Genomic DNA, 288,358 nt, shown 5'->3' with positions numbered 1-288,358 from the left:
AATAATTAATATTTAATTATTTATTCTATTGCTTAAGTTTACTTAGGTCATGCATTTATTTAATATTTCATATTTAATGCATGTTGTGACAACACGGGAGTTTGTTCCCTTCTAGTTGTCACACTTATCTTCTAGCTTGTTCTACAAGCTTCCATGAGCTCTTTATATTCGAGCTCTCCTCATTGTATTTTCATATCGATCATCAAGCCATTTCTTATTGTAAATACATTTCTTATTGTGTTTGCATTTTTGGCTCTCATGTCCGTTTAGGGTTTTGCCCATGCTCCATGCTCCTCCCCTTCTATGGCTTCTCTTTGACAGGTTCGCATGCAGGTGACCTTGGCATCTTCGGAGTTGGCTTTCCTCAACTCCAACAGAGCTTGCTGTGGCTACTGAGCATAGTAGGAATTACATGGAAGCTAAGTGATTCAAAATTGCTATTAGAGCTGAGCTTACAACTGTGTAAGCACTGAGCATTAATTTTAAAGTTTTAAGGGATATATGGTTGATTTTTGACTCATTTGCTATTATTCAAGATTGAAGAGAGCATGAAGAGCTTAAGGAAAATTGGAGAAAAGGATTCAAGCATTTGCAACTTGAATTCAACTGCTACTCAACACCAGTCATTAGATTTTTCAAGGTATTTATCGTGTGTTGAGCTACATTGTTTGAATTTTTGCAATCTCTAGTTAATTGTTATGGTGTCTAGCTCTTTTGTTGCTGCAGTTAACAAAGGAAAGGAAGTTTTGAATGTTTAATTGATAAGCAATGAGATCAAATAACCACATTTCTAGGTAATTCTTGACATTACATATAAAGGAGACTTATCTGGTGCATTGTCTATGATATCACCACAAGTTTTTATGATACAAGATGTAAGGTGTTGATACACTTGTAAGGTTGGAAGCATTGGAGACATGGAATTAAGAGAGTTATATGGAAAATTGTGTGAGAACAAAGTATTGAAAGAATAATTCAAGGTTGTAGAGAGGGAAGAGTTAACTCATGCCCTAAATTTTCCAAACGTGTTCAAGACAAAATGGATAGAGATTGTTCTTAGTAGAATTCATGACAATTATGTATGGTTTGAGGATGGTCCTATCAAAATCACAAAGAGTATTGTTCACAAAGTGACTGGGTATGCAACCCTAGACATACCTAAAACAATGAGGAGTGATGTAAAAGAGGCAATTTAGAAAAATATAGGGGTACTATGGAACAAAAGCGAGATGACCATAGATACAATTACTGATCCCCTAATTGTATTTGCAGTAAGAATCATTGCACATAAGATATTTCAATCTAGCAAGTTAAATAGTATACCATATATGGTTGTGGATTTGGGTTACAAGATAGTGGAGAAAGACCATTCTTATGACTTTGCCAATTTACAACTTCAACGGTTATTTGAAAACTTGAGAGCCATAAGGAAAACAAAAAGTGCACAATGCAAATTTGGTTCAATACTTGTTTGCATATTTTTCTATGTGCAGAACACTTTTCCCACATTTGGGAAAACATCTTGGAAGACCAACAGGTTAGTTGTAGTGTAGATTAGTGAATTTATAGAGCAATTGGGAGATAATTTTGAGTCTGCGATGACTAGCTACTTTGAAAACTTTAAGAAATCAATAAAACAAAGATAGAGGATTCCAGTATCGCTAATAGAGAAGCATTTCAAAGATGTTTTTTTTCTAGTTGATGTTGATTTCACATATGTTAAAGCTATTGTTCCAAGGGTGAGATGGATTAGACCATTACCTTATGAGATTAATGTTAATGAGGCATCTACAACCATCACTACTTTACTGGCAGAGGAAGTAGATAAGGATGCTAGTGCTTTTGGAAACTATGATGTAGTAAAGTCAAATATAAAAATGGATTTGAAGACAACTTTTGTGATGAGGAATAAGAATAAGCTTGTCAAGAAACTCAAGGAACAATTTGGTGAAGGGGCAAAAGGAGATAAAGAGGAAGAAGATAATAAAGATGATGAAGATGCACTTTCCCAAGCACCAATTGCTCTCACACAGGGTCAAGGTGAGGACCAAGGAGAAGGAGAAGAAAAAATTGATGAAGGTGCTGAGGGAGAAGAAGCCAATGAATCATCTGTTGCCACAAAAGAGAAGAAGAGGAAAGCAAAGAAGCTAGTAGCAAGCAAACCAAAGAAGGTTGTGAAGCCTTCACAACAAAAGTCTATAGTTCCTATTACCAGGGCTAGCTAGCACAAGAGCTACTACCAAGAAGACTCAATAGATTTAGAAGCCTAAACGCAAGAGAGCTAGCACAACTACCAAAGAAGATGAACTTGAGCAGAAGCAAAGAAGAAATTATATTGCCCCAGCTGAATCAAATGAGGAGAGGACTGAGTTAGATGATAACAACCAATTCAAAGTGGTAAGTTATAGTCCTCTTCTGACTTGGACAACTTGTGTGAAAATATCAAGAATAATGTTGATTTAAGTGGATTTACACATGTTGAGTTTGATAAACTTGGGAAGTTAGATATGGATAAAGTAGAAGAGTCTATATATGCCATGATGGCAACTTTCAAGAAGACTCCAATTGAGGTTGTCAACTCTTTACCCAAGAGCCTATATGATAAAGTTGAGCAAAGGTGGAAATATAGTCTCACAATAGAGAGAAACATTAGAGAAACTACACTTGCAAGAGTGATGCTAGACTTGGACAAATCTGAGATGATAAGGGCTATTAACAAGTATAAGGGAAGATTTGCTCCAAATAACTGAGCTTTTGACATTTTATAGAACAAGATTAAATTTGTTGTTCAACAAAGCACACAAATATGGAAGGTGATATATGGCCTAACAACACAAAAGGCTATTGAGCAAGCACCTAAGGAAGGAGGTGAAGACAAAGCACGAAAAGAGGCAATTGATGTAACTAATGAAGAATCTGTAAAGGAAGTACATGTAAAAGGCACTATAGAGGCAACAATTAAGGAAGAGCAATAGTCAGACCAAAGCATACCAGATGTACACATGCCAAGTGCCACTCCTCAAGGAAATATAGTAAAGATTAAGGATGTCTTTGACAGCAATGTTCAGAACATCGATCTCCTAATAGAGCAAGATATGTAGAAGATACTGATTGATTCCACCACCAAGGCACAATTATGCATTCATCCCATGTTAGTGAGTGTGGATGAGATTAAGAAGGCAGAATCAACATCTGTAGGGGAGAAAACATGAGCATTATCCATTGCCCCCTCTCAATCTACAGAGGTGCAACCTACAATGTATATTGTAGTATATCAAAGGAAGGACATAATGTCCTCACATGTTAGCACTAAGATACAAAATGTTTTAGTACCAACAATTACAATAATTGAAAAACAAGGGACACTAGTTCAAACAGGTCAAGAAGCTAGTCCTGCACCTACACCACAAACATAAGGTGGAGCAAAAATCAAAGAGAAGGAGAAGGATAGGACTAATGATTCAATCTTGACTATGAAGCTAAAGGAAGTAATAACAAAATAGACACTGGTTACCTTACCAGACCCTGCTACTCATGCTCCTAGTTAAGCACTTCATAGGCTGAGTACTAAAGCTACACCATTGCAAGAATCAAGGCCAAGTCCTCACACATCTAAGGTTGATGAGGTGACATCCTATAGTGACATCAACTTAGATAAGGTGATTGAGTTTCAAAATTATGATCTTACAACAATCACAATAGAGCAAATGAACATATTGTAGGATGATCTAGCAAGGAAGAAATACCAAGCACTTCTTAGAAGGGAGCATAGGCAAAAATAAGCACTTCATGACATCAAGGACATATTTCTTGGTCATTCAACCTCCCTACACCGAATGAAGCCAAGCCAATCATTGAGCAATTGGAAAATATTGTGGAGAAAATTAATGATGAATATCTAAATTCCAATGTCAAATTACTGGAATGGTCTAAGAAGAAATTTTAAACAAAGGTGGACGAAAAAATATCTAGTGCCATTGCACTACACCAAGTTGAGTTAACAACCAAGATTAAGGTTGTAAAGAAGGTGATGGAGAACATGTTCTCTCCTTACACCAAGTTCTGTGATGTTCCCCTGTTCACACAAGAAGTGCAGAGACATATTGACCATCTGGAGGGAGATTTGAAGAAAATAGAAAACATTCTCCAACAATCTCCTGGTCAAGGTCAATCTCATTTTAGGAATTTATTATCAACACAAGGTCAATTAGCAACATTGCAAGCTCAAGATGAAAATATTAGGGCTACGTTGATTAGCATCTTGTCCATGTTAACCCCTCATATAGAGGTGTTACACAAGGAACTAGCCTATGCAAAGATATTGTTCAAGAAAGATCCCCATCTTTCTACACATGAAGGCTTAGTCACCCTTGTTGCTAAGTTAGACATACAAATAAAATCTCTGGAGGTAGCATGTGACAACTAGGATGCTTCACTGGAGATAATAATGGATGTCCATATATCTTTCTTAGACAATCACACAATTTGTGTACAACCCATGACATAAGTGTCAAAAGGGGGAGAATGAATGAAGGGGGGAAGAAGGAAGAAAGGGGGAGAATGCATGAAAGGAGAGATAAAATTTGGGGGAGACCAAATAGAAACAACATAGTCTATAGTACAAAACTAGAAATAGAGTGATCTAATCAGCAGGATTATTTAGTTTCCAAATCAGAACTGAACAATCAACTTAGGGGGAGCTGTAGAATTTTTGAGGTATGACTATTAAGTCATATGTGTTTTGCATAATTTTGAAAATTTGAAATTTTGTATGAAAGCCAAGTACTATATGGATATTACCTAATTATGCTCAAGAGACAAAGTTATTCATGCATGACCAAGTTTTTTTGCCACTCATGTCAAAGGGGGAGATTGTTAATCTCATATTGCTTTTGGTATATGAGTCATAATATGCTTAAGTCATTTGCTTAGTTCATGTGGAACAAGTGGTGTATGCCAAGCATAAGTTGTCAAATATACAATATGTGTCGAGTTACTCAAGTGTCAAGCAAACAGTAAGTGCCGAGTCATTCAGATTTCAAGTGATCAATGGATGCCAAGTCATTCAAAGGCCAAGTTACACCATTGAAGATACAATGGATGCTAAGCATCGAACACTTCAAGTGTTGAGTAAATAGTTTTGGACATAGTTGTTTGTAATGACACAAAATTCTATTTAAACCATTTTTGAGTTGACTTAAGGTTTTTTTTGTGATTCTAAGATGATAAGGAAAATTCTATATTGCAGATCCCTATGCAGTACAAGCAATCGATCAATTAAAGGGATGTTTTAAGAGGATAAATTGGTGAATCACAATCGTTGATTCATACCCAACTCTAAGTAACCCAAGTCTTCTTAAGGAGGAAAAACCCTAAAAGATGTGAGAGTGGAATGTGAGAAGAGAGAAGTTTACATGCACAAATAGAGTATTCATGGTGACTACAGAGTTGTGAATTGAGATAAATTGTAGAATTAGTTAGAGGATAACAGAGGAAAGGAGTTAGAGGATGTAAGTGATACATTTGATCATAGAGGATCAAGTACACATCACGGAAGAGGTAATATGTTATCTAGTAGTAGAGTGCTAATCGAAGGATCATTGTTGAGACATTCTAGTAGGTGAATCAATTAAAGCTCTTAACAGAGTAGTCCTAACACACTATTGTAAATCCTTTAAGAGGGTGCTTACTTCATTGTAAGTTAAAGTCTTTTAATCAGACACACTTCTAACAGGGTATTGAAATCCTTTAACAAGGTAAGATCTAATAATCTTGTAAGCCTTTAATAGGACATACATTTCATAGGGTAGATCATAGTTTATGATCAACCATTGTAACCTTCATTAGATACACTTTATTACTGTAGTAGTGGAGATTTGTGGGTGTCATCCCCACCCTAGTTTTACCTTCTCATTGGAGGGTTTCTGGGTAAATATCTTGTGTCATACATGTGTTGAATGTTATTTGCTTTCATGCCATGGATGAATATGTTTAGCTAGCTATTTCATTTTACATGAAAATTATGAGATGGATGTGTGGTGAATGAATTTGTGGTTAAAGTTTTGAAGGACTGGTTCACCCCCCTCTCAGATTTTAGTTTCCCTATTGTATTTCGAACACAATGAGCCTGGTGTCTAGAAATATTAGGTTTATTTATCAAATACTTGATAACAAAGTGATCTCTGTGCACAAATATTTAATAACCAATGATGTAGTGTTTGAATTTGTTGAGTACATGGATAACTTCAAGAAGCTACTTTTTAGTGACAATATAGTTGAATTTTCCCCTTGCAAGTTCTTACTGATATAGTAGGTTACATTTTTCACCCAAGACAACTTCTACAATGTAACCAAATACATTTGTATGCATGTGGAATGGGAGGCTCTAATTAGGTTCACGTAAAAAAAGGTTTTAAAGTCAACACTTCCTTTAACTATTGGAATGACTTCACATTCTTAAGTCCAATGGAAAATCAACATCCTTATTAAAGAGATTATATAATGGAGCTACAAGTTGACTGGAGTCTCTTTATGAACCTCTTATAGTAACGAGCATGTCCAAGGAAGCTTCTAACATCTTTCTACTTTTTCAGGAGTTAGCAACGTGCTAATTACTTCAATCTTAGCTGGATTAACTTGAATCCCCAAAGAGAAAATATAATGCCCCAAAATGACTCGTTCCATTATCATTTAACACTTTTCAATATTAAAAGAGAGATTATAATCTTCACATAATTAGAGAACTTTTTCCAAGTTAGCTTGTGCTTCCTCAGAAGTGGAACCATCTACAGTAAATTCATCCATATAGATTTCCATGCAATCAACATATATATTAGAAAATATTCTGATCACATCTCTTTGAAAGGTATCATGTGAATTGCATAGGCCAAAAGGTAGAACTGAATAAGCAAAGGTTCCTCAAGGGAAGGTGAAGGTAGTTTATCTTGATCCTTGAGTGTTATTTATCTTGTTATAACCACTAAAACCATCTAAAAAGGAGAAGTATTTCTTACTAGCTAAGGTATCAAGGAATTGATCAATGAAAGGTAAGGAAAAATGATCCTTCTTAGTTGATAAGTTTAGCTTCCTATAGCCTGCACAAACCCTCCATTTACCTCCTTTTTAGGCACTATGACCAAAGGAGAGACCCACTGACTACCATAAATTGGATAGTTGAACCCCAATTTTTAATAACTTTTGTAGTTAAATTTTCACTATATCTCTTAATATTGGGTTAATCCTTCTCTAAGGTTGCCTAATAGGTTTGTACTCAGTGCTATTATAAATTCTATGAGTACAAATCTTAGGATCAAGACCTTTCATGTCAGTGTAGTCCCATGCAAATGCTTGTTGGTTTTCCTGTAGCAACTTGAGAAGGCATTGTTTATGAAATAGAGAAAGGATTTTGCTAGTATTTAATTATTTTCTTTGACTAACTTCAAGTTTGAAGATTTTATCTAACATGGCCACTTTAGAAAAAGTAGGCGAGTGAATCTCACGAGGTAGCAGTGTGTGAAGATACTAAGATGTCTCAAAATAACGAGGTACATTTGGAGGAAAAAGAATTATTTGCAAGTAGAAATGTGTATCTTGACATGGGGGAAGAGTCAACCCCATGCTTGTTGGCCAAAATAGTTGTAATGATATCATCCTCTTCCCATGATACCATAAATGGATTCCTATCAATTACCATGATTTGACTAACTAAGTTAGCTTTTATTTCATTGTCTACTAAGCTAGGCCATACAATTTTGTCATCTTACAAAGTGGTTGAGTAGGGGAATACAAATTCAATTTCTTTGTGTTCATTCCATTGGAAATTGTCATCTTTCCAGACTGACATGCTATAAAACCATCAATAGTGGCAAGCCAAGGTTTTCTTACGATAATAGGACAACCACCTAAGGTAGCCTTAGGGGATAAAATGAAAAATTCCACTAGGTATCCCCAAGAATCAAATGTAACCACTACATTTTCAATCATTCCATCTGGTTTTATAGTAGAGCTAGCAACAAGCTGAAGGATTGTGGGTGCTTCTCTAAGGCTAGTGATACAAAGGTGAGACAAAATTTCCCTTGACATAAGATTAATGGATGCTCCTAAGTCAACTAATGAATTATGCACTTGACCTCCATTAATAAAGATAGTAACTACTGAACTTCTAGGATCTGAGTACTTAGGGATTGACAACTTCTCCAACACTAAATCTAACAATTGTTTCATAACATGCACTATTTTTGGATCATTTTTCTTCCTGCTAGGTCATTTAATGCAAGATTCTTTTATTACCTTTGTATATGTAGGAACCCCTTTAATAACATCCATTAATGGAATTGTAGCAATCATTTGTCTCAATTGATTAAGCAGGTCTACTTCATCTAAATTCTTAATAGAAATAGAAGAATCAACACGCCCTTGAGGAAAAGGTGAAGTCTTTCTTGTAGGGGTAGTTTCCGCAAGAGTAGATGATGGAACAGACACATCCTCATTTTCAACAAGATGATTATCAATAGGTGCTTCAGTAATGATAGGTGTGTTGGTCCAGGAAGAGAAGTTCTTGACTATAAGTGAATGTCATTAAGAGTGATAGAATATGTTGGTTGTTGATTATGTTACTTACTATAAGGATTGGGATCAGGTTGAATAGGAATATGGGTTTGCTTTGGTTGGCTTGTATTAGCTATAGGAGGAGGAGGCAATATAGCCTATTGCTGAGGTGGTGGCAGTATTGCTTGCTGGTTAGGTTGTTTGGTTCCCCACTAAGGTGGTTGATTAGTTTTCTACCAAGATTGTTGAGGTTGCTTCCATTGGTTATTTTTCCAATTTTGATAAGGTTTTTGTGATTGACTATATTATTTCCATTGATTAGATGGGGGTTTCTGCCACTGGTTATTCTACCAAGGTTGACTAGACCAATTATTATTCCAATTAGGACCTTGAGGTCCAAGATTGGGAAAATATTGGTTTTACCATTGACTATTATTATAACCAAAATCATGAAAATAGTCTTCAGGCATACCTTGTCTTTGATCCAAGGCATTCGTTGAGAAAAATAGAGAACATCCCCATTCTCATTTATGGCTTCCAAATGGCCACTATTTTGCACTTGTAGTTTCTTTTCTTTTTTTGCAGTATGGACAAAATTTAGTGAGCATTGCTTCAACTTCATCATGCTTCCTTTTTTCTTGCATTGTATCTAATTATGTAGCAACATTATTTATAATGTCCTGCTTGAAATCTGATCATAGATTAGAAAGCTCCACCTTAGATACACCAGAATCGTTGATTCTACCAGGTACATAATTTCCCTTGAGTAGTTAAGGCATGTTGTATTGATATGTGTCCAACTTCTTTGAGTGATATCACCTCATTCCACGAGGTCCAATGCTTCAATACTTTCATCATTAACAACTTTAAGAAAAAGGTGCTTATATGATTCTTCATTCAACTAATGTTGAGTGTTCCTTTGTAAATTGAACATGAACCTAGAGACATAATCATCTAATGCCTCATCCTCTTTTTGTGACATCTTAAAAATGCCATGCCCTTTCATATCAGAACCTTTTTTAATGTTTCTTATATTTTTCAAGAAACAAGTCCTTCATTACATTCTAGTCAACTAAAACATTTGCTCCCAACCCCATAAACTATCTCAAAACAACCTCTTTTAGAGTAGATGGAAACAACTTTAGTTTGTGGGAAATAGTTGTGTAATCATAACTTTGTTAGAGAATATCAAACTCAAACAAGAAGGTCTAAGGATCCTCAATAATAAGGTCATAGAATTTTGGCAATCCTAAAGAAGCAATGTTCTTCAAGTTATTGTTATCATGTAGATTAGGTATAGGAAAGGGAAAAGTTGTCTGAGCCATCCTTGGTGGTGGAGGTGGTACTGCTTGTCTTGGTTGGTAGATTACAAGAGCTAGATGATTGTCCTAATACTTAGGTCCAAAAAATAGGTAATTCAAATGAAATGATCCCTTGGAGGATTGGTGAAATTAATTATTCTAGGGCATCAACAAATAGGTTTTCCAATGGTGGCTCTTCAATAGGTTGATCTTCTTTTGGTTCTCAACTTGGGGTTTTTCTTATTCAGGGTATACAATTTCTTCTATTTCAAAAGGATCATTCCGAGGAAGGAATCTCCCAAGATGGTTTCTTCTTCTATGCATACAAAGTAAATGAAATTAGAACTGCTATCCTATGGAATTAGAAAAGTGATCCTTAAGAAAGGTTTAGATTCACACCATCTCTGCCAATGACACCAAAAATGCTTAGTCTGGAAGCTAGAGTTTTATACTCAAGGATCAGACATCCTATGTAGCATCCAAATACTTCATTGAACTCATTTAATTTATCAACTAGGGATGTAGAATTGAAATGTTATCTATAATACCCCTCATTTACTCTCATTTAAGACTCCGTTGATAAACTTCTATTATACTCTTATGTGGACATGTTAGCCCTTAACTGCTATTTGAAAATATGATACTTTGATATACAAGGTAATTAATTATATGAGATAGTATTGTTTGTTTACTTACAACAATGATACTTTCACATGTCTATTTGATAATTATGATCACTTTTGTAAATTACTCTTAGTAAATATAATTGTTTTCTTGATGATATCATATGATATGTCTTTAAATGATGATTATTGTATCTTCATGATGATGATTTAATATAGTGAAATATGATGTTATTTGTATTCATGATTTATTTATGGTACTTATCCCATACTTGCATCTGTACGGTGTGCATGTTTGTTTTATATTTCTATTTGACATGTTTGATGTGGTTAGGGGATAGAGTCATAGTCACCTATTAATTTGGGATCTACACGATGTACCACTCCCAATCATTGCTTGTTTAGCTTAGATATATATATGCACATGTGCACACATTCATCTTTTATGTAGGTTGTAGGTACCAAACATTGAGTTCCTTGAATTTTTAGGATGAACATATCCTATCACAATAACTCAATGATAAGATTAGGGAGATAATGTTTAGGTCCAATCCTAGTGAAAGCCTAAATAGTTGTCCTACAAGGATGACTCGTATCTAACTGCCTACCCTTTTTAAACTTGTGAGTCTTTTAGTGTGTATGTTGTTTGATTTTTGATTTGGTTGATTTCTCCTTATGAATCTCATGCAATTTGACTTTGTGATTTGCTTGGTAGAATACTCAATTATGATTTTTGGTTTAATTATTGATATTTGAATTATTGAATATTATTTATTAAAAAGGAAAAACATTAAATAAGATGATATTTAATTCTTTTTTTGATTGGTATATGGCTGAAGCCTTACATTATACTAAAAATTAATAACAAAAGTCTCCATTCTGACGGGCACTGGTAGGAAAGAATAGAGAAAGAAAACCTCCAGTCTAGCTTGGGACCGTAGTCCTTTATTAAACATGAATCAGAAAACCTCCAGTCTAGCCTTGGACCGTAGTCCTTTATTATACATGAATCAAAGGGGCATACCTCTGTAGAATGTGATCAAATAAGTATCATAAATTTTGCTTGCATTTATACTTGAGAGATTTTAGTCTTAACATTTCTCCTACACTCCAAGAAATGTCACCAAAATTTGATTAGGATCCCTATGTACATAGGAAACACCATAAACTAACCACCATACAATGTTAATCATTAATCCTGAATTAAAATATAATCAAAGACCATATTTTTACAACCAAAGTAGGGTTAAATTACAAAGGAACTAGATTGATCTAATATGTAGTTGTTATAGAAAAAATGAGTGCCCAAAACTAGGCAAATCCATGCTTTCCTAGGTTTCCTTTTATTTGGGAGTTTAAATAATTTAAACTAGATTGATTAAACTTGCAGTTAAGATTGAATGTAAGTACTTTTTTGTATAGATAGAGGAGTGTTAATAAAGATGTACTACTAATAACTTAATTAATGTTATCTATTCTCTTATTTTAATTCTTGAAATCTTTATGTGTCATAAAATCTTGTTTGCTCGTTTCAAATCATTACCTTTAAACTCAGATAAAAGTTAAAACATATTAAAATTCAAAAAATGATAAAATTTGGCCCTAGTAAAGATTTTTTGGCCAAAAGCCAGGCTAGATCTAAACACGTTTGAGACAACATATGCTAAATATGGTTTTCATATTAATATATTCGTAAGTATTGTAGAACAAACTTACAGTCCAGAAAACCCAAAAGCTATCCTAGCTGCTTAAGTATGACACAACATGACATCTTCTTTTAAACTTTATACAATATATGAGCTGCCGAGATAAGATGCAACCATGTCGTATCTAAAATTACTACATTATACTTTTACACAGAACAAACATCAAACCAATTCTCAAAAACTTAGATTAACTATAGTATTATCATCTTCAAAGCTATATTTTTAGAAGAGGGGAGAGTGAACCATAGCAGAGACGTCGATTACACCTACTGGCTTAGTTAGTCTAACTCGCTCCATTTCTCGAAGACCATAATTATCTCAGTGGATTCCTGAAGATTTTTGCCCTTGAACTTCGAGGAAATTTGTAAGTGTTTCTCACACTACTTAACTTGTCATAGTTAGGAAGGTAGAATTCAATTACGTCCAAGTCAGTGAAATTCACCTTTGGGTGGATGTAGGCATCAAAAGCTCAAAGGTAGTTCAGGAGCCAATCCCTTGTCGGGTCCTCAATGATTGCTCTCCACCACAATAAAAATTGTACACTTGCCTCCATTTTTGGCCATTCTTGGTAAAAGAGAATGTTGTCTTGAATCACCAAACTGGGGCATTTTAGGCTTCTAATGAGTTCAGGGCTACCTGATTGATATTCCATATAGGCCTCTAGCAAGGGGATTTTAAGCTTGTCATCAACATTGGAAACTGTTGGAAATATAAGAGGAGTAACTGAGAGGGGAGAGGTGAATCAGTTACTACAAAAATATTTCTTAGATCCCTTAGATGTTAGTATAAAATGCAAATAGATAACTGATTACTGTTGACGCTCGATAGACACACATAATTCTATAATCGGTAAACACTGGATTAGCTTGGTAAATGATTATCATATAAACCTTTAGATGTTATCTGTGATTACCATTACTTTAACTTAGTTGCAAACATATAAAAAGAATTAGTGTGAACACATTTGACACCAAGATTTAGCGTGGAAACCCAATTTGGGAAAAAACACCAATAGCAACTAGTTACTAATTTTCACTCTTATGAAGTGAGCCCTATTAGGAACCAACCCTGTTAAAGGTTACAAAACAGACTGTTAGGAGTGACCTTGTTAGAGGATTTAATCACCCAGTTAGGAGTGGCCTTGTTAGAGGTCTTAAGAACAATTCAATGGAATTGCCACCTTGTTAGAGGATTTGCAAATAACTGTTAAGCCAACTCTGTAAGGAGAATTAGATCACTACTACAATGGTTAGAAAGTAGCAATGAGATGACCTAATTTGAATGCAACTGAATTGTTGATTTCATATCTTTGTTTTGGCTTGTATTTGATCCTTTTTTATTGAATAAGGCTTTGCTGCTTCACAAGGATATTCTACTTATCGTTCAAATTTGCTTCCTTTGCCTATCATTAGATCCTCAATAACATCTTCATTTCATACACACTCACACTTTGAAATCACAACTTGACCTTATACTTATATCTTCTACTTTGTCAAGTCAACTCAAATACAACTTACAATAATCAATATTCATCACCTTAGTTGGTTGGAATCAATAGATAAATTAATTAAGCTTAATACAACAAGATAAGAAAATCTTTCGTTAGCCGACCTAGCTCGGTAGAAACTAACTCAGAAATGATTTCCTTTGTTAATAAATAGAAGCTCAGTTAACACTACAAGCTTATGAAAATCCTTTGGCAACTGAGTGAGCTCGATTAGCACTAGTTCCATCCAACTTTCCTTCATTACCCAAGTGAGGTTGGTTAACACTCACTTTCTGCAACTTTTCCTTTGATGCCCGAGTGAACTCGATAAACATTGCCTTCTAAACTAGGCAAACACAAGAATGTTTGGTAGATACTAAGAACTATCTTCACTACCTAAGTGAGCTCAACATATACTGACTGATAATGATATGACATTTGTGTAACATCAAAGACAACACATAATTAACCAATTGAATCCAACAGAAAACAACTTCCTCCAATCCTATTAGCCAACTTGGGTCAAATATATTGAGGCTTAATCTGATAATGTCCCATTTAGCTACTCCTGCCCTAGCTAAACATCCTATCTAAAGCCCTAATATATCACTATTTGTTTTCCATGAGTATTCATAGTTGAATACCCCTTCTCCCAGGACCCTGCTAACAATCACTTTGGTCATGTCATCAATTGGTCGAAACAACTGGTTCCATCTTTTTGGCTTGATCGGGCCATAAAATGCCATCGTTCTACTTTCAAAGGCATGATATAGGCAGATGTTAGTTTCCATAATGCAGAGGCCATATTGTGCTAAATGCTAGAAGGGGAGGGTAGAAATGAGAAGGCCAGATATAAGAATGGCATAATATACCCCTAGAGTGAAGGATCTAGAACTTTCATAATGATGCCATACGTATGATCATCAGCTGATGATTTCCCCTCTAAGTCTCATTGAAGTATCATTTTGATGATTTAATTTCCATAAAGCCAAATTTATGTAATCATAGAGGCAATTGCTAAAATATGTGTTGATTTGGGAAATCATAAAACCTGTATCAAAGATTGATTAGAAGGATACTTCGCGATCTACATGAGCTAACTATATTAAAAGTTAAGATGTGTTCTCCATCTGTGCCTGCGTTTACTATTTGATCTACTTTATTATTACCTTCTCTAAAATTATGGGAGAATTTTACTTCTTTGAATCCTTCCAATAATTTTAAAGTAGCTTCCAATTGAGAATTTATAATCCAATTTGGAGTTTTTCCTTTTCTAAGTGTGTTTAGGACTATCTGTGAATCTCCTTCGATAATAATTTTTTTAATTCTTAGCTTTATGCATATTTTTAGACCTTCTTCTATTGCTTCCAGTTCCACCATGTTATTTTATGTAACTCCCAAGGGCTTTGCTCTTTTCATAATCCATTTGTCTATTTCTTCCCTAACTATACATCTTATTCCTACTTTGCCAGGATTGCCTCCGAAGGCCTCGTCAGAGTTCAATTTCTTCCAACCTTTCGGGTGTGGTTCCCATTTACAATCTTTCCTAGCCAATTTATTATTCTTCTTGTATATTAGGGGTGGATTTATTAGAAGATTCCATTATTTTTTGACTTCAACATCCCAATTAGTGAATGAACCTCCTTCTATCATCTCTTTTCTTAAGTCACCATTAATAACTTCTACTATATTTGCCTCAATTTTGTTGTAGAGTGTTAGTGTATTAAGTTCTTTATCTTGAAAGATTCATCTTTTTCTTTCTTTCCATATTTCCCATGCTAAGATGTTGGGGTGATGTTCCATAGTTTTCCATATACTTTCTTGTTAATGAATTTTGGCCATCTAGTTATATGGTCTTGCCATTTTTCTGGTAGGGGGATATCCAGTTAAGCTTTGATTTGAGCCAAGTCCAACATTCCTTTGCAAAATTACATTGATAAAGGAGGTTCTCAATAGTTTCCGATTCTTCTTTGCATATAATGCATCTTGATGGTCCTTCTAGCCCTATTTTTCTAATTCTGTCTGCTGTGAGGATTCTTTCTTGGATGGTTCCCCATAGAAAGATACCAGCTTTGGGAAGCCCTGCTGGGTCCCAACATAGGTTCATTGGAATGTTTAATGCTTCCCATTTATGTGAGTTAGTTATTTGTTTATATCCTTCTTTGACTTTATAAATTCAATCTTTGGATGTTGCCCAAATTAGCCTATCCTCCCTATTTTCAACTTTGATCATCCTATCTTTCAAAATATTTTCTAGGAACTCTTGATCTATCTAGTTTAGGCCACATTCAGCTAAGGATTTCCATTCCCAGGAGATTTCCATAGGGGTTTGGATTACTATGATGTAATCTTTGACTTTGGATCCCCATATGTTCTTTAAATAACTAATGATGTTATTATTCAGACCTAACTTTTCGTGGGGAGGGTATCCGTTACAGGAGTCTTCCCAAAATAATGCTTTGTCTCCTTTCTTGACATCCCAAGTTACATATTTGGTTACGAGGGGGCAACACTTCACGAGGAAGTTCCAAGCTGTCGATCCTTTGAGAGGGTTATTGGTTCTAAATATTGAGGTGCTTTCCTCAGTTTCTAAATATTTGTTGTAAAAAAATATTTCCCATTTACTATCTCTTTCTTGATACACTCTCCAAACTTATTTGGCTCCTAGGCCTTCATTTTGCCATTCTAGGTTTTTGATTCCTAGACCTCCTACTTCTTTAGGTCTACATATTTTTTCCCATCTAATTAATGCTACTTTCTTTTTGTCTTCTAAACGATTCCAAAAGAAGTCTCTAAATTTCTTTTCAATTTTTTGATTCATATTCTTTGGTAGTTGCGAACAGGAAAGTTGAGAAGTAGGTAAGGCTGATAACACTGCTTTGATTTTTGTCATTTTTCCTACCTTGGTTAGCCATTTTCATTTCCAAGCTTCAGTTTGTTTATCTATTCTTTCTAGCATTTGTTTCCAGCCTTGGTTTCTTAGGTTTCCTTTTTTCAGATGTATTCCTAGATACTTGAAGGGGAATGTACCCTTTTTGAATCCATCTCTATTGCATATTAATCTTCTCTTTCCCCTTTCGTATTTAAGATAAAGATTTCTAATTTTTCTGCATTGATTTTTGACCCGAAGCTTCAGTATAATTGTTGAGGATATTTTTGAAATACTCCATTTCTTTTTTAGTGCTTACTCTGACAAGAATTGTATCATTAGAAAATTGTTGGTGGATGGTATTTTTCACATTTTTGGTTACTTTTACTCCTAGGATTTTGTTTTGGAGCTGTGCTAATTTGATTATTTTGCCAAAGGATTCATCCATACTGATAAAAATAAAAGGGGAGATAGGGTCACCTTGTCTGGTCCCCCTTGAAGTACTGAATAATCCTTCTAGGGTTCCGTTGACGAGGATTGAAATTTTTAGGGTAGAAATACATTGAAAGATGATATTTATCCATTGTTTTGAAAAATCGAAAGCTTCAAGAGATTTACATAAGAATCTCCAATCCACTTTATCATAAGCTTTTTGAATATCTAATTTTAGTAGCATGCATGCTTTGTTATTTTTGATTGCTGAATGGATTTTTTTTGGATAATTGAGATGCCATCTAGGATAGATCTCCTAGGTACAAAGCCTGCTTGCTCTTCTAATATTAGCTTAGTGAGAATTTTTTTAAGGCAATTAGCTAGGGTTTTGGAGAATACCTTGAAAATAGTGTTATAGAGAGCTATTAATATGAAGTCTCTTGGTTCATCGCTTTTGTTTTTCTTGAGTATGAGAGTCAAAAAGGTGTGATTGATTTTTGCTAGAAGTTTTCCTCCATTCCTAGTTGCTTCCAGTGCTTTCCATAAATCTTTTCCTATTATCTCCCAACATTGTTGAAAGAAGAATGATTGGAATCCGTCAAGTCCAGGAGATTTATCTGGATTTATACCAAAGAGAGCCATTTTAATTTCTTGTAGTGTAAATTATTTATTAAGGATTTTGTTCTCATCAAGTGTGATGAGCTTGGGAATAGTTTTCAACATTTGTTCTTGCTTAGTTCTATTAGATGCTTGATAATTATTAAGAATATCTTTAAAGTGTTCTACAAAGATTTTTGCTATGCTATCTAGATTATCAACAGGTTCTCCTTGCTTATATTTTATTTTTGATATTTTATTACAGTTCTTATGGTGTAAGGTGTTGTTATGAAAGTATTTAATGTTATGGTCCCCTTCTACCAGCCATTTTTCTCTAGATTTTTGCTTCCAACATACTTCTTCTTTGGCCAATATTTCTTCTTATTTTATTAGATTTTTTTTTTCAAGTTGGTAAGTTTCATTATTCATTCCATTTTTAATAACTTCTTTATTTAATTTTTCTAGTTTCTCTTCTATATCTATATTTTTTCTTTGAAAATATTTTTGAATTGTGTATTATTCCATTTTAGGATCTTTTCCTTTATGTTCTTAAGTTTGGAAACAAAGTGAAACATTTTAGTTCCTTGAAATTGTTCTTCTTGCCACTAGTTTTTTATATTGTTCATAAATTTTTTGTCCATGAACCACATCTTTTCACATTTCAATGGGTTTCTACTCGGTTTAATTTGTTCCTTGATTTTGATTTTTACCAGAAAATGATTTGATCTTGCCATAGGTAATATTTCTATCCAATCTTTCTGCAATGTAGCTAAAGTCTTTTCTCTTATTATTCTAAGTATACACTCCATTAGATGTTGGAATGTCAATGAGAGAATTCTTTTTTGTCCATTCTTTGAAATCTTTTGTAGCTCTAGACACTATTCTAATTCCACCATATTTTCCGTCTCTCTTTAAAATTGCATTAAAGTTGCCTCCAATAATGATGTTCTCTTTTTGTAATGTACTGAGGTAGGTTTTTATCTCACTCCAGACTGTTAATTTTTCTACTATTTTTATAGGTCCATAGACATTAATTACTATTAATTGTAGGTTTATCTTATTGCTAGAAACTTTGCTTACTATCCAATTTGAGTAAGAAATGGTGTCTTCCACATTAACTTTTTAGTTGTTCCAAATAATGCCCAGTCCCCCTGAGGCTCCCTGTGATGGTTTAAATTCTTATTTCTGTATTCCTAGTTTCTGCCCTAATCTGATGCTTTCTTCTTTACTTACTTTTGTTTCTTGGATTAATAGAATATTTGTATTAAAAATTGTTAGATTATGCTTTAGTAAGCATTTCTTGCTAGGGGCATTTAGGCCCTAAGCATTCCATGTAGTGATTTTCATTGTTCCTTGGGAAGGTTCTTCCCCTTCCCTCCTTGTAGAATTCCCATTATTTTAGTTTGTTCCTTTACCTGACTTGCAACTTACCTTAGTTCTTTTAATGATTTTCGTTCTCTTTTCTATTTTTTCTTTCCATAGATAGGTGTCTTTATGGCTTCCTAATTCATTGCTAAGCCCAAGTTTTCCAACTTTGTTTGGTTGATTACTCTTACTGCTATCTCAGATACTTCTAATGGTTGTTGGTCCTTTGCTAAGATTTCTTTGATAAGTAGATTATTCATTAGGTCCTCTTCTATTTTTGGAATTTTCCTGATTTCCTCCTAACTTTTTTCTTTTATTTCATTCTTCCTAGTAGAGCTTTCCACCAAGGGTCCAAATTCTTCCCATACTTCCTCTACTTGATTTTCCTATTCTTCTTCTTGCATACTTGTTTGCTTTCTTATTTGTTCAGTTCCTAATGCCTCTTTTCCTATATCTGACTCCTTCCTAGATTCCTCTTCACCCCGATTGAACATGTCCTTTTTGTTACTTGGTGTCTGCCAAAATTTGTAGCTCTTTTTTTTTTTTTTTGTGCTTTTTTCCTGATAGTTATGTTACTCCATTGTATTGAGTCTACTAGTGGGATGCATATACTTTTCTCTTTCTTCTTCATTGTTTGATCTTGTTCTTGAGTATTTTCTTTTTTTCGTTCTACTTCTCAGTGGTTCTCTTTTCCTGACTAGTTATTGCTGATCTCTTCCTCTACTTGTTTAAAATGTATATTGCTATTGTTTGGTGTCTCCTCATCCTCGATCTCTAAAATTCCTTTTCCTTTATGTTTTGTATGATTTGCTTCTGCTATGATACACTGATATTCCACATCATTTTGTAATAACAGGATGTCATGAGTAAGCTTCTTTATTTTTTTGATATTGCTCTCAATCTCACCTATTGAATCCAGCTCTATTTTACAATCTCGACATTTCCTATATTTCTCAAGTGAATGTTGGTGGTCTATATTTCTCATCAATCCATCTTCTACCTCTTTTATCCTTTCTAAATCCTTTGTTTGGGTTTCTTACTCTCTTTTTTCTTTTCCTGCATCTTTAACTCTAACCTTCTCCAGTGATCTTATTACCCTATTTTCCTCAAGTCTCCCATCCTCTTTCCTACCTGCCCTTGGTAATTTCTTAATGTTGTTTTTAATTGTTATTTTTCTGAAGTCAGATCCTATTATCTTATTGATTTCTCCTGTGTATTTAGTGAATGTTAAGTTTATTGATCTATTTGTTATGATTTTCTTATTTATGGAGTCATTTTGATTGGTTTTAATTAAAAATCTAATTATATGTGATTTATGTTTGTTTGATTCAAACCCTATTAATGTTCCCAGAGATTGACCTATTCTTTTTAATATGTGGTTTTCATTTAGTTCTAGTGGTATGTTTACACATTACATCCATTTGGTTTCCTATTTATGTTTACTATCATTTTCATTGAAATTTGGTTTCCATTCTATCAAATCTATGTGATATCCTTTGTAATAACAATTTGATAATTCTAAAATTTCATTTCTAGATTCTATATCTAGACATTGCAAAAACCAATAATGCCTAGCATGGGATGTTATGTTACATACCTTTGCTTGGGAGATTTGTGCTAAATACCTTTCCAGATTGGCTCTATATTTATTTGGGTCATTCCAATAAACATAAATGCCTTTTTCTATGCATCCCTTCCATTTAGCTTTGATGTGTATATTACTAATGATTATGGTATATGTATACTCCTTCTCTACAAGGTTGCTTAGTTTAGGGTTTATTCCCTCATGCAGCTTGTTTGATATGTTATTCATCTTTCGGTGGGGTGGAATATAGACTGATCTTGACCTTGCTTTGGTTCCCTTGTATATTGATTCCATATTTTTTTGTATATATTCATCAGCTTCTTGCTTATTTATTAGAGCCTATGTCTATGCTAGGGGGTGACCAAGAGGTATATTATTTGGCTTAGATATCTAGGGGAGGGGGGAGATTTGTATACCTATTGTGTTGGTTTTGTTTCAACAAAGTCGTTTGTTTTGCTCTGCTAGGGCATTTTGTTTTGTAGACAAATACCTCTTGGTCTTTGAGTCGCTCGTTTATGCCTTCGCTCCTTTTATCTGGTGTTGAATTCTATTTTTTAATGTATTTGCCTCCTCTTTTTTTGCTAATAATAGTCTTCCATTCCTGTTAATTCATGTTGATCAGTGACTTACAAATGATCGCATTGCATTTAGAATGAAGTCAAATTTGGGTTTTTAAACCTTTTGATTTTTTGGGTGTTCTGCACTTTTGTTGAATCCCCTGGATCTTTGCTAATTCTTCAAATTGATGCCTAACTAGGTTTGAATTTCTTTCCCTTGGTGAAAAGGACGTTCGGTTCTGATTTTTTCATCTGTTATCTGAGCTTCCTACCTATTAGCTATATCTTAGGAGGAATTTTTCTTTCAATCGCCATCTGATAATGCTTGGAATTTGTTACTCATTGGAATGTAGGGGTGTACCTACCTTCCTATCAGTTCTTTAACTGGTATTATTGTATTGTTCACACTTCCATATCTAGCTATTTTGACTTTACCATGGGAGGGTTTGTGATTTTCTTGAAAGTGATCTTCGCAAAAGTTTGCTTTTTTCACTTTTCTTGCTTTTCTTGCCATTTTTTTCTTCTCTTAAATAAGATGATATTTAATTCTTGGGAATTATTTGAGTATATGTTTAATTTGAAAGATTTAATTTCAAGTTTTAAATTAGAAGATTAAATAAAAGAATTTAAATATAAAATATAAAATATTGTTTTAGTATAATTATTTAATTAATATCTAGAGAATCAAATTTAAATAATGAACTCTAATTATCTTTATTGGTTAAAACAATAGATAATTATTTTTAACATACTTGCATTAAATAATAAAGTGAAAAAAAGAGAGTAAATTTTAATTAAAAAGTGAGTTAAATATGCTTGAAAAGATTAATTAAATAAAATATTATTTTAAAATTAAAAGGGCATTGAGTGTGCATGAAAAGATTTAATAAATTAAGTTATTTAATATTTAATGAAAAGTAAATGACCTTTTTATTAAATAAAAAATTAGAAACCCTAGTTAGGGTTATAGGTATTTATTAGAGACTTTTTGGTCATTTTAGAGTTACACAAGTTTTTGGGAGAGCAATTTTGAAATAGAAGTTAAAAAAATGTCGAAAGCTTTAGGGTAGCTGTGAAATTGAGGTAGGGTATGAGAACTCATTTGTTGAAATTATTTTGGAAGATCTGTCTATGTTGCGTCTACCATATTGTTGAAATTTATGGAATAAAATATGGAAGAAAATTATGAATTTAAATTAAGAAGTAGAATTGATTCATGCATTATTTGGAACCCACAGTCAACTGTAAATTGTAGAATCATGCTGCTGAAAATTGATTTAGGAAACCTAGATCTCAGCAACCAAAGAAAATTCAACATTAAATTTTAGAGAACAATGGTTATTATCAGTTGGGGTTTGAAAGAAAGTTATATGGTATACTTCATCATAAATCCTCATAAAGATTCATCAAACAAAACATATATTTGCCTCATATTTAAACGTGATTATTGGTTGAGAATCTTTTTGGAAAACAAATACATTCAAGATACAAAATTAATAAATTCATGATTGCATGTTTCAGAAGATCTTAGCCATGTGAAAATATAATTTTCTTATTTATATTCTTTTATAAAATATAAAGCAATTTTTAGATTTATAAATAATAAAGATAAATAAATAAATTTAGAAAAAAATTAATGCTGATTATTAATTTTAAAAAAACTTTTATGTTATGATTATTTTATTAATTTTGAAAATTAGAAGAAAAAAATATTTTAAAAAAGAAATTAAAATTTATTATTATTTATTAGTTTCAATAATTAAATAAATATTAATCATTTAGTTATAATGTGGATGTTAGTATTAATGATTCTTTAAGCATAGTTAAACTCTTAGTTGCATATAAGTGATTTTATATTTATTAATGCAAGTGAACACTTAATAAATATATATTTGTGATTATGTTATATTTTAAGAGAAGTTATGGTGGAGTTCACTTTGTAATCACCTAGTTAATAACTATTTGACTCTATGAGAAAAATTTATAAATAATTTAATTAATTATATGAATTTATCTCTAGTTGCATGATGAATTAAAAGAAAAGTAATATTAATTTTTGACTTAATAGTAGCCAAATTTATATTCTAGAAATGGAATTGATATTAATATTTAATCTTATTATATACATTTATGTTATTAATTACTAATTCATTTATGATTTAAGATTATTTAAATTAATAATAAGATAATATTGCATGACGTTTTATATGCTCAAAGAGATTGGACATTTAAATAGTTATCTATTGAAATATGTATATTAGCATAACAATTTACATTAACATGTATATTCCTAACTTATTGTTCAACACATCTTTATGACTCAATCTAAACAAAGAAAATGATGGAATCAAACCATATAGCTTAAAAACTATGTGTTTTCTTATATTCTCTTTATAGTCTTGTGATGTTTATTGTCGTGGTGGTTTCTTTATGGATTGTTTAGTTGGCCAAACTAGGATGTGCACTAGAGGCTTTTGAGATTTCTTTATAATGTTTATTTGACTGGATATCATGATGTATTTTATGATTCTAATTGATATTTATTATATGAGCTTTATTTTTGATGAGATTTATTTTAATGAGATTTATGAGAACTTGGGTTTTAAGAACGAGTGCTACTTTTGGGTTGTCTATTAGGGAATCAAATCCTATCATTATGGCTTTTGTGGTATGGGACACAATTATGGTTTGTGAGCTTTGGGAAGGTTGTCTAGGTGCATTTTTGTGGGAGTGGCTTGCAATGGGGGTCAAGGCACAAAGTGGTTGTCAGGGTAATTCATTGTAAGTTGTGTAATAAGTGATAACATAGTAATTAAAATATTTAAACACACATTAAAAATATAAGTTAGTGATTTTGCCTTGCTCATGCCTTTAGTGCTTGTATAGGCTATGGATGGGAATGGCATGATACCTAGTGAGAGGTATAATTAGTTTTCCTTATCTTCCTGAGAGGGTGTTCTAGTTCTACATGTGTCACATTAAGGGTCTGGGGTCTAGAGTGACCAGTCTAGGGAACTCAACGCTTGGCGGTTCGAAGTCTAGTGAGAGACCAGTCCATGATAACTCAAGTAGTTTGACCATGTGATGACACTCTCTAGTATGTAGCCTGAGTCTCTGTCATAGTTTTTATATTTGCCTCTGATGGTGTACTTGTTAGATTCTTTTATCATGGGTTATTACATATTGGTTAGATGTCTTATATTATTGATGGTTGACTTTTATTGACGAGTTTCAGTTATTTATTAGCAGTGTATTTGTTTTTGAAGTTATTTATTTGGGATATACTCTCTTTGATGACAGTTGTTATTTTTCAACTATTGTGCTTTTGACATTTGGCACTTTGTTTGGAAATGGTTATTCTTTTAGTTTTGTATTTCTTTATTTTTGATACTTGATCTATACTTGGTATTTGTATGTTGACTTTGGAATGTGGTGTTGGTATTGGATTGAGTTGCCTTTCGATTTTGATTATCTTTTCTTCTTGAGTAGTTTGTGTTACCCTTGAGGTAGAATTGACTATTAGGATTCCTTGCCTAGGATTATTTTATGGTTTGATTATTCATTTGTGGATCGTTCATTATCTTCCTTGCACTGTGAGAAAGGAAGCATGACTAGGTGACCATGAGATCGGGAGGCAGTGACTTCTTACCATTTGGGTCCCCTTAGTTTGATAGATGTTGGATGTTCATTGATGTAGTTATATCATTATCATTATTCTTTCTATCTTGGAGACTTCTATTCAGTTGATGTATATATGTTAACATGTATCTTGTATTTTGATGTACTTGTGTTTATTCTCTCATATCTTGCAACATGTGCAATGGATGTTATTCATAAGATGTATTTCATAGTATCAGTTATATTTATGCATTAGTTTATGAGATGGTGTATTTTTTATTTTTCTATGATCACGAGACAATGTACTCGAGACTTAAATTAATTAATACAAACTTCTTAATGTGACTCAATGTGAAGGAACCCTTGAGGAATGAAAACTATATTTGTAGTTACTTATGTGTACTTGATGTGTATGTGTATATTGCTTCATTGATATCTTGTGTTGTTTAAACTTTTTAAAAAAATTAGTCTAGTAAAAATTGAATCATGTTAGGTTATTTCTCTTGGGTTCTCGAGTGGGGTGTTGTAGTATTTGCAAAGTATATGCTCTAAACTTTTCTAATTCTCATCACTAACCTTTGAGAATGAAAGTACCAAACTTAACAGAACTAGAAATACCAAATCTAAGTGTAAAATTTAAGAAACTAATCAGCTAAAGTACATGAATTGAATTACAAACAAGAATCTAAACTGTTTGCCTTTACTACAGGAACAACCAATAGTTATATTACCAATGGCTATAGCAGCAATAGAGTTCTATCTATTATAATAGCAATGAAAAGACTACTCCTACTAACTATATTCACTCACCAAGAGGCCCCCTTGGATGAGAAAATGATTACGAAATCAACATAAAGTGCTAAGAAAAAACAATGTCATCTTTATTTATATAAATCCATTGGTAATACAAACTAAAAGTAACAGACTATATAATGAATGCTTTTATGAATTACAATCGCTCCTGAACTATCTCACATGCTCAAACTAAAAGCTTATTTATAACATATAAGGAAAATTAACTTCCCAAAATCTAAGATTATTCAATAAGCGAGGATTCAAAGACATCATTAATGAATGTAGAGAACATTCTTCTCAATTGAACAAGCTAGTCTTCATCAAATGTAGTGCACCATAAATTCTGGATTTACATAGAGCAGTTGATAGTTACATTGACCCGTTCCAACTAAATTGCTAATATCATCTACATGAACTTGTCATTACTTCCTCTGGTCATGATCCTTCTAGTCCTCCTTGACTTATTCTTGCAAGAGATTAATACATGTGTCATATATTGAAACGTATATCCATCTCAATAACTCATAGAAAGTATTAAATGCACAGATATAGTAATCCTTGATCATGATTTATGGCTGCAGGAACTTGCTACATAAAATTTTTAAAGGAAGAAAGTATTGAATTTATCAAAATATATACACATGATTCCATTATCACATTTAAGTTTTAACTTTAACATTATATTTATGAAACCACACGATCTCTTCAAAACCATAACAGAGTATAGTAATTATAGGTTTATACAAAGTATATAATAAAAAGACTTTGAACTTAAAAAGGAATAGACCTTTCAAATAACCATAAAACCCTATAAACCTCTACTATTTTACATCCCCATCACATAGGCTTCCATAAATACTACAAATCTAGAAGTTAATAATATAATGACTATAAAGTCATAATGTGTGATTAAGATGATATCTATAATTCCAAACCACAAAGGAGGATAATCAATATCAATAGATAATAAATCAACCTTTATAAATATAAATAACATTCTAAAATAACTTAAGTATTTGCAAAATTATGTTTCAATATATGTCATGTTCAAATTCATAATTCTTATGGTACTCGCTGAAGCAACTAACTATGTAGGCAAATTTGAAAGTGTTGCTATTAAGCTCTTATATGCTCATTTTGTTGTAGTTTCCCATGCTTAAGGTATTGTAGGGGTATGGAGAGGTATTTCTAGATCATGGAGATCTTCTAACATGTGTTATGACAATATTGAATTAGTTGTATTCCTAGATGTCCTCTCCCGTGTAGCTTAATGCATCATGGGTTCACATGTGAGAACGATGAAGTTTTCCACCATATCCAAGAGCTATTTGAGGGCAAAGCATAAAGAAAAAGGCCAAAGAGATTGTCTTTAAAACTCTCCATGCACAAAAGATCATCATACTAGTTGTTATTTCCAGTGCCATGCTCGAGGTTCAAACCTCCTCGCCTAAAGTCCTTATGGATTTACTTACAAATTATATTTATAGAAAGACCACAAGACTCTTAAAATCCATTTTATAAAATATAAATTATCAAGAGATAAAGTTAGAGAAAGGGGGTTCCTCATCCTTGCTCACATGTGTTGTTTTGTCCTCTCATCAATTGACGACTTGAATAGTCAGGGCCCATTTTGTACCAAATTCTTTCAAATATAATTTTTCCCCTACATATTCTATATCTAATCACTAATAATATCAAATCTCAAACCAAAAATTTCCCTCTTTCAATTAGCATCCTGAAAATTTAATTTTTAAACTAGCACAACTATTGGAAAGGTTCATGTAGGGTACTAAGCAGGGGGGGGGAGGGGTTAATCAATACCACACAACTATTGCACTTATTAAAATTTCTAACCATGAGCTAATAATTTGTACTTTCCTTTTTAATGATATCCACTGTATTACCTATCAATTCATTGATAAGTTGTAACTAAATACTTATAAAAATAATATAAAACATTCATAAAAGACATAAACATTAACATGTATGACTCATAAATGTATATGCTACTTTAGTATGTTAGAAACACTAAATTAAAACAATCAAAAGCATTTGCATACTAATTTAACATAACTTCATGAGAGACAAAGTGAAGTCCTCAAATGAGAATATGAGCCATGGATAGGCTCTCTCAATGAGGATGATCACTTGATGTAGAGGTGTGTCTAATAGCTAAGATGGCTTGATTATGTATGTATGCTCAAATGCTCAAATGGGCTTCAATGGAGGATTTTTGATAGATTTTGGTGAATGGATTTGATGTAAAAATGACTTCTCAAAATGGCATTATGGCTTTACTTTCTAGATTGTGTTAAAATGGCTTGGGAGAGGATTCCTTAAATAGGCAAAGGGCTTGAGGGATCAAGGTCTAGGATGCAAGGATGGGAGAAAGCTTATGGAAGGTTTAGATTGAATGAGAGGAGAGCACATGGATTGTGCTTCCTTACAGCCAATCAGGGAGTGACACATGTCACAGGGTCATTGGTTAGAGCAAGAGGGGTTGAGGGGTCAACAAAGGAGGCTCAAAGCTCATAAAGACCCTCATAATGGCTTGTAAGAGCAATGAATGGGCTTGTAAGAGTCATTTATGGCTTTGTGGGCTTCATAAAGTTTTATGGTTGGGATATTTGTGAGAGAGTTGAGATATTTGACTTGGGTTGAATTAAGAAAGTTTTAAGCTTGACTTAGGAATGTGCAAATGACTAAAGCTTGGATTAGGCTTGGGTTAAGATTAGATTAGGCTTGTTAGAGATGGGAAAGTGGATGGTATTTAATGAGGGTGGGTGAAGGAGGAGATATTTTTTGGCTTTGGCTTGGGTTAGCAAGTCTTAACCCATGTTTAGGGAATGTGACAAGGTTAGGGGGGGGATTAGGACTAGGGTCAAAGATAAGGATTGACATCTTCTAGAAGAGTCTAGGCTTTGGATGAGGATGAAGACTTTCTAGAAGAGTCTAGAACTTCCTAGGATGAGGATAAATAAGGTTTTTAGGAAATAAATAAAGTTTTATACATTTCAAGGGTTTGGGTTGAGGAGATATTTATTAAAATATTTTTAATAAACATAAGGATTAATATTTAATCTTAATTAAATATTTTGAGTTGGGATTAGGGGTAGCAAATGATGGGATTAGCCTTTAATCGAAATTAAAGAAGGATTAGAAGATTTTGGAAGAGGTTAGTGGTCTTAAGGAAATTGGCCAAGTTTTGGGCAAAAAATAAATAAATTATTTATTTTGGAATTTTTGGTCAATTTATTAATTAAATAATTAATAAATAAGGAAATAATGTTTAAATAAGATTTAAACATTTTTGGGAGAGATTCCTTAATTAAATATTTTAATTAAGATAAAGGGATTTAATGGGATAAAAATAAATAAATAAATAAAATAATTAATTAATTAATAAATGATGATGTCATCAGGGACTTTTTCAAAAAATAAAATACTTTATTTTCTAAAGGATTTAGGTGTCTACAATAACACAATGTTTCAGTCTCACAAAAAACCCTTGCTTAGAGGGAAAAAATGCAGTGGGGACGATACCCATAACTCATCACTACAGTAATAAGTTTCTTGGTTAAGAGCTTACATCAATGTCATCTTTTGAATGACTTCACCTTATTAAGGGTGTTTTATACCCTATTAAATAATACTTTGTTAAGAGATTTTATCCCACTCATACATTGTTCATCTGATTAAGGGATGTACAATAAGTTACAAACTAAAACTCCTAAGTCTAGTTAAAGATTACTTGGTAAAAAGATTTTTACAATATTGTTTCTGAATTATCAGGAATAAATCATCAGGAAATTTGACCTATGATCAATTTCTCCTAAACTTTTCAGATCCTTTCTACTCCTCTATTATCCAATTTCATTGATCTCACTCTATACTTTTTGATAACATGCAAGTACTTCTTTAAGCACACTTCTCCACTGTTCATTCCACACTAACTCCTCTTTTCCTCGCTTTTGTTAATCACTTTATATATCTTTGATCCTGATCATTTCCTTAATAAGGGTTCCTCAAATCTTATACTAGAATATTCCTTAGACCATTATCTCTTTGGAATAATCCTTAAGTATTTTCCATGTCTTCTTTGATAACCTTTGCTTTCATTTGTTAGTTCTTCATCGAATTCAACATTCAAATATTTTAACTTTATTTATAAGTCATTTTGAATAATTCTTTGAAACAATCCCTTCTTGCATTCACCTAGATCTAATGTGTTCTTTGTTGTAAAATAAATACAAGAGGAGATGAGAAGGGAGCAATAATAAAGACAAGTGTTGCATGATATCAAATATATATTTGTTGATGCTTTTGATATACAAAAAATTGATGAACAAGCCCCTATTATCACCCAGGTAGTAATTTTTTTTTGAGGAAGTCAACACTGAGGATATAAAAGCAAATGAAAAATTAATGACCCAGTGAGAGAAAAAGTTTGAGAAGAAGGTATTGGAAAAAGTTTCCACTGTGATTTCTTTGAGGAAGGTTGAACTGTCAGCACTTGTATATTCTTTGTGATGTGCCCAGATTCACAAATGAATTTCAAGTTAGCATTCATAAGATTTAGACTGATTTAAAATCATCTGGAAGCTCTATCTCAGTTAGTTGGATCAAGTTTCATGCACTATAATAGATTATTATTTGCACAAGGGAGGTTAGTTGAGCTATACACAACAGATAGTCAAATGAGGACCAAGTTTATCTCCATACAATCAATGGTGATACCTCACTTGGAGGTCATGCAACAAGAGTTGGCTTCAAAAAAGGATCTAGTTCAAAAAGATCCTAACCTTTCTATTGCTAATAGCTTAATTGATTAGTTGCAAATTTGGAGATCAAAATACAAGTTTTGGAATCAGTAAGAACCACATGGGGTCATGCTCTTGCCATGATTATCCAAGCTCAGAAACCATTCATTGACAGATATGGTTTGATTCCATCCTTCCAACCCTGACAATATACATAAGTGACAAAATCAAGGATAATAAGAAAGAAATGAAGAAATCAAGGGGGATAAGATGAATAGATTGGATAAAAATGATACAATCAGAGATGTAGAGCTGAAATGAATAATAGAAGAACAAAAGTCAGAACAAAGGTATGACAAGCAACATCAGACTACTTGAGTCATGTAACATATGTATTGTATATATACGAGTATGATGTAAAAGAAATTTTTTGTAAGTCCTATAAGGACTGACTCATAGGCATAGGGGGGAGTACTATCATTTTAAAATTGTATTGTAATGATGTAATCATGACAAAGTGTTTTTGACACTATTTTCAAAGGGGGAGTTGTTGATCTCTCTAAGTTTTGTTGTCTGATGGTGTCAAACACTTACTCATATACAAGGAAAAATTGGTCGGTCATCACTATGACCAAGTTACTCTAAATAGGCCAAGTCATGTATTTGTAAAGACTTGTAAATAATCATGTATATGACAAGTTCTATAGGAGCCAAGCAAGTCTTTGGTCATCGAGTATTCCTATATAAGCCAAGTTTAGTAAATGTTGAGTAACAAAAGTACATGGATGTTGGGTCATATAGAAGGAGTCAAGCTAGTTGAGGTCGAGTACTAGTAGGAAGAACACTTATGACTGAGCATCAAAGATAGTATGTGCCGAGTAATACAATGTATACAAGAATGTCTGAAATGGTACAAAATTTGAGGTAAACCGCTTTGAGTTAACATATAAAAAACATATAATGGTCATAGAGTTTGTTATAGTGGTTGTTATTCATTTTGACATGGATCATCAATCCCTGTGAAGATGGGACAACCAACCACATGAAGAGGCAAAAAGGGAAACATCTAGATCGTTGATCTTATTCTAGCAGGTCTACAAATGTCTTTGTAAGGGTAGATCCAAACCCTATATTATGATATAAGTAAGTGTGCACAAGAAGAGAAAGTGAGAAAACTATTATGCAAAAGAGTTAGGTTTTGGAGGGTACAAGCAAAATTTGTGAAGTAACAGAGTTTAGCAACCTAATGAAGCAGTAAAGAGTACAACAAACATATATCATATGGGATATCAGATTAGAGATTGGAAAGGGGAGATCTGTAATCAACATTGTAAGTGCAGATGGAAGGATTAGGTACTAAATCATTTTGGAAAAGTGAATCATGGTAAATCTCTTAACAGAGTGGTCCTAATAGGCCTATGTAAATATCTTAACAAAGTCCTTACTTCATTGTAAGTGTTAAATCCTTTAATCAAGGTAGACCTAATAGTCTTTATAAAGCTCCTAAAATGGAAAAGCCTTCATAGGGTAGATCATCATAAGTGATCAAATTTGTAGTCCTAATTGTAATACCCTAAAATTGGCACATTTCCATATTAACCAATTCTGGTCTATTCAATCATTCCTAAGTCCTATTTTACTAGGCAATTCTAATTCTAAATAATCATCACTTGACCTAGGTGTCAAATGCAGAAAACCTTAATTTGCATTAATCACATTATTTATTCAATTACTAAGTATTGACTCAAATTAGCTATAATAAACCTATTGATTTAATTTAATTTAATTATAAGTGGTCATACTTTAATTAAATTAAAATTACCTCTTTATCTAATGTACAAAGGAATTAAATATATTTGATTTAATAATATATCTATTCTTTTTAATTATTGAATTTAATTATTGAATTTAATTATTCAATTAATTAAAGTTTATCCATTTATGAGGTCATATTCTATTTTATTAAATCAAATATTCTCTCCAAATCTTCTCTTTAGTTTAGAAATGGAAACTCTAGGTGAACTAAAAATCAGAAAAGGAATTACATTAGTTAACTCCTTTTTCAACTCAAAATTAAATCAATTAACTCCCTTTTCACTCAAAAGTAATCAGTTAACTTCCTCTTCATAAGGAATTTTCCATTATGACTAAGTCTCATCTTCAATCTTGATCATCCATTCTAATTAATCTTGATTGTCGATCGATTATGGGGTTCTATTTAAGAAGCCTTTGATTCCTCATTAAATAGGTTGGATTTGAATTTGCATCAAACTTATGCTGGAATATCTACTCATTTGCTTGTGCATTCTTAGCTTAATATTCTTCCATATCAATCTCATATAGTTTAATAATGCATCCATTTAGATTAATTGTTCTTTCTTATTATTAGAATAATCTTGCATACATTTAGATCAATCTTGCATATCTCATATAGCTTAAAATCCTTCATTCTATAGATTTGGTTGTCGGCTTCTCATTTTGAGAGCAAAGGCAAAATCCTTCTAGTTAGAAGGCAATAGGTCAAACTGTTGGATTACTTGTAAGAATAATCTCATATTCATTCTAGGATGATCTTTCAGATAATGACTGTGTTGAAGTTTATGTGAGGATCTGAGGCTCGCATTTCACATATACATTTTTGGCACCCACCATAGGGTTGATAAATCAAATTTTCTAGCCTCATTTACTCTATTTTCTGCATTTTTAATAATTCTGTCATGGTCATCTGTACCATTTTCTAGATTTTCACGTGAGAAATCTCATTTTTGCACAAAGATCTGAGGATTTCACCCCTTTCATTGCACTTCCTCATGCAAAAAAGTACATAAATGCACAATTTCTCGTGCGGTGCACGACATTTTCTCACGTAGGCCTATGTGTGATTTTGCACAAAATCTTGTAACAACATATGCAAATATAGTTTCTGGAATTCAAATTTATCATTATGCATTTGACTAACAGTGTTTTCTGATTTTTGGATTTCAAACAACTTGATAGTGGTTTGCAGGACACATGTCAAAGACACCTTATCAAAACACTTGAAACAAGTACTAATTGTGTGATTGCAGGACGCTTTGTTAAAGATACGTGTGTCGAAGACTCATTTCAAACCCACTTGAATGTCATGTTTTCTTTCATTCCTTTTTGCACATTATATAAATAGTGCTTGTGAACTTCATTGGGTACAAGACAGGGGAATAGGGGAGTATGCTCTTTACTACTTGGAAGTGATGCCCAAGAGTAAATAAGAAACCTAGAAGCCTCTGAAAGATGATACCTGAGGGAGGTAAGCAAGTTAGTGGTTCTCCCAAATGAGGCCTTTAATGAAGAGATGATGATTTCCTTTTAGGGGATCAAAGTCTTGGAATAGGACAAGGTGGGATCGATAAGATAACTCGGTGATGAACATGTCTTGTGTGTTTTGGTAAGGTGATAAGGTAGGGAAGTATGCTCTTTCCCTTTGAGGGAAATCATAAACTTGGACCCTTCCCTTAGATCCAAGCTATCAGTCTGAGTCAACCTTTAGAGGGCTTGTTGAAGCAATCCAACCTCTAGGAAAGACCCAAGTAAGCACACTCCTTTCGCTAGAGATTCCAACTCACTATAATAAATAAGCTTTGTAGATTGAAAGAGTCCAAAGCCATATTAATTTCCTCTTCTTCATTCTGATATCACATATTAAGAAGAGGCTCTGTCTGTTGCATTGGCTAGTGTCGACCCCAGTCTTGCTAGTCAAGTGTGTGCTCTTTCAGATACCAGTGTGAACTACTAGCCTCAAGTTTGTTTGTGAAACTATTGGGGGTTAATATGAATGAAAGCCAAGTAAAAACCTCTTAGTTAGTTGCTACCCGATTCACCTCCGAAAGGGGGCATAATCTTTGTGCAAGGAGGGGGAAGAATCTCTCCTGTAGAACTCACCATAGGCATGTACCTGGGCATTGGAAGGTGGTATGTGTGCTTGACCCCTGCCACAAGGGTGTTCATTCAACATATATGTTATTGAGCCCTTGGAATACACCAAAAACATGGACACCCTCTAGTGGGGTGACACGGTTGTGTGAGGTGAATGCATGCACATAAGTTGTTGGACAAAGGTTTTTCTTCCTCTACCATTTTTGGTTTTGAGGATAAAGTGTGTTTGTTATTGAGTCTTTTAATTTTTTCTATCAAACAAACAAAAGGTCAAGACTCCCTTATCCCTCTAAGTTGCTTTTCCCTCGGTTGGCTTGTTTTCTACTACTACTTGCTTCTTGTGTTATTTGAAAAAAACTATTTTTTTGAAACCAAAATGCTATCTAAAAATTGAAAGCTATTTTTGTATCTGTCTAAAATCTGTCAAAACAACCAACAATCTGTCTAGAACTGTCTAAAGCTTGCAAAATCACTTTAAAATTTTGTCTCAGTTGTTAGTCTGGTCCTTGTTTTCATGCTCATTTTTGCAAAATTTTGTGCAAGAACCTTTTGAGCTTGCACTTCTTCGCACAGTCCTATCCAAGTCCTCAAGAGGTCCTGTGTGAATCTCTGCATGAGATTTTGCAAATCTATCCTTTTATGTCAGAATCTTGTCTTTTTGTCAGTATAGCACATCCTTGCCATAAAACTATCTTAAATTTTTTGTTCTGAATATTCGCTCAGTTATCTATGCCTTTTCACATGGTTCCCTAAGAATCTTTGTGTAGAATCTTGTCCTAAAATTGTCAAACTATCCTGTTAGAGCTATCTGTGCTTTAAGTCTGGTCTATACCTACAACGTCATACCAGTTTTCTCTCTGCAAACAGTGTTAAATAGGGGCTTCTTGCTTAGCTAGAAACTTGTGACCCACACGCAAACTAGTCTCATCTCTTAGTTATCTTATCTTTATCCCCTCATGTTTGTTATACTTTGTGTCATGATAGTCATAATCCTTGGCTATTCTAGCCATTACTTAGACAACTCATACCCTAGTAGACAACACTCATATCTTGCTTTTTGAGACTATGTTCTAGTGTGGTCCTTGTATAGGCTTTCACTTTTTGTCCTTGTCTATGACTATGGCAATAAGAAGCTAAAATGTGTTTTATCCTTCCAGATCTTGACGAGGTAGAGCTAGAGGTCATAATCATGGTAGAGGTCACTTTTTAGTTTATGCATGGTCTATGTCAAATTCATCTAGTGAGGAGTTTTCATGATCTCCTTCACCTATCATATCTCCTCATGTTTAGAGATCATTTTCTATAAACTTACAACAAACCAAGAACCCTTGTACCAAGAGAATCCCAAAACTAAAAAAGGTCATACATCTCCAAACAACATAGCTGAATTCTTATTTAGACAACCTTTTCAACCAACATACACTAAAACTTATCACATCCCTAGAATGGTTGATCAAGAACCAGAACATGGAGAACATAGTAGAGACCAAGATCAAAATAGGACTGGAAGACGTAGGGAACCTTTTACTGATGAGAATGAAGAAGAGGTAGAAGTACTCCCCGAATGTGTCAAAAAATGTCGTAAGGAAAAAAAATTCCAAAAAGTCATGGAGATCTTGCTTAACGAAGAGAAAGAGAAATACTTTCTCAAACTTGCTCAAGAGTGAGCCAAGCTACCTCATCACTTTAATGTTGAAACTATCATTACACCTGAAGAGGAAACTGAAATGTCTAAATTGAAAAAACAACTAAAGATCATGCAAAACAATGAGCCCAAATGATGTGTGATAAAGACAAACCTACAAAAACATACACTCTAGATGCTCTTTGTCCATTTCCTTTTGACAAGAGTGTAGACATGCCTCCTTTTCCAAGAGGATTTGAGCTACCTAAGTATGATAAATACTTTGGAACTACGAATCCCCAAGATCATTTGCTGGAATTTGGTGCCCTGTCTATGGAATTTATGCTTAATCAGACATATCTAATGTATCTATTTCTAAGAAATCTAGGTGGTCAGGCTATGGAGTCATTTTCACACTTACTTACGGGTATCAAAACATTCGATGAGATTGGAAACCTATTTATCCAATAATACTTTCACAACATACAACACCTGGTTAACATTCGAGACTTGTGTAACCTTAAACAAAGAGTTGGGGAACCTTTCCTCACATTCCTTCAAAGATGGAGATAATTTTACACCAAATACCCATGTAAAATCCCCAAAATATAAAAATTGGATAGCTTTATGGATAATCTTTTATCGAATTTCGGGTATAAAGTTCAACTTCAAGGTCCACGTGTCTTCAAAGATATGGTCACACAAGCTATCCGGATAGAGGAATTTATGGTCAAAAAGGGTGAGTTAACCTTTCAAAAGGACACTAAATAAGGATCCACCTCTAATAAGGAAAAATCCAAGTATGTGAACAAAAACTAAGAGGTCATGCATGAAAAAGTTCCTGATAATGTTACTCCTAGACCTGCTAAGGTAGCTTTCAATCTTACTGACAATCTCAAAGCATCCAAGAATGATGAGAAACCTCCTTTTGACAAAAAAATGCTTAGAAACAAATCAAAGAGCTCATCTTGGGTTACACACCCAAAATGAGAAATTACATCTAAACCTCTGGATGTGGTCTACAAGACCTTGCTACAAAACAAGCTCATTTCCCCATTGGATATCTCTCATCCTTACGATCCACAACCATGACCACCATGGTGGAATGAAGCCACATTTTGTGAATATCACCAAAACAAAAACCAACAATTGCATCAACTTGTGTCACAAAATCCAAGACTTAATTGATGATGGTGACATTTTTGTGGATGGACATAACAAGAATGCAAATCAGAAGGCTTTCAAGGAGCCATTCCCATCTTATGAAAAAGGAGAAAACTCAAGGGCAAACAACACAACTAAACCTATGGATGTTGAGTATTGTGACATTATCACCATCAAGGGCAAACAAGACAGAACTAAACCTAAGACACCATTTGTCTTAAGGGGCCCTTCTTTCACTACATCTGATAATTAACTATCACAATCTTGTGCCAACATTGTTATGTGTTCTAACACTAAGTTTGTACTCAAAGGCCCTGTACCTTCTACTCCTAAGCTAGAACAACACAAGGACAAATCTCTTGCTAGTCCATCTAGCAAAGGAACAAAACTTGCAACAACTTTTGTGGCTACTAGCTACAGTATCCTTGATTAGTTACAATGAACAAATGCTCAAATCACGATCTTTTAACTACTCAAAATCTCGCCTTCTCATAGGAAAATTCTTGACAAAGCCCTAATTGAGGCAAATGTCCCTCAAGATCTTGATCTTGAGAGGTTCCAATCTATGGTAGGTCATCTAATCTCACATTACTATATGTCCTTATCTGAGGAAGATGATGACTCATTGAGTCATTTGCATAATCAACCTCTACATATTGAGGTCATGATACACCAAAAACGTGTCCTAATGTGCTCATTGGTAATGGAGCCAGTTTAAAAATTGTCTCTACTACTCTACTTGGACAATTAAACTATTATGAAGAGTCCATTGATCCTCGTCGTAAGATAACTATCAAAGCATATGATAAAGTTGAGCGAAAATCTTTAGGTCTTGTGGTGTTACCTCTCCACGTTGGTCCTGTAGAAAGGGATGTCACCTGTCAGGTCCTCAAAATTCCCTTACCTTATAATATTCTGCTAGGAAGACCATGGATACATGAGATGTGAGACGTGCCTTCCACTTACCATCAACGTGTAAAATTCCCATTTCACGGATCTGAAGTCACCATACCTACAAGTACTAGCTATACCTGTAACATGTTGAAATCTACTAAAAACTTTGTACCTGCTAATAGGGAATCTATAAACCATCATAATAACAAGCTAAACCAAATTGAATAGTCACTCAAGCTAAAGGAAATTGGAATGGGTGAATATCACATAGAACCTTTGCCATCTCTTCCTGAGTCTCCTCGTCATTATGGGAGACCATCTGAAGTGAAGAGACCTTTTGTGTTGACACCTCAAACTAAGTATGATGGTACTTTTATCAAAGCTACTATTCCTCTTGAGGAGGAAGCTAAAAATAGAGCTATTGTTGCATGGATATACAAAGAGGAGACTCCAGTTGACCTCACAAAATAGTCTCATGAAATTACTCCTGAAAAGTATAGTCCTGATCTTAAACTCATGAAATTCTTTGGCTACAAGGGAACTAGTCCTATTGGATGCAACAAAAATGATCTGATTGATCTTGTTAAAGAAATATCTAGAAGGAATTGAAACACATCCGGTCTAGGCTTCAAAAAGATTCCCTTCCATCTAGGGATCAACAAATTCATACTAGAAACTGAGAGTTCATCTGAACATGAGTTACAATTGAGTATGATGACCATGAAGACAATGCTAATGATGAGGATTCTTATCCTTATCTAATTCATGGTGATCTAGCTAAATTCATTGTACAAGCAGATGACTTTGTACCATGTGTTAGCACCATGGATGGTGATAGCGATTCTTCTGATGATACTACTGATTCACATCATACCCAACAAGAACAAGGAGAGTCTAGTCATGCTTTATGCATTAAGTACCTTTTGTAAAAATCTAGATGACAAAGGAGAGTTTTTTCTTATCATTGTTGGGGAATTCTATAGTCTATCTCCATGTAGTATGAATTCTCGAGAGTATGAATTTGACTCTCTCTCAGAAGAAACTATAGACAAAGACATAGATCAAGTTCATGTTTGAAAACCCCTCAAAGTAGGTGAATTGTCTAGAGTTAGGTTAGATGAGTCCTATCCAACTAGTGTCCTCGAGTCTTAAATTAATAATGTTAGTGCTCAAAGGGATTCAAAAGTACTTGTGGAAAAAGTTGCTCTAGGCCTCGATTCGCTTGTCCAACCATTTAATGATTATACTGTGAATGCAATCGAACCTGCCACATCTCTTTCACTCACCTATCCCTAGCTCATAGATTGGAATTCCAATGCATCTAGTGAAGTCCCTACATTCCAGAATGACTATGCTCTTGCTTCTTACTTAAACACTATCGAACAAGTAACGTCTTCCACCAGTGAACAAAGTGTCAATATGATTGCAATTGACATCAAATATCTTAGTCATAAAATCAAAAAGAAAAGAAATAGAAGGTCTAATAGTGAAAACCACATTGTGGCAATGTCAAAACCTAGAAAAGTAAAAATAAAAGACATATCCAAGGGTGAAAACCTCTATGAGACACCTGCAAATAAGATATTTGATGCACTTCCTAGTCATTTTTGGGAAAGATCATCAGTATTGATAGAACCAACTCAACCAATCAACTTGGGAATAGAAGAACATCCTCACATAATACATCTTACATAGTCACTGTCTCTAGAAGAGAAAGAGGAATTCATTGCCTTCTTCTAAGAGAAAAAGATAAACTTTGCATGGACATATTTAGATATGCTAGGACTAGATCCTGATCTCATAATGCATCACTTATCTATTGCACTAGGAGTTAAACTAGTCAAACAAAAACTTAGAACTCATGTTGTATTGCTTGTCAAAGCTAAATTGGAAAAGCTTATGAAAGCTGGTTTTATCTGAGCTATTGATTACGCTAAATGGATATCAAACATTGTTCCAATCTTCAAGCATGACAAATCTATCAGAGTCTGTACAGATTTCTAAGATCTAAAATTAGCATGTCTAAAGGATGATTTTCTACTCCCTAAAATTGATATGATAGTGGACATGATGGTAGGATATGAAATGCACTCACTCATGGACATATTTTTCTAGTTATAATCAAATCAAAATTGGACTAGAAGATCAGAAATAGACTTCTTTCACTTGTGCATGGGGAACTTTTTGTTGGAAGGTGATGTCATTTGGTTTGAAAAATGATGTTGCTACATATCAAAGAGTAGTTACTACAATTTTTCATGACATGATGCACAAAAAAATGGAAGGATATGTGGATGATACTCTGGTTAAGAGTCCAAAATGCAACAGTCACCTTCAAGATTTGGGACCTATCCTGGATTGCATGGAGAAATTTAGTCTAAGATTTAGTCCCAAGAAATGTGCATTCCTTGTAACATCTGGAAAATTACTCGGCTACATCATGTGTACAAAAGGAATTGAGGTTGATGCTGAGAAAGTTCAAGCAATCATGGATATGCCTCCACCTCGTAATATCAGTCAGATGAGAGGCTTATAAGGAAGGCTTCAATCTATTGGCAGATTCATCTCATAGCTAGCAAATAGGTTGCAACCTTTTACCAAAACTCTGAATAAAGGGGTGAAATATAACTGGAGCCAAGATTGTAAACAAAGTCTAACATAGATAAAGAAGTACCTTGCTCATCCACCAATTTTGATGCCTCCAATTCACGGGAAGCCTCTTATTCTATACATCTCAATAATAGAAACATCTTTGGGTATCTTGCTAGCTCAAGAAGACAATGATAATAAGGAAGAGCTATTACTATATGAGTTGCACATTGATCTCCCATGAAATGAATTATAGTATTATTGAGAAAGCTTATCTAGCAGTCATCTTTGCTTCCCAAAAGCTGAGACAATACATGCTTACTCATATTACATGACTAATTGTTAAAATTGATCCATTGCAATACTTACTCAACAAAGCTTCTCTAATAAAGAGGTTGGATATGTGGGTCATAATCTTAAGTGAGTTTGATATTCAGTATGTTGAATAGAAGGCTATCAAAGGACAATAAATTGTTGATTAGTTAGCAGAAGCACCAATGTAGAGTATTCTTCTGCTACACATTGACTTTCCTGATGAATCAATTCTAATGCTTACACGCCAAACTTGGGTGATGTTCTTTGATGGTTCCTTCACACAATAGGGATCAGGTGCTGGGCTACAATTCATAACACATTATAAGTATTCACTACCTAAGCCATACAAGATTTTGTTTCCTTGTACAAAAAACATCACAAAATATGAAGCTCTCATTAATGGCATGAAGATAGCAATTGAATGGAGAGTAGATCAATTAAACATCTTTGGTGATTCACAACTCATAATCAACCAGGTCAATGACATATATCATACAAAGGATAAGAAGTTGATTATGTATAAATGCATGATGGATGATATGAAGAAATACTTTTCTCATTTCATTTTTCAACAAATTCCATAGGTAGAAACAAAGCAGTTGATGCCATGGCTACTCTTGCTTCCATGTTATAGATGCCAGAGAATGATCTTTGACATGAGTTCCTAGTGGTAACGTTACTCTATCTTGTCTATAACTCCCTTGAATCTCAAATGATCTGTTCTATTGTAGGACATGATTCATCCTGCTACCACCATATATACTCCTATCTGCATGACCAAACAATTTTAGACGGTCTAACCTAGAATGAAAAATGTCACCTTATCTGCAATGCTTCAGAATATGTTATTATTATTGATGAATTTTTTAGGAGAGGTCTCAATGGAACACTCCTTAGGTGTCTAAAACTTGATGAGTCCAAACATGTGTTAATTGATGTCTATGAGGGCATTAGTGGATCTCACTCTAACAACTTGACACTAGCTAATAAACTTATTAGAGCTGGTTACTATTGGTGGAATATGGAGTAAGAGGCAATCAAATATGCCAAGTCCTATAAAAAATGTTAGCTCCATGGGAATTTGATTCATGCGCTAGCCAGCAATCTAATTCCATCTATCATACTACGGTCATTCCAGTAATGGGTCTTTGATATTGTGGGTTAGATTCACTCGTCTTCTTCCAATGGACACAAGTTCATTATTATCGCTACAGACTACTTCACAAAGTGGGTAAAGATAGTTCCTCTCTCTATAGCAAATGGAAAAATTGTAGCTCTATTCATCACAAATTACATCATATGCAAGTATGGTGTACATTCCTCCATTATTACTGACAATGGAGGACAACTTAAAAACAAGGATCTTAAGGAGTTATGCAAAGATTTCATAATTATGCAACATTGGTCTTCTATCTATTATCCTCAGAGTAATGGTCAAGCGAAGGCATCCAACAAGGCCATCCTTGAGATCTTACATTGCACAATTAGCAAATCTGGAAGGGATAGGCACCTTCAGATTAACCCAACTTTATGGGCTTATAGAACAAGTATTAGAACTCCAACGGGTACAACACCCTTTGCTTTAGTATATGGAGCAAATGTTGTGCTTCCCATTGAGGTTGAGATTCCTACTTTGAGAATTTCTATGAAGGGCCCCATTATTGATGATGACTACAGAGTATCTCAGCTTCAACAACTAGTATTTTTAGATGAACATCGACAAGTGGCATGTGATCATCTTTGAGCTTATCAACATTGTATGTCTAGAAGTTACAATAATAAAGTTAAGCCATGTGACTTCCAACTAGGTGATCTAATTCTGAGTGAAAACCTTAAGAATTAGGAATAACAGGTACAAAAAGGGAAGTTTGAACCCAATTGGCTTGGTCCCTACATAGTCATTGTAGTGTTAGGATCTAGTGCTTACAAACTTTCTACAGCTGAATGAGAGGTGCTCAAAGAGCCTATCAACACTCTCCATCTGAAGCAGTTCTACAGATGATCTGATTTGATTTCCTAAAAAAAGCTAAAAATTGAAAAAAGTCTTGAAAAAAATATTATCTTGGTGAAAACCTAGCAATAGGCACCTTGGTAATACTAAATTTTTTGTAAAATTTAAAAATACAAAAAAAATAAAAAAAAATAAAAAAGTGCCACTGGTGAAAACTTGGAAACAGGCATCATGATAGCTAAAAAAGAATCTTTGCCAAGAAGGTGAAAACCTGGTAAATAGGCACCTCTTGTTTCAAATGCTATATCTTGCAGTGCATCTTCTAGCTCCTATATAGTTGCTTTCTCACTTTATTTTGCTTTAGATCTCTCACGACAGTCACCAGGTGTTCTAACTATGTCTGCTTACTATCACTTAGAGGTTCCTCTCATAGGAGATCTCTCTCTCATCAGTCACTAGTTGTCTTAGTTGTGTCTGCCTACTATCGCTAGTGTCACTTAGAGATTCCTCTCATAGGAGATCTCTCTTGCATCATTCACTAGTTGTCCTAGTTGTGTCTGTCTACTATCACTAGTGTCATTTAGAGATTCCTCTCATGGAAGATCTCTCTTGCGTTAGTCACCAGTTATTCTAACTATGTCTATCTACTATTGTGGCCCTATTGAAAAGATTTCTTTCATACAAAGCTCTAAACATTGACACTTGACATCAATTCTACAACATAAAAATAAACTCAAGATGGTGAATTGGTTTGGGACATGCTGAGCTTTTCTTTGTTTTTTTTGCTTTCACTTTATCATATCTCTTCAAGCAACTTGATGATGTCTCTTTCAACTAGAGAAGTGAGAACTGGGGGGCATGATCTTTTCTTTGTTTTTTGTTTGTGGTTTAGTTCCAACGATCTGAAACATCCACATAAAAGGGGTGTCCACTATAAGAATCTCCATTTCATATTGGATGGTCATGTGTACCTTGACTCCTTTTATATGAATACATCAACGAAGTCAATTCTTCTCCTTGCTTGTTGGAGTAAACTCTTTATGCTATAATAAATACTAAAACTTGTCCTGCTAAGTGAATGTACAGGTCACTATGAGTATACCTAGCAAACTTCTGTCTCAGGTTATGAACGCAAGGGTCATTGCAGATAAAATACCTACTAATTACTTAGCATAAAAAGGATCTCTCATGTGTCTAGTGTCTTTGCATGCAAGAAACATTTTGGTCATCCTAGTATTTATGCTCTGATGCTTATGTTAACTTGCTACATTAAAAGGGACAAATGTTCTGGTCATTATGGCTTCTTGTGCCTTGAATGCTTACATTTAATCTCAAAAAAACTAGAACATATGTACTATTCATATTTCCATGATTGCAACGTTATTGAAAATCGTATGACATATGGGGTTTCACTATATGCTCAGTGATGATAATTGTTGAAGCTTGGTAACCAGACCTAAGGTTGCATCTAGCATAGGGTTGCATTGTATAAGCACATGATTTGATTGCATATTTACTTCCATCCTTTGTGATGAGGAATTGTTGGTTTCTTCAAAGTATCATGTTTCTTCACTGCTACACAAGCATTTAGTTTTTTAGTTCATCCTATTGATCTTCATGGGATACCTGTCACTATCAACAACAAACATAACACTACATGAGATGTTAGTTCATTCATATTTTGCATTTCATACATAATGTCATGATTCATCTCATCTACACTATACACATACATCACATCAAATTTGTATTCATACATCACATCATATTTGCATTCATAATCATAAGCATAAACATCTCATGTACAACAAGTTATAAAAGAAGAGAACATGACATGCAAATGGTACTCGACTCTAAAAATCTCTTATATATATTTATAGATACACACACACACACACACACACACACATACATACACACACATATATTAAAAGTGTACATCTCTGCAAAACTGGATACTACTTGAGCACTGTCAATCTCAAAATAGTACAAAATGGTGGTGGAACACCAATGGATACATACCTAGAGCCAGATCAAAATCGGGGCAAGATGAATCTATCTCTTTGTATGCCTAAAATATCGTGTAGTGCCTCTCCCATTTGACTTTTGTAAGTCTTTCTGATGGATGCAACCTTGTTGATCTTTTGTTGTGATGGATCATGATTGTGACCATGAGTGGTCTACACCATTGAGGTGTTTGGATTTATGTTTCTGTATCAGTTGCTTTGATTATGCTTTGATTGATTTAGGAGATTATGATATGATTTATGGTTCACTGAGGTTTGTGCTAGTGTTCACCAGGATTGATGTGGTATCATGAGGTTGTTCTGTGGTTACCCTAAGATGTGTGCAAAGATTTCACTGTGTACTATTACCATGCTACACTGGACTAGGTTCCTATAGCAGTGGATAGTCATGTTTATGACTATGTTCACTTATGTGTTTTAAGTGCCTTTTTAATGTTGTCTAAACAATCATTATTAAATGCTTAAGTAATTAGAAATGGATTGTTCATGTTGGATTATTTGGTTATGTGTTGTGGACATTTACCTTGTTATATTTTGATCTGAGAGATATCTATTACTTATGTGATGTTTTATATTCGAGAGGACCTGAGGGTCAGATTTTATACCTTGATTTTAGTATCATAGATTTTAGACTACTATGTTGTTCAGTTGATCATAATGCATGACGATGCCATTTTGAGATGACAGTGTGTTTTATGATGATATCTGGTTATTTGGTATTTGGACATACCTCTGATTATGTTAGGTGATGGATTTAATGCTATGTTTATTTACTTCATTCCTACATTGTTATGCTTTATTTGAGCGTGAGTAATGTAAATAGATTATTTTAATATAATTAAATAAATGGTTAAATTAGGTGATTTAATGCATTTATTGCTTCAGCTATGTTATTATATGCAATTGCACTTAATCGTGTTGTTTAGTGTGCAGGATTTATATCCTTGGCAGTGGCACATGGAGTTAGTGATTCAACGATTCATATTTTACCAATGTCATCCTTGTATGGTCAGCGTATCTTTATTTTAATTATTTTATTAAACCTTTCGGTGATTATTAAATTCGAACTCATTTGCATTATGTGATTAGACCAGTAAGCATGTCTGTGCATTTAGAGGTTCGCATTTTCGTGAAAGTTATTAAGGAGATTTATGTGTTTTTGGGTTTTCGAGCTTTTTAAATTGATTTATTTTAATTTCTGGCACCTTTGCCATAGATGATTCCTATTTATAGGAATAGCCTATTTTCATTTGGGTCGATTCGAATTTTAACTAGGTTGGCTGGTTATTTGCCCTAATCGATTATTCACTTGAAAAGTGAATAAATATCCAAAAAGGAATTTAATTCCTCACTTCTCACTTTTGAATTAGAAAGTTGGAGAGTAAAACCCAAAATCCTCTTCATGAGGATTTATTATTTTGTTCATTATGGGAGCTACAAATGTGGGATCATCGTGAGGTTGGGCTCATTGGATCCAGCTCAGGGAAACCTTGGAATGTCATGATTTTCAGCTACTTTTGTGAGCTATTTATTTTATGGTTCAGATTCTCGTTTTGCGCTTTTGACTGTGAGGTAGGGCTTTCCTGTTTTATTATTTTTGCTTCATTTTTGCTTCTGTTTTTGGTAGCTATTTGTTTGGAGGCTGAGAACTAGTGTTCCCCTTCATTTTTGTATGCTAGTTTTACCTGGTTGGGTGTGTATGAACATTTCCCTATTTTTCAAGATCAGGATTTGGAGTTTTATGCCATTATGTTGGCCGTCTTTGCATACGATGTTCGAACTTGATTATTTTTAGATTTTTGAGGTTTTTGTGTCCAAAGGCTAAATGGGTTTTAATTTTGAAGTTTTTCAAAATTTTGAGATTTTTACCTCATTTTGCGTGCCACCCTATTTTCTCGAGTTTTCTTGGCACAATGTGGGTCGTGGACCTTGATGATTTGTTTGGATATCAGTCAGACCACTATTGCACTTTTATGTTGCATTAGGGTGCATGTCGCATCCATACTCCTGACACTATGGTTGGTGGAGTGAGTTCATGATGTTTGGTCTTGTTGCATCATTGGGATTTGTGTAGAATCCATACTCTTGGATTGAGGCCGGTTGAGTGATTTCATGATGTATGATTTTATTGGCTTTGGGATTTGTGTAGAATCCATCCTTCCTGTGTTGCTTTCAGTTGGGTGTTATCTTTTGCATTATGTTCTCATCCTGTCATTGTGTTATGATCTTCGTGATGGTGGTGCGCCACACATGAGTATGTGTGCGTACATTTGTCAGAGACTTGTAGGTCTTGATCTTCTGTGGTACTTCTAGAAGTTATGATTATTGGGGTTGGGATGGGAGTATGCATGCCTACAGGAACTTGTCATAGGATAAGCATGGGTAGGGTAGGGTAGCATATGGAGGGGGCTTCTATCCCACAGCCTGGTGATCATTGTGCCCAGAGGGTTGGCAGAGGAATTTTTTAACTAAGTGATAACTAAATAAAATGTGTGATTGCTAATAAAAACTTAACATAATAAAAATGTGGGGTGCTAGAGCCTTTCTATTGAGGGATGTTGAATCTGCACAAGTCTGAGCTTGGGCTTTTTGATGCCAAGTGACTCTCCATGATGTCAGCCCCTACTTAGTAGCCTATTGAGTGTTTGACCAAGACCTACACTCCTTGCATTGTCTTAGGTTCTTGGTTATAGCCATCATATTGTCTGGTGTGAGTGTTAGCCATGGATATTGTTTTGTGTGTTTGCGGTTGGTTCATTATCTCCATCAGCACCGTGGGTGTGGACCTAAGGGTTCCACGTGGTTGGAAGGCGTAGCTACCTTCACCACTGCTAGGAATTGGTGTACAGAGATGGTCTCTTATCCTAGTGTGACTATTGCTGGATGTTTTCACTTGATGCTTCGGGTTCTGGACTATGCTTTCATTAGAATGCTTGAATATCATATTTAGCCGATGTTAGTTGATTTTATGAATTCCCATATTATGATGTTTAGCATATGACTAGATGATGTGAATTGTTGTATTGGATTATCTATTGCTTATTGGTTAGCATGTTAGATTTCCTTATTATGATGATTATCATGCGATAGGTGTGTTATCTACTTGCAGGTTTATCTTCTATTGTACTACTAGCATGTTAGATTTTCTTATGCTTTTGGTTATTAGCATGTTTAGTAGTGACGTCTCTATTATGATAGTACCGACGATCTAATCGATGGCTTGGGATGTTACGTGCGGGGGATGGCTAGGGCCCATGATGGCCTTATGATGCCATTGACGGTTGGGAGGCACCACATACTTAGTTTGGTTATTCAGTTATTATGATGTTAATTTTGTACATTGTGATGTTGTTTATGTTCACTGCGATGTTGTTTTCAGTAAATTCTATTATTTCTATGATTTAGATGGATAGATGTTCCTCTTTCTTGTTCCTTGGCATATTGTTGATTTTGCACTCAAGTGTTCGCTCATCGATCTATGTGGATCTAGTACTCCCCGGTGTGGAGGTTCTGAACTCAATTTTTCTCTGTTTTTCCCCTTTTGTGTTTTTGTGTTTCTATGGGTGATATTTTATCAGCATGGTGCAACACAAAAATGTATCACATGCCCATTGAAACTTTGTCGTGCATCCCTTGATTCTATCACACACCTTTTGGAGAAATATCAAGCAATACTGGAAAGTATCGCACCTCCTTGTGAGAAATATCGTACGACACCCTTAAAGTGTCTCATGCCTTTGGGAGAAGTATCATCTAGTCCCTAAAAGTGTCGCCCTCCTTCTTTAAAAATGTCGTGCAATGCTTTTCTATGATGTATTAAAGTATCACCTGGTTTTTGTAAAAACTTGTGCAAGCAGGCAGTAGGCACTTTTCGGTCCGGTTCAAACTTTTTGAGAGTTGATTTGGATACCCTCTTCGGTGTTCTTCAACCCTATGGTGTTGCTTTTTGATTTCTATTGTGTGTGTTTCTGTAGTCTATCTCTTGGGGTTTAAAATATATCATTTAAGTATAAGTATTCCTTATACTTAAGATATATTTTAATATATGTGACGAATCTTTTGAGATAGGTTTCAGACCTCTCGGAGATAAGATAAAGATTCTATAGCCAATTTTCAGGGCTTCAGGATTTTAGACTTAGCCAAATTTTAGGATTTTGCATTCTACCCTAGCTTGGTGTTTTGTTGATGTGTGGTTGTTTCTTTGAGCCCTTGTCTTGTGCGTGGTTGTTGTTGACTTTTGTTTGCGTGTATCAGTTTGGTAGTGGCATTCGAAGATCCGTTGGTTGCCGGGATTGTGGTGAAGTCTTTTGTTGTGATCTTTGTGATCCCTGTATGATGTTGTCATATGCAATCATACTTGTAAAAAAATAATCTTGGCTTATATTGAATCCTTGTTCCAAGGATCTCCGAGCGGGTTATTACATGTTGGCACACTTGTATCAGTCATTATATCCAAGATTGCTCAAGAATGAGGTCTTGAATGGTTGCTCATAGCTCCCTACTTATGGAGTGCAAGAGTTTGTAATTAAGGCCCTCTGTTTGACCTAGTTTGTGCCCATGCAAGTACACCATAAAATGAGAGATTCAAAGATCCAATATGCATGAAAAATGGAGATGGAAACTAATCTATATAATAATAATGCAAAATAATGCAAGATCTAATCTATCAATACAAGATCTAAGCTAATATGAAAATGAAAAGATGAAACCTCATGATGATGGAAGCCATGGATGCAAGAGAGAATAAGAAATAAAATAGAAGTTCTCCAAAAAAAGCTTTAATGCTCAAACTCCTTCTCCAAGATTGCTTTCTAAACCTATAGCATAACAATAGCATAATCGTGGATCTTTAAACCTGGAGCATAACAATAGAATAATTGTGGATGTCCAAAATGAGGAGAGGGCTCTCCCTTATAAAGGAAAATATGGAGCTGCCAAGCTTCTCACAACTAATATGGATAATAGAGTTTAATCCATGTGAGACAAAATTCCACTAATGAGAAAAGAGGATTGTTTGAGAAGAAAGTGGAAAGAGGAAAAAGATGACTCCCAATTAGAGATATGTGCATTTAAGTGTAGAGAAAATAAAAAAAAATTATTTAATTTTTTTTTTCATCACAAAAAGATATTTAAGTAGGAATTTTATTTGATTAAAAGGGAGAAGGTTCTTTTAATTAAATAGAAAATATTTAATTAAATTAAAAGAGAGGTTTTTCTCTTAATTAATTAAATGTGGATGAATTATTTAATTAAAAGAGAGGATTTATTTTAATTAAATGAGACTTATTTTATTTAATTGAAAGAGAGATTTTCTTTTAATTAAACAAAACTTAGGATAAAATGATCAACCTTAGAAATGAAATAATTGAATTTGATTAAGGAAATTGATTTGAATTGATTTAATAAAATATTGCAAACCATTGATTCAGGAAATTTATAAATTGATCAATTTAATAATGGGGGCTCATAGTCTAGGCAACCATTTTAGGGTGCATACATTTGCCCCTCTTTGACTAATGTGTGATCAATTTGGGAACACATCTAGTCAAAGAAAGAAATTGGTGTGAGGTCGATTTGGGATCACAAAACAACCTAGATGTGTGGTCGATTTGGGAACACATCAGGATAAAGAATATAAATAATTTTTGACTTAAAAAGTTTGAGGATAAAATTGATAAAACTGAATTAAGGATTGAAGTTGATAGGTACTGCCCCCTCATGATTGAAATCAAAATGAGATAGAGGAGAAACAACAAATTGATAAAGTTGATCAAATCGAACAAAAGATAAAGTTCTTGATGTAAGATGAAAGATATAAGGATCATAGAACCAAGGTAGATCATTAAGCATGAAATATGATGCCCCAAAGGTGAATTAAAAGAAAAGAAGCCGGGTAAAAGCAAATGGAAAATAGAAGTTTAGAAGATATGGAAAGAAATGGAAAAAAAAGAAAAGAAAATGCCCCAAAATCAATTAATTGTTTAAGATAGAAATTTTGATTGAGATCATGAAAGAAGATAAGTAAATGAAAATCAAAACATAACCACAGTTAATTAAAAGTCCATGAGAAAGATGAAGGGAAAGCCCTCTCAAACTCATAATGCAGCCTAAAAATGCATACTAACATGAAGTCTAATAATGATAGCTACATGAAAATCCAAAGGTGTACTTGCAATAGAGGAACTATAACATAGGATTTTTTGTTCATCATTCATTAGAGAATGTTAAAAGAACTTATTTTCATCATTGGGGGATTATTGATGGACATCGAAAAATTACACAATCATCACTAGTCACAAGTGCAACTATGAAGATATGAATGTGATTTATATTGGATCAGAATGTGGAAACATTCTAACATAAACATCAAAGACATAAAGGTTAAGATGACTTCGATGTTAGCTTACCTAATTTAATGTAGCAAAACCATGCTTGCATCAAGGCATAGATTTCAGGATAACCATAAGGATGGTTGTGTAAAAGCAGTCAAGGATGATGCCTCAAATCTCCTAAGTGTTTCAAGGGGACAAAAAGAGACAATCTAGAGTTTCAAGACTACACCCACAAGCAAAAAACAAATAAAAACATGCCCTATGCCCCAAGTCCTCTAGCTATGCATCCCGGAGAGACTTATCAGACAAGGAAACTCAACAAAATCAATAACAAGCAACACACAAAGAAAAGATCATGACATAAGTCAAGAATTAAGTGTTGTGTTTAAAATTTAAGTGTGTTAATTGATACTGAGTTTCGAGGATAAGGATCAAACGCTTGCAAGTAAGTAAGATGGCATGACAAAAAAGGGTAAGACCAAACCAACAATTGTTGAAAAACACTCGACGTCAGGGGTTGTATTGAAAAATACAATTGAGGTGGTGTTGGAAAACATCGTTTGTGAGGTGTCCTAAAGACTAATGCATCCAAGAGACTAAAGCTAACATGGTTATGCCCCCTAGACAAAGACCAATTCCAAACCAAGGCAACAAGGACAAGACATGATGGAGAAAGGCTAAGTGTTGAGGACGTGCGCTAAGAAATAGGGGTGCAAAGGCCTCAAGTAGCGCTTGTTTCCAGGTTTTCACCACTTGGATTCTTTTTATTTTTTTAATTTTTTAATTTTTTTTGGAATATATAATTTTTTTTGAAGATATATCAAAGCACTTATTACTTAGATGATCATTTTTTAGGACATTTTTCAATTTTTTGAATTTTCACAATATATCATTTTTTTTGTATTTTTTTAGGATCAATAAATATATATAAATAATATATAATGCCCCCAGACAAAATGGACATCAAAATCTCAAGAAAGATCACATCGTGCAATCCCGATGTCTAGCAAAGTGGAGGACAAGGGTGATTAGCAAGCTGGTGGAAGAAATGAAAGACAAGAGAATGAAGGAGAAAAAAGGGAAGAAATCCTCAAGGGAAAACTCCTCGATAGTACCCAAGCTAGGGAAAAATTGTCATGTAAAGCACATTTGGACAAGAAATGAAAGGCCATCATAGGATAATTCATGAAAGCATAATGTAAAAGTGGGAAAGATGCAATCCAAAGGTGTAGACATGTCAAGAGGCTTCATAGCATCATATTTTACTCTTTTTTATTAGATCAAGACCAAAGGGGTAAATGGGAAAAGGAAAGCGAAAGACTATAATGAATGGAGGAAAACAGATATGAAGGCTAAACAAGATCATCATAAGATAGCTCACAAGATAGCCAAATGTTTGTGTATAGGTCAACATTGTCAAGATCAAAGAGAGAAAATGAAATGGATGAAAGATGTAGAAGAACAACACACGATGCCTGATTGTCAGGTTTTCATCATGGTACTTATCCAAGATGCTACAAGGGAGTGGTTTTCACCGTAGGACAAATTTATTTCTCTTTACTTTTGCTACCAAGGTTCCTGATTACCAGATTTTTACTAAGGTACATTTTCAAAATTTTCATTTTTTATTTTCAAAATTTTGAATTTTTTTTGAATTTTTAGAAAGAGCTCAAGTTATTTCAATTTAAATAGTTCTCCTATAGGAAAGATGAGTCACGATAAGCCAAGACCATACATAAGTATACTCAAAGATGCTAATAGGGTGATGGAAAGGAGATGGTAGATAATGTATATGGAGGACAAGGTTTTATTCTTTGGAAAGATAGAAGGAATATGGATAGCAGGTAAGTATAGGCTTGAAAACATTGCATAAGGGTAGGTGAGAAAGTAGGCAAGATCAACATCGACACACAACTTGAAGGGTTGTGAAATGATGGGGTAATCATGGAGGAAATAGTTTGAGGTTTAGATGTATGACGAAGTAAGAGAATTTTGGAAGGAGATGGAATGGAAATATTTGGAAGCTTCTTAGGAAGATTTTTGGAAGAAGATGGAGTGGAAGCCTTTGGAAGCTTGAATGTCAACTTTGAAGTATTTTCAATATTCAAGTTTTTCAAAAGAGACTTGGGAATCCATATAGCTTTAGATTTTTCTTTTCCTTTGGATGCTTTAGAATGCATTTATTCAATGATAGATTTAGGAACCCATGTTTTCCTTGATTTAGCTCTTTGGGTAGTAGACCTTTGTTGTCTCTTGAATAATTTTTCTTTCTTTTCATTCACATGTTGATTAGATGGGACATAGTGACATTAATTTTAAAATGGATTCTTGTGTTTGTTCTTAAATTGATCATCCAAATTGCTTCCAAAAGACTTGGGATTTGTGGATGAATAAGGATTATATGACTGGTTCATATGGATAGATGAATGAGAATTCATCAAGGATGAGTGTCTTTTTTGATCTCGAGGTATGATAGGAGAACTAAGAGATGAGATAGGAGTGAAAGTAGGATATGGAGGAACATAAGGTCCCAATATAGATGGAAGGTTTGAAGGCTTTATCTTTGACAGATAAGGACCAAGGATAGATTTAGGATATGCAAAGGGATAGTGAATAGGGATGTTAGCATCTTTAGAGTGAGCAATGCGACCAAGGCCATCAATAGACTCATGATTATATTTAATAAGAGAAATAATTTTAATAGGATTATTTGAAGCTTGAGCATAGTTTTGAAGTGAATATGGAGAAGTAGAACAAGAAGGGATTGATCTTGACAAGTTTCTTTGGATAAAATAGGCATAAAACTTTGTTCACAATTCTCAGTAAGCTCAAGGGAAATAGTGGAAGTAGTGTCTTCATCATACTTAGGAGGTGGATAAGGCATAGGATATGAAGGGGTGACATCTTGAAGGAGATGAAGGGGTGCTTGATCTTGATCTTTCTTGACATTTTTATTTTTATCTTTTTGAGAGTCCTCTTGACATGGATCCACTTATAAGGACAAGGGAGTATTTGAGGTTTGCATGATAGGATCTTGAAGGGGTAATGAAGGACTAGTTAAAGTGGGCATAGTAGACATAGCATCACATAAAGGTTGAGGATGTTTAGTCTTAGAAGCATGAAAAGGGTTTCCATCCAAGTGTAGATTAGCTTGGATTTCTTTAAGAGGTAGCCCTTGAGGATAACTATAGGGAACTGCATGATAAGAATTAGGACCTTTGTTTGATGGAAGAATGTTGGATAACTTTGAAGCTTTGGGAGATGTATAAGTATTGGAAGAAATTGTAATAACCCCAATAGGTTATAACTTCTTCAAACACCAAAAATCTTTATACTTCAGTTGTTTGACATTTTGTCAAACACTTTGCAAGCAAGCTCTGATACCACTATAATAACCCTCCTCAAATCTGCTCTCAAAAATGCTGATTGAAGGCTCAAAGAATTTTGTCAAACAATTCACATGCAAGGGACATATGACTGATATAGTATTTCAGCTTGCTTTAAATGACTCTTTCTTCAATTTGCATCAATGAGAATCTTGTGCTAGAAGACTCAAAATGGACTACACAATGACCTAACATGAATGTGCAACTTATTCTAACAATATTCAATGCATATATGTGACTGAAACTACTTGCAATATGTAGCTACAGCAACTAGTATTTTTGACAAACATTTGAGATGTAAAATTATAACATTATTTATGCCAAAAAGAGAACCTACAACCAATTGACATTTTGTCAAACAATTGGCATGCAAACTAATAAGCTGATGATGAATGAAATGAACACCTACAACCAACTGACATTTCTACAAATAGTTGGTATGCAAACTAACTAGCTGATAAATAATAATAGTGAATTGCTCAAATGACACCAACAACTATTATCTTCTTAATTTGTAAAGAAATTTCTAATACAATGCTCATGAAATATGGCCAAGACTTTTGGCATTTACATGGATTACAAAATGATAATGTTGGTATAATGCACACTTATAGCTAAAACTTATAACACCCTAAAAAATAATACTAATAAGGGAACCTGGTTGTAGATGGCTGTAATAATTTTCTTCAATGCTGCCCCTTCTGCTTTGTTTTTCTGATTTGCTTTTTTGACATGCTTTTTCGAACTGCTTTTTTGGCTTGCTTTTTCGGTTTTTCTTTTTTCACCTGCTTTTTCGGCCTACTTTTTCAGTTTCGCTTTTTCGGACTGCTTTTTCGGCCTGCTTTTTCGGTTCCACTTTTTCAAATTGCTTTTTCGGCCTGCTTTTTCGGCTTGCTTTTTCGGTTTCGCTTTTTTGGACTGCTTTTTCGTATCTGTTTTTTCAGACTGCTACCCTATTGAATCTCAAGACCATATCTTTCAATGGCGTCAAGATTTCCAGCTTGAAGGGATTTCGTCTTTTAAACTATTGAGACATTATCTCCAATTTTTTTTCCAATTTCTTTGATATTTCTAACCATGTATAAATGAGAGCTATCCTCTTTCTTTTAATCCCTTCTTCACTTGCTCCATGCTTCCATCTTTCCAATGTGGGATAATACATGATTTATAATGTTACTTTTTTTATTTCCCTTTTACAAAGTCCATGTATGTACTCAAAAGGGGAACTCTTGATTTTTTTTCATAAAGTGACTTTATAAAATATTTTATAATTCAAGTCACTTTATTAAATTAATTAAATATAAAGTTACCTTTTAATATTTATTTATTTGATAATTTTATAAATAATTAACTTAATACCACTTATTTATTTAATTAAAATAATTAATTAGTCATCCTCATAAAATATTCATTATTTTGGACAACCTAATTAATTAAATTAATTAAATGAAATTGCCTCCAAAATGGGGACATGACAGTCCGCCCTTCCTAAAATTGCTGGTCCCAAAGCAATGGCTAAACAATAAACCAATCAATCCGCCTGAATCCCAAATGTAGTCATGAACTATACCACTATTAATTAACATAGGCTCCTGCAATATCCTCTGCAATATAACCAAGAGGAATCCATAATCAAACTGACAATTACAGCTCAACCAAACTCCAAAATCACAACTGCCACAGTTAGAAACCCACGAGACACAAACTCTTAGAACATCAGAACCCAAGTAAAGTGGGCAAATCAATCTGCCAACATAGTAAATACTATCAACGCATCCCACTGGCCTATACAGAATGTATAATTCCACTCTGCAACAATGGTGAATGCTCCTGAATGAACTATACCAAGTATGGAGAATCCACACATTGTACAACTCTTGCAGTCGACACAACTTTGCAAATCACCGGCTACTATCTCATAACCATAACTCCCATGCACCGCTGATGGTGAAAAGACATCACAAGATAAACAGCAAGAAATGGAACCCAAACCAAATTTTCCTGCCATCAACTCCTCAACACAAGGATCAAATGCTAACTGATGTACATACCCTACAGTATAATGCTGATAAAAAGAACCAACCTCAGTCAACAACTCACCATGAACAAGTGATACAACCCACTGTGACTGATCACCAGTTAAGTCAGGAGATTTCATAGCCAAAAGAGTAGAATCAATAACAACAACCGCTGAAGCATCACTCCCAAAATCCTGCTCTAAGTCATGTATTATCAAGCTGTCAACCGCAGAACTTATCGCCATGTCATGCCCATCACAACTCTCATCCCGAGGCGTCAAACCGTCCCATAACTAATGACAAGCACTAGGAATCAAAGTATATCTCTGTATGATCATCTCATCAACGTGGTCATCAAAGGTAAATTGATGAGCATACCTCACAGTGTAATGCTGATAGAATGCGCCAATCTTAGTCAGTGGCTCAGAATGCAACCCAGATGAAACTAACTACAATTGATCACTAACCAAGCTGGAACTGACTACTACCTCCGAAGACATCGCCAAGGGAGTAGTATCACTAGCAAGAACCATGCCAACTGTTGGCTCACCAACATCACGCATGATCTTTGATACAACATCTCTAGTCTCCGTGCCATCATTACTAGAGGCCACCACCATGTCAGGCATACCACAACAATCTACTGCAACACCCAACTCAATTGAACCTGACTCTAGTGAGAACGAACCTGATATGCCAATGTTAGTATCAAGGATGGATGCATTCCCATCTCCACTGTTTCTAACAATCTTGAAATAACCCCAACAGAATTATTGACTCTTTAAGCACCAAAAATCTTAAAACTTCAAGGGTCCGATATTTTGTCAAACAGTTAGCCAACAAGCTCTGATACCACTGAAAAGACCCTTACTATGAAGGTCACTAAAAACCCCTTCGAGTTCTACTTCTGCCAAGCCACTAATACTCAATATGTCTTCAAGAAATTTTGTCAAACGGTTGGTCTAAGATTCTAAATTTTTCTAACAGATTTCAATTGAATGTTGGCATTGCAAATAGCTTAGAGAGCATGAAATCATAGAAATAGTAATGCAAAGCTAAGAGCATCCATAGTATGAACTAAAATCTGTAATTTTACTGCTTAATCAGTCAAGTGAAAGTGATAACAATTCTGATAAATGTTTTCAGTCACCAAAATTTCAGAGATATTTTATCAAATGATTATATGTCTAGCTTGACATCGTTATTCATAAACATGGAAAAGTTTACTAACAGTTTGGTGCAATAACCATGGTTATTCTGACCTGGATGTGGCCTTTTGAACTGCTGAAGTTAAAAACTGCAACTGTAGATGGTAACCACCTTCAAATCTTCAAATGCTGTCCTTGTTTTCATGAAGATTCCAAACCCCATGCCTATAGAAGATTAATCAATTCTCTTCAGCCCTTATTTCTATACACTGCTGTAGCTTCCAATGATCAACCTTTTTCCTTGGTTTCCCAAATGCCGGATCTGCAGCTATTTCTGAGTTTGTGCACCTACAGCCAAGTAACAACCCTTACTTCATAACTATATACTTCTCACTGTAAAGGACTTCACAACTGTTTAATTTATCCTGTTACTTGCTTCAGATTTGCCCCACGATTTGGGTTTGCATACGTCCAGCATGTTCACTCCAAAGTACTCTTCTTTGACAGCCACAAAAATAAGAGAAAACCAGTCCGAGCATTAGATGACGTGGGATGACCAGATTTATTCCTGATTGCAATGACTGGTTTGGGTGACGAAACTAGCCACTTGATGGGTATGTGGTTATCTCTTACCCACGTTGATGTATAATTCGGCAGTCCACGATGAATGTGGATTCATTTGCTGGCTTGCCGCCTGTCCGGTCTGTGCAATTTTATATGAAACGACGCCCCAATAAATTCATTCTCGCCTTCGGGTTGACCTTGAGGCACACTGCAATGACCCTTAATGGAAATTGTTGAATCTGCTGGAGGATGCTCGGGTATTAAGTTCGCTGGATGAAAGGTCAAATATGCCTCCGCCTGCTGTAGTATTGGCTCCAAATCGGTAGCCAAGCTTGCGTATTCTTTTCTGACCCTTGCCGTTCAGCTAGCTCCTACGATCTTATTCCTTGGATGTCCCAATAATGCAGATTGAATTATATACATTTCCAACCGTCGCTAATACGGAGGTATTCTCTTCCTCAATTCCGGCTAACAAAGAACAAAGGTGATTCTATATTGCAGCTATCTCCATGTAATTATTTCGCCTTAGACCCAAATTTATGCCCTAATGAAATGACTGAATGTCACCTCCAATTTGCAATAATTCAGATGATATTTCACACCCTCAAAATTGCGTACCAATTGAGAGTTGTCGTTCTCAATGGCCAGTTGTGACAATTGCAGAAACCCTAGGTTCTACAATGCACCTGTGACTGAATCACAATCTGAAAACAAAGAGAGATAAACAACTGCCTCATTCGAATGGAGCCCCGGGGTGCCTATTTATTCTTTTCTCACCATCCTCTCCAGAGACTTCTAGAACATTTTTTATCTTATCCCTCAAGTGACTTTATTAAATATTTTTATAATCCAAGTCACTTTATTAAATATAAAGTTATCTTTTAATATTTATTTATTTAATTAAAATAATTAATTAGTCGTCCTTGGACAACCAGATTAATTAAATTAATTAAATCAAACTGTCACCGAAAATTGGGGACATGACAAATCTCGACCATGGACATCCTCGAATCACCAGACACCACAACTTGTGACTGTAAAGAATCTGGTAAAGACTGCAGTCGCTCTAACTCCATGGTCACCTTAGCCAAATGAAACTGTGACTCCTCAAAAGCCAACTGTGTACTCTCAAGAATCTCAGAAGTCACCTCGAGCTATTGAGTAAGCTCACTCACCTCATCTTCCTTGGCCAATAATGCTTTGTATGCTGTACTCCCCCATTCCATAAGATAATCTCTGTCAGCTACCAACTACATATAATTTTGTCTCAGAATCCAAATAGCCTCCCATAAAGAGTGGATCTTTGTCAAGGAAAGATAACTACCTCCCTGCTCATTACTAGTAGGAGAACCCCATCCATAAACTGCTAACAACTGACGAGTAGCATCCAAATGCTCGCAAACGATAGCAATGTCTCGCTCACTAACTCTCAGCTGACTAGACACATGATTGTGTTGGCTGGTCAAACTCCTATACTCTACCCCTGGTACACTATCCAAAGGAGTAACCTCATAATAGCTATCGTCTGTAATACTGCCATCCAAATTCTGCAGTCCAACTGCTGAACTTGTATCATCAAACAGAGTGACTGAAGCATCAAAATAGACCTCCATATCAAAGGAAACTATTGAGGAGACTAAGTCCTCAAAACTATTCACAAGATCCCCCTGGGTGCCATCTGTAATAATCAGATCCTGGGACTCTTCTGTAAACTTTGTCATATCTGAGACATCATCACCCATTCCAACAAGAATGGTCGACTGGATACATGAACAATGCCCAACAAAGGTGTGTAAAAACTAATTCCAGCATCAAACGAGCTACTGGCATGGATGAGAACTACACCTGGAAAACTACTAATCAAGTCCATGATGGTGCAACAGATACTACTACCAAAGAATGATAAATATCTCCGGTCAAAATGATCCTAAGTACTAAGATAAGGATCCCAACATCTAATCCATGAACGGAAACCAACTGGCAATTCAAGTAAAATTTTCACCTGAGTAATGTGAACAACACCAATTGACTTCACGATCTTGTTTACAGTCTCTGAATCCGGAGTGTGAATGCTAAACGTACTCACATCATCACCAACATGTGACCCGACTGTAAAAGGAAACTAAGTCCTTGCTATATGTGCTAACTCCCGAATTGAACTCACCTCAAGACAACGCTCGTCCACATGTCTCTCAGAATCCTAGAGAGCCAACTTCATTGCCTCTATGCCTTCCTTGATCTACTATAAGTTGTCACAAGAAGAACCTGTTGTGACTCCTTTCTGTCTCTCTTGCAGTTGAATCATCCAAATGTGATTCTCAATCAATCCATGTATCCTATCATGATGGGATAAAGCCGTGACAATATTCTTTTCCCTTATCTTTAGCTGGCTTGCCAAACCAAGTAAAGAGCTACTAGCCTCTATGTCATGTGAAGAAGCATCCAACTGTGCCTGATACTCACTTTTTGCAAAGTCCTGAATGCTCACTTTTTGATCAACTGTACTATCCTCAAACATGACAGTATCCTCAACTACTGTAACTTCATCCAGCCCAACTGTACTGGAATCATTATCTGTGTCAATCACACAATCCGGTGTGCCTGTGATATCACCTTCTGATGCAACTGGCTCAACCTGCACAACATTTGTAACCCCTTTTGCCTGTGAAGATGATGCAGATAAACCATTACCTGAAGATGTGCTAATGTCTCCCTGTATCGAATCAATATGTCCATTAAACTCCTCATACAAGTTTTTTCCTGTCATAGGAAAGGTACGATCCTTAGGCCTATCAAAACATTCAATTAGTCTCTCTATAAACTCCACGTATGAGGTAATGTGTGCATGACCCATAGTGACCATACCATGATGCCACCACTCATGTGCTAACCCATCCAAGTGAATTGCTTCATACTTAATAGCTTCTTCCTCAAGCATAGGGTTCATTTGAAAGTATGTTTCAAGCTATTGAACCCAAGCTTTTGCTGTAAACTTCCCTGAGCCATCATAATATGGTAACTGAAGTTTCCCTACTTTCTTCTGTAGCTCATAGCTCTGGTTCCTGTCATGTCCACGTGGCATATGCTTCATCTGCACATCTATATACTCCCTAAAGGTGATTGCAGCAATAAAATCTGGACCTCCGTCTTCCCAATCTCTCCTCAACTAGTCCTATATATCAGTGATTTGGGGCTCTAGTACGGGCTGCTCTGGAGCTCTAGGAGGAAATATGGGAATCATGGGCCGTGAACTCACCGTCCTAGTTTGCTGGGGTGCATGATCGAAATTGTTCCCAACTTGTTCGCCTCCATTATGTGCCCCATCCTGATTATTACCATTCTGATTATTTCCTCTACCCACATTAGCATTCAACCCGATTTGACAAGCCAGCATCTGCATCATAAGCTCAAATCTCTGACTCTATTCCTGTGCTCTTTGCTCTGCTGATTGTTGTCCCTGTGCTAAGGTGTCTAATAATTGTAAGAATCTTTCCTTTCCTTGATCTGGACCAGCATTCATTTTGTCAAACAGTTTTCTCTCTATCTGGCTATTCCAAATTCCCTATAAGAATTCCATAGGATGGCAGGACTTATAGCTTTGATACTACTGTAATAACCCCAATAGTTTATAACTTCTTCAAACACCAAAAATATTTATACTTTAGTTATTTGACATTTTGTCAAACACTTTGCAAGCAAGCTCTGATACCACTATAATAACCCTCCTCAAATCTGCTCTCAAAAATGCTGATTGAAGGCTCAAAGAATTTTCTCAAACAATTCACATGCAAGGGACATATGACTGATATGGTATTTCAGCTTGCTTTAAATGACTCTTTCTTCAATTTGCATCAATGATAATCTTGTGCTAGAAGACTCAAAATGGACTACACAATGACCTAACATGAATGTGCAACTTATTCTGACAATATTCAATGCATATATGTGACTGAAACTACTTGCAATATGTAGCTACAACAACTAGTATTTTTTACAAACACTTGGGATGTAAAATTATAACATTATTAATGCCAAAAAGAGAACCTACAACCAATTGACATTTTGTCAAACTATTGGCATGCAAACTAATAAGTTGATAATGAATGAAATGAACACCTACAGCCAACTGGCATTTCTACAAACGGTTGGTATGAAAACTAACTAGCTGATAAATAATAATAGTGAATTGCTCAAATGACACCAACAACTATTATCTTCTTAATTTGCAAAGAAATTTCTAATACAATGCTCATGAAATATGGCCATGACTTTTGGCATTTACATGGATTAAAAAATGATAATGCTGGTATAATGCACACTTACAGCTGAAACTTATAACGCCCTAAAAAACAATACTAATAAAGGAACCTGGTTGTAGATGGCTGTAATAATTTTCTTCAATGTTGCCCCTTCGGCTTTGTTTTTTCGATTTGCTTTTTCAAACTGCTTTTTCGGACTGCTTTTTCGGCTTGCTTTTTCAGCCTGCTTTTTCAGTTCTGCTTTTTCAGACTGCTTTTTCGGCCTGCTTTTTCGGTTCCATTTTTTCGGACTGCTTTTTCGGGCTGCTTTTTTGGTTTCGCTTTTTCAGACTGCTTTTTCGTATCTGCTTTTTCAAACTGCTACCCTGTTGAATCTCAAGACCATATCTTTCAATGGCATCAAGATTTCCAGCTTGAAGAGATTTCATCCTTCAAACTATTGAGACATAATCTCCAAAAAATTTACCAATTTCTTTGATATTTCCAACCATGTATAAATGAGAGCTATCCTCTTTCTTTTAATCCCTTCCTCACTTGGTCCACGCTTCCATCTTGCCAATGTGGGATAATACATGAGTTTTAATGTTACTTTTTTTTTTCCTTTTACAAAGTCCATGTATGTACTCAAAAGGGGAACTCTTGATTTTTTTTTATAAAGTGACTTTATAAAATATTTTATAATTCAAGTCACTTTATTAAATTAATTAAATATAAAGTTACCTTTTAATATTTATTTATTTGATAACTTTATAAATAATTAACTTAATACCACTTATTTATTTAATTAAAATAATTAAGTAGTCATCCTCATAAAATATTCATTAGTTTGGACAACCTAATTAATTAAATTAATTAAATCAAATTGCCTCCAAAATGGGGACATGACAGAAATGGAGGCATCGAGGAAACCATCACTAGACATAGGTTCATCAACATGATCTTGCTCAAGAGAAGCATCTTCATTACATAGGTCTTTAGGAATTTCAACATCAATGATTCTGTCATCAATAAGATCTTGAATTATATGTTTAAATGCAATACAATCTTCAATTTTATGACCTTTGCATGTATGGTAGCCATAATAATGATCATCTCTCCACCAATAAGGTTTTACCTCAAGTTCATAAGGTGTAGAAAATTCATATGGTAAAGTAATGATCTTTTTTGCAACTAAGGTGTCAAGCACCATGTGATATGAATATCCCAAAGGAGTAAAAGTTCTCTCAAAAGTATAGCTAGGACCATTTTTTTCATTCTCATCTTAGTCAAAGATAGGGCCATCATGAAATATTGGAATATTCTCAAAGGAGTTATTACTCACTTTCTCTCTTAAGAGGTCTTTGGATCTATAAGATGTAGACCTTGAAAAAGAGAAACTAGCAGGTAAGTCTAGATATTTTTTAATGGCAAAAGAGAACTCATAATCATCTAAAATTTATTGAGGTTTGGTAGGTAAGTTTAGATACTTTTTAATGGCACAAGAGAACTTTTAACTAGCTAGACTTAACTGAGGTTTGGTAGAACAGGGTTTGAAGCCCATAGTGGTTTTAAAAGCATATAAAAGGAAAGAATCGTTGAGTTCCAATTTGATGGATGTGTTCCCTTTTGTTCAAAGTGGGGAAGGTTCTAAACATTCAAGCACATCAAACAAACCAACAAACTATTCAGGTTTCTATAAGGATGCACAAGTTCAACAAGGGGATGTCCTCAATATACGCAAGGTACGTGAGGCCCAAATTCGTAAATGAAAAAGAATACTGGCAAACAATTGGGAGGAAACAGTAACCCAATCTTCACCTTCACTTCCCAAAGGTATAAATTTCTTTGGGGCTTAGCCAAGATGGACTGTATTGCTACTTTCAAGAGACCTGTCTTTAGATTCAAGTCACACTATTTATACTCTGCTAGAACATGGGAGTTGAGGTTATCCCCTAGAGTGATCACTTCTCTAGGAAGGCCCCCTAAAAAATATAAAAATCAAGATCCCTTATTTAGGTTCCCCTCAAACTCCTTAACAAGGATGCAAGAAGAAAACATCAATAAGAAAATCTTGGGGATTAAAAGACAAAAGGGGTTTTTTTATTTTAAGCTCAAATCCAAATGTGAATGATTCATTTTAAGCCCTTTTTTCAATGTTGGGAAGACACATCAAACAATTTGAAAAAAATAAAGAAAATTATTGCATAATAAAAAAGAAAACAATGATCACTTTTTATAATTCAAATGAGAAAGTTTGGAATGTGTGCACCTTGATCTCACACTTTCTAATTTTTTCCATTTTTTGCTCTTTAGACCTCCAAGTTACCTTCACAAACTTCAATCAAGTGCATGAAATCATGAATAAATAGGAAAATTCATATGAAAATATATTGAACTATTTGATTCCATGAAAAATGACAACTAATATCATGCATTGAAGTTTGTGCAAATAAAGTGCAATTTAATCATAATTTTTAACCTAGTCAACAAGATTGGATCTATATGATATGAATTTAGATCCAAAACCCTAAATGCAAAAAAGTAACCCCTATAAAAAATTAGAGATCTTTCCAAAAATGTTAGAAGTTTGAAAAGATATTTTAATTTGTGCCCCAGGGAGCCATTTTGTCAAAACAAACTAGTTTTTGAAAATTGAATTATTGAGCCCTAATATGATCTCTAAAATCAAAATACAAAGAACCAACTCTATTTAGAATTTAGAGAGCTTTCCAAAAATGTAGACTCTTTTTAGAATTCAAAGATCTTTCCAAAAATACCTCAGAAAAAATTGAAAATTGGACTAAAGCTTGTCTGGTATATCGTCACCTTGCAAAAAAAAACTTAGATCAAAATACCTAGCTGTTTGGGAGATATGATCAAATCTTTCAGATCTAGAATTTTTTTGTCTCCAAACAAATCTGCATAAGGGGGTTCGATCTAAAAATATCCAAAACTGGCAAATAAAGGTGGGTTGCCCCACGGTGGGCACAAAAAATGTGTGCCTAAAATGTGGGCACACTTTTATGAGTCATTATATCCAAGATTTCTCAAGAATGAGGTCTCGAATGGTGGCTCATAGCTCTCTATTCATGGAGTGCAAGGGTTTGTAATGGAGGTCCTCAGTTTGACCTAGTTTGTGCCCATACAAGTACACCTTAAAATGAGAGATTCAAAGATCCAATATGCATAAAAATGGAGATGGAAATTAATCTATTTGATAATAATGCAAAACAATGCAAGATCTAATCTATTAATGCAAGATCTAAGCTAATATGAAAATGCAAAGATGAAACCTCATGATGATGGAAGCCATGAATGCAAGAGAGAATAAGACAAGAAAATAGAAGTTCTCCACAAAAAGCTTTAATACTCAAACTACTTCTCCAAAATCACTTTCTAAACCTGTAGCATAACAATAACATAATTGTGGATCTTTAAACCTGGAGCATAACAATAGAATAATTGTGGATGTCCAAAATGAGGAGAGGACTCTTTGTTATAAAGGAAAATATGGAGGTGAGAGGCTTCTCACAACCAATATGGGATGATAGAGTTTGATCCATGTGAGACAAAATTTCAACAATGAGAAAAGAGGAGTGTTTGAGAAGAAAGTGGAAAGAGGTAAAAGATGACTCCCACTTAGAGATATGTGCATTTAAATGTAGAGAAAATAAAAAAAGATTTATTTAATTTATTTCCTTTTTCAAGTGGGTTTAATTTTTATTTATTTAATTTCCTTTTTCATCACAAAGAGATATTTAAGTGAGAATTTTATTTAATTAAAAGGGAGCAAGTTCTTTTAATTAAATAGGAAATATTTAATTAAATTAAAAGAGGGATTTTTTCTCTTAATTAATTAAATGTGAATGAATTATTTAATTAAAAGAGAGGTTTTCTTTTAATTAAATGGGAACTTATTTTATTGAATTAAAAGGGAGATTTTCTTTTAATTAAACAAAATTTAGGATAAAATGATCAACCTTAGAAATGAAATAATCAAATTTGATCAAGGAAATTGATTTGAATTGATTTAATAAAATATTGCAAACCGTTGATTCAGAAAATTTATAAATTGATCAATTGATAATGGGGGTCCATAGTCTAGGCGACTATTTTAGGGTGCATACACTCCTTACCCCTCACCTCCCGCTAGTGGTAGAGGAGGAGGAGGAAGAGGAGGCATCTTAGGTCTCGTAGGTAACCATGCACTCCCAAACTCTCGATAAAATTGAGGCACCTGCTTGGTCTCATCTAGTAGAACCACCACATAAGCTACAAAGTAGTAAGCCACTTTGGCTAATTACAGTCGAATCTCATCCTACTACTACTATAATATCTGCACCACTTTCTCTATCTACTCTCATAGCTCTCAGATCTCACGCTCCCTATCCACAATCTGGGAGTCTCTTACAACTACCTATATGTGCAGCTCTACTAACTGCCGCTGGGTGGTGCGTATTTTCTCTCTAGCCCTCCTCAGAGCCTACTGGGGCTGCACTAAGGTATCTCCACCCTGGGTCCCTACAATAGGTTGGTCCTATATATCCTCATCCCCCTACTTAGCCTCTTGCTCGACTGGCCACTGCTCCTCTATGCGAGGTCTCTACATGTCACCTCCTATGGGTCCTAGAGATCTCATCTCCCTTTGTGGCCTCCCCTTCCTTGTCCCACTACCTCCCACACCTGGGTCCATTCTCATCTGCCAAGCCAAGATCTGTAGCTGGCGTGTCCTATGTCTCACCTACTATGGCTACTATGGTGGTCCTTGCAGTGCCTATACTAGCTGGATCGGTATGACCATCCCCACTGGATCTGTAAACCTCAGGAAAGGATGACTTGCAAAGTAAGCCTGATATGCAGGAGTCATCCCTCCATCTGCTACCACTAGCAGGTAGTCCCACTATATCACAACCAAATTACACACATCTATCATTGATCTCTTGGGATCTAATCTCAGGGACCACCCCCAATCCAAATCTATAGTAGCCGTGTGGAGCAATACTCCTGTGATATATCCTGTGGCTTCCCATACTCTCACCACACACGAATCAGTAGGAATCTCTCCACTATCTTCACGGATCAACCTATCAGTGGTCAGGAAGCGAATATGTACCCTAGCTCCCAGGGCACATCATCCCAATCATCAATCTCTCTCCAGGGCCGCCATACTACTGCCACCAAGTCATCGAGATGACCTCTCCACTACTCAATCTTCCCTGGAGTTTTTTGGGTAAGTTGGCCTCTATATCTACAAATGTATGGTTCCATCAGCTATGGATCATTGGCAAAAATGGGTCTAGTAACTGGAAGGTACTCCCAGGCCCATATTTGGAGAACATAAACCCTAGTGGCCATGCCCTTCCGCTCATGATATACGATCTAATGTATTTCATGGAACATGTGTGAGAGCATGTACTAACCCCACTCATATCTCTCTGGGGTCTCTAACATCATCTGGAGCATTCGGCCCCATCCACACTTCGACCCATACTAGCCTTTTTTAGGCATCAAGAGACAACTGATGAACATCCCCAACACCACTACCAATTTGTGTGTGTGTCCATATGTGTGGACGAGCTCCTCCCATGTGATGGCTCTGCCCATGATCAACTCCTCCTCAAAGATGACTCTCAATGCCTTTGTGCTTGTTCATAACACTATGTCATCGATCACTTTCAACTCGTGGAATGGGATCCTCAGTATCTGGTAGATGTCCTCTGGCATGATCATCATCTCCCCCCGAGACAGATGGAAGGTGTTCATCTCTAAATGTAAATGCTCCACTAGTGCAATCAGTAGGCATGATTTACCAACACAGGTGGAATTTGACAAAGATATGATAAACCCAATCTGTCAATGTGAACCATATTGACGTTATCAAGTCTCCACAATAAAGCTCCATATGATGGGTAATGGGATTGAAATCTAACATCTTGAAAGGTAACCTGCACACACAGGAAGACAACAGGCAAACGATCAGTCTTTGCTAAATAAACATGATGAAATGCAGTGCAAAATTGTAATAAAAAATCAAATTTCACACATTAAGACTTGCATTTAATACCAAAATTTTGTGCGAGATATCATATTCTCGCATGATATTGCACATCTTCGTGCAAGGATACACTTTCTCACGTGGGAAGCACTCAAGTACTATGCAAAAAATGAACCAAAATTAGGGTTTTTTGCATGATAGATGGGTATCCACCATGTGAGAAAACCCACAGAACCACACGATGAAGTAATAGATTGGTACTTCTTTGTGTGATCTCTGATTGGCATCGCATGAGGAGAGACATCCTCGTGTGAGAAATGATACGAAAACAAATTAAGAACACCTAAAAATGTCCTAAACTACCTCAAAAAGCATGAAAAATTAAAGACGAAGTAAGGTTATCAACTACTCACAGGATGTCCATAGTCCACCGGTTGGCTATGTCATCGGGAGTGCTCGAATCGATGTGTAGACAAGGGGAGTACCATTTTCACCTCAAAGCTCTTGTATCCACAAAAGAAAAAAGTGAAAATGATTTGAAAATGACCCTTTGGGCCCTTATATAGGTTTTGACCTAATTTTTCAAAGTGCTTTGATTGGCGTGAAAATCACCCCTAGCTAATTTGATCATTCTGCATCTATTTTTGGGATCGAATTCGAAATCTGACACACTTAAACATCTCAAAATCACATTTTAAAATTTTGGGACCGATGCAATTGAATGCTTGTGTAGACCAAATTTTTTTAATACTTTGTAAATCTTGAAATCTTTTCAAATCAACTTTTCTTCAAATTTTTTGAAACTTCTGGAAAAAGTCAACTTTGGTCAAATTGTGGTCAAGCTTGGTCTTCTAGTCCTCGAAATCACTTCAAATCGCCTCCAAAATTTCTTCCAATCATTTTGATCTCTTCTATATTTCACTGAATATCATATTTCTTCAGTATTCTTTAATATATTGCTCTACATTGTATTTCTGATGTGTCATCTTTCAATTTCACTCCCGAGGGGGCAGGATGATTACATCATTGAATCTGAATTTCAACTCAGATGAATAATCTCATATTCATTCTAAATCTTATGTCCTCACCCCTCAAGGCATCTTGTTCCCCTCTATCTGGCATCTATGTCATCTCTCTTATCTTCTGATGAACTGATGAATCTTATAGTAGTCCTATCCAAGTTTGATGAATAGGTATTGGGAAGGTCTAAATCTCGACTCCTAAGGATCAAGCCTCATTTTGGGGATGATTCTATGACTCATGATTGGATCTTGTTATCTTTTTGGATGAGTATTTAGGTGTACTATCTAGATTTTGAAGGATTAAGCTTTGTTATGGAGATAATTCTGAACTCTTACTAAGGATTAAGCTTTGTTTTGGAGATAATCCTAACATTTGCTGGAGAGTTAAGCCTCATTCTGGGGATAATTCTAGGCTCTTTCTTTTGATCATTATTCAATGGACATGTATTAGGATAGTCTAAACCATTACTCTTGAGGATTGAGTCTCATTCTGGGAATAATTCTATGAAATTTGACAATCTTTGGTCTATCCTTTCGGTTTCTAGGTGTTCTATCCAGATTCCCTAAGGTTAAGCTTCATTCTGGAGATAACCTTTAAAAGCTTATCAATCTAGGTATCAAGGTGTTCTATCTGGATTCCCTAAGGTTAAGCTCAGTTGTGGAGATGATCTTTAAAAGCTTATCATCTCAGTATCTAGGTGTTTTATCTAGATTCCGTAAGGTTAAGCTTTGTTCTGGAGATAACCTTTAAAAGCTTATCAATCTAGGTATCTAGGTGTTCTATCTAGATCCCTTAAGGTTAAGATTCATTCTAGAGATAACCTTTAAAAGCTTATCAATTGGTTTCCATGTCATCAATTTTGAAACCAATCTCATTTCTTGATCTATGCTTCATACTTTTGATTTCTTTGAATCGAACGTACTGCTCGCACATTCATTCAAAGAGGGACAAAATGTAATACCCCAAAGTTGTCACATTGTCATATTAACCAATTTTGGTCTATTCGATCATTCCTAAGTCCTATTTTACTAGGTAATTCTAATTCTAAATAATTGTTACTTGACCTAGGTGTCAAATGTAGAAAACCCTAATATGCATTAATCACATTATTTATTCAATTCCTAAGTATTGACTCAAATTAGCTATAATAAACCTATTGATTTAATTTAATTTAATTATAAGTGGTTATACTTTAATTAAATTAAAATTACCTCTTTAGCTAATGTACAAAGGAATTAAATATATTTGATTAATAAGATATCTCTTCTTTTGAATTATTGAATTTAATTATTCGATTAATTAAAGTTTATCCATTTATGAGGTCATATTCTATTTTAGTAAATTAAATATTCTCTCCAAATCTTCTCTTCAGTTTAGAAATGGAAACTCTGGGTGAACTAAAAATTAGAAAAGGAATTAAATTAGTTAACTCCTTTTTCAACTCAAAATTAAATTAATTAACTCCTTTTTTCACTCAAAAGCAATCAATTAACTTTCTTTTCATAAGGAATTTTCCATTATGACTGAGTCTCGTCTTCAATCCTTATCATCCATTCTTATTAATCTTGACCATCAATCAATTCTAGAGTTCTATTTAAGAAGCCTTTGATTCTTCATTAAAGAGGTTGGATTTAAATTTGCATCAAACTTATGCTGGAATATCTACTCATTTTCTCTTGCATTCTTAGCTTATTATTCCTGCATATCAATCTCATATAGGTTTATAATGCATCAATTTAGATTAATTTTTCTTACTTATTCTTAGAATAATCTTGCATACATTTAGGTTAATCTTGCATATCTCATATAGCTTAAAATCCTCCATTCTAGAGGTCTGGTTACCTGCTTCTCCTTCTGAGAGCAAAGGAAAAATCCTTCTAGTTAGAAGGCAATAGGTCTAACTGTTGGATTCCTTGAATGAATAATCTCATATTCGTTCCAAAATGATCTTTCAAATAATGATTGTGTTGAAGTGTGTGTGAGGATCTGAGGCCCACATTTCACATATACACTAATAGGCTGACTTTGTTACTACAGTAGTAAATATTTGTGTGTGTCATCCCCACCCCAGTTTTACCTTCACCTTGGAGGGTTTCTAGGCAACCAAAATCTTTGTGTTATCTGTTTACATTTTCATGTTGATGGATGTGATACATAGTTAGATCTATTTTGGTATTTGAAATTATAAGTTAAGTTATGCATTGTCTAGATATGAGATGGATAATGTATGAATGCAGTTAGGTTGCTTTGAAGGTTAAAGTTTTAGTGATCCTGATTCACCCCCCTCTCAGTATCCCAATTTCCCAATAAACATCCTACAAAAATCTTCCTCATTCTTCTATTGATGAACATGAAGCCTTAGTGTTCCTCCTTCTGAAGTCTAAAAGAATACTCATTACATTGAGAAATTTCAAAATTTGTTAGTTCAAGAACATCATAATCCTAATACTTTTTCCACTATAGATGGCTTAAGGAAGCTCATTTGTAAAGATGAGCAAGATATTAGCAACTTGCATAGTATTTATCATCTTATTGATTCTAATGCTAAAGCTATAATAAAATGTGATCAAGTGGTAGGTTATATTCTACCTTCAATAAGTGTTGAAACTTATTTACCTACTTCCACTTCTATTCTAGTGTTTCCACTTATGCTCTGCCTCTTATCACAACTCCAATTCAATCTTCTAGTCCTATATGTGTGACTCTTCATAGTCATATTGTTCCATCTCCTCCTATAAGTATTTTGTGTGTGTCATTTCCTTTATCTATGCCTTCTTATATTAGTGTTCCTTTTTCACATTCAAATCTTAATCTAATCGTCCTAAAAAAAGTCATACTTCTTCCAACATTCCTTCCACTTCACATAATGAATGAAGGCAGGAGGGGAAGGAATTCACCTCTTAACCACCCTCGCTAAGAGTTACACATGGAAGCCAGAAATAGGAGAAACCATAATAAATTATATAGAAATCAATACAATAATGATGAGACAATCTTCATTCAACATGCTAGGCATAATGATTTCTAGTTGCACCCATATGTATTCAAATTATAATCAATGAGCTTAGGATTTTGATCTTATAGAGCCAAATCATTGTAATTTCCTTCTATCTAACTTCATTCTACTTTTTCTATTCCTAGACCTCCAATCATATAGCCAGTAAGACCACAAGTCAACCTGATAGGTAGATTATTTTAAACTATAGGTCCTTCTCCAAAGGATAATTTAACAACCTCTCAAATAAGAAAATAATTTTTTTGTGGGGACACAGTTAGGTCCACACATGACCCAAGAAGAGGTTCCCAAGTGCACAAAATGTCATGGTGTCAAATAAAACCTCATTGAAGCCAAACTTGCATGTTACTTAGGCTACTAGGAAACCAATAACACACCTTGAACAAAGAGAAGAAGAACTCCCACAAATGATGGAATTAGTTTTTGCAAGCTTAGATATAGGATCCATGATAGGTAGACATAAGGAGCTAACTATTGGAAATGTAATGCAACCTAAGTACCTAAGGGAGGAGGGGTCAATCAGGAACCATTTAAACTTCTTCAACTAAACCACTTTATTAAGTTGTCCAATCTACTTGCATGTATGAAACAAAAATTAGTAAAGTAACAAAACCATAACACAATATTGTTAACCCAGAAACCCTCCAAGTAGAAGGTAAAACTAGGGTGGGGATGACACCCACAATGCTTCACTACTATAGCAATAAAGTTGACCTATTAAGGCTTACAAATGATCACTTCTGATGATCTTACTTGGTTAAGAGAAATAAGAACTTTTAGGTCCACTTTGTGAAAGGATTTATACAATACAGTTAAGTATGTACTCTATTAGGAGTTTCTGCAAAGGACTATTAGGTCCACCTAGTTAAAGGATTTTGGACCAATGCACCTATTGTTAGTGCAAAGAGTAAATATCTAAACAATTTGTAATGGATTAATAAGTTTGAGTCCAGGCAATTTCAACACAATCCAAGATTTCTTCACCAAATTGAAATCACTAAGGCTGCAGTTAAAACAATGTAGAATTGAAAAGAAAGATGAACAACTGATTCTTAGTATTCTCTCTAAGCTAAGTTCAGAATATTCTGTGTTTGTCTCTACCTTCTATGCTACTAAGGGTGCACTTGGTACTCAATTCACCATGCCATCTTTAGATGATTTTGCTATCAATCTCACTCGAGAACAGGACAAGCTAATCCAGATGGGCATTCTTAAGTCCTCTAAGTCACATGCCTTGGCTGCCAACCAAGGCACAAAAGAACAACAAGGACAAAGTAGTAACAACAATAGTAATGACAAGAAACAAAAGAATAGCGAGGAGAAGAAGGATCAGATGCCAGTTTCTTCAAAAGCAACTATTGATACACCATCTTCCAAGGGCAATAAACCTAAGAAAGAAAAGGTCAAATGTGCTTATTGTAAAAGACCTGGTCATGATGAACATAAATGTTTGCAAAAACAACTTGATCACTTGACATACATTCTTGAGAAGAATAATATCAGTGTTCCTGAGTCTATCAAACAAAGTTCTAATGAAGAGTCTAACAAAGAAAAAGAAAACAACAAGGGGAAAGGAAAGGGCAAGGCCCTTTTTGCAGTTGCTTCCTCACCATCCACTTGGGTTCTTGATTCGGGTGCTTCACACCACATGGCTTCATCTAAGGAAGAAATTGCATCCTTGGAGCAATGTACTATGCCTTCTATGTTGATGGGTGACAACACTCCTATTGAGGTGTGCGGGAGAGGGTCTGTTGATGTGGGGGATGGCACATTCCATGATGTTCCTTATGTACCCTCATTGTCAACTAATCTCCTATCAGTACACCAGATCACTCACACAGGTTTAGGCAAGCGGGTTGAGTTCACTCCTGATTCAGTGGAGATACGTGAGTTGCACAATGATTCTACAATTGCAGTTGGGAGAGCAGATCATCAGTCAAGACTCTATATGTTTTCTCACCTTGTTCCTGATCCTCCTTTGACTATTTTTCTCACTCACTCTAATGATGTGAGCAGATTATGGCATGAGCAGTTTGGCCATCTTAACTTCCACTACTTGCATCAGCTTAACCAGCAGAGCATGGTCACAGGGTTGCCTTCTACTTTGACATTGGAGTCACTTGGAATACATGATAGATCTCCTGACGGGTCAGATTCACTTGAGCAGTCTTCTACCTCCACTTTTGATGCAGAGAGTGACTCAGAGGACTCACCTCCTTCCTCTCCTAGTCATCATTCACAAGTTGATGATTCTCCTCTAGATTCTCCATCTTCTGGTCCACTTTGGGCTAGACAGACCTTGCAGTTTGCAGGTGATTGGGTTGGGGATCCATCAGACACCAAGCAGACTCATTCACAATTCCAGGATGCTCTACATATCTTCATTGCTACTGCCCCAAATCCACAGTCCTGTCATGAGGCTTCTGATATTTTTGAGTGGGATACAGCTATGCAGGAAGAGTATAGTTCCTTGATGAGGAACCACACTTGGGATCTTGTCCCTTTTTCTAAGGGAAGAAAACTTGTTCGATGTAAGTGGATCAACCGGACAAAATTTGCAAGCTTTGCTGGAGGTGCGGGATGCTTCATCTTTTGGGGGGGCCTCTTCCTCTCACTTGGAGTCCTAATGATTCTAACACCTATTAGGATGAATCAGTAGGTCGATCTCTAATGTGCAACTATGATTGTTGATGAAGATCCTTAAAAGTAAACTAATCACCTAACTGTGATAGATTAGTCTCTTCCTTTCCTTGGAATGCTTGTAGCCTCAAATAATCAGATCTTCCATATTCGCTTAATGCTTGAATGATAATACAATGAATGATATATTTTTGAATAAACAAAATATCTTATACTTATATCCATCCAAATAACTCCATCAAAGGCTAGCTAAAACATAACTAATTCCCAAAGTAATTACAAAGTCAGCTTAGTGCTAAAACTTGGGTCCAATGATTTACTCGGGTGATGCCAAAGATACTTGGGTAACATTGTCACCTTGGCTAACTCTGGCACTCGATTGATATTAGATGCTTAGTTCATGTTGATCATTTAGTAGACATTGTTGACTCGATTGACACTATTCTGCCAACTTGATTATCACCTTGGAACAAAAATGCTTTGTTGCTTCGGTTCACACTGGAGCTCGATAGACACTGTCAACTTGGTTAACACTATAGCTCAGTGTGAACTGTTAACTTGGTTAACATAGTAACTCAGTTGATATTTCTTACTTCCTACTTAGTTAACATTGTTTGTATGGTTCCTTAGTGAACTCGGTTAACACTGTAGACTAGTCACTCAGTTACTAATGTCTCTCTATTATGACTAAGTATTTCGACACTAACTGACAATATATCTTGCAATGAGATTAACAATCTCCCCCTTTGGCATTAGTGACAAAAATACTTATCATACACAAGATCTAAAAAAATTCTTCAGTCAAATTCCCCCTTTTAGTATGTTCTATTCTATAGCTCAGTTTGCATTGAAAACTCTACAACTTGGTTTCAACTGAAAACTTTATTTTTGGTTTTTCAAATTTGTTTTTATTTTTCTGCTTTTAACATATCTTTCCAGCTGTACATATTTTATCCTTTGTATACATATCTCTCTTTACATGTATAAATATGTACATTCTACTTTCTCTGTATACTTTCCCCCTTTGTGCACCTTCTTTCCCCTTTGTACATCTTCTTTCCCCCTTATTTTGTTATAAATACCAAAAATTTACAAGGTTATACCAAAATGAGAAAGAAAATCATTGTGTACCTTCACAATTACAAACAATGTCTTCTCCTAGTTATCTTGTAGCACCTTCAAGATGTGTAGATCAATATGAAACTCTACTAATAACTCATACATGTGATCTACAACTGAAAAATTTGTGTCTTTGACCAAAGTCCTTGAATGATCCATTATCTTTTGCATAATGTCCATGTGGGGAAGTATCACACCTTGAATATCAAACAATGTCGCCCTTATTTTGGCCTCTTCCCTTAACAGTTCTGCTTGAAGATCTGTCAAGAATATGTTTTTTTGCAAAATGAATGGAACTAAAGCTAGCATTGAGTGCCAACTAATTTGCACTATCTTTTAAGTCCATGTCAACTTTGACGAGTTTCTCTTTTATTTCATTGGTAAAGTTAATGGAATCACTTAACTTTACAAATAAAGATACAACATTATTTACAAAAAATTGTAATGCAAAAATTAAAGTAGATAGTTATACTTGATCTATTGCTATCTTTTGTGCTAAATCTTCTAGCACTTTATTCTCAAACTTCCTTTCAACTTTCATATGAAGTTTGTCCTACCTATCAGTGTCCATATTGAATTTATGCACAATATCAATTAATTGATCAATGATAGGCATTTTATCATTTACCTCTATAGATAGAGAATCTACAAATATTTCTTTGATGTCTTCCAGGACTTATCTCCTATCTCTTTCAACTCTTAGCATTCATTGCTTTGTTCTTTTCTTCCATAGATTTCCCAAAGTATCCATTTCCTTAGCTGATAGATTTGATTGGTCCCAATTCAGGATTACAATCTTCTCATCAAGATCAATGTCATCAACTATGTCCCCTTTGCCCTTGCTCTTGGCTATTGAAAAAGGAATAATAGCTTTTCCTTTGTCAACATAGTCCTTCTATTTTTGCTCGGTTGAGACTATGGGAGCCTATTGTAGTTCGGTCAAGACTATGGGAGCATGTTGCTAAGTTTCCTTTGTGACAAAGCTTGGTGAAGATAAAACATAATTAACTTCAAGACTCAAATGAACTATGTTCAACTCAACTAACTGTTGCTTAAATGCTACCTTAGGTGCAGTGGAGGGGAGTGATGCCATGAATTTTGCTACAATCTTCTCAACATCAGAATCCTTAATTGTTTGAATCTCTAGAAGAGTTGGACTTCTTCCTTGATGTCAAAAATGTTTGTCCATGTCTTTATTATGGACTACACAACATCTTCTATATTATTTGACCAAACTTGAAAGGTTTTGAATCTAGAAGTTTTTTTTGTTTCATTATTGGACATTTCCTTCTTTATTTCTTTATCAGATAGATTAGGCATGAGACTTCTTAGGGTGTGCTCTCTAATGTCCCTCGATATTTTTGCTGCATTGTCCCAATGGTGTGAAACTACCTTCAGTAGATTTTTAGGAGCATTCCCTTTAAGCTCAGAAGGGTCATATTTCCACTTTTCCATTTTCAAAACTAATGTTTCCTCAATCTTTTTCTAATCCTCTTTGCTTCTAGAGTCATACTTGAAGTATTTAAATCCTTCCATATCCCATCCTTCCCTTATACTTTCTAGATTTTTTTGAAAGGTAGGAGGTTCCTTTCTCAAAGATATAATTGGGCTATTATCCTCATCTTCGTCATCTTCATCCTCATCTTGAATGTTTAGTTTGTTCCTTGGTTTTCTTGGCTTGGAGGCAATAATCACAAGAGTAGATCTTGTAGATCTCCTAGGTGGAGGTTTGTATGGAGTCTTCAACTTCTTCTTGGGAGGTTCCTCTGCCTCTATTTCTTCTTCTTCTTCACTTTCCTCTTGCTCTTCCTCATTTTCTTCCTCTTCTACATCATTGCCCTTTGTAATGCCTACCCCTAATTTACTTTTCATATTATGTTGCCAAACTCTTTTAGGCCAGTTTTATGATTAGTGGTAGTTGGTTACCCAATTTGTTTGGATGTTATTTCATACTTAGTTATTTAATGTGTTCATGATTATCTCAATGATGATATATGCATATTCATATGGTGATTTTAGCTATTTCATTATAATAGTTAGATAGATGATTTATATGCAGTTTCTATGTATACTTACCCCATACTTGCATGTGTACGGTGTACTTGTATGTTTCAATTTATGTTTGATGTTTCTTATGTGGTTGAGGGAGAGAGTCATAGTCACCTACTAGTCAAAATCTACACGATGCACCACTTCTCACCATTGTCTATTTAGTTTAGATTATATGTGTATTTACAGGCTCAACTTTTATGGTAAAAGAGGAGAGATAGTTCTTGAGTCCAAACCCTAAACCTAAGACAATTATCCTAGAAAGTAGGAAAATTATCTATGTTGTTTACCTTTTTGAATTTGTTAAGTGATGTGAATTCATGATTTTGACCCTAGAGTTTGAATCTGTGCTTTTCCTTTCAGTTGAGTTTTCATATCTAATTTTGTGGGTCTGTCGTGATTTTCAGTTATAATTAAATCAAATTAAAAGATAGTTTAATGATTTTTTTATAAAGAAAAAACAATATTTAATTATATTTATTTAATTTAATAATAATTTATTTAAGAGTTTCATTTTTAAAATAAACTCTAAATATTATTGTTAGTTAAATTAATAAATATTTTTATTAAAGACGTCTTGTAATTTAATAAAAGAGAGAAAATTAATTTAATAAAGTTAATTTTTATTAAAATGAAAAAAATGCACATGAAATTAAAATAAAATAAAATAATAAAGAATAAGGGTTTCACGTGATTGCAAAATAAAAACTGTAAGAGGGAGAAAGCTCTTTATTAACAAATTAGAGCTAATTTCTCCACGCATAGTTTTGAGGGACCAATTTCTGGGAAGAGGATTTTCGAAAGAAAGGGAATTTGTATTGCGAGCTCTGTGCACCTAGTTGTTTAGCATCAAATCTAGGTAGGATCTTCTGAAGGTAAGAAGTTGTATGGACAATGTGCAATGTCATAAAATCATCTATCATAATTTGATAATATGATTAAAAGCCAACTGAGTGAGCTTCAAACACTCACAATAATATTACATTAACCAAAGGCAAGTATTGAATATATTGGAACAAAGATGGAGAAAATTCATAATGTTATTAGAGGCAATGGATCTAGAAAGGAGAAGGTAATCGAGAGATTATCTATCCACAGAGAATATTTATCTCCCAAAATTATCATTTTTTAAAGGCAATTAGAGGAGTGTCTAGCAGCAAAGGCATCCTATGACAAATTTTCCTATATTGAATTGAGCATAGTGGAAGTGGCATCCTATGCACTTTGCGCACTCATCAATATATCTGATACAGTTAAGGAAAACTAAAAGAGGGATTTTGACAAGCTGAAACATGATTTTATAGATTGCATATCCAGAATGTCAAGTTGATTAGAGGAAGGAAACACAATTTTTGTGTGTACATATTTTTGACACCTTTGCCATTGATGTCAAAGGGGGAGAAGTATGTAGGTAAAATTGTATAAGTATGTGTTTGTATATTTAAAGGAGAAGTATGTAAAATCGTATATGTATATGTAAGGGGGATCTTAGCTATGTATTTAAGATATCATTGTAAAGGAGTGATAAGGAATGTAATGATCCATCAAAACATGAATACAATTTTCAAGTTTTGAAAGCAATTTTTGTGTAGATATTTTTTATGTATGACATCGTTTTGAAACTTATCCAATTTTCCCAAATGTTTCCATCAATGCCAAAGGGGGAGATTGTTGGCAATATGACTAGGTAGACATATGAGTGTTGTCATTTATGGAAACATATCCATTTTGGTATTTCATGATGTAATTAGAACTAGAAAATTGTCTAAGTGTTAGATAGTTTGCAACAATATAGAGACATATATAGTATTTGTGGATGAAAGACTTCAAGTTAGCTCATGCATAGTTGAGGAGTGATAGATGACAGTGTCATGATGATGTATGTTAGTGCATAGGTCTATATAGATAATATGGTGTAAGTTACAGAAGGATTACCAACATAGGTAATAAAAGAGCAAAACAAAGCACATCAGTAAATTAAAGTGTATGGCTTAAGAAATTATTTTGGAAAAAAAATAATTACTTAATCACGATGGTCTAAAATCCTAGATGTTTACTAAAAGTTATTTTATAATCAGTCAAGCGTTTGAAAGCATCAAGGTCGACTGATCAAGAGTTTTTATTATTTGCAAGATATAAGTAAGGATCATATCTTGCACATCTAAGAAGTGATGTGAAGTGAAGCAATCAAGATAATGTGATATGTATGCGAACTATTGTGAAGGATATACATGTGAGCTTTGTATGATGTGAGCAAGTACGAAGCACAATAGTAAAACAATATTGCATGTATATCTATTCTTGTGAAGAAACTTAATTGTATATTGCATGTTACGGCAGTGGGATCTTCTTGCATTCATTGTAATTTCTCTATCAACTCCTAACATGGTTAGGGCTTTTAACAGGGACACTATATGTATTTTATAGACTCCTAACAAGTTCAATATCCTTAATATTATTCTTTTGTTTAGTGGATCATCTTGTGGGTATCATCCCCACCAAGGTTTTCCCTTGGTCAAGGTTTTCCTAGTTAACAAATAATGATATTATGAGTTCTCTATGTGTATGGTTATATTTATTGTTCAGTATTGTTGGTTTACTTTCATATGCAAGTTATAAAGTAATAAACGATATCCCATTATGAGCAAACATTTGTAGAATACCGATTCATCCCCCTCTTAGTATTATTTATTTCTATCAAAATCACATTGAGTGATACTATTGTTGTCTCTGGTATTGATGCACAAACAAGATCAAGTGGTGAAACACCTTCACCCTCTTTGGCCCTAGTTGTTCTAAGCAACAAAACTCCTAAGAAAGACAAAGGAAAGAAGAAGAAGAAGAACAATTCTCTAGGTAAAGATTTTACCTTGGATGAAACTATTGAATTACCTAATTGATTTAAAGAATCTCACATTTGAGAAAATAGTAATATTGCAAGACACATTGGCAAGGAAGAAGACACAAGAGGACATGAGAAGGGAGTAACAACAAAGGCAAGTGTTGCATGGTATCAAAGATATATTTTTTGATGCTTTTGATATACAAAATATCGATGAACATGCCCCTATTATCTCCTAGGGAGTGAAAATTGTTGAGAAAGTCAACACTAAGGATATAGAAGCAAATGAAAAATTAATGGCCTAGGCAGAGATAAAGTTTGAGAAGAAGGTATTGGGAAAAGTTTATATTGTGATTGCTTTGAGGAAGGTTGAACTATCAACACTTGTACATAATTTGGATGAACTTGTGAAGAAAATACAAGATCTATACAATATTCTTTGTGAAGTGCCCAGATTCACAAATAAATTTCAAGCTAACATTCACAAGATTTAGGTTGATTTGGAATCGTCGGGAAGTTCTATCTCAATCAGCTGGACCAAGTTTCATGCACTATAATAGATTATTATTTGCACAAGGGAGGTTGGTTGAGCTACACACAATAGATAGCTGAATGAGGACCAAGTATATCTCCATACAATCAATGTTGATACCTCACTTGGAGGTTATGCAATGAGAGTTGACTTTAGCAAAGGATCTAGTTCAAAAATATCTTAACCTTTCTATTGCTAATAGCTTAATTGACTTAGTTGCAAATTTGGAGATCAAAATACAAGTTTTGGAATCAATAAGAACCACATGGGATCATGCTCTTGCCATGATTATCCAAATTCATAAACCATTCATTGAAAAATATGGTTTGATTCCATCCTCTAAACCCCAAGAACATACATAAGTGACAAAATCAAGGTGGATAAGAAAGAAATGAAGAAATCAAGTGGGATAAGATGAATGGATTGGATAAGAATGATACAATCAGAGATGTAGAGCTCAGATGAATAACAAAAGAATAAAATTTAGAACAAAGGTATGACAAGCAACATCAAACTACTTGAGTCATGTAACATATGTATTGTATATATATGAGTATGATGTAAAATAAAGTTTTTGTAAGTCCTATTAAGGATCGACTCATAGGCATAGGGGGAGTACTATCATTTTTAAATTGTATTGTAATGATGTAATCATGACAAAATGTTTTTGGCACTGATTTCAAAGGGGGAGATTGATGATCTCTCAAATTTTTATTGTCTAATAGTGTCAAACACTTAGTCATATACAAGGTAGAGTTGGTTGTAAAGACTTATAAATAATCATGTATATGTTGAGCTCTATAGGAGCCAAGCATCTCTTTGGTCATTGAGTATTCCTATATAAGAAAAGTTTAGTAAATGTTGAGTAAACAAAGTACATGGATGTCAAGTCATACAGAAGGAGTTGAGCTAGTTGAGGCCAAGTATCAGTAGGAAGAATAGTTATGACCTAACATCAAAGACAGTATGTTTTCTGTAACACATTGTGTTCAAGAATGTTTGAAATGGTAGAAACTTGAGGTAAACCATTTTGAGCTGACATATAAACAAAATTTAATGGTCATAGAGTTTGTTACAGTGGTTGTTATGATTTTGACGTGGATCATCAATCCTTGAAAAGATGGGACAACCAATCAAATGAAGAGGCAAAAAGGGAAACGTCTCGATCGTCAATCTTATTCTAGAATATTCTAAAAATGTCTTTATAAGGACAGATCCAAACCCTATTTTATGGTATAAGTAAGTGTACATAAGAAGAGAAAGTGAGGGAAGGATTATGAAAAATTCCTATGAGCTCATGCTTTATGCAAGAATCAGTGATAGCTCATCATTAATGGTTCAACACTTCATTCGGGGTCTGAATAATCGTCTTATTGGGGGTGTAAAAGTTTCCAACCTAAAACCCTCAAGGATGTGGTACATTAGGCTATCCTTGTAGAGAAAAATGTTAGCTTGGGACATGGTGGTTTTGTTGGAGCACCTACAACATTAGGGTCCAAAGGTAATCAGGGAGTGGGTAGTAGTAGGAAGCCTTCTTCTTCTAGAGGCAATCAATAGCAACATTAGGGAGGACCTTATCCTCTAGCATGGAGTGATGGTAGTGGTTCACACTCTAGGAATTTTTAGTACTCTCAACCTAATAGGCACAATTAATTTGACTAGCCATCACAAAGCACTTATTCTTTTGCTAGTGGGGGTAGTTTTTAGTAGTCTAGTGCACCTAGAGTGTAGAGGAGTTTTGATGGAGAATATTTTTGATGTGGACAATGTGGAAACAAGTCATCCCATTGTCCTCAATGGAAATCAAAATTCTCAGACCAGAAACCTACAGTTTTAGAACCCACGGTTGGAGATATGCATGGATCTCAGAGGGTGTTTATAGTAGAGTCTTATCCTCCTATAGGGGGAAAGAGTCTAATGGGACCTGCACAGTGAGTGCAAGAGTTTTTATATATCTTGTATGATTCTAGGAGTAAGCCTAAGTCTAGGGGGGTGGATGTAATGCCTACTGCTAGTTTAATTTTCATGTTATGTTGCCAAACTCTTTTAGGCTAGTTTTATGATTAGCAGTACTTGGTTACCCAATTTGTTTGGATGTTATTTAATACTCATTTATTTAATGTGTTCATGATTATTTTGATGATGATATATGTATGTTCATATGGTAATTTCAGTTATTTCATGATGATAGTTAGATAGATGATTTATATGCAATTTCTATGGATACTTACCCCATACTTGCATGTGTATGGTGTACATGTATGTTTTACTTTATGTTTGAAATTTTTGATATGGTTGAGGGAGGGAGTTGTAGCCACCTAATAGTTGGGATCTACACAATGCACCACTTCTTACCATTGCCTATTTAGTTTAGATTGTATGTGTATGTATATGCTCAAATTTTATGCAAATTGCAGGTATCAGGCATCGACTTCCCTGATTTGCCAGGATGAGTGTGCCCTATCGCAGTATCTCAATGGTTAAAGAGGGGAGATAGTTCTTAAGTCCAAATCCTAAACCTAAGCCAATTTCCCTAGAAAGTAGGGCAAGTATCCAAGTTTTTAACCTTTTCAAATTCGTCAAGTGATGTGAATCCATGATTTTGACCATGGAGTTTGAATCTGTGCTTTGCCTTTCAGTTGAGTTATCGTATCTAGTTTTGTATATTTAATTAAAGTTATAATTTTGGCATAATTATATTTATGTAGTTTAATAATAATTTATTTAGGAGTTTCATTTTTAAAATAAACTCTAAATATTATTATTAGTTAAATTAATAAATATTTTTATTAAAGACGTCTTGTGATTTAATAAAAGAGAGCAAATTAATTTAATAAAGTTTATTTTTATTAAAATGCAAAAAGTTTGAGGCAAGAGCCTACAACGCATTGGTAAATTGTGAGCCTCTCACCAGGGAGGTCTTGGGTTCGAATCTACTAGTGATTAACACACAATAATAATTAATCTTAATAATAATATAAAATAACCTAGGCTTCGGTTGTTTACCTATCAAAAAAAATTGCAAAAAGTTTGCACATGAAATTAAAATAAAATAAAATAATAAAGAAAAAAGGGTTTCGCATGATTGCAAAATTGAAACCCTAAGAGGGAGAAAGCTCTTTATTAAGAAATTAGAGTGCATATCTCCACACAAAGTTTTGAGGAGCCAATTTCTAGCAAGAGGGTTTTCAAAAGAAAGGGAGTTTGCATTGCGAGCTTTGTGCATCAGATCATTTAGCATCCAATCTATGTAGGATCTTGTGAGTTTTGTGTAGTAGTTTCTTACTCTGAAATCTCTATCTTCTTTGTGTCTAAATTGATTGGTTTTCATAATTTAATTCGGGTTGAAACCCTTGTTTGAAAAAAGTTGATTTTTGTTATGAAATCATTTGTGAATTAAATCAATTTGAAACCCTTGTTTGTGGATTTTTGTTTTGGATAAATATGATGGATTTAGAAAATTACAATTTGGTTAGGGTTTGGAAAATAGATCCAAATTTGGTATACAAGTTTCGATTGGTTATTCATATTTTTCCTATTAGGTCTACTATAGAAATTTATAAAATAATAATAATATAATTACCACGGTAATTTACAATTATTCTGACAATTATATTTAATATATAAAAAATGGAAATATTATTATTTGGGAAGGCATGAATTTTGATTAGTTTTACTTTTAAAACAAAATTTAAAAAAAATATTATAGTAAATAGGAGGTGGCCACCACCCCCACCTCCCCTTCCATTTTTTCCTCATGTCCAATGACCCTTTGTGGGGATTGCGTGCAATAGTCTTGCTGTAGCAACAATAGGTACTGCTGAAGTAGTGCCCTGTTGTTGTGACAACAAAGCCTACAGGCTTTTAAATATATGTGTTGGGGTAAGTTTTAATTTAATTTAATTTATTATTTTTAATATAGATTTTATTATTATTCAATACTTTATTAAATATTAAATACTATTAATAGTTTTTTAATAAATTTTTAATTATAGTTTGTCTTTAATAATTAATATTATTATTAATATTAATTTTTAATTATTAATAAATAAATAAATATTATTTATTAATAATCAAATAGAGATTATTATTATTTGGGTTTAAATAATAATATTATTTAATAATAAGAAGTGGTTAAATAAAATATCAGTTTAAATTTGATTAAATGGTTTTTTTGAGATTGTTATTTAAAGGAACTTTTCATTTAAAATTTTGAGAATATTATTTTTGGAATAATCCTGGACTCGAAAACCTTAGCAAATATGAACTTGGATAAATGAAAACTAGAACTCCATTTTAAATCAAATTCTTATGTTTTCAAAACAAAACAAATTACAAAACTACACTTGTTATGATGTATGTTTTACTTTGTGTTGGGTTGGGGTTGATTTAGTGTGTTGACCTCTTTTGGATGTTTACCAAAGGCTTGGGGGGTTTTTGTTCTATGATGATGTTTTGGTTATTATTTGGTCATAATGTTTTATACTCGACCATGGTGATGTATTCACATATTTTCTATGATAAGTTTTTGATCAGTTGCTTGTTTGTGCTTTCTAGTTGCTTGTTTAGGATTGAGGTGAATGGTATGACTTTCTTGTTGTAACTTTTGAGTTTTCAATTGATCATCTTTTGGTGTTTTCCTATTGTGTGTATAGGACTGAGGTGATTATTGTGATTGGTTTTTAGACACTTTCCAGTTGCTTGTATAGGACTGAGGTGAATATTGTGTTTTATCTATAGGTGCTTTCTAGTTGCTTGTAAAGGACTAAGGTGAAAATTGTGATTCTATGAGTTATACTTTTTATGACCCTAGGGTAGGTAATCTATGTGTATGTTGGGAAGTGGCTTGCAATGGAGGTCAGATCCCTAAAGAGGCTGCTTGGGTAACCCATTGTAATTTGTTTTAATGAATGATAACATTTCATTAAATGATAGTAAAATGAATTAATAAGAGTTAGTGTTTTTCCTCGCCCATGCCTCAAGTGGTAGTATAGGCTAGGATGGGAGTAGAGAGGATGCTTGGTTGTGACCTTGCTTCATTAGTATGCCTTGTCTATATGAAAGTTGTAAGGAAACTCAGGTGCGAAAACAACTTCTTACACTAATCCCTTAAGGAAAGTATTGTGTAAATTCCTATTAAATCCTTACAATTTTAGATTCAATATTATGTAAACAATAATATTGTAGTCAAGCATGAATAAAAAAAAATAGATAGAGAAAGAAAAGACATAAACACAAAGATATGCCAGTGGAGAAAAACCTTTCGGTAAAACAACCCCACCCCTCCAAAACCTGCATAATGTATTATCTTCAACATAAAAGGTTACAACACAGTTGCAATGCAAGCTCTTTCAGGATGCATAAGACCAATCTAGTAGCAACATACCATACCAACAATACACTTTCTCTCTCTCCTATCTGCAACCCTAAAAATTTTTATACTTGAGTGTAAAATACTCTATGATCAATTGACACATGTCTTCATGTCTTCACCCATCATCAAATCTTCCAGAGATAACTCTTACATGTCTTAGGAATCTATCATAACCGTTTCAACCATGATCTCCTTACACACAATTAAAGATGCTAGCATATACATGTGGAGTGACACATCAACATGCTAACTAGACATGTACAGTCACACTTAATTACATTATTTACAAAAAAACACATTTACAAAACAAATTATAAGAATAGGAATTATCCAAGGTCAAGACATCTTATTCCTAACAAAAGGATATTGTTACTACATAGAGACACTAGGGGGCTGAAGTCTAGAGAGGCTGCCAAGGTAACCTCAGAGTTGGCTCATGCGATGAGACTTGCCCACTTACACAGTATATTTCCTACATGTCTTTGTTGCCTCTGGGATTAGATGTTATTTATGTCTTGGTACCTTTGAGATAGATTGCTATGAGGATTTCCTTGACCTAGATGTCGGTTATGACTTGTGGATTGATATCCATTTGGGACTTGAGATTATCTCCTCAACAGGGTGGGAGTGAGCCATTTAGGTTCCATGAGATCGAGTGGTAGTGTTTCTTATACCATTGAGATCTGACAACTGGATGCCATTGCTGGATGTACTTGCATAATTGTTCCTTTCTTTCTGATCTTGTATTTATGTTGAACGGTTATATTTTGTCGATCTATAGATGATTTATTAGAGATCTTATGAGATGATGTATATTTTTTGAGATTTTTATACCCTATGACTTGTACATCTGATGATTATTCATTTTGGTCATGCCAAGTGGGATCTTATGCCATTGTATAATATTTCATTAGATTTGTACTTGTGGTTATTCCATGATGTGGATTTCGGTTATGTGTTGGATTTAATATTAATAAACTTATACATTTGATTCGATGTCATGGAACCCTTAAGAGATGTAATCTATTTTGGATGGTTGTATGTATGTGAGTTATTGCTTTTGCTATGTTATCTATTGATATTATTATCTTTAAGAAAAAAAATGTTTGGAAAACTTAGTAAAACTTTAGGTTAACTTCTTTTGGTTTCCCTGGTGAGGTGTTACACCCTTGCCTTTAGTGAGCTCAAGAGGAGAATATGATTTGGAAAGTTTCTTTCCAATGCTTTCTAGCCTCTTCTTCCCTCTTCTCAAAATTTGAGGAATTTGAATCTCAAGTGAGATTCTTTTGTTAGCTTTATCATATGTTGCAAAATAGGTAGCATTGGGGTGTATAGAGTCATTGATGAGTGCCTCAACAATGTCTTTTGTATCATCAATTTTCACCTCATATGCCAGAGGTTTTACCCATGCAATCCTGGGTCTAACTGACTATATGTGAACTCTATCACAGTCAACTAGGAAGCATACATCATGCTCATAATCCTCTACAAGTTGCTTAGGGATCCTAAGCCTTCTTTGCACCCTTTCTTCAAAATGATCAATGAATGCATCCACGATGCTTTTAAATTCTTCACCCATCTCATTTATGAATTCATTTATCTGATATAGAATTGGGGTGTCTTTCTTTGAAACAACATTTCCCTTTGAAGGAAAGAATTTATGTACATAAAAGAACAAATAGACTAAGAGTGAACCAAACTTACATGTGTTGTTCTTTGAGGCCCAAATGCTTGGATATCACTAACTAACCATGCTTGGTTAATTCAGTGACTTGACTGAGTCTAGCCATGCTTGACTAGGTCTAAGAAGTGACTTGATTTGGTTTAACAACTCAGTTAGGCCAAATGATTGACTTGGTTAGAGCTAACAACTCAGTTTGGTCTGAGTCTTTACTTCTGTCCAAGTGCATCTAATATGTTGATCTAAAGTATCTTACTTGGATGACTAGAATTGATGTATACTATGAGTTTTGGCATAGCTCCAGTGGTCTATTTTCTTGTTCAAGCAGAAATTATTGAATCGCCCAATCCATTGTCTTGGGTGTCAATAACCTCACTGCTCTTACTTGAATTCTTTGGAAATTTCCTACCTATTGCTGCTTCATTTGAGTCTTGATATTGTCAGCCTTTGATTTCTTTTTATCTTCAATCTTATCTCTATTCATGCAGTTCTTTGCTAGATGACCAAGTTCTTTGCATACATAGCATCTTTTGGTAAGATTCTCTTTCTAAGGTGATTCTTCATGCGATTAGATCCTATATGTCCAAATTCTCCACATAAATAACATCTATATCAAGTTTTGTAGTCCCAGCCAAAGATTACTTTAGCAAGTTGTTTAGTGGGATTCTAATTCTTGGTTCCACACTCTGAATATTTTTGGCCTTGTTTGTTGCATGTGAAACAGTTTCCTTCAAACTTGGTTTTCTCTATGCACTCACTTGTCCTATGTCCTTATTTGTTTCAATTGTAACAATTGCCATTAAATTTAGACTTTCCATTACTCCAACATTTGTTTGAAGTATGCCCTATTTTTTCGTAATGATTGCATGAAGGTCTCTTATTGTTTTGAGCTCCTTCCTGTGACGATTCTCCTTGTTCAATGTAGCCCAATCTTATTTTCCCTTTATGTCTCTTCTAAGATATTTCAGCTAACTAATCCATGCTTGCTTGTGATCTCATCATTCTTTCATTGGTTTCTCTTTCTATTCTAAGATCATTCTCGATTCCTTCATTTTATATCCTTATATTGATGACTTCTTGATTTGCATCAGTCAACTGATTTTGCATATATGTCTGATGTAGTGAAAGCTGCTGGATTTCATTGTCCTTTTCTTCTATCCTAGTGTTGAGTATCTTTTATCTTCTTCTACCATATTTTTGTCATTTTTAGCTTGACTCATTTGTTCCATGACTTCACATATCTTGATTGAATGATTGTTTCTCTTTTCAATTTTGTGACTTCTTGAAGAATAAGGTTCCTTCCAAGTAGATCTTGTATAATTGCATTTGCTTCATCTGAACTTCTTTCTTTACAAATATCTTCAATCCTTTCTTCTATGTAGAGATTATCATTCTGTTGAAAAGAGATTGATACAAGTATGATAAATATGTTTGAGTCATTGTTTATCTCTGATGTCAACCCTACTACTTGTTGGTATGGAAATTTTGTATATGATTTAAGTACTATCATTTGTTTGAATGATGAAGAGGATGTGATCAAATGAGGTAACAATAGCATCTAGAGGAAAGGTTGAGTTATGATATGAAAAAGAGTACAATGATCAGTTAAGACAGTGATATTATAGTGCATTGATAATCTACTTAAGGTTAAAAAGGTTGGTTACACTGAGTAAGTTTAGAAGAACAAGTTAAATGAAGTTTGTCTACAAGCTTGACTGAGTGGACAGTAGGTGTCAATAAAAGTTAGTGCAAGTCAAGCAAAAAATTAGTTGGAGCCTAGCAAAGTCAATTTCAGTGTGAGCCTAGTGAAATAGTGTAAGCCGAGTAAAGTTTAGTTGATACCGAGCACTAGTAAACTTTAGTTCATGCCGAGTGTTTTAACAATGGATGTTGAGCAACATAGTGTGTACCAAGCATCAGAAGCCAGTTAATGTCGAGTGTCAACATTATGGGAAAGATCACGAATTTGATAAATATAAGCCGACAGGTTTGATTTCTTGGATTGTATAAACCATGTGGAAGATAAGATTGATGAGATGGTGGCATAGAATTCAAGATAAATCATTTTGAGGTGAATTCAAAAAGGATTGAAGGAGAAGTTTCTAGAAGGGAATGAACTGAAATGAGGGGTAGATTCATTGAATCCTATCTAATCTAACATAACCCTAAAATAGATGATGGATGATGAACGACAAAATATCTTAATTCTCTATTTATAGAGATGACTAGTCAAAAGAAAAAGTTGATGTGTGAGAACCTAAGGAAGACAAGGAGCCTAGGATATTTGTTTCATTCAGTGACCTAAGAGAAGAGACTGCATTGGCAAACAAAGAAAGAAGACTTAAGGGTATGGATGCTTGAAGGGTGAGCAGGCTATCAAAGCTGAAGAGTGTGAAAGCAAAGTAGAATGGAGGACTAAAACAGAGATATGTAATCTATAAATGAAGTTGTAAGTTGTTATCAAATCAAACCTTACTGTTATTCTCTAATCATTGTATTAGTCTAGGGTAAATCCTTTAGATTAAGGTTGACCTAACAGTTATTTGTAAATACTTTAACTAGGCGACATTCCAAGTGAATGATCTAAAGTCCTGTAACAAGGCTCACTTTGAATATGGTAATTGAAATCCTTTAATCGGGTTACATTTAATAGTGTGTATTTTAACCTTTAATAGGTTGGCCTTGCATAGGGCATCACTTCAAAAGAGTGAGAATGAGTAGCATGTTATTGGTGGTTTTTCCTAAATTGGGTTTTCACATTAAATCATTACATCAATTGTGTTATTGAATATGTTATGTTTCATGTTTACATTTTTGAAAATTGATTTGACAGTAACCTACAAGTTTAAGTGATTGCATGGATGCAAGCATGATGAAAATGTTTTATGGATATGGTTTCACTAAGCTGTGAAAAGTTTTAATTGTACATCTAGACCTTGGATAAATGATTCACCCCCCCTCGGTTATTCTAAAGAATTCCAACACATTCATCTTTTTTGCTAGTTCTTTTCTTCTTTTCAGGAATTGAGAGAGTTGCTCCTTTAGTTACTTCATGTGTTCCATGGCCACATGTAGATCCAACTTTTCATTCTTAATGACTTTCTCTATCTTGTTTACTTCCATTGTCTCTGATCTTTTCTCTCAAGGTGCTAAACTTTTTGATATGAGAACCTTCCTTTGATACTAATTATTGGAAATGTAATGCAATCTAGGTAACTATGAGAGTGGGGGGGGGGGGGGGGGGGGAGGTTTCAATCAAGAACCATTTAAACTTATTCAACTAAACCTCTTTATTAAGTTGTTTAATCTACTTGCATGCATGAAACATAAAATAGTAAAGTAACAACACATAACACAATATTGGTAACCCAGAAACCCCACAAGTAGAAGGTAAAACTAGGGTGGGGATGACACCCACAATGCTTCACTAGTGCAGTAATAAAGTTGGCATGTTAAGGCTTACGAATGATGACTTTTGATTATCTTACTCAGTTAAGAACAATAACTTAAGTCTGTCCATCAAATACTTTAACTGGGTGGACCTAACTTAAGTCTGTCCATCAATTTGTGGATGAAATGTTGAACTAAAGTTAAGATCAATATTTAACTTCTTCTAAAGTGTCCTCTAAAAACAACCAATAAACTTAGTATCTCTATTTGAAACAATTGTCTAGGAAATCAATGAAATCTCACAGTCTCTCTAAAAAATAAGTTTGCTATATGTACTACATATGATGTCTCCTACATAGTATTTTTATAAAATATGTCCAGCACTACAAAGATAGAATCATTATCTCTCTGAGTTCTAGGCAATCCTAGAAGGAAATCCATATTGACATCTTCACAAGGTCTATAAGGAATAGGCAAAGGTGTATTCCTTTAGCAACTTGACATATTCTACAACTCTTCATCATCTTGTGAATATCCTTATACATCTATGGCCAAAAGTATCTCTTTGAAATCAACTTTACTACCATATCAATCTCAGAATGTTTTACAAGTCCACCACTATGTTTCTCTTTAATGATATTATTCCTAATAGATCCTCTAGGTAGACATAACCGAATTCCCTTAAACAACATGCATTTCTAAATTAAATAATCAAATCACTTTGTCTTTTTCATTAGTTAGAAAGTTCTTACAAAATTTCCAGGGTTATGTCAAATTAGGGTCACTTTCATACAAGTCTGTCAAATCTTCAAATCCAAGCACTTCAACTCTCATATCTGTCAACAAACTTCTTCTTCTTCTTAATGCCTATGCTACCTTATTATATTGTCCACTCTTATTTTTCAACATAAAATAATTTTTTTTCATGTATTCAACCCACTTCACATGTCTCTAATTCAACTTATTTTGTCTTCCCAAATACCATAAATCTTTATGATCAATGTATAACATAAATTCTCTAGGCATTAAATAATGTCTCCATTTATTCAAAGCTTCAATTTTTTCATAAAATTCTTTATCATAGACTCAATTTTTTCTCTTAGCATCATTCCATTTCTCATTGTAGAAAGCTATAGGCTTACCTTCTTGACTCAAAACAATGACAATGACATTCTCACTAGCATCACAATCAAGTTGAATTTTTTTTTTGTTAAAATCAAGTGAACAAGGCAAATGTAATTCATAACATTTTCCTTTCAAATCTCCTATTTTCTCCATGTGTCCATTTAAAATCATTTTTATCACTTCTCATAGTCTTTGTCATAGCATTACAAACTAAACTAAAATTTCAGATAAAATTTTATGTAGAAACTTTTCAATCTATGAAATGATCTAACTTCTCCAACATTCTCATGCATAGGTTAATCAATAGTATCTTTTACCTTCTCAGGATCCATCTTCAAACCATCAAAAAAAACCATAAAATCAACATACACAAGCTCCTTTTTCATAAAAGAACATTTCATCAAATTTTCAATAATTTTTCCTCTTTCAACCTCTACAAAACTTGTCTAATTATATGTTGAAGGTGTTCTTCTTTAGTCTTATTGTATATTAGTATATCATAAAGGCATACAATAAAAAAATTACCCAAAAAATTCTTTAAAACCTTATTCAATAGCCCCATAAAAGTACTAGGTGCATTAATTAATCAAAAAGGCATATCAACCACTCATACAAATTTTCATTAGTCTTAAATGAAGTCTTCCATTCATCTCCTTCTCTAATCCTAGTTTGATGGTAGAAAAATTTCAAATAAATATTTTTAAAATAATTTGCTCCACTCAATCTATCAATAATGTCATCCATCATTGGCAAAGGGAACCTATAATTCATTGTTTTTTTGTTTGTATCTCTAGCACTAGTGCATATTCTCCATTCTTCTTAGGTGCTAATACAACAAGTACTACACAAGGACTCAGACCTTTTATGATCAAAAATTTCTCAAGCAATTATTATACTTGTCTATTCAATTCCTCATTCTTTCTAGGTGTTAATTTATGTGGTTCTTTATTAGGAAAACTAGCTCTAGGTATCAAATCCAGAAAATGACTTATACTTCTCAAAGGAGGTAATCCATCATTAACATTATTAGAAATTATATCTTGAAATTAAACTAACAAAGATCTAAGTTTAGGTGCATGCTCAAGTTCATCTTGTTTCTCAATATTTCTAGGAATCAATGCAAAACAAACATTCACTTTCTTTGTATCTTTCACAAATTGATTTCCCTCAACCAAACAAACTCTCACAGTAGTATAATGATTCTCCTTAGGTCTCTCAATAAAAGGAAACAATAGTTATTTCTTCTCATTATCCCATATAGTATACTAATTCAATCTACCATCATGCAAAGCCTTCCTATTATACCGCCAAGGTATTACCAAAAGTATTTGACAACAATCCATAGGCATAAATCACACAAAACTTCATCAAAATTATTTTCAATCTTGAATTTCATAAGGCATTGTTCACTTACCAACAATTTATGTTCATCCTTGATCCAAGCAATGTGATAAGGATTTAGGTGCTTCAATCTTTGTAATTTCAACATAGATAACAACTCTTCAGATGCCAAATTCTCAGAACTGCCACTATTAATAATCACTTTGCAACATTTATGTTCAATCTTATATTTGGTCTTAAAGAGAATTTTCCACAAAATAGGTTCATTATCAAACTACTCATTCCAAAAACTTCTCTTCATCATTAGCTTCTCACCTTTCTCATGCTCATTAGATGAATCAATAGAATCTTCCTAAACCAAAACATTTCTGCTAATAATTCCAATTTTCATTCAATGGTTCTATGTCCTTCTTCACCACACTTAAACCAAGTTCCTTTAAACCAAGATCTATCTTCTCTCTTTCTATTACTGCTATTCCTAGAGTGACCAATATAATTACCTCTAGTGTAGTTACCTCTTCCTCTGCTCCCATTGTCTTCTTTCCATTTATATTTTTTTGTATCATTAGATGTGCCATCATATCTAGTACTCTCTCCATAAGATCTTCCTCTACTTCATTGAAATATTTCACCTCTTGCTCTTTTCCTGTGCTCACGTTTCTTTGCCAACTTTTCTTAAGCCTTTAAGACATACAAATAAGCTTCTCCCACACTTTCCCATCTTTATAAAATTGATTTCATCTTGTATAGAACTTCACAAACCATTCAAGTATCCAACAAATTTCTTAACTTCATCATCAACATGTCTAGATCTAAAGTCAAACTTATAACATTCCTCCGTATAATATTTCACAATCATGTCTTTCTATCTCAAATTTTGTGCTCTTCTTAATAGATTAACTTGATAATCAATAGGAGGGAATTTCATTTTCAACTTACCAACCATATTTACTGAAGTCTTGATCTTTTATTTTCCTCTTCTTTATCTACCAATTTTCAAGTGTTCCCACCAAAGAGATGCATGCCCTTTGAACTTTGTAGGTTGTATCCTCACCTTCTTGTCATCATGAATAATTTAATAAACAAAATAGGTACAAGTAGAGTGGGTTTAACCATGGAGGAAACTTTGTAGTTAAGAGCACTCAAGCTGGAGTAGTACTCGGATGAGTGACCTCTTGGGAAGTTGCGGTGCTTCACCTCTATGAGAATCACCTAGATCTAGTGAGTGCTAAGTGTTTCATTTATTCTCATGAGAGATGTGAATCACTACTCATGAAACATGGGTCGATGAGTTTGACTCAAATGCTACACAACTAAATTGTGATAGCAATATGACAAATTGACTTGTGGAAAATGCCTCCTACTTATCAATTGATGAGCTTAAGGGGCTTTCTAATGAATGGTTCATGAGGCAAAACACTTGGTGAAGGTTTTGTGAATGGTGTTTCAAGAAAAATGGGTTTAACCATAGAGGAAAGTATGTAGTTAAGTGCACCTAAGTTGGAGTAGTACTAGGGTGGGTGACCTCCTAGGAAGTCCTAGTGCTTCACCTCTGTGAGCATCACCTAGATCCAGTGAGTGCTAAGTGTTCCATTTATTGTCATGAGAGATGGATTCATGTGAATCACTACTCATGAAATATGAGTTAATAAGTTTGACTAAAAAAAACATATTTAAATCCTGATAACAATATCACAATGAAAATTTAAATAAATTGCTAAAATAAAAAACCTAACAAACTTAAATCATTATTGTATCATCTTAAAAATAAAAATGGAGGAAGAAGATAAAAACCCACAAAGTATAAACTATAATTACTCACAATTAAAGCTTTATAGATACAATTGCCAATAAACAAAATATGAAGTTGTAAGATTTGTCAAAATTTATCAAAATGGTGAATCCATTGGGAATGCACACACTCACAAGACAAGTTTACCTTTCAATGCTAATAAAAATCTTCTAAATGATTCATCACAACAGGATAATCATAGCAATCATAAAATGAAAAACTAAATGATAACATATATAATTTATAATAAGCATAATTGGTTCTCTAAAACTCATAAATTAGCAATACTAATTCATAAATTTCACATAGATAATTGAATAATCACACCATGAATGTAGCGCAAATTGAATATAGCTTTATTGTAGAAATATCAACCTCATTTATATTATTTTGTGATGTATATATAGTGCTTCACCTTTGACAACAATAAACTTGTAGCTACAATTATGCATGGAATTGAAAATAAAATTAAAAATCTTATTTTTCTATGCAAATATACTCTTAAACTAATTGCTAACTACTATGCATGGATTATCATATATCCACAACATGAATTCATGAAAACAGAAGTAAAATACACCAAAAAATGAAGGAAAAGAAGTTGTAGTTCCATTACTCTTTATCTTGATTTGATCTTGACATTGAATTTATCTCCTTGAGTCCTTATCATAGAAGCTCTTGTGTGCAAGCAACTAATTGACATCTCTAAGAGATGCAAAAGTGACCCCAAAGACACATGTAGATTGACCAAAAAAATAGATTATTCATGAAAAATTATGAAAACTTGTGACTCCTTGGAAATTTTCAACCTAACCCCACCTTAAAAAATATTAAGACTAAAAAGTGGCTAAGTCTAGAACTTTATTTTTACATTTTTACCACAAGAAAATTTTGGACTTTTGGAGTTTGAAACTCAAAAAAACTAGTTCCCAAAATGATTTGATTAGGATCTAGGATTATTACAGAGGAATGCTAACTAATTACATAAGGTTAATTTAAAGCTTTTAATGAATCAAATTAACATAATTGAACAGAAAGAACAACTCAAAATTAAATGATAGAATGAGAAATGAGAGATAGGGACACAACACATTTGATCTCAGAGTTTATCCGGTGTGGACTATGTCTCTGGGTCCTACTCCAATAGGGGGACCAATCTGATTAACTCCAAAATTAGGTACAAGTGTTTACAAAAATCACTCCTTTCAAGTACAAAAATGTCACATTGTTCCAAAGTATGGGACTAATGACTTCACAAATCTGCCTTAGTCTTAGCACTTGGACGTTCTCTCCATTTTCCAAATGACTGGTAAGATTCCCCTAAGCCCCTTTTTATACAAAAAATTAGCCAAAATGAGGCTATAACAAAATTTACAATAATAGGTCCTTCAATTAATTTTCCCCTTGGAATAACCCTTTAGCCATTTTAAAAAGATTTGGCTTTTACCAATTTTGGGGTAAAAAACAACAAAAAACCTTATTTTACTAAGGTTGGCGGGAGGTTAGTTTAAAAGATAAATAAAACATAGCCTAATAATATGCTAAAGTGTGCAAATAGCACAACAACATATACTAATTTTACAGATCGGCCAGTCAGAGGTTCCAACCCTGTGGGTGGCTGTTGTAAGCTACTTAGGCAAGTGGATAAGATTTAAATAAAAAGTTGCACATAGTAATTTCAAAATTAATGTATGGTGTAGTGGCAATCAGTTGTGACTTGTATAAAGGTAGTTGTAGGTTCAAATCCCACAAAAAAAATTTCCCGCCTGCCTAGTTGTCCTCTTGGAATGGTGATTGTCATGCTGACATCATCCAAATTAAATTTTTTACCTAAACTTCAAATTGTTATATCTTTCACATACAGACTCTAATTTTGACAAAACGAACGCCGCTAGAAAGCTCTTGACGAGATTTTCAATTTGAAATCCATTGTTGACCACTTTTGAGATGATTATTTTTTCACCTTTTGGCAACCTCTATACCTAGTTTGACCAAACTTTGACTGGCCATAACTTTTGCATATGGACTCCATTTTTGTTTGTTCGAATTGCATTGGATTTAGAATTTTGAGAACATTAACATGGTGCTGATTATTGGAGTTTTGAAGATACTTCAATTTTTGGTGAAAATATCCTTCAGATCAATCCTCCCCACTGAAGAGCTTTCAAACCTTCGAAAGTTTGGATTACTCAAAAAGTAGGTGAGGGTATAGTTCCCTCACTTTACCAATCTCCATCCATCTTGCCTTGCTTGGATGCATCCCCTTCAATCCCACTCAGAGGTATTCAACTGGTCCTCTTCGTGAAGTTTTGACATTCCTGTCTAGGATAACATCTTGGGGCAATTTTGACATATAATCTGGTGAAAAATCATCAATTGATAGAACCTAAACATTGATGTCTTCATCCAAGATCATTGGAGGCTCATACAACTTCAAAATCTCAACATTGGCAACTCAGTAAATTTTCATGTATGGAGGAAGATTAAGGCAGAAAGCATTGGTACTAATCTTTTCCAAGATCTCAAAAGGACCATACTTGATAGGCTTGAGCTTCATTCCTTCACCTTGCATTCTTTCCTTGCTGATATGTAACCAAACTCTATCACCAACTTGGAAATGGTGATCAATGCGATGCTTATCATGGCAAGCCTTGTATTTTGCTTGGCTCTATTCCAACTGTGCTTCTACTGCCTGATGGGTTACTTGGACCTTCTGGATGAACTTTAAAGCCTTTTTTACATCATGACATCCATCTACAACATTGTCCTTCCCAAAAGAAAAATTCATTGGTGTCTTAGGTAAGTAACCAAACCAAGTCTCAAAAGGAGACCTCTTTGAAGAAGAGTGTGATGCATGGTTGTAAGCATGCTACACATAATGAAGACTTTCATCCCACAACTTAGGATGCTTACTGCATTAACCTCTAAGCAGATGAACCACTGTCCTATTGACTACCTCTGTCTATCCATCAATTTGTGAATGGAAGGTTGTACTCTTCTTCAGCTTGGTATCCATGAGTCCCCATAAAGATGACCAAAATTCCCCCAAGAATCAAGAATCTTGATATGATATAATGGAAGTAGGTAACCCAAAATGAACCCATACAAATTGAAAGTACAAATGAGCTATCAGTTCAACAATGACCTTCTTTTCACAAGGCATTAAAACACACATTTTGTTGAACCGATCAACTACTACATACAAATAATCATGAACCTTCCTAGACATAGGTAAACCTCCCACAAAGTCCATAGATACACTTTCCCATGGATGGGATGGTACTAGTAATGGTGTGTACAAACCCAATTTCCTATTACTTGGTTTGCTAGTTGCACACATTACACTTCCTTTCATATACTTAGTGACAGTTTCTTGCATTCGAGGCCAGTAACAATATTTTTCCAATTGTGCCAATGTTTTACTTACCTCGAAATGCTCTACAATCAAAGAGGTGTGTGCTTCTTGGATTACATGTGTCTGTTCATCTTTCGGAATGCATAGTTTTCCCAAGTGGTACAACAAATTATGCTGCACATAGTAATCTTTCTCTTCTACATGTTTAGCCTGGATTAAAGTTGCATAGATATCCTTAAAGTTCTCATCATTAGCATATTGTTCCTGAAAACTTTCATGAACCATAGAACTATTCTAAAGGATTATCAAGGCATTTTTAATAGGAGGCCTAGAGAGCATATCTATTACTTTGTTATGGGCACCCTTCTTATACTTAATTAGTAAATGAAATCGTTGTAGGAAACCCATCCACCTAAAGTGCCTACTTTGTTGCAACTTAGATTGTGAGTGAAAATATTGTAGTGGCTGGTGATCAATGTGGATTACAGTTTCCTTTCCCATTAAGTAGTGCTTCCATTTTTTAACACTCTGAACTAAAGCATAAAGTTCTTTATCATAAGTGGGATGGTTGCTTATTGCTCCTGAAAAAGTTTCAGAGTGGTAGCAGACTAGTTTACCCCCTTGCATTAATACAACTCCCATGGAAAACACTCTCACATCTATCTCAATCTCAAATGGTTGATGTAAATCAGGTAGAGCCAGAACTGGTGCGGTGCTCAACTTTTCCTTCAAAGTGTCGAAAGCCTTTTGTTGTGGACTTCCCCACTGAAAAGTTACCTTGGTACTGGTTAATGCATGCAACAACGATGCAATGAAAGAAAAGTTTGCAATGAACTTCCTCTAGTACTATACTACACCTAAGAAACTCCTAACTTCTGTAACTGTACTTGGCTTAGGCCATTTTACAATACATTCGACCTTCGCAGGGTCTACTTTCAATTCCCTACGACATAGCCTAAGTACACTAAGAATGTCTTAGCGAATTTGCATTTAGACATCTTTCCAATTTATTTTTCTTTTCTTAGTATATCAAATACTTTCTTTACATGAATTACATGATCATCCCTAGACTTACTGAATACAATAATAAAATCTAAATAGACTATGACAAAATCATCAATAAAAGGATGAAAGACATCATTCATGACTCTCACAAATGTAGCTGGTGCATTACAAAGCCCAAATGGCATAACCAACCACTCATAGAGTCCCTGTTTTATCTTAAAAGCATTTTTCCAAATATCACTTTTTGCAATTCTTATCTGATGGTATCCACTACGTAAGTCTAGCTTAGTGAAATAAATTTCATGTTTCAACTAATCAAGTAAATCATCAATTCTTGGAAGAGGGTACCTGTTCTTTACCGTTATCTTGTTTAGAGCCTTGTAGTCTATGCACATTCTCCAAGTCCCATCTTTCTTTGGAACCAACACAATAGGAGAACCACTAGGAGATGTACTAGGATAGATAACTCCTTTCTCGATGAGCTCCTGAACTTTCTTCTTGATTTCTTCATTCTACAAGACTGATAAACGATACATGCTGATATTAGGAAGTGGCACTTCTGGCTGCAACTGAATTTCATGATGTATCTCTCTTTTAGGAGGCAATCCCTTTAGTTACTAAAACAAGTCATCATAAGTAGAAACAACTTTGACCATTTCAGCCTTATGTTTTGGATCACATCCTTGAATGCCTCATATGTTTCATCTTCTTTGGCTTTTACAAACATCAACACAAAATTCTTACTAGAGTTGACTAACCTTTTCATTTGACCAGCATTGACTAATGCCAGATCAGTCTTAACCTTATGTGCCTATACAATGTATTCAATCTTATCCTTAAAAAAATGATAGTTATTTTCCCCCCTATAGAAGATAGCCTATCGGTCATACAAATAGGGACTCTCGAGTACAAAATCACAAATATCTAAAGGGACTACATTAGCTTCTACCTCATCTACAAAGTTTGTAGTGATAGCAAATCTTAACTTGCATTGTTTAGTTACCTATAATTGTGCATCATCGCAAACCCATCCAAGAGGATATGGTTTTGGATGAGGTGTTGTAGTCAAATTAAGCTTTTTAACAACTTCCTCAGACATCAAATTAACTTGAGAACCCATATCAAATAATGTATCGACCTTAGTATGCTTGATAATAACTCGGATGTGAAATAATTCATTCCTTTGCTTATCATTCTTAGGAGAAGATTCTTTACTTGTACTTGCACTTACGCTAGAAGAATTTGTAGCTGATGAGAGAGATATACCTTTTCCCTTACCTTAGATCTTGGTGGCAACAATCCTTGTTTCATCTTTGGAATCAAATCCAAGATCTTGTTGAATTACAATAGTAGTTTTTTGTTTACCTTTTTTCCACCAAATTTCTTCAACCTCTTTTTAGGATGCAACTTCCAACACTTAGAATCATCATGCCCTTCTTTCTTGCAATGTGAGCATGTGGGTTTCTCACCCTCTTTCTTTACTGTAGCTATCTTTTTACCCTTCCCTTTGCCTTTGGACTTTTCCTTAGACTTAGATGGTTTTTTATCAGACTTATCAATGAAAGTACCCTTACCTCTTGACTCTAAATGTGTTTCCTGGATGCATACTTCATCCAAATTACAAGGATTCAAGACAAGAATAGAATGCCTTAGGTAAGAATGAAGACCACCTATATACTTGAGTAGAGTGTCTTGGGTATACAATGGGACATTTAATGAAATAGCCTTTTTAAGAAACTCATGGGTGTACTCTTGGACATTTTGACCTTTCCCTCGCCTAAAATGTTGCCAGTTCATCATTAACTGTTGCACACGGCCTAGGCGTAAAATTGCTTCTTTAAAGCACTAACAAATTTTGACCAAGATAGATGAACTTACCATGTTGTGAAGTTTCATGCTGATTCCTACTCTCCCACCAAGTTAAAGCTACACCACCTAACTGGAAGTGGCTAACTGAATTCTATTAACATCATCTACAAGGTTTTGAACTCTATAGTAGACTTCTACTTGTAGAATCCAGTCATCTAGTTTCTCGACATTTAACTCCCCACAATATTTTGGCAAGTCAAACTTTGCATCCAACATAATTCAAGGCTTATGTCCATCCTTAAAAATATTAGAAGACTTAGAATGGGTAGAAGAAGGAGAAGAGGGGTGAGAAGGAGAAGAGGGATAAGATGGAGAAGAGGGAGGTGTGTTTGGAGGATCACGATCACCTCCTTTCTTTTTCCCTTTGTCCTTCCGAGCTACACATCTTTGCATCTTTTCTTCTCTTTCCTGTACCAAAACTTCTATCATTGTTTGCAAATTCTGAAGAGTCTTATGGATACTCTTATCTTGAAAAAATTGTCCACCACCTTCATCTACCATTTGTGATGATGGTTTAGTCCTTTGTTTTCCAATCTCAAGATTGTATCCTCGAGCTTTCCTTCGCCGTTCTCAATCCTGGATCTTGTAAGCATTCAAATCTGCAATACTAGTCACACAATAGATCTAATACCAAATTTGATCTGATTAAGATCTAGGACTCTTATAGAGGAATTCTAACTAATTACATAAGGTTAATTTAAAACTTTTAATGAATCAAATTAACATAATTGAATAGAAAGAACAACACAAAATTAAATGACGGAATGAGAAATGAGAGATAGGGACACAACACATTTGATCTTAGAGTTCGTCCAGTATGGACTACGTCTTCGAGTCCTTCTCCAATAGGGAGACCGATCTAATTAACTCCAAAGTTAGGCACAAGTGTTTAAAAAAATACTCCTTTCAAGTACAACAACATCACGTTGTTCCAAAGTACACGATTGATCACTTCACAAATCTCCCTTAGTCTCAACACTTGGATAAGATTTAAATAAAAAGTTGCACATAGTAATTTCAAAATCAACATATGGTGTAGTGGCAATTAGTTGTCATTTGTAAAAAGGTAGTTGCGAGTTCGAATCCCACTAAAAACTTTCCATACTTGCTGCCCAGTTGTCTTGTCAGAATGGTGATGTCATGTTGACATCATCCAAATTAAAATTTTTACTTGAATTTCAAACTATTATATCTTTCACATATAGACTCTAATTTTGACGAAATGAATGTTGTTGGAAAGTTCTCAATGAGATCTTCAATTTGAAATCCATTATTGACTACTTTTTAGATCATTATTTTTTCACCTTTTGGTGACTAGTTTGACCAAACTTTGACTGGCCATAACTTGTGCATGCGGACTTCGTTTTCGTCCATTTGAATTGCATTGGATTTAGAATTTTGAGAACATTAACATGGTGCTAATTATTGGATTTTTGAAGATACTTCAATTTTTGGTGAAAATATCCTCTGAATCAAAAAAATTTATAAGTCAGGAAAACTAAAGTTTAATGGTGAAGATGGAACATTTACTTGTGGAACTTCATGTAAAGAAAGTATTTGATATACTGAGAAAAGAAAAACTTGTTTAATGGTGAAGATGGAACATTTACTTGTGGAACTTCTATTGTAGATTGATCCCATCAGTCAATAGGATTCATAATCTTTGTATCTGCAACATTTTTTTCCCCTTGGAGGTATATCTATGATTACCTCAACCCACAACCTAGATGTTTGGCTTGTCTTATTCTTCTTGGGGATCTTCTTTTTTGGTGATTGTGATTGTGAGACTAAGGGTGGTAGAGGAATTGGTACCTAAGGCTACTCCTCTTGTATGAGTATTCTATCATTTCTCTTAGGATTTTTTTAGTAATTTCTTCAATTTTTATGTCTGTTTCCTCCAATAGGTCACCTTGTCCTTGAAATTTCTCTATGGGCTCATCCCTTACTGGCTCCTAATTCAAATGTGTAACTTCATCATGTGGGAGATGCAAAGGAACTTGAACCTTTTTGGTGGCTTTGGGTACCTCATCACCATCCACTTAATCATTTTTGTGTTCATATGTAGTAGGTTAGAGAGGTAGGACCTCATTTTGCACCTACTCGGGAACTATCTCTAGTTTATCTACAGGATCCTAGGTGGTTGAAGGATCAAATTTGGGTTCAACAATTAACTAGGCGGATCTTGGTATCTAGGAATTAACTTAAAGTTAGATATATCAAACTCATATGATCCCAATTCACCCCTAGTATGCTTCACACCATTGGTACTCTCTTTGAGGTTGATATCCTCTTTAGATCCCTAAGAAGGATAGGCCCCACTTTTCTTTTACTTTCTTTACTATCTATGAAGTTATGAATTGTCTTATCTCATGGACAAGTGAAATGTGTTCTTCTTCATCTTTAAATTCCTAACCCTCAAAATGTGGGCACAAATATGGACACACTGATATATGCTTCCTCTTGTATACCCTTCCCTTCACCATTGGCTCAGGATCTTTTTATTTAGAAGTGGAAGAATTCCTCTTGGCTCATATTGTGGAAGGTGCCCTAGATACAGGTGCTTCCTTTATCTCTTGGATAGGAACATTGTGTTTCTTTCCTTTATCCTTCTCTTCTTTAGACCTCTCCATAGAGCCACATATTATAGGCTCAGTATATCTATACACCATCTCTATATTTAGAGGAAAAATTGGCTTAAACATGAGGATGCTAATCTTCTATTCATTTCCCCTCTCCACCTTGGAAGGTAGGTTCAACTACAACTTTCAAGAGAATATGATCTAGAGTGAAATTCTTTGTGATCCATCTTAATCTCAAATCAACAATATGTCTATCTTGATACATGACATCATCATTATCATATTAGGTGACCTCTACATTCAGGATAGGATGGGTGAACACCTTATATTTGTTATAAACTAGGTCAATAATTTAATGAGAATCCCTGTCCTACATCTTTTGAAGAATGTTGACCTTAAAAACATCTTGTTTTTACCAAATCTAAGTTACAATTATCCTTGATCTTGACCTCATATTTTTTTATGCAGTTGATCCAATGATCCTCTAGATGTAGCCTGAAGACATAACTTCTCCTTAAACACCTCTAGAGGATATTCATCCCACTCCGATTCTATAGATATTGAAATCTTAATATTGTGAAAAGAAATGTTGATCTCTAAGCCTATGTTATCAATTAGTATCCAAACACTTAGTTATTTACTAAGAAAGATTACAACGTCATCACTATGATCGAGTTATCTAAGAAAGGCCAAGCATACAATACTTATATTAAGCAGGATAATGATTTTTGAGCATTCAGTAGAGATTGAGCAGAGATATGAGATGAGAAATATAATATGAGACAAGAAATATAATGAAGAGCGAGCATACTAATAAGTTATCAAGAGATGAGAAAATATATATATAGAATTTGAGTAACAAAATGAAGGTTTATGCATGACCAAGCGTCAGAGCATTCAAGTGTTGAGTAGTTCAGTTTTGATATGAGAATTTGTAATGGCATAAACTCATATATATACCATTTTGGATAAATTTTCTATAATATTTAATATTCGAAGAGCCAACTAAGATGTTGATTATGTGTCATTATAGAAGGTAATGATTCCTAGATGAGTGATTCAACCAATCAGAAAAATGGATGTAAATGACAAAAGATGATGAAGTGTAAACTGTTGATCAAGATCTAGAACCTTAACATAGCATCTATTTAAGGAGGATTCTATCCATAGAATCATATGTGTAAGAGAATGTGTGTGTGTGTGTGTGTGTGTGTGTGAGAGAGAGAGAGAGAGAGAGAGAGAGAGAGAGAGAGAGAGAGAGAGAGAGAGAGAGAGAGAGAGAGAGAGAGAGAGAGAGAGAGATTGCAAGCGTATGAAGAAGGCAAAGTCTGAGAGCGAAGAAGACAAAGAGAAATTAGAGAAGTGAAGGACTAACAAAAGTTATCAGATTAGTGATACAACAAGAGGACACCCAATATAAGCTTGTAGATCATATTCAGGGTTAGGTATTGAATCAATTATTGTTAATTGAGATAGGGTAAATCTCTTAATATAGTGGTCCTAATAGGCCTATGTAAATCTCCTAACAGAGTCCTTACTTCATTGTGAGTGTAAAATCCTTTAACAAGGTGATACCTAATAGTCTCTTAAGATTGTAACATGGAAGACCTAATAAAGCGAAGATTTGTGGGTTTCATCCCCATCCCAGTTTTACCTTCATCTTGAAGTGTTTCTTGTTTACCAAATCATTGTGTTGTGTTGAACTATTTATGGGTGTGAGGAATTTCATTTATGTTACAACTTTTTAGTTTTAATGGTAGATCTGTGAGATGAATTAGGTGTGAAATTATATTATTGGTTTTGAAGGTAAAAGTTTAAGATCCAATTCACACCACCCCCACTCTTAGTATCTTCTTTCCCATATACCTATTCTAACAATTAGTATAAGAGCTCAGTTCTCTTGATAGGAAGTCTAACAACTTGAGAGGAAAAGATCATGGAGATGGAAGTATACAAGATGGAAAAAATCAATGAGAATTAGATGATTGAAATATAGATTGTGTTGCAACAATTAGAGACATCAAAAGAATAGTAAAAAAAAAGCCTAAATAGAATAAGAGAGATAACTATTAAACTAAATGACATAGAAGTTGACATTGAAGGACTGCTAGATAGTGGAAAGACCGCTAATAATAATGAAGCAATGACATAATTGCTAGAGAAGAATAGTGACCTAGTGAAGGAAGTAAAAGATCTCAAGACAGAACAAGAAATTCAATCAGTTACACTTTGTAAAAAATTGAACAAAGGAAGAAAGAAATGGAAGGCAAGCTTGTGGCTAAAGAAGACAAAAGGAAGATGACTAGTAGACTTGAAGAAAGATCATTTGAAGTACAAAAGCTTACAAACAACTAGCTGGACATGATAAATCAGTTAGTAATTGCAAATTAGGAAAGAATAAACTATCCAAATGAAGGAATCAAGCACTTTGAAGACATGATGAAGTCACCTAGAACAAAAGACACTTATGGACTTGGATACAACAAGCAATCTTCATCTACTGAAGAAGGAGAATCATCCAAGAGTGGAGAGCAAAAGAATGCAAAATAAAAAGGAAAATCTACATGTCATTACTATGGGAAGATTGGTCATACAACCAACATTTATAGAAGCAAAAATGGTAAGCAAATTCCTAAACCTAAACAAAGTGGTAATTGTTTTAATTGCAAGAAAGCAGGACATCAAGCACATAAATGTAGATCAAAGAACAATGACTCAACCAGGAAAACATCTAAATTCCAAGATCATTGCTACAATTGTCAAAAGTATGAAAATAGAGCTCATGAATGAAGACTTAAGAAAAAGTCAAATTGGTCACCTGAACAACAAACTCATACAAGGAGAGGAAGTTCCTACATTTGGGATTACAATACATGGTACAATTGTCACTATTGTGGATAATATGGACACATTCTAGAGAATTGCATCAAAACACATTTTAGAGGAAATTACAAGAAATGGTTAATTGGAGAGATAGTACATTTTAGTTGTCTCAAAGTTGGATACATTAGCAAGAACTACAAAACCAAAACACCAACACCAACACCAACACCAAGCAATATAAATGAAAACTTGAAGAAAAGAAAACATGGATAGAGATAGTAAGAGTCAGAAGTAGTAAAATAGAAGAAAGTATGATCACCCAATCTAATGGATCAGGTGATCACACCACATCTCACTAAGGAAAAGGAGGTATGTAGGAACTGTATACTCAATGTTATATTTTAGTCTAGTTGCTAGCATAGAAGTGATGCCAAGTCATATCTGCATAAGTGAGGATGCATTAATAATTATTAGAAATTGAAAGTCATAAAGTACCAAGCACTAGTGGTCAAATCTATATTGATCAAACCTTGCAGTATAGATTGCATTATCGAGGAAGATCACATACCGACCGATTGAATAATATCGACCGAGCCATAGTGCAGACCGAGCTAGCTATCATACACTATCTGAGTACAAAGACATTAATTACAGACCTAAAATTGAAAGATCAAAGGTATTTATCAAGTTTGGAGATTCATTTGTACCCATCAAGCGATCAAAGAGCTCAAGAGAATATTTTAAGGAGACAAAACAATATTTTAGCGAACATAGCAAAGAATTGTAGCAGATTATCCAAAAAATTGTTAAGCAAAGTAAATATCATTCTCAGTACAGAGTTAAACTATTTAGTGAAAATATTTGTGAAAGTTTTATTTAAAACCCTAGTTAGAGATAGCTTCTGGAAGTGAAATGGTGAAAGATAGCAGTGTGCAAATCATTAAGAATGATCAAAGTCCCCCACTGAACTTAAAATGTTTAGTGAACATTGAGAACATTATTGATGATATGGAAGTGTTGTCATCAATTCCACCCAAAGTTTTGACTGTGCAAGACCTAAAATGGTGCTATCAATGCAAATTTGGAGAAACTGGAGATTTTGAAATAAGAGCATCTTATGAGAAGCTATGTGTTGATGGAAACCTAAAGGATGAATTCAAAATCATTGCAGAGAAAGGGCTTACCCATGCGCTAGGATTTCCTAAACTTTTCAATGTTGAATGGATCAAGATTGTGCTCAGCTGAGTTCGTAACATGAAAATTTGGTCGGAAGGTGGGTTGATCAAAATTAACAAAGCAATCATTCACAGGGTAACTGGGTGCCCTACTTTGGATTGGTAGAAAAGTATAAAGGTCAAAACAAAGAATGAGATTAAAAAATTGACCAAGGTGAAGTGGAATGGTTGTGGTATGTCAATTGATGGCATCAACGACCCATTAATTGAATTTGTTATTCGTGCGATTGCACACAAGTTCTATCAATTGAGCAGATTGAACACTATGTGTTGTGTTGCAGTTGATTTGGGATACAAAATCGTGAAGAAAGATTGTTCATACAATCTTGCCAAGATACAGTTGCTCCAAATTATAGAGAACTTGGAAGCAATAAGGAAAGCAAAGAACACCTCTTATAAGTTTGATTCCCTACTAGTTTGCATATTTTTCTATGTACATAATTATTTTCCTACTATTGGAACAATTGGATGGGATAGGAATAAGACTGCTATGGAGCAACTGAATGACCTAACAAACATATTGGGAGATAATTTTGGGGTAGTAATAGATAACTACTTTGATGAATTCAAAGCTAAAATGAAGAATAGAATGAAAATTCCAAAGTCAGTTGTAGATAAATATTATGATGAAATATGTTTAATTGTAAACACAATTTTTGTGTATGCACAGGCAGTAGTACCGAGGGTAGCATGGGTAAGGCCAATTCCCTATGAGGTAAACGTGGATGATATAATGGTAGCAATTACTCCAATCTTAGTAGAAGAAATTGATGCTAGTTTCGAGTAGTTTGGCACATACGAGACTATTATAGCCAAGCTGACTATTGAATTTGGCACACCAAAAGCAGCTAAACAAAGGAAAAGGAAAGTTGTCAAAGCTAGCGTGAAAGAACAAGAAGGGTCTAGATGACCCTCAAAGGCCAAAGAAAGTAAAGGAAAAGAGCTTGCATTTGTCAAACCAAGAGCCACCAAACAATATAAGGTTGTTACTATAGAACGTAAGGTATAGGAAGACTTAAAGGACATACAAGAAACAATGACACCTGAGGGGGCAAAGGGCAAGGTAATCATCACCAGAAAGAGGTCAGCACAACCCCCTACCAAGCTACATACAAGAAGTCCATCAAAGAGAAGGAAACGGACTGAAGTCCAAGCTAAGCCAAGGAAAAAGCTAGTCATTGCATACGACAAGGAGGAAGATTAAGAAAAGACTAAGTCTGATGAGAATACCAAACTTCAAGTAGTGAATAGACTTCCTAAAATGACTGTGGATCAGGTATGTGCAAAACTGATAGAATCAAAAATCATAATGGGTTTCAAAAACATTTAATATGATTCTTTGAATAATGATGATCAAGTAAAGCTTGAAGGCACAATGATTGATATGATGATGAAGTTTAGGTGCACATCCCTGGAGTTAGGAACTGGTTATCAAGTGGGATTGTACAAAAGTGTGGATGCCAAGTGGAAATGGGCATTATCCATTGAAAAGAAAATAAGAGAAACAAAATTGGCACAAGTTATGCCAGATTTAGGGAAGATACACATGTCTATAGCCCTTAAAGATTTTGTTGAGAAGTTTATGTCGAGGGACAAGGCATATAAATTTTTGAAGAATATATCTTCAGAAGTTGAGCAAGACAAGTGAAAGAGTATGGAAAGAGTATGGAAAGAAGAATTTGGAGTGCTTACTCCATTTTTGGAGGTGTGGGAAGGCATAGATGCTATTGAATTTGAAGATAAATGCAAGCAGGAAATGGCCAAGATGACAAAAGAGATCCAATGACTAGTCAGTGGATATGAACAAAAAGACTTTGTAACAATTAAAGATGACATTGACATCCCTCGACATAATCTTAATATATTGATTGAAGAGGAAATTCAAGGTTTGATGAAGGACTCAAGAAAACTCTATACAAACCCAATTTTGTCACAAATAGTTGAATATCCAAAGATTGAAGTCAAGAAGACTGAAGATGTTAATGTCACATCAACTGTAGAGGATCCAAGTGCCAAGCAACTTGGTAAGGCATTAATTGTATATACACCACCAAATTAATTAATCTAATTTTGCAAAAGGTTGAAAATTTTGTTAAAGAGTCACACATTAAGTCAGTAGAAGTTGAAGGAGTGAGAGGCTACTCAAGTTCTTATTCAATTACCGAGTGCAAAGGTTGTAGAACCTACACAAGTGATACCTATACAACAGGTGATATCTACATCATTGTTGTAGCTAAAGGTGAGATCAAGTGAAAAGGGGAAGCAATTGCAACTATCATTGCTAAGTGGCGCACCCTCCAGAGCTCAGGATGTGACTCATGAAGATGAGGAAGATGATGAGTCAGTGAACCTTAATGAGATAATTACATTACCTACATATGATTTGAATAATCTTACACTAGAAAAAATGCAAGAATTACAAATTTTGTTGAGCTGTAAGATAAAACAAGAACAACTTTGAAGGTAGAAGAAGAGAAAATAGGTACTTCATACCATAAAAGCTATTTTTATAGATGCATTTGGAATCATAGATATGAATAATCAAAATACAATTTTGGATCAGCTAGTGAATGTAGTTGACAAAATTTAGATAGATGACATAGAGACAAATGAGAAGTTATTACAATGGTCTGAAAGAAGAATGAAGCATAAAGTGTTACAAAAAGTTTCATAGGAACTTATACAGAGACAAGCCGAGCTTTCTACATCAATTACACAATTAGAAACAATTTTGAAGGTCATCAATTCTTTATATTTGAAATTGTGTGATATAGATTTCTTTACAACACATACGACATGCTTATTAGAGCTATTGCATGTGGATATAAGAGAAAATGTTATTACATTGGGAAAGAACCCAAGTTCAAGCTCATCCTCTTATTGTGAACTAACATTTAATCATAAGAGGTTAGCCAAGCTCACAGTTAAAGATATAGAGATAAGGCACAAGTTGGCATTGATTCAACTTCACTTATTGCTGCATATAGAGATAATTCATAAGGTAATCTTTGTTGCTAGAGATATTTTGAAGAAAGAGAATTTTTTTTTCAAACATTGTAGGATTTGTTGACCTAGCTGTGGAGCTAGAAATTTGATTTTAGATTTCAAAACAAGTACATGAAAGATGCAATATCAGCTATGCCAATATTGTGGCAAGTCATCAACAATTTTTTGAGAAGTTTCACCTCACCCCAAAAGCCCCAAGTTCCATTAGTGACAAAAACAAGGGGGATAAGGATAAGGGAAAAAAAAAATGAGATAGGGAGAGATATGAAATAAATACGAAGAATAAGGTAATGAACAAATGTGCAGATCAAAGATCAGATATCAGATTTTATAGGATCATATTATGGTCTCAAGGGGAGAATATATTTTTGGAATGAAATGATTTCATGACAAAGTGTTTTTGCCACTAATGTCAAAGGGGGAGATTGTTGATCTCTAAGCCCATGTTGTCGATTAGTGTCCAAAAATTTAGTCATTTATTAGGTAAGATTACAAGGTCACCATTGTGGCTGAGTTATCTAGTAACGATTGAGCATACAAGACTTATACTGAGCAAAATAGTGATTGTCAAGCATGCAATAGAGACCAAGCAATGATATGAGTTGAGCAATATAGTGTGAGATGAGAAATACAATGAAGATCGAGCATACTGATAAGTTATCAAGAGTCGAGCGAATAGATATATAGAAGCCAAGTAACAACACGTTGGTTTATGCTTGACTGAGTGTCAGAGCATTCAAGTGTCGAGTAGTTCAATTTTGATATGAGAGTTTGTAATGGCACAAACTCTCTCTCTCTCTCTCTCACACACACACACACACACACACACACACACACACACACACACCATTTTGGCCAAGTTTTCTATGATATTTAACATTTAAAGAGCTAGCTAAGATGTTGACTATGTGGCATTGCAGAAGGTAATGATCCCTAGGTGAGCGATTCAACCAATCAAAAAAAGGGATGTAAACGACAAAAGATGGTGAAGTCTAAAATGCCAATCAAGATCTATAACCTTCACAAAATGTCTATTTAAGGAGATTCTAACCCTAGAATCATGTGTATGAGAGAATAAGAGAGTGATTACAAGCGTATGAAAAAGTCAAAGTTTGAGAGTAGAGCAGATAGAGAGAAATCAGAGTAGTGAAGGACTGAATAGAGTTATCAGATAAGGAGAATCATATCAGTAATACAAAAAGGAGGAGATCCAATATCAACTTGCAAAGCATACCAAGGGACAGACATTGAATTAGTTATTGTTAATTGAGACAAGGTAAATCTCTTAACAAAATGGTCCTAATAAGCCTATGTAAAACTCCTAACATAGTCCTCACTTCATTGTGAGTGTAAAATCCTTTAACAAGGTGAGACCTAATAGTATCTTAAGCTTTTAACATGGCAGACCCCTCATAGGGTAGATCATATTTTATGATCAAACATTGTAACCCTAATAGGTTAACTTTATTGTTGCAATAGTAAAGATTTGTGGGTATCATCCCCACCCCATGTTTACCTTCATCTTGAAGTGTTCCTAGGTTACCAAGTCATTGTGTTATGTGTTGAACTATTTATGGGTGTGATGCATTTCATTTATGTTATAAAATTTCAATTTTAATGGTAGATCTATGAGATGAATTAGGTGGGAATTTATATTATTGGTTTTGAAGCTAAATGTTTAAGATCCTGATTCACCCCCCTTCTCAGTATCTTGTTTCCCATATACTTATTCTTACAAGAATGAGCCCCATTGAAGATGGGGAATTCCCTATAGTATTTCTTCTTGTGCTTAGCATTCTCATAGGCATTTGTGATTTGCCTAGATGTATCCATTAGCATGAACTCTAAATATCCTTAAAGAGTGAGGATAAAGCTTCATTTTAAAGAGATTTGGAAATGAGCAGACAATCTAGATTAAGAGGCAAAAAAATGGTCAAGGGTGGGGATAAAATCTTGGTTGATCCATGTGCTCATGTTTCAAGAGGAAAAAAGAGTAGCTTAGATTAAGAGACAAACCAATGAGTGGTGGAGATAAAGAGACAAAAGCTCTATTGAAAATTCAAAAGATTTCATCTCATTAGGAATGCACACACTCAAGTTGTAGACAATTTTTAAAATTTTAAATTTTTTTTTTTAAAATTAGAAAAAGACTTTCACGTGCACTTAGGATAAAAGGGGAATTTTATTTAGTTAAAAGGGAGCATGTTCTTTAATTAAATAAACTTAGAATAAAGTGGTCAAACCTTAGAATATAATCAAATAAATGATTATGTGATGATTTGATCAATGATTTTTGATGAACTAGATATAAAAAATTGATTAGAGCATAATGTGGTCTAGCATATAGATTAAAAACACTTAGGAAGGGGGCTTATAGTTTACAAGACCAAAATTGGGTGATTACAAGGAGAAGTTTGGTCATTAAAACCATTGTTGTGTTCTTGAGACTAGCGTTCAACTTCCTCCCCCTCCACCTCATACTTCTTCAAATTTGGAGATTTCTTTGATTTATAAAATTGATCATTTTTTTTTAGAGCTTGCTATGCGTGATGATTATTAGTTAGGGATTTATAACTTTTTTTAGAGTGTCATCTTGTGTATTTGGGAGACATCCTTGATGGGATTTCACCCCTTTGATGAAAATTCCACCAAGACTACTATTACATTGTCTTTGGAGATTGATATCCACGAGTTTCCTTACTAACTTGCTTTGTCACATTTCTTGGTTGAGTTTTATCATGAGTATGTGATGTCATTTTTGTGATTGGAGTCTCCTAGATAGTTTTCAAATATTCCTATAAGGATACTTCTTTCCGTCTTTGATTTGGACACAAATTTTCTTTCTCATCATTAAATGGACATGTTTCTTCCTAAGAGGAGATGTGTTACTTATAGGCATTGGATTAACTTTTATTTATAGGAATTCTTCGTCGACATTGGATCTTCTTTATTATAGGAGGATATCTCCCCCTCCTACTCTCTCTCCCTCCTCCCCTTCTCCCCTCTTTCTCTTTTGAAATGTGGGAAATTTGATTATATATACATTATGTATATAGTCCTTAATCTTCTCTACCTTTATAAGCAAGACACATTTATACATTATTTCAATATCTCAATATATATATCTTTTCGATGATTCATTTGTCTCTCCATGAAGGTGTATGGCTGTGTTTTCTGTTCAGGGGTTGATCACTTCAATATGGAGAGCCTTCGAAGAGTACATTAAGACCAAATTCTAACCCCCATGCATTATTTGTGGTCCTGGTAGAAATATTAATGGGAAGCAAGATATTGAGGGGGGGGGGGGGGGGGGGTGAATCAAGATCTATAAAACTTTTCATCGTTAAAATAATTAACTATATTAACACCTGATCCATCTCATATCTTAGATCTCATACCATACAAACATAAACTTGTAATGCTGAATGAAATCTATCTAAGCATAACATCCATGAAAACATAAACTCATAACATAAAGATTTTGGTAATCAAAAACACTTCAAGATGAAGGTAAAACTAGGGCAGGGATGAAACCCACAAATCTTTACTGCTACAACAACAAAGTTTACCTGTTAGGGCTACAATTTGATCACTTTTAATCATCTACCTTGTGAGGGGTCTTCTCTATTAAAAGCTTCTAAGACTGTTAGGTCTTACCTTGATTAAAGGATTTTACACTTACAATAAAGTAAGGAGTCTAGAAGGAGATTTAAATAAGGTCTATTAGAACCACTATGTAAAGAGATTTTTCTTGACTCAATCTGTCAAAACTGATTCAATACCTAATCCTTCAGTTTTCCCTGAAAATTGTTTATGGATCTCCTCTCTCCAATCTCTCATACTGATCTCCTTATATGACATGCTCTGTTATGCCTTCATTGCAAGGTTGCTTTGTCTAATCTCCTTTTAGACTTAACCTTCCTTACTCTGTACTCAACTTGTTCGCTCCATTGCTTCACCATTTGCCATACACCATAATTTAGGGTTAGAACCCCTTCTTAAATAGATAATTGTAGAAAGTTCTAGATCTTAATCAACAATCCATATTTCATCCTTTTTCCATTTTACCCTTCTAAATTTTTGATTGGTTAATTTGATTTTCTTGGGATTAATGCCTTCTGAAAAAAAGTGTAATATTTTGTGTAATTGTCTCTACAATCTTTAAATGTCATGCAAAAGTTGACCAAAATGATTTAATAAGTGTTGGTGCCATTACAAAATCATATGTCAAAACTAGTTTAGTCGACACTTGAATGTTTTGACGCTTAGTCATAACTAACATTCATGCTGTCACTCAACTTCTATACCCTCGACATAAACTGACTCACTCAGCATAAACTATCTTTACATATGTTCGGTCTCTTTTGTTTTACTTGACATGTATGCTGACTTGGTTTCTATTGGGGTGCTCGACAACCTTTGACTTGCTCGACGCATGATAAAATATAAACAAGTCCTTTGTAGCTTGACCTTCTCTGGATGGCTTGGTCACAATGATGACCATCCAACGCTACTTTGGAAATGACAAAGTATTAGACACTGATAGGCAACATGACTTAGAGATCAACAGGTCCATCCTATAGTATCTCTGTTTTTTGCTCTAGAGAACTCCATTTAGTACACAAAAGCCATTTAAGAGCGTCTTCATCAATAATTGATCATCCGAATTTACTTTCCACTAGTCCATTATTTTAAATGTGTTTGGCTTTTGCCTAGCCCATTTGGTGAAAAGCCCTACCTTTTAATCTCTTATTGCTAGTATTTAGGGTTTTTGAAGGGATGTTTAAATTTTACATTGTGACATCCCAATATATTCATATCATTAACCCTTTTCACTCTTAACAAACTTTTGAGTCTTCTAAAACCCAAGTTTTCCATTATCCCACTACTTCTTACCATTTGTGAGTCTCCAATCCTCCCCCCTTATAGGGTTTTCTATGTTTTATTCCCTAGCGAGATCTTGTTCACTCTTGTTTGCAAAGAAGGATGCCTTCCTATGATGTCACCTACCAATTGCCTCTTCTTTGTCCATCATTAGCCCAAACATCTCTCCCAAGCATGTTTTTTTCAAATACATGTCTTGTAAATTTTAAATTATACTTAAGATCTAAATATAACTATGATCAAAATTTGAATAATATTAAATTTAAGACCAATAAATGTTAAACTTATCAAAATAATTAACTTTTGTATTAAAAAATAAAAACTGTTATCAATTTTTATAACATCTTCAAGATATACAAATTTTAAAATTAATTATATCAACAAAATAAAATAAAAATAAAACAAGTGCCATGAAATGGCTAAGTATTTGCCTCTTAATTAAATTTAATTATATATTTATAATAATTTTTAAATATATTAATTTTAATTTATTATAATATTTACAGTAAGTTTTAAATATATTAATTTAAAATTATTATATTTGGTTAAAAAATTAAAATGTAAATTTATTTCAATAAATTAATTCTCATAATAATTATTTAAATAAATTTTAATTGTAATGATGATATTGTAATATATATTTCATTATATATGTTAAATAGTAGAAATTGGCACTATGCATAAATATCGGCTGAAGGGACATAGTGCATTTAAAATAATTGTAAGAAATCTGCATGTCTACTATATAAAATATTAATCATATAATATTATTTAAAATTAATTAATTTTGATTGGTAGATACTAGAAATTTTAATCACTAGTACTCATAAATTAAAAATAAAAGTACTAATAAATTAAAAAATAAATCTATATAGATATTCTTCCATTGTAATCTCTTTATAACATAATTACATAACAAGTGCCATAGTAAATGTCTTGTAATATAAATAGTTATGAAATATTATTATAATAATTAATCGATGAAAGATTTAGAAATAAATGTATAATTTTATTATTATTAATTATGTAATATATAATATTTTAGTATTACTGACAAGGTATATATAAATGTTAAGTGGAAAATATTAGATGGACATTGAGTAAAAGTATTAAAAAGTATTAAGAGTAAAACGTATGCAATATAGCTATGTTAGATGTATGTTTAGCGTAAGTCTCATATAATTCAAATGTTCATATTCTCCTTTAAGCAAAATTAAATTGTAATTAGAATGTTCAATTTGCTACTTTTACAAAAGAATTTTATCTAACACTTATATGTTTTTATTACTATTTTATGACTTTTATTAAATTTATTTTTAATTTTTGTAATTAAAAAAAAAGGTACAAAATATGATATAAATCTTTATTCTTTTATTTGTTAAACTTTCACAAGGAGAAATATATTGTAATTTAATTTTCAAGATAAGATATGTCAGAACATGAAGAAGACTATAGCAAGGATGCAACCTATGTGAACAATTTTTTTTTTAAAGTGAAAAAATAAAAGCTCAGAGTAGCGAGTGAAATAATAATATATCTATAAAATTTAGAGAGAAAAAAGAAAAGAAAAGCTAACTCATGGCTAGCAAGGAACCAATAAGATTGGAAATAAATTTTAGAACTATATAGAATTAAAAGTTTTTGAAAAAAATAAAATAAAAATGTTTAGACATTTTAATTGGAAAGTAGCATTGGAGTACTGAGGAACTAATAATAATAATTTAAAGATTTATTCCTTTTATTAGAAGTTAAAAAGAGACAAGGTGGAGAAATCAGATCTATCTATCTGACTAGGAGCTTTATGTGGGTCCCATAGACTTATGACCTAGTTAACGGTATTAAAACCCTTTCGTTCTTTCTTTCATTCATTATAATTTCTCTCCTCTTTCTGACACACGTAGAATCCTTCACAGGTTTTCAAACATTCGGGTAACTTGGGATTCGTACACGACCTTTAAATAAGTGGCTGACACGTGAGACGCAGAATCATAGCCAAAGGCAAAATGGCACTCCTCTTTAAAAATATGCTGCGGAAGTTTCATCCTCCCTATTTTTAAGCTGCTCGGTTTATCTCTGCTAATTCACATTTTCACCCAAGTTTTCTGTCCTATACATCTCTCGGTAGGTTTTGAAATATTTAGCTTTTTAAGTTTTCTCGTTCGGGGACACGTAAAATCACTTCACTGTAGAATTATGAACTTATTGTACTATTTTTATGATTTTCAGCAATAATTATGGAGCAATGCTAAAAAATTCGTGATCTGCCTCTGATACAGGTTCGTTGCTACTCTGAATTGTTCTGTTTTGTGATTTCGTAAAATTAAGTTCGAGCTTTTCATTCTTGCTAGCAAAGAATTTTACGATTTATTATAAAATAAACAAACTACAGTCTAGTTGCTGCCATACTTAATTTGAATTGTATTTTGGATTTTAAGCATTTGTGCTGGCTTCCCTTCAAGATCGGTGGTTGTGCTTGCTTTTGGGGTCATTTCATATCTTATTGTTTGTCTATGTGAATTGCCTTTTGCATGCGGCTTTTTAGGCTTCTTGAAGTACTTGATTTGGACTAAAACAAAGTAATAAACAGGAATTGTATCTGCACTTCCTGATCTTTTTAATATATCGCTCTCAGCCCAAAATTCTTATTGGATCATGGCTGAGTCACTTTCACGTTTGTCTAATTACATCTGAACATCGTCGTTGCCCTGCCACTGTAAAGGGTAGCCTACTACAGGGATAACAACACATGACCAATTGCGTTGCCATATTTGGTGAATTATGGACCTGAAATGTCAATTGAGGTATCAGGAGTGCCTTCTGTGTTAATAAGATTGTTCGGTGAGTCTTTCTTAACCTACCATTGTCTGCAGGATATTAGTAGCCTCTGTATTAGTTCTTTTATGGGATCACAAAGTTTTCTGGCCCCTTGTCTACTTTGGACTCATATGCAGAGTATAACCTTATTCACCTTCTATCTCTGTTGGCAGTTTTCTCTTAACATGGGACTTTACTTTGTACTATTATAACTTGTATATATCGACTTGTTTAGGGTAAGTGTGTTTGGCCGAGGTGTTATTTTTATGGTTTTTGACTTAGTATATACTTGTGTAAAAGTCACTGCATATTTTTTAGCGCTCTTGATTTGGAATTGTGAGTTGTTGTTTTGCTTTTTTGAATCTACTTGACTTAAGTAAGAATTTGTCGTAGGGCAAATTCACCCAAGATCGAAGAACTGGAACACAAGCACAATTGTAGACCAAAAAAAGTATGATCGATATATCATAGCATGTCCTGATACATCACTATGTGTTCAAATAAATGTACACACTAGGATTTTCCTTGTATATAAAGGCCTCTAAGATGCATCTAGAATGTTTCTAGAAGGTCTTAGGAGATAAGCTTGACAACTAAGCATGCGTCCTCCATTGTGCATAAATGTACGTGCAACAATGAGAGGATAAGCATGACAAGGTGTCCCACGTGTGGAGATGTTGTAGACACCATGTGCTGAAATAAAGTGCTTACTCCTGTGTTCTAGACACCATGTGCATAAATGAGGTGTGAACTCCTGTGTTGTCAACATGACAACTCACAAGAGTGCGCATACTCTTAGGCGACTAATAAATAAATATTAAAATAATGCATTAACCTAAGTAAACTTAAGTAAAGTGTAAATAGTAAATACTTATTTACACCAACAACTTAATTCTTTGTAGATTTTTGGACGTTGATCCATTTTAGTACTTTTGATTTGCAATCATGGGTCGTATTTATTCCTTTTTAAATATCCTTGACTTAATCTTGGGTCATATTATTTTACTTTTGAATCTCATGAAACTTGTGCACTCACACTCTCTATATGTGGCTCAAATATATTTTGGTCCCTTTCTGATATTTGGTTCAAATATATTTTGATTAAATGAAGCCAATTTATCTATGCATATGAACCATCTTTATTTGAAGTCAACATATTCATAGTTTACCACCCATTTACAACAATTTTTAGAAAACACAGAGTAATCTCTATTCCTTGTACTCATGTTGTTGCATAAATCGCAGAGGCCTTATCCTTCATCTTCTTCAAAATGGAAATGGATTTCCCAATGGAATTAATAAATCATCAGTACCCTTTGGAACCTTTTCTACCTAGAAATGTTAAGGGAGGACTGCAGGTCCTGTAATAGGAAGAGGACAAAAGCATATGATGTTAAACAGAGGAACCATGACTACAGGATATTTCTGAAACAGCAATAGCCATGAAAGAAACTTTCATCTTTAGGCTTGACAAATACTGATGTCTTCTGCAAATTTGGCCTTCGTTTGAAACTTTTGCTTTAAAAGAACCAAATGATTAGGATAAAACTCTTTCATTGTTATGTTGGAGCCTGACTGTGAAGACCTTCCAGTGTATGCTTGAGTTCAATCAGAAGAGAAATGGGTTGACGGAACCTGACTTGCTTTCTTCTTCAAGCTTCTTGCATCGATTATTTTAACTTTCCTTGTGTTCTCTGTTTCTAGTATGTTACTAGAGCTCAGAATCTGTTCCTAACTTGATATTAGAGCTTAGACTCTGTTTCTGACATGACTATTCAACTGAAATCTGGAACGCAATTACAATTGGTGCTCTTTGCGTTTCATCATTCTTTCATTACTGTTCATGGTACTGTCCTTCTCCTTTGGTTTCTTGTTTCATCTTTTTTGTTTCTCTGGTGTTTCAGTGTGTTATGAAAAGAAATTGATATAGGTGATTCACTAGCTAATAACCAATTGTCTTGGATTGATATGAGAATAGGCTCAGGTTTGAGATTAGTTATACTGGTACAACGATATTATTCTCGGGTATGAGTACAGAAGTACACACATGCATATACACGCACACATACACATGCACATGCATATGTACAAATGCATATGCATATATATATAAAAGAAATGTAAAAAATTTAATATGTAATTTGATACTTGAAACTAATTAAATAATAGAATTGAACACCCATTTCGTAATGTATTTATCATTGATATCTGTAGAAGTCTCATTCTCATCGAGACTCACTTTGACAAGCTCTAAAATGAATGCATCCAAGTTCCAAGTTGGCACACTCAAGGGCCATATCCCAATTCTTGATCGCCCCTTCCTTGTATTCAAGTTCCTTGTGTGATGAGGAGTGAGTTGGAACGGACATAAACCAAATCTTCTACTTTTTTCCCAACTGATTGTCCTTAACTCAGTTAATAAATGAGTATGTAGTTTACTTCCACTCTTCAAAAGAACTTGCAACCTTAATGTATTATAGTCCCACTCTTCAAAGAAGTTGCAACTAGTCAAAATTGGAGGTAGGGTCAATACAGGTTAAAAATGCAAAAGAACGGTAACAAATAAGAATTTTAGAATTAAAAGGGCATGTGTGTTGCCGAGTTGGTGTGAAGGCGAGTCATGAGGTGTAGTGTTAGGCTAATGACCTTGGGGCTACCCATCAACTCCAGTTTGGCTCTCACCTAGTCACCACAAACCCTTTTACTTGTGAGTGAGTGTTCAGGGTTTAATCCTTCCCTTTCCTTGAGGAAAGATGTTCTTTGGGAAAAACCTAGTGAAGGGTGGTGGAAATGTAATTTTGATGGTGCTTCAAAGGTAACCTTGGCTCTTCGAGAGTAAGATTTGTCATCCAAAATTCAAATGGTGATCTCATAGCCTATGGAGGAAAACATCTTGTGGATGGCACAAACAGTGCTAAAAAAGTTGAAGCTTCTCTCGGCAATCTGAGCATCCAAGAAGCTAGGGTTTAGGAGACTGCACGTGGAAGGTGACTCACGAATTATGGTAAATGCATACACAAAATCACATAGATCAAATAAAAGAAGAATTGGCCTCTTTAAAAGACTTCAAATTGACACATGTTAGAAGAGAAGATAATAAAGAAGCTGACACCATGCCCAATTGGGCATTGAGCTTAAAATGTATGAAGTTGTACTCAAGGATTTCCAAGATTTAAGGATTGAGGAGAGAAATCGCAAACAATTATTCCTGTCCTTAATTAGGTCAACAATATCTTTTCCCATAAATACAACATGCAAGCGACAATGTTGAAGTGATGGGGGTCTTGTGTGATGTGTGCTGGAATTGATAAGTAATTATTGTCGATCAGATCAACAATTATGATAACTGCTTAGTGTGTGCACCCTCAACATTAAAATTGGATTGCAAAGCATTGACAAGCTTAATTGGTGTTTCAGAAGACTTGTAAGAGAAGGGATGAATCAACTATTACCCTCACTTGCACCAAACAACAAAATCCCTTCCATGGGCTTAGCAAGAAAGCCAGAATTAATAAAATGTTTAACTACATAGATTATAGGTTAACAGAGTGTCAAGTTTTTGCTGGATGAGATGTTTTATTAGGTTGAAAAAGGAAAAACACAAACATCTATTTCATGATAATGGCGTGGACTCTACAACTAGGTGAAGACAAGGACATTATTCATTTTGTGATGGAGAATTTAGTTCCCAAAGAGGCAAAGGGAGGAATGGAGGAGTTTTGGCTTCCTCAATCCTAGGTCTTGGGATAAACCTAGGTGATAAACAAAGTGGTTTGGAAAAGATTCTTGGTGCCAAATACACGCCTTTTGTGTGGTGTTTTGAAGAAAAATTTAGGAACAAATGGTTTCGTATGGCTAGGAAAGGGTGGGTTTTGAAATTGGTGTGATGATTCAAATTCTTGATGAGGACGTTGCAACAATGAAGGAGAGGTTAGGCTGGACAGAGGAGGATGAAGCTCGGCTTCAAGAAAAGATGCGTTTGGGCGAGGTGGAAAGCAGAGCGGAGACAACTAGGTGAAGACAAGGACATTATTCATTTTATGATGGAGAAACTAGTTCCCAAAGAGGCATTGGGAGGAATGGGAGAGTTTTGGCTTCCTCAATCCTAGGTCTTGGGATAAACCTAGGTGATAAGCAAAGTGGTTTGGAAAAGATTCTTGGTGCCAAATACACACCTTTTGTGCGACTTTTTGAAGAATTTTTTAGGAGCAAATGGTTTCGTACAGCTAGGAAAGGGTGGGCTTTGAAATTCGTGGTGATGATTCAAATTCTTGATGAGGATGTTGCAACAATGAAGGCTAGGTCAAGCTGGACAGAGGAGGATGAAGCTCGGTTTCAAGAAAAGATGCGTTTGGGCGAGGTGGTAAGCAGAGCGGAGGATGTTTTAGAAGCTAGGATTAATGCCTTGCTACGTGAAAGGATCCAAGGCATGGTGGCACAATGTCTCTGCTAAGTTTTTTTTCTGTTCAACTACTTTCAAGATTTTGTTGTTGACACCTTCCTCTGAGGATTTTGTGCATAAATGTCCTTTATGTTTTCTGGTTTTTTTGCTTGAAAAATGGAAAATCCCCTGTGCTCTGTTGGTATGACTAGATGTCAATTCTTTGTTATTACATGTACACTAGACTTGTAATGAAGATTGGGGTGATAGGGAGTTTTAAATATATTTTTAATAGTTTGGTTCTTCTACTCGAGATGATTTGCACTTTTGTGGGAATGCTCTTTTGATAGGTCCATTTTTTCCAGGTTTTTAATCACCTCTTTGGAATGTGAAATATACCTAGGATTTAGCTACAAACCATGACAAGTATACCCAATCAAACCAATAGGACCAACTGACAAGACAATATAGTCTTCTTCCCTTCAAACTCTGCAAAGTTTAGGCGGGTATACCTAGGATTAGTATCATTCTTTATCAATTTTATGCATCTACTCCTAATCCCCACACAAAGCAGATAACTACCCTTAATTCTTCTAACTACAAGACAACCCAAGGAATGAAAGACAACTAATAATTCACATCCTAAGTTTGTGAAGTCAATATGGGCTAATTCCTTTAGATTCATATTTCAATCAGAAAATAAAAAGTTTTTTTATTAAAGATTTTTAATGCTATGTAAGCCTAGCAATTCGGTTAGAGTTATAACATGATCAATGCTTTATCCATTGGGCTTTTACTTATAAATATGACACTAAAACCTCATATCTACTCCTTCACTTTGTGAATAAGATCAATACTCAATCAAAATCTCATACTTACCAAAATCTTTCCATGAAACTCTTCAATTCTCTCATAACACATTGAGCATTTACCTAATCAATTTGATTAACAACAAAACATGATATGTGATACAATTCTAAGTGAACTATAACTGGAATTCAATTTACTTGCTATTGAATTACAGGAAATTGAAGAACAATATGAAAAGAGACAAGATCTAGATTGGGCAACTTCAATGACTTCTTTATTTGTATTAATTTGCTTGAAATAATACAATTAGAGTATGAGATCTATGAAATAGAACAACTCAAGATGGACTTAAAACATTGGAACTCTATTTTCCTCCATTCATGAGAAGAACCAAAAATTGCAATACACAGTACTGGGCCGACTTAAAGTAGAAACATGATGTTCATTTTTCAAAATTTGGGCCCTTCTTTCAAGCCTTGGAAATCCTTTTATAGATAAGGATTGCAACAAGATTCAGGCAATTGACATGTCACTTTTTCATTTGACAGATAGACTTGTTACATAAGAGACAAAATGTCAATATCAATATTTTGGAAATAGAGAAAATAAAGGAGATAGTTGAAGGTTCGCACAGCTGGCAGCTCGGATTTTCAAGATCAATTCTTTATTTGTAATGTAGGTGTATCCATAGTAGGTGAGCCACAAAAGTAAGATACCTTATTCAGATAACCATCTTCCCTCTTTTGGCTTTTATGATCATTCCAGCATAGTATCTGACTATCTCCTGATGATGGTGGGGAAACTGTTTCAGTTGTTGGCACATCTTCTATTGTCTCTTGCTCTTGAACATCAATTACCACCTGTGGGTCATTCTCTTTCGGACCGTATTTTGAAACCCACTCATTAAAAACAGTATCATTAGGCTAATTAAATTCAATAATATATTTTTCTTTTATCATAGTATCTTTCCATTTTGCCTTCAACTGTTTTATTTCGGAACTGAAAGAGTTAATAAATATCTCTGCTCTTACAATCTCCTCAACAGGTCTTGTGAACAAATAACTGCCATCATTATTTATTATGTCATTCATCCTAAAGTTGAGGGCTGCACTCAATTCTCCCTCCCATTCTCCACTAGCCTTTATGTTATTTGCATCCTCTATGACCAAAGGGAAAAGGTCTTGACATAATATATGTTTTTTCAATTAATTCCTCAACCTATGATTTATCTTTGGCTATTGAATAGATCTCACTTAACTCCTCTTAACTCCTGTTCCCTACTGATCCATTTGTCCAAAATTTGTTTCAACACAATCTCATCCTTACTAAAAGAATTCCAAACATCCATAAGCTTTGATACCCAATAATGGAGGAGTCTAATATCAACAGTACTTACTGGGTGCAGTATTGTGTCTTGGACTTTCTCTTCATATCTCTGCACCACAAGCATCTGGACATCTCTAAGCCTAGCTCTTTCCTCTTCTGTTCCCTCATTAAACTTCTCTTCAGGATACAATGGAGTTTGAGGAATTTCAATAATAGGACCAGCAGGAGGTGATGGGGCAGGTGATGATGCAATAATTCCTTGAGAAGACTCACCCACTTGCATTTTTCCAACTTGTTGAGTTTCATACATAGCGAATTTTCTCATTAATTCACTATTCGTTCTTCTTTTTGCATCATAAGCCTTTGAAACCCTTTTGTACTTGAGGTTCAGCTCATCCAAGTGCAAATTCTGCAGTTTCTCGGTTCATATATGCAACTTCCACTCCGGAAGTCTCACCTACTCTTTTCACTATTAAACTTCCCATTTGCTTTGCATCAGAGACCTCATGTTGCCTTGCTCTGTTTCTTTTTTGGATTGACCACATAACCAATACAACATGGTCTTCACTATATTTTACCCCTTTTGATGCTACTTGGGCTTATTCCTCTGTCTTGCATTTAGTATTTGTTTCCTTTCTAATAGCATCAAAGACCATGACATTTGCAATATCCCATTCAGGAAGAATTAGGAGTCCTAAATCTTTTAACATTATTTGTCCTTCCTCAGGAGTAATCTTACTGAATTCATTCATCATTTCTTCCTTGATTTCCTCTTCTATGATAGAGTCTTGTTTGTTAGGTTGCTCTGATTGTCTCTTTTGACATCTAGCCTTAAAATTTGAAATACTCAATCTCCAAACAAATTGAATAAAAGCCCTAGTCTTAACAAAATTGTCATTTGATAGAAATCTCTCATAAGCCTGTTCAACAATAGGGTCCAATTCTTTTCCTAAAAAATCTTTAATCGTGAGGTCCATCACTAGAGCTATAGGCTCCTTTGGCACTCCTTCCTCTAGTTCAGCCGTTGTAACAACTATTTCCCCTTGGTTACCCAATTTCACTAACTATTATGTAACCAATTTCTCATTTTCAAAATGCACGGGGGATTGGGAAGGTGAATATATTCATTTATCTGATGAAGCTGCTTCCTTCACCCTCTACCTCTTTGAAGTGGATTCCAATGGGGGACTCTCAGATGGAGGCCTTTTGTATGCTGTGTTAGAACGGGCATTGGCTGTATTCGGTGGTGAGGGTTTGGCTTCTAACTCCTTTCCCTTTTCAACAATTCCCTCAATTGACCTTAGAACACTATACCCTACCTTCTTCTGAAGGGTGTATTTTCCAGGAGCGACAACAAGAGTAGGTGAGAGCCTTTTCATTATTTCTTTTACTCGATCAGGGTTTGTACTCACTAGCATAGCTCTTTTCTCATTCAAAACCTTTATAATTTCCCCAAAATGTGTCATCAACTTATTAACTTTGTCACCAAATGTCCTTGCATCCTTTAGAGGATTATAATCTTTATAAAAAAAGTTTACAAAATCTAAGGCCTTTTTGTTAACTCTCCATTTCTCTTTCCTAACTTCTTGTTCTTTTGCAAGGAAAATTTATTTCTGATTATGTCTTCAGGATAACAAAACTGATGATTATGCCCTTTTGCCTTAGTCCTCTTTTGGAACATTTCATAAAATCCCTCAGGGTCTGAAAATCTTGCATGAGATGTTGCCATCCTATAGGGCTTTAAGATTTTATTGAAATGTACCCATCCTCTCTTTGTATCTACAAATTGATGTGCAACAATAAAAGAAGGAAAAATTGTACCTCTTGATCTCCCTGTTAATTCTTCCCACAAACCACCAATTTGCTACAAGACTTTTGCAACACCAATCTTAAGAGGAACTTGGAAAGGCAATACATGGGGAGTGCTTGGGAAACCATATACTTTGAAACTGTGGAAATAGGGTATGAGATAATATCACCCCAATTGTGGACAATCTTTAAACCCTTAGCAAAGTCTTCTGGCCTTATGAACTCAGAGAGTGTACTTGGGATTCTTGGGTTATCAAGTGATAACAATGCTCTTAACTTGGAAGCAAAGTATCTATCAAATCTAACAAAACTAGCATCCTCTCTATCCCATGACATATCTACACTCCACAACTGGATAGGTATTACTTCCCCATCCTTCTCCTTTGTTAGCTCCATCTCTTTTCCAAAGTAAGATGATATACATAAGCATAGAGTACCATCCAAAATGTTTGTCAACTTTAGATTTCTCAATTCCCACCAGGCCATTATTGATGCAGTGCAAGGCAGAGAATCCCCAAAGGAGATGTCCAAACCCCCAACAAATAATCACACAAGAAATGCAACAACAAGCAACAGTAATGCAAGATCTGATACCAAATCACAACTCTTTATTCATAAAATAACTGATTACGTGCAATATGCTCGGCTATAAGGCCTTCTGGGTTAGGGCCAAATACAAACAACAATTACAATATCAGTTCTGTAAGATCCCACAAGATCCAACTTACAATCCCAATCCCAACTAGTCCAAAACCACAACTGGATAAGAACACCAAGAAGAATCCACACTTGTACCCTCAGGTCCACCAAGCAATCCTTTGGTTTTCAAGCCACAGCTACTAGCTCTTCAAAGTTCGCATCTACCCTTCATCCTCTTCTCCAAGTTGGATGATAATGCCTAAAGACTCCACAAAACCCCCTACTTATACCCAACCAAACCACAAGTTGGCCCAGTTCATTACAACTTAAAGTAAATCCCTCACATTAAATATATGTTGAGCCATAAGTCGGCTACAACACAAATTAAATACCCAAAGTCGGTTCATAGACAACTCGGCACCAACAGGAACCAAGACCAAGCCGAGCGTTAGAAAGACCAAGCATTGCTGAGCTCCTAGAGCATGCTGAGCACCACAGTGTATGCCAAGCTCCCTTCAATGACCGAACTGACTTGGGCAACACTACTGACGAGCTTCGAGAGGAAATCGAGCTCCCAGTATTTGCCAAGTGCCCCAAGCTTTGCCGAACGTCTTCATTAACTGAGTCACTCGGTTAACACAACAACCAAACCAACCTAGTATCAGCCGAGTCACACTTCATTATTTGACCGAGTTCCCAAACTCCAAAACCAAACCACACCATCCTGCAAGATCGCCAGAAAGCCTAGGATGCTCTTGCATCAATTATGTATTTGTTTGGCAATATAAGGAGCAAAGTCAAAGACTATATTAACACCATAGTAGAGAATTTGAACCATCATGTACATGAAATGTACAGACATTGAATTTTGTTCATCTTCACCAAAAACTTTACACAAGGACATGTAGACAACTAAGGCACAAGAATTAAAATAGGTCTTTAAGAAAGGCTTAGGGGTCAATGATGCAACCAAAGACAAAACCCCAATGTAATGTCCCCATTTTTGTTAGCATCGGAATTTGAGAGATTAGCCTATTATTGAGATCCCCATAGGCTAATTATTGTGAATAGAGGGTCTTCTGTGACAGTGGCTTTGCTTGGGAGGGTCTTGTCTTCTCCACAATTCAGTAAGCTACCGGTTGGTCTTCATTTGGCTCAGATTGGACTTCGATTGGGCTTAGTTTTGTGTACTTACTTTGTGGTAAGTCGGGTGTTGATTGAGATGGACCCTTTCTATTTTGGAAAGTGCATTTGGTCACATGGAGAAATAATAGGTATAACTCCTATTTCAGTAGACATATTTAAATGATGAGTATTTTGGGAGTTATTTTATTTCTAGTGGCCAAATTATTCTTAAATAATTAAATGGCTTATTATAAAGTTATAATTTAACTTTATAATTTCACTTAAGTTGAAGGTTGAGTTATCATTGGAAAGAGCCATTTATTAATTAGTTAAGCCAAGTCAAGTGAAAGAATATAATGGAAGCTTCTAATTAATGTTGTGTGGTGAAGCTTCTTGAGTGAAGTTACATTTTGGCAACAAAAGGGCCTATGGATGTTATAAATACAAGCCCATTTGTTGAGAAAAACATGCTTGGATATTTTATTTACTTTTGATGCCTTTGTGGCTTTTTTTGAGTTCTGATATTTTGTGGCCCTTGTTGAAGTATAAGGGTTGAGTTTGAGAAGCTCTTGGCAATTGTGTTGAAGTATACAATTCGCCAACATCTCCTATTGTATTTGCTTTAGCTAAGGAAAATAATCTTGTGTAATGTTCCTGTTATAAAATATATTTTAATAACGCTATTGTAATTGGGCCAATTGATTTAATATATCTTGGACCCATTTTTAGTTTGTTTCCGTAGTTTGTGTTGCTGTCGGCTATCTTTGTACACCCTCGAAAAGTTTTTCTCAATGATTATTTAAGCACAACTTGTAGTTAGTCATTAGGTATGCATTTTGATTAATTCTTTATACTGCAAATTCCTGTTGGAGTTTTGGATTGTTCGCCATTACGGAAGTGAGATTTTCCCCATTTGGCTTGTTTCTGGTTTCGGTGGAGTCAACCCTCACCCTATTTTGTCGCCTGTAATACTTCGCTTGGATCTAGCAAATCGAAGCACCATCATATTGTGAATTGGAGAAATCATTGTGTTTAATGTGATCTAACTCTCTTGGTGTTAAGTGAATGAAATTTGTGGCAAACATTTGTGTGTTTTCTTTGCATATTCTATACATTTGATTGCATGCATTTCTGTACACTCCAAACTTCGTACATCACCCAGTGAAATCTTCCATTCGACAAACAACATAGTTGTCAATTGTACGGCTTCCATTTCTCAACCATATGGCCTCCAATTGTCAACTGTACGACCTCCATTTCTCAATCGTACGACCTCCAATTCTCAACCGTACAATCATCAATTCTCCACCGTACGGCCTTTAGTCTTCAGTTGTACGACCATACTCCTGCATTCTTCATTACCGTACGGACACACTACATACATAACTCTTGCATCATTCTGGCCCATAGTACGACCTGTACATTGCCTGTACCTTTGCATTTGGCTTTCGTACGCCAACTCTATCTAACTGTACTGCACTCTAGGATACTGTACGGGTTATTTGATTTCCATTTTGGAGAAAGATTGTTTGAGGGTAGTTGCGTATGATGGATCATCACAGTGGTATTAGAGCTTTGATCCTGCCAGCCTGTGAACATTGAATGAGAGTTTATAGCTGGAAGAGAAGGAGAACCCCTTCGGTTGATAGAATGGTGGTAGAACTGAAGCCCACAACCACCGAACTTGTGGCACTGCTAAGAGAACTTGCGAGGAATCTGGCATAGATTAATGATACTCATCGACTCATGGAAGAAACTCTCAAGAAATTGGTAGACAATAAAGTATCCGATGAACATAATAGTCACAGTGCAGACTCTACGTCGGGTAAAGAAAATCCTCATCCTGCACGTTCACGACCGTCCATGCTGTCTTTTCCCCCACAGACGGAGGCACCACAATGATTGAAGAAACCAATGTTTGAGGAGGTTTAAGAACAACTGAGAGAGGATTGGAAGAATGTGAATTTTGAGGAAGATATATCTTATAAAGACTATGTAGATTTGAGAATGAGGTATTCCGGAGGTGGAAACTGAGGATATTCTAACGATGATCTCAAGAGGAAGTTGAGTAAAGTAAATTTGTCTCCATTTGATGGATCCGGATCCATATTTGCGCAAGTGTGGGTAATGAAGGCCGATACTTACTTCCAGCTGAATCCTATGCCATAAGAAGCAATTAAATTTGCAGCATTACATTTGGAGGGAGTTGCGCATTAATGGTGGCATCACAACACCATCACACGAGGGCATGATCAAATAAATACCTATGTGGAATGTACTGAGAGATTGATAGATCGATTTGATGGTAAAGATCTAGAACTCAATTTCAAAGATTTGGCACAACTAAGTCAAACTGGATCGGTTGACTAGTACATTGCGGAATTTCAGAAACTCTCTGTTTTGGTCACGGACATTTCTGAAAGAAGACGGATAGTGCTTTTCATGGACGGGCTGATAGAACCACTGAAGGGTTGGGTAAAGGGGTTCAATCCTATACCCTGTCAGAGGCCATTAAGAAAGCACAGAGTATGGCATCATCGTCGGCATCATCCTCTCGGAGTTGCTCACATTCCAAACCTCCAATGTTTCTAAGGGACAAAGATGATAAACCTTCGCCGAGGAAGCTGTCGTTGGACGAAGCTACTAGACAAGAGCTCCAAAGGAAGAAACTACATTTCAACTGCAAAGGACCATGGGAACCTAGACACAAATGTCTCAGGAAAGGAAAGATCCACTACATTGAGGTCATGTCCGATGATGAGGACGAACAGGAAGATATACCCACCGAAGACAACCAACCCCACGAGGACACCAAAATGGTTAGTTTATACCATACGGAAAGAATTGCAACATTGGTACGACATGGAGGAACTATTGCCCTAGCCAGTAGCCTGAGGTGCACAGTGTTTCGTGTACAGAGAACCCTTCAAGGACAAAGGGTTATGGTGATGCTCGATAGCGGAGCCACTCAAAACTTCATAAACTCCTCTTTGGTGAAATGAGGAGGTCTACCCACAAAGACGTACACAAGATTTTAGGTCAAGGTCACCGGAGGGACTCTCCTGCCTTGCACACACCTTGTTCCTCAGCTAAGTATCACAATGGCGAATCACACAGTGACTGAGGATTTCTTCATAGTGGACCTTGATGATATGGAGGTTATTCTAGGCATGTAGTGGATGGAGACACTTGATGAATACACTTAGAGCTTCAAACAGATGGACTTCACTTTTGTTGTCGATGGAAAGAAGGTTGTTCTCTACAGAATAGCAAATGAAGGTCCGAAGGAAGTTTTTGCACATCGGATGAAGGCAATTTTTTGGCTTGACGACGTTGCTTGGGTTGCACATTGTTTTGTCTTGGCGGAACCTATAAAAGGGCAACATACACCTCCCAAGGATGATGATCTCCAGAATATTTTGAGTAAACATGACAAAGTTTTTATTGACATTCCTCTTGGTATACTGCCTCATTGAGGGTTTGAACATACTATCGAGATGGAAACTGGAGCCAAGCCGGTCATAACCACATTCTACCGCCATCCCAAGAAATTCAAAGATGAGATTGAAAAGACTATTCAAGAACAACTAGAGATAGGATGGATCTGTCCCAGTTCTAGCCCCTTCGCGTCATTAGTGGTATTGGTCAAAAAGGATGGGACGATGCACATGTGTGTAGACTACCGTGCATTGAACAAAAAAACAATAAAGAATAGATATCCCATTCCAAGGATACATGAGTTGCTGGATGAATTACATGGCGCACTCTATATTTCGAAAATAGATCTCCATTCCGGATACTATCAAATCCACATGAGGGAGGAAGATGCGAAAAAAATGGCCTTTCGTTGTCACTATGGACATTATGAGTTTCTGGTCATGCCGTTTGGATTAATAAATGCACTTGCTACATTCCAATCATGCATGAATGGCATCTTCAACAAACAATTGCATAAGTACTTACTAGTATTTTTTGATGATATTCTTATTTATAGTAGGTCATGGGAAGAGCACTTGAAGTATTTGGACGAAGTCCTACGGATCATGAAGGATCAGTCCTTGTTCGCCAAACGATCCAAGTGTGAATTCGGTATGACAAAAATATTGTACTTGGGGCATGTTGTCGATAAATATGGAGTTCAATTGCATCAGGAAAAGATTCAAGCTATCATTGATTGGCTTCCCCCAAAATCACTCACGGAGTTGTAAGGATTTTTTGGATTGTACAGTTATTACCGGAGGTTTGTAAAAGGATTCTCTTAGCTCAGCGCCCCATTAACAAATCTGACAAGAAAGGGTTCCTTCCAATGGAATGACAAAGCACAACTCACTTTGATAAGCTGAAAGAAGCAATGAGCACTTGTCCCGTACTTGCATTGCCTGATTTCGCTCGACCTTTCATTCTGGAGTGTGACGCATTTGGAGAAGGCATTGGTGTAGTATTGATGCAAGATAGACACCCCATAGCCTATGAGAGCAGGAAGCGTACACAAACTGAACGCTTATATTCCATTTATGACAAAGAGATGTTGGCCATCATACATGCATTGACCAAGTTCTGGCAGTATCTGGTGGGTGCCAAGTTTGTTGTGCGTACGAATCACAATAGTCTGAGATTTTTTCTGGAGCAATGGGACTTGAATGAGAGGCAACAAAAATGGGTAAGCAATGTTTAGGCTTTCGATTTTGACATTGAATATGTGAAAGCAAAGAACAATGTGGTTGTAGATGCGTTGTCTAGAAAACTCGCTATCTGCTTACTGACCCAGATTTCAGCTGATTGGAAAGCACATTTGTTGGTAGAATATTTCAAAAACACATTTACCTGTGAGCTAATGGATGGCAACACCCAGCATGATCGGTACAAAGTGCTGGATGTCATCATTTAATATAACAATTAGATATTTTTAGTGCCGGAATCCAAATTGAAGCAGAAAATCTTGAAGTCCATGACTCACCCTTGGCAGGACACTCGGGCTTCCTCAAAACTTACAGACACCTCAGGGAGAGGTTTTCATGGAAGGGTCTTAAAGGAGACGTATTGCAATGTGTAAGAGAGTGCGATCTACCAGCAGAAAAACCCTGAGCATACTCTACTCGCAGGGTTACTACAACCTCTGCCAATTCCAGAATAGAAGTGAGAAAATGTCTCAATGGATTTCATTATTGGACTTTCCAAGGTGAACGGAAAGGATTGTATTTACATGGTGGTTGATAGACTCACGAAGTACGCACATTTCTTCGCCATCTCAAACTTTTAGGCTGCACAGGTAGCCGATCTATTTTTCAGAGAAGTTTTTCATCTGCACGGGTTACCCCAAAACATTGTCAATGATTAGGATGGATGATTTATCAATATCTTTTGGATAGAAATGTTTCAACTAGCAGGAACAAAATTGTTGCCAAGCACTAGTTATCACCCTCAAATAGACGGACAGACGAAGATTGTGAACAAGTGGCTTGAAGGTTACCTTCGAAATTACGTTTCGGCACAACAACAGGCGTGAGTCAAATGGATGCACCTAGGTGAATATTGTTACAATATCACTTACCACATGTCCATCGGGATGGCACCATTCAAAGCACTATACGGGTATGAACCCCTTTCCTTCATCGAAATAGTTTTGGGTGACAGTTGCTCACTAAGGGCGAGGGATTGGCTTCAGAAGGGACAGGACATACTAAGATGCTTGAAGGAAAACTTACAACAGGCACAGGATCAACAAAAATTCTACGCCAACAGACATCAAATCGAGAGAACTTTCGAAGTAGGAGAGTTGGTCTAGACTTCAACCATATCGGAAATCCTCATTGAAGGATCATGTATTTGATAGTGATGCAAGAATAGTGGGAGTAGGAGAATGCAAGCATACTGTCATATCAACAACCGCTTCTGTGTCAGTCCATCCATCTAGCGAGGAGTTTAGTAGTATGCATACAGTTGTTGATGTGTGCCTTGATGATAGTACACATGTCATTGATGATGAGGTGAGTGGTGTCGAGGTAGAATCATGTTATTGTTCAGATCAACACAGTGGTGAGGTTCACTTTGTGGACGATCCTATGTTTGACAAGGATGCAACATTGTCTTATGCCAATCCCCTGTTTGAGGTTGATATTGATCACTCACTAGAGTGGAGTTGGACTTAGTTTTTACCATCTGTAGATTCAATTCACTTTTGTGTTGCGGCAGTTGGTGATGTTCCTGTGACAACATATTTTGATGTGGCTATTACCTATTGTTGATACAATTGGCATGAGTGCATATGCTTCCCCTATAGCTATGTCTTTTTCATGGATTGTTGGTGATGATCATGATTCTAGTCCAATATTTATTATGTGGGTGGAAATAGGGAAGAAGAGGATGCATAGATCTTCTATGGAGTTGCCTTCTAGTGACATGCTTTCAAATTTCTGAATTTGATTGTGTATAATTTTTTTACGTCAATTTTTCAAATCATACTACATGATCCATCATTAGGATGCTAGTGAGAAAAGAACATCCTGATGATGAATCATGTAGTATGATCCAAAATGTTGATATAAAAGAACTATACCCAATCAAATCCAGAAATTTGAAAGCATTAACATGGATTGTCGAAATCTAATAGATCTTTTAGTGACATTCTGACTTCTACATCATTTGCACAAGTTTTGGGTGTTAGGCTGCAAGACGTGGTTGGTCTTGATGATGCTGGTTTGTAGTTGGTTTAGTGTACCACAGGGATGTCACACAATTCTTCATTTGGGATCTAGGTGGAGGTTGGAGTTCATTGTATTGTCGAATTGCTTGAGGACAACAATCTCGGGGAGAGAGGACTATAATGTCCCCATTTTTGTCGGCATTGGAATTTGACAGATTAACCTATTATTGAGATCTTTGTAGGCTAATTTTTGTGAATAGAGCGTCTTCTGTGGCAATGGCTTGGCTTGGGAGAGTCTTGTCTTCTCCACAATTCAGTAAGCTACCGGTTGGTCTTCATTTGGCTCATATTGGAGTTCGTTTGGGCTTAATTTTGTATACTTACTATTTGTGGTAAGTCAGGTGTTGATTGAGATGGACCCTTTCTATTTTTGGAAAGTGCATTTGGTCACATGGAGAAATAATAGGTATGACTCCTATTTCAGATGACATATTTAAATGATGAGTATTTTGGGAGTTATTATATTTTTAGTGGCCAAATTAGTATTAAACAATTAAATGGCTTATTATAAAGTTATAATTTAACTTTATAATTTCACTGAAGTTGAAGGTTAAGTTATCATTGGAAAGAGTCATTCATTAATTAGTTAAGCCAAGTCAAGTGAAAGAATCTAATGGAAGCTTCTAATTAATGTTGTGTGGTGAAGCTTCTTGAGTGAAGTTACATTTTGGCAACAAAAGGGCATATGGAGGTTATAAATACAAGCCCATTTGTTGAGAAAAAACATGCTTGGATATTTTATTTTCGTCTGATGCCTTTATGGCTTTTTCTAAGTTCTGATATTTTGTGGCCCTTGTTGAAGTATAAGGATTGAAGTTGAGAAGTTCTTGGCAATTGTGCTTAAGTATACAATTGGCCAACATCTCCTATTGTATTTGTTGTAGCTAAGGAGAGTAATCTTGATTATTATATACTTATTGAAGCATCTGGCTAGGGGTTTGGAGTTTTAGAATTGACTATTGATCTTGCAGCTGAGGTATTGTGGATCAATTTCTTAAGGTTTGCATCTTCCATTTCTGTCATTACTGTTGCTTGGAAGAAAGTGTGTGAAATTTTGAGATGTAATTTGATTCAATGCTGATGTAAATTGAATTGAGAGATAAATATGGAGTAGTTCAATTTTTTTTAAAGTTACATGGCATGGTAAATCAAATGCAAATCTATCATTGCCATTGAATTGAGCTTGGTCACTATCAGTGTTGTTCAAAAATTGCCTAATCTTGGTGAATGTGATCTAGTCAACCTTGGAGTTCTTTTCAATAGTATTGGCATTGTATGCTAAATGTTATGATGTAATGTCAAAAGTCATAAATATTCGTATTTGTTAGAGCTATAGCCAGGTAGGGTTATTACACCCAAAAACTCCAATGTAATGTCCTCGTTTTGGCTGACATCATTTTGTGTGCCGGATCAGTCTATCACGGACTCTCGTAGACTGGTGGTTGTGAGGAGAGAGTCACTCTGGCATTTATTTGGGGATTGGATGGCTTATTATGCTCTTGGAGATATTATTTTATTTATATTTTATCATTACTTCTTATATGGGGCCTACATGTTATAATTCTAAGTTGAGTTGCACTTTTTATTTTATAAAGTTATTTAATTATAAAAGTGCATTATAATGAGATTTTATAATGCATGCTTCTAGAATTTCTTAGTAACTTCTTAGAAAAGTGAATAAATAGAGGGCTTGGCCTCTCATTTGCACACACTTGATTTGATGATTCTACTACCTCTCTCTATGAGCATTTGTGGCACCATCTAGGTCTGCAAATATTCAGCATAATCTTTGAGAACGATACCTCTCAAGAGATTGCATAATTGAGTAAGTGAAAGACCTTTTGAAGGGTTGCACATTGGAAGTGGTATTCGGCCATTTCATGTTGAGCTTCATTGAGTTTCAGACTTGGACTGAGGTTTGATATTTTTGGAGTTCTTTTTGGTGAGGGATTGCATCATTGTTCAATTGGAGGGCTTCACAAAAAGATTCATTGTAAATCTGATATCAACTGGTGATTTTCGGAAGTCTGGCTGGGATTACATTTTATCATCATTGGATCATCAATATTGGTCCAAATCTCATGCAATCATTTTTAAAGCATTCCAATAGCCTGGGCGTTTCAGTCTGTACCATTTTCCGCTGCCAGTGTTGAAGGCAATAATTAATACATTTTCAGTACAGTGCCGTATTGTACGGCCTGCTTCAGAGCAGTGTACGATCTGCAGCAAAGGACAGTTTGGGGAAGTGCAAATTTGTTGTTCTTCATCAGCATATGACCGTCTGCAGTTACATCAGTACCGGGTTCTTCTATTATCATTGCAATAGCTAATATCAGTGGGCAGTAGGAGTAATGAGGGTTTGCATTGTTTGTTGAATTCAGTCACAGTTTTGTACCCAGCTATTTAATCACTGTACACCTTGTTCAATGAGCTTGATAGATCTTTGTTATCAGTCCCAGCATTGCATAATTTTGTAAGTAGTTTCTTGGTACCAAATAATTTGCCAAATCTGAAGATGCAATTGTTCTAAGAAGGGCTACATATTGGCACTGTTTTTGCTTCATCGAGTTAATTTATTGCTCAACAGTAACTAAAATCAGTTATTTACTTCCAGCAGTATAGTTGCCAAATGTTTGATGAAATTTCATAGTACATATCCAGTCTTAATCTTCAGCAGCACAGTTCAGATTGCATGCCAAGTGTTTGTAAAAATGTCTTGGCTGTAGATGCATCATATTTCCTTAGTATTTTATGCATTAAAAGGTAGCATCATATTGAGGAGCTTGCATAGTAATCGTAGAAGTTTCAAAAAAAAAAAAACAATCTTAGCAACCATTTCTATCAAGCAACTTCAAACGGAAATGCTATATCAGCAAGTCACAAGGTTGCACACGAACTGTTTGACAAAATAACAAGCAGCAAATAAGGGCAGTTTGTGATCAGTTTTGAGCTGGGTCATTACATGCAAAGTGTTCCTTCAAAGGGCCATTCCGAAGATAAACCCTCTGAGCTTGATATAATTCTTGCAACTTTTGAAAATCAATGGCCTCATGGAAACTAGAAGGTGGGTCCAACCCAAAAACCTCACGAATTTCCTTTGCTGTAATGTTTACCATCCGGTTTCCATTAATATCTCGCATAAACCTAGTCATTGGGTCATATCTCTTTGCAATTTGGGTTAAGAGATTCATATCCATAAAAACCCCAGGTACAACTAGTTCCCCCAAATCAAAATTCCAAATATTACCAGTGTGAGGCAAATGAATTTCTCTACGAAAACTAGTGCTTGAACAATTTCCAACCATTCATCGTTGTTTGAGCTTCTCGCACCCAGTTTCTTGTCATACAAACCCTTGACAACTTGAAGACGAGGTGAAGAAGGAACCAACTTTTTTCCTTTTGAATAATCATTAGTTGACATGTCTAGTTGTTCCAGAAAATCATCGCACATAGCTCTTTCTTGATAATTTATTTCTCGGTAAAATCCCTCCTAGGCGCCAATTTGGAGTTTATGATAATATAGTAAGCAGGTAATTAACAATTTTATTCTTTGTAAACACAAATTTTATAAGCTAGACAAAAGAAATTACTTTTTCTGAGCTCCCAATTGCCTATAATGGCTTCTTGTGAAAAACCCTAATTTCTGCAAAGTCGTATCACAGTGCCTTCTTTTGAAACTCACAATTGCATTATGACAGGAAAAATTTCAGTGAAAGAAAATAGTCGATCTTATCAATGGCCACACGAATTTGAATTAATTCGTTATCAATTATGCAAACAACAACTGAAAAGCACCATGAATCAGATTCAAACAAAGACTGTTGATTAATTCCTATAAAAGCATGTGTCGATGGTTAATGTTCATCCCTCGAGCATTGGGTCCTCTTTCCTTTGGTGACGAGGAGGTCAAACCTATCACAACATGACATCTGGATTCCACTCTGGCACTCAGGGCCACCTTCTGCGTTTAGATCATCCTTGACACATGTTGTTAGGTCATGATGTCACAATGATTAAAAACCTTGCATCTTTGGATTGTGACATTACACCAATCGTCAGATCTAAATCAATCAGATGCCCCCTATGTTTTGATATGGGACCACTAAGGATACGTGTCCATTAGTTGTGTTGTCACGATGGGTAAAAAACTTGCAAATTTTGATCGTGACATTGCGCCAACCATTGGATCAACTTAGATCTGATGGTCAAAAAATATATCACCAAGTACCATTTAATATTGATAGGATTGCCCATTATAAAACACGTGGCCTTACATGACTTGCTCTCGAAACCACCTTTATTTAGTTGACCACAGGTCCCATTTTGGACATGTGTCCATCGGGTAGAATCCTTGCAAGTTTTGATTGCGACGACACGTAGGTTGTTAGATTAAAATCATTTGGACACTCAAGATCAAGCCCTTTACTTGCTTTTCGTGGCCCATTGTACTACTTGGGGATGTGACACTTGGCACTCACTGAGTTGCTAATGGAACTATTTTTCTTCCACTTCTTCTTGGTCCCGCCGTGGACACATGTCACGTTGTCGTGATGAATAAAAACCTTTCAACTTTTGATTGCGAGATCACACCCATTGTTGGATCTTTTTGATCAGCTTTGCAGTCAGGGAAATAATTGGTGGGTTCGCTCCATCTTCTGAGGCTTGTATCACCAAATGGGGAAATGGCATGTGCTAAGAAAACATAATGCTGATTGGAAACTATTGAGTGGACCCGGGTAGGATATTTTTTGCAAGTTTCTAGCATGCCCTAGTGACATGACCTTTAACAAGATATTCGTCTAGGAAATAATAAAGAATCAACCCACATATTAAAAAGATCTACACTTAAAGTTCATGAGATAAAACCTTGGGATATTGGTTATGGGATAAAGCAACAAGTCATTAGTCATTACTCTAGGTAAAATAAGAAGGTCCCCTTTTTAATGATGTAAAGGCCCTTATCTTAAGTCACATAAAGGTAACTCAAAATTATAACAAGACAAGGGTTTTTTCAAGATTTATCAACACTTAGACAACTTTTTAGGAAAAATTAAAACATTGGCCTGTTTTAATCAACAAATGTGAGAATTTTGGCACTTATTTCAAATTTTGCAACCTTTTGGAAATAGGACTAACACCCTTCGATTCAAGGCATGACTGAAAATGTTAATTTTGTAGTGTCATCTTTCATGGGTTTCGCTTCTATTGTAATGATTTGGTTGTTAATGGTTGGATGGGGTTTTTTTTTTGGTGAATTGATCAATGGCTGCTGGCCTCAGTACTTAGCTATGGATGCTATTTTATTTCAAACTTTAGTAAAAATTAACTATTATTCAGAAAAAAAAAGAATGGTAAGATTAAAAGTTGGAAGTGCTTACTTGTGATAGAGCATTGATTGGAGGGCATTGGAGAAACAGGTATCTTTGCCCATGGAGATACAACCGTGTATGAGAATCCATCTTGTATAATTCATCATTAATGTAGGCAATTCATCATCATCTTCTTGCTCAAGTTGTCTTTCTGTCTCCTGTAGAGTAGCTCTAAGATCCTCCAAAAGAGCATCATCTTCTTCAGAGACTTTGTCTTCTTCAATGACAGGTTCAAATATGTTATCTTGCATATACAAATCTTCTCCCTTGTCTACTACATCCCACCACGTTGCCATAGTAGGATCAGTATAAACAATTTTTACAGCTTTCTTACGACATGAACAATAAAGGGCTTTATGGCTAGGTTTGTTGCAGATGTAACAAATAATTTGCTGAGACTTGGGACGTAGATGTGAAGCTTTCTGAGATAGCAATTTTTAGGGGCAAAGGAGTGATGGTGAGGATAGGTTTGTGGTTGCAAATGCAACTGCTTGTGCTTTCTATGGTGTTTCTGCATTTTACGCTAAGATTTAACAAAAGGATTATAGCCATAGGTATCAAGGAAAGGGGCTATTCGCTGTCCTTCGTGCTTAGTGAACTTCTGCTGATATTTATAGTCGTCAATAAACTTCAGGATTTGGTCTTTAGCAAAATGGATTAAATTAGAGATGAGACACTCTTCTAGTTTCAAACTCCTCAAATCTAAATAACCCATTACCTTATCAGAAATGTTATATGCTAATCCTTCCAAATATATTGTTTTTGCCATTTCAATTTGTTTGGGTTCAGTAAGTTGATACAGTTCCTAAAATGTTGAGAATAGGCAGAAAAATCCTTCAAATCACAACATTTCATCTGGAGAATATTTTTTATTGTTCTTTCCTTTCTATTTACAAGCCCGGGGCAAAACTCATTAACTAACTCATTCATTAAACAATTTATTGGAACTAATTGAATTTGCTGCTGTACAGTTTAGTCAGTAACTGGGTTTACCATAGTCTGAGTTTGGAACCTTTGATAAACTTTAGCATCTCTTTCTGCATTGCTTTTCGCATTCCACCAATCTCTTGCTATTCCTTGCAAATAATTTACAACAAATTTCCATGTATATTCATCACTGGTTCCAGACAATACACCAATAATAAGAAAAATGTTTATCCAACCTTCTATTCTTTGCTTTGGCTCATCATCTTGATCAATACCTAAATACCAAGGCTGAATAGTACAACTAGTTCTCATCATTGGTAATCTATCATTTCTTTTTGCTTCCTTTCCTGGTGCCTCAAGAGATGTGGGAATGACTAAGGCTGTTTGTTCTTGGTTAACTAGCCAGTCTAATGAGGTGGATAATTCTTGTGGAGAATGTTCTACAGAGTCAAATATTTGTGAGAGAGCATCTCCATATGATTTATAACTGCATGTATATCAGCTCCATTTTTGTGCAAATTGTTTAATATTTTCTCAAACAGTAATTTTTGCTCACTGAGAGAATCTTTAATCTCTGTAATCCCTGTATGGTTTTCCACAACTATGTTCTGTATATTTGTATGTATTGTAGTAGCTACTTGTTTAAGAGAAGGAATATCTGTACAAAAATCATCCACATTCTGTTGTAAGTGCTCACAAAATCTTGTAATATAATTCCTGTGTTTGAACTCATTATAGGGTTCTCTTTCTTCAGCCATCTTGGGTTGGAAGGCATATTAAAACATAAATACATCACCACATTCTGTTTTAAATTCCGCTTTCAATGGTGATCATCTACCATTCTGATAATATGTATGTTCTTGTTCCTTGATCCAAGCTAATGTTTCTGCTTTGGGCAGAGGATGTACCAGATGGAAGAAAGAGTGATTTTTAACCTTTTCTTTTCCCTTTCTTGTGGAGGGGGCTTCGACTGGTTTTGGTATAGTAGGGCTAGTATTAATAGGTGTCTCTTCTTCCAATTGAACTTCCAAATGAGCCTTTTTACGGCTACTGGTGCTACTAGAGGAGCTAAAAGAGGGGTGAGCATCTTGGTATTGTTCTACAAAAGGATTAAAGGTTCTAGAAGAGAGAGATCTGAGCAAAATGTCAATTTAATTTTGTGATACATGAACATTTTTAGTATCCTCTAAGAGTTTAGGAGCTATGTGTTGCATCCAGTTAAGTCTCCATCCTGAAGGTATGTCAATAGTATTTACATGGCCTTTCTGTAGCTGAACTTTGTCATTCAATGTTCTTGCATAAGGCAAGTTATCTAGTATGGGAGGATTGTTTGTATTTATGATGTTGTATAGGACCTAAATTTGTACCAAAGCATACTTGAAGGGACCAAACATCTTTATACCATATAAAGAATTAAAAGTGCCCCAACAATTCAAGGATCCATATTTTACTTAAGCACTAGATTTATCTCTAGCAACAACAATGAGGTTCAGAGAATAAGTAAAGCACACGATTTTTTTCTCATTTTACAAAGGCTAGAGAACTGGTGAGCATGTTTGTAGTCTACCTATCTTCTGTCACACAGCCAAATAACAGACATGTCTGATATTTTTGTAATCAAAGGCCCAATAATGACTTGGATGGCACCAAAATGGACAAAGTTGACATCTCTTTGAATCCTAATGTATTCTATTTCTTCAGGAGGGAAGATTTTTGGCATTTTAGTCTGAAAGGTCTTACTAGGGTCATATTTTAAAGCAAGTTCTACAACCTTCATCCTAGTAAGAAAATGCTTGAAAGTTGACTTAGACAAAGATTCTTCAAAGGATTGGGCTTATAAGCATTCTTACTATATACACCTTTGGGCTTCAATTGAAGAGGTACACAAGTACTTACTTGGCGACATAGAGTCTTTTCATCTTGGATGTCTGGAATATCTTCATCCATGACCAGATCTTCTGTAGTAGGTTGAACAGGAGGTATTTCATACAATCCTTCCATGCAAGCTTCATTAATTCTTTCCACACCTTCTTGAGTAGCAAATCGTTTGAACTCAGCCATTTTCTTTTACAAGTGAGATATGGGATGAGCTAAAACATTTATAGGGGTATTACAAGAGAGAAATAAGTTGTATTTTAATTGAAGACAACAACAAATAATGATATAGTGAAATATTAATCTCGATCTCAACACCGAAGTGTAACCCTACAAATAAATTTTCTTTGCATTTAACAAACATCTTAAGCTTGTTATTGTTGTTCACTTTTCACACATGTTCAAATGAAGGGAAAATACATGCTTATTACTTTCAAGTAATCTTCAGAAATGCATCAAAGAAAAGTATTTTAATTCATTTTGAAATAATGTACAATGTTTGCATGATGGAGCAAATCATGACAGAAATTAAAATACTGAAAGTAATTTTCTCCCACACATCTGACTGTGAGAGTAGTCCCTACGTGCTGATATACACCTATACTCTACTGAAATCAGTAATGTAAAAGAAGAGTAAAAGGAGAAAAAGGTCATGGGGGCCAGTCATTGCCTGTAATGACCGGTGAAGTGGCGTCCATCTGCATCCACCTTCTTGCCGTTCCAGATCTCGCTCTTTCTGTGATTCCAATCCCTGCATTTACAAAGGAGAAATGGGTTAGATCCAATGGATCTAAGCAATGCTGATAGCTCACTTCATCTCACTTTCATTATCCTATACGCTATTCATCTCAGTAAAATACAAGCATACATCGGCAGACAGAGAAGTCAATCACGGAGAATAAAAGTATTAAAGGGACAATTCATTTTTTGTTTTGAAACCTTTTACTTATAAAATCTGGTGAAAACAGGATAGGCGTATCAGGTAGGATTGGTATGCATACAAATAACAGAAAAATAAAAGTATTAAAGGGACAAAGTATCTTAGTTTTGAAACCTTTTGCTTTAACAAGTGTAAAAGCCATAAAAGCACATCAAGAATTGCATGAACAGCTAGAAGAGAGCAGAGCGAATAAATTAAATGTCATTCTCAGATAAAGATAACAATGAACAATCAATAAACCATATGAAATCAGGTCATGGATTGAACAAACCAACAAAGATGCATACAACTACAGAAATCAGATTTCATCTTAGTGGAAAACATGTAAGGAAGAAAAATGCATGAGCAAAGGATAAGCACAGGGTAAATATTCTGAAATGGGAAGAATGCTAGATGCTATAGGGTACTGACAAGACGAGTTTCTACAAGAGTAAGGTCAAGATTGCATTTAGATTCGTCCACCAAATCTAATCTTTCAGTTTGCTGATAAAAGAGTGGAATTGATAACAAATAATCAACGTCACCAGCACAGGTACATAACTTTCAGCATTTCATGAATATAATACAGGGCTGAAAGTATGCAACATTTCAAAAAGAAAATTACTGGTCTGAAATTAAAAGGGGTGTTCAGATTTTAGCAAACTACCAGCAAACAGACTACCAACAGATCTGATACATTTTTTAAGAAAGAAACAAGCAATGTTACTTTCAGCAAAGTATGATAAAACATAACAGAAATGGATCTTCAGGTTTTATACCAACAGATATGATCACGATATAACTCTAAGGCATTTTCAAGCAAAGACAAAACATGGAGAAAATGGTAAGTGAGTTCTTTATAAACAGAAACCCTCATATAAAATCACAAATCTGAGGTTATATTACGAGTATTCTTCCAGTTTAAAACCTGTCTAGGAAAAAATGAATGATAACAACTCTCTTATTGCATCATAAACCCTTATGTCATCTTCAAAGGGAAAGGAAAATTACATTACCATAGTTAGAGATCTGATGAAACAACCAGCTGTAATAAGAAGTCAGCGGATGATTTTTTTTATAACCCTTTGAAAATCTGCAGTCTAAGCTCATATATGGAGGCCTCAATACATCCAAGATAAAACCCATATGGTGAAAGTTACCCCAGCAAGTTCACGAATATAATCACGGAAAGAGCAGAATGGCAAATATGTTTTCAGAAAACAACAGCTTAAATAACCAGTCAGCCTTATGTCATGACATGATGTAACACAAATAACAAGAAAAAATAGAGAAAGTATTGTCACTTATAGCACAGGAAAAACAAGAACCACGTTTTTGTTGTTGTGTTCAAACGTAGAAGAAATTGCCATTTCCAGTCTGCTATCACGGGCCGTGGCTTGATATAATAGCAAAGTGAAGTGAATTGATGACCAAGACTCAGCAAACAATGAGAAGCCCACAAAGAAAAAGCAGATTTCGGCTTAGATGACACCAAGTGATCAGTCAGCATCCTCAAAACCGTTCCATTTCATGCTACAAATTTGAAGAGACTCCCCAGATGTTGCGTAATTGCAACTCTCAGTAGAGGAAAAGGAACACACAAAAATAGCGGATAAAAGACATAATAGCAAAGAATAACCAGTCGGCACCCTTGGAAAAGCATGATTTCTCATACTAGGGTCAGAAATATACATGGCATCCAAATAGCAAAGATCTGATGACAAATTGCAACTCTCAGCAGAGGAAAATCGCATGATATGCAGGTGGCTGGGGTTGAAAGAAACCCTCATTCTCTCTTATGCAGAATGCAAAAAACTCCTAGATTACATAAAAAACAAATAACTTGCCTTTTCTTTGCATTACACATGTTCATAAACTCGCCCTTTATCATATTTTAGAAAATTTCGGGTCCGATTTCATACTAAAGAGATTGCATTGTTTTTATTTGCATATATGTGAAAAAACGCATTTGCATTAGGTGTTATTTTTTTAAAAATGCATGTACATTTATTAAAATTTATTATTACTCTTGAGTTGATTTATATTATAATTGACTCAAAGTTAATAATAGATTTTAAATGCATTTTGAAAATGAGTAAGATAAAATAAAATAATGCAAGTAAAAGGGGGAATACTCATGTTTAAATGTCACTTTATTTTTACTTTTCTTAATTGCATAAGTAAAAAAAAAATTGTAATTATTATTTTATAATTGATGTTCTATAAATCAATTATTAAAATAATAATATTCATGCAATTAAGAAAAATAATAATAAGTCAAGAGTCAAAATGAGTTACAGGAGGAGTTGATATTTTTCAAATGTCAAATTTCAAGGGACAACTTCAGTTATTATTTTTAGAGGCAGAGTTCAGACTAAAGACTTCAGAGTGCATTATGGAGTTATTTATTGGCAGTTTGAGAGTCTTTTTGAGACTTTTCTTATGCATCGTTGGTGGAACTTCAGTTCGGGATATTTTGAGCATATTTTTAGAGTTTTCAGAGGTTCTTAATAATGAGTTAACTCATTATTTCGACCCAGCTTTCCTGTTTTGAGATAGTTGTATTGTTGATATATACTCCTCTTATTTCTGAGGAAGGGGTTCGGATTTTGGGAGAGGATGCTTGTGTGATTTTGTCCTTAGTGCCTTTTTCTCCATGATTCTGATCCATTATGCAGATGTACTATTTTTTGGGCCTTTGATTGAAATAAAGTTTTCATTGGAACTAGTTTTGGAGTTGACAGATTTAGTTGTGTGCGTTAAGGTGATTGATGTTATTCAAATTGTGTTTTAATAATAGGCCTTTCTGAATGATGTCTTATCTTATACCTTCTTTATCTAAATAGCTGTTCATAGGTTTTGAGTTGTGTTTTCATTATTGATATATTCGATTGTGATCAAATTCCTTTCGTATATTTTCAAGTTCATAAACCTTCTCTTAAATTATTGATATGAATTAGTGGATCTTCAAACAAGGTTTCTTGTGATTGTCTTGTCAAATCTTTCATTGTGTCTTAGGTATAGCAGTGCTTTGTGTTATCAATCTTGGTGTATCACCTTATTTCTTTAAGTTTTCCGTGTTTAAGGTTATCTTTTTACCCTTTTCCATCTAAATTTTTCATTTCTCTATTAGTACAAGTAAGGTCTAAGATATATCATACAAGAACTGGCCTAGAATTCGGAGGTTCAGCCAAGTTATAAGTTACCCACAACTTTTGGCTGATCCCATGTTTCTCCAAAATCGCTGTGAGTTTTAGGATTTAACGCAAATTTTCAGGGTGCAGATTTTGGAGATAACAGTTACTATAAATGGATAGATTTGCGTAGCCAAGAAGAACCTAGACCATTGGCTGGCACTAATACCACTTTAGAGAAACCAGTGATAGGCTATTGGCCGAATGGATATGGCTTTTGTCTATTATTAAAATAAAAGCTTACAATATGACTAGCTTACAACCTATATCACTTTGTTTATTGTCTACAGGGAAGATCGCTCAAAGTGCTTATGCAAAGAGCATATTGAACCATTGAATATTCAACATGGTAACATAGTACATACCCAATAGTAACATTCATAAATCAAGATTCAAATAGAAATCCAAATTATGAGCACATAGTATTGATATTAGTTCTATCAAATATCAATTATATCATTATGATAAAGATGATTACAATGAGTAGCTATCATGCATGATATGGATCATGATCAATATCAAAATGAGTATTAAATCATATGAAAATGACAAATGTAGTGATGAGAAGCCTCTAATCATCCCCCAAGCCGAAGTCCTTATTAGTGGAACTACTAGACTCCTCGTACTCATGTTCTACAAAAGGACCACCAACAAACCCTACATTTGTTTCTGCTGCAATCTTGTCCTCATCAATATGAGACCAATCCTCGGCTCTACATCCCATCATGCTACTAGGCTCACTTTGTGCACTTGTGTCCTGCGATCTATGATATGCAAGACACTATGTACAACAACTAACTTCTCCGCTCTCATAGAGGTAAGTTGTTTCCTCTTAATAATGTGGATGAAGCACCCCATAATCAATCCATTTGGAGGTAAATTTGTTCCTCTTAATGGAGTGGATGAAGCACCCAAGCACACAAGTACCCAAGAACCCAAGTATCCTTGACGTCCCCAAGTGCCCAAGCGGTGGGGAGACAAGTGCAAAAGCAGTGCAGTGACACTTGGGCAATGGTGGGGATTACTAGGGTACTCCAAGGACCTGTCCTGGGGATGTCCCCATATCAAGTACTCCTGGGTTTTGGGCTGGGTGTGCGTCCTCGGGTTTCATTGATTCTTATTACATCACCAAGGGTTTCTAAGATATGTGAAGGTAGATAGTGAAAACCATGTGGCAAATTGTAGATTTCTACACATACCAGAGAAGAGTCTTAAGATCACATCCTTAGGGTTTGTGATAGGGTATCGCGTAGAGACCCTAAATAAGGATTTGACTGACATTCCAAAAATTCTTTGCTATCTTTTTTTTCATATTGTTATTCTTCAAGAAAACAAAAACAAAAACCGTTTAATCATATGACAAAACATACAATCCCAATATTTTTTCTCCAATTCTTGCAAGAAGAGCATCCTACGTGAGACACTCAATTAAAATACCTCACTCTTTTCAATTTATTTTCCTCTTTCTTCAAGACCCCATGCATTTCTAAATTGGGTAACATGATTAAAAAAAATGATACTTAGCTTACAAGTGTTTCGTTTGCATCTCTATGCTTTACCTTTGATCTTCTTGGACATATAACACAACTGTATCTCCAACAAGAGCCTTCTCCTCATAAACTAGAGCCTCTTTTATGAATGAGCATTAGACCTGCCACCTTCTTTTGTTTGTGCTATATTTATAACCTATTTGCATATGTATGCAGCCAGCCTAGAAGGAAATCCCTTGCATGCTCTCCACATGCCAGGGAATAAACAAGATGTACCTACCGAGCCCAAAAATATAGACCAAATATGCGATGTTGTCAATATAAATAAAATCATAAAATAAAAGAAATAATTGAATGAATCCCTTATGGACTCAACGACCAATCACTTATAACCTAGAAAACCACAGTATTAAGGGGACAAGAACACAGAGAAAGTAAAGATAGAGCCAAAAGGGGTAGGACATGGAGGATGATGGATCACACAGCGTGATCCGAGATGTTGATGCAAAATAAGTACACACTTTTGAATCTAGAAGCATCAGAAAAAAATCAGTATGGATTGTGGAAAATTGATATCACCAAATGGAGGATTACTTTGTCTTCTTTGCTAGAGCTCTCCACACCAGCTCCTCTTTTTCTCCAATAACAAGAATATAGTGTAGAGTGCAATGTTTTACTCCTTTTCACTGTTATTGAAGAATGTTTTAGGGAAATACGTTGTAGATATGGGTTTTCATATGGTTTGTGCAAGGCTTTAAAGCTGCAATGAATTCCACTTTTCTTAACAGTTTTTTGGGTATATACTCTACTTTTTTATATTAATGACAAAAGTAGCAGGGATGGCCGGAGTCACTGTGCATATGAAATTTCTATTAGATTTCATGAACATCCAATTTTGATGGTTGTTGTTTGTATTTGCTATATTTATAAACACCTTGGAAGCAAAGCTACAATGATATGCTTATGCTGCAGTCTTATAGAAGTTTCCTTATGTCAATTGCTGAAGAAAGGTTCTTCATGTTGATCTTTAGTTGTACGATCAGAGATAATGGGGCAAGCATTTTGCTGCATAAAAGTATCCCAATCAAAAGTTGCTATAAAAGAGAATTTTGGGCGCTTTGATGATGTCCTTAGTCCAGGTTGTCATTTTGTGCCTTGGTGCTTTGGTAGCCAAGTTGCTGGTGTTCTTTCTTTGCGAGTACAGAAACTGGATGTGCGTTGTGAAACAAAGACTAAGGTATTGATTCTGATCTCATGCAAGTATTTTTTTCCCAAGGATATGTTGGTCATAATTTTTTAATGTATTCTGAACTGAGAATAAATTCCATTACATCTATTAAAATTTAAAAAGTTAAATGCCAACTTTTAATTTAGCACTAGATAAAACTTAAATCTCCCATGAAGCATACAATTTGATTAGTTCTAGAAATAAGAATTATAAGCATAATATGAGATCTAATCCATTAGTCTTGTCTAGAAGTATTAGTGCTTTTCCTTTTAGCAATAATCCTCCTTTACCAAACTTTATACTTTTGCAGGACAACGTATTTGTAACAATTATTGCATCTGTTCAATACCGGGTCCTTGAAAACAATGCAAGTGATGCATTTTACAAGCTTAACAAACCAAAGGAACAAATTCAAGCCTATGTGTTTGATGGTAAAATTTTCAATCATGCTTCTGTGTACTTTCTGCCCTCATTTACATAACATTCACTTTGTTCTTAGAGATAGAAACTAATACTTTTACTGCTTTGATGAGAATGAAAATTCAGTTAGGGGGAGAGCAATAAAACTACCAGAATGCGATTGTTGAAACCACTGATGAAATTTACATGGTACAATCACAATGTAAAAGTTCATTCTGTTACTTCCAAAGGAAACTGAATAACCATAAATCTAAAGAATAGTTGATCAAGTCCAAATTATAGTCAGAGTTAGAAGGAATGAACAGTTTGGAGTGACTGTTTATGAGTGTTGGATGTTGAAAACTTGAAACTATGTAGGGTATGTGTCATTACGTTCTCATGTATAGGTAATTGTCCATATATTGTAACTGTCTTGCTTTTTGTAATCTCTCCACATGCATGATTTTTTTCCCATGAAGTCATATGATGCACAGGAGAAGAATTTACATTGCCGATAGTATTGAGAAATATTGTGTTTGAACTTGTTGCAGTGAAATTAGATTGTTGGCAAGTTCTGGATTCTCAAGTTTTTAAAACTGTAAATCTATGTTCAATCTCATTGGATCCTAGATATTTAATGTTATATGAAATAGAAGATTTGATCAGAAATTAAACAAAAATAAATAGCTTGATATTCTTTGGTATATCTGGTGGAGTTTGAAGCAGTTTGTAAAACAATATAGCAAATAATATTCGCTGGCATTCTTGCACTGATTGAAGCTGACATTATTGAAACTAAGGTGCTTGTGCTGCGTTTTCTGTTAGTTCATGTGCTGCGTTTTCTGTTAGTTCATAGTTATGTATTCTGCAAACTTAAACATCTAATTAACATTGCTAGTTATGCTAAAGAATGGGTGCATGCAATGGATTCCTTTCTGGCACCACCGTTGAGATGTATGTGTGTGTGTTCATAGATAATTGTTGGAATAGATGATTCTGCACTAGAAATTATGTTATATCATATTGTGATGTTATTAGCATCTATAGTAGATAATCTTTGTGGTGTGCGTTGGTGCACATTTGTTTCACTGTTCAGACTTAAACAAATTTGCTCCAAAAATCTTGTGCCATTTCTGTCTTGTTAGCAAGCACATTAAAATGACAAGTAAAACTAGAAGGGTATGGGTCGAGTGGCACTTCAAGACACCCTTTTAAATTATTAACTACGTTACTCAGACTTTCTAGGACAGGGGGTAGTGAAATGGGTTTTTGGGACGGATTTCTTTTGCCATTTTAAGGGATAGAGGGGACAGCAAAGGGGAGGGCTATATAAAAAGTAGGGAAAAATGAAAATATATAGAGAAATTTTAAGTATCCATATTTAAACACGGAGAAATCTTTTTTATATACATTATAAAATCTTAGCGTATTTAGGTAGAACTATATTTATGACAATCAGAGGTGCAATTTTGTGTACACAAGCTTTGATTTTATATAAATCAGAGAGCTGAAACATTATATTTCAAGAAGAAAGAGCATCACATAAAATTGATTTTTTACAAGCTTTTTCTATAAATGTAATTCTTTATTGATCATATACGTTCAAATGTTTCACACAACCTGTGAAACTAGCTAAAGAACAAATTCAAATCTTGAGTTTGAAAGCATGAATACATATGTGTAAAAAGAACTAAGGCATAAAGAGTCATAGGGGCCAGCCATTGCTTGAATGACTGGCAAAGTTGCTACTTGCTTTGACCATGCATGCTCTTGATGCCCTTCTGCTCCTGTTTTCCTACACTTTAGTGCCAAATCTTGGAGAGAATGAAAACAAGAATGGGGTTAGATCCAATGGATCCAAGCAATGCCTAGCTTATCTCATCATCATGCCCCACACATGCATCCATATTGCCAAACCCAAACCCTGATCTGTTTTTTAACTGGATAGTTTCATGTGCAGCAACAGGAGCTCTGATTAGCGAGTGGACATAAATGAGTCTCCCACAAGGGTTTGAGCCTAGCTCGCTAATAAGAGATAAAGTGATCAACAATCAAAATGAAATGCATGCAACTACCATAGATAATCAACATGTAAACATAATGCAAAAATGTGAACAAGGGGATGTCATGCCTGCTACAAATCACGAAGGTGTCATTGCTCATCCAGTTTATTTAAATTATATAATCTTTCTCTTAGGCTTTCCATATTTCCTAGCTTATTTTCAATGGCAATTCTCAAATTTGGTACCATGAATTCTGTCGGCTGCCACTCCTTGCTGTCAACAATTGTATTTTTGACTGTAGAACCTTCATTCCGTACTGCTGAAGTTTTTATTAAGCCCTTTCTCTTTGTTTCTTGTGCAAACCGTACAATGTGTTTTCCTTGCCGCTAGTACCTTTATACTAAACCCGTGGTGCAGTGTAACCTTTTTTTTTCACGTGGTCCGTTCACCATGTACCGTACGGTGGAATCTTTCCTTTTTCTAGGTTTGTACGATATGTTCTTCCTCTTATATTGGCCATACGGTATGTTCTTTCCTTTAGCTTCAGCCGTAACCGCCTTTCCTTCTTTCACTTCTCTATATTCCTTCGGACATTCATTTTCCTCTCTTTTATTACCTTCATCGACCCCTAACATATTACAGCTCGGAAAGAGCTCGCAGTGCTCCATCTGCCAATGGAGTAGGCTGTTCACCGAGTCTAGGTCATCATCATTAGATGCTCCTTTCAGTCTCAATACTCCCTCTTCATCAGGTTCCAATCTCTTCTTCCTTTTGTTGTCCCCTTCACCTTCACCCTTGGAATCCGACGATGCTGCTTCCTCACCTATCATCTATGTGTGTAAGTCGATTACAAATCTTTGGCCTCTGCATTCCATGGATAGGGTATTTCGTTTCCAAATCATGTTTCACTTTCGCTTGCACCAACCAGCCCCGTCCAAGGATAGCGTTGTACCCTTTTTTTTTTAATAGAATGACCACAAAATCTAATAGAAATGGTTGGGTTTCGATGGTTATCGGTTGCGCCATCAAGGTTCCCAACGGCTTGATTCCATGTTGATCCATAGTGAATAGCTGAAATGTAGGTAGCCACAACGTAGGTTGTCCCAACTTTTTCCATATATCCTCTGGTAACACATTTACGCCTGACCATCCGTCCACAATTATGTCCATAAGTACGGTTCCCAGGATACCCATCTCTACCATTGCCAGATGTCTTCTTGTCGTGAGTGCCAATCAAAGTAACATGAATCGGAATCATATCGGAATCGGCACGGCTGAATCGAATCGTGAATCGGGGGTGAATCACCGGTGAATCGGCAAATTTGAAAAAATCCTTTAAATGTAAAGATTTTAACAATTTAAGACTTATTTCATGCACCCTTTATTGAATATAACTTAAAAACACTATAACATCATCAAATAGAATCTAACATACATAAACATGAAACATAAAATCCATCACATACGTAACTATGTTATCATTATGTACTAAAATATAAATTGTATGCTAGCTGAAGTAAATAAAAATCAAATGATCATAATGATTCAAATTATAGAATCAGTAAGATGAAATCATGAAGATCTATAAGACATCAAATCATAAATGTATGTATAAATCTAAGATGAAGATCCATGCAAGTTTGAAACATATGTCTATCAGTGATTCAGTATCACTATCAATATCTATACAGTGTAAACAAAATATAAAAACAAGGCTCTAGCTCAAGCCTCATCATCCTCATCATCATCCTCTAGCTCTGCTACAGCTTCAACCTTAGCCTCTGAGTATCCAGTTTGCCTATGAGAAAGGCGTGTAAGGTAGGTCCTAGAGGACTGTCGAGCCATGTCCCCTACATGGGCAATGGGCTCACGAATAATGTCACTAGGGCCTGCGTCTGTGCGTGTGCGTCTACCAATGCCTGAACGTGCTCTAGCTGCCTCCTCTACCCTGGCCACAGCCTCAGCCTCTACATCCACCTGGTCAACCCACGCGCGGTCTTCCTTAGTGAAGATTGGGTCCACGGTCTCTGTGATCCACTTTGATTTTGGATCAATCTCCTCCAGAATGATCGGAGAGGAGTCAGCGCCCAAAATCTGTCTGATCCTAAGACGAAGGTTGTAATGAACAAAGACAAGATCATTCAACCTCTGCACTGTCAACCTGTTTCTCCTCTTCGAGTGGATGTGCTCGAACATGGACCAACTGCGCTCACATCCAGAAGCGCTGCTTGGCTGACTCAAAATGCGGATGGTAATTTTTTGAAGGTTTGGGGTTGTGGCCCCAAACATTTGCCACTATCTATCTGAAATAAGGAAAAAACAAAAACAATTAGTCTCATTTACAAATTACAACTCTAAAATTAATGCATTATATAATCAACTTTAAATTTAGAATCTAGATTCATGAACATTGAATATATTATTTAATTTTTACCTGGCTGTAGTGTTGTTTGAGCATTTATGACCATCCTGCCAAAGAAAAGTGACCCCTCCTTATTGTTGAACTGGTCTAGCTCAACAATTGCAGCAACGCTATTTTCATCGCTACTCAATCTCTGAATCATTGTGTATAAGCCAGTGAGAACCTCCGCATCCGCCTTGAACTCTGGATGGAAACGAAATGCCGGATTCAGATAGTACGTTGTTGCGTGGATGGGTCGATGGAGCTGATTCTGCCATCTCCTATCGATGACGTCCCAAATAGGGCCATACCTCTCCTGCACTCCTGCATATTGGGCTCTGATGACCTCCTTGGCCCTATCCATGCCCTCATAAATGTAGCCCATAGAGGGCTTCTCCCCATCAGCAGTTCGTAGCAAAGCTACAAGGGGCTCAGTGACCTACATATAAAGTAAAACGAAAAATTTGAGTCAAAATTTAAATATAAAATAATATAACTTAAAGTAAAAGCAAAATACTAAATATTAAATTGCAATAAATTTACCTTAAGGATTTCTCTAGTGGGTTTCCAAAAACCATCCTCCTCAAATATGCAATCCGCCACATCTAACCCTACAGTGGTCGTAGCATAGGAAGAGCAAATCCACTCCTGCCCAACAAACATGCTCCTCAATCCATCCCTTGATGTCAACAAGGATTGCAAGGTGATGAAATTTGAGGCAAACCTCGTGATACCTGGGTGAGCTAACTCCTTGCCTTTTGTGTACTTCCTCATTGTGCTAAGGACAAATGCATGATTATAAATGAATTTGCATATTTTTTTGCCGTTTCCACACATGACTTGACAAACTCAAGTTTGCCAATTTCCTCCAACATGAGGTCAATGCAATGTGCCGCACAAGGGGACCAAAATATGCTGGGGTGCCTCTCCATCAAAAGTTTACCTACAACAATTTTAAGTCAATTAGAAACTCAAATTTCAAAATTCAAATAAATTTATTTTCAAAACTTGAAAAGTTAAAAGTTTACCTATTGCAACATAATTTGCTGCATTATCCGTCACCCGTTGGATCACATTTTGTTCCCCCACCTCTGCCATAACTTCCTCAATAGCCTCAGATAAATATGTGGCATTTTTCACATGTGCGGAAGCATCAATGGATTTTATGAACATGGTATATCCTACAAGTAACAAAACAACGAATTATAATATTAAATGGATCATTAACGAATTAGCATTCAACAAATCAAAATTTACAATTATGTATGTAGGAAAGTAGAATGATCAATCACCTCCATAGGATACAAGAAAATTGAGGAGTGTTCTATTCCTCCTATCGGTCTAACCATCAGTCATGATGGTGCAACCCTTTGCAATCCATTCCTTTCGGTTCTCCTCGAGGTCAACCCTCATGTCCTCTACCATCTCATCCAGGAGGTATCCGCTCAACTCAGCCTCATTTGGGGCTTTAAACCCCGGACCACAAATAGCAACCACATCTATCATATTCTGCCAATAAGGAGCCCTGTCACAAATAAAAGTTTAGATGTCAAAGACTCATATTATAAAACAAGTAGATATAATTAAAGTTTTACTTTTACTTTTAATTTTAACTTTAAAGAAAACAAAGAAAAATGAATCAATTACCTGGCTGCAATAAATGGAATGTTGCAAAAGTACCAAAATTTGCATATCTCCTTTCTGGCAGCATCGTGAATCTCCTTGTTCAAACCCATGCCCTCAAGCGTGGGTTGGGAACCAGGAGTAGTGCGGGGCACAAAGTAACTATCCATTTTGTTTTTCCGCACTCTAGGCTGCAATAGGTTGGTGTGGGACTCTGTCTCAGTATGTGAACGACTAGCACTAGCACTAGCACGAGCAGAAGAACTAGGATAAAAAGGAGGCCTAGAAGAACTCTCTCCAACACAACCTACGGATGCGGAAGCTGATGCAGATGCAGATGTGGATGTGGCTGCGGATGCGGAAACATGGGAGCCAATACCCCTTAACCCTTCAACTTGCATTCTCCTATTTGCTTTGTCTTTTTCAATTTTTTCTAATGCCATTAAGCAAGTGCGTTTTGCCTTAGGAGTTTGGTGAGTGCAAACTGTAACATCGTGTCCAGGTATAGCAGCAATGTGGAATTTCAATCTATAAATACCCCCGCAAGTTATTTTTTCTTTACAAAACATGCATTTTGTTTGATATTTGGTTCTTCCAAGAAACTCTTCATTATATTTCCAACATTCATCTTTTTTACCCATTGGAATTTGCAAAAAATGAGAGCAAAGGCTGCTGCAATAATTTTTTTAATGTAAAATATCAAAGTTTGAAGCTAATAAAAATTAGAAAGCAACAAACCCTAGCTTGCAACTTAGTAAAAATAAAGAACATTCAAGATTTACACTAAAATTTTTGAAAACTATAGAAATTTAACAAAAAACGCATAATACACTAAAAATTTAACAAAAATTGCATAATACACTAACATGCAAGAAAAAAAAAGCACTTATTTCTTGCAAATGAGTTGAGGAGTGTTGATATTGGCTCCTTAATGCTCACAAAGCAATTGATGGGCTCCCCAAATGGCCTGCTGATCTCTTTGGTGCTCTTCCTTCTTGCCGGTTGGAAACCTATGGCTTTTCTTTTCTCTTCTTCTCTCTCACTTTTCCTCTCTTCTACTCATGCTTAACAAATAGAAGGCCCTTTAGGGTTATAGCAAAGAGAATAGGTCAAAAACAAAGTGAAAAAAATAAGCGATTTTAAAAAAAATTTCAACTTCCCTTTTTACATGCCGCGGGCAATTCATACCCGATTTTTAAAGGCAATTTTGACGATTTTTACATGAATCACCTGAATCGGCGATTCATGGCCCAGAAATCGGCGATACTGATACATGATGCAAAAAAAATCGCACAGCATGAATCTGGTCACAGAATCGCCGATTCAGGCAATTTTTGGGCGATTCTCATTACTATGGTGCCAATAGCATTGGGTCTACTGCATTTGTTCCACTACTATCCTTTCCTATTTCTTCCGTTGCTTTCAGAAGTGGTGTTTTATTCAGAATTGCTATCCATAACTGAGGCATTGTAAGAAGGTTCTTTAATTTTATAGGAACTTCTATTTGCATTACTTGCCTTATCATGTTTTGCTCAGCTAGGTTTTTCTTTGAGGTGTCGGTTGTGTCTTTTGCTTGCAACTTTCCCATTTCCATCTGTTTTTCCAACTCCGTTTGTGCTTGCTGCAACCTCTTCTTTTTTCTTCCTCTGCATCAGGGTACTTTGCCTTCTTTGCTCGCTCATGCGTAATGGCTAGTGTTTCCTCATCACATGTTTCGATGCTTAACTAGTTCACCCCCTGCTTCGGGTATTTCGAATCCTTGTGGTCTCCTGGACCACACCATCTGCATAACAGTTGCGGCGTCTCCTTCGTGGTACAATCTCTAGTAAAGTGTCCACAGAGGTTGGACGCATGGCATTGTATCATCGGCCGTCCACTCGAGTCGTACTGTATTCGACTTCGGCCTCTGTTGTTATTATTGTTATTATTATTATCGCCCCTTCCATGCCGATTATTGTTGCGGTATCCTCTTGAGGTTGCATCGTTACTATTTGTGCTCATTCCTGCTCCGATAGATAGTTCATGTGTCAGTAGTACTTGCTGATGTCTTTTTGTCTTCATATTGAACAGGCATTCCTTTATGGAATGTCCCGTAATCTAGTAGATATCGAAAAATTGTTTTTTCAGGCAGCAGCACAATTCCTCCTTCACCGAGTCAGCATTTTTTTTCAGATTTTTAAATTCCTTCACCATTCGTAGCATATCCTTCTACAACGCTCGAACTTTCTTACTTGATTCTTCATCGCTGCTACTACTTTCGGACGATGAATCGTTTGAGTCTGACGATTTGTGCTTTTTTCCTTGCTTATTTTTTGTTCACTCTCTAGATCCCTCGCCTGATTATATGCATCTGCGTACAATGCTGGAGGTACAATCTTCATTTTCTTTTTCAGAGCTGGCTGTAGCCCTTTAACAAACCATCGTTTCTTTAATCTATCAATCGGTGGGCTCTCCATCTTCTCCACCAACTCTTTCAGCCTTCTTGTGTATACATGGATCCTTTCATTCTTTTCTTGTTTTGTACTGTATATTTCTGCTACAATTTCGTTATCGTCCCTTCGCAGTTAGAACTTTGCTATGAACTCCTTTCTAATGTCTGCCCATGTAGTTAATTTCTGAGGATTGTCATTCGCAAACCAATCAATTGCTACACCTTGTAGGGTCACTAGAAATTGTCGGACCCAATCATTGTCGTTCGTTACACCATTTGCTATCCAGATTGTTTCACATGTCTTGAGTGTCTAATCGGATCTACCATCCCATCACCATTAAACTTCGACAATTTCTCCTTGGTCCTGTCGTTACTACTTTCTTCTGAAGTGGTGGTGCTTGCTATGCACCCACGTTGTTCTGCGTACCCACGTTGTTATGAGTACCCGTGCTGTTCAGAGCACCTGCGTTGTTCTACACAACTGCGCTACTTCGGACAATCGCCCTACTTCCAACAACCGCATTACCTGGTGAGAAAAGATCTTCCTTAAGCGAAGTTGTTCGATTCTTTGCCTGCATTTGTTTGTTGGGTGTATTGAGAACGAAGAGTTCTCTCCATGCTCGTGCTCCTTTGGCACTTCGAGCTGTGCGAGTTACTTCCCTTCCGTTCGGATTCTCTACCCTCAGTGTATACAAGTTAAGGAACTCCTCCCTTGTCTCTTCCACCAAATTCAATCCTTGTCGAGTCTCTTTTAGCAATTCCTTGGCACTCCTCGGTCTGCTAGGTGAATGCACTCCCTCTGTCTGTGCTTCACCCCCTCGGTGTCCGTCGGTAATTTGTTGAAGCTTCTATCTGCACTCCTCTTATTGTGCTGAAATTAAAACTTCCTGTGTTGTGCGTATTTCATCTTTATATTTTATCTTATTCCTATCCTTGTTAAGCAGATTCAGCATTAATCTTCATAACACTTCCTTCGTTCCAGGTTCGACTAGCAACGACCTAAATGTTTACCGTATAGGGTAAAAGGATACTTATCGCATGTAGTATAGCAAGATATAACACAGAATAGATACTTTATTCATATATGCAATATGCACTCCAATGCTTACAATATGATTATGATGATTACAGTGATGATCCAAAGTCCCTTCTGGACGGTGTACATATACTTTCCTGAAGGGGTGACTCAACCATCACGTGCCCTTTTAGATACAATTCTACCTATCAGCTACAATATAGAATTTACCGACAACAATCGTCACCTTTCATTACATATCATATGTGAAATAGTAACCACCATGAACCTAGTCAAAGGGTGGTACAAAGGTTTTCACCTCAATTCTCTCTATTAGAGAAGAATGCATTTCAAGGAATTTCACTTAGAACTTCTTCTCATAGAGAAGATATCATTCACAAAGGATTGCATCTGAAAATTTCTCCCTTTGAACATCGATCCTGGGAAGTCAGGTCCTCTAGTTACTTCCTCAAAAATTCTCTTCACCCAAGGATGCTTGTCGAACTCACTCTGAATCAATTGTCTGAATTTTTGATGATAATTCATCACTTCCTCATGATATACATAGGAGTAGGCCCATCATATCATGCAGTCACATGTATTTCTAGACACCCTCTTGAGTATCAATCTTCTAAGCCCCTGTGTTGCCTTCGAAGAATGTCACACTCCCTCTTAAAGTAGAAGAATCTCATAATCTCAATCAGTAAAGATACTTGCTTCAAGACCCTGCACAATATTTGGTAGCATGTGTAAAGTACCAACTTTCTTTTCCTGTAAGAACATCCTCAAACATAAAAGAAAAGATCAAGGCAAATAACCCTTATAGTGTGTATAGAATTACAAATAAGAGAGAATAAGAGAGACTACAATGAGTAGATAAATGTAAAAGATAAGAATACTACTTATCTGCACATGAAGATTTTGAAATTGTCTTTTAAGATTATTTGAGAATGGAACATCTCCCCTCTAAATAAGGTTCAAGTGGAAATGAAATATTGACTATTAGTCCCCCCCACAATGTAAAATTTCCACTCATTCTTATATTGTTGAACAATTTTGTATCAAATATGACAGATCCTTTCTAAGTTCCAACTTGCTCTTTTCATCCATTGAAACTCCAAACATTCATTAAGCTTAATAGTAGAAGCGAACACAAACTTGTTCACAACACGCCAATATCTTGATTGAGTATGATTGTGCCACTTGAATGACTCTACAACTCATACGTCAAGTTTCATTTCTCAAAGAGAGACTCATCGATAGTTTAATTAAAGTCACAACTTTCTTATGATGTACACAAGGGTAGGCCCCTTTACATAGTTGCATGAATTTCAGTCCTCTTGACTATTACAATTTATCGATCACTGAAGTTTCCATCACAACATTGGTTTACTCCCTTTGAATCAATATGATTGATATCATTGATGGTTTGACAAAACCATAACCTCTATCTACTCCCTCTGACGGATGTGTCAAAATCCCTTTGAATATAAATCTTCTACGCTTCTAAAATAAACTTCCCTTTAACAAAGTGTTAAGACTCTTTGAATCTGATATTAATCCTCCTTTTCCTACAAGAACATTCTCGGAGGAAAAGATCAAGGCAAATGCTCGTATAGAAAAACAAGTAAGCAAGATATTACAAAGATTAGATAAATAAAATACTCAAGGCTAATAAATTCTCATTTGTACATCAATAATTCTTTTATTTGATATTTCGTTCTATTAGACATTAATCTAAGAATGATCCCAATTATTTCAATATAAAAATATCTAATTTAAGTATATACATTAACCATATATACATATATCCCATTTTCTATAGATATACTTTAATCGATTTTTTTTTAACATATTATTTTTTTCCTATGGAATCTAATATTTCCTAGTTGTAACTTAGGATGCATGTATTGTCCATATACTCTTATAAATTTCATGATTGATGTCGTTATTCATAATGACGAGCTTTATTTATATACATTTTTCATATAAATAATTGATTATCACAAATATTCTTATTTTATTTCAATAAATAAAATCATTTATATTTGTATTCAAGTTGATAATAAAATATCATTAAATGAATATCGAAGATAAACATAATATAACATTACCTTAAAATAATACCAAACAATAATCCATAACTTTGAATAATATACACATTCTAATCCATATTATTCCTATATCACTATTATATACATATTTAATAATCTATTAAATATTTACTTCACCTTATTTGATTATCCCATAATATAGTTATCACAAAATTACTAATATAATTCTTACTTAACTATATTATACATAACATTTTCCATTTCTTAAAATATACCTTGCTAGTCAAAATTAACGAATAAGGAAAGTACGTACCTCTCTTACCTAAACCTTAATGGCAGCATGTGATTGCTGACGTGACCCTGCACTATCATATCTAATGATCGTGAGTCAAAGGGTGCAGTAAATGTCTTATTTCTAGTCACCGCTCACCGCTTGATGTGCAGGGAATATGTGAATCTCTGGTTCGTCGGATCTCCTATCCCCTTTCGATGCATTTTGGCTTCCATGCCACTATTAGATGTATTATTAGCTGTTAGGTATTCTAATTCTCCTCCCCGTATCACAATACTATTTCGCCTTGTTGTACTCAGGTATGGGTTTATACGTTCCTTTAAATATCCTTTAACAATGTCTATCATTATTATCATACTTTGTTCCTCTAATAATCATAATTCATATATTCTTATGATTTATTAATGCTTCTCTCAGCAATTCAGAGTGTGGGCCATTTATAAAGTGTCTAGTTGTACAAATTGAATTTAAATTGCTATTTTTATCATTCTTCCTTATCCAAACATTCTTGATCGCAATTTCGCTTATTGTAATGTACTCCCTACTATTCACAATTTGATATTACAGTTGAAAATATGGGTTTGATCTCTTTTATATTCGATAAATATGCTCTTTCCATGTAATCTGCAGCAGGTGATGGTCAATGTATTCAAATGAATATGACGTGCTTGCTTACTTTTACAAACCAGGTCGTGATTGTCCTTTCTCCATTAGGGGTAGTTATATCCACGTAGCATAGTTTATGACATGGTAGTTTCATAATTCTTTATCACTATTGATGGTAATGTAGGGTTCTCTCTTGTTGCATAGGCATTATCTTTCTTCCATGTATTTTATGGGAGGGCCCAATGATGGTTCGATGATCCTTGTTAACAATCAAGGAAATTTTATTTTATAGAAACACTGAATCCTCTAAATGATATTAATCACATGTCCTTGCAGCAGTATCGACTCACTACCAAGCTGTAGTCTTTGTAAAGCTATATAATTTGAATCTCCACATCTCTTTTTGCTTATTGCGATGACTGACGTAAACTTCTGTTGTGCAGATTGTGTGTCATATATAAATGATCCTGTAGTCATCATTGTTTGTGATTTGATTGTATAGGTTGCTGACTGGAACTGACTATATTGTTTCCATGTTTCTTCCATATTGTTCCATACTCCTATGAGGAGTCAGATCTCCCTATTTGATGCCAGTTCTTGATTCCTTCATGAATTGCCCCTAATCGTCCCTCCATCTAAGCCTAATATAGAAACTATCGTGTTTGTTCTTTTGCTTAATCCTTATTTTACATTTACAGTTCGACTTTGATACCATGTTAAGTAACTTGGATCTTTACTGCAAATGTACTAACATGGCCATTGTAATTGATGATTTCCAAATGCAGATTCGGATCTCATATAAATATGAGAGGAGACATGTCTCTTCAAGGGACATGTCCCTATAGTTGATCATTATTAGTTAATAATTAACTATATGTATAACTCACCTTTAAGCATATATATATATAATATTAATATATTAACCATATACGAACATATTATATTATTATTATATAATATATAATGCATAATATATATATATATATATATATATATATATATATATAGATATATATATATATATATATATATATATATATATATATATATATATATATATCTTAAAGATAATTTACCATCAACAAGCTATCTCATGATAAAATCAATCTGACAGAAGTTACAACCTTAACAACAAAGTCATGTCCTGTATAGACATTACTCTATGTGGCCAAAGGCTACGTAGGGTCATGTCCCTATATGATCACCGTCGGTGTATAAGAAAACACAATTAGTTTGCTTCTCAATCAACAATCATGTGGTGGTAAAACACTTACATTCAAGAACTCCATAACATAATAGTCTCTTCTGATTATAAGAGCCCGATTAGTTAAGTCATTTATAAATAAATAGACACACACACAGACATACACATATATATATTCTTATCAATAATATGAGACATAAAACAATGTTCATATAAATCATGAATACAAATACTCAATGTAATGAGTATATCACTTCAACTGATGCTATACTTCAACATAGTTTTATCGACAAACATCATCCCCCCAAAAGAAAAGTTGTCTCCCTGGCAATAGTGCCAAATAGTTACTGTACAGGGTAAACGAATAGTTATTGCATTAAGAGACTAGAATGTAACATAGAACAAGATAGTACTTTATTCATATAAGTTGAGTATAAAATCATGAGTACAGTGATGCTTCATAATTCCATTCGGACGATGTACATATATCTCCCGAAGGGGTGACTCAACTGTCACGCAACCTTTCAGACACTAACTAATCCTGTTGGCTGTAGTATAGTTTTACCAACAACAGCTTTTGGCCCATATTTGCACTTTTTTTGAAGACTTTTTAGGGGCTCAAAAAGTGCCTTGAAAGTTGAATTCAACCAAGGGGTTGTTGCTTGCATTAACGATGCAATTGGATGGAAAAGGCATAAGTATGAGCTTGAGGCTTATTTGTAAGGGTTCTTAGTTTTTTGTAAGAGAGCTATTGTTGTAATTTCTTCTTGAATTGTTCATAGTTTGCATACAGATTGCTTTGTAACAATTATGGGAATGCTGTTGTCTCACTCTTTGGAACTTTGAATGGAAGAGTTGTTTGAAGACCTTTTTTGAGCTTCATCTTGTTGTATGAAAGGTACTCATTTTGTTGTCATTATTGTGATTCATCTTAAGTCCTAAGTGAGAATCCTTCAGTTTTTTAGCATTTGCAAAATGAGTAATTTGTTATCAGAATTGTGTCATATTTGAACTATTTCAGGAAGGTTTCATTGTGTTAAGAATATCAATCTCATTTCATTGTTGGTGCATCACCTTAGTCTGAAGTTTTAATTATGTTAGCCTTCTATCTCTTTCCCTCCCAAGTTTTAAGTTATGTTTGAAGAGAAAATAGGTGAAAGTATCTCATAAGAACTGGCCTAGAACCTGGAGATTTACTCCAATTTTGGTTAACCCACAAACTTAGGAGTATTTCCATGTGTCTCAAAGTGACTGAGTTTCATAACTCAATTTAGGGTGCAAATTTTAGAGATAACAATAACATTTGTGTTAAATAATATAAATTGAGAGCTCTCATGAGAGTTAAAGTCAAACAAATATCAAAAACATTAATACTATGGGACAGTCAGGGGACGTGTTTCCTAGTTTTCGGACATCCCCATTTCTGTTAGTTCTAGTTAACATTGATAATTAATAAAAGTTGCCTTTTAATGAATTATTTTTCACAACTAAAAGTAATCATTTAATTAATTCAATGATTTTGAAAAAGGGGGCATTACTCTGCAGCTAGTCCCATGGAAACAATGATCTAGTATGAAAAAGGAGATGCATGATGAGTCAAATCAAAAAATGTCTAAAAAAGAAACGTGCACCATCTTGGGAACAAAAACTGCACAATGAATTATATATGTCAGACTATGTTACAGTAGTTGGCTGCACCAGTCAAGAAGTAAATTGCAGGTTGTCATCTATCATAACAGACAACTGAATTTTTTACTCATAAAACTATAACGTGTGTCTTGAAACTCAATGCTAGAGTGGATGTTGAAAATGGATTGTTAATACTGGATACTGCACTGTTCCACTGTAAAAAACACTGTGAACTGTTGGAAACAATCTAAAACATTCACACCAAACTAAAAGCTTTATGCTAAACTGCAAATTTCAAACACACGTGAAAATCAGCAATTTCAATCAGCGTTGTAGCAATTTAAGATGAGTTTAATTCTCAATCTATTTTAAACAAATCAGTGTAACTGTGAATCTTGGGTGGAAGTTGGAACCACTTCTAATGTATACAACGGTTTCATCCTTGAATCCAAATATGGGATCGAAGAGAGTTTTATCCCTCTGGATCACTCACACCAAGGGTTTTCTTCCTCCAAATCTACCACACCAAGGGTTTTCATCCTTGAATGCTTTAAACTCTACACTGGAAGGCATTGAAAAGGCAAAAATGGATGATGCTTTGGTTTGAGCCTTGACCTCTCTTTTAGGGGCACTTTAGTTTAGTTTTACGTATTTTGATTTTTCCCTCCAAGTATTTTAAAAAACACTTTTAAATTACATCCCAAGGCCACAATTTGAACTACATTTGGAATTAAGTGTAAAACACATTTCTTAAGTATTACATAGGACTTAAAATTATATATTGCAGTTGCCCATTTGAAAATAAAATGATTGGGCCCAATTTAAAATATCATCAATTCTTTTAGTTTTGAAAAGGGGATAGAAGAGTCTTTCCTCATAATTGCTTTCTTTAAAGCAATTTTAAATTTGGATGCTCAAATATCACCGTGCTCATATGATGAATTATGTCAGAATGTTTGTAGAATGAAACAACTTCTACCAAGAAGTATTGTAAGATCTATACAATCCTCGATGCTCAAATATCAATGTGCAAACATTAGTAACTATTCCATAATGCTTATAAAGTCTAAATTCTATACTTGTAAAGAAGACAACTCATGCTGAAAAGCACTATGAGATCCATGCAATCCTTGATGCTCAAGTATCAATGTGTAAACATTGTGAACCATGCTATAATGCCCATAAGTCTATATCTACACTGTTAAGTAGGCAACTTTTGCGAAAAAAGCATTATGGAGTCTACTATCTCCATCATCAATAAAGTGGTAAGCAATCTCCATTATCAATAAATTGGTAAGCAATCCATATAACTTAATCACTTCTTCAAAAAACAATTTGTCCAGATGCAAAGAAATAACAATCAAGCATTCATGATTGGTAAGTGCGATGTCCCCAATATTATTAAATAATAATTTTTTGTTATGTGGCCGACAATCAATGTATTTATCTCTCGGTCCCACTCTTTATTTTATTTTATTTTTTGTATAGCCTTTCAGCATGTTGGTGCTTTGTAATCCTTCAGGAAGCTTCCTTGAAGCCCTTTATAAGGCTAGTTTGTAGGTTGTTGGATGCATGTGATTTGGATTATTTCTTGTATTGCGAATTCCTGTTAAAGTTCAAGTGTTGTTTGCCATTTCAGAAGTGCAATATCTTTCCTATTTGGCTCCTGCAGTTTCGATGGGATTCAACACTCATCCTATTCCAGGCAGTCCGTTCTCTGTATTACTTGCTTAGATTTGGCAAATCGGAGCACCATTTTGTTTTTGAATATAATATTTTTGTGTCCTTGGCATTTTGGTGTCTATCTTTGTTTGGCGGATATTATGTGTATTTGGCATTAAGTTATTATCTTAATTCTCATTTGGTTGACAATGTCGAAGGCACATAACTTCATCCTTCGTCATTAGCGATTCATTTCCTCCCCCATCGTACGACTTGCTAGCTGCACGACTTGAAGCTATCCATCATACACCCTCACCATTATCTACTGTACACCCTCACTTCTTTGTCATGTACACTTCTATCCCCACACCACTCCCACACTTCACAGTACACCCAAGCCAGCATACAAACACACTATCTCCTATCGTATATCATCCCTGCCATACCCGTACAGTACTCCACTCCCTCCATACACAACCATCTTCCCACCATTCTCTCCATACCTGATTCCCTCCTACACGCAACCTTCCATATAGACTCTACACCATACGCTTCCCACATTTAGGCTTCTGTAGGAACTCTAAACTGTACGGTTCCCATATTCAACCCTTGTTTGTAGGGACCATATTGCCCATTCGACAACAACTCTTTCTCCTACCATCAAGAACACTACAGTGGTATCAGAGCCGGTGATCTTGCCAGCTTGTCGAAAACATTAGATGCCGCCAAGATTTGATCAGAAGGAAGGATGGGTGAATCAAGAACTGAGATGATGCAACTTCTAAGGGAGCTAACAAGAGGACAACAATTGAGTGAAACTTTGCCAAATGGACAACAACAACTTAGTGAGACTTTGACTTTTGGCAAAAGGAAGGACAAATGGAGGACACAATGGGAGCAACGATAACTTTGTCAATGAGAGGCTTCACATAGAGTGCTCCCACACACAACCAATGATGCTAACATTTCCGCAACGGTTAGAACAACACGGGGAACAAGATCCTACCTTCTTTGAGATGAAAGATCAATTCCAACAAGACTGCTTTGATGTTGAATTTTGAGTAGAATTATCCTTCAAGGATTATGTGGATTTGCAAATGAGATATCCTGGGTGACAGGGCAATTACAATGATGACATTAAAAAAAAGATTGGCAAGGTAAACTTATCATGCTTTGATGGATCTCGGCATACATCAACACGAGCATGGTGCAGATGCTGATACATACTTCCAGCTCAACCTCGTGCTTGAAGAAAAGGGAATCAAGTTTGCAACACTTCACCTGGAAGGAACCACTCATGAATGGTGGCATCATGGTATGGTCACCCTAAGTCATGATCGAGTCACTTCATATGCAATCTTCACGGAGAGATTTATTCATCGCTTTGACAGAAAGGATCCGGAGTTCAACTTCAAGGAGTTGGCACAACTAAAACAAAATGGATTGGTGGAGAGCTACATCACATAATTTCAGAGGCTATCAATACTAGTGACAGATATTTCAGAGAGAAGACTTGTTGTCTTATTCATGGATGGATTAACTGAGCCCTTAAAGTGTTGGGTGAAGGGTTTTAACCCCAACACACTTGTGGAAGCAATCAAGAAGGCGCAGGACATGACAACATCCACTTCCTCTTCCAAATGTTTTTCACATGCCAAGTCACCCATCCCTCTGAAGGAGAATGACAACAAGCCCCCTCCAAAGAAGCAGTCAATGGACAAAGCCATAAGACAAGATTTGAGGAGGAAGCTCTATTTTAATTGTAAGGAGTCATGGGAACTAGGGCACAATGCTTAGGCAAGGGGAAGGTCCACTACATTGAGGTGGTGTCAAACAATGAATAGGATGAGGAGCCAGAAACCAAAGAATATGATCAACAAGCTTCCAAAGAGGTTAACATGAATCGTGCAAAGAGGATTGTTGTGCTGGTACAATGAAGAGGCTCCATCGCTCTTGCTGGCACTCTGAGTTGTACTATTTTTAGGGTACAAGCCACTCTCCAAGGAGAATGGATCATAGTCATGCTTAATAGTGGGGCCACACTTAGTTTCATTAATTCATCACTTGCAAAACGAAGAGGTTTGGCTAAAGAGGCACATGTAGGATTCCAAGTCAAGGTAGTAGGAGGACACCTCCTCCTGTGTACCCATCTAGTCCCACAATTGAGCATTACCATGGGAAACCATACAGTGACAAATGAATTCTTTGTAGTTGGTTTGGATGACATAGAAGTCTTACAGGGTATCCAGAGGATGGAAACTCTGGATGAGTACACACAAAGTTTCAAACGGATGTAGTTTTTATTTGAAGTTGATGGAAAGAAGGTGGTCTTGAGGGAATGTCAAATGGAGGGCCGAAGGAAATCTCGACACAACAGATGGAAACCATTTTTCGACATGATGACATTGTCTGAGCAGCATATTGTTTGATCTCTACAAAATCAATGAAGGGGAAATAGACTAACTACCAAGATGATGAGCTTCAGGCAGTGTTGGATAAGCACAGTACAATCTTCATTGACATCCCTCTTGGCATTCCTACACACAAGGGCTTTGAGCACACGATTGAGTTGGATGAAGGAGCCAAACTCGTCATCACTACACCCTAAAGCCATCCTAAAAGGTAAGGTTTAAAGATGAGATAGAAAAGACGATCCAAAAACTCTTAGAGAAAGGATGGATCAGGCCCAGTTCTAACCCCTTTGCATCGCCAATAGTGTTGGTTAAGAAGGATGGAACCAAAGTAACGAGAATAGGAATCAGATCAGAATCGGAAAGGCCAAATCGAATCGTGAATCGGTCATGAATTGGAATTTAATCGGCCACGAATAGACAAATTTAAAAAGCTTTTGAAATTTAAAGATTTTAACAATTGAAAACTTATTTAATACACCCTTTATTGAATATAACTTAAACACACTATAACATCATCAAATAGAAGTTTACATAAACATGGAACATAAATGATAAATTCATCACATACGTAACTATGTTACATGTAAAATGTAAATTGTAGGCTGTAGGTGAAGTACATAGAAATCATAAGATCATAATGATTCAAATCATAGAATGTATGTAAGATGAAGATCCATGAAACATATGTATGTAAGAATCTAAGATAAAAATCCATAAGACATAAAATCATAAATGTATGTAAGAATCTAAGATGAAGATCCTCTCTTCTACTCATGCTAAATAATTAGAAGGTCCTTTAGGGTTAAAAAAAAAGAGGAAAGGCAAAAAAATATTGAAAAAACATGTGTTTTTATTAAAAAATGTCTTCACTTTTTTTTTGCCTGTGCCGATTCATGGCAAAAAATCGGTTGAACCGATTTAGGACTCCAAAAAAATCGTCATGCCTGAATCAAATCACCAAACTGGCGATTCTAGCAATTTTCAGGCGATTCTCGGAACTATGGATGGAACCCTTTGAATGTGTGTGGATTACTGTGTATTGAATAAGAAAACTATAAAAACAAGTATCCCATTCCCAAGATTGACGAATTGTTGGATGAGTTACACGATGGAGTCTATATTTCCAAAATAGATCTCCTTTTTGGTTACTAATTAGATTCACATGAGGGAGAATGATGTGGAGAAAACTGCCTTCCGTTGTCATTACTGTCATTTTGAGTTCTTGGTCATTGCTGTTTGGTTTAACCAATGCTCCAACCACTTTCTAGTCATGCATGAACCACATCTTCAACAAACAATTGCAAAAGTTCCTAATGGTGTTTTTTGATGACATATTTATAGTAAGACATGGGAGGAACATTTGAGGCATTTGGATGAAGTGCTTGAGATCATGGAGTCTAAGTCATTGTTTGCCAAGAGATCCAAATGTGAATTTGGAATGACAGAGATATTGTATCCAGGGCACATAATCAATGCTTGAGGGGTTCAGGTACACCAAGAAACGGTTCAAGTTATCTTGGATTAGTTGCCACCAATGACTCAGATCAGTGCAGATTCCCCTAATTGTACAATTATTACAGAAGGCTCGTGAAAGGATTCTCTCAGCTTAGTGCACTACTAACAGACCTGACAAAAAGGGGATCTTTCCATTGGGATGAGAAGGCCCACCACATTTTTGACAAGTTGAAGGAAGTCATGAGTTCATGTTTGGTGTTGGCACTACCAAACTTCAATGGACCCTTCATCTTGGAATGTGATGCATTAGGAGAAGATATTGGGGCAATGTTGATGCAAGATCATCACCCTGTTGCATTTGAGAGTAGGAAGCTATCATGAGCAGAGTGATTGTACTCCATCTATGGCAAAGAGGTACTCGCCATCATAGACGCACTTACAGAGTTTCAATAGTATCTCATTGGAGCAAAATTTGTCGTATGGACAAATCACAACAACTTGAGATATATCTTAGGGAAGAGAGATTTAAATGAACGACAACAGAAGTGGGTGAGAAAATCCAAGCATTTGAGTTTGACATTGAGTATGTAAAGGGAAAACATAATGTAGTGGCTGATGCTCTGTTATGAAGGCTTGCAATATGTTCTCTTTGTCTCAGATTCCAGCGGATTGGAAGGAAAACTTATTAATTGAAAGAACACATTTGCTTGCTAGTTGATGGATGGTCAAGTACAAGACGATAGGTATAAGGTAGTAGAGGACATCATCTACTATAAGGGTTGGATCTATCTGGTGCTCAAGTCCAAAATGAAGGAGAGAATTCTGAAGGAGATGCACGATTCACCTTTGGCTGGACACCTATACATAAAGACCTATAGGCAGATCCGAGAATGGTTTGCATGGAAGGGCCTCAAGAGTGATATCTTGCAGTATGTATGGGAATGTTCGACTTTCCAACAAAACAAATATGAGCACACCCTACTAGCACGACTTCTTCAACCATAGCCAATCCTTCATTAGAAGTGGGAAAGCACCTCAATGGATTTCATCATTGGGCTATCCAAAGTATAGGGGAAGGATTGCATTTTTGTCGTGGTTGACCGTTTGATCAAGTATGCCCATTTGTTTGCCATCTCCATCAGATACTAGGCATCTCAAGTGGAGTTGTTCTTTGGTGAGGTTTTCCACTTACATGGTCTTCCATGAAATATAGTGAATGACAAAGATAGCCATTTTATTAGCACTTTTTAGATGGAGTTATTTAGGCTGGTAGAGATAGAGTTGTCATCAAGTACGAGCTACCATCCACAGTTAGATGGATAGACAGAGATTGTGAACAAATAGTTGGAGGGATATGTAAGGAACTATTTTTCAGCACAATAGAAGGCATGGGTTCATTGGTTACATTTGGGTGAGCACTGTTACAACACTATTTTGATAGGCATGCCACCCTTCAAAGCATTGTATGGTTATGAACCTTCATTGTTCATGGATCTGGCATTGGACGACAATAGTGTATCAAGGGCTAAAGACTAGCTGCAGGAAAGTTTAGATATCATGAAATCTCTGAAGAAAATTTATAGAGGGCTCAAAACCAATAGAAGATGTATGCTAACTGACACCGGGTAGAGAGAAGTTTTGAGGTTGGTGATCCGGTATACCTTTTGCTTCAACCATACAGACAATCTTTCTTGAAGTCGTTCATATTTAATTTTAACATGTTAAAAATTCAGTTTTAAACAATGATCAAGTGAAAGTAAAGTACACATTTTTATTGCAATCATCTCATGTTCTAACTGCTAAATCATATTTCATTCAGAGCGAAAGAATAGAGAAAAAATGTCTTTTGTATTATTCATTATAATATACAATTGATATTCACAAAGCTGAAATGAAATGAATGCTGAAAGTAAATACCTCTCACACAATTGACCATGAGAGTGGCCCCTAGAACTATTGATACATATTCGTACTCTATGAAAATGCATAACATTAAGAAAAGAGCATAAAGTAAAGGAGGGTCATAAGGAACCAGCGATTGCCTCTAATGACTAGTTAAGTTGTGCTACTCTGGTCCTGCTGGTTTGTTGTCGTGGTCTACAATTCGTCCTAGTTTCTGAAATCTGTATGCACAAGAGAAGTTGTTAGCTCCAGTGGATCTAAGCAATGGTGGAACACCTCACCTCATAAAAATTTTATGCTATTATCATATCATGCACTTTTAGAATAGAAATATCTACCAATAGAAAGAGAAGCAATCACAATCACCAAATGTTTTATTACTAACATGTTTGCTTCCTATGTAGCATCCTATCTCTAATATGTACGCGGATATAATTGTAGGCTCCCACAAGGGTTATTGAGCCTGACGTCCCTATAAGAGATAGGATAAATGGAGCTGATTAGAATACTACAACAAAGTATAAAAGGGACATATTCATTTATGAAACCTTTTACTTTCATAACATATATGCTACAATAAGCTTGGTACCAGAGAAATAAAACATTAAAGGGACAAGTTATTTCAACTTGAAAAATTTTGTTTTAGATTGAGAAAGTGAAGAGGTAACAAAAGCTACAGGATGAAAGATGTATAACAAAACAGTGACAAGAAGATAAGTACAACAATAACAACCAGAGCATCAAGAATAGAAAAGGCGATGCTTACACATTGCATTAGCACATTTAGTGCATAATAACAATAGTGAGAATAGTAAGGAATCTACAGAAAGGTATTTGAGTGCAATGTCAAAGTGTTGATCAAAATTAAAGAGGAGCTTTCTTACTAAATGGGTAAATGCAAAAATAGAAATTTCTCAAACAACATATGATTTCAAACATGTACAATGAAAGATGTTTCACGATAAGCTTTTGTTGTCTTCCCTCCTAATTGACAAATTTTCAGTTATGGCTTCTTATATGACAAGGAACAAATTATGGAGCATTCAGAGAAGGATTTTTTTGGGTATAGCCATGTTGCTGGTCTTTATTTAGAAGAAAGAAAAGTGATCACATTATGAAAAGGATTCATATCAGAAAACAAGCAAAAGATATCAGGCAAAAGGCATCATAAGTAGAAAGCAAAAGTATGCAGCAACATCTGTGAAATGGTAAGGGTTTCTCAAGAATAACACTAGATCTTTGCCTTTCCAAGATTCAGGAAAGTTACTTTAAATCATATGAGAACAAGAGCAAATAGAAAGGTTCAGCTGGAGTTGAGTTTTTAGAAATTTCACTTCCTGTTACTTGTTTTAGCTTGATAACAAAAGCATGAAAGTCCCGTATATTAAAACTGGAAATTTGCAAGAAAATAATATCTAGATTGATGAAGGGGAAAAGGATTCAGTTCAGGTTATTTGGCAACGTAAACCTCTTACATATATCCTCATAGCTTGAAGGAGAGGGAACATGTAATGTCCCGGATTTAGCAGGTCTCTGGAGTATGGTTTTGTCAGCTCATCATTGTGACCCTCATGGGCTGACTTTTGGATTTGGGGGTCTTTGCTGAGATATTACTATTTTTGGACTTACTATTTTTAGTAAGTCACTCTTGGTTAGTTACTATTTTGGGTGAGCAGTTCAGGATGGGTGATCGCCTGGCTTGAATTTTTGATTTTTCAATGAAATTTTGATGAAGTCATATTTATTTGGAGGAATTTTGGTTTTAATGAATATTTATGTTCACTTAATTATCCATATGATTTATAATATAAAGTGTCAAGACTTTATATTATAAAAGTTTCTTTTAAGTGAGAGGCATATGGGTGAAGCTAAATGACTCAAAATTGGATTATAAATATGGTTTTTTGGAGAATGGCATAGTTACACCGCCCTAGGAGACGGGGGGACGGGGGGACAAGTTTCCGAGACGGGGGGACAGAGGGACCTTGATTTGGGGACGGCGAGGGGACGGCGGGGGGACGGCGGCGGGGGACGGGGGGGTGGCGAAGGGAGCAGGGGTGTATGTACTATACATATGATACTTAAAATGCTAGTTATGAAAAGATGTACTACAATTATACAATATAAGATACATAGATGTAAAAAAATTGAACATTGCACTGAAGTTTTCAACTAGAACGTCATGATTCATGATCAAATAAGTTATAACAAACAAACAATGAACATTGAACATTGAACATCAGAAAATATTTGAAATAATAAATATTAGTCTATATATCAGTCTTCAGATCAATAGTATGAGTATCTAGATTCCACTATCTAATAGTAATCAATGATCATATGAGTCATGACTCCTGACATAAAGATGATTACAATTAAGTATCATGTACCATGAACCATGATATCAAAATAAGTATATAATGCAAACAAAAACTACAAGTCTCCAAGAGTCCATCCAAATCAAAATGCCAAATCAATGATCAATGATCATCCCCTGGAGGTTGAAACTCATCACCACTGGAACTATCAGTCTCTCCAAGATCAAGAGCTGAAAAGGGAACACCAACTAGCCCTGTGGTTGGATCTAAAGCATCCTCCTCATCAATCTGCGATGGCTCCTCAGGCTCTACATCCCATTGTGATGCTGGGCTTTCCTTGTACACACTTGTGGTGCGGTCATTGATACGCAACACACTGTGTACAGCCACTAGCTTCTCTGCTCTTTGAGAGGTAAGTCTATTCCTCTTAAGAGAGTGGATGAAGCTATATGTAGACCAATTCCTCTCAGAAGCTGAGAAACTAGAAACCTGAGATGAAAAATAATTGGCTAATGTAAGACTCAGGAATTAGATGTTGAACAATGATCATTGAACAATAAACAATGAAAAGTTAAAAGTTGAGGAAATAAGTACCTGGGACAGCAAACGAATAGCTAGTGTGGTGGTTGTAGATTTCGGTCCATAAGCTGACCACCACAAAATGGGATCCTCTTGTGCCATAGTCTTCATATCCACCTTTGCCGCTTGTTTGTAACCCCTAAGAGTAGCAAATTTGGTCCACTCAATGCGAACCTTAGCTGCTGTCTCAGGGTCATACATCCTGTCTATGCACTTGAAGAACCCTTCCTTCACTTGAAAAAATTTAAAAAGTACAAATTATTAGCAAATAGAAGAATCAAGATACTAGTAATGTGAATGATTTTAATTCATAAAATGATAAGAATCTAAGTCTTAAAGTGTTATATAATAATAATAATATAAATCACCTCATCATCGTGAAGTGGTGTAACTCTACCAGGCCTAGTCATGTACCACCTCGGATTCAATGCATATGCAGCCATGTGTAAGGGTGTGTTAAGTTTGTCCCATCTACGCTGAATAATAGGCCGAATGTGATCATTGTAGAAGGCTAATGTGGGGTCCTTCTCTCGCACAACTACCCTCATCTGCCCAAGCATAGAATCAATGCACTCATACACCTCTCCAAGTGTGGGTGCATCCCCATCTCCATACCTGATCACCTCAAAGACTGGCCTAATAATAGAAACAATGTATTTTGCATCGCTCCAAAATACATCACTCTTAACTATATCCTTCACCCTTATCCCCTGCTCTGACCTGGAACCATCCCACCTATTCCATTCATTTGTCATAACCATTAGTTGCAGTGGCTCCTGCAAATCAAGCATTCTCTCCAAGAGAATGAAATAGGATGCATATCGTGTCTCAACTGGCTTCAAGAACTCCTTGTTGGCGAAGCTCCTAAATAGTGCATGTGAGGTGTGGTGGTTGCAGATATACATCTGCACATCTCTAGCATCACTCACCACTCCCTTTATCCAACTAATCTTCCCCATGTCCTTTAGAGCATTGTTCATAGCAGAGTAACGAGAATCGCGCTGAAATCGCGTGAATCGCCGATTCAGCGATCAGATTCATGCACCCCGATTTTTTTGGAGTCGGAAATCGTGATCGGCGATTTCATCGGGTGAATCGCCTGAATCGCATGTATCGGCGATTCACTCAAAAAATCGCCTGAATCGCCATTAGAAATCGCCAAAAATCGGCTGGCAACAGCATGCATGTTTAGTTGGAAATAATAAAAAAATCACTTATGTTTTTTGCTTTCTTTTTTACCTTTCCTCTTTGTTATAACCCTAAAGGGCCTTCTAATTGTTAAGCATGACTAGAAGAGAGGAGAAGAGAAAAGAAGAACCATAGGTTATTAAAAAAAAAAAAAAAAAAAAAAAAAAAAAACGACGACAAATAAAAAATGTTTAGAATGCATAACGGATGATGCCCAAGGGAAGGGAAAGACATAATCAGGTAGTAAAACATCAGCGGTTCCCAGAAAGAGTGTGTGATCAGAAGAAAATCACAAAAACACTGTGTTCCATATAGTTTTGTGTGGGTTTTAGAGTGCAAATTTGGTTTTGGCGACGGGGGCGCTGCCCCTCGACCCCGCCCTGTATTGCGACAGGGAGCGCGCCCGGGGCGCTGCCCCAGGACCCCGCGAGGGCGCTGCCCCTCGACCCCGCTGGGGGCGTTGCCCCCTAGACCCCCAGTCGCTGCGGTTATCAGTCGTGAGAAGTCTCACCAGTTGATGAGACCTGAAGCTATTGCAGGCATGGAGTGTCTGTGGTGGAGAGAACAATAGAGCAAGCCTTTCGAGAGGGGTGATATGCTTTGAAGCACTTGGAGTAGGTGTTGGATGTGAAGCTGTCTTATAAAAACTCTTTACCCCATGTGGTAAACACAAACTTCCATGTTTATATATGTTAAGTTTCAACTTCTATTTGATGATGTTATAGTGTGTTTAAGTTATATTCAATAAAGGGTGCATGAAATAAGTCTTAAATTGTTAAAATCTCTACATTTAAAGGGTTTTTTTAAATTTGTCGATTCATCGCCGATTCACCGGCGATTCACCCCCGATTCACGATTCGATTCGGCCGTGCCGATTCCGATACGATTCCGATTCTCGTTACTTTGGTTCATAGCATGCACACAAAAAGGAGTCCACCAAATATGCCGATATGTGGCCTCAATAAGCCTCCCTGCAGCTCTGCACACATGAGCTGCATCTGTCACTACTTGGACCACATTTTGTGGCCCAATCTCCTCAATGGCTTCCCGAAGAATCTGAAACTGAAAATCAGCATCTTTTCGATGCCCCGAACAATCAACCGCCCTAAGAAAGAATGGGCCCTCTGTACATGTGACTATGACATTGATGAGTGGACGGTGTTTAATGTCCGTCCACCCATCCATGACAACGCTACACCCCGATTCCTCCCAAACAGCCCTCATGGTCTCCATGGACTCACCAATCTTGGCATACTCATCATCCAAGATTTTAGTCCTCAATTTGTGCTCACCTGGTGGCACATATGATGGTAATCCCGCCTTCGCTACTTTCTGAAATACCTCCTTAAAATAAGGAGACCGAGCAATGTGAAGTGGAACGCCATTGGCAAATAACATTCTCCCAATGTATGCATCTAACTTCTCTCTCGTCTGGGCTGCAAACAATTATGCTATAGGGTTGTTGTCACTAGACTGTGCCCTGCGTTTCCCCTTGCTCGTCTCAGCTGCTGCTACACCTATAGAGCTATAAGTAGAGGAAGGTACGGAGGCTGCCCCTGGCAATGAAGTAGATGAAGCTCTATGCTGTGGTCTAGAAGAAGACATGCGTCGGTGTTGTTGCCCCTGTATTTGTTGCTCATGCACTTCCTGTATAGTCTGAATCTGTTGCCTACCAGCCAAAGTAGTAGGCACTGGAAGGCCCAAGTCCTTTGGAACTCCCCAAAGCTTGTTGAATTCAATTCTAATCTTCAAGTTTGTGGATTCACCCAAAAACTTACATGGTTGGACACCTTTACCTGTCCAAAAGAGGAAATGTGCATTCACTCTAGTGATGCTACCATACCAATCTTCACCACAAATATTGCATCTCCACTTTCTTGTGCCACCTGTTCCTTGTCCGCTTGTTATTCTAGTGGCAAATTGTTTTAAAGGAGATTTTGGATCAAACTTACCCCTAGCCCACTGTGCCAAAGCTGGGGAGGGGCAATCAGTAGATGGAGTACCAGATAGTATAAAACCAGTACCCATGGAAGTGGAACTAGTTTGGGCCCCTTGCTGATTTGGCCCAACCGAAATCACAATGTCACTCTCATGGTCACCCCTCTCAACAGTGTTATCATCATCCTCAACCCCAACCTCAGGCTCAGGCTCATATTCTGATTCACTGCCACTATTTGAATGAAATTCCATCTCATCATCACTATGAGTATTCATTGTGACACTGCATTTCACAAAATGAAAAAACAAAAATTAATAAAGCTAAATTATTGAAATTTATAATTTATAAATGATAATCATAACTGACGACTTCCACTCTCTTAGAACTATATTGGAAAAAATTTATTAAAAAAAAAAAAAAAAAAAAAAAAAAAAAGAAGAGAGTATAAAATGAAAATTGACTTCCAACGGTTCCGTAGGATTTGGGCTTTTCTGAGCCGATTTCAGTATGTAAGAATTAACAAAAAAAGTTAAAATTTTTTAACTTTTTTTGTTAATTCTTACATACTGAAATCGGCTCAGAAAAGCCCAAATCCTACGGAACCGTTGGAAGTCAATTTTCATTTTATACTTTTATTTTTTTTTTTTTTCTTTTTTTAAAATTTTTTTTTCCCTTTTCTGGTCTTCTAATATAGTTCGAACAGAGTGGAAGTCATCAGTTTAAACAATTGGAAATAGATATTTCAAAGAGTTCAATGACAACAGAGGTCGTCTAAACAAACAAAAACATTCATAAACATGCATTTCAAAATCATACAAATTCGTTAGAAAGTTAGAAACCCTACCTTTTGCTTTAAAAACTTCAACAAGATTCGGTGAACCAGAACCTAGAACCACCCTCCTCTTCTTCTTCTTGCTCCTAAGCTCTCCTTTTTCACTTGCAAACACTCTCTTCACTCTTGCACAAACCCTTATCTCAGCTCTTCACTCTTCTTCTTCTTGCTGTTGCAAACAATGAGAAATGCAAATGTGAATCAAAATGAAGAATAGAAGGGTTTTAAACAAAGGAGGAGGAATGGATGGGCCCCACAATCCAATATAATAAATAAAAAACATTAAAACATTTTAAAAATGCGTTGTTTTTTTATGTGTCGTTTTTGCTTGCCGCGGGAGACGTCCAGGCGTCCCCCCGCACCCGTCTCGGAGACGTCTCCCCGTCTCGGAGACGTCTCGCCGTCTTTGGCGGCGGTGGCGCTTTGAGTGGCGTCGCCCGAAACGCCGAGACGCCGTCCCCCCGTCCCGGGGACGTCCCCGTCTCCGAGACGGCCCAGATTTTGGGGGGGGACGCGTCCCCGTGTTACACTGGAGAATGGTAAAAACATCTTGAAAATATATATTTCTCCTTGAATTGTCTGACCAATGGTTTGAGGAATTTTGCTGAGTATTGTAAATTTCTACAATTGTTGCTAAGATATAACGATTGGCAAATCTCCTAGTTGTTTCTACTGTATCTTGGAGAATTGAATTTATTGAGGAAGCTAGATTGGGGAATTGAATTCGGTTTGGTCTTTACAACCTGGAGACAACAGATTGTGATCGAATTTGATTGGGGAACTGCTGTAGACTTCCAGCAGTGGATGTTGGGCAATCAAATTGTATCTGGCAATCACATTAGAGCTGGACAATTGCTCCCAGGCATACTGCCATTGCTTCCCAGGGAAATCACGGGTCGATTTGGTGTTGCATTGGAGAATTTAGGGGAGGCTGCTTGTTGCCTAGGCACACATGTAACAGACTGCTAGGCAAATTTTGCTAGTTGTGGGTCATACTAGAGCTAGTGACATCCATTCACTTGGAGTAACCAATCATTAGCTGCGGCCTGTACATTGAAATTGAATTGGCACGTTGACAAACCAAATTGAGAGCCGGCCAAAGTTCAACAAATATAAATTAGGTTTTTAATACATTTGAGTTGTTTGGATATGAACTCATTATGCATTGTATTTGTCTCTTTGAATAAGAAGATTTGAGTGATAATTCTCTATGCTTTCCTTTCGTTTTGCTATCATTTATATATATTCCAAAAAAAAATAAAAAAAACTAGAAAAACTATAAAACACAAAATATCAAGGTTATTCTCATTTAAAATATTCAGTTCTAGCCAAGGGTTTTTACAGTGGTATTAGAGCGGTTTCTTGCTAGCCTGCAGGAATTGGGCTCAAAATTGTTTGTAGTGATCAATGGTTGGACAGAATTGTAGTCAGTGTTTGATCCATTATTTTCTATTCAATATCATGGTTGATGATAGGATATTTGTGCTTGGTATGCACTATACCCGATGGGGACATAATTTGCCTCCCAGAGAAGGAGAGCCATAAATTCTGTTTGGTTCGGTGGGTAGTCTGGGTGGTTTTGGTGGCAATGGACTACAGGCCACAAGTTGATAGAGATGCCCTGCAGGCATTTAGGAATATTGCAACCAAGCAACAACAAATGACAGGTGTTCTACAATAGTTGTTTGACACTTTGCAGCAATTAGCCTTGCCTTGGGACCAGGGTAGAGAGAGAGTTCGAGATATTTCAGTTGGTTCCCATAGGTCATGTGCGGATGTGGGGCCTAGGGCTGATGACAGGCACATGATTGAGGATCGTGTCAGGATTGATGATAGGGTGGACATGACAGGTTATATTGGTGCTCAGGAAAAACCATAGAGACCCACTTTTCTGAGACCAGAGTTAGATGTAGTTAGCACTAGTTTTAACGCTGACCCCTTTGTTGATGATGTTCTGACTCATTTTCATGAGTGGGATGCTCTTCTTCAGGCATTGAAGGATAATTTGAGTTTTGACATATATTTGACATAGAAATGTGAGCATTCTAGGGGAAGGCTTGCTACTGACAGACAACAGCCTAGGTACACTAAACTACAATAGGTGACTGGTATGATGACATTATCTCATTTCAGTGGGAGCGGTAGGGTGACTGCTAGAGCTTGGGTCCACAAACTTGACACCTACCTCACCTTGCGTCCTATGACTGAGGACGATGCCATCAAATTTTCTGTCCTACACCTCGACGGAGTTGTGCATGATTGGTGGTACCATGGTTTAGTATCTCTCCATCATGATTAGATAGCGTCATATTAGGAGTTTGTTGATAGGTTGATTGAGTGTTTTGATAAGGACCTTGAGGTTTATTTTAGGGAGTTAGCTTAGTTACGACAGATAGCTGGTTTGGAGGCATTTATCAGTGAGTTTCAGAGGTTGTCGGTGATGGTATATGACATATCAGAGAGGAGGAGGGTTATGCTTTTCATTGAGGGTCTTGTTGAGCCACTCAGAGGTTGGGTTAAGTCATTAGACCCCCCCCACTGGAGGAAGTTATGAAGAAGGCCTGTAACTTAGAGGCTTCTACACCTAGAGGCAAGTTTGCTTCGAAGCTTGCTACGTCTTCTTATGATAGGACAGCTCCCTGAAGAGAGAAGAAACTTGAGGGTAAGCATCTAGATGTAGCTTTTTTGGATCGAGAGACGATCAATGATTTGAGGAGGAGGAAGTTGTGTTTCTACTGCAAGGGTCCCTATGATGTTGACCATGACTGTCCTATGAAGCCTAAGGGCAAAAATAGGATGATGGAGTGGTTTTATGATGATGATGATAGCGCTAGTTTTCAGGAACAATCTGAGGATGATCATGATCAGCATAAGATTGATGATGATGAGGATGAGGTAGATGACTCCAACCTCAAGGTAGCTTATTTATCTAGCATGAAGAAAGAGGGAGCTTTTAGGATGCGCGGGCTCATAGCTAGATAGAGTGTTATCGCATTATTTGATACTGGAGCTACTCATAATTTTGTTGATGCTCGTTTGATTACAAGGAGAGGTATGCAGACAAAGGATTTTGAGGGCCTACAAGTGTAGGTTGTTGATGGTTACACATTGAAGTGTAATAAGATGATTGTAAATCTTCCTATGAGACTAAATACATATACTTTCACTGCAGATTTTTATGTGGATGATATGGGGGGAACATATATAGCTCTTGGTATGGATTGATTACACACACTTAAGGATATCTACTTGAGCATTGAGAGGATGGAGATGAGATTCATCAAAGACAAATAGCCTCAGGTTCTTAAAGCAATCCATAATGATGAGCTTAAGCAGATTTCCCTTTGGCGCATGCAACATTTGGTACGTCATGAGGAGGTTATTGATTGGGCAGTGGAGTGTAGGATTATGCCTACTCAGAAGGGAGTAGAGGAGTCAGAGTACCATCTAGATGTTTAGCAGTTAAGGATAAAACACTCTAAAGTGTTTAATGATTTACCCCCTAGTAGGCCTCTTGATTATGGGATTGAGCATATCATAGAGTTGGAGGGCACTAAGCCCATTATGATTACACCTTATCACCATCCGAAACGGTTGAAAGATGAGATTGAGAAGACCATCCAGGAGCTTCTTGACATGGGTCATATTAGACCGAGTAAGTCCCCTTTTTCTTCTTCAGTTGTTCTAGTGAAGGAGGATGATACTCTTTGGATGTGTATTGATTATCGGATGTTGAATAAGAAGACTATTAAGAATTGATATCCCATTCAACGGATTGATGAGCTCATTGATGAGTTGCACGGGGCAAAGTTCTTCTCAAAGATTGACTTGAGATCTAGATATCATCAAATTCGTGTTAGAGAGTAGGATATAGAGAAGACAACATTCCGGTGTCACTGTGGGCATTTTGAGTTTTTGGTCATGCCCTTTGGTTTGACCAATGCTCCTGCCACTTTCTGGTCTACCATGAATAGGGTGTTCTACAGTCAGCTCTGTAGATTTGTGCTAATTTTCTTTGACGATATTTTGATTTATAGCAAGACGTGGGATGATCATGTTGTTCATTTGGATACAGTCTTGGGTATATTGGATCGGGCTTCTTTGTATGCCAAAGAGTCCAAGTGTGCTCTTGATATGATAGTTACTTTATTTAGGGCATATTATTGGTGCTGATGGAGTTCGCATGGACCCAAATAAGATCCATGCTATTGTGGAGTGGCCTATACTTGAGACCCTGACATAATTGAGAGTGTATATTGATCTTTGTGCCTTTTACTGTAGGTTTGTGGCAAGATTTTCACGACATGCTGCTCTCACAGATTTGACCTATAAGGGTGCTTTTTAGTGGTCAGCCTAGGCACAGGAGTGTTTTGAAGAAGTTTAAGACTATCATGACTTCATGTCTGGTTGGTCTAGGCATAGGAGTGTTTTGAAGAAGTTCAAGACTATCATGACTTCATGTCTGGTCAGCCTAGGCACAGGAGTGTTTTGAAGAAGTTTAAGACTATCATGACTTCATGTCTGGTGTTGGCTTCTAGAGAGGGTATTAGTGCAGTTTTATCTTAGGATCAACAAGAGCAGGAAATTGTGGGGTCCTGAGAAATCTTTCAGTGTTTATGATAAGGAGATGTTGGCTATCATGCATGCTTTGGCCAAGTTTAGGTAGTATTTAGTGGGCAATAAATTTTATTAAGACTGATCGTAATAGCTTGAGACATTTTTTAGGGCAGAGGGATTTAAATGAGAGGCAGCATAAGTGGGTCAACAAGCTACAGTCTTACGATTTTGATATCTCTTATATCAAGGGGACTCAAAATGTTGTTGTAGATGCTCTGTCAAGGAGACCTCATCTCTGCATAGTTTTTGATATTACAGAGAATTGGAGATATTAAATAATAGCTGAGTATGCTAGGGATCAGTGGGCTTCAAGTATTATGGATGGTAGCATTTAGGATGATAGATATTCACTTTCAGGAGAACTAATTTTTTACAAGGAAAGGATATATTTGGTTCCAGGGTTAGATGTGCATCTAAAAAATGCAACGAAATCCCCATATCTCACGACTAGGCCTTAAAGAGTAAGCCTTATGTTCACCAAATTCTAAATGGGTGAATGAACAATAATGCCTTTGTTATGATATTTTCTCATTTATTCCTCAATTAGAATGTAATATGGTTTCGAGTTTTCCATATGGTTATGGAGAAAGGATTTTTTTAAAAAAATTTAACATACTAATATATAACTTAGCTTATCTTAAGTAATATATTATTATGTTAAATGAAACGTTATTATTATTTTGTTATGAATATTATTGAATGTAATCAATATTTTAATAATTGATGTTTTATAAATCAGTTATAAAATAATAAAATTTTGGTGCAACAAAATAATAAGAGGGACATTTGAATTAATGTCAAATAATGATTGTTGAGTCATTGGTAGGAAGAGGTCTAGGTGGCAAGTGGCATTCTAATTGCCTAAGTTTGTGGATTTGAAAATCAGTCAGATTTGAAAGTTGAAGTCTGCTTGTGTGATGGGGTAGTGGTGGCACTTTGTAATTGCCAAGTGTCTTAGTTGTCATTTTGAGACTTTCAGTCTTTAGGGATGACTTTTGAGTGATTTTAGGAGATTTTGGAGTCCTCTTGGACTTGTCATCCTAGACACATATCAGAGGAAGAGTTTGGAGTACATTTGGCATCATTTTGGAGTTCCTAGTCATATTTGGAGCCGTTTTCTTTGATATCCGAACCTCACTTCCTGATTTTGTGGGAAGGTGCTTGAGTTTGGAATTTGTTATATACTTCTCATTTAGAATGAGAAAGGGGGAGTTTTTGGAAAGAGAGCCTTTGTCATTTTCAGGCATTGTGCTTATTTTTCTACTGTATTAGATTTGTAGCATGTATTTTCAGAGCCTATGACAGTTTATACAAAATATTTTAGATCTATTTCTGGAGATATACTTGTATGTTTTGATAGCGATTGATGTTATTTTCTTGTGTTTCTTGTTAGAAACCTTAAAATTATATTTCGTTCTGCATCTTTTATGATTTTAAGTACTATGCATAGTTTAGGGTTTATATCAATTGTTTGAAGATACTGATTGTGATTAATTCCTTTTAATAGTTTTAGGTTCTAAGTTTTCCTCTGAAATACTTATTTGCAAAGTATATCACTAGGAGTTTGAAAGATCCCTGATGAATCTCTGCCGCTAATCTGCTGTAGCTTTATTATATTTTTTCTTTTTAATTTTCTTTTTCCTGTTTATTAAAGTTTTCTTGCAGAACTAGACGGAAATGCAGAAGAGTTTGTTTGTTTTTGCATTTTTGATGATTATTCAACATAAAAATGAGAAGGAGCAAATGATATGAAAAGAGTCTGAAAATAAATAACAATATGCAGCAAAATCAGAATTGATACAAATCGTACCAGGCAGATCTCTGAATTATAGAGCCAAATAAAGGATCCAATACATTTTCCCTATCAATGACATCAAACTGGCTGATGGAAAAGGACTGTGAACATGCAAACGTTTGCTGCTGATTATCCGACTCTCTATATTTCAAAGTGCTGCAAATGGCGGCTACTGCTGCAAGGCTCACTTTCCCATGTACCAATAATCGTGCCCAGCTAAACAATACTGTAGACCCAAGCTGAAATGGCGTCCTCCTTCCCTGATAACAGCTGATACCACTGAAAATTCCAATACCAAATACTGCTGAGGGTTACGTCCCAGCCAGTAAATACCCTGGGGTTTGTGTCCCAAAATAAAATCGCCCAAGCAGAGCAAATTTGTAAACAAGTTTAAAATGCATAATATGAATGAGGAATGACACCTCCATGTCCTTATAACCCCTTCCAAAGCAAATCGAACCCTAAAGTGGTTCCAAAAGGCGTTGGGTTACAAAAGTGATTTAAGTCTTATTTAAAGTGGCAATGTTACTAAAAATGACCCTTTTTCTCCATAGACATAAATCCGTTCACTGAATCGCCCTGAGACCAAAGAGAAAGATTTAGAAAAGTTCAAAACCTTTCCAACGAGCTATCACACCAAGGGGTACGCATCCAAATGAGGTCAAAATTCCCCTTATTACTCCAAAATGGCTATTAACTTAGCCTTATTTAATTATTAAACGCTAACTTAGGAAATATTAAAAATATAACCCAAATAGCTACAAAATGCCCAACTGACATCACAAACCATAAAATCATCCTGCCACCTGTTTGTGACTGAAGTCGGAAATCAAGGATTCATTGGTAGTCTCATCCCTAAAATCTAGGGATGCTCCTAAATTTTAGGAAACAAGCTCTATCCCTTTGAAACTGAACCCAAAGAGCAAACTCATGGAAACCCAACCCTGTGCATGATCATACCTCCTCAAAAGTAGGAATGAACCCCATAAATATAAGAACTGTCACCTAAAAACAAGGAACGTCTCCCAACTGATCAATAACCGCCAGAACACCAAGTCCCCAACACTGAATAACCATACTGGGTCTCTATCCAACCCTATCAACCTACAAGACCCCATAATAAGCTAACTCACATGTCTTTGCTAGATTGAGCTAGAGTGGGGACATGACAGTCCTCCCCTCTCGGAAATGCTTTCCCACAAGCAACTGTAATGCTGGATGCTGTAAAATGCTCTCACCCTCCCAGGTGGCATCCTCTATGGGAAGATCTCTCCATCGAACCAAATACTCTCGAATCACCTGGCTTCTCAACCGCCGTTCCCTCACCTCAAGAATCTCATCAGGGACCAAAATCAATTTACCTTCCTCATCCATAGGAGGTAACTCGGGTGAAACCGTAATATGCTGTCCAAGGGCCTTTTTCAGGCAAGATACATGAAATACATTATGAACTCTGCTGCCAGGTGGTAACTAAACCTCATCTGCAACCTCTCCCACTCGCCTGAGTATCTATATGGACCATAAAAACGTGGTTTGAGCTTCTCAGCTCCCCCCCTTTTTAGGGTGCTCTGCCGATATGGTTGTAAGCGTAGAAAGACCATATCATCCACCTCAAATGCTCTCTCAATCTTGTGCCTGTCAGCGTACATCTTTTGTTGATTCTGGGCCTGTTGTAAATTCTCCCTAAGAGATCTCATGACATCCTGGTTTTCTTGTAACCAATCATGAGCCAAGGGTACTCTACTGTCACTAAATGCCAAATTAGTGAAAGATAATGCCTCATATCCATAGAGAGCTCTGAAAGGCGTCATGCCAATGGACATATGATGCGTAGTATTATAACAATACTCGCCCAAATGCAACCAACGCACCCATGCTTTTTGCTGTCCTGACACATAGTTATGCAAATATCCCTCAACCCACTTGTTGACTATTTTTGTCTGCCCATCAGTTTGAGGGTGGTAATTAGTACTAGGTGTCAACAAAGTACCTGGTAGCCTAAAAAGTTCCTGCCAGAAGGAACTCCTGAATCTACTATCCCTATCACTCACAATGGTCTTGGGAAGACCATGAAGTCTAAACACCTCTTTGAAGAATAACTCAGCCACCTGAGATGTTGTAAAATCTAACGCAATCGGAAAGAAGTGGGCATACTTTGTTAGCCTATCCACAACAACGTAAATGCAATCTTTCCCTTGAACCCTAAGAAGACCTGTAATGAAATCCATTGAGATCCCCGTCCACTTCTGTTTCGGTATAGGTAATGGTTGCAATAATCCTGCTGGGTAGGTATGCTGCGACTTGTTCTACTGACAAGTCATACACTCACGGACATGGCGTAAAACATCATCTTTGAGACCCTTCCAAGAGAATCTCTCACGAACCGCCCTGTAAGTCTTACCATATCCTGGGTGTCTTGCTGTAGGAGTATCATGGAGAGCATACAAAATTTGTTCCTTCAACTGAGAACCTGGAACAAGATAAACCCTGCCTTTGTAGTAGATAATATCATCTACCACACTGTATCTGTCATCCACTATCAACCCTTCCAAGATCTCACAAGCATACTGATCCTTGGAGTACTCAACTAAAACCTGAGCCTTCCAATCCGCTGAAATCTCGCTCAATGAACATAGGGCAGCCAATGAAGGTTTCCTAGAGAGTGCATCAGCCACAGTATTATTCTTCCCCTTTATGAATTCGATGTCAAAGTCATAAGCCTGAATTTTGCTAACCCATTTTTGTTGTCGATCATTGAGCTCTGTTTGATTTAGGAAATACTTCAGACTGTTATGGTCTATTCTCACCACAAATTTGCTGCCAACAAGATACTGTTTGAACTTAGCTAACGCATGCATAATAGCCAACATTTCCTTATCATAGGTAGAGTACAACTTTTCATTGTTTTGCAGCTTCCTACTCTCATAGGCAATGGGGTGTCTATTCTGCATCAACACTGCTCCTATACCCAAACCTGAAGCATCACACTCTAGGACAAATGGCTGCGAGAAATCAAGTAGTGCCAAAACGGGTCAAGTACTCATAACCTCCTTGAGTCTATCAAAGACCCCCTGTGCTTGTTCTGTCCATTTGAAAGCCTCTTTCTTAGTGAGATCTGTCAAAGGTGCTGCCAACCGCGAGAAACCCTTCACAAATCTTCTATAATAAGCACACAATCCAAGGAATCCTCGTAACTCAGTAATGTTTCGAGGAACAGGCCAATTCTGAATCGTTTGAATCTTCTCTTCATGCACCTTCACCCCCTCAGCACTGATCACATGACCCAAATATAACACCTCCCTCAATCCAAACTCACATTTGGAGAGCTTAGCAAATAGAGACTGACTCTCCATTATGCTAAGTACCTCCTCGAGATGTCTGAGGTGGTCCTCCCCGAGTACTGCTGTAAATCAATATGTCGTCAAAAAACACTAGAACTGATTTCCTCAACTGCTTGTTGAAGATATGATTATACAGGATTGGAAAGTAGCTGGTGCATTGGTAAGGCCAAAAGGCATTACCAGAAACTCATAGTGCCCGTAGTAACAATGGAAGGCAGTCTTGTGTACATCCTCTGCCCGTACCTGTATCTGATGATAGTCTGAACGAAGATCAATCTTAGAAAAGTAGACAGCCCCATGTAACTCATCTAACAACTCATCAATGCGCGGAATGGGATATCTGTTTTTTATTATCTTCTTGTTCAAAGCTCTATAGTCTACACACATCCGTAGAGTCCCATCCTTCTTCTTAACCAGCACTATAGAAGAAGCAAAGGGGCTGGAACTAGGCCGAATGAAACCCATGTCCAATAGCTCATGAATAGTCTTCTCAATTTCATCCTTATAGGCTCTAGGATGACGGTATGGGGTAGTAATCACTGGCTTCGCTCCATCCTCCAACTCTATACCATGCTCAAACCCTCTATCTGGTGGTACTCCAGGAGGTATATCACCAAACACTCTACTGTGACGACCCATCACTGACTAAATGTCCACATGAAATACACAGTCATCCTGAGATATGGGTGTTTTGGATTTAACCAAACATTGTGTAGCCCAAAGCACATCATTATGCCTAAGGATGGTCTCCATCCTGTGAGAAGTCACCTCTCTAGGTCCACCATCTGACGCTGCCCTCAAAATCACCTTCTGCCCACTAGAAAGAAACTCTAATTGCATACGGTGGTGATCAATAATGTAATGCCCAATACCTTGTAACCACTGGATGCCCAAAACCACATCATAATCTTCTATGGGAAGCACATAGAAGTCATCAGTCAAAGTATAATCTCCCATCTGAATACTAAGTTTTGGAATCTGCTTGGTACAACCCAAGATAGCACCATCAGCCACCTTCACTCCAAAACCACCAAACTCCTCGTACTGTAAGCCACGCCTCTCAACTAATTTCTGATCAATAAAGTTATGTGTAGCGCCCGTGTCTACCAAACTGGTGATCTGCTTACCCTTAAGTGTACCTTTCAACTGAAAGGCATGAAACTTAGGATAACTGGAGAGGGTAGCCATAGCTACTTTAGCTGATGCCACAGGCTCAGGGGTGTCTAACTCCAACTGTGTCTGAAACTGCTCAACATCCTCTGTATTATCCTCAATATCAGTATCAGGAACCTCCTCATCCCCTAACTCAGAAGTCACCTCAATCAAATGAACCTTTCCTTTACCCATACAACGGTGTCCTGGTTCCCATGGTTCTTTGCAGGAAAAACACAACTTTTTCCTCCTCAATTCATTCCTCGTCTCCTTATTCATCCAAGGAGTTTTAGATGAGGTCCCTCTTTTGTTGTATGATGTATTGGCCTTCTGTGCAGGCCGTGAATCTCTAAATGGTTTCTTATCTGCCTGATAAGAAGTGGGAACAGTATCCAGTCTCAATGTCACATCAATAGCCTCCTTAAGAGTAGCTGGTTGGAAAGCACGTACCAACCCCTTTAGCCTATCTTGCAAACCCTCAATGAAAAACATCACACTACGTTTCTGGGGCATATCAGGTACCATAACTGCAATATGCTGGAACTCATTAATATAGGCTTTTGCATGACCAGTTTGTTTAAGGTGAGCCAACTCTCTGTAATAAAGTTCTGTATCCTTACGGTCAAACCGTGCAATGAGTCACTCGGTGAACTCAGCATAGGAGTGAACTAAGACATGATCCTGGGTGACCAATCCATGGTGCCACCAATCATAGGCAATCCCCTCTAAATGCAACACAGCAAACTGAATAGCCTCTTGCTCAAGCATGGGCCTTAATGAAAGATATATGTCTAGCTTGTGGACCCAAGCTCGTGCGCTAGTGTCTCCTGAGCCATTATATGGGGCCAATGTAATCTTCCCAGTAGCTCTGTTGAGGTCATAATTCTGCTGCTGCTGTGGTAGTCTATTACCACGATCTCCCCTAAACCTGTTTGTATCTCTACGCTGTCCACAATACTAGGGAAGAGGGAAGACGTCCCTAACCTCAGGAGGTAGAGCTCTCCACTCAGCTGTGGCCGCCAAAACTGACTCCTAAAACCCCACTTCTGGTGGTTCCACCTGTGCTGGCCGTTCACCTGGTATGAATTGAGGAAGCAATGGCCTATTTGTAGTAGGTGTATGATGGCGATGCCTCCTACTGGAATGAAGGGAGCTCCCAACTGAAGAATGGGACTGATGGCTACGCTGACTAACAACCACTGAAACTGATCTACCTTGCCTGCCTCTGTGTCCAGCCATCTCCAAACGCTCCAAGGTATTGTGTAATCTGTCTAAATCCTGAGCAATCCTGGGCTGAGTAGTGAATAGGGTCCGCACCATCTCTCTTTCTTCTGCCTCTGTAGGCATGCCGTTGCCAGTAGTACCCTGTGCCTCACCCATAGTTGGTATCTGTGTGTCTCAAGTGGCCTCTGCTTGCCACTGGTTTCTCTTGCGCTCGTAAAACCTGTGTATTTCTCCACCAGGATGCATAGATTTGTATTCAATCCACCAACTAGTGATTACCCAGATGCCAATATGAATTATCAAAACTTTTTAGCCAGTACCCAGATGCTGAAATGAATTATCAAAACTTTTTATCCAATACCCAGATGCCAAAAACTGTTGTAACAATTTCTCACAAACCTTACAGGCTGGCAGGATGTAAGCTCTGATACCACTGAAAGATCCCTGATGGATCTCTGCCACTAATCTGCTGTAGCTTTATTATATTTTTTCTTTTTAATTTTCTTTTTCCTGTTTATTAAAGTTTTTTTGCAAAACTAGACGAAAATGCAGAATAGTTTGTTTGTTTTTGCATTTTTGATGATTATTCAACATAGAAATGAGAAGGAGCAAATGATATGAAAAGAGTCTGAAAATAAATAACAATATGCAGCAAAATCAGAATTGATACAAATCGTACCAAACAGATCTCTGAATTATAGAGCCAAATAAAGGATCCAGTACATTTTCCTTAACAATGACGCCAAACTGGCTGATGGAAAAGGATTGTGAACATGCAAACGTCTGCTGCTGATTATCCGACTCTCTATATTTCAAAGTGCTGCGAATGGCGGCTACTATTGCAAGGCTCACTTTCTCATGTACCAATAATCGTGCCCAGCTAAACAATACTGTAGACCTAAGCTGCAATGGCGTCCTTCTCTGATAACAGCTGATACCACTGAAAATTCCAAGACCAAATACTGCTGAGGGTTACGTCTCAGCCAGTAAATACCCTGGGGTTTGCGTCCTAGAATAAAATCGCCCAAGCAGAGCAAATTTGTAAACAAATTTAAAATGCATAATATGAATGAGGAATGACACCTCCATCTCCTTATAACCCCTTCCAAAGAAAATCGAACCCTAAAGTGACTCCAAAAGGCGTTGGGTTACAAAAGTGATTTAAGTCTTATTTAAAGTGGCAATGTTACTAAAAATGACCCTTTTTCTCCATAGACATAAATCCGTTCACTAAATCGCCTTGAGACCAAAGAGAAAGATTTAGAAAAGTTCAAGACCTTTCCAACGAGCTATCACACCAAGGGGTACGCATCCAAATGAGGTCAAAATTCCCCTTATTACTCCAAAATGGCTATTAACTTAGCCTTACTTAATTATTAAACGCTAACTTAGGAAATATTAAAAATATAACCCAAATAGCTACAAAATGCCCAACTGACATCACAAACCATAAAATCATCCTACCACCTGTCTGTGACTGAAGTCGGAAATCAAGGATCCACTAGCAGTCTCATCCCTAAAATCTAGGGATGCTCCTAAATTTTAGGAAACAAGCTCTATCCCTCTGAAACTGAACTCAAAGAGCAAACTAATGGAAACCCAACCCTGTGCATGATCATACCTCCTCAAAAGTAGGAATGAACCCCATAAATATAGGAATTGTCACCTAAAAACAAGGAACGTCTCCCAACTGATCAATAACCGCCAGAACACCAAGTCCCCAACACTGAATAACCATACTGGGTCTCTATCCAACCCTGTCAACCTACAAGACCCCATAATAAGCTGACTCACATGTCTTTGCTAGACTGAGCTAGAGTGGGGACGTGACAGAGTTGTATCTGTGTTTAGAATGTTGCAAGCTATTAGATTGTGCGTGGAAAGATATTTGCTTCAGTCAAATTAATTGGTGTATCACCCTTTTTCTTTATTTGTGCAATATTTTCAGTCATCAGTACTTTTGTTACCTCTTTCCCTCACAAGTTTCCTTAGTTTTGATAGTTAGGTGATTCATCATACAAAATCAAATAGGAACTGACCTAGAACTTGGAGGTTCAGTCAAGTCATAGGATAACCACAACCTCTGATTGATCCCATGTTACTCCAAAATTGCTGAAGTTTGAGGACATTAGCAATATGGTGCAAAGTTTTGGAGTTAATAGTCATCTAGTAAGAGAGGTTAAAATCACGCTTCTACAAACCGTACAAAGTGGTTACGAGGGTAGTATAAGTAGCCTACGAATTGGAGCTTCTTGAAGGGAGTCAAATCGACAATGTTTCACATGTCATTTTTGAAGAAGGTAGTTGGACGTGTCATTGTGTCGAAGGAATTGCCTCCCATTGATGAAGAGGGGAAATTAATTCTAGAACTAGCTGAGATTAAGATGTTTGAGAAAAGAGGCTCAGGTCCTGCACCATTAAGTAGTTTTTGGTACGATTGAAGAATCTTCCGGTTGAGGATGCCACTTGGGAAGGTGAGCGAATTCTGGAGCATCCAAGTTTGCAATTGCTTGAGGGCAAGATACATTTAGGCCATGAGGATGTTGATGTCCCCAATATTATTGAATAATAATTTCTGTTATGTGGTCGACAATCTATGTATTTATCTCTCGGGTCCAATCTTTATTTATTTTTTTGTATAGCTTGTTGGCCTATTGGCGCTTCGTAATCCTTTGGGAAGCTTCCCCAAAGCCCTTTATAATGCTAGTTTGTAGGTTGTTGTATGCATGTGATTTGGATTATTTCTTGTATTGCGAATTCCTGTTGGAGTTAAAAGTTGTCCATTATTTTGGAAGTGCAATATCTTCCCTATTTGGCTCTTGTAGTTTCTGTGGGATTCGACCCTCACCCTATTCCATTCAATATGTTCTCTGCATTACTTTATCATATCTAGCAAATTGGAGCACCATCTTGTTTGTGAATATAATTTTTTTGTGTCCTTGGCATTTTGGTGTCTATCTTTGTTTGGCATATATCTTGTGTATTTGGCATTAAAATATTATCCTACTTTGCATTTGGTTGACGATGTTTAAGGGACATAACCTCATCCTTTGTCATTAGCAATTCACTTTCTCCCCCACCGTACAACTTGCTAGCCCCACGACTTGAAGCTATCCATTGTACGCCCTCACCTTTATCCACCGTACGCCCTTCTCTCTCAAGTACACTTCTATCCCCACACCACTTCTTCACCATACACCCACGCCAGCATATGAACAAACTATCTCCTATTGTACACTGTCATGCCCAAACTACGAGGGCAAAAACACACACAAAACTTTTTTTTTTACTCAATCTCCATTTTTTTTTATTTGCAAACCTGATTCAAAGGCTCAGCCAGGAAAGAACCAGGAAGAAAACCCGGCTTCGTTGCCATTTACAAAAAAGTTTAAAATACAATTTACAATAGGATATCGATCCCAAATTTCAACAATTGAATTGAATTTTCTTAATGACCCTCATCAAGGGATTTATAATGTTTTCTGCAACACATTCCAGAACCATGGAGGGAACAAATATCTGATCGGGTGACAACCAAGCATAACCAAGAGACAATCAAACAAGCATAATCATACATGGATTACACAATAGGATTCACAATCAATCAAAACTAGGAAAAAGTGGATTCTTCCAACCAGGAGAATTCAAGCACAACACCAAACAGATGCCCAATCGGGGCTACATACCAAGAACTTCCGTTCTTCCATTTCAACATACCATAATCATACAAGGTTTGTGTTGACAGGTAGGGGCCCATAACACCCTACCCTTTCTCCCTCTTCTCATCCTGAGAAGAGACTCTACACTGGTTGGAGTCCGACTAAACAGACCTTTCCCAAAATTGGTCACTTCTGCCCTCTCCAAGGGTGAGTAATACCAAAACACCCATATAAGAAACATCTCAAAAAAATTTCAAACATAAACATGAAAAGAAAACATCCAAAATAACATGGTTCTCAAATCTTCCCAACATACCCACAAACATACAAACATTCAAACGACAACAAGGTAGCATAAGCATGAACCAAGAATGAAATCTGAACAAGGGAGATGAGAATTCCAACCTTCACAAGGAGGTAATGGCAATGAACAAGTTTGAGTAGAGTTTCCCTTTCTTTGCTTCAACCTTCAAGAACTCCTCTCCAAATGTAGAGATTGGGTAGCCCCCTCTACTAGTCCAAGAAAGGCCTCTAAATAAGCCTCAAACTCAACCACCCAAAAGGATCAATAACTTCTCCCACCCACTTACAATTCTAGAAACTCCTAACTCAACCCATACCATGGTTAAACACTAAGAAGGAGGTGAGGTAAGGCAATCTCATGGTAACCACTTGCAATTTCGCACAAAGGTAAAATGAGACTTTTTGAGTGATCTCCAAAGTCAACAAAAGGGGCTTAGGGGTTGGAAAAGACCCCCAACCCATACCCATACCCCTTGGGTATAATTATTTCATGTTTTAAAGCCTTAGGAATAGGTTTAGAGCCACACAAAGGCTAGGAAATAATTAGGACCCACTAACAACTCTTAAAAAGCAGATTAAGCACTAAGCTAGATTAAGGATGACTAACGTCGATTAAGAACCAATTAGCAAACGGACACTAACTTAAACCGACTTAGGTCCAAAGGGTACATAGCTAACCCTAATCAGCATGTTGAGGAGCACAAACAATTCACGAGTGTCGAGCGACACTAATAGAACATAGTTACGAACATTAACATTTACTGATCACAAAGAGATACATACATACATCTCACAATACAATACGGGAATTACGAAAAACAAGGTTTCCAAAATTAGCACATAGAGATCAATTTTGTTCCTCCGTAGGGTTTCTCGGCTAAATATCTGCACACTCATTGCACACATCAGTAGTCCCGTAAAATCACATGTTCATAAATGTATACGTATCAAAAATTCACATAAATTAAAACATACATCAATAAAGGTTTTTTCATCCTACTTAATTCTTAATCATAAAGATTCCAAAAATCAATGTGTTAATTCTACATTTCTGATTTCATCAACATACATATATATGAAACATTAAATGACAATCATCAAATATATCTGAAAGTAACATCACACAACATGAAATAATAAAGTATGTTCTAAGCATCAGATAATGTCTCGACATCTCGAGTCGTGAGTATCAAAATGATAAAGTAATAACTAAGGCTACAAAGGGTCGGGGCGAGGCCTCACATACACCATCCCTACCATACTTGTACACTATTCCATTCCCTCCACATACAACTATCTTCCCACCATTCTCTCCACACCATAGGAATACGGGGACGCATTCCCTCCTTTTTAGCCCCACATCCCAAAGATGTCTCGACATTGACTATTTTCTGATTTGATTATTTATATTCAATCTTCGATTTTCCAATTCAATGCAATGTTCAAGTATTTACTCTTTTAAATGTTTATATTTTATATTGCAATACATCTTTTCATAACTAGCATTTTAAGTACCATACATATATTCTATACAACCCCTCTTGTCCCCCATCGTCGTCCCCCCACCATCCCCACATTAAGACCCTTCTATCCCCCCGTCCCAAAAACTTGTTCCCTTGTTTAGTCATGCCCCTGTCCCCCAGGGCAGTGTAACTATGCTCCATATAGATTCTGTAATAACCTCAACCGGTTATAACTTCGTCAAACACCAAATTTTATTATAATTCTGTTGTTTGACATTTCGTCAAACACCTTGCAAGCAAGCTTTCATACCACTGTAAAGACCTGAACTGACTCCCAATTTGAATATTGATGCACAATTTACTATTTGCAATATTTAAATGTTTTGAATTTTATTTTTGTATTTTCCAAGTCAGTATACGATAACATTTTCAAGAAGTTTGCAATGATGATATCAAATAGAACTTAATTGGATAAAATTCTTTGCACTTTATTTGAAGACTACAAATCAGAAATACATATTTTAATAATGGCACCTAGATTGCAGTTGAGTTTTCCAAACCGTGCCACCAAAAATGCCTTCTCCTTGATGCTGACTCAGCCGCAATGCAATGAATGTCCTTGGCCGTCCTTGAGAATGTAGAACGCTGTGTGCAAATGGCGTGCAAGGGCTGTTGCTGAGACGTGACTCCTTATAACCCTCAGTATGATTGCAAGAATGAATTGCAGGCCCCAACAAAGATACGTTAGCCTCCCAACAATCGTTCCAATACCAAATGCAGGGTGTAAAAGCAATATCAGGACCAATATAATGCTATCGTCCAATATCCTCTTAGTTATGGCTGCCACTATATAGACTTCCAGAATTAAATCGTCCACCAGTGTGGTCTTACAACAAAGAAACATAAACTCCACAATTCAAGAGTTTATCACTATTAGAATCTCCCAGCCACAATTGACACAGTCGGAGAACTCTACAATTGTTTACCTCAACACAATTGTAAATGAAGACCTTAAAAAAAATCCTTCAAACCCACAGCCAGAAGTTATGAGCAAGGAAAATATAATAGTCAAGATTATTCTCCTTAGCTACAGGAATACAGTAGGAGAATGTTGGCCAATTGTATACTTGAAAACAATTGCCAAGAACTTCTTAGACGAGACCCTTATACTTCAGCAAGGGCTCACAAGTCAGAAATGAGGAAAAAGCCACAAAGGCACAAAAAGAAAATATATATTCAAGTGTGCTTTTCTCAACAAATGGGCTTGTATTTATAATCTCCAAATTTCTTTTTGATGCCAAAGTGTAACTTCACTTAGGAAGCTTCATCACACAACATTAATTAGAAGCTTCCATTAGATTCTCTCACTTAACTTGGCTTAACTAATTAATAAATGACACTTTCCACTGATAACTCAATCTTCAAGTGAAATTATATAATAAGCCATTTAATTATTTAATAATAATTTGGCCACTAAAAATATGATAACTTCCAAAAATATTCATCATTTAAATATGCTGTCTGAAATGGGAGTCATACCTATTATTTCTCCATTTGACCAAATGCGCTCTCCAAAAAAAGACAGGGTCCATCTCGATCAACACCAACTTACCACAAATAGTAAGTACACAAAACTAAGCCCAAATGAAGTCCAATCTGATCCAAACGAAGACCAAACTGTAGCTCACTGAATTATGGAGAAGATAAGACCCTCCCAAGTCAAGCCACTACCTCAGAAGACCCTCTATCCACAATAATTAGCCTCTGAGGATCACATTAATAGGCTAATCCATGAAACTCTGATACTGATAAAAATGGGGACATTATAGTCCTCCATCCCCGAGATTGCTTGTCCTCAAGCAATCCGGCAACATAGTGAACTCTAACCTCCACTTGGATCTGAAATGAAGAATTTTGTGACATCCCTGTCGACACTGAACCAACTGCAAGCCAGCATCATCAGGACCAACCACGTCCTACAACATAGACCCCAAAACCCGTGCTGATGATGTAGAAGTCAAAATGTCACCATAAAGTAACTTCATAAAACATCTATGCATCCTCTTCTTCCTCGTTTCCGCCCACATAATATATATTGGATTGCAATCCTGATCATCACCAACAATCCTTGAAAAAGACAGCTATAGGAGAACCATATGCACTCATGCCAATTGTATCAACAATAGGTGTTGCCACATCAAAATATGTTGTCACAGGAACATCACCAACTGTCGCAACAAAAAAGTGAACTGAATTTGCAAATGGTGAAAACTGAGTCCAACTCCACTTAGGTGAGTGATTAATATCAACCTCAAACAACAAATTGTCATAAGACTGTTGCATCCATGTCAAATATAGAATTATCCATGAAGTGAACCTCACCAATACGCTGATCTGAACTATAACATGACTCTGCCTCGATACCACTCACCTCATCATCATTGACATGTGTGCTATCAATAGGGAACACATCTACAACCACTGCATGCACATTGCTAAACTCCTTCCTAGATGGCTCAATCGACATAGAAGTGGTTTATGATATGACAGTATTGTCGCATGCTTCTACTCCCACTATCGTTACATCGCTGTCAAATACATGATCTTGGGAACTCATGCCAACAACTGTATCATTTGATTCTGACATGAATTCTCGTCACATTACACCACAACCGTGTCCAACTCATGCAGTGTCTCATAAGAAATGTACCGTGCATTTGTAGCCGCAACTATATCATCACATTTCGCTCTTCGAAAAAGCGATATCATGCTCTGCTCAAATCTCGGATTTGAAATCAATTGGATCATCCGTTTGTGATTTTGATTCAGCTTAATCACCAACACATCCAACTATTTCACAATACTCCATATCTCAGATTCTCCATCCCTAGGCGGAGAAGTATGCCCTTTGCGGGTATAATGAATACCAAACCTCCTGTCACCATCCATAACACTGAAAACTGAATCACAATATCAATTAGACAATCTATGAAGTATGCACTGATCAAAATAATAACAGAGCCAATTCCTGCAGGCTAGCAGGAAACCGCTATGATACCGCTGTAATAACACCAAATGGTTATAACTTCGTCAAACACCAAATTTTTTTATAATTCAGTTGTTTGACATTTCGTCAAACACTTTGCAAGCAAACTCTAATACCATTGTAAAGACCCGAACTGGCTTCCAATTTGAATATTGATGCACAATATACTATTTGCAATATTTAAATGTTTCGAATTTTATTTTTGTATTTTCCAAGTCGGTATATGATAACATTTTCAAGAAGTTTGCAATGATGATATCAAATCAGATTTAACTGGATAAAATTCTTTGCACTTTATTTGAAGACTACAAATTAAAAATACTTATTTTAATAATGGCATTTGGATTGCAGTTAAGTTTTCCAATCCGTCCCACCAAAAATGCTTTCTCCTTAATGCTGACCTAGCCGCAATGCAATGAATGTCATTGACCATCCTTGAGAATACAAAATGCTATGTGCAAATGGTGTGCAAGGGCTGTTGCTGAGACGTGACTTCTTATAACCCTCAGTACGATTGCAAGAATGAATTGTAGGCCCCAACAAAAATACGTTAGCCTCCCAACAATCATTCCAACACCAAACGCAGGGGGTAAAAGCAATATCAGGACCAATATAATGCTGCCGTCCAATCTCCTCTTAGTTACGATTGCCACTATATAGACTTCCAGAATTAAATCGTCCACTAGTGTGGTCTCACAGCAAAGAAACATAAACTCCAGAATTCAAGAGCTGATCACTATCAGAGTCTCCCAGCCATAGTTGACACAGTCAAAGAATTCTACAATTGTTTACCTCAACACAATTGTAAATGAAGACCTCAAAAAAAATCCTTCAAACCGACAGCGAGAAGTTATGAGCAAGGAAAATATAATACTCAACATTATTCTCCTTAGCTATAGGAATACAATAGGAGAACGTTGGCCAATTGTCTTTAGCACAATTTTTAAGAACTTCTCAGACGAGACCCTTATACTTCAGCAAGGGCTCACAAGTCAAAAATTAGGAAAAAGCCATAAAGGCACAAAAAACAAATGTATATTCAAGCGTGCTTTTCTCAACAAATGGGCTTGCATTTATAATTTCCAGATTTCCTTTTGTTGCCGAAGTGTAACTTCACTTAGGAAGCTTCAGCACACAACATTAATTAGAAGCTTCCATTAGATTCTCTCACTTGACTTGGCTTAACTAATTAATAAATGACACTTTCCATTGATAACTCAATCTTCAACTTAAGTGAAATTATAAAATTAAATTATAACTTTATAATAAGCCATTTAATTATTTAATAATAATTTGGCCACTAAAAATATAACCCTCAAAATCATTGTTCGAGACTCGCCGAGTTAGACCAGGACTTTGCGAGTCTGAGGCAGAGTCCTGATTTTCGAGGCAATCTGCCTCTAGACTCGGACTCGGCCGAGTCCTGGCAGAGTCCACACGGACGCGCCGAGTCCAAGGACTCCCTAGACTTGCCGAGTCCCGATGCCAAGACTCTCACTGGCGGCTAAGAAGGAAAAAGGTAAAAAAATAAAAATGCTTTGGTTTATGTTGACCTTTTTGGTTCTTATAACATGTTATTGACCTTAAAAGGTCATTCCACCATTTGCTTATGCTCACAAGAGAGAGGAAAGAGTTAGAGAAGAATATTGGGGTTTTGAGAGAGAAATCAGCAAATCGGTTGGCTCTCCCGTATTGATTGCTAATGGTTTGTGCATCTTTGTAGCTTGCATTAAAGCATTGAAAGGAGCTTAAGGGAGCATTTGGAGGAGGTTTTTACAAACTTGCATTTCCATTGTTTGTGCAAATTTGAAGAGGTAAGCTACAAGTTGCATTTCTTTGTGTTGTTTAACTTGTTTTGTACTATGTTTTAAACTTTTCCATTCGTATTTTTTAGTATTTTTACTTCTCATTTTGTTTAAATTTGTTTGGTCTCTACTCTCTACTACTATCTACTATTTTTTACTTCTAATTTTGTTTACATTCATATTGCAGCAGGCTAGCAGCAAACACATTGAATTTTGACATTATGTCTCAGGGTGAGAAAAGTGGAACTAGGCCTCTATTTAACCCTAATGCAGACCCAAGTGCAATAGCAAGGGATAGGGCTTGGAAACATGCCATCTCGGGGCACAAAAATGAAGTTGTTACATGTTGGCATTGCGGTGTAGTGTATAATGGGGAAGGAATAAATAGATTGAAGTATCACCTAGCACATATACTTAGACGTGATGCTAAAAAATGCAAAGATGTACCCCAAGATGTTATGCGAGACATGCAAGCTCTTCTAGAGGAAAAAATGGAGAAAAGAGAATTGAAAAAGAAGCAACATGAAGAAATGACACAACTAGTCGGAGCCCAACAAGGATCTTCTAATTTTCGCTCTCCATTATCCCCTACTCCACCTACGGTTGCCACTACTTCTACGAGTGGGACCATTGGGCCTCGCATTCGTAAGCAAAGATCGACACTTGATTCCATGTTTGCTCCACGCACGGCTCCAGGTGCACAACCATCGCTTGAGGGCATGGGTTAGAACAAAGATAAACATGATTATGCAAAATTGGCACTTGGAGACTTCTTCATCTACAACAACATTTCATTCAATGCAGCAAGGTACTTAGTTATTTAAAATTGAATTTATGTCTTCTCTTGTTTTCAAAGTTTCAAGTTTCAATTTTCAACTTTCAAGAGACAATAATATTCTTATTTTGTTTATTTTAATTTGTATTTTGTTTTCAAATTTATTTATAATATACTAATTTGTTTAACTTTAAATTTTATTCTATTTGTTTTAGGTCTCCTTATTGGCAAATTGGAATCGATGCTGTTGCTGTTTATGGTCCAGGGTTCAAAGCCCCTAGTGTTGAAGAGCTAGGAGGCCCTATTTTGAACCAAAGGGTGGCTGATGTAGAAGTTGAAATCAAGGAGTAGCGTGAGGTGTGGAAGAGGAAGGGTTGCACCATCATGACTGATGGGTGGACTGATAGAAGGAGTAGAATACTCCTCAAATTTCTTGTCTCCTCATCAGGTCTGTAATTGTACTTAGAGTCTTAGACATTATAAATTTAGAAGTAGAACTTGTACTTAAGTGATTAAGTTTATAAATTATGATTCATGATTCATAATTAATCATTAAACTAATTTGTTTCTTTTTCTTTAGGTGCCACGGTTTTTTTGAAATCAATTGATGCTTCAGGAAAAACAAAGAATGTTGAATATCTTTGTGGGTAATGGATAAAGTGATAAAGGATATGGGTGAGGAGAATTTGGTGCAGATAGTTACAGATAATACAGCAAATTATGTTGCTGCAGGAAAACTTCTTATGGAGAGACACCCTCACTTATTTTGGACCCCTTGTGCTGCTCATTGCATTGATCTCATGTTAGAGGATCTTGCTAAAATACCTTGGATAAAAATAGTTATAGAGTGAGGAAGGAGTGTATGCAAATTCATATATAATCATACATGGGTCCTCAACCTCATGAGAAAACACAATGGGCAAAAGAAGTTGTCTTATCTAGGGGTCACTAGATTTGCAACCAATTTTTTAACATTGAAATCTTTGCTTGATTCAAAGGGAGGTTTGAGATGCATGTTTGTTAGTAAGGAGTGGATTGCATCATCATATGCAAAGATCATTGCGGGGATTGCTGCAGCTGATTATGTTTTTGATGAGATTTCTTTTTGGACACCGATTACTGATATTGTGATGGTAATTTTCCTTTTTGTCCTCATTTCAACTTTATTTTGTTTATGAAATTATGTTATAAATTATTGTTCATTTTAAAAAAAAAAACATAAAGCTGATTATTTCTTTTCCAACTTTCATAATGATTGCAGTTTGTAAAGCCGCTTCTTGTTCTCCTACGAACTGCTGATGGAGAGAAGCCCTCAATGGGTTACATTTATGAGGGCATGGATAGGGTGAAGGAGGCCATTCGCTCTTTTTTTTGCAGGGAATCGAGATAGGTATGGGCCTATATGGGATGTCATTGATAGATGTTGGCACAATCTACTTCACAGGCCTATACATGCAGCGGCCTACTTCCTTAATCCAACATACCAATTCAGCCCACATTTCAAGGCTGATGATGAGGTGTGGAGCGGCCTCTACGATGTTATAGAGAGAATGTCACCTGAATCAGCAGTTGGAACAGATATAGTCCGTGAGATTGAGCTGTTTAGGAAAGCTCAAGGGGACTTATTTGCACGAGAGTTGTGCAAGAAAAGTAGGATAGAATTGATGCCTGGTAAATACTAAAAATCTTTGATTCTACATCCTAGATTCCTAATTTCTAATAGTAATTCTATTACGGTATTACCATTTTAATTTGATAAATTCAAAGTTATTGATATGATTCAAAATTTTCTTGTTTCAGATGCATGGTGGGAGATGTTTGGCACAAAGGTGCCAAATTTACAGAGAATTGTGATTCGCATCTTGAGCAAGCCATCTAGTGCATCAAGATGCGAACGTAATTAGAGCCTATTTGAGCACATACACTCAAAGAAGCACAATAGGTTGGCAGTGAAAAAATTAAATGATCTTGTCTTTGTTCACTACAACCTTCGCCTTCGTCATAGACAGATCCTTGGCACCGATACATCACCGATTGTATTAGAGAATGTTGATCTTTATGCAGAGTGGAACACATAAATGGCTGATCCTATTTTCAGTGATGAAGATGTGGAGTGGGTAGATCAGGTGGATCAGGAGGTTGAGGCAGTAGCGATGGTAGTTGAGGAGGCTACGGCGCGAGGAGATAGAGTGCAGGACCCTGAGGCTAGGAGTGATGGATCCCAGTCTAATGACGAGGATTATGTGGGTGAGGATGAGGATGATGATGAGGATGAGGATGAGGTTCAGGCTCAGCCACAGACACAGGGAGAGAGGATGGCTCTAGAGTCCTCCATGACTTATCTTAGGCGCACTCGTAGGAGGACATAGACTACTATGAGCCTTAGTCTTCTAGTTGTTATTTTGATTATGATATATGTTTTGAACTTATGAATTTGATACCATGGAATTTGTAATTCATGAATATTGTAGACATTTGAGTCTTTGACACTGGAGTGACACTATATTTATTACTTTATAGTTTATAACTTTATATTGTGTTATTCAATTTTTTTCCTTCAAAAATTCACTTTTATACTTATGTGATCTATGCAAAATTGTGTATGTGTATTAAGTAGCTTCTATTTATCTCAATTACTATGCATTTGATGTTAATTGACTAAAAGATACATGAAACAATCTTAAAATCCTTAAAAATCTTTGAATTCCATGGGTTTTTCAATTTTTCGAGTCCTTGTCGAGTTCGAGTCCGAGTCGGATTTTGACCTTTCCGAGTCAGAGGCGAGTCCGAGTCTTGTAACTATGCTCAAAATACTCGTCATTTAAATATGTCGTCTGAAATAGGAGTCATGCCTATTATTTCTCCATTTGACCAAATGTGCTTTCCAAAAATAGAAAGGGTCCATCTTGATCAATACCAACTTACCACAAATAGTAAGTACACAAAACTAAGCCCAAATGAAGTCCAATCTGAGCCAAACGAAGACCAACATGTGGTTTACTGAATTGTGGAGAAGATAAGACCCTTCCAAGTCAAGCTACTACCTTAGAAGACCCTCTATCCACAATAATTAGCCTACAAGGATCACATTAATAGGCTAATTCATGAAATTTTGATACTGACAAAAATGGTGATATTACAGATTCCCTCCTACACTCAACCTTCTGTACGCTTCCCACATTTAGCCTTTTGTACGAAATTTGCACTTTATAGTTCCTATATTTAGCCCTTCTTCATATAAACCATATTATCCATTTGACAACAACTCTTCCTCTAGCCGTTAGGAACATTACAGTAAGGTCATTTAAAACAATATGATTGCAATCCTTGTAGAGGGCTTCTGATGAGATTCATGATTGAACTTATCCACTCTTGACTAGGAATAGGCAAGAAATAGAACCAGATCAAGGTATCTTCATCTTTCACATATGAGAATGATGACTTCTTCCCAATGCTTGAGGACACCAAACTCCCACAAGGTAGAGGGTTTCCTTACGCGACAAATGAGATTAACCTCAAGCTTTTGTTTCATTACCCTAATATTCTCACGAGCACCTTTTTGAATCGTGTTTGTGGTCCTAATTACTTCTTTAATGGAAAAAATATCTCTATCGTATTTCTTTTCTACCCTTTGATGAACTCCTCTACTCAGCGGAAATCTTGGAGGCATAACTTCAAACACTGGACTATGATAATTTGAAGAAGATCAAATACCATCATGATAAGTATCTTGCCCAGTGGTCATTACAAATTGACAAGCGGTTTGTGCTACTTATATTTTTTCCTTTGAGGCATCATGACTCCAAGGGCTCCGTCCTCCATGCCTCAAAACATTACCTAATTGTGTTGAATTTCATTTCCACAGTGGACTCTGCAATTGAATGTAACTATTGCATGCCTAATAGTATGTTGATTTGTTCTATATTGTGTCAAAGAATTCATTCACACCTTGTGTCTACACAATGTGATGACGAGCAATAGTGCCTCAATAATGCAAGGAATGGTGAAGCAATCTTGTAATATCTCATCCTTTGTCAATTCTCCTTCATACATTCAAGGGTGGAAAACCTATTTGTAGCTTGATTTCAAAAACAAAAACACCACACTATGTGCGGCTAAAAATATTCAATACCAAAATGCCATCTACCTTACCACCTTCTAATATTGAATATTTTATTGTCTTACATATATTACCAGCTTTACTAGATTATAGTCTAAATTAGGCACCACGACCTTGTCTTTGAGTTTAGAACTTAGCTTCAAGGAGTGGCCCATGACTTTCAAGCGTTGAACTTTCAGAACTTTGTTAGAATTAACAACATATTCCATATGATTCTTCACAAGCTTATCCAAATGCATGAGATGAAAATCTCGTAAGGAATAATCATATTCATCCCAACAAAACCCTTATCTTTTCTTATATCTTAAATGTTATCAGGATCCTATGTGAATCAACAAATTTGAATTTATATGTTACTGAACCACTCAAAGATTAGGCTGATTTCAGATATGAAACATCATAGAATCAGAGTTTACATGGAATTGGGTAGGTGTCATGTCCCCTATTTTTACCCTTTAGAATTAAAAAAATAATAATAATAAAGAACAACATAAGGAGTCTAATAATAAATTATATTATAATTTATTAAATTTAGTGTTAATAAGAGAACGTGATAGGAATAAATGATATAATAATATAATATATAATAATACGATATATTATTATATTATATTATTAATAAAAGATTTAAATATATAAATATCAAACTAAGAGGTATTATTATTATTAACCATATTATTAAAAGTACAATATCTTCATATTTGAATGGAGGAATGACATACTAATCAATCTAATTTTTAATCAAATGATTAACAAATTATATATTATCAATATAATAAAATTATAATCTATAATTTGAAATAGACAATGATATAATTTTCAATACTTAATTAATTGTACTTGATTATATAAAGAGACAAGGGGTGTGTCTCTTAGAAGTATGAAGAATTCATATAAATAAAAGAGGGAGACTTTACGATAAGAGGGGGGAGATAAGTAATCATTATTCAACCCAGAAACTTTACAGTGAGCAGGTGCGTTGAAGGAAAGGGGAGAATTTGAGGTTTGCGGAGAATATAAATCAATGGAAAATCCCTTACTCAGAATTTACGTGGAAGCAAAAGACGGGTGAGGAAGGGAGCCATCGGGGAGCTTATATTTTCAAACAGGAATCATTAAAAAGGAGGAAGAATAAGCGTTGCGAGTAGAACGGACATTCAGGAGAGAAGAAGCAACGCTACAGACATAAGAAAATAGGACAGAGAACAATTAAACAAATATCATCGAACATCCCAGTTACAAGATAAGACATATCAACAACAACAATGAATCCAATGCAAGTAATCAGAAACTAAGTGATTTGAAGGATAGACAAGGTACAAATGAGGTCGTAGATTGACTTAAAAACTGAATCGCATAGAGTCGAGGAAGAATAATGGAGTTTAAGCAGCACAAATCATTCCTATTCAGTAAGAAAATATATATGAGTTGATACACTCGGATCAATGCCAAGAATAAATCGCATAGGAGAAATACACACACAACAGACACTAACTTCGTTGGAAAACCTGTATCAGCACCAGCAAAGATAAAACAACACATTGAAATCTTTGATCTAACATCAGCTTTAAGAGTCATATAACCATTCATGGATGAAGAATTGTGAAAGAGTATATGTAATCATTCTTTAGAATCACAAAAGACAATAACCTGTCTTGGATAAAAGAGATCACAGACCACTCAAGGAGTTACACCAACAATTGTGGAGATCAGAAAGGCACCGTAGACCACACAGCATAGCAGTTTGAAGTGAAGAATATACAATAGCAGTATATCCAACATAATATATGAGTATTATCCAACTTTCTTATTCAAGTAATTCATATCTACTATATTAACAAGGAAATCGATTGGTTAATGTTCAGAATTCTAAGATCATCGAGACAGGGGACATTATAGTAGGGTTTAGAAAGTTTGTGTCTGAATTGTTTGATGCTTCTACCAGCCAAACCTCGACAATTTTAATGCTTAAGTGACTTTTCTGAACAAAATCCAATTCGATTCTATAGTTGGGCTTCTTTTCCCACAAATTTTGTTAGCTTCTTGACCTTGGAAAAAACCTCGATTATTCCTAAAAACTAAAAACCCGAATTCAATTATTATTGAGAGTTGAAAAATCTTGAATTCCATTAACGAATTATGCACTTGTTGAAGTGAAATAAGGTTTTGAAATATTTTGGTAGAACCTTTTCTACATTAGGGAATCAAAACTTTAGTTTGAATATTTGTTTTAGATAGAAGTATGAATCCAAAAAAAATAGTTTTATAGTTAATTATTGACAATATATATATTTTTTGATCGATAAGAGGCCGAAGCCAAGATTAATTATTATGTATTATTATTAATTATTATTTTATTAAGCACGGGTAGATTCGAACCCAAGACCTCTTCGATAAATTTACTTGTGTTGTAGGCTCTTGCCTATTATTGACAATATTATTAATTATTATATACTATATAATATTTTTATGTTTTAGCTAAATTTATATTTATTATTATAGTATTAAATTAGATATAAAATGAGAAATAGTTTTAAAATTTAAACTAGTATATACTATATTAGTATATTGCTTATTAAACTACATATTAATAGTTTTGTAATGAAATAATAAAATAATAATCATATAAAATTGAAAAAATATAAACAAAAATTTCTATATATTGTACAACATTGTTAAAAAACTTATTTTTAAGTCATACTATATATATATATATATATTAATGAATTTTATATGTTCTTTGTATGGATATATCCACCTCTTCAAAAAAATTCTGGTGTATTGGTCTACCGCATTGATGTACCTACACTCAATTTTGATTCAACTACTTAATCGAAGAATCTATATGCTCTTTCCCATGAGTTGTATTCTTCACCTTTTCACCTTTTTAAAAATGCTTCCCATGATGACAAAAATATCTTACTGACATAGTATGGAACAATAAATCTGAAATATGATTATATTTTTCTTACATTGGGCTATTCTCAAAGTTATCACCTTTTCTTGTAATAGAAATTGTTGGGAAATCAAACACCACCATCTTTGTCTCTCGAAATTTTCAATTTAGGATCAACCAAAACATTTTGTCAAATTGCTTGCTTGGCAACATGACTCCTCAAAATAATCACACATGGCAATAATTTACTCTTCAGAAGATCGAATAGGGGTTCATGGATTATCATAACTTTTTTCATCTTGGGCTTTTTGATTTCAACAAGTGATGCTCTTTATACCTCAATTCTATCAACATTTAATGACATATACACTAGCTAGAAGTCAATAAAACACCTTTTGATAAGGAATCCTACCATCATCTCATCTTGTATTGTATAAACTTTCTATTGTTGCTCAATGGTTTATTCTGTAGCAATGTTTTGTGGTTTTGATTTGGTAAATTATAATTTTTTCTTTTTTCTTTCTCAACCTCCTTTTGTATTTATATAAGCCTCTTTTTACTTGGATACCTCACTTCAAGTAACTCCTAATAATCATCAAATAAATTTCAGACTTAATTCTATTAGACATCCTCGATACTTGTCAAGGATTTTTAGTGTCTTAAACAGGTACCTTTCTTAGCCCTTACATATTTTCATAAACATCTCTTGAATAGGATCTATATCTTCTTCCCTTTGTAAGAATTTTGCTTGAATAAATATAGGTCATTTGTGCTGATCCATATTAGGCTGGCAAGATTATGACCCTGATAACACTATAATGGTCCCCATTAGAAAGCCTTAGGAAATAGATGCTAAACCCCAGTGAAACAAATGCTGATCAACAATATCATATTGAACATGTGCACAACTAAATATATTTGTTATTATAAACAAACAAGAGGGTTAGTATGTGTTAAGTTTTGATTAGATTTGTGCTTTCTATATGAGATAATGTTATATTTATCTCTGTTGCAGCACTTAATTTCTATGTGTTTCAAGTTACACTTCCAATGAATATATATATATATATAGAGAGAGAGAGAGAGAGAGAGAGAGAGAGAGAGAGAGAGAGAGAGAGGGTATCTTTGTCTCTATTTATATATGTGTGTGTGTGAGTATATAAAGAGGCATCTTTGTCTTTGTCTCTCTATGTATTATATATATATATATATATATATATATATATATATATATATATGATATGAAGAGGCATGTCTCCCGTAGAGACATGTCTCTTGTTAATATCTTAACTCACATTAATTATTGCTTTAACATATATCACAAATAATACTTGCTCAATGTATTATCATGATTATGATAATAATTTTATATATAGATAATATATATACATGTATAATATATCTTATATATATAGTATACATATATATCTATTATATAGAGAGATAATATATATGTACATATAATATATCTCATATATATTTATAATATCATATACATATATATGTACTTAATGTTGGATGGATATTTTGCAATCGATAGTTTTGGGTAAAAATCCAGTCGCAAAATAGGATGACCAGCCACAATATGTGAGACAGAGTCTCTCCTACCTTAAAGGGAAGGCTTCCCCTTCTCACTATTCCTTGGATCAACTCAAGGTAAGCAAGAAGTCGAGAGATTTTTAAAAAATGGTTGTTATCAATATCTTGTCTTCTTATCTTTCAAGAAAGAATCCACATACTCGTGGAGCGAGTAATGAGTAGGGTGAATCTCTAACTACACTTCTATCAAGAGCTGAAAATAGTGACACCGATAAACCTTTACGTTTAAGTCTAGTCGTACTTCTATATGGAAAAAGCTTTACAATTAGGGGCACAAAGACTCCTAAAAGTAAGACTACTTAGCTATTTTGCGAATTAAGAAGAAAATATAAGTTACAGACAAAGCTTCTAGCTATACACTTCCACAATTGCTCCTGGTCAAAGCTCTGACTCCAATTGCTTCTTAACTCTTTTCTATTCAATTCACGAGATACAATTACCAATAACACAAGATAACATGAATCAAAGACAACTTAGATGAATTATAGACAAAGCTTACAATTCACACAAATAACAATCTCACTTAATCAAAGTTTAGTTTCAAATGCTCTTTTGTATTCACTTTCTTTCAAAATAGTGCTTATACAAACAAAGTTCTGCTGGCACAATTTCTCTAGAGCTCTCTTGAATAAAAGATAATGATGATTTTACAATGAGGGGTCTCTCCTTTATATAGGCACAGGAGTTGAGAAAAAGATGGAGGAGAAAGTGGGAGCAACTCAACTAACTTTAACTTAGTCTAACTATAGAAAATAAAAGGTTACATGCAACTACACATGCAACTCGCATTACATCCTTTTACATACGCGTAACTTGCATTACATGTAATTACACATCTTCATGTAATGCATCTTCTACAACTACTAACATAAAACAAAACAACAATCTTAGAGATTGTTTCTTAGTGCCTTGAATTTGACAATGATGTCACGCACTGTGGGAAGATCAACAATTTCCATGGTTTTCGATATGATTTCAACTCTCACTGCATTTGCATATGCTGATTGCATGACTTTGGAATTGCTGCTGTATTATCTAACAAGTGTTTTGTCAAGGATTTAACTTGTTCATCGTGTCCTACCCAAAATCTTCATAATCTACATCAACATTGATCCTGATTGTATATTCGGAAGTCACTCTCTCTGCTGCCAAAAGATTACCAAAATCATCAGTAACACGGCATCCCATCTGTTCCAAATCACAAGTAACACTTGTTTCAATTGCTTGACAATCTCTTAAGGTCACCTGTAACTTTGTGATCAGCTTCCTTAGTGTCTCCTCTTTGTAACCAATGAGCCCTTGAAATCTGAAGAACATTTCAGATGATGGAGGAATATCACATGAGACCATAGCATCTAGATTAAATTTTATCATTTCATCCCAATCATCAAGAATTTCTTTCAGGTTATTCTACTTCCAAAGTCAAAGAAGAAATCAAGTTTTGTTCCATTTCATTCATCTCTTTGACACATCTAAGAACTGCAAATGTCTCTGTGATGGCTCGAACTTCTTCATAAATGATTTCTTGTATCCAAGACTTAGCAGCTTCAATCAGTTTTATTTCTTTAGATGTTTGAGACATAACAACAACACCTTGAGAAGATTGTTTCTAAATAACCTCATTCAAACGAGAGATCTCCTGTTTCAGCCGATTCTTCTTTTCCCAAAGATCATGATTACTTTTTGATACATTTGTCAATGCATCCTGAGCATCTTGTAAGCAACCCAAATGTGATTGCTTTCCAACTTTAACCTTAGTAATCTTGTAGTCAGAATGAGTAAGTTTTTCAATAGGTTTATTTACCAAGGGCTCAACAATCTCAACAAATTTGGTTTTATCAGAATCAACCAAAATTGTGGAAACAATCTTATCTTTCAAGGATTTAGATTTAGTCTTCTTAACAGGAAGATTTTCAGGAGGAACAACCACTTTCCTTCTCTTTGTTGTTATTTTACTCAACCATGTAGGTAGGCTGAAACTTTCATCTGCAGAAGCAGACACAGTTGCGACCATTGGCATTGATCCAGATTGTATATCTGTAGTGACTGCGCAAGATCCAGTTTGTACAGATGAAGGCATAGGAGCATGCTGAGAAGATTTCATCATGAAAAGCTCGAATCTTGTCAAAGATCTATCAAGTTGGGAAACTTGACCACTGGTAAGAGTAAAAAAATGTTCAAACGTATTTGCTAAGTGATCATATTGTTCATGTGCAGGAGCATGAGGAGCAACAAAGGAAATAGGAAGAGCCATGGTATTACTCTCTGAGACTGGAATGGAAGGAGTGAAAACAGTGGAAAATGAATGCACATCATCATCAACCTTATGCAAAAAGGGTTCTTCATGTATCGAAGATGTATAGGCTTGTGTAGACTTTGGAGGAGATGTGATCATGATTTCCCCTTTTTCATGTGAATCTTCTTTTTCAGATTCTATTTCCAAATCCTCCTTTGATTTTGCCACTAATTTTTGAATTGGCTCAGGAACTTGAAATGATTTATTTCCTCTTCTGCCCTTAAATTTGAATTTAAAGGAACCCTTGGCACTTGAAGATGAGGCACCATCTTTCCCTGTAATCTCCAATTGTGATTTCCTACTAGGAGGACCAAAACTACCACAATCCAAGCCCATCATAGGATTTACTCTTTTAAGGCCTTTACTTTTCAACCATTTATTAATATTTACCAAGATGGATGGATTGAAATCTATCCATGATAGATGTACCTTCCTTTTGTTGCCATTGGATAGGAAAAGGGCATTTCTTATCAAAGCCGGCTTGATGAAACTCCGGATCAAGGATGTTGCCATCATCTTCAAGTTGAAAATCTGAGGGGATTTCCAACATGTTAAGATCAATTATCTGCTGCAAGGTTAATCGACAGTAATCCATCTTCATGATGTCAAGCTCTGTCCTCATATCTATCCAAATATCTTCAATGCGATGAACATGAGTGTAGACTCTTTTTATCTGAAAATTCATCTCGCAATAGTCAAAATCAAATCTGGCCTTGAATTTCTTCAAGGTGATCAATTGCAATTCTTCTTCCATATTCTTTGCTTTAGGCGCATAAATAATTGAATAATTGCCAATAGCCAAAGGCTTAGTTGAGGTAATGCCAAAACTACGCCTATGTGAAGCATGCTGATCACTCTGGACGTCCATGAGTTGTCTAGCTAGCTCCATCAGGATGATTCAATCTGTAGCATACCTAGGTAAGGTATATAGTTCTCCCTTGAAATATCCAACTCTCAAGTATGTGAAAGTAGGAAATTGAAGAAAAATACACTCGTATTGGTTTACCTTCTCCCATGCTACATTAGATACTCTTTTCATAACCAACTGCTTATCAAACAAGCACTGGAAATGTCCAAAGAAGGCATCTTGGACCCTTCTGTAATGGAACTTACTATTTGCCAAAGTGATTTGGTCATAGTAGTGCCAAATATGAACTTGAAGACGATCTCCTTTGGTAGAAAGACCAGAGAAAGATCCCATAGCAACAGCGATGTAGACTAGATAAGAATTCATGTAGAAAGGCACTGATGTTCCCACATTACATATCTGCTGGCAGAGTGCAGTACTGATAAGTTCTCCCCAAAAGATGTGTTCTTTATTCTCCATAATTTGAAACATGAACTTATACATCCATGGCTCAAAATCAATAGAATCTTTAAGGCCAAAAATTTTGCTGAGAAGGATGATGAGATCATTGTACTCTTGTTTGAAATTTGACTGATGAACAGTCTTTGACCATCTGGAAAAATTGCTTCTTTTATTGTCTAAGCAGTAAAGGTTGACATACTTCTGATAATTACTTTTTTGCTCATTCCAACAAGCCAATGATGATTCTTTAGTCAAATCAGCACATTCTGATTTATGCGAAACCTTGAAGATTTGTTCTATAACCTTAGGATCTAGGCTAATGATAACCTTGCCATCAGCATCTTTGATAGTTTTTTTTTTGGGAGTAAACCGCCGTGCACATCCATAAATGAAGTCAGGTTCTATAGCCGCCATAGGAAATGTGGATACCAAATGAATGTTGCTTCTCCTAATGTGCTTAATTTCATGACTAGCCAAGGCTTCAACTCTTTGTAGAAAATTAGCCACGTCTACATGACCAATCTTCGTGTCCAACACGTTATCCAAAATAGATATGACTGAAGAAGTTGCATGAGCCAATTCTTTATCATATTGATATTTCATTTTGCCTTTGGACTTGGATGGCGAGGACATATCTTGTGCTTGTGCTGCAACACAAAAATCCCAAAACATAAATACGCCATCAAAAGGAACCTCCATAGAAGTGAATTCCGGATCAGCAGTGAAGATTCGAAAATGGATTGGAGACTTTACAAATTTGTCAAAGTAACTTCAAATAGAAAGCATATGCATATGCAATGGAACGGAAAGCGAAATGAAATGAACGGAAAACGGAATGAAATGATATGAAAGTGTGAAAATGGAAGATGAAATGAAATGGAATGAGAATATGTGAAAGCGAAATGCATGGGAATGCGTGCAAAAATGAAAATTGTTGATTTCAAAAGTGACTTAGTGTTTTCAAGGCATTATTACATGAAAAATGAATACATGTAATTGCAACATGTAATCGGAGGTGGAGGATGAAATGAGATGCAAATGCGAGTGAAGGATACACTTTACATGTATGTACGAATGAAGTTCAAGATGTAAAGCATGGAATGATGCAGAAACATTTATTTACTCATGTAAGCGCAAATGCATATGAAGAGATGGAAATGAAAAATGGAGGTGAGATAAAGAGTTTTATAATCACTTTTGGGGAAAAGGAGAAGTCAAAGTACACGGAAAATGAAAATGACATCTTTTAGACTTTCCAAAATGTGACTTTTAATCAAAATCAGACCTTTTAGATGCAATTACACATAAAACATTTCGTGTAATCGTGTTGTGCGAATGGAAGCAAAAAGTGAGATGAGTGAAAATGGAAGTGGAAAATGGGATTACATGCATGTACGGATGGCGAATAGAATGAAAAACATGTAATCGCATTTCGTTGAGTGAAAGATGAAGTGTAGTGACATAGAAATGGTATGTGAAAGATGATGATGCTTTTGCATGAAAAGAAGCAAAAACAAGTTTTTGGGAAAAAACTTGTAATTTCTCAAAGTGGAGAAAACTGGCAAGCAAGCGCAAAACACAAAAAACAATAGAAACAACGTACCTTAAAAAAAAACTCAAACATGCCAAGATGCAATGCACTTCAAAGCTCAAATTCGAAATTGGGACTTGGGAAAGAACCAAAAACATGAAAATGAATGAAAACTTCATATTTAAAAGAAAAATGCACTTTCTATGGCAAAGATTTTCACAAATGGCAACCATCTAGTGATTTCATGCATAAATCAGCAAGATAAGCATGAATTAAATTGCAAGGAGGAAGAAGTCCACTTACATTAAGATTGAGTGCCAAGAATGAAGGAAAAAGATGCTCCAATGTTGAAAATTTCTCCAAAAATGGTAAGACTTTTTTCAACCTTGAAAATTCGAATGGGAAAGGGCAGCAAACAAGGAGAATTTGTTGGAAGATGCCAAAATGTGCCCTAAAAGCACTCCATATTCCAACATTTTGAAGATTTATGCTTGCAACACGGTTTTGGTAAAAAATGATTTTTTGAGTGCCAAGAATGAAGGAAAAAGATGCTCCAATGTTGAAAATTTCTCCAAAAATGGTAAGACTTTTTTCAACCTTGAAAATTCGAATGGGAAAGGGCAGCAAACAAGGAGAATTTGTTGGAAGATGCCAAAATGTGCCCTAAAAGCACTCCATATTCCAACATTTTGAAGATTTATGCTTGCAACACGGTTTTGGTAAAAAATGATTTTCATAATGTTGCAAGATCAAAACGTTTTGATCATCAAACCTCAAAACATGAACTCCAATGCAATGCAATCCCCAAAAGATGCCAAAACAATTTGGTTAGGAGGAAAAACATGCACTAAAAATGGATTTTTTTGCATATTTCTCCAAAAACATGATCCATCATGAAAGTTTCAAAAACGTTTTTGAGGCAAATGAATCCATTTTAGAAGCAAGGAAACTCAATGCCATGCAAAAACATTTCAAATGGAACAAATTCCATGCAAATCCATTGAGTAAAACTCAAGTTATGAGAAAAAATGAAGGAATTTTGGAGTTTTTCTTCAAAAACGTGCCCTAGGATTGATCTTCAAAAACAAATTTTCAGCATGTTAAATCCACTCTTGATGCAAAGAAATTCATCACCAAGCAAAAATGCCTTGAATGAAGACGATTTCATGAAAATCCACGAAGAAAATCTCAAGATATGAGGAAAATTGGATTCTTGAGGAGCAAGTGCATATTTTCTTCCAAAATCGGACCTTTTTAGGGACATAACACACTTAAAAATATGCTTTCCTCCAAAATTGGACCTTTTGGAGTCATATGCACATTGTAAAATATGCCTTCAAGTGAAATCACACTTTTTAGAGTGCATAACATGTTTTAAAATATGCTCTCAAGTGAAATCGGATCTTTTGAGGTCATTTGCATATTTTAAAGTGTATCTCACCTTTTAGATGCTTAGGCATAAAAACTTTACTTTTCATGTCATAGCATCAAAAAGGTCCACTTATTGTGAACTCTTGATGTAATGACATGAAAAGTGTCCTCCAAAGTGAATTTTATATGCAATGGCATGTAAAAAGTCCACTTTTCATAGTTTTTACATTATGAAGCCTTTTAGTCATTTAATTCACTTAAAATTATAAAAATGTCACCAAATGGGTCAAAAACAATATTCATTTATCATATTAAGGAATATAATACATAAACATCATTTTAAAGTAACATTTGAATAAGTATTTGATTTTTAAAACCAAAAATTAAAGTGAAACTATATAGTTATATAGTTACTTTAAGCTAACTCAACTTAAAATTATAACATAAAGTGCACTATAGTCACTTTAAGTTATAATTTAAAAGTAAAAATAACTTAAAAACATAACAAAAAATGAATATAATGTTATATTTTTCAAAAATTAAAATTGAAAATATAACATCATATTTTTAATTCGTGCTGTTGCACCTAAACTGTCCACTTTTGAGGCACTAAAACAGGCATAACTCTTGACTGACAACTCCGATTGACCTCTAGGTTAGACCGAATCGAAGGGGAAATCGAAAGGCATGACATGAGCAAAACCAAAGGACTAAAAACAAACAAACGCAAAGTCAAAAGCACATAAAGGATGATGAAGGCTTCAAAAATCAAGCAAAGGCTCGACAAAAAACAAAACAAAAAAGACTTGACGAAGGCCTTCAGTAAAATAATTTGATATTTGAATTGAAATTAAATCAATCGATCAACATTAAACAATTAAAAATCAAATTCAAGCTTAGAGAAACACGAAACTAGCTTGGAAAAGTTTTGTGCTGTTACCAACATTTTGTGGTGACAAAATGCAGGACAATACTTAATAATTTATTATCAATAATAATAATGCTCTATGATAATAATAGTGAAGGAGAGATATCAAATGTTTAAGGCCGATAAGCCATTCAACATCGGTTAGAATCATCTAACCAAAGCTACAATCATTAACACTCCCTGTTAGCTAGGGAGGACGATTTCTATCCAAATAAACAACACACTATACTATTGTTACCACATAGTAACATCAAGAGTATTGTATGCCCAAGAGTATCAACCATATGATATTCACCATACTCCCATCTTTTCTTGTATGGGTACTGACATTACGTCTCATGATGTCTACTAGAGAAGATATTTGGTCATGGTGTCTCTACTAATACTACATTTCATAGTATTTGCCCATGGTTGATATTTGGTCATGGTTAACTAGTAATCATAATAATTTATCTCCCGATCAAATCAACCCGACTTAAGTTATAACATTAACACTCCATTTTACCTAGGGAGGAATGTCTATAAGATCAACACACTATGCTCTCGAGTAATGAGAGAGAAATATCATCTCAATATGATATTCTAGAAGATGGTGTGATGAAGACTAATATAGATCCATTATTTAGATGTTACCTTACAATATCATCAAAGTATGGTATATACAAGAATATTGTCCATAAGAGATTCACCATACTTATATTTTCTTCAGTATGTGCACTAGCATCAAGTCTCATGATTCCTACCAAGGAAAATATTTGCACGTGGTGTCTCCAATACTATGTCTCATAGTATACACCATGCCATATCTCAGTAGTGTAACTTCAAAGGTTACATAAGGGACATGTACTATCATTATCTTTAGGGACATCAACCAATTGATATCCATCATAATAGCAGGTTAAACTATTGTTAAGATCGTCACCTTACAATAGTAACCACAAGTAAACTTATTGAAAGATTGTAACCTCTTAAGAAGTTCTCACAAGATCATGTAATAACTCACATGACATCCACCATGAATCATATCAAAGGGTGGGTCCACCATGAATGTTCCTAGAGGGTGGAACAAGGGTTTTCACCTCAAACTTATCTCTCACAGATATGATGCATTAAGGTACATCTCAAGAAATCAATGACGTTGAGTCTCCCTCTCAGTAAGAGCATCAATCTATAACTCCAAGCTTGTCTTCAATAATGTAAAAACTTCACTTTGGTTGAAGGCTTTGGAGAAAATATCAGTTGTGAGATCTTCAATGATAATGTACGCTGAATGAATAGCATTCCAGGTATTCATCTACAACGTATGCATTTGCATAAAGGCCTTTCAATCTGCATACATGAAACTTCATCTCATGAATCATAGTCCTCTAATTGCTATAGTTTCTTGATCTACTTCCTCTGAATCAATAAGACCAAGATCCTAAAAAGTTGACTGAAGCATATCCTCTATCTGTTCATTCTATCATCAAAGCATACCTTGATTCATAGTAACATGAGTGAAACTACTACAGAATGGATGTATACTCAGGCTTGGCAATTACTTGATATTAAGATGATGTGGTTCCCTTCTAAAGGTTCAAGTACATGTATCAACCTCTTGACCTCTTTGTCCAAGGCTGCTGCTAATGAACTGTTAAAATTTCTTTTAATCGAATAAGAACTTTCTAACATCCTCATTTAATACTTCTTGTGATGAATTGTCAACTGAAGTAGATCCCCTAGTTGCTTCCTTTGACGTGGAAGCATACAATTCTCACATGGTCTTAGACCTATAGAGATAATATCGAGTCCTAGTTTGGACATAATATGACCATCCTAAGATTAGAACATGATCCCTTATTCGTTGGAATTGATAGAGGGAATGATTTGCAAATTTCGATCATTATCAGGTTCTAGAGTAAACTTGAAGATGTCTCTGTACTTAGTCTGCGATAAGGAGAAGAGTAGTGGATACTATCAACACAACACATTCACCTGGTAAAGCTTCTCTGTAGGAACATTTGGGTGTCCCATGTTCTTATAGATAACAAAATTCTTTGTATAAACAATAATCTCAATAGGATTGAAGTCACCTTCCCAAGCAAGGGGTAGGCTCAAATATCAACTTCTAGGACAATTATAGGCACCTTATTTGCACTTAGTATAGTACTGTGAACTCATGTATCAGATTCCATAGGAATAGAAAGGTATAATTCAGAACAAGACAATTTCATTTTTTTTACTTTGATATGAATGACTGTAGATTCTCTCTTTTATAGTTATATCTGATCAATGTAATTGCTGGCATATATGTAATGACCCCATTTTTGCCAACATCGGAGTTTGAGAGATTAGCTTGTTACTGTGATCCTTGTAGGCTAATGATTGTGAATAAAGGGTCTGTTGAGGCAGTGGCTTGGCTTGGGAGGGCCTTGTCTTCTCCACAATTCAATAAGTTATAGGTTTGTCTTCATTTGGCTCAAATCAAACTTTTTTTGGGCTTAGTTTTGTGTACTCACTATTTGTGGTAAGTCAGGTGTTGATTGAGATGAACCCTTTCTATTTTTGGAAATCACATTTGGACACATGGAGAAATAATAGGTGTGACTCCTAATTCAGATGACATATTTATATGATGAGTATTTTGGGAGTTATTATATTTTTAGTGAGCAAATTAATATTAACTCATTAAATGGCTTCTTATAAAGTTATAATTTAACTTTATAACTTCACTTTAGCTGAGGGTTGAGTTATCATTGGAAGGGGCCATTTAAATAATTAGTTATAAGCCAAGTCAAGTAAAAGAATCTAATGGAAGCTTCTAAAGTGAAGTTACATTTTGGAAACAAAAGGGCATTTGGAGCTCATAAATACAAGTCCATTTGATGAGAAAAGCAATGTTTGGATTAATTATTTTCTATTGTTGCCTTTGGGGCTTTTTTCGAGTTCTGGTTTTTTGTGCCCTTGTTGAAGTATAAGGGTTTGAATTTTGAGTTGTTCTATTGAATCTACACCTGACGTATTGTAGATTCGAATCTAAGATTAACTTTTGGGATTGCTTTGTAAATGGTTGCCAAGGTAAAACTATTTGCTAATTTCCTCTACTGTGATTTCTGTGTCTAAGAAGAGCTGCATATTGGTGTTTGCATTTCAATTGGGAATTTCCATTCGAATTCTGAATACAACTGGGAAATTCAGTGATTGCATTTGAGGCCATGTGGAGTCTAGAGGCTGTGAATTCCGGTGAGAAGTCTAGACGCCATTATTATTTGTGCTTGCGGGTTGGCAGATCCAAATTCATCATCATTTGGTGGCCTGCAATAACATTATTGCTCCTATGTTTTCCTTTCTTGGCCCGTGATTGGTCTACATACCTTGCTATCTCCATATTAGAGGCTGCATATTCATTGTTTGGGGTCAGATTTCAATCAAACAAGGGTGGAAGTTGTTACTGTGATGATCCGCGGTTGGCATTTGTGTTAATTTGATTATTCTCAGGGCCGACATATTGGAGGATCAGTTGGAATAGCTACACTGTGTGCGACAAATAAAAATCAGCTTCCTTTTTTTATTGGGAGTTGAATTTAGTTTTGTGCAAACTTTATCATATTTTGTTATTTTCTATTGGCAAATAAAATTCTAGAAACTCTGAGAGTTGTGTTATTTTGCAAAAGTTGACACTTTAAATTAATTCTAATATTCTGAAATTTAGTCTATGGGTTTAAAATGCAAAGCAATAAACTCAATTACAAATACTTATCGTTAGAGATTGTTTGCCAAGTGTTTGACAAAATGTCAAACCTAGTTTAGTTTTGAATTGGAGTTTGTTCGAGCTATAACTAGCAAGGGTTATTACAGTGGTATCAGAGCAGTTTCTTGTTAGCCTACAAGAAATGGGCTCAAAATTATTTGATCAGTGATTTGTTTTGGAGTTGATAGAATTTGTTTTGTTTGGCATTCAGTGACATGGATGGTGACAGGAGATTCATTCTGGGTAGGTATTATAGTTGTAGAGGGCATATTTATCCAGCTAGGGATGGAGAATCTAAGATACGAGGTATTGTGAAATAGTTGGATGTGCTAGTGAATGAGTTGAATCAAAATCACAAACAAATGACGCAACTGGTTTCAAATTCAAGATTTGAGCATCGCATGATATCACTTTATTGAAGAGAGAAATGTGATCATACATTGGTAGCGACTGAGGTGCTGGATATTCCCCTTGAGTTACCACATGACAGTGTACAGGTGTTAGACACAATAGAAATGGAGGGTGTTGGGAATTCATGTCAGGGTGAGTCAGATGATACCACTGTTGACACGAGTTCCCAAGATTGCAGATTTGATGGCAATGCAATGACAATTGAGGTAAGCACATGCAATGATATTGTCATATCTACAACTACTTCTATGATAGATGAGCCATCCTGTGAGGCACTTGGCAACAATACCTTAGATGTTCAAGTGTGTGTTGTTGATAGTACGCATGTTATTGATTTTGAGGTTGACAACGATCACTCACTTGAGTGGAGTTGGGCTCAATTTACACCATCCTTAGACACAATTCAGTTTCCTATAGTGGAAGTTGGTGATGTTTCTATATCTGTAGATTTTGACGAGGATGTGGCGTTGTGGATATAGTAGAGGTGAGTGCATTTGTTTAGAGCAATAGATATCCACATACTCCACCTAGTTCTCATGTGACTTCATTGTTTGTAGGGGTTACTAGATATGGTCAAGATTCTAGTGAGGTATATTTTATGGGGAGTCCGTACTACACATTTGTGTAGGATTCGTATGTTGTGCAGAGATTGTTTGTACCTGAGTCCAATGATTGGAGAAATGATTGGGTTAGTGCAGAGGACATACTGGGACCTTCTATGGATTTGATCACACGTGACACTTTGGCATCTATATCATTGGCATAGGTGTTGGGTGTTATATTGTAGGTTATGTTGATGGTCCTGATGCTAGTAGTATGCAGTCGGTTCAATATTGACTTCTTCATTTGGGATTTAGGTGGAAGTTGGAGTTCACTGTGTTTCTCGATTGCTTGAGTACAATCAATCTTGGGCAAGGAGGAATGTAATGTCCCCATTTATGCCAGCATCGGAATTTGAGAGATAAGCCTATTATTGCGATCCTCATAGGCTAATTATTGTGAACAGAGGGTCTTCTGAGGCAGTGGCTTGGCTTGGGAGGGTCTTGTCTTCTCCATAATTCAGTAAGTTACAATTTTGTCTTAATTTGGCTCAATCAAACTTTGTTTGGGCTTAGCTTTGTGTACTTACTATTTGTGGTAAGTTAGATGTTGATTGAGATGGACCCTTGCTATTTTTGGAAATTGCATTTGGTCACGTGGAGAAATAATAGGTGTGAGTGCTAATTCAGACGACATATTTATGTGATGAGTATTTTGGGAGTTATTATATTTTTAGTTGCCAAGTTATTATTAATTTATTAAATGGCTTGTTATAAAGTTATAATTTAATTTTATAATTTCGCTTAAGTTGAGGGTTGAGTTATCATTGGAAGGGGCCATTTATTTAATTAGTTATAGGCCAAATCAAGTAAAATAACCTAGTGGAAGCTTCTAATTATTTTTTTGTGGTGAAACTTCTAAAGTGAAATTACATTTTGGAAACAAAAGGACATTTGGAGATTATAAATACAAGCCCATTTGATGAGAAAAACAATGCTTGGATAATTTATTTGCTTTTGTTGCCTTTGTGGCTTTTTCTAAGTTCTGATTTTTTGTGCCCTTGTTGAAGTATAAGGGTCTGAATTTTGAGTGGTTCCATTGAATCTACACTTGAAGTATTGTAGATTCGAATATGAGATTTTATTCTGGGATTGCTTTGCAAATGGTTGTTGAGGTAAAACTATGTGATGACCCCTTTCTCCATCCACGTTTGATAACATAAATTTGAGTCCAAAATCATATAATTTGTTCTATTTATTTCCCATATTCCCCCAATCCATATCATAATTCTTATTTTATATGGAAGAAGAGACCTTCCAAAAGCCATGACTCTTCAAAGTTGTGACTATTTATTAAAAACACAATTATAATTAATATATTAATATATTAAATACTACTTATTATTGCATATGGAAATATAATAATATTATAACTATAATTAATATTATTATTATAATTATTATTTATTTATTAATAATAATTTATATGGTTAATACTTAATATACTAAGACCTAATTAAGATGCATGTATGTATAGTAGTACATGATGATATTTATTTTATAATATATAATGAATTATAATTCATATTAGTATTATTTATTTGTGTATATATTATTTATTCTTTTAATATCATTAACTTTATATAATTATTTATTATTAAACCTTATCTCAAAGTGGGGATATCACAATCCTCCCCTCTCGAATTTGCTTGTCCTCAAGCAATTGATTTGATCCTCATTAATTCATAGTCTGGATTCATTCTCTTTCCTGCATATGTGTTAGGCACTTGCAAAGTAGACATCTTAGTATATAATAGCATGTACAACAACATATGAATGAAGATACAAGGTAGACACATAAATGCATGAAGACTCAATGCAAACACGAGGTAGACACATGAATGCATGAAGACACGAAGAAGACACGAAGAAGACATATTAATGCATGAAGACATGATGTTGACACATAATATACATGTTATAATCTTGCTTACAATTTGAAATAAGAAAAAGGTAAGGAAATGTTTTACCATTTTGATCGTGAATGTCATGCTCCTTTTCCCTGTCTCAAAATCAAAAGGTCTTGAAGATTCATATTTTAAACAACTTTTCTATAGATAGTACTATAATAGGGTGTATAATTCCATAGTGGATTGTAGATTTACTACTGCTCGAGTTTGGACACACTCAGCTTAGGGATCCCTCAGATTTTTAATCCATATTGGGATTCTCTTGCCCCAACATGACTGATTTACTCCTCCCCCTATGCACACTCCCTACCCACTAGGGACATGTTTAATTTTGATGTGGATGGTAGATTTACTGTTTCTTGAGGTTGGAAACGCTCAGCTTGGGGCTCCCTCAGACTTTTAATCCATATTGGGATTCTTTTGCCCTAATGCGATCGATTTACTCCTCCCCTTGTGCACAGTCCCTACCCACTACGCACATGTTCAAATCCATTGTGGATGGTAGATCTACTGCTGCTCGAGTTTGGACACGCTCAGCTTGAGGCTTCCTCAGATCTTTATCCATATTGAGATTCTATTGCCCCAACGGATTTACTCCTCACCTTGTCCTATCCATCATGAGTTTAAGCACAAATTTTTGAATAATGTCTCCTTCTAAGACCTTTTCTTTGTTTGATAGTATATAGACATGTTTAGTGTAGGTGGAATCCTTGCAATGCATAGGATGGCCTCAACCGTTCCTCATGCCTAAATGATTACTTTCCACTCAAATCATCTTTAATAAATACTGGAGTTGAATGTTCTTTATACAATATCGATCATTATAAGATTTTGCCCCTCATATATATGGTAGTATGGGGGGTACTATCACCTTGTATTATTATTATAATATTTTCTTCATCGGTCAATATCCAACATATCTTTCATAATCTCCAGCTACCATTTTCTTATTTACTCTGCAATGAGAATTATTATATCCTTCTCTCTTTGACGTCCAATACTCCCTTCTCTATATAGGTTACTTCTATTCTCATTTCTATCTTTTCCACAGAATCTAGCAAGGTTATAGTGCCACGTCAAAGGGGTCTCTTTGCCCATACACCAATCCCATACCTTCAATTTTCGCGGGTACTTGTAGATTTGGTTCAGTAATATTGTTCCATCGGTGTTATGGATTGCCTTGAATCTATAGCAACAGATTTGACCATTTCGATTTCCAATCAAATCTGCTCTTAGCATATTTAGATATGCTGTGTAGGGACATTTATGCTTAGGTTGCAATCTCGAAGGAATATTCTTCGTTCAACCATCAATATCCAAATTACATAGCTATTCCCGTTCATGCCAAAGGATAAATCTTGTATGAACTTTGTTCTTATTCCAAAGAGTAAAATGAGGATCTCGCAAACTCGAATGTAGAAACACGGATTGAAAGTAACCAATTTCATATGAATGTCTGTGTCGTATTCTAATTCTCTTGATATTTTAAAATACCAACAAGTATCACAGTTTAAGTAACTCGCTATATAGGCATTTCCCTTCAGATATGATTTTCATTTTTAAACATCTACTACACTCCTCCAATATTATTATGATCTTCAAGACTATTGTTCAATGAATGCTTTAACTTGTAATACAAGAAGTATAATTCTTCAATAGATATGTTCATTCCATTCAGTTAAAGGACTTTACCACGATAAATAAATTACTAATTAGTTCCATGAGATAACCATGATTCCTTTGCACAGACTCAAGGATTGAACCAACTCTTTCTTATCGCCATGTCTATATTCGATGCCTCTTACCACATAATTTCATTTACATTTTGCAATACAAATTCCTTCAAATTTTAGTCACGAGGTAGTAGGTATCTTATAAGGATCGAAGCATCGTATTGATATTTGGTCAAGCAATTTGTCGCACAATATGCAATTATAAAAATTTCCCAATTTCATTGCCAACAACCATTCCTTCTATATTCCATTCTAGTTAAAAATCTCAACCCCCATTGTTTGTCGTATAGGTAGAGAAATCAATGCATATAGATAATGAACATGAATAGCAGAATAATATTCGCATTCCTAGATCAATGATGCTTTACAATGATCCCAAACGGGATATAAATACTACCGCCGAACCTTCCCGAGGGAGTCTGTCGGCCACAAATATTCTATCCGCTTCAAACTATTTATCGACGACGTCGCCTATAGAATACAGAAACACCGTCGGACATCATCCAGTCGGCTAACACCATCCCCCCCAAAAAAACAGTCGTCTCCTGACGACTAACAAAATTAGGAGACAACTTACAGACCACAGAAGAAATACTAGAGACAAGGGGGTGTCCCAGAAGTGTGCTGCTGGCGACGTAACTCGTACACCTGCTCAGTCCTGATGCGGAGATCTGTCTGAATCTGAGAATTAACTTCGACGGCCTCCTTTAAAAGAAGCGCTGCATCCATGCCCTGCGTCCTAGCTAACTGCATCTCGTGCTCAGCCGCATCCTTATCTCGAACCGTTGCCTCCGTACCTTGCTTAGCCACCTCCCTCTCCTGCACCGCTGTTGCCAAATCTGCCAGTAGTGCTGCTCGCTCTGCGGCCCATGCTGCCTGCTGGTCGGCCAAGTCGGTGGCTAGCTTCTATCTAGCCTCAGTCTCAGCTGCCAATGATCTCCCTGCTGCAACCCTGTTCGCCTCCGCACGCCGACGACCATAGTAAACATCTTTGTATAGTCCCACAATCTCATGTGCTAGCTTCATCATAGGAGTGTCACTGGGTTCTAACTTCGGCTCAATGGCCCAATCTGCCAACATCTCAGCTGTCTCCGTCGCTGGCCAGCCCCTGTCTATAAAGCAAGTCTGAAATCGCCGAGGACAAATCCCACAGATATACGCTCTGATCAAGTGCCGCTCCCTCCGCTGAGTCAGGGCCTGAATTGCCACATCGTGTCCTTTCTTCAATGCAGACTTCATAGTCCTGAGGTAATCCCGACACCTGTCCTCATCCGACCCATAGTTCTCCTTGGCGAAGGCCTCCAATGACCATTCCGCATCATTGTTCTCCTCCTCATCAGCGGGAGCCATGCCCACATTGGGGTGCTGCCTTCTCTGCTGTTGGCGAAACCACGGCATGTGGCATTCCCTCCTCCTGAAGCTGAGGCTCTGGTACCGTTGGCCATGTTCCTAAACGCCTAGGAGACTGAATGGACGAACCCCGCTTGGCAGGAGTGAGTCAGAACTGCTGCCTCAAAAACTCACTAGCTCTATCCATCCCCTCCGGTTGGTCAAACTGCGCAAGCTCCATGTTCGTCTCAAGTACTGGCTGGGCTGACTCGGCCTCTGCTAAAAAGGATGATGAAACGGTGACCACTGCATCACAATCAATGACCTCCAACTGAACCTGCGGCTCAGACTGTGGCGGTGGCAACTGTGCTCTCAGTGTGACTGCGACGGTGACATCTGCTGGTACAACTGGAATCACCTCCGCTACAGCCGTCAGCAATGACTCGGCGACTGTCCGTGGGACGACATCCGTCAGTGCCTGTGGGGCCACCTCCGTCACTGTCCGTGGGACATCTGCCTCCGCTGGAGGAGTCATAAGGACTGGGGCATGACACTGACCAAACGCCGGAATGACTGTAGAAAAGGTAGTCAAGTGCGCTGAAGTTGACAGCTGAGGAGGGGTAAAGAATGTGGGCTCACTACCTACTGCCTCACCATCAACTTCTGCCGATGTGCTCACCTCTTCTTCCACGGACTCAGCCTCGTCACTCATCGAAGTGCCCTCCCGTCCGCTATCTGTCTCTCCGGAAGGAGCCAATCCGCGAAGTACTTTCTTGTGACCTGCTGCTGATCCTCTTGTATCTAAGTGTCGCTAGTAGAATATGGGAGGCTCCCCGTCTGCCAACTTGCCCCTTGGAGGAGCCTCAAAGCCATCCATTGGGATCTGACTAGCTGCAACCTCTAGAAACAACCCGATGGCATGGTGCGGCATAAAAAATGTTCGGTGCTGAAGTGTCATGAATTCCTCCATCCTGTCGGCAAGCACTGAGGCCCAATCATATACCACTCCCTGCATGATACCATTCATAAGCACAATCTGCGACAATGCGATATCTGAGGCTCGGGTGGCACTTGTCAACCTGCTCTTGATGACGTCCATGATACAACGCCAATGACCCTCCCGAATAAAGTCTCTGCGAAGCCCTCTGCACTTTGTCCTCTGAACTGTTGTCTCCCTCTCCATGGGTGTAAGGTCCTTGCACACTAGATCTATCCAATGCTCCTTCCGTTCCCGTGACAGTTTATGATTCTTGATTTCCACTTTCCTCCCATCGGTGCCAGGGATGCCGAAAACCCTAGTGAAATCCCTAGGTTTAAAAGACACTGTCATTTGATGCTCCTTGTACAGGAATGTACTCGTTCTGCTCCGGGCGCTATATGTCTTTATCATAGTGCGCAATACTGATTCAAACAACCGGATAGAAAAGATGGGAAGCTGAATAGCCCAATGTACCTGTGCCCGTATCAAAATTTGTTTAATTTGGTCTGCCTCAGGGGTCTCCTGCCACCAATTCCGGCATTCGCTTCCACTAAGACTCAAACTGGACGGTGAGATAAGTGAGTTCCTCCTTGGTCTTCTGTTTCTTGCTACTGGAACCGGAAGGGCCTGCAACTCGAATTCCCGATGCCAAAACTCTGGAATTCTTTTCCATGTTAGCTGCCAACTGACACTTCCACGGTTTCCGCTTGCCTGTCGATTCCATATGAAGGTGGCCTCTTATTTGCTATTTCTTATATAGTTTCGCTTACTCCCGCGGCAACCCAATGAAATTTTGCAGAAGACTACCTGTCCAATCCCTTGCAAGCCGAGAAGAAGAGAAATATGTGCAAAGTGTATTTAGAGTATCCGGCAAGGAATCCCGTCTGGAGGAGAATGTGGACTTCACAATTTTATTGCTGTTGTGATGAATGCACAAAATCTCCCTGCGTTGTCACAAAATCGCCCTCACGAGAAGCAACCAAACCTTACACAACCTAGTGTACAATCTTGATGCCGTTATCGCCGACTCTAACTTTGAACAATGCATTAGACAACTATATCAAAATGTTGTAGATGGCAATTTTCTCTAATCGTGAACTATTAAGTCCATCCAAATATTGCAGAGCTTCAATAAAACTTATATAACTCCATGTTGCGGGCCTTCAAGTTGTGCTTGCATTGTTAATGTAATATCAACAGAAGATTGGGGCAAGAGAACGCCTGAGCTGGGTCGTACAAGATACTTCTTCGGTGATGTAGTCTTGACCTTGAAGGCCACATGATTTTCTGTGTTGTTTAGTAGTTGCAATTGACAAGAGCTTTGCTTATTTTGCTCAACTGCTTAAGATCTTCCTTCACATCATTAAAATCATCCCAAGTAAACTCATAGTTATTAGCCGTAGCATAATCTTTACTATTACCAATACCATCCTGATTTTCATTGTCAGATGACGGCCCTACTGGTGACGAAGCTCCTGATTCAACAGTGTTTGGAGGAACATAAACAACCCTTTACTTACGCTCCTCAACAGCAATTCCTTTTTGTTTATTGAACATATCCGGAGTAACATCATTTTGCTCTGTATCAGATGGCACAACTACACTTAGAAGAAGGAATTTGTCTTTGCATTGCATGTTTGGCGGGGGTTTTATTTTCGACAGAGAACTTTAGCCGTTTTATGCCCGCGGACATCTGCCCGCGGGGCTTTTAACAACCTGTGGACAGACTGTCCGCGGGGACCTTTCGCTTCACTCCCGCGGACAGGCTGCTGCTCGCGGGGTCTTTCTCTGCCCGCGGACAGGCTGTTGCCCGCGGGACTTTTCAGTCCGCGGGCCTTTCTATCCGCAGAGCCCCCAATTTTTTTTTTTTGTTTTTTTTTTTTCATTTTTATTTATTTATTAATTCTAACACATCAAATAACAGAGGTACCTCCAGATGACGTTGCTGCCAGAGAGTCCTGTAATGACGATGATGGAGGATTCAATGACGAAGAGAACTTTCTTGCGCGATATGGTTTCAACTTAGATTTGTTAACTGACTAAGCCATCTCCTATCCGTCCAAGGTCCCCAGTTTGATTGCCCCAGTGTCGCCAATTTCTCGGATCTGATATGGTCCAACCCATCGCACTTTGAATTTTTTCGGCTTGATTTCATTACGGCCATCATACTTCAGTACTAATTGTCCCGGTTGGAATCTGCTACGTTTCAGATGCTTATCATGCCAGAGCTTGCGTCTGTTCTGTGCCACTTCCGTCGCCCATTGTGCCAACAACCGTTTCTCCTCCAGTTTATTCAAATTATTCAATCGCTCTTGTAAGCTTCCGTCATCATCCAATTTGTTTTCCAACGCTATTCGGAGACTCGGAATCATGAATTCCGTTGGGACCACTGCTTCCTGTCCAAACATTAATTGGAATGGTGTGTGCCCTGTCGTCACCTTGTACGCCGTGCGGTACGCCCACAAGGCAACGGGTAAGTTCTCCTCCCAATCGGCACCTTCCACCGCGCAGGATTTGTAGATGATGGATACTAGAATTTTATTGGTGGCCTCTGCCTGTCCGTTTGCTCTTGGATAGTACAGACTCGACAGTGAATGATAAATCTTAAACTAAGTGGTGAGCAGTCGGATAACATGATTAACAAAATGACCTCCCCTATCACTTGTTAATTGCAATGGAATTCCATACCTGGTGATGATTTGTTCATAAATAAACTTCGCAGTGCTGACGGCCAAGTTATCTGGTAATGCACGTGCCTCCACCCATTTGGTCAAGTCCTCAGTTGCAACAATGATGTACCGACATCGTCGAGTCTTGCTCACCCTCAGTGGTGCAATGAAATCTAGTCCCCATCTCTCAAAAAGTTCCTGCGCATGAGAGGGTTGAAGTGGCATGAAATCTCTCTTCAGCGGCTTCCCGGCCCGTTGGCAAGTGTCACATCCGACAACCCATTCCCATGCATCATTGTACACTGTCGGCCACCAGAGTCCTACGAGTAATATCTTCCGTGCAGTGGTGTCGGGTCCCATGTGTCCTCCCGTGGGACCCTTATGTGCTTCTTTTAACACCTGCGGTATCTCCTCTTCCAATACACACCACCGAAGAATATGATCCGGCCCCATTTTGTAGAGCAACCCATTGATCAATTGAAACGTACGACTCTTGATTATTAACTTGCGCCTATCATTCGGTGACATCTCCATGGGAAACTGTCCTGTTGACAAGTATTCGTCAATACTCCTGTACCATTTTGGCAGTATGCCTATCTGAAACAGTTGTGCGTCAGGGAAGTCGTCATTCACACCCTCCGCTGGTTCCCCTGTTTTGATCCGTGACAGGTGGTCGGCATTGACATGTTTCTTTCCTCGCCGGACAATGATTTTGAAAGTGAATTCCTGTAACAGTAGTAGCCATCTGCTGATCCTCCCTTGGATGATAGGTTTATTAATCATGTACAACAGGGGTTGGTGATCAACATAAAACACAAACGGTGTAGCAAGCAAATAATGACGGAATTTTTGCACAGCATAAACCATTCCCAACGCTTCTCTTTCAATCGTGCTATAGTTTTGCTCGGCCTTTGAGAGCAACCGGTTGGCAAAGTATATTGGATGATCCAGTCTGTGATTACCAGTCTGTGCTAGGGTCGCGTCGATCGCATAGTTGGAGCAATCCACATGAACATGAAACTCCTTATTCCAATTCGGATATGCCAGGATGGATGCCGTAGCCAATCGTATCTTTAGCCCTTCAAATGCTTCGTCCTGCTCTTTATCCCATCTAAATGATTCCTCCTTGCAGTTTAGCTTATTTAACGGTTGGGACACCTTGGCAAATTTTTTTATAAATCTCCTGTAATACCCTATATGCCCGAGAAAAGACTTTACCTCCATCAGATTAGTAGATGGCTGCATTTCAAGAATGACTCTCACCTTGTCGAGATCCATCTTTAACCCTTCCTTACATATAGTGTGTCCGAGCAGTCTTCTGTGCGGAACCATGAATCTGCACTTCTTGGGATTCAACGCTAGTCGGGCTCTGCGACATCTCTCCATACATTCACCAAGTGCTGCCAGGTGTCCATCCTTCGTGCTAAATATTGACCAATCATCCAAGAAGGCTTTGAAATTTCCCACAGACATCTTGTCGAAGATATGCAGTATAATCTGCTGGAATGTGGCCGGCGCGTTACACAACCCAAAAGGCATCCGGTTGTACTCGTAGACCCCATCTTCGACAACAAACGTTGTCTTCAATTTATCCTCCTCCGCTATAGAAATCTGATTGTATCCGGAGAACCCGTCCATAAAAGAGTAGATTTCATGTCCCGCGACCTCCTCCAGAATGCTATCTGTGAAAGGAATCGGAAAACGATCTTTGATCGTCACTGCATTCAGGCATCTAAAATCAACGCATATCCGGATCTGAATAGTATCCTTCTTCAATGAAATAACTATCGGTGACACCCATTCGCTGGTCTGTACCTTGAAGATAATGCTAGCTTCCAGCATCCGGTTGATTTCCTCCGTAACCCGTGCAGCATAGTTCTTGTTCATCCTGTAGGGTCGCTTTCGTACAGGTACAGCTCCTTCCACCAACGGGATGCGGTGCACACACAATTCCGGCGGTACTCCTTTGAGGTCCTTGTATGTCCATGCAAACACATCCTTGTAGTCGATAAATATCTTGAATGCCACGGCCTTGAGTACTGGATCCCAATTTTCTCCGACTAGTATGTTCTTCGGCTCTGCCTCGTCCCCCAAATTCATCGTTTGCAGTGTAGCTTCATTGTACTTGATTGTCTCTCCTTCACTGAATGCATGGGCCAGTGTAACATCCAACGGTGTCTCCCCCTCCTTTACTTCACTAAACTCCTTCGGATATTCATTCTCAATTGACAGAACATTGCAGCTGTGAAATAATTCATAGTCCTTCATTTGCCAGTGGTAGGGACCGTTGACGGAATCCAAGTCGTCATCCGTTGTTCCCCCGTCCAATCGGAGGACGCCCTCCTGATTCGGTTCCATCCGTCGTCTACCTTCGTCCTCCTCTCCCTCAGAATCTGACGACAGGGCCTCTTCCCCTACCATTTGGGTATGCAGATCAATGACGAATCGGCGGCCTTTACTTTCCAGGGATAAAGTGTTCTTCCAGTTGCGTCAAGCTCTTGCTTTGATAAGCCACCCGCGGCCCAGGATGGCATCATAGCCTTTCCTTTTCAACGAAATCACCACGAAATCCATCAGGAATGGCTGGGTGCCAATGGTTACCGGCTGTGCCATGAGAATACCCAGTGGTTTAATGCCATGTTGATCGGCAGTCAATAGCTGAAATCTTGGAGGCCACAATGTCGGCTGTCCAAGTTTCCTCCAAGTTTCTTCTGGCAATACATTTATGCCGGACCCTCTGTCCACTATGGTGTCTGTGAGAACATGTCCAAGTATCCCCATCTCGACAACTGTAGGGTGCCGTCTGGATGTCAGCGCCAGCAACATCTGATCTTCTCCTCCCGTAACAATTTCCTTTTCTTTTCGTCGACTCGGTTCTCCCGGTGACTTTTCCTTGTCGAGGCTTGATTCTCCTGCCATATTTGAAAGAGCAGATCGAAGTTGAGGCATGGTGAGGAGCAAATCACTTACCTTTACTTGCACCTCCGTTTGCAAAATTTGTCGTACTATGTTTTGTTCTACGGAATTCCTTGCTGAAGTGCCGGCGGTGTTCAGAGGTGTTACCGCTTGAGATACTTTTCCAACCTCCGCCCGTGCTGCCGCAAATTTCTTCTTTTCTTCGGCGGGGTCCGGGTATTCTTTTGCTTGTCTTCCTCATCCACTCCAACAGTGATCAAGTTCACTCCGGATTTTGGACATTTTGAGTCGTTGTGATCGCCAGGTCCGCACCACCGGCACAATTGTTGAGGTGTATTTGCTGTTGGACACTCCCGCGCAAAATGCCCCCACAAGTTACATGCGCGGCATTGAATGATCGGCCGTCCATTTGCATCATACTGGATTCGGTTTCTGCTCGTATTGTTATTGTTATTGTTGTTATTCTGTCCACGCCGATTATTCTTGTATCCTCCAGATGTAGCGCCGGCGGCATTCGTGTTTCCGCTACTAGCTGACGGGGAAGCCTCTTGTGTGAGAAGCACCTGCGAAGATCCTCTTGTTTTCATGTTAAAGGGGCAGTCTTTTGTCGAATGGCCCATGATCTGACAAATGTCACAGAATTGGTTCTTCGGACACGATCCTTTAGTGTGACCGTCAGTCTTACATTCCGTGCACCATAGTTCACTACCTTTTGGCTCCTTCTGCATATTTTTAAACTCCATCATTCGAACCATATCCTTCTGTAAGACACGAACCTTTTTGCTACTACCTTCGTCGTCATTGCTATCATCTCTAGCAGATTCGTCGTCATCAGAGTCAGAGGAGCTAGTTTTCTTCTTCTTTGTCTTGTGCGCACTTTCAAGGTCCAGTGCTCTGTTATAAACATCCACATATGACGACGATGGCACAATTTTCATTTTCCTCCGCAACTGCGAGCGTAGGCCGTCCACAAACCACCTTTTCTGCAATCTGTCCGCCGGCTTGCTTTCCATTTTGTTTATTAAGTCTTTTAATCTCCTGGCGTAGACGCGGACAGTTTTGTGCTTCCCTTGTTTCGTATTGAAAATCTCTGCTACGATTTCATTATCGTCCCGTAAGAGTTTAAATTCCGCCAGGAACTCCTTTTTAATCTTATCCCAGGTATCCAGCTTCTGCGGATCCATATCCGAAAACCAATCAATCGCGACACCCTGTAGGGTTGCCGGAAATTGCCTGGCCCATTCGTTGGCATCTGTGATTCCATTTTCTCGTCAGATTGTCTCACATGTCTTACAATGTCGCCTGGGGTCGGCTGTACCATCGCCTTCAAATTTTGGCAGCTTCTCTTTGGATCCCGCCATCGCAACGCTGGAGGTCTGCACTGTCACACCGGAGGTCTACACTCCTACACTGGCAATCGACACTCCCACACTGGCGGTCGGCACTCCCACACCGGCAATCTGAACTCCCACACTGGCGGTCGACACTTCCACACCGGCGGTCGACACTCCCACACCGGCAGTCTGAATTCCCACACCGATGGTCTGCACTCCCGCACCGGAGGTGTCAACAGTTGCGAACCTTGGTGAAGAAGAAGGATCCTCTGAAATTGTTTCCCATGGAAGTCTATCCTAGATGAAGAGATCACTCCACGCTCGTGCTTCGTCGGCACTGCGAGCCGTGCAAGTTGATGCTCTTCCGTCAGAGTTTTCCTCCCTTGGCGAACACAAGTTCAAGAACTCCTCACGTGCTTCTTCCACCAATTCCACCCGCTGCCGAGTCTCCTCCAACAATTCTTCCGCGCTCCGGTGTCCGTTGGCAATCTTCTGAAATCTTCATCGGCGTTCGGCTTGCTGTGCCAGAATTAAATTCTCTTGCGCAGTACGGATTCCATCTTTTCCCTTTGCCTTATTTCGATCCTTGTTAAGCTGATTTGGCATTAATCTTCATTCCTCCCACCTTCCAGATTCATAAGGCAGTGGCGCCAAATTTTTGTCGTACAGGTAGAGAAATCAACGCATACAGATAATGAACATGAATAACAAAATAATATTCACATTCCTAGATCAATGATGCTTTACAATGATCCCAGACGGGATATAAATACTACTGCCAAACCTTCCCGAGGGAGTCCGTCGGCCACAAATATTCTATCCACTACAAACTATTTACCGACGACGTCGGCTACAGAATACAGAAACACCGCCGGACATCATCTAGTCGGCTAACACCATCCCCCCCAAAAAAAAGTCGTCTGCTGACGACTAACAAAATTAGGAGACAACTCCCATATTCTAATTAATGCCCAAAATTTTCAATTAAACATCTAGAAATTTTATCAGGAATCAATTTGATGCAAGATACTCTCCAAATGAATGATTATTGATGTTTGATGTCACTTCTAATCGTTATTATCAAGTATTGAAGTGATATATTCAGAAGTTTGAGATTGTGTGAATATATCATTGACTTTGGCATTTGAACTCCTTCACTGTACATATCAGATGGCCCATGAAATTATAATCTTCTATATATGACATCACGATGCTCCTTTGTTTTGTCTCTTCCAGTGACCACAATAATTGACAAAGTGCATCCATGTTCATTTAGTATTGCTTTGATATAGACGTTAAATAATCAATATGTTGCAGCCGAAGATTAGTTTATGATCACTACTGCTGTTTCCATGCCAAGAAATAACCTTATCAGGCTGTCAGATAAATGCACATGCAGGCAGCACAATGAAGTTTAAAATTTGTCTATTCCTGTTGTTAGATGAAGACTAAATCGACTTGTATCAATCTCAACAACCCTGCTGCATATAAATTAGTTCCTGTGAGTGTGTATTACAATTCTTTACCTTTTATATCTTTCAACTCATTGCATGATCACTGTTTAAAGTAAAGCAATCTCAAAGTCTAGAATCTGCAGGCATCATAGACTAAACGTCTTCACGTATTAACAGGCTGGCAGGATACTAGCTCTAATACCAACTGTGATGACCTCTTTCTCCATCCACGTTTGATAACATAAATTTGAGTCCAGAATCATATATTTTGTTCTATTTATTTCCCATATTCCCCCAATCCATATCATAATTCTTATTTTATATGGAATAAGAGACCTTCCAAAAGCCATGACTCTTAAAAGTCATGACTATTTATTAAAAACACAAATATAATTTATATATTAATATATTGAATACTACTTATTATTGCATATGAAAATATATTAATATTATAACTATAATTAATATTATTATTAATGTTATTGTTAGTCTTTATTTATTAAATATTAATCATTAATATTATTATTATAATTATTATTTATTTATTAATAATAATTTATATGGTTAATATACTAAGACTTAATTAAGATGCATGTATGTGTAGTAGTACATGATGATATTTATTTTATAATATATAATGAATTATGATTCATATTAGTATTATTTATGTGTATGTATTATTTATTCTTTTAATATCATTAACTTTATATAATTATTTATTATTAAACCTTATCTCAAAGTGGGGATATCACAAACTATATGCTAATTTCTTCTACTATGATTTCTGTGTCTAAGAAGAGCTACAGATTTAGTGGTTGCATTTGAGGCCATGTGGAGTCTAGAGGCTGTGAATTCTGGTGAGAAGTCTAGATGCCATTATTATTTGTGCCTGCGGGTTTGCTGATCCAAATGCAATCTATGTTAAGACGTGATGTACACCCGCATAGGAAGAGATGTGAGATGTATAGACTTGATGCCTAACCATCCTCTTCCATTTTGAACACCTTTGGTCTTTGACAAAAAATATCCTCTCCAATTTTATCCCACATACACTTCATTGTTGGTCATTAATGATCTCATATAAGTGCACATAAATTCAGCTTTTTGCACTCTGCACTTTTCAAACACATCATGCGACTCCCTAGCCACATTGCTTTCAAGTTTGATTGTTGCTACTGACTCGGGATCTACACTTACTACATTCCCACAACACCAATGCTTAGTCAACCAATGAAGGACCTTGCAATTCTAGATTTTGCAGCACAAGACATAGTAGTACTCTCGCGCTCTTTATCCAATTTAGAAATCTCCAAATATATGGCCAAATTCTTGTCATTCACAGAACAATGATCAACTAAGATCTATTTACGATAAGAAGGGCAATCTTGGCCTCATGAAGGTAGTAGAATTTATGACAATGTAGAACATGCCTCAGCATGAGGGCGAGCATGAACATCATAATCTGCAGAAGAATTCTGGTACAACTGCAACTTGTGTTTCTACCAAGAGCACTTGTTCGCGTCATTTACAGTTCCACCATCACTGCGAACTTAAACTTCAATCTCCTCCTTAGCGGAAACTTCAAAGTGTGATGCAACTTCATACTACTCAATGTGACCTACTATGCAAATATCCTTTAGCAATTTATATGTGAGATTCTCAGTTGACAATGCTACAACAACATACAAGAGGCTCTATATGACAAAATTTAATAATAATTTCAGCCTCTATTTATAATTAATCACACTTCAATCCCTAATTTTTTTTTAACATCGATCTCGTCTTGTCTGCACTACTTAGCAGCTCTTTCACTTTATTTTTGTAGACATGATCTCCATATAGCTACAATATTTTCCGAAACAATCACTTCCATATTGTGCCCTATATTTATCATAGCCTTGTAGAACTCCATTTGTGTCTCGAAAGAAATCTCTATCTGCAATGACAACTTGCATTTTCATTATTCAAGAAGCCTCATAGGCTGGTAGAGAACCTTCTCTGATACCATGTTAAGATTTGATTGGGTTTATGCTTTCTACCTGAGATGATATGATATATATCTCTTCTGGAGCACTTGTTTAATTTCCGTGTTTCCAGTTACTCTTTCAATGAATATATGATTAAAGAGGCATGTCTCCGATAGAGACATATCTCTTGTAATATCTCAACTCAGATTAGTTATTGCCATAACATATATCACAAATAATTTTTTCTCAATGTATTATCATGATTATTATATATATATATATATATATACATATATATGTATTTATGTATGTGTATATATATATACTTAATAATTTATCATCTATACTAGTAATGCTCCATGATAATAACAATGAGGGATAGATATCAAAAGTTTAAGGCTGATAAGCCATTCAAACATTTGATTTCATCAATTGGAATCATCCGATCGAAGCTACAATCATTAACAGTATGAAACTCTTAACACTAATTTCAATTGTTTTATTATGCTGCTGCAAGCATGGCACTGCCAACACTCCTGTGCAGTCAAAATAAAAAAGGAACATTATGCGAAAGATGTGGCAAGCCACCGCACTTTTATGGTTGTTCGACCTTCTAGAGACCATGCCACAATTGAAGGTGGCCATTACCAAAGTTGGTAGCAAAACAAGTGACTAGGACAATGGTAAGCAAATAGAGAAATAGGAGATAGTCCTACCAAAACTCTCATGCTATTTGCAATTGGCATTGAAACGTCGTCGATTGTGGTAGAAATTGAAATTAAGTGATGAAGACTAATGAACACTATCATAGATAGAGGATTGACATAAATGTATTGTCGTAGGAGACATGGAAAGCCCTTAGCAAGCCAACACTCTAGTTGCCAACCTTCCATTTGGTGCGTGCTGACCAACATGGCATTACACCAATTGGAACCTCATGGACCAAAAGGTAATCATTGGTATGCAACAATTACTCGTGGACTTTATGGTCATTTCATTGGAGGGTACAATGCCCTTCTTGGAAGGTGTTGGATGATCACAGCAAAGGCTGTTTACCGTACTGGGTAAAGAAATTGAAGCACAGACAATAGATATGAATAGCAGAACTTCTTATTATTATTCGCATATGCCAAACCGTACATTATGCTTGCATGATATGATGAATACAATGCTTCCCGAAGGGGTTCTAAATACTTTCCGAGGAACCTTCTCGAAGGAGTCTGTCGGCCACATACAACATGTCGCTACATAACAAAAACCTTTCCGAAGGGACCCGTCGGTTGATACACAATTTCTACTGACGACATCATCCCTCCCAAAAAGAAAAGTCGTCTCCTGACGACTATTACAAAATCTCTGAGACAAATCAACAACCAAAATACATTGACTGACTAACTGGTCTTCAACACTGTCACCTTAGCCAATGTGACATCTGACCCTGATAGCCACCTGTGCCGCTTCCTGCCTTCCAATTCTGAGTACACTGAACCAAGTGTCGCTGTATTGCCTTCAATTGGATGATCAACTCCTCCCGAGCTCTCTACGCATCCACCCAAACAGCCTCACGGCCAACACCTACTCTCAATGCCTCTGGTACACAGACACTCCATGCCTGCAGCAGCTCCAAGTCTTCTCAACTGGTCAGACTCCCACGACTAATATCCACAATGATTGGGGGTCCAGGGGGCAATGCCCCTGGCGGGGTCGAGGGGCAGTGCCCCTCACCGCCAAGACCAAATCAACACTCCGAAACCCACACAAAACTGCATGAAACACACTATTTTTGTCATTTTCTGCCGATTCTACACTCTTTCTGGCAATCGTTGATGCTTCCCCTTCTCTTTGGTATCCTCCGTTACTCATTCTAAGCATGCTTGATTTGTTGACGTTTTCTTTTTGGAAAACCCCTACCACCCTCTGCCATGTTACGCCAATTCCTTATGCAATAACCTGGAATGCCATTCAAAATTTGAATGCAATAACATGCAGAAGCCGTATGCCCAAGACTATAGAATCCATACGCCACATTATGCAAAACTCAAACCCCACAAGGCAAAATCTGTACAGCAACAATATTTCAAGCATATAATGAAATCCGCACACCAAATTTTGCCTGAGAAATCTGTAGAGAAATTGCAAGTTACAGGCCTTCCCAAATCCGTACGCCGGAGAAAAAACGTGTAGGATAAATTGCAAACCCCTGGTAATGTTCCTACAATCCATACAAGAACTATCAAATGTGTACGGCGACAAAGGTAAATGTTTCACACAATCCGCATTAAGCCATCCAAAAATCGCACCCCAATCTTCAGAGTCTGTGATCTTGCAATCCAAATCCGTACATAGGATATGCTTGAAAAATTCATACAATCACCTCGCATTCCCAACTGCAATTAAGAATATTCTTAAGACAACGCCATTAAGAATATTCTTGGGATATAAAGACATTTATTCTTGGATGTACAAGGATTTGAAAGACATACCACCATAGTTGTGTGCCCATCAAATTCCTCTCATACTAGGTTCATGATCTATAAGGAAGAGGCCATACTACATGAATAAGAACTATGTTACCTCCTAGGTATGACGGGTACACGGAAGGTGTGGTAAGGGTGGATGACACATTGACACACCAGCTTGAGTGGAACAAGGTAGTGAAGCACAAAGAACCAAACATACTAAAGGTAGACTTGGGGAAAGAAGATTTGTAGGTCATCTTGGTTGGGGATGTTTGACAGCTTGTAGTCAAGATGACATTCTAAATATTCTTGGAATATAAAGATGTTTTTCTTGGATGTACAATGATTTGAAAAGCGTATCGCCAGAGTTGTGTGTCCATCAGATGCCTCTTGTAGTAGGTGCACAACCTATATGGAAGAGGCCATATGATATGAATAAGAACTATGGGACTAAGGTATATGAAGAAATCAAAAAGTTGTTGGAGGTAGGCTTCATTTTAGGTGCATTCAAGTCAATGAGTATCACTCATCATCAGTAACCTGAAGAAAGAAGTGAGTCAAATACAAATTCACATGAATTTTAGATGCTTCAATGCAATCACCATTAAGGACCTTTTCACATTCCTTTCACTAATAGCATATTAGAAGAAGTGGCAGGGCATGAGATGTACTCTTTCATGGATGAGTTCTTGGGCTACAACTAAATCATCATCCTTGAGGAAGATAAATTAAAAATCATGTTTATGGTCAATGATGTAATGTATGCGTATAATAGGATGCCCTTTAGGATGTGTACGAGAACAATGTTGGATATATTTGACAATTTTTAGTTGGCAACTTCAAGGCCTTCCTCGACATTAGGTCCATATATAGAGGGAAAGTGACTCATGACACTAAAGGAATGCATGGAAAGATGTTAGAGGGCACGATTGACACTCAATACAAAGAAGTGTTGGCTTATGGTACCACAAGATAAGTTTTCTAGTTATATAGCATGCAAGGAACAATTGAAGACCAACCTTGACAAGATAAGTACCATCATCCAAATGTAAAGCCCAGAGGGTATAATTGGAGTTAAGTCCTTCCAAGGACATGTGTGCTACTATAGACAAGTCATCAAGGGGTTTTGTCAAATATCATTTCCATTAGACAAGTTGACGAGGAAGGCTAAACCGTTTGTGTAGGGACAAAACAAGAGAGGGCATTCAAAAAGTTGAAGTCCAAATTGGTAGGTGCACTCATTTTGGCTTACCTTGATTGGGACAAGTAATTCTATGTGCACGTGGGCACTTCAAACCATGCCATTGGTGCCATGTTGGCACAAGACAATGTAGGAGGTTTGACCATCCATATTCTTTGGCAACCGGTTATTGTCAAGGGATGAGAGGAATTGCAACAAGGTATAGAGGGAAGCATTTAACACAGTTTATGTCATACAATTTTTTTGGCATTACTTGCTCACCACACCCTTCAATTATATGTGGATCAGGAGGTGTTGATGTACCTGGTAAACAAGCCAATCATACAATGGTGAGTCAGTGGTTACTCTTACTTCAAAGTTCACTTTGAACATTGTGGTAAGGCCCAGGAAGAGCCATGCCATAGTGGTGTTGATATTAGCCATAGTTTAGTCATTAGGAATGATACTTTATGTTTTGGTTAGTCATGGCAATGTAATTACAATTGGTTCTCAGCAAGTTGTAGAAATTGACAAGTGGCATGCTCAACCAACCATCGGTGCTTTATGTATGTAAACTAGCACTGAGAATATGTTACTTTTTGGGACAACATGACATGGAATAAAGCATATAATTCTGGCAATACTATGTGCATTGTGTTTATTCTGAATTATAATGTTATTTACATCCTTCTTTGAATCTACTTGCTTACTCTATGTAAAACAATATACCCCATATGGAGTAAATGATCTTGTATTGCATTGTTTCCTTTATTGTGCTTCACATTTTCATACCTTCACGGTATTATGCCAAAAACTCTAGACTTTCCCGCAATATCCATTCCCAGATTGATTCTAGAAGAGTGCTGCCAGAAATAAAGATATTAATTGCCCAAAAATTGCCAATATCCTACCACCCAACTAATGATATTATTTGTTATGCCTTGGTGTTCCAATTTGCACTCTATGAATTGAAGAAATATTGCCTATAGATCAGAAAATTTATTTACTGTTTGCTTGCAAACCTCCATTAAAGTTTTTAAACTCAGTTTTAAAATCTTGTCTAAAATGGTTGTCATTACACCTACAAATCGGCTAGGGTAGATCTTTTACCATCAAAACCAATGTCCTTAGGGTTTCCATCCTAGAATTTTCTCAAGCAAGACATTCAAATTCTACAATAGAGAAATTAGCTGCCAAAACTTGATAATAATTAGCCAAATTTTCAGGGGCATTTTGTCGATATTTTAACCACTACCTTATATATATATTGTTGTCATTTTATCAGGATCAATGCAAATGTATTGACATTGCCTCTTTGGTATATGTTTTCAAGGGTAGCGATCTCTCTCTTATATGGTGGATGAGACATGGAGAGACATGTCCCTTCATATTATTATTTAATTAATATAACAATTGATTATTTAACTATACATATATATTATATCTCACACATACACACATATCTTCAGTTTAGTCTCATGGGTTTATCTAACTGAAGCTACCAAATATTAACACTCCCTCTTAGCTAGGGAGGATAATACAAGATAGATATTACACCGTTGGTAATATTAGGAGAAATTTTTTAGTATAAGCTTCTAGTTTTGATTGTGTAGAAATTTTTGAACATCAACATTTCAGATCACATTCTCTGATCCAGCATCACGATGCTAGTCAAAATGTGTAAGAATGACAATAGATAGTAGAAAACTAGATCACCACAAAAGATTAAAAGGGGGTTTGTGGAGAGAAGGGAGCACACAAAGTGAGGAGAAACGAGGTAAGGGGGAGAGAGAAAAAAGAAGCAAACAAGGAAACAAAGAACAGACTCACCACAAAAATTGACTAAAAAATAATATAAAAAACAATTGAATTAAAAAATTATTGAAGAAACAACCCAAACACACAACCAAAGAAGAGAGAAATGTACAAAATAAAAAGAGCAATAAAAACCAATTAAGAGAGAGCAAAGAGGACAAAACAACTGGATATATATATACATATATATACGAAAAGAAATGCAACCGAAAAGAACCCAAACTTAAAAGAAAAAGTGGAAGAGGAAAATTAAAGACGAAAACAATACAAAGTCTAAGAAAGAAGCTAAAATAGGCCAAAAGTAAAAATGTCAATAGAAAAAAGGCGCTAAGAAGAGGGAAGAAAAATAAGCTAATGAGAGGAAGCAAAAGTGATGGGGACACAACCCAAGAATAGGATAGACACAACAGAAAGGGGAAAATTATATTAACTGAGAAAATAAGCTAGTACAAATAGTATAAAGAAAATAAACTTCAAAACATGCCCTAAGGGCTTACAATAGCATAAATCTGGAGATAATTTCTCCTTTCAGTACCTCCTCTCAAACTCCACTCCGAACTGCCTTTTACAATGCCAGAAATCTCCTTAAATAGACCCCGGAGGGTTAAGGACTAGGAGTACATTCTAGAAAGTGCTAGTAGGCATCCACCGACCAAATAGAAGGTTCCAGAAGCTGCGTTAGAAGTCGGTGCAAATCTAGAAGAATTTAGAAACGGTAACCGAACTTTCGGGAGGCATAACTTTTGAACCGTAGCTCCGATTGACAAACCGTTTACATTTTCGGAAAGCTCTCGAAGCGCTCTATAGCCCTATGGACAAGCTTTGCTCGTCCCCCATTTTTCGGCCCTTTTTGAGGTCATTTAATGCCCCTAACTTGACTTTGGAGCATTCTTAGGAGGTCTCCAAAACTCGAAAAACTGCAATAACTTTCAAACCGTGGAGCCTTTTGACCTGATTCTTTTTTTGGAATGCTCTAAATCACAATTACATTCATTTGGCCAATTCACACCTTCTAGTTTACCAAAATGATGGCCCAATTACATGCTCCTATTTTTTTGGGATTTTCTAACACACTGATAGTGGAACTGTGAGAGTTGGAACCTTTATTTGACCCAAATGGGTATCCAAAAATGAAAACACATGAAACAGAAACTAAGTCTAAGTACATTTTTTTTTGGGTGACACAGGATTGCCCTTATACCTCTGGATGCTCCTGCATCAAAAAATAACAAACTAAATAAAAACTAAGGACAAGAAGAAGAACAAAAAGCAAAATGACAAAAAACAAAAACTAAAAAAAGGAGTAACCCAAACACACAACCAAAGAAGAGGAGAGCTTACTGCTCTTCTTCTTGTCCTTAGTTTTTATTTAGTTTGTTATTTTTGCTTCCTCTCATTAGCTTATTTTTCTTCCCTCTTCTTAGCGCCTTTTTTCTATCGACTCTTTTATATTTGGCCTTTTTACATTCTTTCTTAGATCTTTTATTGTTTTCTTCTTTAATTTTCCTCTTTCACTTTTGCTTTTAAGTTTGGGTTCTTTTAGGTTGCATTTCGTTTTGTGTATATATATATATATATATATATATATATTTATCCAATTGTTTTGTCCTCTTTGCTCTCTCTTTATTGGTTTTTATTGCTCTTTTTATTTTGTACATTTCTCTCTTCTTCTTTGGTTGTGTGTTTGGGTTGTTTTTTTCAATAATTTTTTAGTTCAATTATTTTTTATATTATTTTTTTGTCAATTTTTGTGGTGAGTTTGTTCTTTGTTTCCTTGTTTGCTTCTTTTTTCTCTCTCCCCCTAACCTCATTTCTCCTTGCTTTGTGTGCTCCCTTCTCTCTCCGCCCCTTTTGATCTTTTGTGACGGTCTAGTTTGCTACTATCTGTTGTCATTCTTGCACTTTCTGACTAGCATCTTGATGATGGATCATGGAGTGTGATCTGATTTGTTGATGTTAAAAAATTGCTACACAATCAAAACCATAAGCTTATATGAAAAAATTCTTATGGATTGTGGAAATCTGATTTCATTAATATTAGGAGAGGGAAATTTTAAGGATATCTTTGAACAAGCCAATCATACGATGGTGAGTCAGTGGTTACTTTTACTTCAAAGTTCACTTTCAATATTGTGGTAAGGCCTAGGAAGAGCCATGCCATAGTGGTGTTGATATTAGCCACAATTTAGTCATTAGGAATGGTACTTTATGTTTTGGCTAGTCATGGAAATGTAATTAAAATTGGTTCTCGGCAAGTTGTAGAAAGTTGTAGAAATTGGCGGGGGACATATGCTCAACCAACCGTCGTGTGCTTTATATATGTAACTAGCATCAAGAATATGTTAATTTTTGGGACAGCATTACATGAAATAAAGTATATTATTCTCGCAATACTATGTGCATTGTGTTTATTCTGAATTACAATGTTATTCACATCCTTCTTTGAATCCACTTGTTTACACTATGTAAAACAATATACCTGAGTGGGAGTAAACAATCTTTGTGTTGCATTGTTTCCTTTATTCTGATTCACATTTTCATACCTTCACGGTATTATTCCAAAAAACTTTAGGCTTTCCTGCAATATCCATTCCCAGATTGATTCTAGAAGAGCGCAACCAGAAATAAAGATATGAATTGCCCCAAAAGTGCCAATATCCTATCACCCAACTTATTTGTCATTCCTTAGTGTTCCAATTTGCACTCTATGAATTGAAGAAATATTGCCTATAGATCGGAAAGATTTATTTACTGTTTGCTTGCAAACCTCCATTAAAGTTTTTGTACTCATTTGTCAAATCTTGTTTAAAATGTTTGTCATTATACTCACAAATTGGCTAGGGTAGATCTTTTATGACCAAAACCAATTTTCTTAGGGTTTCCATTGTAGAATTTGCTCAAGCAAGACATTCAAATTGTACAATAGAGAAATTAGCTCCCAAAACTTGATAATAATTAGCCAATTTTTCAGGGGCAATTTGTCGATATGTTAACAACTACCTTATATATATATATATTGTTGTTGTTTTATCTTTATCAATGCCAAATGTATTAACATTGCCGCTTTGGTATATGTTTTCAAGGGCAGCAATCTCTCTCTTATATGGTGGATGAGACATTGGAGAAACATGTCTCTTCATTATTATTTAACTATATATATTATATCTCACATCTCTCTCTCTCAATATATATATATATATATATATATCTTCAGTTTAGTCTCATTGGTTTATCCAACTGAAGCTACCAAACATTAACACTTCTCTTAGCTACAAAGGATAAACACAATATAGATATTACAATATTGGTAATATTAGGATAGGCAAATTTCAAGGATATCTTTGAACAAGCCAATCATACAATGGTGAGTCAGTGGTCACTCTTACTTCAAAGTTCACTTTCAATATTGTGGTAAGGCCCAGGAAGAGCCATGCCATAGTGGTGTTGATATTAGCCATAGTGTATATTTGGAATGATACTTTATGTTTTGGTTAGACATGGCAATGTAATTACAATTGGTTCTTGGCAAGTTGTAGGAAGTTGTAGAAATTGACAGGTGGCATGCTCAACCAACCATCGTGTGCTTTGTATATGTAAACTAGGACCAAGAATATGTTACTTTTTGGGGCAGCATTATGTGAAATAAAGTATATTATTGTGGCAATACAATGTGCATTGTTCACAGCCTTTGAATCTACTTGTTTACTTTATGTAAAACAATATACCCTATTAGGAGTAAACAATCTAGTGTTGCATTGTTTCCTTTTTTGTGATTCACATTTTCATACCTTCATGGTATTATGCCAAAAACTCTAGACTTTCCCGCAATATCCATTTGCAGATTGATTCTAGAAGAGTGCAGCCAGAAATGAAGATATTAACTGCCCAAAAAGTGCCAATATCCTATAACCCCACTAACGATATTATTTGTCACGTGTGTTCCAATATGCACCCTATGAATTGAAGAAATATTTCCTATAGATCGGAAAGATTTATTTATTGTTTGCTTGCAAACCTCAATTAAAGTTTTTAAACTCAGTTGTCAAATCTTGTCTAAAATGTTTGTCATTACACCTGCAAATCAGGTAGGGTAGATCTTTTACCACCAAAATGAATTTCTTAGGGTTTCCATCCCAAAATTTTCTCAAGCAAGACCTTCAAATTCTATGATAGAGAAATTAGCTGCAAAAACTTGATAATAATTAGCCAATATCTCAAGGGCAATTTGTCGATATGTTAACCACTACCTTATATATATTGTTGTTTTATCATGATCAATGCAAATGTATTAACATTGCCTCTTTGGTATATGTTTTCAAGGCCAACGATCTATCTCTTATATGGTGGATGGGACATGGAGAGATATGTCCCTTCATTATTATTTAAATAATATAACAATTGATTATTTAACTATATATATTATATCTCTCTCTCTCTCTCTATATATATATATATATATATTTTTTTTTTTTTCAGTTTAGTCTCATGTGTTTATCCAACTGAAGCTACCAAACATTAACACTCCCTCTTAGCTAGGGAGGATAAACACAAGATAGACATTACACTGTTGGTAATTTTAGGAGGCAAATTCTAAGGATATCCTTGATCAAAAGATCTTTGTGATTATGATATCACATTTGGTATCATGAGTATTAGCCTCCAGAATATCAACATATGATATTCACCAAATTCTCTAAGTAATGGTATGCAAAATATCAACATATGATGTTCACCAAGTCCTTAATAAGGTAATGGCCTATAGAATATTGACACATGATATTCACCAAATACCTATCATATATCTATACAAACAACTCATAGACTGTCAAAGTGAATGACATTAACACTTAGTTGTTGATTTACAAGATGTAAGTTATCATAAATCGTTTCAACATTTACATAAAATGTATATCATGATTTAAGTTATTGTAAGATCGTCACCTTGCAATAACTTCTGCAAATACAACTGATAATCAGTTGGAAGTTGTCATTTCCTCATGATGTACATAGGGGTAGGCCCATTAAGATCATACAATTACACACATGGACTTTCAAACTCCCTCTGCATATCAATCATTTGAGATCCTTATCCAAAGTTGCCTTTGAAGAAGTGTTAGACTCCCTCTGAATCTGATATCAATCTCCCATTTCCTGCAAGAACATTCTCGGAGGAAAAGATCAAGGCAAATAGCTCTTATGATACATATAGAAATACAAATAAGAATGTTAACATTAATTAAGATGTTAGTAATTTAACTCATGCCTATTACTAACAATAACATAAATAACTTGTAACATAACTTTTTTATTTTATTTTCAATAATAGAAGTAAGATAACATAATATTCAATCTTTACCCTTCATACTCCTATAATGAATATCTTAATATTTGACAAACGTTATATCAAATTATTAAATAATGTTTTGAATTAATATATATATATGGGGTTTTAAGCAAAGAGGGTTTAACCATGGAGGAAACTCTGTAGTTAAGCACACTTGAGCTGGAGTAGTACTGGGATGGGTGACCTCCGGAGAAGTCCTGGTGCTTCACCTCTTTGAGGATCACCTAGATCTAGTGACTGCTAAGTGTTCCATTTATTCTCATGAGAGATTGATTCATGTGTGAATCACTACTCATTATACATGGGTCAATGAGTTTGACTTAAAAACTTCACAGTTAAATCCTAATAACAATATCGCAATTAATAAATAAATATATATATATACAATTCAAATGTAATTATATATATAGATCTAATTTATTGCCATATATATTTTCAATTATAATATCTCATATAATATTTATTAAACATAACAAAGAATATGAAATGGACATTACCCATCAATAATACCTTATTGCTTGTCTTTATCGAGTTTGTGCCCAATGCCTCTACCTTCCAATGAACATTATGCTCCACTTTAATAAATTTTCCTTTTCATTGACTCCCATTCTTTCTTTGTTGACAGCCTCTTAATCCTCACATCCCAATCAACTTTAACAATGGGTGCTTTCCATGTTCAGAGAAGAATGCTGACCTCGACCAACAGTGGATGGTGTAGGACTAACGTCATCCTTCCCTCGACTTCCAAGACATCGTCTCTGCAGCGTATCCCTTGAAGAGTAGATGATTATACTGAGAGGGGGGATGAATCAGTATAATAACAACTTTTGCCAATTAAAACTTTTATCCAAACAATTAACTTCAAATGCTGTAATGAATGATTATGCACATGAACACAATAACACAATTTTTACTTGGAAACCCAATGTGGGAGAAAACCACGACAATTAAATGCTTTCTTATATAAACTTGTTCTTTTACAATGATTTGTAGGCTACGACCTACTAGAGGCTCCAACCCCTATGTTTATGAGCACCGACTCACTGGAAGCTCCAACTCCCACCCTTTGTAGGCTCCGACCCACTAAAAGCACCTACTCCCACTGTTGTCTTCATGAGCACCAACCCATTGCACCTAAAAGCTATTTTTCCACTTTTATAATGTTTCTTACTCCAACTGATAATGGACTTTTTAGCACAACTCTTTCTCTTGTGGTCTATGTGAATTTGTTCGTTTATCTCTTCCTGAAATCAGTCAGTGAATCTTTACCTTACTCCTCATTCTTCCTTACATATACTTAAAAGTATATTTACATACCAGATAAAAATCTGATTATATAATATCCTCCTTTTACACTTTTGGTGTTATACGCATATCACATTAAAAATCTGAATATATTCTCTGTTCTTCTTATTTTTCTTTCTCAACTTCCCAACTTGTATTTTTCTTTTGAATGATTCATTTTAATCAATTTCTTTTCATTACAACAACATGAGATCATAATCACACCTTTCCCTTTAAACAAAAACTCGTTGGTTTTAGTTTGTAAAAGCAAATATCGCCATTCATATTATTCAGAATTTTATAACTTCCTCATTCATTATGAAATTCGATTCATCCTTATTTTATCAATGATGTGGCTTTTTATTTCTTTAGAACTATAGTATCGTTTGACCTGTTTCTTTCTTTCTTCAGATAGAAATGATTTTATTATAATATGCCCCCTTTTTTATAGTACCAATGCCCTTCTTCACACAGCCAAAAATATTGATAGCTGCTTCTTTATGGCTTCTGCGAAGTATAAACTTCCGCACATTTGTGTATGAAGAGTTTCTGCCGCATATCATCTAGTCTTTATTTCAAATGTTGTTGTATATACTTTCATCATTGCTGTGTATTTTATAAGTTCCTTAATAGCTGACAGCTGTGATGATTTGGCAAAGTTGTCTGCTGGAATATGTAATCGCTCACCTGGGTGTAAGTTTATTAATTTGTTCTCCAATTCAAACTTTATTATTTCTATTGCTGCCTTGTGTATCTTTTGACTGCATATTATATTTGACTGTCACAGCTTCAGTTTAATTGATAAAATTTATATCTCCACTGACAACACATGCAATATTTTATTGCTTTTTGGTGGACCATCATATGCATATTTCAAAATCAGATTTTCATTGCTTCAGTCTGTAGATGCACACAGTCGGCAATATACTTTATCCAGAATTATTATTCTATTCAATCCTTCATCAATGATGGTGTTCTTCATTCCCAGCACCATCACAAATTCGACTGATTTTGTTGGAGTTGTTGAGTAGGCATTCATTAGTAATAACATACGATCTATTTTGTCTGACTGAAACTTGACTACGGTACCACCTTTATATTGATATTTCAATACTTCTATTACTTTTATTGTGGAATGGACTGGCTTTGTTCCTTTCTAAAAGACATGTATATTGTGCATTTATTTATTAGAATTGTCGGGCTTTGCCTTTAGTCTCTGCCAATCTTGCATTCAATGTATTCAAACGGTGACATTGCTGACTGGGATAGCAGTTTGATCTTTATTTATTTTGACTTCAACAAAATACTTATCTATATTACTTATTTGTTGATATATTCCATTTCAACGGAGTTTCCTCTTTTCATTTTATCCAGCCTCCATATGTTTAATTCATGACGCCATATCTTTGTATTTGTCTAAACATGTTATTGCCATCCGCACTAGGCCATTCCGTACTAGTCGTATCTTCCAAACATATCATTCCTCTTGCAGGTTCATTAAACTTCTATTGGGCTCTTTGTTTTGCAAGTATAATGTCCTCTCTTTGTTGACTCTGCTTACCTTTTAGAAGTCACGCTATTTTAATCTCAATTGCCCTTCATTGTAAATATTTTCTTACTCTATCGTATATATATGTGTGTGTGTGTGTGGGTGTGTGTATATATATATTGAGTCAACATATATATAGTTTTTACCATTCTTATCAATAAATTCTGCATACGTTTCTTTGATAATAATTCAGTAATTCATTTTACTTTGCAAGTGTCACTTTCTTTATTATTCATTTTGACATCTTCATAATCATCCTTTGTAATTTCACATTCATTCCTTTGACATTGATAATGGTTACACTTACAATCTTGTCCTTGCCTATCGAGCCCTTTGACATTAATGACAATATTTCCATCAATCTCTCCTTTTGTCATTGATGTCAATCTCTTCTGGTTTTACCCTTTCTATCTCTCCTCCTTTGACATCAATGGCCAAGGGACGAAACTAGTCATCAATGTTCCCCCTGTAAAAGTTTTCAAGTATTTCCCCTTAGAAGGATTCCTAAATGCTCCTGCATGCTTTAGTGCTTCCATTACTGCATCTACCTCTTTGAAGGTTCCTCTTGCAAACTTTGACATCAATGCAATCAGCTTTACATCTTCAAGATATTAACTATCTTACTCTTTTCTCCAAGGGTTTATAGTAATCTCGTAAGTATCTCTCCCTGAATTCATGCATTTCCTCATAAAGTAAGAAGTGTTTGAGCTGCAAGTTGCACTTGCACTAGTTTCTCCTTCTTCTTTAGTTATCTTCTTTCTCCAAACTTTTATAGTTTTTACTTTATGATCATCTTTGACATCTTGTTTCTTGACATCTCTTTGAGCTTCAACATCAAGTCTACAATGTTTTGCTATATGCCCATAGTTATTGCACTTATAACATAAAGTAAAATATAGTTTGTAATTTATGCTTCTCCAACCATGAGGATTTCTCATTTGTGTTCTCCATTCTCTCGCCTTGTGACTGTAGGGTGTAATAAAGCATTTATGTAATTAAAGATAGTAATTGGGTTGGGTTAGTTAGGAAGCGAGGAGATGCATCTGTTGATCTCTCTAACCATCCTAGCACTATTTAAGAACATTGGAATATGAATGATGTATTGTTGATTCTTGGCAATAAATAAAGAATACTATTTCCCTCATGAATATTAGGTACAGTTGCCATTCGTAATAATTTCTTAGATTGGTATTGGTAAATATGTAATTCATGTTTGATCTATCCTGTACTGTAACCATTCTACATTTTGGCGTCATTGCCTAAGCTCGAACCTGGAGGTCCTACTATAGGCGGATGGAATAATTAGCAAGCTATTAGTATCACAAGTACGGGTTGTAATAGCCACGGGGAAGGAAAAGACGAACTAGGTGACAAGGGTTGGTGGAAACGAGGGAAGTCTCGGTTGCTAGTATGTGCAAGAGGAAGCCAACAGGGAGCAGTTCCTCAAAACATGGTACAGAATGAGCTTTTGAGTACCGCCGACCTCATACGATTGTGTGGGAAAACGACATGGAGGCTAGAGTCTTGGAGACTTGGTGTGCAAGACATTTGTCTTGTATGAAAAATCTGTCTTGTACAAAAAATCAATTATGTATGAGAATCTGTTCTGTATGAGAAAATCTATCTTGTACGAGAATCTGTCGTGAATGAGAAATCCATTTCGTACAAGAATCCCAATGTACGAGAATTTTTGTCGTACAAGAATTCTGTCGTACAGAAAATCTAAAGTACGAGTACGCCAACACACTAGGAGGCGTTTGATGAACGTTAGTAACCCAGAAGAAAAATAGCGGAAGAGATAGAATGGCTACAGGAAAGCAAAAACTATTGGAATTTACAGGGGAAGGAACCGAGGATCTGACATGACATTGTAAAATTTGTATTACTATATGGCAGGTGAATGGGGAGAATGACACCAATAAATGGTTAAAAGCATTTCTTGCCACCGTAAGGGGTATGGCTATTGATTGGTATGCAGACTTGGAGGCCAGGAAGAAGGCCACATGGAAGGATCTTTGCACAGCCTTCGAGGAAGAATTCAAACTCCTAAGGGATGATGATGAGATCGTAACAAAGATATACAACACGATACAAGGCAAAAATGAATTGGTGAGAGCTTATAGCAGGAGGCTAAAGGAGTTGGTAGGGAAACTCGATTACAAACCTACAGACGAGCCAAAGAAAAGGTGGTTTATTGAAGGGCTAACTCCCTCTCTAAGGAGGAAAATGAAAATTGTTCCACAATCATCTTTCGCCAAGGCATGTACTTGTGCAATGGATATAGAGAGTGAAAGAAAAACTGCTAAAGGAAAAAGACATGGAAGTGAAAGCAAGAGTTCAAAAGGAAGTGGGGATGAGTCTAAAACTATCCAAGCTTTGTAGAAGGAAATGATGAGGATGATACGAGAACTATCTGCAAGCAAGGAGGAGAAAAGAGAAGGAAAAGAACTATGGTGCCCACAATATGAGAAGGAAGGACACACAAAGAATAATTGTCCCCGAAAGGCATTCTATGACATATGTCAAGTATTGGGGCACTCTATTAAGGACTGTCCCTACAATTTGAAGTGCTCAGGTATTGTTTACTCAAGGAGAACCAACTATGCCTCCTTCCACTCTTCTACGTAACACAAGCTCGGAAGCATCACCTAGAGGATGCCGAAACAACATGAGAGGCAACAACAACAATAATAATAACACTCCAAAGAGCAGAATACAGTACAACTCCAGGGGGCGGCCTATGTGAAATATCCCAAATGGATATTTGCTCTGCTGTTGCTATAATGTTTAATTATATAAATTATATTTTCCTGTAGATTTTTCTTTGATCTTATAGAGCTAGATAGAAGTTGTAGAAGAATGTTGTTTCTTTTTGTATTTTTTAGAATAAAGGTATTACAATGAATACATAACAGTAGCTGATAAAATAGAAGTGATAGAAATCATATGCAGCAATACAAGCTAATTTGGAAATGATTCTGAAACCATACCAGTAGAGTCTGATTTATTTCAGAATAGTATCAATACATATGTGCTTCAAACAAGGTTGACGCCAGCTGAAAATGGGATCCAGGTGAGTTGCTCTAAAGAAACGCCAGGCTAAACCAAAGTGGCCACCTTCACTAAAAATCCACTGCCGACAAAGTGTGACTGCAATACTAGAAATCGATCCCCTACCTTGATCAAACTATATGCATAAGGACCTTCGAATTTGATCTTGTTGAGGGCTACATCCCAACAAATCTGCTCTCAGCACCAGGGTTTGCGTCCTAGGTGAGGAATGCTCTTCCAGAGCAATGGTGTCCAAAATGATAAAAGATACTCACTTTTAGGTTACCTATATCCCCTCTCCAAAGCAAATCAAACCCTAAAAGAACCCTAAAGTGATTTCATTTGAACTTTATAATATAACATTATTTCCCCGGTAAAGGCGTCCAAATAGAGAGAAATCATTACTTTATTAATGACATAGCTCCAAGCATCAAATAGGTCCTAATAAGTGATAATCAAATAGTAGAAACTAAGTTCTTTCCAATGAGCTATCACACATAGGCAAATCGATCCAAATGGAGCCAGAAAACTCCTTATTACTCCAAAATGGCTAAACACTTAGCCTTATTTAAATTATTAAAATGCCAACTTAGGAGAATATTTAAATATATTAAAACATTTCTCAAGTAGCCAAGGAACAACCCAAACACCTCGAAAACATGAAACTGAGTTTGTCACCAGCTTGTGACTGATAGTCTCACCCTCAAATCTAGTGATACTCCTAAAAAATAGGGAACACACCCAAATCTCTTGAAATTGAGATCAAGGGTGATCTCATAGAACCTCAACTCTGGAAAATGTCACAACCTCCTAAAAGGTAGGAATCTCCCCCTAAAATCATGGAACTGCCTCCTAAAATCAAGGAACTTCTCTCAACTGATCTACTACTGCCTTAAATACCAAATTCGGACATTGAAAACCCTGATTGAGTCCCTGATCAGCATTGCTAGCCTACGAGACTCCATAATAGGCTAACTTTCATGTCACTGCTAGACATAGCTAAAGAGGGGACATGACACTATTATACAATGTAGGAGGTTTCATGAATGGGGACACTTCATATGTGATTTTCAGAGTGGTGGACAGACCAGAGGGATGCTTTGTAAGTGGTGCAGACTGGACAACCGTGAGGATGCCAACTGCCCCAAGTAGAAAAGTGTGAACATGCTTGAGGTGGTAGAGCCGGAAGAGGAAGTATTGGTTATCATGCGGATGCAGAGGAGAAAACTTTCATATCTTGACATGAGTATGGAAAAGCAAAGGTCGGACGAGGCTAGGAAGGTGATCCAAGACGTCATGGAGGAGGAAAAAGTAAGTACTTTTGAATCTTATTTCACTTAATCAATTTGGGAAAATAATATCATGAAGCAAGTCCTTTAGGCCACTGTACTAGTAAAGATTGGAGATATATTGGAAACCCTGCCACATTTGAAGGTTGCAATAGCACACAAAACCAACACTAAGGAGGAACCACTGAAGGAGGAAGTAAAAGAAATGAAGGATAATGACACTGTGCTATGGTTGGAAGAGTGTTCAGAGGATGGAACAAGTTCTCTCAATAGATTGTTTGCTTGGAAAATGGAGGAGTACGAGGTGTTTGAACCAAATTGTAATATGCTAGAAATTTCCAAGGGGGAGGGAGAGGAAGCCACGTACCCTAAGGAGTACAAGGAGTACAAAGAAGGTATGGTACAAATAGACGATACACGAGTCCACCAGTTCGGGGAAGACGAGAAGATAAAGTACGAAGAGCCAAGGGTGGTAGGACTTAACTTGGGATTTCAAAAGGAAACACTAGCGGAGACAACAAGCCATAACGAGGTATGAGAGTCACATAAGGGTTGGGAATTTTTGTGCGAGGACATAACAGGAGAAAAAATAGATAAAATGAATAAGGGCAGGACTAAACGAAGTCCAAGATTTATAAGAGGCAACAAGACCTTGAACAAGAAAGCATCACTCACACAAGCCAAGACACTAAGAACCAGAGCCTTACAGGCATGTACAGCTATAAGGAGAGAAGGAACAATCCATACGTGTGTGAAGGTAGGGATTGTCTGTACAAGCACCAAGGAAACATGAAGGTTGCATGGATTGCTTGTACGAGTCGTATGGGAAGGAGACACGAAGGTCATACGAGCCATATAGGAGGAACAAAGGTCATACAAGCCATATGGAAAGGAGCAGAGGTCGTCTGAGCTGTATAGAAGGGAAGCAAAAAGGCCATGCATACGTTTGTACGTGTACAAAAAAGAGTGGTGGAAGAAGTGGTACAGTACGTACTTCAAGGGCAGAACATGTCATGGAGAAATTGGAGAAATCTCACAAGGACACATAGAAACAAAAGGTTGGATCAAAAATAGAATCGAAATTGCTGAAATAGTTGCACAATATTGCAAAATGGTAAGGACAAGTATTGGAAACCCAAGCAAAGGGAAGGAGGTTCCATACACACATGTAAAGAACAAACTCAAATGACGGAAGAAGGCCAGAGGAGGATTAGAATTTCTATACGAAATAGGAGGATACAGTGGAAGGAAGAAAATTGACCGTATGATAGGAAGAAAACGATGTACTAGAGGATGGAGTGACTCCATTGTACGGCATACGGACTGTAGAGGACTATGCATCATACCTTAGAAGAAGTTGGATTGGTTGAGCCAGGCGTAGCTGTAAAGGTTGAGTCGCCTGGAAGACTTCTTTTGGGGTGGATAATGTAGGGCGTAATAAAGCATTTATGTAATTAGATAGTTATTGGGTTGGGTTAGTTAGGAAGCGAGGGGGTGCATCCGTTGGTCTCCCAAACCAACCGAGCACTATTTAAGAGCATTGGAACATGAATGATGTATTGTTGGTTCTTGGCAATAAATAAAGAATATTATTTCCCTCGTGAATATCAGGTACGGTTGCCATTTGTAATAATTGCTTAGATTGTTATTGGTAATATCCAATTCATCAATGACCAAAATAGCTGCATGAGTAACAATATCCATAGAAACTAGGTTTATATCCTTGATTAATATAGTCCTTTCAAGTTCAATTCCTTTGAATTTCATAGACGAATCTGCCATACTACTTCCTTGCTTGCCAAAGCCGTTGAATGTATAATCTTGATTGCTTATTTCTCCTTCATACCTTACTCTAGTCTTACTTGTGGATGGTCTTTGACTATCAATAATTTCTGTTAGAATATCAGAGCTCTTTTCAAACTTGAGAGTGTTGTTCAATTTGGTGTTACTCTCCTCTAGATCTTTTCTCTCAATTTTTCAGTTTCTTGTCTTAATTTGGTACACTCCTTTTGATCATTCTCAACATGTTTGGATTCTTCTAGTCTACCTGGATTAACCCTCCTACTGGTCTATGTCTGAGGATGGCCTTCTATGTTAAGCACTTTCTAGAGATCTCTGATGGGGTCCTTTTTTGTCCTAGCTAACTATCTCGACATTGGTGTCATGCTCTGCGTATCTCTCTGGGATCCTTAAGAATTGATTCTCACCAACTTTGGGCTTAGACAAACCATCATATTGACAGTGGTGCATGGATCTATCAGCTATGCACTCTAGTAGAGGTTGAGACTAAGACTCACTTTATTTTACGTTGTCCTATCTACTATGATCAGAGGTAGATTCCACTATTTGTTCCGGGACTATTTTTCTCTTTCAGCATTCTTTAGCTACATTGACTAGCAGTGTCTCGTGCTTTATCTTCAGGAAGCCACCCTGCTTCGCGATAGTACTTTGTGGTCACGTTTTCCTTCTAGGCATTCCTCTGATCAGCTTATTAGTGCCTTTTTCTCACCCCTATCTCCGATACGTGGTGTGAAAAGGTCGTTTAGTTCTACCAGTTCTACCGTAATTTCAGATCTATTGGACCTTGCAGCAGTTTGTTTCGTCAGTGACACTCCTCCAGGAACTCACAGAGACAGATTAGTGCCCATGTTCTCACGTAGTCTTATCCTTCTGTGATTGATTTCTTTTTGACTATGAAAGACTCCTAATCTTTGCCTTGGCATCTCTTGCACTTCTTTCTTTCCTTTTTGTTGTTTTTTTTTCTCGGACATCATTTTGGTGTTCCTACTATTAGTTGTTCTCTTGTTGTAAACTCTCAGTTCCATAGACCTTTTTTGTGGTCTTTTTTTGGACATTAATACTATTATCTTATCTTATGTTATCTAGTTTAGTCTTTAATTCTTTAATTTGCATCTTGTACTTAGTGACTTTTTCTTTCAATTTCTTATTTTGTTTGTATGCATAGTTCAACTCTTCCATGACATCTACATCTTCCTCACTAGATGACTCATCAATCTCTTTTTCTTCCTCACCAGATAACTCATCAATCTCTTTTTCTTCACTACATGCCTCATCAACTTCTTCATCCTTGCTGCATGACTTATCAACCTCTTCTTGTTGCTTACTAGTCATGGCCAAAAAGAGTATCTCATCATCGTCACTTTGGCATTCATCATTGCTCTCCTCTGATGAGTTACTTTCTTTCTTCGAGTAAAAACTCTTTTTATGCTTGTGAAACTTCTTTTTCTTATGATGGTTCTTAGCATGCTTCTTATCCTTTTTAGTTGTATATTTTTCTTCTTCATCATCACTAGAGTCACTACTGTTTAGAGGACATTTTGATGCATAATGTCCCAGTCTTCCGCAATTGAAACATTTGAATTTTCCTTTGTTCTTGCCATTACTCTTTTTCAGCTTTCTTTTGAAGTAAGCATCTGATTCACTTGATTCACTATTTGAACTTTCACTTGAAATTTCATTTTTGCTTTTGCTCCTTCTAGACATCTTGAATGCTATTTCTTTCTTTGATTCGTTTCCTCCAACTTGTATTTCATAAGCAATAAGGATCCCATGCAATTCATCTTTTGTCAACGTATTTAAATCAATTCTTTCTTCAATTGCAGATACTTTAGAGTTAAACTTCACAGGCAACGATCTTAAAATCTTTTCTACTACAAGATTTTCTTTTACTTATTCACCAAGAGCTTGCATAGAGTTGACAACATCATCTACACGATCAAGAAAAGAGACTATATTCTTATCTTCATTCATGTTGAGACTTTCAGATACTTTTCGATGAGTTTGTAGTTGGATTTCTTTACATTATCAGTTCCTTCATAAACATTTTTCAACTTGTCCCAACTGTCCTTGGCCGATCTATAGTGCATAACTTTGGAGAATATTGATTTGGCAAGATTGCATAAAATTGCATGTTTTGCTTTGGCATTGTTTTCACATTTTCTCTTTTCGGCTGTATCCGTTGGTGGGTTTTGCAGTGGTGTATAACCATCTACAGCTGATTGCTAGACATCGAAACTGATAGCCGCCAAATAAGTTGACATTTTTATACTCCAATAGGCATATTTTGTCCCATCAAACATTGACGTTTTGTTTTGAAAGATTTCGCCCATTTTGCTATAATATATTGCTGTCCAGACTTTCTTCCTTTTTCATTCCATTTATTTGCAGTCCACCTCTGATACCATGTTGTTTTATCAGGATCACTGCAAATGTATTAACATTGCCTCTTTGGTATATGTTTTCCAAGGGCAGCAATCTCTCTTTTATATGGTGGATGAGACACAGAGAGACATGTCCCTTCATGGGATATGTCTATTCATTATAATTTTATATACATAAGAATTGATTATGTGTGTGTGTGTGTGTATATCTTCAGTTTAGTCTCATGGGTTTATCCAACCTACCAAACATTAACATATGTATGCATGACCCTCCTATCAATATAAAGCTGTAGAACGATCATATGACTTACTTAAAAGTTGAAGGTGATGCTAGCCACAATTATATGCCAATGCATGCTATTGGTTAAAGAGATACCTTTTAGTCCTGATGGTGGATAGTGAATACATCCATACCTAGGATTCCATCATCTTGGAACCTTGAAGTTGTGCTCTTTTACCTTCTAATTTCTGCTAGTGATCATAACTGGGGATCCAACTTGTAAATTTTAATCCTTTTGGTCCTGAAAAACTTGTGCACCCTGGTTTGGATCTGGCTTATGCTGTTATTTCCCTCTATTCTAACACTGTTTGCTATATTTTTAACATGGGTACTTCCAGCTAACTTTCAGAGCTTATCAAGTACACATGCATGCATTATATTATATAAATTTTTTTTACCATTTGCAAATGTCTACGCATAGAGACTGGTAGACACATTATATGTTCAGAAGAGGTAACTAAGATCAGTGATTACGATAACATGCCAAATTTGTCCGAATCCTGTAATTTGGGGATGGATATGTATCTTTTGAAGAGATTTAAAGGGTGAGAGACATGAAATTATGTAAGGTAGGTCTAGCATGTTAAGGTAACAAGAACGGGATGATGCTTTGCAGTCAACGTACTGATTCAGTTTTATAATATATTCTAATTGGACCCAGTGGTGAATGACTGTCTCTCCTCTATAATTTCTTAATGTAACTTTCACAACTCTTGGAATCTGATTGGTTTATCATATTTTTTTGTGTGCAGTCATCAGGTCAGGTGTCCCAAAAATGACTCTGGACAATGTTTTTGAGCAAAAAACTGACTTGGCAAAAGCTGTCAAGAATGAACTTGAAAATGTAAATATCACAAAGACACAATTATTGCATTTTTTTGACCCGTTACAGGGTACATTCATTTTTAGATCATTTTTCAAGTAATAATTATGCTTCTATATGCTCACTATTTAGGGAATTTTTTTTGTTGCTGCAATGCTTGTGTCCTTGCTTGGTCCACTGAAGTTTATATTATAGTTTTCAGTATTTTTTTTCCTTTTTTTTTGGCAACAGGCCATGAGAAATTATGGGTTTGAGATAGTTCAGACACTTATTGTTGATACAGTTCCTGACGCAACTGTTAAAAAAGCAATGAATGAGATAAATGCAGGTCAGTTTTTTTTACAACATTTTATATTCTTCGAATGACAGAAATTTCTATTTTGTGACGAGTGGATAAAGAAAGGACACTAGTCAAATTTGCCTCATTGGGACTCTGAATTAAATCGACTTCATCTTTCCTATGTTTTGTATCTTAATTTTTCAATAGGACAAAAACTAAATTCTTCTTTGCATTGATATCATTATTTTGGGAGTCCAAGTGGCCCCTGGCCTATGCCTGAATGTTTTCACAAATTTGCAGACAATTGTTTATGATTATAGATTCCAATTTGTTTAGAAGAAGTTATAATGTCTTTGAGCGATAAATCATCTACATGCTTTTTAAGTATTGAATAGAAAAAAATGTTTTTCCGAGTTGTTTATGGACTATGGGTTAAGGACTACAGGTTGATTGTGATTGCGCTTTACTTATTTTCTTTGTTTTTATAGTTTTTATCTTTTTTCCTTTACTTCATCTCAAGCAGAAATGGTTGTGGAATGCAGCTGGAAGACTGAGGGCAGCAACAACTGAGAAAGCAGAGGCAGAGAAATTTGTTCAAATCAAACAGGCTGAAAGTGATGCAGAATCAAAATATCTGTCTGGATTGGGCATGGCTCGTCAACGGCAAGCTATTGTTGATGGTCTGAAAGACAGTGTCTTAGCTTTTACCAGTAACGTTGCTGGAATAAATGCAAACGATGTCACAGATCTGATCCTTGTAACACAATATTTTGACACAATGAAGGAGATAGGCGCCTCATCAAAGTCATCATCAGTGTTCATCCCTCATGGACCTGGTGCTGTTCGTGATATTGCTAAGCAGATCAATGATGGTTTGCTTCAACCACAACCTGCATAGTGGCACTGTTGGGATTCAAACTTAAAAGATCATTTGTCTTATATAGGCTAAGTGTTTTAATCTTTTCTCTGGTTAGAAGTTCTGGACATTGCAAAATTTGTAGGATGTTTACTGTTTCTGGGATTATGTGATTGTGCTTTCTACTTCTTACTGTCTACTGGATATGATCTTGCGACAGTGGCAAACATGTATTTTGCGCAATTTTTTGAAATACCAGGGGTTATTGTTAGGAACAAGGAATCTTGAGACTCTGGAGTATTGTAATAGCACTGAACAAGGACCAAGGAGAAAGGCAGAGTTTTATTTCTAACAATAATGTATATTTAAAATATTCGAGTCTGATACATGGAAAAGCAACTTTAATATGTTATTTCGTTAAACATTGTTAGTGCTAAATGAATCAGATTGCTTTATTATGCTTGTTTGTTCTTTTTCTACTTATAGGTTAGGAATGTTGGAAATTGAGTTATCTTACCTTAAAATTCAATTTGTTTTCCTCATACTCATGCATTCTTTCTGGTGACATATGTATTGACGTATGTACATGTTAGACATCAAGTCTGATTCCCTCAATATTTTCCTTTCACTTCCTTCTCCCTGATTATTCCTTTTGGTGATTAACTACACATTCATGACCCCACTACCTAAATGAATTTTTATAGGCTTGTTAGGTCTTCTCATGGCTTGTTTGTGATTTTAATTGATCTTGGCTTGGAACTAAGTAATTGATCATTAGTTCAAAGGTTATATATGTTGGTCCTCAATAAGACACTGTGCTTTGCTCCATCAATCATAATCGGTTGTTTATTCTCTCTTTGTGTAGTCTCTATTATGTATTTATCGTGTCTTGACTTAGACTAGTTCCCATCTGTGTGTCAGGTTTCCATCTATTTGAAATGCATTATTACCATTGTCAAGAGGTTTTGGAACCCTAGAATAGATTCACGATTAACCTATTAGTGTTGTCTACAATAATGACTTCCCAAAAGTAGTATGCTATATTTGAGGATTTGTACTCTGCATATCTATGCAGCCCCATAGTTGGCTCCTGCAGTGGTGATAATTCTATTTTGAACTTGTTACACGATGTGGTTAGCAACAAGAATTATCTATACCCTAGCCCCAAAAATTAAGGACCCGGTGGCTCTTACTGACTTCAAACCTATCAGCCTATGCAATACGACCTACAACATCTCTAAATTTTAGTGAACCTCCTTAAGCCATTATTACACAAATTTATTGGCAAACCCCAAAATGGGTTTGTCCCTGGTTGCCAAATTCTGGATGTTGCTAGTACTACTCATGAGGTGTTATACTCGATGGATAAGAGTGGTAATCTGGGAATGGCTCTGAAGCTGGATATTTTGAAAGCCTATGACATGATCAATTGGTCTTTTCTCTATGATGTTTTGGAGAGAATTGGTTTCAACAAAGGAGTTATTAGAATCATTAGGACCGTGGTTGAGACTGTGAACTACTTGGTGCTGGTGAATGGTTCGCCTTGGGGAAGCTTTGGTGCGGAAACAGGTCTATGGCAAGGGGATCTTGTTTCGCCATACCTATTCATCATGGATGCTGACATGCTAGGTAGAGCATTCTTGAGAAAGGTGAACATGGGGGATATCAAAGGCATCAAACCGACCACTTCCCTCTCGACGGAGGTTATACAACAACTTGTTGAAGATACATTCCTGAGTGGGGACTTTGTTGGTGTCTGAAGCTAGAGCCTGGAAACATATCTTGGAGATCTATGTGGTTAATGCCGGTCAGAAAAACAATTTAGATAAAAGTAAGGTGTTTTTCTTCAATATGGAGACTGATATCCAGAGAAGGGTGCTTAACATATTAGGGTGCAATAAGGCCCTCCTCCCAGATACCTATTTGGATCTCCTGCTTACCATTAAAGAGGTGTCAAACTAGTTCTAGAATACTATCCTTGAAAAAATGCAGAAAAAGTTGATTGGGTGGAAGGGTAAACTCTTGAGTAGTGTGGGGAAGCTTCAATTACTTGCGATCTCCCTCCAAGGTATTCCCGTTTGCTTTCTTTCCCTCTTCAAAATCTCTCAGGTGATGGTTGACAAATTGGAAAAAATACAAAGGAACTTCCTGTGGTCAGGTGGGGAGGAGAAGAACTGGCTGAACCTGGTTAGTTGGGATACTGTGTGTAAACCTAAATATAAGGGAGGATTAGGTATCAGAAAGATTACTGATTTGAATAAAGCTCTCCTTACTAAGGTGGGCTAGAAGCTAGCAAAAGACGAAGCTAGTTGGTGTAGGATCCTTAAAGCTAAGTACTTAGGGAATATGAAGTTTGTGTATTGTATTTGGGATAATGATCTTCCCTCAGGTTCTAGGGTGTGGATAAATATTATCAAGAATAGAGGTTTGCTTAGGGAAGGATTGAGATGGTTGGTGGGCTTGGGTAGTAAAATCAGGTTCTAGGAAGATTCTTGGCTAGAAGGTAAACCTTTGGTTCATATGAAATTTGGGGTTCTCATGGATTGTCTTTAGCCGATAGTAGGAAGTAAGGTGATAGACTATATTTTGGTTGGTAGGAGATGGAGGAACTTATAGTTGCCTCGGGGGAATTATAATCTAGGGAGCCTGGTGGGGGACCTTGGTGAGTTTCTTAAGGGGTACATAATCCTAGGGGTAGCATAGGAGGACACATTCATATAGAGGAACACCTCGTTTGGTGAATTCTCAGTTGGCTTTGCTTATAAGATGATTTTTGAGAAGGATTCAGCTCCAAAATATTGGCAGAAGGTCTGGATTAGTCAATTGATTCCAAATTTCAACATCTTCTGGTGGATTACTATGCATGGGAAGATTCTTACAGTCGACAACCTCAGAAAAAGAGGCTTCCAAATTCCCAATAGATGCTATCTATGTAAAGAGGAAGAAAGAATTCCCCACCTCTTCTTGGATTGTAGCTTTACTAAAATATCTGTGGAAGGATTCCCTAGATGCTAGAGGTGGAATGGGTCTTCCATAAAGGGATGAGCAATTTGTTTTTAATTGGTTGAGTCCTTTTCACCACCCTCGCCTTATCCAACTGTGGAATGTTGTCCCCCTCTCATGTTTGCTGGGGTATTTGGAAGGAAAGAAATAATAGGGTCTTTGGGAATGAAGAAAGGAATGAGGAGGTTGTGACGGGTTTGATTATGAAGTTGTTAGTGAAGAACATGTAGAATAGCAAGTGGAGGAAATCGTTGTCTCTCCCTATGCTAAGCAAACAGAGGATTGCCAAGAATTGGAAACTCACAGAGGGATTTGTGGAGGTTGATAATTCAAAACAACTCGCTAGAGCAAGGACTAAATGGTGACCTCCCACAGCGAACTAGGTTAAAATGAACTTCGACGAAGCGACGAGGGGGGATGTTGTTGTGGGTGGTGGTATGGTGAGAGATAGTGTTGGTAAAATGTTGTTAGCATTTGCGGGTAATCTAGGTAAGGCTTCTAATATCGTGGTTGAGGCTATGGCTCTCCTCTAGGGCTTGAAGTTGGTCATTGGTGTTGGGTGGAAGAATGTGGAAATCGAAGGGGACTCAAAGGTTATCTTAGATACTGTGAAAGGTCTTACGAAAGCAAGTTGGGCTTTTAGGAGGGTGACTGAAGAAGTGTGGCATATATTAACAATCCTCAAGTGGTATGACTTGCAACATATTTATTGGGAGGAAAATGCAGTAGTCAATGTGATGGCTATGATGGGTCTGAAGATTCACGGCTTACAATGTTGGAGAAATGTTGAGGCGTTACCAAATATGGTAATATCTCTGATGACTAAAGACAATCCCTCATGATTGGGTCTATGTGGAGTGGAATAGTTGTGTATGGTGACTACTCAAGGATGCTGAGTTGGCTTGTGGGGCCATGTCACTTCAGATAGATGACGAGAAATTATGGAAAATGTACTCCCAATAATAAAGACGCGAGGTTCAAGAGGGAAAGAAATCAAAGTACAATTTGGGTGTATATTTTATGATTATTCTATTAATGAATTCGTACCTGCCTTCGAGTAATGATTCAAATTTCAAAAGGAGTCGGGTTCACGATGATGATAAGATAGAATGGAATCGGGGAGGTGGAAAATGGCATGTGACAATGGGGACGAGTAAAGACACGAGGTTTAATGACATTAAAGGCATTTATGAGATTGTGCTTTACTTGGTGGAGTTTCATTTTCCCCCTAAGTGTTACTATAGGTTCAATTTGTGTTTTTTGTCCAGGACTTAGGAGGGTGTGATCATTGTTGAGTAGGAAGTTGCAATGGGGGTTGACCTGCTTCGGATTGAGCCTTTGACAATTTAAGACAGTGCTAGAAAACCTCTCACTTGGTACATGTTAAAAGAAGGGGGTTTGGTCCCTTTTATGGAGGCGATGAATGGCTACAACGAGAGTTGGTCGCTCCAATTTGTGAATTCTTGGGACGATAGGAGAGTGATGGTGAATGGTATCACTTTTCAGGTGTTTGAGAAAGTCATTGCTTTGGCTACGGATGGTGTGACAACCAATCTTGCTCTATAACCCCAAGCTCTTCTGGGTCTCCACTAGGTCATTCACTTGACCAAATAGGGTTTCTACACACCCTATGCCTCTGAGGATTCTATCCACTAGATCCTACTCCTTCAATTGGTGCACATCAACTAAATAGTACAAGCTTACTAGTCATGAACTCCCATCAACACACATAGCCCCAAATGCTCATTGGATCTTCCCATATGGTTAAATGGATACCTAGGAATCTCTTAGGTGTCTCTCCAAGGTTCTACACCCAAAACAAGGTCACACCCTAATCGAGTTACAATCCACAAGTGTAAATGCACTCAAATGCTTGGAAAAAGACTACAAGGATTAGCCCTCCAAATGCACAAAAATTAGGATATCTTGCAAAACGCCTTAACAAGTAGCCAAACATTTTTCCATTCCCAATACCCTTTTCAGTGATCTTGAAGATTTTGAAGGTCTTGGGTTCCCAACTTGTCCGTATTGTACGAACACAATTTTAGCCTAGAAATCAGGGTTTCAAGAGTTTACATGCTGTTTGATACAAAACCTTGTTTTGCATTCCTTGGGTTACACACCAAAAATTCTCTTCTAGATTGGGGCTAGTCTAGAACATTTCCTCACTCTCCACAAGCTTGGATTGAAGTATCAACACGTTCAATCCTCTCCATAGCTCTTTCTCTGCTCTATGATCCCTAACCAAGTTGAAAAGACTTGCTTAGGGCATCACCTTAAAAAGAAATGATGTCCTTTCCATGGGCCCATCTCTACTGTATATGGAGTCTAGTTCTAAATCCCAAGAAACTGTACAATGCCAACAGTGGGAAGTGGCCCTAGGACTTTATCTTGCACTCACACCTCTGTTCAGACTAGCAAATTGGTAAAAACCAAGTTAATAGGCCTAAGCACTCCAAACCCTATAAAATAACAAACAAACTATGTACATAATTGCAAAACAATTACTACTAACACTTCCAACACAAAATATACTAAAACTAATCTGTACACATGCCAAGAACCCTCAAAAACAAGAAATTGTTATTCATATCCTGTTGTCTAGGCTGTACAATGTAATAACTTAGTTTTCCATTCCCTTGGGCAGGTTAAGAATGGCCTTATAAAGGCTTCCCAAGAGTGCTCCCACTTGTTTCAGATAGTTGGAAGGCCCTAGCTAAAAAGTTTCCCTATTTGCAAGAAAATTGCAAAAAGTTGTCAATGACAACTTTTGCAAGTTTGAGCAATCTTGCAATTTTTAACATCTGCTTCCCAAACTTGCTCCAATTGATACCAAACTATGAACAAGGCATTAAATGGTTGCTAAACACCTAATAAGGTCCTTACAACACTTACTTTCCCTATTTAGCCTTCAACACCCAAAAATGCTCAATAAAGCCAAGTGAGCAATTTCTGAGCAACTAGGAGCAACATTACCATTTTGGGCTCTTCCAACCTACCTATCCACACCTTAGGACCAAGCTAGTCCTCTTATTGATCTAGTGATGTGCCTAGCATCACTACAAGCCAAAACATCTATGAAGCCCTAGGTCTACCACTAACCTACGTAGGTGCTCCTGCACCATACTCCCCCCCATCAAAAAACTAAGTTGTATATGATGGCAATATGTCTAGGGGAATGCTAGCCTTCTTGAACTCTATCTTAGTAACCCAAGTAGCCTCTGAAGTTGGCTTGCCCCTCCATTGACGATGTGCTCCATATATACTTTGTGCCTTGTAGACTTCTTCACTCTTGAATCTAACACCTTCTCAACCTCCAACTTGCTCATATTAGGTGCTGTAATAGGTTCAATGCCATTTTGAACACTTGGACTAGTCTGAAGTATTGTGCCCTTGAATGCCACCAGGTGTTGTACATTGAAAACAAGGGGATATGCTTAGATCTAATGGTAAATCTACCTTATAGGCATTTGCTCCCTACTTTGCCAAGATTTTGCAAGGCCCTACCCTCTTCATCTGTAGCTTGGTAGGCACACTTTTTTGTAGCCTTGTTCTGTTTAAATGGACTGTAACATAGTCACTAATAGAAAACTAAACATCTTTTCTCTTTTCTTCCACTTTGGCTTTGAGTTTTTGAGTGTTAGCTTGGATGGTTTGCTTGACTTGCTCCTGAATCTCCTTCATGGTTTGAATAAAGTCTTCAACTTGACCACTTCTCTGATCTATGTCTCCAAGATACCTCAATTCACATACACCCCGTGGATGCATTCCATAAACAATCTCAAAAGGACTCTTGCCACTAGTCCTATTCCTGGTATCATTATAAGCATATTCTACTTATGAGATGATAACATCCCAAGTTTGACCATACTCTTTAGTTAGGCACCTTAGAAGGTTGCCTAGGGTCCTATTAACCACTTCAGTTTGACCATCAGTTTGGGGATGGTAAGCTGAATGAACAGACATAATTTTGCCAAGCTTTGTCCACAAGGTTTTCCAAACGTGGCTCATAAATTTTACATCCCTATCTGACACTATGCTTAGTAGAAGTCCATGAATCCTTATAACCTCTTTGAAAAGTAGATGGGCAATATGACTTGCATCATTAGTTCTCCTACATGTGATGAAATGCCCCATTTTACTAAATCTATCAACAACATAAATGCTATCATACTCTTGCTTAGTCTTGGGAAAACCTACAATAAAATCCATACTTAACACAATCCCGTGGCATAAACACCTGCATTGCTCATTCCTCCTTTGGCTTTCATGCTCAGCATACACTGCTCCACATATTTAGTGACATCTTTTACTAGTTTGGGCCAATAATAGAACCTTTGCACTAGTTCTATGGTTTTACTCACACCAAAGTGTCCACTTAGGTTGCCATTGTGTTTCTCCTGTATTAGGTTCTTTCTCATTGAACCCCTTGGCACACACAACTAGTTACCCTTGTATAGAAATCCATTTTGCAATATTTTGAAAATTTGCTATGAAAATGATTCTCAAAATCATTGCATATCTTGTAGGGTTCAACAAAGCCCTCATCTTCCTTGTAGAGGTTCTTAAAACTCTCTAGTCCAATGCTTTGGAGCTAAATCTCTTGCACTGTCATGATCCTTCTACTTCGTTCATCTGCCACTTTGTTCAACTGCCCCTTCTTGTGCTTGATTGTGAAGGGAATGCCTGCAAGTACTCCATCCACTTCAAATATCTGTTGCTCAACTCCTCCTAAGTGTTGATGTAACTAAGAGTTTGGTTATCTATAAACACAACAAATTCTTTGGGCAACAAATAGTGTCTCCACTTCCTAAGACATTGAACTAAGGCATAGAGGTCATAGGATGAATACTTCTTCTTAGCCTCATTAAGTTTCTCACTATAAAAGGCTACTGGCCTACCTTCTTGACTCAAAATGCCACCTATAGCTAAGCCACTTGCATCACATTCTAAGGTGAACAGTTTTTCAAAACTTGACGATTGTAGGATAGGTTGAGTAGCTACTTGTTTCTTCAACATGTCAAATGACTTCTCAGCTTCTAAAGTCCACTTAAACTTAGACTTGACTCCACCTTTTTATAGTATCAAGCAAAGGTACACAAATACCATGAAAATTCCTAATGAATTTCCTATAAAATTGGGATAGTCCATGAAAACTTCTTACCTCAGTAGATGTGGTAGGTGTTGGCCAATTTAGCATAGCAACAACCTTCTCTTTGTCCATCTTCGAAGATCCCTTGGATACCACAAAGCCCAAACACACCAATTCTTGCTTGAAAAAGTCACCATTTTCTAGGTTAATGGCTAGCTTCTCTTCATGAAGTCTCTTCAAAACTACCCTACATGCTTGATATGGTCCTCTTTAGTCTTGTTGTAGATAAGTATGTCATCTAAGTACACCACCACAAATCTACCTATGAAGTCCTTAAGCACTTCATTCATGAGCCTCATGAGTGTGCTAGGAGCATTAGAAGGACCAAATGACATCATAAGCCATTCATAAAGACCATTAGTAGTCTTAAATGTTGTATTCCATTCATCTCCCTCATTTATCTAGATTTGATGATAACCACTCTTCAAGTCCAACGTGGTGAAATACATGGCGCCTCCAAGACAATCCATAAGGTCTTTAATTCTTGGTATGGGAAACCTATACCTAATTGTAATTTGGTTAATAGCCCTTGAATTAGCTCACAACCTCCATTTTCCTCCCTTTTTGGATGCCAATACCATAGGGACTGTACATGGGCTTATGCTCTTTTGGATTAGACCTTGGTCTAACAATTCTTGGACTTGTCTTGCCACTTCCAAGTTCTGGTCTATAGTGAGCTTGTAAGCTACTTTATTTGGCAAAGAGACACCTAGAACAAAGTCAATTTGATGTCCTCTAACTCTTCTAGGAGGTAGGGTAGCTAGAGTACCATCACTCACTATGTCCTTGTACTTTTCAATCAATTTTTGGACTTCAACCGGCAAGGGTTCCTTGACTGATTTGTCTTCATCTGTGGATTTCAATATCATTGCATATCCTTGGCTTTCCTCATGTTGGAGGTCCATCACAAAATCATTTCCACTAGATAACAACACCCTAGGTACTTTAGACTATGATTCCTCCTACTCCAACAAAGATTCAATTTTAAAGGTCTTACCTCCCTTTTTGAAGGTTATGGCATTAGCCTTGTCTCATACACAACCTCCCTATGAAATTTCCAAGGCCGACCTAGAAAATTATGGCAAGCATCCATGGGAAAAACATTACACAACAATTTGTCCTTCTATCTTGGAATAGAAAAATCTACCCATGCTTGCTCATTAACTAAGATGCTCTACCCTTTGTTAAGCCAAGTGACCTTGTAGGGGTTGTCATGAGGAATCTTCTGCAATTTCAATTTGGTAACAACCTCTTCTAATATCACATTATCAGTGGACACTTAATCCACCACCACTTTGCACAGTTACCCTAGGATTTTGTTTTTTCTCCTAACAAAGGCCCTTCTATGTTTAGGTTCATTAGGAGCTAGTTGTTTGATCAACATTCTTCTAAACATGAGATTCTCTCCCTTCTCTGACTCAATATGATCCATGTCAAATTCCTTGCTGCAGTTGTCCTCTTGAACATATGCCATCCTCTTATCCTGGTTATAGAAAGAAGGTTTTTTAGGACACCTATAGGTAGAGTGGCCTAGTTGACCACAATTATAGCATTTCATGGTGGTAAAATGAGAGTTGCTTCTGCCTGATCCTTTTCCTCTGTTTGATCCTCCTTTGTTACCTCCTCTCCCCCTATTATAACTACCTTTTGAGGAGTTGTCACTAGTTTTCTCTGTGAGCTTGCTCTCACCTTGATTCTTCTACTCACTACCTCTACCTTGGTAGCCTCCTCTTTGTCCTCTGATTTCTGCCCTTGCCTCTATCTTTGAAGTTGGAATCCCCTTTCATCTTATTCTTTTCCTCTACCTTTAGAGCTAGTTGGTGGCAGCTTTGGACAATGGTAGATGCCCACAAACTAAGCTCCTCTTGTATATTCCACTTCAAACCACTCAAATATCTATCCACCTTCATTGGCTCCTCTTCTTTCTTTTTGGATCTCAGACATAGCCTCTGGAATTCCTCAATATAAGAGGTTGCATCTAAGTCTTTTTGCTGAAGTCCTTATCTTCTTTTTTGGAGTTAGATCTCAAAGTCTTCAGGAAGAAAGTTCTCCTTCACTTTGGTAACCATAGCATTCCAATCAGCTATAGGAGTCTTTCCCATGTTGACTCTTTCATCTTGTAGGTATTTCCACCAAGTCAATGCTGAACCTTTGAGCCTTGACTTAGCCACCTTAACCTTTTGTGCCTCTGATACCCCTTCACACTCAAAATGGTTCTCTATGCCATCTATCCAATTCATAACTACATATATGTCCATCTTCCCATTGAAAAGTGGCACAATTTCGAAAGATTTTCCTCCCAGGGCTTTGATAGCCTTCAAGAAGGACTCTTTATTCAAGATAGGGTTAGGTTCAGGTACAACATTCTCCTCTACTACTTCCTTACCCTTTTCATTGTCTTCTTCTTCCTTCCTTTTTGTTGCATCAACAACTTCCTCTAATTTTGTCTTTACCTCTTCCAAGGCTACTTCAAGGAGCTTATCCTTCTCCCTCTTCTTATCAACTTCCTTGGGTAGTTCTGCATTAGTCACCATATTGGTTTCACCTATTAATTCCCCAGTAGCTGCAGACATCCACCACTTTTCCCCAATATTTAACTTTCTCTGATACTACTCTGGTGTGACAACCAATCTTTCTCTACAACTCTAAGCTCTCTTGGGTCTCCACTAGGTAATTCATTTGTCCAAATAGGGTTTCTAGACACGCTATGCCTATGAGGATTCTATCCACTAGATCCTACTCCTTCAACTAGTGCACATCAACTAGATAGTACAAGCTTACTCGTGAACTCCCATCAACACACATAGCCCCAAATGCTCATTGGATCTTCCCACATGGTTAAATGGATACCTAGGAATGCCTTAGTTCTCTCTCCAAGGTTCTACACCCAAAACAAGGTCACAACCCTAATCGAGTTGCAATCCACAAGTGTAATTTCACTCAAATGCTTGGAAAAGGCTACAAGGATTAGCACTCCAAATGCACAAAAAATAGGATATTTTATGAAATGTCTTAACAAGTACCCAAACAAATTACCATTCCTAATACCCTTTTTAGTGATCTTGAAGATTTTTAAGGTCTTGGGTTCTTAACTTGTCCGTATTGTACATGCACAATTTTGGCCTAGAATTCAGAGTTCCAAGGGTTTACATGCTGTCTATTAAAAACACTTATTTTGCATTCCTTGGGATACACATCAAAACTTTCCCTCTAGATTAGGGCTAGTCCACAACACTTCCTCACTCTCCACATGCTTGGATTGAAGTATCAACATGTTCAATCCTCTCCATAGCTCTTTCTCTGCTATATGATCCCTAGCCAAGCTGAAAAGAATTGCCTAGGGCATCACCTTAAAAAGAAATGCTATTCTTTCCATGGGCCCATCTCTATTGCACATGGAGTACATGGAGTCTAGTTCCAAATCCCAATAAATTGTACAATGCCAATGGTGGGAAGTGGCCCTAGGACTCCATCTTGCACTCACACCTCTGTTCAGACTAGCAAACTGGTAAAAAGCAAGTTAATTATCCTAAGCACTCCAAACCCTATCAAATAACAAACAAACTATGTACAAAATTGCAAAATAGTTGCTACTAACACTTCCAACACGAAAGATACTTAAACTAATCCATACACATGCCAAGAAACCTCAAAAACAAGAAACTTCTATTCATATCTTGTTGTTTAGGCCGTACAATCCAATAACTCAATTCTCCAACCCATTGGGGCAGGTTGAGAATGGCCTTATAAAGGCTTCCCAAGAGCACTTCCAATTGTTTCAGATAGTTGGAAGGCCCTAACTAAAAAGTTGTTTTGTTTGTAAGAAAATTGTAAAGTTGTTAATGACAACTTTTGCAAGTTTGAGCAATTTTACAATTTTTAATATCTGCTTCCCAAACTTGCTCCAATTGATACCAAACTATGCACAAGGCCTTGAATGGTTACTAAGCACCTAATAAGGTCCTTACAACACTTACTTTCCCTATTTAGCCTTCCACACCCAAAAATCTCTATATTGCCAAATGATCAATTTCTAAGCAACTAGGAGCAACATTACCATTTTGGGCTCTTCCAACTTACCTATTCATACCTTAGGACCAAGTTAGTCCTCTTACTGATCTAGTGACATGGCTAGCATCACTACAAGCCAAAACATCTAAGAAGCCCTAGGTCTACCACTTGCCTACCTAGGTGCTCTTGCACCAACAACCCTTTCTTTGACGGGTAGGAAATGACAAAAAGTGACTAGAATCTCAGATGAAGCCAGTTTGAACCATTTCTTTTAGGAGGAAGAAGAACCTGTTCATCACTATGGTGGGATTCTAAGGGAAAAGCTTTTGGAGCCATGGAATGAGGTCTACTTAGTGCTAATGAAATATCTTACTCTTGAAGGGAGGTATGGGGTTTGTTATTATTACCGTTTCCCCCTCCTTAACCATTTTAAGGACCATGATGACCTTTCTATTCCATTTTTTTGCTGCATGAGTTAGTGGAAACTATTGCAAATGTGAAGAAAAAAATGAAGAAGGGCACCAACTTCACTATCCTGCTCTAGGGTTTAATGTTCCACCTTTGCCATTTCCATTTGGCCCTGTTACCCCCTAGAATTATGGAGATTGGTAATATCCCCATTTTTCATGACCCTCACCCTCCCCACATTCCTCTGAGAATCACTAATCCTAAGTTCCCCACCTCCCTACTCTCTCCTAGCATTTCCTTTGCTGAGATTAAGAAAGCCCCTCTGATGTCCATAGGGAAGAGGGTGAAAATTGAGAAAGGGATGGAGGCAGACCTGGTCGATTTTGAGAAGGTTAGAGGTGGTAGAAGAAGGCCGAGGATACTTGCAAAATCAAAGGCTATAGAGGAGGTTGAAAACCACTATCCTATAGGATGATGAGGAGTTTGATTTTGAAGATGTGCCTTCCCCCCCCAAGCAAAGGATGAAGCAAAAGACAACGAGATGAAGAGCGGAGAAGGACAGGGATGTGGAGATGGAGGTTGACATTTTAGATTCCTTGGGGTTTGGCTTGGGGGATGAGTATAATGGGAGCAAGGAGGTGACGCATGTCTCCACGTCCTTGATGATGAATATAGTGGATCTTACTCTGGATCAATTCCTATATATTATGGATGATAGGGATCCCTCTCCCATGATGACCTCCTCCCTTGCTTGGGCCAAAAATAAAGAGAAGATGATTTATGACTCCCTGGTTTTGCAAGTTAATAATATGGAGGTGGAGAAGTGCAAGTCATGCGACTCTCTGGAGGAAACAGTGGCGGTTATGAACGTAAAGGTCAATGGGCTTAGAGAGAAAATGATGGTTCTGGAAGAAAGGTTTGGCACAAACTAAGTTGGGGCTTAAAAAATTCTTTGATTTGAGAGGGTTTATTTTACTTCTTGCTTGTGGGTCTATGATGTCTCATTTGGACTGTAACAAGTGACCCTCATATGATACTTCATTTAAAATTACTGGTTTGTGTATGTTTGTAAACCCCATAATTCATTTGTAAATCAACATGTGAATTTTGGTTGGGATCTTGCCTATCCCATGAGGTAACTTCTTGTTAGTTGCAAATTTTATCCTAAAAATAACTTTAGAACTGACTCCTTATATTCAAGTTGAAGGACAACTAAGCAACCCATGGATGGGGAGATCTCCATTAAATAGACGATCTTTCTCTTTTTAGAGGAGCAACACCTCTTATAATGTAATTAATTATTGGGGTATGTTTTTTAGGAAATGAAAGCTATAAATTGCACATAACTATGATACGAACACAATTATGATTTAAGATAGAGCAACAAAGAGATAAAATGACACAATTCATTCTATAATATGGTACATGGAAAAGAAAAAGTGTTGGATAATTTAAACCCAAATGAATGAGTGCTCTAGAACATAGTTTCTAAAGAAAAATATTTGTAACCAAATTAAATAGGTGAGCATCATGAGAGAACTATCATAACACTACAATTAATTCATAGTATTGAAAGAATATAATAAACACATGATATATATATATATATATATATATATATATATATATATATATATATATACATTAAAAGATGCTCAAAAAAACATGACATAAAGTTCGATTACTTTCACTACCAACAATGGTTACAGTTGAAAATTTCTTCTTTGGAGCTATCTTCCCCCTCCCTCCTCCTTTATTAGCTTTCAAAAAACCTATATGTTTGAGTAAAGGGTTAATTTAATTTAATTTATTAAATTACCTTTACTCACTTCTTAAGATTTCACTTTATGCACGTGCATTTCCATTTAATAATTAAATATTAATTATTAAATGTCATTTACCTCTTAGAGTTTCCCTTTTAGGTTTTATGATCTCCTTATATAAGGATTGATCAATTGTAAATTTCATTTATTCTTTTTAGTCTAATAATATATTCTTCCATATTTTTAGAGCCAAATTCTTGCCTATTTTTTGTCTTTTTTCTCTGTGGCAAGTTCTTGTATGCAAGTGTTCTTTTGGTTTTGTGGATTTGTATTGCTAAAATCTTTCATGGTATTAGAGCTAGAACTGTTGTAGCTTGTTCTTATTTGGAGAAAAACAAGAATGATGGTGTGATAGAACAAATTTGGCTATTTTCAAGTATTGTTTTTTTGAAAATAGGGGGATCTCTAAATTTCAAAGCACTTTGAGGCCAAATAAACCTAACGATTGGATTTAGAGGACACCAAAACCCTTATTTCCATATAAAATAATTCTAATTTGGCCAACATTTCATTCTAAGATGATTTTTTTTGCCTACTAGGGTCATAGGACCCCTAGCACACATTCTGATGCAATTTTATTTAAAAAATATACAAATAAATTTAAAAAAGTGCTAAAAAAAGAATAGGTGGTTTAGAAAACTACTATGATTTTCTATAAACCATGCCGTGTGTTCAAATATTGCTACAATCTCTCCAAACTTTGACGATGACCATCTTTCTAACTCTTGGCACCATGTTTCAAATTTCAGCAACTGCTCTACCACTGCTCCTCTACCAGTGCTAGCCAACCCCACTCAACCCAGTGGCCACCTTCGCCCATGCACCACCACCCAACCCATCTAGCCTGCAGTCACATGGGGGGCCGGGGGCTTATTCATTAGCCCCTTTTTTTCAATTTTTTTGAGGTTCAAAAATCTTATTTTTCTTTCTAGAGGCCATGTCAGTTTTTTGGCTCTAACTTGAGCATATGGTATCATTTTTTGAAAAACAAAAATATTGTCAGAAAGTTGATTCCAAGATGGACATGATGGTGAAGGTATTTTTTGGATTTTTTTCTAGTTTGGTACCTATTTTTTTTTCTCAAAGTTAGATGATGATTTCTATCTTTCGGGGGGCATAACTTGCTCTTTTTAGCTCCATTTTCCAATTCAAAAATAGTGTTGGAAAGATTTTCTCAAGCACTTTCTAGATTCTCTATTATTTCACCAATATTTTTTCAAGGTATTTTTGATACTCAAATGAAGCTTTATTTCTCTTTTCTTGTATGCACATTCCTTCTAGTAGTTAGGGTTCAGTTTTCTACATTGTGGGGGGTGTTTTTTAAATTAATTTCTGTTACAATATCATTATATCAAAAAAATTCAAAAAAAAATGGCTAAGACCTCTTCTTGTCTAATTCTTCTAAATCCCCATAACTATCACACATGGAAATTTTCTATGTAATGACTTCTTTGTTCAAAGGGTTTGTGGTCTTGTTTAGATACAATGCAACCAATTTTTTAGAGTCAATATCAAACTTTGCAGCATATGAATAAGATGGAAAAAGCCATGGGTCTAATTTCTTTGAGTGTTTTAGACAATTTATAGTTTCATCTTGATGAGTCTACCACTCTTTAAGAAATGTGGGACAAGGTCAAGGACTTGTTTGGTACCATCAACAAGTTCAGAGAGCTTTAGATTGAGGTAGAGCTTATTTCACCTGTACCAGATGCTCTTTCCTCTATTGAGGACCTTTTGGTGATGTTCAAATAACAAAGAACATTGTTACACGAGTGTGAGAAAGTAAAGAAAAATAAGGAGTGCATCTATTTGATTCTGTCAAAGCTTCAAGGAAACTTTTAGATTTTCTCTTCTACCTTCCATTATACTATGGATGCTTTGGGTCCTAGATTTACCATGCCCAGTTTTGAGGTTTTTTGTGATAAATTGACTAGAAAGGAGTCCAAGCTTACATAGTTGGATACTCTCATAGGATCAAAGACCCAAGCATTGGTTTCTCAGACATCTATAGGGAAGTCAAAGCAGAAACTGAAGCTCAAGAAAAATTCAATAGGCAGTGAGAGTTCCTCTAAGCCTACTCCTAAATTAGATGCTCAGAAATCCACTCCGAAGGGTAAAACTTGTAACTCTGCCAAGTCCTCCTCCAAGACTAAGAAGTTTATAGGTGATCTTTGCAGTTTTTGTGGCAATGGAGGAAATCCTATTTCCAAGTGTTGGAAAAATCTATAGGCTTTAGAGGAGGCCATGCAGTAACATAGTATTGTTTCTTTGAAGCCACAATCTCCTCCTCCAAGGAAAGGACACACTCTTTCTACATGAGCATCATCTTATATTGCTACTTGAATTCTTGATTCAAGTGCTCCCACAATATGATACACATGATTTGGTTACCTTGCTTAGAGTGCTGCAAATTACCGTTGGCAACTCCACATAGCTTTTAGTTTCAGGTTTAGGCACTATCTCTTTCAAGGGTGGTTCACTACAGGATGTTCTCTTGGTTCTGGCCATTTCTATGAATCTCCTGTCCATCTTTTAGATTTTTCATTCTAGCTCTGGTAAGACAATTGAGTTCTCACTGCATGATGTGGTTATTTGAGACCTCCATGATCTTGTCTTGGTTGTTGCTACTAGGAGTGTTGATCTTTAGTCTCACTTATGTAATTTTGATGGCTTTGAGAGTTTTAATTCTATAGCAATTTCTCTTATTTCTCATGCAGACATGGTGAACAAGCTTTGGAATTATCATTTTGGCCATGCCAACTATAAATATCTATAGTAGATGAGTACATAGGAGCTAGTGATTGGGCTACCTTAGATCTCTTGTAGTGATGGTGTTTGTCAAGCTTTTACACTCGAAAAACATCACAAAGATTCATTTCTAACATGTTGATCCAGACATGCTAAGGCACCATTGGAGTTGATACACATTGATCTTATGTCATTGTCCACTCCATCCTTTTTAGGTGCTTGATATGTGCTTACCTTCATAGATGACTTCTCTAGATACACATGGGTGTACTTTTTGAAGTACAAGTCTGATGTTTTTGATTCATTTCCAATCTTTAAGACATTTGTGGAGAAGTACTCTAGTCTTTCTGTTAGGCATATACACACTGACAATGGAAGGGGATATGTGAATTAGTCTTAAATTTCTTGTTTTAACTCCACATAATTATGGTACATGCTTAATTAGTTATCTTGATGGAGCCATAGTTTCACCATATGTTCCCGATGAACTAAACAAATTTAATCATAACAATAAGGTTTCTATTGGTACTTTGAGGAATTATGTGCATGAAGATCTTATCTTCCATATTGAAAATTGTAAAATTGTAAAGGAACTGTGTGATAAGTTTGCTAGCTTGTATGCAAAATTTGACAAAGCTAAGGGTTAAGAACTTGATGAAGATATTACAAGATTAGATCCTAATGATTTTGACACAATTCCAAAATATATCACCAAGGAACATAAGCTAAGGTCAATGGTTAAGGATTATGAAATTAGTATAGAGGATGAAAAATTGATCCATAATTTGATGAGGAAACTTCCTCCAAAGTATGTAGCATTTGTTTCTAGCTTCAACATCCACAAACTAACTTTGGGTTCTTCATACATCATGCCTTTACAAAGATGTTGATGGTAGAAAAATCAAACTTGATGAGTGTGGGGATTCTCAAGTCTACAAAGTCTAAGGCATCAATAGCTAATAAAGGGAATCAAAGAAAAGACTCTAACAAGAGTTTAGACCATGGAAACAAAGTCACAAGAAGATAACGAACACTCAACCTCTTCACAAGAAGACAACTCCAACAATAAGGGGAAATCATCCACGTGGGATTTTCTTAGTTTGTGTGTATTGCAAGAAGAATGGACATGAAGAATGTAATTCTATAGTAAGGAAATAGATGAACTCAAAAATCTTCTTAAAAAGAATCAAATTAATCTACCTTCAAGAATGAATACTTCCTCTTCTTCACATTCAAATTTTGATAAAGGAAAAAATCAAAAGGGAAAAGGTCAAGCCTTAGTTTCTACTTTAAGTCATGATTCAAGGAGATGGCTTATAGATTAGGGGCTCCTCATCATATGGTATCTTCATAGCTGATAATTTCATCATTTGATTATTCATACTACACCTACTTTGATGGACACTAATACTTACATGAATATGAATGGGAAAGGAACCATTGATAAATGAGAGGTTCATCAAATAAGTGTTCTGTGCACCTCACCTAACTCATAATCTTCTTTCTATGTGTCAACTCACTAATGGAGCAACACAGAGGACTATGGAATTCACACTTGATTCAAGGTCTATCAAAGACTTGGAGACTAGAGAGATCATTGCTACAATGGTGGGTAATATCTAGGCTATACTACTTTACAAACTTGTTTTATGGTGATGATAGTGATTTTTCAATAGATTCTTCAACACCTTTTAATCACACTTCTAGTGTTGATTCAAACTTTGAGGAGGACTTTGACTTCTTGAACTTGGGTATTCTCACATGTGATCAAGTTCTTGAGCCATTCATTTTTTCTCCTCTTATTAAGATTGCATTTACTATTGTTCTTGGTGATGCTTGCATTCACACAACCATGGATTTAGGTGATTAAGTGCAACATGATACTCATGGCCTTCTAAACTAAATTCCATGGGATGACTGCTTGATTGACATTACAAGTTTTTTTACAGAGACCTACATTGTAGATTTGGGAGACATTATTGATGACATTCATCTTCTCTTTGGTGAAGATTCTTCTTATTTAGTTGTTCCAAGAGAACACATTGACCCTCATCTTCATTCTCTACTTGATCATTCTTTTGAGATTGACATCATGGTGGATTAGTTGGAGGTCACTTTATCTTTAGAGGAGACACTTGAGTCTTTGACACATGTTCTCCATTTGTCATTAGTTGATCCCAACTTGTCATTTTTAGTAGAGTGACATAGTACACATGATTTGGAGGAGGCACTTTTTAATATTGGCATGGGGACACTTGAGAAGGTTTCAGAGATTCTATACATTTTGAGATTTCTTCCTATACATTTGGGAGGCTTCATTGATGCACCTTTCATTTCATTTCTTCCTAAGGGGAGGATTTTTCTTCTACACTCATTGTGAAGTTTCTACATCAAGCCTAAAGCATCTACTATTAGGAAAAAATAAATACACTAACAAATGAGCTTCATTTTTAGCAAGCTCTCTACATTTACAAAGTGCATCTTTCTTACTTGAAAGATTATTTAGCTAACTCGTATTATAAAATAATGTTTAAACAATACTTTTAACTAGAAATCATAAGGAATTAATAGTCAACTCATAATTATGAAAACATTTGCATATTAAAGGACCACTAGAATTTCACTACGATAATAAGCCACATGACATATTATCAAAACGAGATCATAAATCAGGCAACATAAAAGATTTCTCTCTACTACTTTGGATAGAAAAATATCATACAATGAAATAAGAATCACCTTGATATATCATTCATTTCCTCATGAAAATGAGCAACATGCATTCATGAACCACACGATCCAATATTTAGATAATTCAAATATAAAAATACATGATTTCATATAATTGCATTGCATAAATTTTCTAAATAGATCCAAAATAAAATATCAAAATATAAGTCTTCTAAAAATCCAGAGAGCTGACCCTCTGAAAGTCTTTGAAATAAACTTAAATAGCCACACAGGGTCAAGATTTAGTTTTAGAACTGACTCATACAAGAGCCAGTAAATTGGCTAGCATCTTAAACATATCTTAAAACAAAAATATACTAGACTTGGAGTAATGCAATAAGCCACTAAGTTCCCATCCACTATTTAATTTCTAACTGGAGCATATGTATTGGCTTGTTGTTCTTGATTTGTGGTAAGGTTGTCAGATGATTATTTCCATTCCTTGTACACCACCATGAATCCAATAAACTCCTTTTGTTGTGTAAATCCTATCTGCTCAAGACATAACTTTCATATCTTTTTTAATTTTATAATATGCTCCATTTTACTCTCATGGGCCTTGACACGATCCCTACATATGATTAACATGGAGTCCACCCTGGACATAGTATCAAAATCCTTAATAGAGTTTTCCTTGATTTTCTTCATGATCTTCATTTTGTCCTTGAAAGAAGTAATGATTCCTTAGATCAATGATAAGGTTTTTCCTCATTCTCCATCAATCTATATCAATTAATTTGATAGCATTATCTATGATTTCCTTAAGGTATTGAATCTCCTTGTGCAGTTTTAATGATTCATGTAGGCCTTGTTCAATGACAACATTCCTCCATTCTAGGTTAGATCTAGCTACAAATAGGAGATGGTCATCAAATTCAACAATAGGATTTTTAGACAAGCCATTACATCATAAGCTTGTACTTCATTGATTTGTATGATGTACTCATCCCACTTGACTTTCTCTGATTCTTATGCATTGAGTTCTGATTCTAACTCACCAATTACCTAGTCTTCTTCCATCTTAGTTTTAGTAAAACTTGTGATATAATTTACACCATTATCCATCACTAAATCAATCCAATCTTTGAATATTTTGGCTATTATTCTATCCCTTTTCATTTAATCTAGGAATTTATGGTTAGCAGGGGAGGTAACTATTGAATCTAAGACTAGATTTTGACTATTTCGTGTCAACACACTTAAGATGTTTACTAAGTTCATGTTGAGCTAGTAACACATGCCAAGTAAAATATGTATAGATGCCGGCTAAATAGTTGATGCCAAGCTACAATGTATGTCAAGCCAAATAGAACTACAACAGGTGCCAAGTGAACTTTAGGTGCCGAACAATCTTTAGGTACTGAGTGAAGTTCAAGTGCCAAGCAAAGTATAGGTGTCAAGTCAGTATAGAAGCTGAGTGGAACATAATTGCTATAGGATCCAAGTGAGCTAGTTTTTCTATATGAGCTGAGCATCAGAGGTAACAAATGTTGAGTAACACAGATTGGACATAATTGCACAAACACCTACGTAAACCATTTTTTGAGCTAACATAGAAGAATCTCGAAGGATATTAAGGATAAGAAAGAATCTTTTGCATTACCTATGCAATTAGCATGCATCCAATAAGAAAGATGGAGAAGGCATGCAAACAATAAGAAAAGTACATGAATTGAGTGGGAAATGAAGAATGAATATGGATCATAGATTCATACCTAACCCTAAGTCTTCAAAATATTTAAAAGGATGATGAAACCCCATTGTGCGTGAATGAATGAAGTGTATGGGTGAACTATAGTAAAATTTAGAGGGAAGTGTGAAAATACTTAGAAGAACATAGCAACATTGCAATATTTAGTTGATCAAGAAAAAAATATTAGAATATCGAAGAGTGACATATCAGATCAAGCAAGGATTAGGTCAGTCAGACCAAAACAAGGATCTGGAATCAACAATTGGAGATTGCAAGTAATTAGGTCAAAAATTTTCTAATATTCTCTAGCAATTGTATTAGATATGGAAATCTTATGGACTTAGGTTGGCCTAGCAACCATTTTTAAATCCTTTAATAGGGTGACATTCCAAGTGAATGTACAACATTCCTTTAAGTAGGCCTACTTTTAGCAGGGTAGTGAAATCCTTTAACTAGGTCACTTTTGACAGAGTGTAAAAGTCTTTAACAAGACATGCCTTTCATA

General features: G+C 36.2%; 3 protein-coding genes across 6 annotated transcripts; 2 read left to right on the top strand and 1 right to left on the bottom strand.

Annotated features, from left to right (window-relative positions):
- The first annotated feature begins 118,944 nt into the window (after positions 1-118,944).
- LOC149570371 (hypersensitive-induced response protein 1-like) lies at positions 118,945-266,707 on the top strand. 4 transcript variants are annotated; one of them, XM_089823013.1, is made up of 7 exons: positions 118,945-119,199; positions 119,305-119,354; positions 151,491-151,696; positions 151,998-152,118; positions 265,079-265,170; positions 265,381-265,477; positions 265,972-266,707. In XM_089823013.1, exons 3-7 carry the CDS (start codon positions 151,508-151,510, stop codon positions 266,325-266,327), a joined length of 855 nt encoding a protein of 284 aa, XP_089679139.1. In that variant the 5' UTR covers positions 118,945-119,199; positions 119,305-119,354; positions 151,491-151,507; the 3' UTR covers positions 266,328-266,707. The 4 variants fall into 4 exon arrangements, with proteins under 4 accessions (XP_089679139.1, XP_089679141.1, XP_089679140.1 ...); XM_089823015.1 differs by having other exon boundaries at positions 151,470-151,696; XM_089823014.1 differs by having other exon boundaries at positions 151,432-151,696.
- On the bottom strand, positions 156,513-158,010 carry LOC149570373 (uncharacterized). Its single transcript, XM_089823440.1, has 2 exons — positions 157,034-158,010; positions 156,513-156,929 (listed from the first exon to the last, which is right to left on the bottom strand). Exons 1-2 carry the CDS (start codon positions 157,325-157,327, stop codon positions 156,513-156,515), a joined length of 711 nt encoding a protein of 236 aa, XP_089679566.1. The 5' UTR covers positions 157,328-158,010.
- LOC149570372 (uncharacterized) lies at positions 203,542-206,478 on the top strand. The gene is made up of 4 exons (XM_089817894.1): positions 203,542-204,846; positions 205,029-205,261; positions 205,394-205,946; positions 206,075-206,478. Exons 3-4 carry the CDS (start codon positions 205,716-205,718, stop codon positions 206,201-206,203), a joined length of 360 nt encoding a protein of 119 aa, XP_089674020.1. The 5' UTR covers positions 203,542-204,846; positions 205,029-205,261; positions 205,394-205,715; the 3' UTR covers positions 206,204-206,478.
- Positions 266,708-288,358: the final 21,651 nt, after the last annotated feature.

The sequence above is a fragment of the Cupressus sempervirens genome, chromosome 3 (assembly GCF_028749045.1).
Source record: "Cupressus sempervirens isolate cs-2001-9-10 chromosome 3, ASM2874904v1, whole genome shotgun sequence".
NCBI classification, from domain to species: Eukaryota; Viridiplantae; Streptophyta; class Pinopsida; order Cupressales; family Cupressaceae; genus Cupressus; species Cupressus sempervirens.
This window is presented reverse-complemented; position numbering and strand designations above follow the sequence as displayed.

Bases quoted from the DNA above. Each gene is read 5' to 3' on its own strand.
- LOC149570373 (XM_089823440.1), bottom strand. From the start codon at position 157,327: ATGTGTGGAAACGGCAAAAAAATATGCAAATTCATTTATAATCATGCA. The intron at 156,930-157,033 runs GTAAATTTATTG...CTTTATATGTAG, and splicing joins CCACTAGAGAAATCCTTAAG to GTCACTGAGCCCCTTGTAGC.
- LOC149570371 (XM_089823013.1), top strand. From the start codon at position 151,508: ATGGGGCAAGCATTTTGCTGCATAAAAGTATCCCAATCAAAAGTTGCT. The intron at 265,171-265,380 runs GTAAATATCACA...TTTTGGCAACAG, and splicing joins TCAAGAATGAACTTGAAAAT to GCCATGAGAAATTATGGGTT. The intron at 265,478-265,971 runs GTCAGTTTTTTT...TGTGGAATGCAG, and splicing joins AATGAATGAGATAAATGCAG to CTGGAAGACTGAGGGCAGCA.
- LOC149570372 (XM_089817894.1), top strand. From the start codon at position 205,716: ATGAGAAAACACAATGGGCAAAAGAAGTTGTCTTATCTAGGGGTCACT. The intron at 205,947-206,074 runs GTAATTTTCCTT...TAATGATTGCAG, and splicing joins CGATTACTGATATTGTGATG to TTTGTAAAGCCGCTTCTTGT.